Source organism: Phalangium opilio, unplaced genomic scaffold, assembly GCF_054372755.1.
Source record: "Phalangium opilio isolate 3A_F unplaced genomic scaffold, DU_Popi_V2 ptg000054l_1, whole genome shotgun sequence".
In the NCBI taxonomy this organism is placed as follows: domain Eukaryota; kingdom Metazoa; phylum Arthropoda; class Arachnida; order Opiliones; family Phalangiidae; genus Phalangium; species Phalangium opilio.
This window is the reverse complement of record NW_028324173.1, coordinates 2,359,660-2,633,258: the sequence shown is the minus strand read 5'-3', so window position 1 is coordinate 2,633,258 and position 273,599 is coordinate 2,359,660. Positions and strand designations below refer to the sequence as shown.

General features: G+C 39.0%; 4 protein-coding genes, 13 non-coding genes and 224 pseudogenes across 17 annotated transcripts; 9 read left to right on the top strand and 232 right to left on the bottom strand.

Moving 5' to 3' along the window:
- Positions 1 to 26,155: 26,155 nt before the first annotated feature.
- On the bottom strand, positions 26,156 to 27,112 carry LOC149670391 (uncharacterized). The gene has a single exon (XM_089840446.1). It carries the CDS (start codon positions 27,110 to 27,112, stop codon positions 26,156 to 26,158), a length of 957 nt encoding a protein of 318 aa, XP_089696572.1.
- Positions 27,113 to 30,670, bottom strand: LOC149670390 (uncharacterized). The gene has a single exon (XM_089840445.1). It carries the CDS (start codon positions 30,668 to 30,670, stop codon positions 27,113 to 27,115), a length of 3,558 nt encoding a protein of 1,185 aa, XP_089696571.1.
- A 38,778-nt stretch (positions 30,671 to 69,448) lies between these two features.
- Positions 69,449 to 69,567, bottom strand: LOC149670389 (5S ribosomal RNA; annotated as a pseudogene).
- Positions 69,568 to 69,929: 362 nt separating this feature from the next.
- Positions 69,930 to 70,048, bottom strand: LOC149670388 (5S ribosomal RNA; annotated as a pseudogene).
- A 361-nt stretch (positions 70,049 to 70,409) lies between these two features.
- On the bottom strand, positions 70,410 to 70,528 carry LOC149670387 (5S ribosomal RNA; annotated as a pseudogene).
- A 122-nt stretch (positions 70,529 to 70,650) lies between these two features.
- LOC149670386 (5S ribosomal RNA) lies at positions 70,651 to 70,753 on the bottom strand (annotated as a pseudogene).
- Positions 70,754 to 70,890: 137 nt separating this feature from the next.
- LOC149670385 (5S ribosomal RNA) lies at positions 70,891 to 71,009 on the bottom strand (annotated as a pseudogene).
- Positions 71,010 to 71,369: 360 nt separating this feature from the next.
- Positions 71,370 to 71,488, bottom strand: LOC149670384 (5S ribosomal RNA; annotated as a pseudogene).
- A 362-nt stretch (positions 71,489 to 71,850) lies between these two features.
- On the bottom strand, positions 71,851 to 71,969 carry LOC149670383 (5S ribosomal RNA; annotated as a pseudogene).
- An 836-nt stretch (positions 71,970 to 72,805) lies between these two features.
- On the bottom strand, positions 72,806 to 72,924 carry LOC149670382 (5S ribosomal RNA; annotated as a pseudogene).
- Positions 72,925 to 73,287: 363 nt separating this feature from the next.
- LOC149670381 (5S ribosomal RNA) lies at positions 73,288 to 73,406 on the bottom strand. The gene has a single exon (XR_016367227.1). It is a non-coding gene; the product is annotated as a 5S ribosomal RNA (ribosomal RNA).
- A 2,350-nt stretch (positions 73,407 to 75,756) lies between these two features.
- Positions 75,757 to 79,601, top strand: LOC149670380 (uncharacterized). Its single transcript, XM_089840444.1, has 2 exons — positions 75,757 to 75,762; positions 75,828 to 79,601. Exons 1-2 carry the CDS (start codon positions 75,757 to 75,759, stop codon positions 79,599 to 79,601), a joined length of 3,780 nt encoding a protein of 1,259 aa, XP_089696570.1.
- LOC149670379 (uncharacterized) lies at positions 79,602 to 82,470 on the top strand. Its single transcript, XM_089840443.1, has 4 exons — positions 79,602 to 79,892; positions 80,855 to 80,921; positions 81,310 to 81,488; positions 81,820 to 82,470. The coding sequence occupies exons 1-4, from the start codon at positions 79,602 to 79,604 to the stop codon at positions 82,468 to 82,470; spliced, it is 1,188 nt and encodes a 395-aa protein (XP_089696569.1).
- A 1,753-nt stretch (positions 82,471 to 84,223) lies between these two features.
- Positions 84,224 to 84,342, bottom strand: LOC149670378 (5S ribosomal RNA; annotated as a pseudogene).
- Positions 84,343 to 84,702: 360 nt separating this feature from the next.
- LOC149670377 (5S ribosomal RNA) lies at positions 84,703 to 84,821 on the bottom strand (annotated as a pseudogene).
- Positions 84,822 to 85,641: 820 nt separating this feature from the next.
- Positions 85,642 to 85,760, bottom strand: LOC149670376 (5S ribosomal RNA; annotated as a pseudogene).
- Positions 85,761 to 86,816: 1,056 nt separating this feature from the next.
- On the bottom strand, positions 86,817 to 86,935 carry LOC149670375 (5S ribosomal RNA; annotated as a pseudogene).
- A 579-nt stretch (positions 86,936 to 87,514) lies between these two features.
- On the bottom strand, positions 87,515 to 87,633 carry LOC149670374 (5S ribosomal RNA; annotated as a pseudogene).
- Positions 87,634 to 87,993: 360 nt separating this feature from the next.
- LOC149670373 (5S ribosomal RNA) lies at positions 87,994 to 88,112 on the bottom strand. The gene has a single exon (XR_016367250.1). It is a non-coding gene; the product is annotated as a 5S ribosomal RNA (ribosomal RNA).
- An 820-nt stretch (positions 88,113 to 88,932) lies between these two features.
- LOC149670372 (5S ribosomal RNA) lies at positions 88,933 to 89,051 on the bottom strand. The gene has a single exon (XR_016367226.1). It is a non-coding gene; the product is annotated as a 5S ribosomal RNA (ribosomal RNA).
- Positions 89,052 to 89,793: 742 nt separating this feature from the next.
- Positions 89,794 to 89,912, top strand: LOC149670371 (5S ribosomal RNA; annotated as a pseudogene).
- A 581-nt stretch (positions 89,913 to 90,493) lies between these two features.
- LOC149670370 (5S ribosomal RNA) lies at positions 90,494 to 90,612 on the top strand. The gene has a single exon (XR_016367225.1). It is a non-coding gene; the product is annotated as a 5S ribosomal RNA (ribosomal RNA).
- An 820-nt stretch (positions 90,613 to 91,432) lies between these two features.
- LOC149670369 (5S ribosomal RNA) lies at positions 91,433 to 91,551 on the top strand. Its single transcript, XR_016367709.1, has one exon. It is a non-coding gene; the product is annotated as a 5S ribosomal RNA (ribosomal RNA).
- Positions 91,552 to 92,132: 581 nt separating this feature from the next.
- Positions 92,133 to 92,251, top strand: LOC149670368 (5S ribosomal RNA). The gene has a single exon (XR_016367708.1). It is a non-coding gene; the product is annotated as a 5S ribosomal RNA (ribosomal RNA).
- A 360-nt stretch (positions 92,252 to 92,611) lies between these two features.
- LOC149670367 (5S ribosomal RNA) lies at positions 92,612 to 92,730 on the top strand (annotated as a pseudogene).
- A 580-nt stretch (positions 92,731 to 93,310) lies between these two features.
- Positions 93,311 to 93,429, top strand: LOC149670366 (5S ribosomal RNA; annotated as a pseudogene).
- Positions 93,430 to 94,250: 821 nt separating this feature from the next.
- LOC149670365 (5S ribosomal RNA) lies at positions 94,251 to 94,369 on the top strand (annotated as a pseudogene).
- Positions 94,370 to 112,626: 18,257 nt separating this feature from the next.
- LOC149670364 (5S ribosomal RNA) lies at positions 112,627 to 112,745 on the bottom strand (annotated as a pseudogene).
- Positions 112,746 to 113,107: 362 nt separating this feature from the next.
- On the bottom strand, positions 113,108 to 113,226 carry LOC149670363 (5S ribosomal RNA; annotated as a pseudogene).
- Positions 113,227 to 114,242: 1,016 nt separating this feature from the next.
- LOC149670362 (5S ribosomal RNA) lies at positions 114,243 to 114,361 on the bottom strand (annotated as a pseudogene).
- A 362-nt stretch (positions 114,362 to 114,723) lies between these two features.
- LOC149670361 (5S ribosomal RNA) lies at positions 114,724 to 114,842 on the bottom strand (annotated as a pseudogene).
- Positions 114,843 to 115,201: 359 nt separating this feature from the next.
- Positions 115,202 to 115,320, bottom strand: LOC149670360 (5S ribosomal RNA; annotated as a pseudogene).
- A 361-nt stretch (positions 115,321 to 115,681) lies between these two features.
- LOC149670359 (5S ribosomal RNA) lies at positions 115,682 to 115,800 on the bottom strand (annotated as a pseudogene).
- A 361-nt stretch (positions 115,801 to 116,161) lies between these two features.
- LOC149670358 (5S ribosomal RNA) lies at positions 116,162 to 116,280 on the bottom strand (annotated as a pseudogene).
- Positions 116,281 to 116,639: 359 nt separating this feature from the next.
- On the bottom strand, positions 116,640 to 116,758 carry LOC149670357 (5S ribosomal RNA; annotated as a pseudogene).
- A 119-nt stretch (positions 116,759 to 116,877) lies between these two features.
- On the bottom strand, positions 116,878 to 116,980 carry LOC149670356 (5S ribosomal RNA; annotated as a pseudogene).
- Positions 116,981 to 117,117: 137 nt separating this feature from the next.
- On the bottom strand, positions 117,118 to 117,236 carry LOC149670355 (5S ribosomal RNA; annotated as a pseudogene).
- A 136-nt stretch (positions 117,237 to 117,372) lies between these two features.
- Positions 117,373 to 117,490, bottom strand: LOC149670354 (5S ribosomal RNA; annotated as a pseudogene).
- A 344-nt stretch (positions 117,491 to 117,834) lies between these two features.
- Positions 117,835 to 117,937, bottom strand: LOC149670353 (5S ribosomal RNA; annotated as a pseudogene).
- A 136-nt stretch (positions 117,938 to 118,073) lies between these two features.
- Positions 118,074 to 118,192, bottom strand: LOC149670352 (5S ribosomal RNA; annotated as a pseudogene).
- Positions 118,193 to 118,314: 122 nt separating this feature from the next.
- LOC149670351 (5S ribosomal RNA) lies at positions 118,315 to 118,417 on the bottom strand (annotated as a pseudogene).
- A 138-nt stretch (positions 118,418 to 118,555) lies between these two features.
- Positions 118,556 to 118,674, bottom strand: LOC149670350 (5S ribosomal RNA; annotated as a pseudogene).
- Positions 118,675 to 118,811: 137 nt separating this feature from the next.
- Positions 118,812 to 118,930, bottom strand: LOC149670349 (5S ribosomal RNA; annotated as a pseudogene).
- Positions 118,931 to 119,068: 138 nt separating this feature from the next.
- Positions 119,069 to 119,187, bottom strand: LOC149670348 (5S ribosomal RNA; annotated as a pseudogene).
- Positions 119,188 to 119,324: 137 nt separating this feature from the next.
- On the bottom strand, positions 119,325 to 119,442 carry LOC149670347 (5S ribosomal RNA; annotated as a pseudogene).
- Positions 119,443 to 119,565: 123 nt separating this feature from the next.
- On the bottom strand, positions 119,566 to 119,684 carry LOC149670346 (5S ribosomal RNA; annotated as a pseudogene).
- Positions 119,685 to 119,821: 137 nt separating this feature from the next.
- Positions 119,822 to 119,939, bottom strand: LOC149670345 (5S ribosomal RNA; annotated as a pseudogene).
- A 123-nt stretch (positions 119,940 to 120,062) lies between these two features.
- LOC149670344 (5S ribosomal RNA) lies at positions 120,063 to 120,181 on the bottom strand (annotated as a pseudogene).
- Positions 120,182 to 120,318: 137 nt separating this feature from the next.
- Positions 120,319 to 120,436, bottom strand: LOC149670343 (5S ribosomal RNA; annotated as a pseudogene).
- A 123-nt stretch (positions 120,437 to 120,559) lies between these two features.
- Positions 120,560 to 120,678, bottom strand: LOC149670342 (5S ribosomal RNA; annotated as a pseudogene).
- Positions 120,679 to 120,815: 137 nt separating this feature from the next.
- LOC149670341 (5S ribosomal RNA) lies at positions 120,816 to 120,933 on the bottom strand (annotated as a pseudogene).
- Positions 120,934 to 121,056: 123 nt separating this feature from the next.
- LOC149670340 (5S ribosomal RNA) lies at positions 121,057 to 121,175 on the bottom strand (annotated as a pseudogene).
- A 137-nt stretch (positions 121,176 to 121,312) lies between these two features.
- Positions 121,313 to 121,431, bottom strand: LOC149670339 (5S ribosomal RNA; annotated as a pseudogene).
- A 138-nt stretch (positions 121,432 to 121,569) lies between these two features.
- Positions 121,570 to 121,687, bottom strand: LOC149670338 (5S ribosomal RNA; annotated as a pseudogene).
- Positions 121,688 to 121,824: 137 nt separating this feature from the next.
- On the bottom strand, positions 121,825 to 121,942 carry LOC149670337 (5S ribosomal RNA; annotated as a pseudogene).
- Positions 121,943 to 122,321: 379 nt separating this feature from the next.
- LOC149670336 (5S ribosomal RNA) lies at positions 122,322 to 122,439 on the bottom strand (annotated as a pseudogene).
- Positions 122,440 to 122,800: 361 nt separating this feature from the next.
- LOC149670335 (5S ribosomal RNA) lies at positions 122,801 to 122,919 on the bottom strand (annotated as a pseudogene).
- Positions 122,920 to 123,277: 358 nt separating this feature from the next.
- Positions 123,278 to 123,396, bottom strand: LOC149670334 (5S ribosomal RNA; annotated as a pseudogene).
- A 137-nt stretch (positions 123,397 to 123,533) lies between these two features.
- LOC149670333 (5S ribosomal RNA) lies at positions 123,534 to 123,652 on the bottom strand (annotated as a pseudogene).
- A 361-nt stretch (positions 123,653 to 124,013) lies between these two features.
- On the bottom strand, positions 124,014 to 124,132 carry LOC149670332 (5S ribosomal RNA; annotated as a pseudogene).
- A 359-nt stretch (positions 124,133 to 124,491) lies between these two features.
- LOC149670331 (5S ribosomal RNA) lies at positions 124,492 to 124,610 on the bottom strand (annotated as a pseudogene).
- A 361-nt stretch (positions 124,611 to 124,971) lies between these two features.
- On the bottom strand, positions 124,972 to 125,090 carry LOC149670330 (5S ribosomal RNA; annotated as a pseudogene).
- Positions 125,091 to 125,449: 359 nt separating this feature from the next.
- LOC149670329 (5S ribosomal RNA) lies at positions 125,450 to 125,568 on the bottom strand (annotated as a pseudogene).
- An 841-nt stretch (positions 125,569 to 126,409) lies between these two features.
- LOC149670328 (5S ribosomal RNA) lies at positions 126,410 to 126,528 on the bottom strand (annotated as a pseudogene).
- Positions 126,529 to 127,384: 856 nt separating this feature from the next.
- LOC149670327 (5S ribosomal RNA) lies at positions 127,385 to 127,503 on the bottom strand (annotated as a pseudogene).
- Positions 127,504 to 127,639: 136 nt separating this feature from the next.
- Positions 127,640 to 127,760, bottom strand: LOC149670326 (5S ribosomal RNA; annotated as a pseudogene).
- A 358-nt stretch (positions 127,761 to 128,118) lies between these two features.
- Positions 128,119 to 128,237, bottom strand: LOC149670325 (5S ribosomal RNA; annotated as a pseudogene).
- A 137-nt stretch (positions 128,238 to 128,374) lies between these two features.
- LOC149670324 (5S ribosomal RNA) lies at positions 128,375 to 128,493 on the bottom strand (annotated as a pseudogene).
- A 122-nt stretch (positions 128,494 to 128,615) lies between these two features.
- On the bottom strand, positions 128,616 to 128,718 carry LOC149670323 (5S ribosomal RNA; annotated as a pseudogene).
- A 136-nt stretch (positions 128,719 to 128,854) lies between these two features.
- LOC149670322 (5S ribosomal RNA) lies at positions 128,855 to 128,973 on the bottom strand (annotated as a pseudogene).
- An 843-nt stretch (positions 128,974 to 129,816) lies between these two features.
- On the bottom strand, positions 129,817 to 129,935 carry LOC149670321 (5S ribosomal RNA; annotated as a pseudogene).
- Positions 129,936 to 130,556: 621 nt separating this feature from the next.
- Positions 130,557 to 130,675, bottom strand: LOC149670320 (5S ribosomal RNA; annotated as a pseudogene).
- A 137-nt stretch (positions 130,676 to 130,812) lies between these two features.
- Positions 130,813 to 130,930, bottom strand: LOC149670319 (5S ribosomal RNA; annotated as a pseudogene).
- A 123-nt stretch (positions 130,931 to 131,053) lies between these two features.
- On the bottom strand, positions 131,054 to 131,172 carry LOC149670318 (5S ribosomal RNA; annotated as a pseudogene).
- Positions 131,173 to 131,309: 137 nt separating this feature from the next.
- On the bottom strand, positions 131,310 to 131,427 carry LOC149670317 (5S ribosomal RNA; annotated as a pseudogene).
- A 123-nt stretch (positions 131,428 to 131,550) lies between these two features.
- Positions 131,551 to 131,669, bottom strand: LOC149670316 (5S ribosomal RNA; annotated as a pseudogene).
- Positions 131,670 to 131,806: 137 nt separating this feature from the next.
- LOC149670315 (5S ribosomal RNA) lies at positions 131,807 to 131,925 on the bottom strand (annotated as a pseudogene).
- A 138-nt stretch (positions 131,926 to 132,063) lies between these two features.
- LOC149670314 (5S ribosomal RNA) lies at positions 132,064 to 132,182 on the bottom strand (annotated as a pseudogene).
- A 137-nt stretch (positions 132,183 to 132,319) lies between these two features.
- Positions 132,320 to 132,437, bottom strand: LOC149670313 (5S ribosomal RNA; annotated as a pseudogene).
- A 122-nt stretch (positions 132,438 to 132,559) lies between these two features.
- LOC149670312 (5S ribosomal RNA) lies at positions 132,560 to 132,678 on the bottom strand (annotated as a pseudogene).
- A 137-nt stretch (positions 132,679 to 132,815) lies between these two features.
- Positions 132,816 to 132,933, bottom strand: LOC149670311 (5S ribosomal RNA; annotated as a pseudogene).
- Positions 132,934 to 133,294: 361 nt separating this feature from the next.
- Positions 133,295 to 133,413, bottom strand: LOC149670310 (5S ribosomal RNA; annotated as a pseudogene).
- Positions 133,414 to 133,771: 358 nt separating this feature from the next.
- Positions 133,772 to 133,890, bottom strand: LOC149670309 (5S ribosomal RNA; annotated as a pseudogene).
- Positions 133,891 to 134,027: 137 nt separating this feature from the next.
- Positions 134,028 to 134,146, bottom strand: LOC149670308 (5S ribosomal RNA; annotated as a pseudogene).
- A 361-nt stretch (positions 134,147 to 134,507) lies between these two features.
- On the bottom strand, positions 134,508 to 134,626 carry LOC149670307 (5S ribosomal RNA; annotated as a pseudogene).
- Positions 134,627 to 134,985: 359 nt separating this feature from the next.
- On the bottom strand, positions 134,986 to 135,104 carry LOC149670306 (5S ribosomal RNA; annotated as a pseudogene).
- Positions 135,105 to 135,465: 361 nt separating this feature from the next.
- Positions 135,466 to 135,584, bottom strand: LOC149670305 (5S ribosomal RNA; annotated as a pseudogene).
- Positions 135,585 to 135,943: 359 nt separating this feature from the next.
- On the bottom strand, positions 135,944 to 136,062 carry LOC149670304 (5S ribosomal RNA; annotated as a pseudogene).
- Positions 136,063 to 136,903: 841 nt separating this feature from the next.
- On the bottom strand, positions 136,904 to 137,022 carry LOC149670303 (5S ribosomal RNA; annotated as a pseudogene).
- A 136-nt stretch (positions 137,023 to 137,158) lies between these two features.
- On the bottom strand, positions 137,159 to 137,277 carry LOC149670302 (5S ribosomal RNA; annotated as a pseudogene).
- A 358-nt stretch (positions 137,278 to 137,635) lies between these two features.
- LOC149670301 (5S ribosomal RNA) lies at positions 137,636 to 137,754 on the bottom strand (annotated as a pseudogene).
- Positions 137,755 to 138,131: 377 nt separating this feature from the next.
- On the bottom strand, positions 138,132 to 138,250 carry LOC149670300 (5S ribosomal RNA; annotated as a pseudogene).
- An 857-nt stretch (positions 138,251 to 139,107) lies between these two features.
- On the bottom strand, positions 139,108 to 139,226 carry LOC149670299 (5S ribosomal RNA; annotated as a pseudogene).
- A 136-nt stretch (positions 139,227 to 139,362) lies between these two features.
- LOC149670298 (5S ribosomal RNA) lies at positions 139,363 to 139,481 on the bottom strand (annotated as a pseudogene).
- Positions 139,482 to 139,842: 361 nt separating this feature from the next.
- On the bottom strand, positions 139,843 to 139,961 carry LOC149670297 (5S ribosomal RNA; annotated as a pseudogene).
- Positions 139,962 to 140,804: 843 nt separating this feature from the next.
- Positions 140,805 to 140,923, bottom strand: LOC149670296 (5S ribosomal RNA; annotated as a pseudogene).
- Positions 140,924 to 141,780: 857 nt separating this feature from the next.
- LOC149670295 (5S ribosomal RNA) lies at positions 141,781 to 141,899 on the bottom strand (annotated as a pseudogene).
- Positions 141,900 to 142,035: 136 nt separating this feature from the next.
- On the bottom strand, positions 142,036 to 142,154 carry LOC149670294 (5S ribosomal RNA; annotated as a pseudogene).
- Positions 142,155 to 142,516: 362 nt separating this feature from the next.
- On the bottom strand, positions 142,517 to 142,635 carry LOC149670293 (5S ribosomal RNA; annotated as a pseudogene).
- Positions 142,636 to 142,757: 122 nt separating this feature from the next.
- LOC149670292 (5S ribosomal RNA) lies at positions 142,758 to 142,860 on the bottom strand (annotated as a pseudogene).
- A 136-nt stretch (positions 142,861 to 142,996) lies between these two features.
- Positions 142,997 to 143,115, bottom strand: LOC149670291 (5S ribosomal RNA; annotated as a pseudogene).
- Positions 143,116 to 143,466: 351 nt separating this feature from the next.
- Positions 143,467 to 143,585, bottom strand: LOC149670290 (5S ribosomal RNA; annotated as a pseudogene).
- Positions 143,586 to 143,948: 363 nt separating this feature from the next.
- Positions 143,949 to 144,067, bottom strand: LOC149670289 (5S ribosomal RNA; annotated as a pseudogene).
- A 363-nt stretch (positions 144,068 to 144,430) lies between these two features.
- On the bottom strand, positions 144,431 to 144,549 carry LOC149670288 (5S ribosomal RNA; annotated as a pseudogene).
- A 362-nt stretch (positions 144,550 to 144,911) lies between these two features.
- On the bottom strand, positions 144,912 to 145,030 carry LOC149670287 (5S ribosomal RNA; annotated as a pseudogene).
- A 361-nt stretch (positions 145,031 to 145,391) lies between these two features.
- Positions 145,392 to 145,510, bottom strand: LOC149670286 (5S ribosomal RNA; annotated as a pseudogene).
- Positions 145,511 to 145,872: 362 nt separating this feature from the next.
- On the bottom strand, positions 145,873 to 145,991 carry LOC149670285 (5S ribosomal RNA; annotated as a pseudogene).
- Positions 145,992 to 146,342: 351 nt separating this feature from the next.
- LOC149670284 (5S ribosomal RNA) lies at positions 146,343 to 146,461 on the bottom strand (annotated as a pseudogene).
- A 360-nt stretch (positions 146,462 to 146,821) lies between these two features.
- LOC149670283 (5S ribosomal RNA) lies at positions 146,822 to 146,940 on the bottom strand (annotated as a pseudogene).
- Positions 146,941 to 147,302: 362 nt separating this feature from the next.
- Positions 147,303 to 147,421, bottom strand: LOC149670282 (5S ribosomal RNA; annotated as a pseudogene).
- Positions 147,422 to 147,772: 351 nt separating this feature from the next.
- Positions 147,773 to 147,891, bottom strand: LOC149670281 (5S ribosomal RNA; annotated as a pseudogene).
- Positions 147,892 to 148,013: 122 nt separating this feature from the next.
- LOC149670280 (5S ribosomal RNA) lies at positions 148,014 to 148,116 on the bottom strand (annotated as a pseudogene).
- A 138-nt stretch (positions 148,117 to 148,254) lies between these two features.
- Positions 148,255 to 148,373, bottom strand: LOC149670279 (5S ribosomal RNA; annotated as a pseudogene).
- A 359-nt stretch (positions 148,374 to 148,732) lies between these two features.
- On the bottom strand, positions 148,733 to 148,851 carry LOC149670278 (5S ribosomal RNA; annotated as a pseudogene).
- Positions 148,852 to 149,202: 351 nt separating this feature from the next.
- On the bottom strand, positions 149,203 to 149,321 carry LOC149670277 (5S ribosomal RNA; annotated as a pseudogene).
- A 363-nt stretch (positions 149,322 to 149,684) lies between these two features.
- On the bottom strand, positions 149,685 to 149,803 carry LOC149670276 (5S ribosomal RNA; annotated as a pseudogene).
- Positions 149,804 to 150,165: 362 nt separating this feature from the next.
- LOC149670275 (5S ribosomal RNA) lies at positions 150,166 to 150,284 on the bottom strand (annotated as a pseudogene).
- Positions 150,285 to 154,141: 3,857 nt separating this feature from the next.
- On the bottom strand, positions 154,142 to 154,260 carry LOC149670274 (5S ribosomal RNA; annotated as a pseudogene).
- A 362-nt stretch (positions 154,261 to 154,622) lies between these two features.
- Positions 154,623 to 154,741, bottom strand: LOC149670273 (5S ribosomal RNA; annotated as a pseudogene).
- Positions 154,742 to 155,327: 586 nt separating this feature from the next.
- Positions 155,328 to 155,446, bottom strand: LOC149670272 (5S ribosomal RNA; annotated as a pseudogene).
- A 361-nt stretch (positions 155,447 to 155,807) lies between these two features.
- Positions 155,808 to 155,926, bottom strand: LOC149670271 (5S ribosomal RNA; annotated as a pseudogene).
- Positions 155,927 to 156,048: 122 nt separating this feature from the next.
- On the bottom strand, positions 156,049 to 156,151 carry LOC149670270 (5S ribosomal RNA; annotated as a pseudogene).
- A 137-nt stretch (positions 156,152 to 156,288) lies between these two features.
- On the bottom strand, positions 156,289 to 156,407 carry LOC149670269 (5S ribosomal RNA; annotated as a pseudogene).
- A 137-nt stretch (positions 156,408 to 156,544) lies between these two features.
- Positions 156,545 to 156,663, bottom strand: LOC149670268 (5S ribosomal RNA; annotated as a pseudogene).
- A 375-nt stretch (positions 156,664 to 157,038) lies between these two features.
- Positions 157,039 to 157,157, bottom strand: LOC149670267 (5S ribosomal RNA; annotated as a pseudogene).
- Positions 157,158 to 157,978: 821 nt separating this feature from the next.
- LOC149670266 (5S ribosomal RNA) lies at positions 157,979 to 158,097 on the bottom strand (annotated as a pseudogene).
- Positions 158,098 to 158,457: 360 nt separating this feature from the next.
- On the bottom strand, positions 158,458 to 158,576 carry LOC149670265 (5S ribosomal RNA; annotated as a pseudogene).
- Positions 158,577 to 158,713: 137 nt separating this feature from the next.
- Positions 158,714 to 158,832, bottom strand: LOC149670264 (5S ribosomal RNA; annotated as a pseudogene).
- A 2,633-nt stretch (positions 158,833 to 161,465) lies between these two features.
- On the bottom strand, positions 161,466 to 161,584 carry LOC149670263 (5S ribosomal RNA; annotated as a pseudogene).
- A 123-nt stretch (positions 161,585 to 161,707) lies between these two features.
- Positions 161,708 to 161,826, bottom strand: LOC149670262 (5S ribosomal RNA; annotated as a pseudogene).
- Positions 161,827 to 161,964: 138 nt separating this feature from the next.
- LOC149670261 (5S ribosomal RNA) lies at positions 161,965 to 162,083 on the bottom strand (annotated as a pseudogene).
- A 362-nt stretch (positions 162,084 to 162,445) lies between these two features.
- On the bottom strand, positions 162,446 to 162,564 carry LOC149670260 (5S ribosomal RNA). Its single transcript, XR_016367249.1, has one exon. It is a non-coding gene; the product is annotated as a 5S ribosomal RNA (ribosomal RNA).
- Positions 162,565 to 162,919: 355 nt separating this feature from the next.
- Positions 162,920 to 163,038, bottom strand: LOC149670259 (5S ribosomal RNA; annotated as a pseudogene).
- Positions 163,039 to 163,160: 122 nt separating this feature from the next.
- LOC149670258 (5S ribosomal RNA) lies at positions 163,161 to 163,263 on the bottom strand (annotated as a pseudogene).
- Positions 163,264 to 163,400: 137 nt separating this feature from the next.
- On the bottom strand, positions 163,401 to 163,519 carry LOC149670257 (5S ribosomal RNA; annotated as a pseudogene).
- A 138-nt stretch (positions 163,520 to 163,657) lies between these two features.
- On the bottom strand, positions 163,658 to 163,776 carry LOC149670256 (5S ribosomal RNA; annotated as a pseudogene).
- Positions 163,777 to 164,138: 362 nt separating this feature from the next.
- Positions 164,139 to 164,257, bottom strand: LOC149670255 (5S ribosomal RNA; annotated as a pseudogene).
- Positions 164,258 to 165,869: 1,612 nt separating this feature from the next.
- LOC149670254 (5S ribosomal RNA) lies at positions 165,870 to 165,988 on the bottom strand (annotated as a pseudogene).
- A 600-nt stretch (positions 165,989 to 166,588) lies between these two features.
- LOC149670253 (5S ribosomal RNA) lies at positions 166,589 to 166,707 on the bottom strand (annotated as a pseudogene).
- A 123-nt stretch (positions 166,708 to 166,830) lies between these two features.
- LOC149670252 (5S ribosomal RNA) lies at positions 166,831 to 166,949 on the bottom strand (annotated as a pseudogene).
- A 137-nt stretch (positions 166,950 to 167,086) lies between these two features.
- LOC149670251 (5S ribosomal RNA) lies at positions 167,087 to 167,205 on the bottom strand (annotated as a pseudogene).
- Positions 167,206 to 167,328: 123 nt separating this feature from the next.
- Positions 167,329 to 167,447, bottom strand: LOC149670250 (5S ribosomal RNA; annotated as a pseudogene).
- A 138-nt stretch (positions 167,448 to 167,585) lies between these two features.
- LOC149670249 (5S ribosomal RNA) lies at positions 167,586 to 167,704 on the bottom strand (annotated as a pseudogene).
- Positions 167,705 to 168,064: 360 nt separating this feature from the next.
- LOC149670248 (5S ribosomal RNA) lies at positions 168,065 to 168,183 on the bottom strand (annotated as a pseudogene).
- A 360-nt stretch (positions 168,184 to 168,543) lies between these two features.
- On the bottom strand, positions 168,544 to 168,662 carry LOC149670247 (5S ribosomal RNA; annotated as a pseudogene).
- Positions 168,663 to 168,799: 137 nt separating this feature from the next.
- Positions 168,800 to 168,918, bottom strand: LOC149670246 (5S ribosomal RNA; annotated as a pseudogene).
- A 361-nt stretch (positions 168,919 to 169,279) lies between these two features.
- On the bottom strand, positions 169,280 to 169,398 carry LOC149670245 (5S ribosomal RNA; annotated as a pseudogene).
- A 123-nt stretch (positions 169,399 to 169,521) lies between these two features.
- LOC149670244 (5S ribosomal RNA) lies at positions 169,522 to 169,640 on the bottom strand (annotated as a pseudogene).
- A 137-nt stretch (positions 169,641 to 169,777) lies between these two features.
- On the bottom strand, positions 169,778 to 169,896 carry LOC149670243 (5S ribosomal RNA; annotated as a pseudogene).
- A 122-nt stretch (positions 169,897 to 170,018) lies between these two features.
- LOC149670242 (5S ribosomal RNA) lies at positions 170,019 to 170,137 on the bottom strand (annotated as a pseudogene).
- Positions 170,138 to 205,487: 35,350 nt separating this feature from the next.
- LOC149670241 (5S ribosomal RNA) lies at positions 205,488 to 205,606 on the bottom strand (annotated as a pseudogene).
- A 137-nt stretch (positions 205,607 to 205,743) lies between these two features.
- Positions 205,744 to 205,862, bottom strand: LOC149670240 (5S ribosomal RNA; annotated as a pseudogene).
- Positions 205,863 to 206,225: 363 nt separating this feature from the next.
- Positions 206,226 to 206,344, bottom strand: LOC149670239 (5S ribosomal RNA; annotated as a pseudogene).
- A 361-nt stretch (positions 206,345 to 206,705) lies between these two features.
- LOC149670238 (5S ribosomal RNA) lies at positions 206,706 to 206,824 on the bottom strand (annotated as a pseudogene).
- Positions 206,825 to 206,946: 122 nt separating this feature from the next.
- On the bottom strand, positions 206,947 to 207,049 carry LOC149670237 (5S ribosomal RNA; annotated as a pseudogene).
- A 137-nt stretch (positions 207,050 to 207,186) lies between these two features.
- LOC149670236 (5S ribosomal RNA) lies at positions 207,187 to 207,305 on the bottom strand (annotated as a pseudogene).
- A 122-nt stretch (positions 207,306 to 207,427) lies between these two features.
- On the bottom strand, positions 207,428 to 207,530 carry LOC149670235 (5S ribosomal RNA; annotated as a pseudogene).
- Positions 207,531 to 207,666: 136 nt separating this feature from the next.
- Positions 207,667 to 207,785, bottom strand: LOC149670234 (5S ribosomal RNA; annotated as a pseudogene).
- Positions 207,786 to 208,596: 811 nt separating this feature from the next.
- LOC149670233 (5S ribosomal RNA) lies at positions 208,597 to 208,715 on the bottom strand (annotated as a pseudogene).
- A 122-nt stretch (positions 208,716 to 208,837) lies between these two features.
- LOC149670232 (5S ribosomal RNA) lies at positions 208,838 to 208,940 on the bottom strand (annotated as a pseudogene).
- A 587-nt stretch (positions 208,941 to 209,527) lies between these two features.
- Positions 209,528 to 209,646, bottom strand: LOC149670231 (5S ribosomal RNA; annotated as a pseudogene).
- A 362-nt stretch (positions 209,647 to 210,008) lies between these two features.
- LOC149670230 (5S ribosomal RNA) lies at positions 210,009 to 210,127 on the bottom strand (annotated as a pseudogene).
- Positions 210,128 to 210,488: 361 nt separating this feature from the next.
- On the bottom strand, positions 210,489 to 210,607 carry LOC149670229 (5S ribosomal RNA; annotated as a pseudogene).
- Positions 210,608 to 210,967: 360 nt separating this feature from the next.
- LOC149670228 (5S ribosomal RNA) lies at positions 210,968 to 211,086 on the bottom strand (annotated as a pseudogene).
- A 1,049-nt stretch (positions 211,087 to 212,135) lies between these two features.
- LOC149670227 (5S ribosomal RNA) lies at positions 212,136 to 212,254 on the bottom strand (annotated as a pseudogene).
- A 122-nt stretch (positions 212,255 to 212,376) lies between these two features.
- LOC149670226 (5S ribosomal RNA) lies at positions 212,377 to 212,479 on the bottom strand (annotated as a pseudogene).
- Positions 212,480 to 213,066: 587 nt separating this feature from the next.
- On the bottom strand, positions 213,067 to 213,185 carry LOC149670225 (5S ribosomal RNA; annotated as a pseudogene).
- A 362-nt stretch (positions 213,186 to 213,547) lies between these two features.
- Positions 213,548 to 213,666, bottom strand: LOC149670224 (5S ribosomal RNA; annotated as a pseudogene).
- A 361-nt stretch (positions 213,667 to 214,027) lies between these two features.
- LOC149670223 (5S ribosomal RNA) lies at positions 214,028 to 214,146 on the bottom strand (annotated as a pseudogene).
- A 359-nt stretch (positions 214,147 to 214,505) lies between these two features.
- LOC149670222 (5S ribosomal RNA) lies at positions 214,506 to 214,624 on the bottom strand (annotated as a pseudogene).
- A 377-nt stretch (positions 214,625 to 215,001) lies between these two features.
- On the bottom strand, positions 215,002 to 215,120 carry LOC149670221 (5S ribosomal RNA). Its single transcript, XR_016367248.1, has one exon. It is a non-coding gene; the product is annotated as a 5S ribosomal RNA (ribosomal RNA).
- Positions 215,121 to 215,464: 344 nt separating this feature from the next.
- Positions 215,465 to 215,583, bottom strand: LOC149670220 (5S ribosomal RNA; annotated as a pseudogene).
- Positions 215,584 to 215,719: 136 nt separating this feature from the next.
- Positions 215,720 to 215,838, bottom strand: LOC149670219 (5S ribosomal RNA; annotated as a pseudogene).
- A 361-nt stretch (positions 215,839 to 216,199) lies between these two features.
- LOC149670218 (5S ribosomal RNA) lies at positions 216,200 to 216,319 on the bottom strand (annotated as a pseudogene).
- A 122-nt stretch (positions 216,320 to 216,441) lies between these two features.
- LOC149670217 (5S ribosomal RNA) lies at positions 216,442 to 216,544 on the bottom strand (annotated as a pseudogene).
- A 136-nt stretch (positions 216,545 to 216,680) lies between these two features.
- Positions 216,681 to 216,799, bottom strand: LOC149670216 (5S ribosomal RNA; annotated as a pseudogene).
- Positions 216,800 to 216,921: 122 nt separating this feature from the next.
- LOC149670215 (5S ribosomal RNA) lies at positions 216,922 to 217,024 on the bottom strand (annotated as a pseudogene).
- A 136-nt stretch (positions 217,025 to 217,160) lies between these two features.
- On the bottom strand, positions 217,161 to 217,279 carry LOC149670214 (5S ribosomal RNA; annotated as a pseudogene).
- Positions 217,280 to 217,865: 586 nt separating this feature from the next.
- LOC149670213 (5S ribosomal RNA) lies at positions 217,866 to 217,984 on the bottom strand (annotated as a pseudogene).
- An 812-nt stretch (positions 217,985 to 218,796) lies between these two features.
- Positions 218,797 to 218,915, bottom strand: LOC149670212 (5S ribosomal RNA; annotated as a pseudogene).
- Positions 218,916 to 219,727: 812 nt separating this feature from the next.
- On the bottom strand, positions 219,728 to 219,846 carry LOC149670211 (5S ribosomal RNA; annotated as a pseudogene).
- Positions 219,847 to 220,658: 812 nt separating this feature from the next.
- On the bottom strand, positions 220,659 to 220,777 carry LOC149670210 (5S ribosomal RNA; annotated as a pseudogene).
- Positions 220,778 to 221,136: 359 nt separating this feature from the next.
- On the bottom strand, positions 221,137 to 221,255 carry LOC149670209 (5S ribosomal RNA; annotated as a pseudogene).
- A 377-nt stretch (positions 221,256 to 221,632) lies between these two features.
- On the bottom strand, positions 221,633 to 221,751 carry LOC149670208 (5S ribosomal RNA). The gene has a single exon (XR_016367247.1). It is a non-coding gene; the product is annotated as a 5S ribosomal RNA (ribosomal RNA).
- A 358-nt stretch (positions 221,752 to 222,109) lies between these two features.
- On the bottom strand, positions 222,110 to 222,228 carry LOC149670207 (5S ribosomal RNA; annotated as a pseudogene).
- A 136-nt stretch (positions 222,229 to 222,364) lies between these two features.
- On the bottom strand, positions 222,365 to 222,483 carry LOC149670206 (5S ribosomal RNA; annotated as a pseudogene).
- Positions 222,484 to 222,844: 361 nt separating this feature from the next.
- Positions 222,845 to 222,963, bottom strand: LOC149670205 (5S ribosomal RNA; annotated as a pseudogene).
- A 361-nt stretch (positions 222,964 to 223,324) lies between these two features.
- On the bottom strand, positions 223,325 to 223,443 carry LOC149670204 (5S ribosomal RNA; annotated as a pseudogene).
- A 122-nt stretch (positions 223,444 to 223,565) lies between these two features.
- LOC149670203 (5S ribosomal RNA) lies at positions 223,566 to 223,668 on the bottom strand (annotated as a pseudogene).
- A 136-nt stretch (positions 223,669 to 223,804) lies between these two features.
- Positions 223,805 to 223,923, bottom strand: LOC149670202 (5S ribosomal RNA; annotated as a pseudogene).
- An 810-nt stretch (positions 223,924 to 224,733) lies between these two features.
- LOC149670201 (5S ribosomal RNA) lies at positions 224,734 to 224,852 on the bottom strand (annotated as a pseudogene).
- Positions 224,853 to 225,664: 812 nt separating this feature from the next.
- On the bottom strand, positions 225,665 to 225,783 carry LOC149670200 (5S ribosomal RNA; annotated as a pseudogene).
- Positions 225,784 to 227,045: 1,262 nt separating this feature from the next.
- LOC149670199 (5S ribosomal RNA) lies at positions 227,046 to 227,164 on the bottom strand (annotated as a pseudogene).
- Positions 227,165 to 227,526: 362 nt separating this feature from the next.
- Positions 227,527 to 227,645, bottom strand: LOC149670198 (5S ribosomal RNA; annotated as a pseudogene).
- Positions 227,646 to 228,006: 361 nt separating this feature from the next.
- Positions 228,007 to 228,125, bottom strand: LOC149670197 (5S ribosomal RNA; annotated as a pseudogene).
- A 362-nt stretch (positions 228,126 to 228,487) lies between these two features.
- Positions 228,488 to 228,606, bottom strand: LOC149670196 (5S ribosomal RNA; annotated as a pseudogene).
- Positions 228,607 to 228,966: 360 nt separating this feature from the next.
- Positions 228,967 to 229,085, bottom strand: LOC149670195 (5S ribosomal RNA; annotated as a pseudogene).
- Positions 229,086 to 229,445: 360 nt separating this feature from the next.
- On the bottom strand, positions 229,446 to 229,564 carry LOC149670194 (5S ribosomal RNA; annotated as a pseudogene).
- Positions 229,565 to 230,164: 600 nt separating this feature from the next.
- LOC149670193 (5S ribosomal RNA) lies at positions 230,165 to 230,283 on the bottom strand (annotated as a pseudogene).
- A 123-nt stretch (positions 230,284 to 230,406) lies between these two features.
- On the bottom strand, positions 230,407 to 230,525 carry LOC149670192 (5S ribosomal RNA; annotated as a pseudogene).
- Positions 230,526 to 230,662: 137 nt separating this feature from the next.
- LOC149670191 (5S ribosomal RNA) lies at positions 230,663 to 230,781 on the bottom strand (annotated as a pseudogene).
- A 123-nt stretch (positions 230,782 to 230,904) lies between these two features.
- Positions 230,905 to 231,023, bottom strand: LOC149670190 (5S ribosomal RNA; annotated as a pseudogene).
- Positions 231,024 to 231,623: 600 nt separating this feature from the next.
- LOC149670189 (5S ribosomal RNA) lies at positions 231,624 to 231,742 on the bottom strand (annotated as a pseudogene).
- A 123-nt stretch (positions 231,743 to 231,865) lies between these two features.
- Positions 231,866 to 231,984, bottom strand: LOC149670188 (5S ribosomal RNA; annotated as a pseudogene).
- A 137-nt stretch (positions 231,985 to 232,121) lies between these two features.
- On the bottom strand, positions 232,122 to 232,240 carry LOC149670187 (5S ribosomal RNA; annotated as a pseudogene).
- A 123-nt stretch (positions 232,241 to 232,363) lies between these two features.
- On the bottom strand, positions 232,364 to 232,482 carry LOC149670186 (5S ribosomal RNA). Its single transcript, XR_016367518.1, has one exon. It is a non-coding gene; the product is annotated as a 5S ribosomal RNA (ribosomal RNA).
- A 344-nt stretch (positions 232,483 to 232,826) lies between these two features.
- Positions 232,827 to 232,945, bottom strand: LOC149670185 (5S ribosomal RNA; annotated as a pseudogene).
- Positions 232,946 to 233,082: 137 nt separating this feature from the next.
- Positions 233,083 to 233,201, bottom strand: LOC149670184 (5S ribosomal RNA; annotated as a pseudogene).
- A 123-nt stretch (positions 233,202 to 233,324) lies between these two features.
- On the bottom strand, positions 233,325 to 233,443 carry LOC149670183 (5S ribosomal RNA; annotated as a pseudogene).
- A 137-nt stretch (positions 233,444 to 233,580) lies between these two features.
- Positions 233,581 to 233,699, bottom strand: LOC149670182 (5S ribosomal RNA; annotated as a pseudogene).
- A 600-nt stretch (positions 233,700 to 234,299) lies between these two features.
- Positions 234,300 to 234,418, bottom strand: LOC149670181 (5S ribosomal RNA; annotated as a pseudogene).
- A 123-nt stretch (positions 234,419 to 234,541) lies between these two features.
- Positions 234,542 to 234,660, bottom strand: LOC149670180 (5S ribosomal RNA; annotated as a pseudogene).
- Positions 234,661 to 234,797: 137 nt separating this feature from the next.
- Positions 234,798 to 234,916, bottom strand: LOC149670179 (5S ribosomal RNA; annotated as a pseudogene).
- Positions 234,917 to 235,039: 123 nt separating this feature from the next.
- On the bottom strand, positions 235,040 to 235,158 carry LOC149670178 (5S ribosomal RNA). Its single transcript, XR_016367517.1, has one exon. It is a non-coding gene; the product is annotated as a 5S ribosomal RNA (ribosomal RNA).
- Positions 235,159 to 235,502: 344 nt separating this feature from the next.
- Positions 235,503 to 235,621, bottom strand: LOC149670177 (5S ribosomal RNA; annotated as a pseudogene).
- A 377-nt stretch (positions 235,622 to 235,998) lies between these two features.
- Positions 235,999 to 236,117, bottom strand: LOC149670176 (5S ribosomal RNA; annotated as a pseudogene).
- Positions 236,118 to 236,240: 123 nt separating this feature from the next.
- Positions 236,241 to 236,359, bottom strand: LOC149670175 (5S ribosomal RNA; annotated as a pseudogene).
- A 137-nt stretch (positions 236,360 to 236,496) lies between these two features.
- On the bottom strand, positions 236,497 to 236,615 carry LOC149670174 (5S ribosomal RNA; annotated as a pseudogene).
- Positions 236,616 to 236,738: 123 nt separating this feature from the next.
- Positions 236,739 to 236,857, bottom strand: LOC149670173 (5S ribosomal RNA). The gene has a single exon (XR_016367516.1). It is a non-coding gene; the product is annotated as a 5S ribosomal RNA (ribosomal RNA).
- A 344-nt stretch (positions 236,858 to 237,201) lies between these two features.
- Positions 237,202 to 237,320, bottom strand: LOC149670172 (5S ribosomal RNA; annotated as a pseudogene).
- A 137-nt stretch (positions 237,321 to 237,457) lies between these two features.
- LOC149670171 (5S ribosomal RNA) lies at positions 237,458 to 237,576 on the bottom strand (annotated as a pseudogene).
- A 360-nt stretch (positions 237,577 to 237,936) lies between these two features.
- Positions 237,937 to 238,055, bottom strand: LOC149670170 (5S ribosomal RNA; annotated as a pseudogene).
- A 123-nt stretch (positions 238,056 to 238,178) lies between these two features.
- LOC149670169 (5S ribosomal RNA) lies at positions 238,179 to 238,297 on the bottom strand (annotated as a pseudogene).
- Positions 238,298 to 238,434: 137 nt separating this feature from the next.
- LOC149670168 (5S ribosomal RNA) lies at positions 238,435 to 238,553 on the bottom strand (annotated as a pseudogene).
- Positions 238,554 to 238,914: 361 nt separating this feature from the next.
- On the bottom strand, positions 238,915 to 239,033 carry LOC149670167 (5S ribosomal RNA; annotated as a pseudogene).
- A 123-nt stretch (positions 239,034 to 239,156) lies between these two features.
- On the bottom strand, positions 239,157 to 239,275 carry LOC149670166 (5S ribosomal RNA; annotated as a pseudogene).
- A 137-nt stretch (positions 239,276 to 239,412) lies between these two features.
- On the bottom strand, positions 239,413 to 239,531 carry LOC149670165 (5S ribosomal RNA; annotated as a pseudogene).
- Positions 239,532 to 239,654: 123 nt separating this feature from the next.
- On the bottom strand, positions 239,655 to 239,773 carry LOC149670164 (5S ribosomal RNA). Its single transcript, XR_016367515.1, has one exon. It is a non-coding gene; the product is annotated as a 5S ribosomal RNA (ribosomal RNA).
- A 344-nt stretch (positions 239,774 to 240,117) lies between these two features.
- On the bottom strand, positions 240,118 to 240,236 carry LOC149670163 (5S ribosomal RNA; annotated as a pseudogene).
- Positions 240,237 to 240,373: 137 nt separating this feature from the next.
- LOC149670162 (5S ribosomal RNA) lies at positions 240,374 to 240,492 on the bottom strand (annotated as a pseudogene).
- Positions 240,493 to 241,092: 600 nt separating this feature from the next.
- On the bottom strand, positions 241,093 to 241,211 carry LOC149670161 (5S ribosomal RNA; annotated as a pseudogene).
- A 137-nt stretch (positions 241,212 to 241,348) lies between these two features.
- On the bottom strand, positions 241,349 to 241,467 carry LOC149670160 (5S ribosomal RNA; annotated as a pseudogene).
- A 359-nt stretch (positions 241,468 to 241,826) lies between these two features.
- On the bottom strand, positions 241,827 to 241,945 carry LOC149670159 (5S ribosomal RNA; annotated as a pseudogene).
- A 137-nt stretch (positions 241,946 to 242,082) lies between these two features.
- On the bottom strand, positions 242,083 to 242,201 carry LOC149670158 (5S ribosomal RNA; annotated as a pseudogene).
- A 359-nt stretch (positions 242,202 to 242,560) lies between these two features.
- LOC149670157 (5S ribosomal RNA) lies at positions 242,561 to 242,679 on the bottom strand (annotated as a pseudogene).
- Positions 242,680 to 243,039: 360 nt separating this feature from the next.
- LOC149670156 (5S ribosomal RNA) lies at positions 243,040 to 243,158 on the bottom strand (annotated as a pseudogene).
- A 137-nt stretch (positions 243,159 to 243,295) lies between these two features.
- On the bottom strand, positions 243,296 to 243,414 carry LOC149670155 (5S ribosomal RNA; annotated as a pseudogene).
- Positions 243,415 to 243,551: 137 nt separating this feature from the next.
- On the bottom strand, positions 243,552 to 243,670 carry LOC149670154 (5S ribosomal RNA; annotated as a pseudogene).
- Positions 243,671 to 244,030: 360 nt separating this feature from the next.
- LOC149670153 (5S ribosomal RNA) lies at positions 244,031 to 244,149 on the bottom strand (annotated as a pseudogene).
- A 123-nt stretch (positions 244,150 to 244,272) lies between these two features.
- LOC149670152 (5S ribosomal RNA) lies at positions 244,273 to 244,391 on the bottom strand (annotated as a pseudogene).
- A 136-nt stretch (positions 244,392 to 244,527) lies between these two features.
- On the bottom strand, positions 244,528 to 244,646 carry LOC149670151 (5S ribosomal RNA; annotated as a pseudogene).
- Between the last annotated feature and the right edge of the window lie 28,953 nt (positions 244,647 to 273,599).

Genomic DNA, 273,599 nt, shown 5'->3' with positions numbered 1-273,599 from the left:
AAACCATACTAAAAACATTGAGCTACGACAAACAGGGGCCGAGTAATTAAGCTAAACGTAAACAAACAACCCCTCCATAGGAAATGCATTAGACTATTTTTTGCAGGCTCGTAACTCTGTTTCTACTCGAGATACGGGGATGTCCTTTGAGTATGGTATTGTCCAACTTGTCCCCCATCTAACCATATTAAAATATTTGGGTTACGACAAACAGGAGCCGAGTACTTAAGCAAAACGTAAAGAAACAAGCCCCCTCCATAGGAAATGAGTTAGACTATACTTTGCAGGCTCGTTACTCTGTTTCTACTGGAGATACGAGGATGTCCTTCGGATATGTTATAGTCCAAATTGTCCCCCATCTAACCATACTAAAAACTTTGGGCTACGACAAACAGGGGCCGAGTAATTAAGTTAAACGTAAAGAAACAACCCCTCCATAGGAAATGCATTAGACTATACTTTGCAGGCTCGTAACTCTGTTTCTACTGGAGATACGGGGATGTCCTTTGAGTATGTTTTAGTCCAATTTGTCTGTATGTCCTTAGGATATGTTATAGTCCAAATTGTCCCCCATCTAACCATTCTAAAAACATTGAGCTACGACAAACAGGGGCCGAGATATTAAGCAAAGTGTTCGTCAACTTTGGTATCGTCTCACTTATTTTATTATGTTACTTATGATTTTTGCACAAAACTTTGAAGGCTCATAACTCTTGTTCTACAAGATATACTGGGATCTCCTTTGGATATGTTATAGTACTCTTTGCTCCCCATACAAGGATACTTTAAACTTGAGGCTACCTCAATATCGTCGTCAACTTATTTTTTGTCTCACTTATTGTTAGAAGGTTACTTTTGATTTTTGAAAAAAAACTTTGCAGGCTCCTAACTCTGTTTCTACTGGAGATACGGGGATGTCCTTTGAGTATGTTATAGACCAATTTGTCCCCCATCTAGCCATACTAAGAATTAGGGCTACGACAAACAGTAGTCGAGTAATTAAGTTAATCGTAAACAAACAAACCCCTCCATAGGAAATACATTAGACTAAATTCTGGAGGCTCGTAACTCTGGTTCTACCAGACATACGGGGATGTAAATAATGTGACCTTGACACAAATGTTCGGATAATTATAAAGATCTTTGCTGGTTCCAAGCAAAAAAAAAAAACTTCGCGGTTTCGAACCTGTGGCCTTCCGGGAGTGAGGCGGATGCGATAACCGCTACACTAAAGATATGTTATTATTTTTAATCGAAAGAACAGGGTCAAGTAATTAAGCAATACGTGAACAAACAAACCCCTCCATAGAAAATGCATTAGACTATATTTTGCAGGCCCATAACTCTGTGTCTACTAGAGATACCGGGAGGTTCTTAGGATATGTTATAGTCCAACTTGTCCTTCATCTAACCATACTAAAAACTTTGGGCTACGACAAACAGGGGCCGAGTACTTAAGCAAAACGTAAAGAAACAAACCCCCTCCATAGGAAATGAGTTAGACTATAATTTGCAGGCTCGTAACTCTGTTTCTACTGGAGATACGGGGATGTCCTTTGAGTATGTTATAGTCCAATTTGTCCCCCATCAAACCATACTAAAAACATTGAGCTACGACAAACAGGGGCCGAGTAATTAAGCTAAACGTAAACAAACAACCCCTCCTTAGGAAATGCATTAGACTATTTTTTGCAGGCTCGTAACTCTGTTTCTACTCGAGATACGGGGATGTCCTTTGAGTATGGTATTGTCCAACTTGTCCCCCATCTAACCATATTAAAATATTTGGGTTACGACAAACAGGAGCCGAGTACTTAAGCAAAACGTAAAGAAACAAGCCCCCTCCATAGGAAATGAGTTAGACTATACTTTGCAGGCTCGTTACTCTGTTTCTACTGGAGATACGAGGATGTCCTTCGGATATGTTATAGCCCAAATTGTCCCCCATCTAACCATACTAAAAACTTTGGGCTACGACAAACAGGGGCCGAGTAATTAAGTTATACGTAAAGAAACAAACCCTCCATAGGAAATGCATTAGACTATACTTTGCAGGCTCGTAACTCTGTTTCTACTGGAGATACGGGGATGTCCTTTGAGTATGTTTTAGTCCAATTTGTCTGTATGTCCTTAGGATATTTTATAGTCCAATTTGTCCCCCATCAAACCATACTAAAACATTGAGCTACGACAAACAGGGGCCGAGTAATTAAGCTAAAAGTAAACAAACAACCCGTCCATAGGAAATGCATTAGACTATAACTTGCAGGCCCATAACTCTGTGTCTACTAGAGATACGGAGATGTCCTTAGGATATGTTAAAGTCCAAATTGTCCCCCATCTAACCATTCTAAAAACATTGAGCTACGACAAACAGGGGCCGAGATATTAAGCAAAGTGTTCGTCAAATTTGGTATCGTCTCACTTATTTTATTATGTTACTTATGATTTTTGCACAAAACTTTGAAGGCTCATAACTCTTGTTCTACAAGAGATACTGGGATCTCCTTTGGATATGTTATATTACTCTTTGCTCCCCATACAAGGATACTTTAAACTTGAGGCTACCTCAATATCGTCGCCAACATATTTTTGTCTCACTTATTGTTAGAAGGTTACTTTTGATTTTTGAAAAAAAACTTTGCAGGCTCGTAACTCTGTTTCTACTGGAGATACGGGGATGTCCTTTGAGTATGTTATAGACCAATTTGTCCCCCATCTAGCCATACTAAGAATTAGGGCTACGACAAACAGTAGTCGAGTAATTAAGTTAATCGTAAACAAACAAACCCCTCCATAGGAAATACATTAGACTAAATTCTGGAGGCTCGTAACTCTGGTTCTACCAGAGATACGGGGATGTAAATAATGTGACCTTGACACAAATGTTCGGATAATTATAAAGATCTTTGCTGGTTCCAAGCAAAAAAAAAAACTTCGCGGTTTCGAATCTGTGGCCTTCCGGGAGTGAGGCGGATGCGATAACCGCTACACTAAAGATATGTTATTATTTTTAATCGAAAGAACAGGGTCAAGTAATTAAGCAATACGTGAACAAACAAACCCCTCCATAGAAAATGCATTAGACTATATTTTGCAGGCCCATAACTCTGTGTCTACTAGAGATACCGGGAGGTTCTTAGGATATGTTATAGTCCAACTTGTCCTTCATCTAACCATACTAAAAACTTTGGGCTACGACAAACAGGGGCCGAGTACTTAAGCAAAACGTAAAGAAACAAACCCCCTCCATAGGAAATGAGTTAGACTATAATTTGCAGGCTCGTAACTCTGTTTCTACTCGAGATACGGGGATGTCCTTTGAGTATGGTATTGTCCAACTTGTCCCCCATCAAACCATATTAAAATATTTGGGTTACGACAAACAGGAGCCGAGTACTTAAGCAAAACGTAAAGAAACAAGCCCCCTCCATAGGAAATGAGTTAGACTATACTTTGCAGGCTCGTTACTCTGTTTCTACTGGAGATACGAGGATGTCCTTCGGATATGTTATAGCCCAAATTGTCCCCCATCTAACCATACTAAAAACTTTGGGCTACGACAAACAGGGGCCGAGTAATTAAGTTATACGTAAAGAAACAACCCCTCCATAGGAAATGCATTAGACTATACTTTGCAGGCTCGTAACTCTGTTTCTACTGGAGATACGGGGATGTCCTTTGAGTATGTTTTAGTCCAATTTGTCTGTATGTCCTTAGGATATTTTATAGTCCAATTTGTCCCCCATCAAACCATACTAAAACATTGAGCTACGACAAACAGGGGCCGAGTAATTAAGCTAAAAGTAAACAAACAACCCGTCCATAGGAAATGCATTAGACTATAATTTGCAGGCCCATAACTCTGTGTCTACTAGAGATACGGAGATGTCCTTAGGATATGTTAAAGTCCAAATTGTCCCCCATCTAACCATTCTAAAAACATTGAGCTACGACAAACAGGGGCCGAGATATTAAGCAAAGTGTTCGTCAAATTTGGTATCGTCTCACTTATTTTATTATGTTACTTATGATTTTTGCACAAAACTTTGAAGGCTCATAACTCTTGTTCTACAAGAGATACTGGGATCTCCTTTGGATATGTTATAGTACTCTTTGCTCCCCATACAAGGATACTTTAAACTTGAGGCTACCTCAATATCGTCGCCAACATATTTTTGTCTCACTTATTGTTAGAAGGTTACTTTTGATTTTTGAAAAAAAACTTTGCAGGCTCGTAACTCTGTTTCTACTGGAGATACGGGGATGTCCTTTGAGTATGTTATAGACCAATTTGTCCCCCATCTAGCCATACTAAGAATTAGGGCTACGACAAACAGTAGTCGAGTAATTAAGTTAATCGTAAACAAACAAACCCCTCCATAGGAAATACATTAGACTAAATTCTGGAGGCTCGTAACTCTGGTTCTACCAGAGATACGGGGATGTAAATAATGTGACCTTGACACAAATGTTCGGATAATTATAAAGATCTTTGCTGGTTCCAAGCAAAAAAAAAAACTTCGCGGTTTCGAATCTGTGGCCTTCCGGGAGTGAGGCGGATGCGATAACCGCTACACTAAAGATATGTTATTATTTTTAATTGAAAGAACAGGGTCAAGTAATTAAGCAATACGTGAACAAACAAACCCCTCCATAGAAAATGCATTAGACTATATTTTGCAGGCCCATAACTCTGTGTCTACTAGAGATACCGGGAGGTTCTTAGGATATGTTATAGTCCAACTTGTCCTTCATCTAACCATACTAAAAACTTTGGGCTACGACAAACAGGGGCCGAGTACTTAAGCAAAACGTAAAGAAACAAACCCCCTCCATAGGAAATGAGTTAGACTATAATTTGCAGGCTCGTAACTCTGTTTCTACTCGAGATACGGGGATGTCCTTTGAGTATGGTATTGTCCAACTTGTCCCCCATCAAACCATATTAAAATATTTGGGTTACGACAAACAGGAGCCGAGTACTTAAGCAAAACGTAAAGAAACAAGCCCCCTCCATAGGAAATGAGTTAGACTATACTTTGCAGGCTCGTTACTCTGTTTCTACTGGAGATACGAGGATGTCCTTCGGATATGTTATAGCCCAAATTGTCCCCCATCTAACCATACTAAAAACTTTGGGCTACGACAAACAGGGGCCGAGTAATTAAGTTATACGTAAAGAAACAACCCCTCCATAGGAAATGCATTAGACTATACTTTGCAGGCTCGTAACTCTGTTTCTACTGGAGATACGGGGATGTCCTTTGAGTATGTTTTAGTCCAATTTGTCTGTATGTCCTTAGGATATTTTATAGTCCAATTTGTCCCCCATCAAACCATACTAAAACATTGAGCTACGACAAACAGGGGCCGAGTAATTAAGCTAAAAGTAAACAAACAACCCGTCCATAGGAAATGCATTAGACTATAATTTGCAGGCCCATAACTCTGTGTCTACTAGAGATACGGAGATGTCCTTAGGATATGTTAAAGTCCAAATTGTCCCCCATCTAACCATTCTAAAAACATTGAGCTACGACAAACAGGGGCCGAGATATTAAGCAAAGTGTTCGTCAAATTTGGTATCGTCTCACTTATTTTATTATGTTACTTATGATTTTTGCACAAAACTTTGAAGGCTCATAACTCTTGTTCTACAAGAGATACTGGGATCTCCTTTGGATATGTTATAGTACTCTTTGCTCCCCATACAAGGATACTTTAAACTTGAGGCTACCTCAATATCGTCGCCAACATATTTTTGTCTCACTTATTGTTAGAAGGTTACTTTTGATTTTTGAAAAAAAACTTTGCAGGCTCGTAACTCTGTTTCTACTGGAGATACGGGGATGTCCTTTGAGTATGTTATAGACCAATTTGTCCCCCATCTAGCCATACTAAGAATTAGGGCTACGACAAACAGTAGTCGAGTAATTAAGTTAATCGTAAACAAACAAACCCCTCCATAGGAAATACATTAGACTAAATTCTGGAGGCTCGTAACTCTGGTTCTACCAGAGATACGGGGATGTAAATAATGTGACCTTGACACAAATGTTCGGATAATTATAAAGATCTTTGCTGGTTCCAAGCAAAAAAAAAAACTTCGCGGTTTCGAATCTGTGGCCTTCCGGGAGTGAGGCGGATGCGATAACCGCTACACTAAAGATATGTTATTATTTTTAATCGAAAGAACAGGGTCAAGTAATTAAGCAATACGTGAACAAACAAACCCCTCCATAGAAAATGCATTAGACTATATTTTGCAGGCCCATAACTCTGTGTCTACTAGAGATACCGGGAGGTTCTTAGGATATGTTATAGTCCAACTTGTCCTTCATCTAACCATACTAAAAACTTTGGGCTACGACAAACAGGGGCCGAGTACTTAAGCAAAACGTAAAGAAACAAACCCCCTCCATAGGAAATGAGTTAGACTATAATTTGCAGGCTCGTAATTCTGTTTCTACTCGAGATACGGGGATGTCCTTTGAGTATGGTATTGTCCAACTTGTCCCCCATCAAACCATATTAAAATATTTGGGTTACGACAAACAGGAGCCGAGTACTTAAGCAAAACGTAAAGAAACAAGCCCCCTCCATAGGAAATGAGTTAGACTATACTTTGCAGGCTCGTTACTCTGTTTCTACTGGAGATACGAGGATGTCCTTCGGATATGTTATAGCCCAAATTGTCCCCCATCTAACCATACTAAAAACTTTGGGCTACGACAAACAGGGGCCGAGTAATTAAGTTATACGTAAAGAAACAACCCCTCCATAGGAAATGCATTAGACTATACTTCAACTAATATATTGCCTCCGAAGGCTCAACGTGGAGGGCGCGCGGAGAGGAAGAGAGAAAACGACCCCCAATATCTGCAGGCTCGTAACTCTGTTTCTACTGGAGATACGGGGATGTCCTTTGAGTATGTTTTAGTCCAATTTGTCTGTATGTCCTTAGGATATTTTATAGTCCAATTTGTCCCCCATCAAACCATACTAAAACATTGAGCTACGACAAACAGGGGCCGAGTAATTAAGCTAAAAGTAAACAAACAACCCGTCCATAGGAAATGCATTAGACTATAATTTGCAGGCCCATAACTCTGTGTCTACTAGAGATAAGGAGATGTCCTTAGGATATGTTAAAGTCCAAATTGTCCCCCATCTAACCATTCTAAAAACATTGAGCTTCGACAAACAGGGGCCGAGATATTAAGCAAAGTGTTCGTCAAATTTGGTATCGTCTCACTTATTTTATTATGTTACTTATGATTTTTGCACAAAACTTTGAAGGCTCATAACTCTTGTTCTACAAGAGATACTGGGATCTCCTTTGGATATGTTATAGTACTCTTTGCTCCCCATACAAGGATACTTTAAACTTGAGGCTACCTCAATATCGTCGCCAACATATTTTTGTCTCACTTATTGTTAGAAGGTTACTTTTGATTTTTGAAAAAAAACTTTGCAGGCTCGTAACTCTGTTTCTACTGGAGATACGGGGATGTCCTTTGAGTATGTTATAGACCAATTTGTCCCCCATCTAGCCATACTAAGAATTAGGGCTACGACAAACAGTAGTCGAGTAATTAAGTTAATCGTAAACAAACAAACCCCTCCATAGGAAATACATTAGACTAAATTCTGGAGGCTCGTAACTCTGGTTCTACCAGAGATACGGGGATTTAAATAATGTGACCTTGACACAAATGTTCGGATAATTATAAAGATCTTTGCTGGTTCCAAGCAAAAAAAAAAACTTCGCGGTTTCGAATCTGTGGCCTTCCGGGAGTGAGGCGGATGCGATAACCGCTACACTAAAGATATGTTATTATTTTTAATCGAAAGAACAGGGTCAAGTAATTAAGCAATACGTGAACAAACAAACCCCTCCATAGAAAATGCATTAGACTATATTTTGCAGGCCCATAACTCTGTGTCTACTAGAGATACCGGGAGGTTCTTAGGATATGTTATAGTCCAACTTGTCCTTCATCTAACCATACTAAAAACTTTGGGCTACGACAAACAGGGGCCGAGTACTTAAGCAAAACGTAAAGAAACAAACCCCCTCCATAGGAAATGAGTTAGACTATAATTTGCAGGCTCGTAACTCTGTTTCTACTCGAGATACGGGGATGTCCTTTGAGTATGGTATTGTCCAACTTGTCCCCCATCAAACCATATTAAAATATTTGGGTTACGACAAACAGGAGCCGAGTACTTAAGCAAAACGTAAAGAAACAAGCCCCCTCCATAGGAAATGAGTTAGACTATACTTTGCAGGCTCGTTACTCTGTTTCTACTGGAGATACGAGGATGTCCTTCGGATATGTTATAGCCCAAATTGTCCCCCATCTAACCATACTAAAAACTTTGGGCTACGACAAACAGGGGCCGAGTAATTAAGTTATACGTAAAGAAACAACCCCTCCATAGGAAATGCATTAGACTATACTTTGCAGGCTCGTAACTCTGTTTCTACTGGAGATACGGGGATGTCCTTTGAGTATGTTTTAGTCCAATTTGTCTGTATGTCCTTAGGATATTTTATAGTCCAATTTGTCCCCCATCAAACCATACTAAAACATTGAGCTACGACAAACAGGGGCCGAGTAATTAAGCTAAAAGTAAACAAACAACCCGTCCATAGGAAATGCATTAGACTATAATTTGCAGGCCCATAACTCTGTGTCTACTAGAGATACGGAGATGTCCTTAGGATATGTTAAAGTCCAAATTGTCCCCCATCTAACCATTCTAAAAACATTGAGCTACGACAAACAGGGGCCGAGATATTAAGCAAAGTGTTCGTCAAATTTGGTATCGTCTCACTTATTTTATTATGTTACTTATGATTTTTGCACAAAACTTTGAAGGCTCATAACTCTTGTTCTACAAGAGATACTGGGATCTCCTTTGGATATGTTATAGTACTCTTTGCTCCCCATACAAGGATACTTTAAACTTGAGGCTACCTCAATATCGTCGCCAACATATTTTTGTCTCACTTATTGTTAGAAGGTTACTTTTGATTTTTGAAAAAAAACTTTGCAGGCTCGTAACTCTGTTTCTACTGGAGATACGGGGATGTCCTTTGAGTATGTTATAGACCAATTTGTCCCCCATCTAGCCATACTAAGAATTAGGGCTACGACAAACAGCAGTCGAGTAATTAAGTTAATCGTAAACAAACAAACCCCTCCATAGGAAATACATTAGACTAAATTCTGGAGGCTCGTAACTCTGGTTCTACCAGAGATACGGGGATGTAAATAATGTGACCTTGACACAAATGTTCGGATAATTATAAAGATCTTTGCTGGTTCCAAGCAAAAAAAAAAACTTCGCGGTTTCGAATCTGTGGCCTTCCGGGAGTGAGGCGGATGCGATAACCGCTACACTAAAGATATGTTATTATTTTTAATCGAAAGAACAGGGTCAAGTAATTAAGCAATACGTGAACAAACAAACCCCTCCATAGAAAATGCATTAGACTATATTTTGCAGGCCCATAACTCTGTGTCTACTAGAGATACCGGGAGGTTCTTAGGATATGTTATAGTCCAACTTGTCCTTCATCTAACCATACTAAAAACTTTGGGCTACGACAAACAGGGGCCGAGTACTTAAGCAAAACGTAAAGAAACAAACCCCCTCCATAGGAAATGAGTTAGACTATAATTTGCAGGCTCGTAACTCTGTTTCTACTCGAGATACGGGGATGTCCTTTGAGTATGGTATTGTCCAACTTGTCCCCCATCAAACCATATTAAAATATTTGGGTTACGACAAACAGGAGCCGAGTACTTAAGCAAAACGTAAAGAAACAAGCCCCCTCCATAGGAAATGAGTTAGACTATACTTTGCAGGCTCGTTACTCTGTTTCTACTGGAGATACGAGGATGTCCTTCGGATATGTTATAGCCCAAATTGTCCCCCATCTAACCATACTAAAAACTTTGGGCTACGACAAACAGGGGCCGAGTAATTAAGTTATACGTAAAGAAACAACCCCTCCATAGGAAATGCATTAGACTATACTTTGCAGGCTCGTAACTCTGTTTCTACTGGAGATACGGGGATGTCCTTTGAGTATGTTTTAGTCCAATTTGTCTGTATGTCCTTAGGATATTTTATAGTCCAATTTGTCCCCCATCAAACCATACTAAAACATTGAGCTACGACAAACAGGGGCCGAGTAATTAAGCTAAAAGTAAACAAACAACCCGTCCATAGGAAATGCATTAGACTATAATTTGCAGGCCCATAACTCTGTGTCTACTAGAGATACGGAGATGTCCTTAGGATATGTTAAAGTCCAAATTGTCCCCCATCTAACCATTCTAAAAACATTGAGCTACGACAAACAGGGGCTGAGATATTAAGCAAAGTGTTCGTCAAATTTGGTATCGTCTCACTTATTTTATTATGTTACTTATGATTTTTGCACAAAACTTTGAAGGCTCATAACTCTTGTTCTACAAGAGATACTGGGATCTCCTTTGGATATGTTATAGTACTCTTTGCTCCCCATACAAGGATACTTTAAACTTGAGGCTACCTCAATATCGTCGCCAACATATTTTTGTCTCACTTATTGTTAGAAGGTTACTTTTGATTTTTGAAAAAAAACTTTGCAGGCTCGTAACTCTGTTTCTACTGGAGATACGGGGATGTCCTTTGAGTATGTTATAGACCAATTTGTCCCCCATCTAGCCATACTAAGAATTAGGGCTACGACAAACAGTAGTCGAGTAATTAAGTTAATCGTAAACAAACAAACCCCTCCATAGGAAATACATTAGACTAAATTCTGGAGGCTCGTAACTCTGGTTCTACCAGAGATACGGGGATGTAAATAATGTGACCTTGACACAAATGTTCGGATAATTATAAAGATCTTTGCTGGTTCCAAGCAAAAAAAAAACTTCGCGGTTTCGAATCTGTGGCCTTCCGGGAGTGAGGCGGATGCGATAACCGCTACACTAAAGATATGTTATTATTTTTAATCGAAAGAACAGGGTCAAGTAATTAAGCAATACGTGAACAAACAAACCCCTCCATAGAAAATGCATTAGACTATATTTTGCAGGCCCATAACTCTGTGTCTACTAGAGATACCGGGAGGTTCTTAGGATATGTTATAGTCCAACTTGTCCTTCATCTAACCATACTAAAAACTTTGGGCTACGACAAACAGGGGCCGAGTACTTAAGCAAAACGTAAAGAAACAAACCCCCTCCATAGGAAATGAGTTAGACTATAATTTGCAGGCTCGTAATTCTGTTTCTACTCGAGATACGGGGATGTCCTTTGAGTATGGTATTGTCCAACTTGTCCCCCATCAAACCATATTAAAATATTTGGGTTACGACAAACAGGAGCCGAGTACTTAAGCAAAACGTAAAGAAACAAGCCCCCTCCATAGGAAATGAGTTAGACTATACTTTGCAGGCTCGTTACTCTGTTTCTACTGGAGATACGAGGATGTCCTTCGGATATGTTATAGCCCAAATTGTCCCCCATCTAACCATACTAAAAACTTTGGGCTACGACAAACAGGGGCCGAGTAATTAAGTTATACGTAAAGAAACAACCCCTCCATAGGAAATGCATTAGACTATACTTCAACTAATATATTGCCTCCGAAGGCTCAACGTGGAGGGCGCGCGGAGAGGAAGAGAGAAAACGACCCCCAATATCTGCAGGCTCGTAACTCTGTTTCTACTGGAGATACGGGGATGTCCTTTGAGTATGTTTTAGTCCAATTTGTCTGTATGTCCTTAGGATATTTTATAGTCCAATTTGTCCCCCATCAAACCATACTAAAACATTGAGCTACGACAAACAGGGGCCGAGTAATTAAGCTAAAAGTAAACAAACAACCCGTCCATAGGAAATGCATTAGACTATAATTTGCAGGCCCATAACTCTGTGTCTACTAGAGATAAGGAGATGTCCTTAGGATATGTTAAAGTCCAAATTGTCCCCCATCTAACCATTCTAAAAACATTGAGCTTCGACAAACAGGGGCCGAGATATTAAGCAAAGTGTTCGTCAAATTTGGTATCGTCTCACTTATTTTATTATGTTACTTATGATTTTTGCACAAAACTTTGAAGGCTCATAACTCTTGTTCTACAAGAGATACTGGGATCTCCTTTGGATATGTTATAGTACTCTTTGCTCCCCATACAAGGATACTTTAAACTTGAGGCTACCTCAATATCGTCGCCAACATATTTTTGTCTCACTTATTGTTAGAAGGCTACTTTTGATTTTTGAAAAAAAACTTTGCAGGCTCGTAACTCTGTTTCTACTGGAGATACGGGGATGTCCTTTGAGTATGTTATAGACCAATTTGTCCCCCATCTAGCCATACTAAGAATTAGGGCTACGACAAACAGTAGTCGAGTAATTAAGTTAATCGTAAACAAACAAACCCCTCCATAGGAAATACATTAGACTAAATTCTGGAGGCTCGTAACTCTGGTTCTACCAGAGATACGGGGATGTAAATAATGTGACCTTGACACAAATGTTCGGATAATTATAAAGATCTTTGCTGGTTCCAAGCAAAAAAAAAAAACTTCGCGGTTTCGAATCTGTGGCCTTCCGGGAGTGAGGCGGATGCGATAACCGCTACACTAAAGATATGTTATTATTTTTAATCGAAAGAACAGGGTCAAGTAATTAAGCAATACGTGAACAAACAAACCCCTCCATAGATAATGCATTAGACTATATTTTGCAGGCCCATAACTCTGTGTCTACTAGAGATACCGGGAGGTTCTTAGGATATGTTATAGTCCAACTTGTCCTTCATCTAACCATACTAAAAACTTTGGGCTACGACAAACAGGGGCCGAGTACTTAAGCAAAACGTAAAGAAACAAACCCCCTCCATAGGAAATGAGTTAGACTATAATTTGCAGGCTCGTAACTCTGTTTCTACTCGAGATACGGGGATGTCCTTTGAGTATGGTATTGTCCAACTTGTCCCCCATCAAACCATATTAAAATATTTGGGTTACGACAAACAGGAGCCGAGTGCTTAAGCAAAACGTAAAGAAACAAGCCCCCTCCATAGGAAATGAGTTAGACTATACTTTGCAGGCTCGTTACTCTGTTTCTACTGGAGATACGAGGATGTCCTTCGGATATGTTATAGTCCAAATTGTCCCCCATCTAACCATACTAAAAACTTTGGGCTACGACAAACAGGGGCCGAGTAATTAAGTTAAACGTAAAGAAACAACCCCTCCATAGGAAATGCATTAGACTATACTTTGCAGGCTCGTAACTCTGTTTCTACTGGAGATACGGGGATGTCCTTTGAGTATGTTTTAGTCCAATTTGTCTGTATGTCCTTAGGATATGTTATAGTCCAAATTGTCCCCCATCTAACCATACTAAAAACATTGAGCTACGACAAACAAGGGCCGAGATATTAAGCAAAATGTTCGTCAACTTTGGTATCGTCTCACTTATTTTTATTATGTTACTTATGATTTTTGCACTAAACTTTGGAGGCTCATAACTCTTGTTCTACAAGAGATACTGGGATCTCCTTTGGATATGTTATAGTACTCTTTGCTCCCCATACAAGGATACTTTAAACTTTAGGCTACCTCAATATCGTCGTCAACTTATTTTTTGTCTCACTTATTGTTAGAAGGTTACTTTTGATTTTTGAAAATAAACTTTGCAGGCTCGTAACTCTGTTTCTACTGGAGATACGGGGATGTCCTTTGAGTATATTATAGACCAATTTGTCCCCCATCTAGCCATACTAAGAATTAGGGCTACGACAAACAGTAGTCGAGTAATTAAGCTAATCGTAAACAAACAAACCCCTCCATAGGAAATACATTAGACTAAATTCTGGAGGCTCGTAACTCTGGTTCTACCAGAGATACGGTGATGTAAATAATGTGACCTTGACACAAATGTTCGGATAATTATAAAGATCTTTGCATGTTCCAAGCAAAAAAAAAAACTTCGCGGTTTCGAACCTGTGGCCTTCCAGGAGTGAGGCGGATGCGATAACCGCTACACCAAAGATATGTTATTATTTTTAATCGAAAGAACAGGGTCAAGTAATTAAGCAATACGTGAACAAACAAACCCCTCCATAGAAAATGCATTAGACTATATTTTGCAGGCCCATAACTCTGTGTCTACTAGAGATACCGGGATGTCCTTAGGATATGTTATAGTCCAACTTGTCCTTCATCTAACCATACTAAAAACTTTGCGCTACGACAAACAGGGGCCGAGTACTTAAGCAAAACGTAAAGAAACAAACCCCCTCCATAGGAAATGAGTTAGACTATAATTTGCAGGCTCGTAACTCTGTTTCTACTGGAGATACGGGGATGTCCTTTGAATATGTTATAGTCCAATTTGTCCCCCATCAAACCATACTAAAAACATTGAGCTACGACAAACAGGGGCCGAGTAATTAAGCTAAACGTAAACAAACAACCCCTCCATAGGAAATGCATTAGACTATTTTTTGCAGGCTCGTAACTCTGTTTCTACTGGAGATACGGATATGTCCTTTGAGTATGGTATTGTCCAACTTGTCCCCCATCTAACCATATTAAAATATTTGGGTTACGACAAACAGGAGCCGAGTACTTAAGCAAAACGTAAAGAAACAAGCCCCCTCCATAAGAAATGAGTTAGACTATAATTTGCAGGCTCGTTACTCTGTTTCTACTGGAGATACGAGGATGTCCTTCGGATGTGTTATAGTCCAAATTGTCCCCCATCTAACCATACTAAAAACTTTGGGCTACGACAAACAGGGGCCGAGTAATTAAGTTAAACGTAAAAAAACAACCCCTCCATAGGAAATGCATTAGACTATACTTTGCAGGCTCGTTACTCTGTTTCTACAGGAGATACGGGGATGTCCTTTGAGTATGTTTTAGTCCAATTTTTCTGTATGTCCTTAGGATATGTTATAGTCCAAATTGTCCCCCATCTAACCATACTAAAAACATTGAGCTACGACAAACAAGGGCCGAGATATTAAGCAAAATGTTCGTCAACTTTGGTATCGTCTCACTTATTTTTATTATGTTACTTATGATTTTTGCACTAAACTTTGGAGGCTCATAACTCTTGTTCTACAAGAGATACTGGGATCTCCTTTGGATATGTTATAGTACTCTTTGCTCCCCATACAAGGATACTTTAAACTTGAGGCTACCTCAATATCGTCGTCAACTTATTTTTTGTCTCACTTATTGTTGGAAGGTTACTTTTGATTTTTGAAAATAAACTTTGCAGGCTAGTAACTCTGGTTCTACTGGAGATACGGGGATGTCCTTTGAGTATGTTTTAGTCCAATTTGTCTGTAATCTAACCATACTAAGAATTAGGGCTACGACAAACAGTAGTCGAGTAATTAAGCTAATCGTAAACAAACAAACCCCTCCATAGGAAATACATTAGACTAAATTCTGGAGGCTCGTAACTCTGGTTCTACCAGAGATACGGGGATGTAAATAATGTCACCTTGACACAAATGTTCGGATAATTATAAAGATCTTTGCATGTTCCAAGCAAAAAAAAAAAAAACTTCGCGGTTTCGAACCTGTGGCCTTCCGGGAGTGAGGCGGATGCGATAACCGCTACACTAAAGATATGTTATTATTTTTAATCGAAAGAACAGGGTCAAGTAATTAAGCAATACGTGAACAAACAAACCCCTCCATAGAAAATGCATTAGACTATACTTTGCAGGCTCGTAACTCTGTTTCTACTGGAGATACGGGGATGTCCTTTGAGTATGTTATAGTCCAATTTGTCCCCCATCTAACCATACTAAAAACATTGAGCTACGACAAACAGGGGCCGAGTAATTAAGCTAAACGTAAACAAACAACCCGTCCATAGGAAATGCATTAGACTATAATTTGCAGGCCCATAACTCTGTGTCTACTAGAGATACGGGGATGTCCTTAGGATATGTTAAAGTCCAAATTGTCCCCCATCTAACCATTCTAAAAACATTGAGCTACGACAAACAGGGGCCGAGATATTAAGCAAAGTGTTCGTCAACTTTGGTATCGTCTCACTTATTTTATTAGGTTACTTATGATTTTTGCACAAAACTTTGAGGGCTCATAACTCTTGTTCTACAAGAGATACTGGGATCTCCTTTGGATTATAAAAAAACGTCTTGGTTTGGACCAAGGCCGAAAAAACAAACGATATGTGTGAGGTTTATCATTTGACTGAAGTTTCAGATATTGCAATTGTTTTAGTTATTTTTATTTATTTAATCCTTAATCAATATTAAATTCAATCAAATGATTTTACTGTTAATCGATCTAGTCCCTCTAAATTAATTGAAAAAATTACATATCTACGCTTTTTTAAGAACAATTACATTTTCCGAAAACATTTTATCATGAAATTAATTATTTTGAAGGGAGTACGTGTTGAGCTATCAACATAGAATATTTGAAATATTCTATTGACTTTCTAAAAAGAGCAAGCGAACTTTGACATAATTCGAAAGGAAAATGTAAAAATTTAATCGAAATGCTACATTTCTATTGTCGCCTCTATGAAGAAAACATTGCACTGCAATTTTCCTCTCCATGCTTTAGAATTTCTTGGTCATAACTCAGTCTTCATTTGAAACGTCACCACCCCTTTCTACATTGCTGGCGCTACTTGTACACCGGTTACGTATTACGCGTAATCATTTTAGCACGCTTAAAGACCATTTCGGAAAACACACAGGGGCGAGGCCACCATTGGGGTATTATCCCTCGCACCAAGGGTCACCGCCAGACGGAGTCAATTCGCTCTGCCTATAGCGGTGCTTCTAGGCGAGAGAGAGAAGACCCCAATGGCGGCATCACCCTTGTGTTTTAGTTTCTCTGTATGTAATTTCTAAAATGGTCTACTCACTTACAAATGTACACATATTACACTGAGTGATCGGTCCTTCAGGCGCTAGTGAGTGACAAGCCACAACCATAATCATTCATGTACAGGAATGTTTTATAGTTTTAGGTTATTAAGGTTGGCGGGCAAGTCCGGAGAGTCACTAATGTGAAAAGGTTTCGAACTATATGGTATTATTGGCTGAGTGTGTTGCGACGGCTCAGATGACCCATACACTTGAACCACTGGTGCTTTTAAAAATTTTTATATTGGGAAAATAGAGGAAGGGGGGTCGGAGTAAAGTGTGACCTTCGCATAACTGTTAATGAATAATGTGTATACCCATATTATTTCCGCATGAAATGAATATAACAAGTCATTGGTACTGAGAAGTATTTCTTTTTATGTAATCTTTACCCTTACCTTCGGTTATATCAGAAGTAAGATAAGGGACTAGAAGTAACGAGGTAACCAAACTCTTCACTTGGTGATGGAAGCGGCATAAAATCGTCAAATTTGTTCACTAGTGCTAGGCTCTATTACCAATGCTAGGGCACTTTAATTCTAGTCCCTTATCTTACTGCTGGTTATATTTATACCGATATTGCCGATATCATATTTTTCCTGTGCTACAGAGAGCCACCTACTAAACGAAACCACACAGGATAAGCATTGTTGCTTTGTCTCAAGAAGACGACATTAGTTTGAGAAAAAAAGTTCTTTATCATATTTTCTCTAAAATCAGTCTTCTCAGAAACTTACTACAGATTTAAACTTTTTTGGTGCAAACTTGAAAATTTGTTAAGCCAGCAACAATTAAAACTATGCCCGTCAAGGTGCTTACAAGTTAGTGAGCAACGACACGAAATCCCTTCAAAATAATTAATTTCATGATAAAATGTTTTCGGAAAATGTAATTGTTCTTGAAAAAGCGTAGATATGTAATTTTTTCAATTAATTTAGAGGGACTAGATCGATTAACAGTAAAATCATTTGATTGAATTTAATATTGATTAAGGATTAAATGGATAAAAATAACTAAAACAATCGCAATATCTGAAACTTCAGTCAAATGATAAACCTCACACATATCGTTTGTTTTTTCGGCCTTGGTCCAAACCAAGACGTTTTTTTATAATATCTGTCACTTCAGTCTTTTTGTAATTAAAATTTGAATAATTTTATTTTTGCTTTACCGTCATACATTTGGGGTTGATCTATTTCTAATTGCTTAAAGAAGTACTTAAGTATCGTTAATTACATTTAACTTATATTCAAAAACATTGATTTCGATAAGCAAATAATGTTGTACTTTATTTATTAAAGAAGTTTAAAAACGACGGTATTTGAAATATGGACAGTGTTGTCGAGATCAGACCAACAGCTTCCTATATGTAAAACCCCCAATACTGCCAACGGGAGATGTCATACTAAATTATACTTGCCATAAATTATATTATATTATTATACTTGCCATAAATTATCAGGACTCGACACTGGACTTGAAACCTAGTTCTTAAGCTGACTTAAGGACTCGAGGACTCGATACCAATTAAAAGACTCGACTCGAGATTCTATGAGAGCTTTTTTAAGGACTCGAGACTCGACTCGAACCCTAAAAAACTGGACTCGCACAGGCCTAATTAAAATTTAAATGGAAAAGTTTCATTTTGACACATTCCTTACCCTAAAATTTTGTATTTGGAGCCCATTAATGTATTATAGTGAAAATGTAATTAATTTTAGTGTTAAATAGGAAAACATTTAAGCTGAAAGAACAACTCGCGTAGTTTGATCTTATTTTATTATTTCAGTTAAGATTTATCTAAAGTTACCCAAAAAACGTATTGTTTTCGATTAATTTCACGTTAAATATGGTTATTAAGTTGAAATTAACGGCTGATCTTCTTTTACTAGTCTTATTTCTGTTTATTAAACGAGTTTGAACAAGAAATTCTCCCTAGCTGCAAACTTTAGAGGCGTGACTGTTTGACTCTTGCGGAACAATCACTATTTTGCCCCAAAACTTTTAAATATCGCTCCTTTTCAATGGCTCTCTTTTCAAAATGGGGGAAAAATGCTTTTAAATGACAATTTAATTAATCGTAAGAATTAAACAGGAAAGTGGAGGCTGGGTGAAAGATAAGTGTAGTTTTAATTTTAATTTGTTAGATTAATTATAAGGTATCCATGAATTTACCCAAAACATTCGTATTTTGGGTTAATTTCACATTAATTATAATTGATCGAGTTTAATTTAACGGCTTATCTTGTTAATCTAGTGTGGATTTAGTTTATAATACAAGTAGTATGCGCTTTTGATATATTTTAATGATCATTTAAATTAATTTGAAAGTGAAATAGGAAACTACTGTGGCTGTACGAAAAACTTGTGAGGTTTTAATCTTAATTTGAGCGTGGTTCGTGAGAGTGGATTAAGCTTAAAATTTATTTGAATTTTTTACCCTAATTGCAATGTTTAGTGCAGTTTAATATTTTTGCCATATATTCATCATTGTGGTACCCTAAACTTTTGAATTTCGCTTTGACTATTTACTTCACATCTGAGACGTCACAACACCGCTCCCGGATGGGCTCAAACCACCAACCTATTCGTTAACAGCCGAACGCGCTAACCATTGAGCCACGGAATCTCAGAAATTAAATGGTTGTCAGGTATTGTGGAAAAGTTATGACTTTTTACGCTACATCTGAGACCCCACAACACCTCTCCCGGGTGGGCTCGAACCACCAACCTTTCGATTAATAGCTGAACGTGCTAACCATTGCGCCACGGAAGCCCAAAAATTAAATGTTCGTCATTTATTGTGGAAAAACTCTGACATTTTACGTTACATCTGAGACGTCACAACACCGCTCCCGGGAGGGTTCAAAACACCAGTCTTTTGAATAGCAGCTGAACGCGCTAACCATTGCGCCACGGAAGCCCAAAAATTAAATGGTCGTCAGGTATTGTGGAAAAACCTTGACTATTTACTTCACATCTGAGACGTCACAACACCGCTCCCGGATGGGCTCAAACCACCAACCTATTCGTTAACAGCCGAACGCTCTAACCATTGAGCCACGGAAGCTCAGAAATTAAATGGTTTTCATGTATTGTCGAAAAGTTATGACTTTTTACGCTACATCTGAGACCCCACAACACCTCTCCCGGGTGGGCTCGAACCACCAACCTTTCGATTAACAGCTGAACGTGCTAACCATTGCGCCACGGAAGCCCAAAAATTAAATGTTCGTCAGGTATTGTGGAAAAACTCTGACATTTTACGTTACATCTGAGACGTCACAACACCGCTCCCGGTAGGGTTCAAAACATCAGTCTTTTGAATAGCAGCTGAACGCGCTAACCATTGCGCCACGGAAGCCCAAAATTTAAATGGTCGTCAGGTATTGTGGAAAAACTCTGACATTTTACGTTACATCTGAGACGTCACAACACCGCTCCCGGGAGGGCTCAAACCACCAGTCTTTTGAATAGCAGCTGAACGCGCTAACCATTGCGCCACGGAAGCCCAAAAATTAAATGGTTTTCAGGAATTGTGGAAAAACCTTGACTTTTTACTTCACATCTGAGACGTCACAACACCGCTCCTGGGAGGGCTCAAACCACCAGTCTTTTGAATAGCAGATGAACGTGCTAACCATTGCGCCACGGAAGCCCAAAAATTAAATGGTCGTCAGGTATTGTGGAAAAACCTTGAATTTTTACTTCACATCTGAGACGTCACAAAACCGCACCCGGTTGGGCTCGAACCAGCAACCTATTCGTTAACAGCCGAACGCTCTAACCATTGAGCCACGGAAGCCCAAAGATTAAATGGTCGTCAGGTATTGTGGAAAAACTCTGACATTTTACGTTACATCTGAGACGTCACAACACCGCTCCCGGGAGGGCTCAAACCACCAACCTATTCGTTAACAGCCGAACGCGCTAACCATTGAGCCACGGAAGCCCAAAAATTAAATTTTCGTCAGGTATTGTGGAAAAACTCTGACATTTAACGTTACATCTGGGACGTCACAACACCGCTCCCGGGAGGGCTTAAAACACCAGTCTTTTGAATAGCAGCAGAACGCGCTAACCATTGCGCCACGGAAGCTCAGAAATTAAATGGTTGTCAGGTATTGTGGAAAAGTTATGACTTTTTACGCTACATCTGAGACCCCACAACACCTCTCACGGGTGGGCTCGAACCACCAACCTTTCGATTAACAGCTGAACGTGCTAACCATTGCGCCACGGAAGCCCGAATATTAAATGTTCGTCAGGTATTGTGGAAAAAGTCTGACATTTTACGTTACATCTGAGACGTCACAACACCGCTCCCGGGAGGGTTCAAAACACCAGTCTTTTGAATAGCAGCTGAACGCGCTAACCATTGCGCCACGGAAGCCCAAAAATTAAATGGTCGTCAGGTATTGTGGAAAAACCTTGACTATTTACTTCACATCTGAGACGTCACAACACCGCTCCCGGATGGGCTCAAACCACCAACCTATTCGTTAACAGCCGAACGCGCTAACCATTGAGCCACGGAAGCTCAGAAATTAAATGGTTTTCATGTATTGTCGAAAAGTTATGACTTTTTACGCTACATCTGAGACCCCACAACACCTCTCCCGGGTGGGCTCGAACCACCAACCTTTCGATTAACAGCTGAACGTGCTAACCATTGCGCCACGGAAGCCCAAAAATTAAATGTTCGTCAGGTATTGTGGAAAAACTCTGACATTTTACGTTACATCTGAGACGTCACAACACCGCTCCCGGTAGGGTTCAAAACATCAGTCTTTTGAATAGCAGCTGAACGCGCTAACCATTGCGCCACGGAAGCCCAAAATTTAAATGGTCGTCAGGTATTGTGGAAAAACTCTGACATTTTACGTTACATCTGAGACGTCACAACACCGCTCCCGGGAAGGCTCAAACCACCAGTCTTTTGAATAGCAACTGAACGCGCTAACCTTTGCGCCACGGAAGCCCAAAAATTAAATGGTTTTCAGGAATTGTGGAAAAACCTTGACTTTTTACTTCACATCTGAGACGTCACAACACCGCTCCTGGGAGGGCTCAAACCACCAGTCTTTTGAATAGCAGATGAACGTGCTAACCATTGCGCCACGGAAGCCCAAAAATTAAATGGTCGTCAGGTATTGTGGAAAAACCTTGAATTTTTACTTCACATCTGAGACGTCACAAAACCGCACCCGGTTGGGCTCGAACCAGCAACCTATTCGTTAACAGCCGAACGCTCTAACCATTGAGCCACGGAAGCCCAAAGATTAAATGGTCGTCAGGTATTGTGGAAAAACTCTGACATTTTACGTTACATCTGAGACGTCACAACACCGCTCCCGGGAGGGCTCAAACCACCAACCTATTCGTTTACAGCCGAACGCGCTAACCATTGAGCCACGGAAGCCCAAAAATTAAATTTTCGTCAGGTATTGTGGAAAAACTCTGACATTTAACGTTACATCTGGGACGTCACAACACCGCTCCCGGGAGGGCTTAAAACACCAGTCTTTTGAATAGCAGCAGAACGCGCTAACCATTGCGCCACGGAAGCTCAGAAATTAAATGGTTGTCAGGTATTGTGGAAAAGTTATGACTTTTTACGCTACATCTGAGACCCCACAACACCTCTCACGGGTGGGCTCGAACCACCAACCTTTCGATTAACAGCTGAACGTGCTAACCATTGCGCCACGGAAGCCCGAATATTAAATGTTCGTCAGGTATTGTGGAAAAAGTCTGACATTTTACGTTACATCTGAGACGTCACAACACCGCTCCCGGGAGGGTTCAAAACACCAGTCTTTTGAATAGCAGCTGAACGCGCTAACCATTGCGCCACGGAAGCCCAAAAATTAAATGGTCGTCAGGTATTGTGGAAAAACCTTGACTATTTACTTCACATCTGAGACGTCACAACACCGCTCCCGGATGGGCTCAAACCACCAACCTATTCGTTAACAGCCGAACGCGCTAACCATTGAGCCACGGAAGCTCAGAAATTAAATGGTTTTCATGTATTGTCGAAAAGTTATGACTTTTTACGCTACATCTGAGACCCCACAACACCTCTCCCGGGTGGGCTCGAACCACCAACCTTTCGATTAACAGCTGAACGTGCTAACCATTGCGCCACGGAAGCCCAAAAATTAAATGTTCGTCAGGTATTGTGGAAAAACTCTGACATTTTACGTTACATCTGAGACGTCACAACACCGCTCCCGGTAGGGTTCAAAACATCAGTCTTTTGAATAGCAGCTGAACGCGCTAACCATTGCGCCACGGAAGCCCAAAATTTAAATGGTCGTCAGGTATTGTGGAAAAACTCTGACATTTTACGTTACATCTGAGACGTCACAACACCGCTCCCGGGAGGGCTCAAACCACCAGTCTTTTGAATAGCAGCTGAACGCGCTAACCATTGCGCCACGGAAGCCCAAAAATTAAATGGTTTTCAGGAATTGTGGAAAAACCTTGACTTTTTACTTCACATCTGAGACGTCACAACACCGCTCCTGGGAGGGCTCAAACCACCAGTCTTTTGAATAGCAGATGAACGTGCTAACCATTGCGCCACGGAAGCCCAAAAATTAAATGGTCGTCAGGTATTGTGGAAAAACCTTGAATTTTTACTTCACATCTGAGACGTCACAAAACCGCACCCGGTTGGGCTCGAACCAGCAACCTATTCGTTAACAGCCGAACGCTCTAACCATTGAGCCACGGAAGCCCAAAGATTAAATGGTCGTCAGGTATTGTGGAAAAACTCTGACATTTTACGTTACATCTGAGACGTCACAACACCGCTCCCGGGAGGGCTCAAACCACCAACCTATTCGTTAACAGCCGAACGCGCTAACCATTGAGCCACGGAAGCCCAAAAATTAAATTTTCGTCAGGTATTGTGGAAAAACTCTGACATTTAACGTTACATCTGGGACGTCACAACACCGCTCCCGGGAGGGCTTAAAACACCAGTCTTTTGAATAGCAGCAGAACGCGCTAACCATTGCGCCACGGAAGCTCAGAAATTAAATGGTTGTCAGGTATTGTGGAAAAGTTATGACTTTTTACGCTACATCTGAGACCCCACAACACCTCTCACGGGTGGGCTCGAACCACCAACCTTTCGATTAACAGCTGAACGTGCTAACCATTGCGCCACGGAAGCCCGAATATTAAATGTTCGTCAGGTATTGTGGAAAAAGTCTGACATTTTACGTTACATCTGAGACGTCACAACACCGCTCCCGGGAGGGCTCAAAAAACCAGTCTTTTGAATAGCAGCTGAACGCGCTAACCATTGCGCCACGGAAGCCCAAAAAATAAATGGTCGTCAGGTATTGTGGAAAAACCTTGACTTATTACTTCACATCTGAGACGTCACAACACCGCTCCCGGATTTGCTCGAACCACCAACCTATTCGTTAACAGCCAAATGCGCTAACCATTGAGCCTCGGAAGCTCAGAAATTAAATGGTTGTCAGGTATTGTGGAAAAGTTATGACTTTTTACGCTACAACTGAGACCCCACAACACCTCTCCCGGGTGGGCTCGAACCACCAACCTTTCGATTAACAGCTGAACGTGCTAACCATTGCGCCACGGAAGCCCAAAAATTAAATGTTCGTCAGGTATTGTGGAAAAACTCTGACATTTTACGTTACATCTGAGACGTCACAACACCGCTCCCGGTATCTCTAGTAGACACAGAGTTATGGGCCTGCAAAATATAGTCTAATGCATTTTCTATGGAGGGGTTTGTTTGTTCACGTATTGCTTAATTACTTGACCCTGTTCTTTCGATTAAAAATAATAACATATCTTTAGTGTAGCGGTTATCGCATCCGCCTCACTCCCGGAAGGCCACAGGTTCGAAACCGCGAAGTTTTTTTTTTTTTTGCTTGGAACCAGCAAAGATCTTTATAATTATCCGAACATTTGTGTCAAGGTCACATTATTTACATCCCCGTATGTCTGGTAGAACCAGAGTTACGAGCCTCCAGAATTTAGTCTAATGTATTTCCTATGGAGGGGTTTGTTTGTTTACGATTAACTTAATTACTCGACTACTGTTTGTCGTAGCCCTAATTCTTAGTATGGCTAGATGGGGGACAAATTGGTCTATAACATACTCAAAGGACATCCCCGTATCTCCAGTAGAAACAGAGTTAGGAGCCTGCAAAGTTTTTTTTCAAAAATCAAAAGTAACCTTCTAACAATAAGTGAGACAAAAAATAAGTTGACGACGATATTGAGGTAGCCTCAAGTTTAAAGTATCCTTGTATGGGGAGCAAAGAGTACTATAACATATCCAAAGGAGATCCCAGTATCTCTTGTAGAACAAGAGTTATGAGCCTTCAAAGTTTTGTGCAAAAATCATAAGTAACATAATAAAATAAGTGAGACGATACCAAAGTTGACGAACACTTTGCTTAATATCTCGGCCCCTGTTTGTCGTAGCTCAATGTTTTTAGAATGGTTAGATGGGGGACAATTTGGACTATAACATATCCTAAGGACATACAGACAAATTGGACTAAAACATACTCAAAGGACATCCCCGTATCTCCAGTAGAAACAGAGTTACGAGCCTGCAAAGTATAGTCTAATGCATTTCCTATGGAGGGGTTGTTTCTTTACGTTTAACTTAATTACTCGGCCCCTGTTTGTCGTAGCCCAAAGTTTTTAGTATGGTTAGATGGGGGACAATTTGGACTATAACATATCCGAAGGACATCCTCGTATCTCCAGTAGAAACAGAGTAACGAGCCTGCAAAGTATAGTCTAACTCATTTCCTATGGAGGGGGCTTGTTTCTTTACGTTTTGCTTAAGTACTCGGCTCCTGTTTGTCGTAACCCAAATATTTTAATATGGTTAGATGGGGGACAAGTTGGACAATACCATACTCAAAGGACATCCTCGTATATCGAGTAGAAACAGAGTTACGAGCCTGCAAAAAATAGTCTAATGCATTTCCTATGGAGGGGGTTTGTTTCTTTACGTTTTGCTTAAGTACTCGGCCCCTGTTTGTCGTAGCCCAAAGTTTTTAGTATGGTTAGATGAAGGACAAGTTGGACTATAACATTTCCTAAGAACCTCCCGGTATCTCTAGTAGACACAGAGTTATGGGCCTGCAAAATATAGTCTAATGCATTTTCTATGGAGGGGTTTGTTTGTTCACGTATTGCTTAATTACTTGACCCTGTGAGAACATTAAGATCGGTGGGATCCGATGAAAGCGGAGTTAACGGTCTTGAATTTAGGCAACCCTCTATCTGTGTGACTACGGTTGAGAACTCTTCGTAGGTCAGTCTGGTGTTACCAATGACTCGATGTAGGTGGTATTTTACCGACTTGACGCCGGCCTCCCATAGTCCGCCAAAATGTGGGGCTCCGGCAGGGTTAAAATGCCATGTTATGCCCTGTGCGGAAAGATGATCTGCGACAGCTGCATTGTGTGGATTTGACTGAATCAGTTTCATAAATTCCTTTAGTTCCTTGGCGGCCCCAACGAAGGTCGTTCCACAGTCGCTATATATATCGCTAGGCTTCCCACGTCTTGAAGTGAATCGGCGCAATGCTGCCAGAAAGGCTTCGGTGGTTTGTGATGAGACAATTTCAAGATGTAGTGCCTTCGTCACGAAGCATACAAAAAGGGATAAGTAAGCCTTGTAGGATGTCTTGCTTCTCGGAGTGATTGGACGAAGATAAAAGGGTCCTGCGTAGTCAACGCCAGTTCTCGCAAATGCTCGGCAGTATTGAACTCGAGCCCTTGGTAGATCACCCATCATCTGGTTAGCGGTGGCGGCACGATATCTGGTGCAGACTGCACATTTCCGAATTTGGTGTCTTACTGCATCTCTTCCTCGAATGATCCAATACTTTAATGATAGGATGCTCTGAACCATCTGAGTACCAGCATGCAGATTTTGGGTATGGGCCTCTTGAATGACCATCTCCGTAAATTTGTGATGTCTCGGTAGCAGAATTGGACGCTTTGTGGCTGTATCGAGATCTGCGTGTTTAAGTCTTCCTCCTACACGGAGGACCCCGATGGAATCCAAGACAGGATGTATACATAGTAGTTTGCTTCGCTTCGGCAACGGATTACTCTGGCGTAAGGACTCTATCTCTTCCGGAAACATTTAGGCTTGGACTATCTTTACTAATGTGAGCAACGCGTTCTCTAATTCCATGCTTGTCAAGGGACCAGAAAGTATTACGGCTTTGAAGTTGGGGTCTTGTCTCTTCCGGTAACTGTTCAGGCCATTATGTTTGAAACGAAGTATCCATGCTGTTATGCGTCGTAGTCGCAGAAGCGTAGAGAACCGTGTAAAGATGTCGTTATCAACAATTATTCTTGTGGTCATAATGACGATTTTTTCTTCTTCTTCGATGGCTGTGGCATTCGTCTTGGAATCCGAAATGGATGGAGTTGGCCACGGCTCCCGACTGGATAGCCATAGAGGTCCCTTCCACCAGAGTTTATGGTTTAGTAGCTCGGGCACTGATACTCCTCTGGAGGCTGCATCAGCTGGATTCTCAAGTCCGGGAACATGATGCCAGTGTGATACCGGAATTATCTCTTGAATTCTTGAAACCCGGTTTGCGACAAACGTCTTCCATCGACGTGGACAAGAGGACAGCCAACATAATACGATGGTCGAATCTGTCCAAGCTTTAACTTGATTGAAGTTCAGATTTAAGGACTCTTGAACTGTTTCCATGAGATCCGCAAGGAGCAATGCACCACAGAGCTCCATCCTCGGGATTGATATCGCTTTATTTGCCGGAGCCACTCTTGTCTTTGCTGTGAGTAATGAAATGTGGACATTTCCAGCTTGATCGACCGATCTCAGATATACCACTCCAGCGTATGCTTTCTCGGATGCATCCGAAAATCCGTGAAGTTCGAGAACGGATATCTCAGGTAAAGAATGCATCCATCGGTCTATTCGAAGATCTTGAATGTTTATAATGGAATTCTTGAAATCCGCCCATAATGTTTGAACTCCTACGGAAGTTTCGGCATCCCAATCGATTTTCTCCTTCCATACATCCTGCATCAAGATTTTCGTGCGAATAATGATGGGGGCAAGCCAACCCATGGGATCGAAGATCTTCGATATTTCGGAAAGTAGAGTCCTCTTCGTAAGAGGTAACTGACAGGGCGCAGGTTGTACTTTGAACAGGAACTGATCTTTCCTCGTATCCCAGTAAAGTCCGAGTGTCTTGACAAGAGCATCGTCATCCATCGCTAGTATGTTCTTGGAATCTTGTAACTCAGGCGGTACTTCTGTTAAACAATCAGGGTCGTTTGAGGCAAATTTACTGAGTCGGAAACCGGCACCATCGCACAGTGAGCGAATCTGGTATATAGCGATCTTAGTTTGTGTTGCGGTTTGTCCTCCGCTCATTACATCGTCCATGTAAAAATCCCTTTTGATAATCGCAGCTCCCAACGGATGTTCATGTAACCCCGTGTCGCCCAGCTCCTGCAATACTCGAGTTGCCAAGAAGGGTGCCGAGGCTGTTCCATAGGTTACAGTGTTCAATTGGAATTCTTGAACAGGAGCCTTGGGTGTCGACCGCCACAGTATGCATTGCAGATTTCGTTGTTCTGGGACTACTAGTATCTGGCGGTACATTTTCATGATGTCAGCGACAAAGGCAATACGATGTATTCTGAACCGCATGACAATGGCATATAGCGAATCTTGGACCACTGGACCCACGAGTTGCGCGTCGTTGAAGGAGAATCCAGAGGTGGTCTTAGAAGATGCATCAAAGACCACTCGGAATTTACAGGTTTGGTTCCAATCTTTCATTACATAGTGATGAGGAATATAGACTCTTGCAGACTTCTTTTGGTTCTCTGGCAAGATCTTCGACATATGTCCCAACTCTTCGTACTGTTCCATGAATCCTTCGTATAAGGCTTTCAACTCCGGGCGTGCGTCGATCTTCCTTTCAATTTGGTAGAATCTTCTCAGGGCTATCTCGCGCGAAGATCCAAGAGGAATCGTTGGCTCTTTCATTGGTATGCGTACCACGAATCTTCCGGCTGGATCTCGGTAATGGAACTTTAGAAAATCCTCCTCGCAAGCTTTTTCTTCCGGCGTCATGACTTGTGTCTTTGGCACTTGTTCAATCGCCCAAAATTGATTCAGGGTTTCTTCGAGTGTGAGAGTATGATGAAGGTGTACTCTAGGTTGGTCAATGCTCGTCGGCCCGGAAACCAGCCATCCTAGCTTGGAATTGATCGCATCCGGAGAAAAGGCATCCTTGGTTCGTTTCCCATTTAAAAGGAGTTTGAAAAATACGTCAGCACCCAACAGTAAATCAATGTCGCCAGGGATGTTAAACTCGGGATCCGCCAGTCGCAGCTTCCTGAGATGAGGCCAATTGCTTGTATCATATTTTCGTAAAGGTAGCTGACATGTGATTTTCTTCAATACATAAGCGTTGACACAAAACCTTTCTGACGTTGTGTCCTCGAAGAATGGTTTGAAATGAACCTGAGTAAGTCCTCTAGCTCGACCGAGTTGCGTCGCACCTAGGCCTACTACTTCCGTCTGGACTTTCTTTCGTGCGAGGCCCAGTCTCGCCATGCACGCTTCGGAGATGCACGATACAGTCGATCCGCCATCCAATAGAGCTCGAACTTGAAGGGCTGTCTCTTGCGCAGTTTTTACTTTGATTACAGCGGTAGCTAGTATGGAATCATCCCTTGCACAGGCGGCGTCCTGGACATGAAAATTCTGCGCCTGGCTTGGTTGTTGTCTATCGGACTCTTTTGTATTGGATGGTTGACTACTTGACTCTTTGTCTGGTTTCTCAACTTCCACGTGAAGAAGGGAGTGATGCTTTTTATCGCAGGTCTTGCAGTATTTTTCCAGTGGACATTCTTTCACTCTATGTCCCGTCCGAAGGCAGTTGAAACAAAGGTTCGATTGCTGTACTAATGATCGTCTTTCGTGGACCTTCATAGCGGACAGTCTTGGGCATCGGAAATTGAAATGATTGGCGGAACAGAACGAACATTTACCATCTGAGGACGATGCTCCAGTTCTGGTGTGCAAGGTCACTGGGTTCCTTGTGACGTGAGGATTGCGACCGGATGATGATGCCGCCAAGGAGCGCGCTCTTTGTTCAATAAATTCCAGCAGATCGCTTGATTTTGGTATCTCTGTGTTCTTGAGACTAAGTTCCCATTGCTCCTTAGAGGACGGATCTAACTTCTGGGTTAGAAGGAACAACAGAACGGCATCCCATTTATTCGCTATCGGAAGAGTGTCGAGAGCTCTGGTACATTCCATCGCCGCATCCAGGATCGATCGTAAGGCATTTGAGTTGCTGGTTGGTATCATGGGCAGCGAGCAGAATCGTCTCATAATGGCAAAGTAGAGTTCTCTGTTGTTTTCGAACCTCTTGGTGACCGTATCCCAAGCAATGGTGTAATTGGCATCAGAAATGGTGAGTGATTTGATTAGATTTACGGCGTTTCCGGTTAAACTTGACTTGAGATAGGTAAATTTCTGGGCATCTGATAATTCTTGATTGTTGTGGATGGCAGTGAGGTACATGTCCCGGAATGATATCCAATTATGTATTTCTCCCGCGAACGTTGGGAGGTTGATTTTAGGTAATTTGATCTCCGAATATGACCCTACAGACAACTGACGTGTCGAGATTGGAACCATAGTGGCTAGCATAGATTTAAGTGCGCATTTCGAATTCGTATACAACGTGAATAAGTCATCCCATTTCCGTTCATGCAGGCCAGCATTTTCAGCGTCCAACGAGACCACCTTGACATGCGCATCATCGATGACTTGCCACGACTTGTCCACTTCTTCCAGAAAAAATTCCAATTGCTACCTCAATATCGTCGTCAACTTATTTTTTGTCTCACTTATTGTTAGAAGGTTACTTTTGATTTTTGAAAAAAAATTTGCAGGCTCCTAACTCTGTTTCTACTGGAGATACGGGGATGTCCTTTGAGTATGTTATAGACCAATTTGTCCCCCATCTAGCCATACTAAGAATTAGGGCTACGACAAACAGTAGTCGAGTAATTAAGTTAATCGTAAACAAACAAACCCCTCCATAGGAAATACATTAGACTAAATTCTGGAGGCTCGTAACTCTGGTTCTACCAGAGATACGGGGATGTAAATAATGTGACCTTGACACAAATGTTCGGATAATTATAAAGATCTTTGCTGGTTCCAAGCAAAAAAAAAAAACTTCGCGGTTTCGAATCTGTGGCCTTCCGGGAGTGAGGCGGATGCGATAACCGCTACACTAAAGATATGTTATTATTTTTAATCGAAAGAACAGGGTCAAGTAATTAAGCAATACGTGAACAAACAAACCCCTCCATAGAAAATGCATTAGACTATATTTTGCAGGCCCATAACTCTGTGTCTACTAGAGATACCGGGAGGTTCTTAGGATATGTTATAGTCCAACTTGTCCTTCATCTAACCATACTAAAAACTTTGGGCTACGACAAACAGGGGCCGAGTACTTAAGCAAAACGTAAAGAAACAAACCCCCTCCATAGGAAATGAGTTAGACTATAATTTACAGGCTCGTAACTCTGTTTCTACTCGAGATACGGGGATGTCCTTTGAGTATGGTATTGTCCAACTTGTCGCCCATCAAACCATATTAAAATATTTGGGTTACGACAAACAGGAGCCGAGTACTTAAGCAAAACGTAAAGAAACAAGCCCCCTCCATAGGAAATGAGTTAGACTATACTTTGCAGGCTCGTTACTCTGTTTCTACTGGAGATACGAGGATGTCCTTCGGATATGTTATAGTCCAAATTGTCCCCCATCTAACCATACTAAAAACTTTGGGCTACGACAAACAGGGGCCGAGTAATTAAGTTAAACGTAAAGAAACAACCCCTCCATAGGAAATGCATTAGACTATACTTTGCAGGCTCGTAACTCTGTTTCTACTGGAGATACGGGGATGTCCTTTGAGTATGTTTTAGTCCAATTTGTCTGTATGTCCTTAGGATATGTTATAGTCCAAATTGTCCCCCATCTAACCATACTAAAAACATTGAGCTACGACAAACAAGGGCCGAGATATTAAGCAAAATGTTCGTCAACCTTGGTATCGTCTCACTTATTTTTATTATGTTACTTATGATTTTTGCACTAAACTTTGGAGGCTCATAACTCTTGTTCTACAAGAGATACTGGGATCTCCTTTGGATATGTTATAGTACTCTTTGCTCCCCATACAAGGATACTTTAAACTTTAGGCTACCTCAATATCGTCGTCAACTTATTTTTTGTCTCACTTATTGTTAGAAGGTTACTTTTGATTTTTGAAAATAAACTTTGCAGGCTCGTAACTCTGTTTCTACTGGAGATACGGGGATGTCCTTTGAGTATATTATAGACCAATTTGTCCCCCATCTAGCCATACTAAGAATTAGGGCTACGACAAACAGTAGTCGAGTAATTAAGCTAATCGTAAACAAACAAACCCCTCCATAGGAAATACATTAGACTAAATTCTGGAGGCTCGTAACTCTGGTTCTACCAGAGATACGGTGATGTAAATAATGTGACCTTGACACAAATGTTCGGATAATTATAAAGATCTTTGCATGTTCCAAGCAAAAAAAAAAACTTCGCGGTTTCGAACCTGTGGCCTTCCAGGAGTGAGGCGGATGCGATAACCGCTACACCAAAGATATGTTATTATTTTTAATCGAAAGAACAGGGTCAAGTAATTAAGCAATACGTGAACAAACAAACCCCTCCATAGAAAATGCATTAGACTATATTTTGCAGGCCCATAACTCTGTGTCTACTAGAGATACCGGGATGTCCTTAGGATATGTTATAGTCCAACTTGTCCTTCATCTAACCATACTAAAAACTTTGGGCTACGACAATTAGGGGCCGAGTACTTAAGCAAAACGTAAAGAAACAAACCCCCTCCATAGGAAATGAGTTAGACTATAATTTGCAGGCTCGTAACTCTGTTTCTACTGGAGATACGGGGATGTCCTTTGAGTATGTTATAGTCCAATTTGTCCCCCATCAAACTATACTAAAAACATTGAGCTACGACAAACAGGGGCCGAGTAATTAAGCTAAACGTAAACAAACAACCCCTCCATAGGAAATGCATTAGACTATTTTTTGCAGGCTCGTAACTCTGTTTCTACTGGAGATACGGATATGTCCTTTGAGTATGGTATTGTCCAACTTGTCCCCCATCTAACCATATTAAAATATTTGGGTTACGACAAACAGGAGCCGAGTACTTAAGCAAAACGTAAAGAAACAAGCCCCCTCCATAAGAAATGAGTTAGACTATAATTTGCAGGCTCGTTACTCTGTTTCTACTGGAGATACGAGGATGTCCTTCGGATGTGTTATAGTCCAAATTGTCCCCCATCTAACCATACTAAAAACTTTGGGCTACGACAAACAGGGGCCGAGTAATTAAGTTAAACGTAAAAAAACAACCCCTCCATAGGAAATGCATTAGACTATACTTTGCAGGCTCGTAACTCTGTTTCTACTGGAGAGACGGGGATGTCCTTTGAGTATGTTTTAGTCCAATTTTTCTGTATGTCCTTAGGATATGTTATAGTCCAAATTGTCCCCCATCTAACCATACTAAAAACATTGAGCTACGACAAACAAGGGCCGAGATATTAAGCAAAATGTTCGTCAACTTTGGTATCGTCTCACTTATTTTTATTATGTTACTTATGATTTTTGCACTAAACTTTGGAGGCTCATAACTCTTGTTCTACAAGAGATACTGGGATCTCCTTTGGATATGTTATAGTACTCTTTGCTCCCCATACAAGGATACTTTAAACTTGAGGCTACCTCAATATCGTCGTCAACTTATTTTTTGTCTCACTTATTGTTGGAAGGTTACTTTTGATTTTTGAAAATAAACTTTGCAGGCTAGTAACTCTGGTTCTACTGGAGATACGGGGATGTCCTTTGAGTATGTTTTAGTCCAATTTGTCTGTAATCTAACCATACTAAGAATTAGGGCTACGACAAACAGTAGTCGAGTAATTAAGCTAATCGTAAACAAACAAACCCCTCCATAGGAAATACATTAGACTAAATTCTGGAGGCTCGTAACTCTGGTTCTACCAGAGATACGGGGATGTAAATAATGTCACCTTGACACAAATGTTCGGATAATTATAAAGATCTTTGCATGTTCCAAGCAAAAAAAAAAAAACTTCGCGGTTTCGAACCTGTGGCCTTCCGGGAGTGAGGCGGATGCGATAACCGCTACACTAAAGATATGTTATTATTTTTAATCGAAAGAACAGGGTCAAGTAATTAAGCAATACGTGAACAAACAAACCCCTCCATAGAAAATGCATTAGACTATACTTTGCAGGCTCGTAACTCTGTTTCTACTGGAGATACGGGGATGTCCTTTGAGTATGTTATAGTCCAATTTGTCCCCCATCTAACCATACTAAAAACATTGAGCTACGACAAACAGGGGCCGAGTAATTAAGCTAAACGTAAACAAACAACCCGTCCATAGGAAATGCATTAGACTATAATTTGCAGGCCCATAATTCTGTGTCTACTAGAGATACGGGGATGTCCTTAGGATATGTTAAAGTCCAAATTGTCCCCCATCTAACCATTCTAAAAACATTGAGCTACGACAAGCAGGGGCCGAGATATTAAGCAAAGTGTTCGTCAACTTTGGTATCGTCTCACTTATTTAATATGTTACTTATGATTTTTGCACAAAACTTTGAGGGCTCATAACTCTTGTTCTACAAGAGATACTGGGATCTCCTTTGGATTATAAAAAAACGTCTTGGTTTGGACCAAGGCCGAAAAAACTAACGATATGTGTGAGGTTTATCATTTGACTGAAGTTTCAGATATTGCAATTGTTTTAGTTATTTTTATTTATTTAATCCTTAATCAATATTAAATTCAATCAAATGATTTTACTGTTAATCGATCTAGTCCCTCTAAATTAATTGAAAAAATTACATATCTACGCTTTTTCAAGAACAATTACATTTTCCGAAAACATTTTATCATGAAATTAATTATTTTGAAGGGAGTACGTGTTGAGCTATCAACATAGAATGTTTGAAATATTCTATTGACTTTCTAAAAAGAGCAAGCGAACTTTGACATAATTCGAAAGGAAAATGTAAAAATTTAATCGAAATGCTACATTTCTATTGTCGCCTCTATGAAGAAAACATTGCACTGCAATTTTCCTCTCCGTGCTTTAGAATTTCTTGGTCATAACTCAGTCTTCATTTGAAACGTCACCACCCCTTTCTACATTGTTGGCGCTACTTGTACACCGGTTACGTATTACGCGTAATCATTTTAGCACGCTTAAAGACCATTTCGGAAAACACACAGGGGCGAGGCCACCATTGGGGTATTATCCCTCGCACCAAGGGTCACCGCCAGACGGAGTCAATTCGCTCTGCCTATAGCGGTGCTTCTAGGCGAGAGAGAGAAGACCCCAATGGCGGCATCACCCTTGTGTTTTAGTTTCTCTGTATGTAATTTCTAAAATGGTCTACTCACTTACAAATGTACACAAATTACACTGAGTGATCGGTCCTTCAGGCGCTAGTGAGTGACAAGCCACAACCATAATCATTCATGTACAGGAATGTTTTATAGTTTTAGGTTATTAAGGTTGGCGGGCAAGTCCGGAGAGTCACTAATGTGAAAAGGTTTCGAACTATATGGTATTATTGGCTGAGTGTGTTGCGACGGCTCAGATGACCCATACACTTGAACCACTGGTGCTTTTAAAAATTTTTATATTGGGAAAATAGAGGAAGGGGGGTCGGAGTAAAGTGTGACCTTCGCATAACTGTTAATGAATAATGTGTATACCCATATTATTTCCGCATGAAATGAATATAACAAGTCATTGGTACTGAGAAGTATTTCTTTTTATGTAATCTTTACCCTTACCTTCGGTTATATCAGAAGTAAGATAAGGGACTAGAAGTAACGAGGTAACCAAACTCTTCACTTGGTGATGGAAGCGGCATAAAATCGTCAAATTTGTTCACTAGTGCTAGGCTCTATTACCAATGCTAGGGCACTTTAATTCTAGTCCCTTATCTTACTGCTGGTTATATTTATACCGATATTGCCGATATCATATTTTTCCTGTGCTACAGAGAGCCATCTACTAAACGAAACCACACAGGATAAGCATTGTTGCTTTGTCTCAAGAAGACGACATTAGTTTGAGAAAAAAAGTTCTTTATCATATTTTCTCTAAAATCAGTCTTCTCAGAAACTTACTACAGATTTAAACTTTTTTGGTGCAAACTTGAAAATTTGTTAAGCCAGCAACAATTAAAACTATGCCCGTCAAGGTGCTTACAAGTTAGTGAGCAACGACACGAAATCCCTTCAAAATAATTAATTTCATGATAAAATGTTTTCGGAAAATGTAATTGTTCTTGAAAAAGCGTAGATATGTAATTTTTTCAATTAATTTAGAGGGACTAGATCGATTAACAGTAAAATCATTTGATTGAATTTAATATTGATTAAGGATTAAATGGATAAAAATAACTAAAACAATTGCAATATCTGAAACTTCAGTCAAATGATAAACCTCACACATATCGTTTGTTTTTTCGGCCTTGGTCCAAACCAAGACGTTTTTTTATAATATCTGTCACTTCAGTCTTTTTGTAATTAAAATTTGAATAATTTTATTTTTGCTTTACCGTCATACATTTGGGGTTGATCTATTTCTAATTGCTTAAAGAAGTACTTAAGTATCGTTAATTACATTTAACTTATATTCAAAAACATTGATTTCGATAAGCAAATAATGTTGTACTTTATTTATTAAAGAAGTTTAAAAACGACGGTATTTGAAATATGGACAGTGTTGTCGAGATCAGACCAACAGCTTCCTATATGTAAAACCCCCAATACTGCCAACGGGAGATGTCATACTAAATTATACTTGCCATAAATTATATTATATTATTATACTTGCCATAAATTATATTATATTATTATACTTGCCATAAATTATCAGGACTCGACACTGGACTTGAAACCTAGTTCTTAAGCTGACTTAAGGACTCGAGGACTCGATACCAATTAAAAGACTCGACTCGAGATTCTATGAGAGCTTTTTTAAGGACTCGAGACTCGACTCGAACCCTAAAAAACTGGACTCGCACAGGCCTAATTAAAATTTAAATGGAAAAGTTTCATTTTGACACATTCCTTACCCTAAAATTTTGTATTTGGAGCCCATTAATGTATTATAGTGAAAATGTAATTAATTTTAGTGTTAAATAGGAAAACATTTAAGCTGAAAGAACAACTCGCGTAGTTTGATCTTATTTTATTATTTCAGTTAAGATTTATCTAAAGTTACCCAAAAAACGTATTGTTTTCGATTAATTTCACGTTAAATATGGTTATTAAGTTGAAATTAACGGCTGATCTTCTTTTACTAGTCTTATTTCTGTTTATTAAACGAGTTTGAACAAGAAATTCTCCCTAGCTGCAAACTTTAGAGGCGTGACTGTTTGACTCTTGCGGAACAATCACTATTTTGCCCCAAAACTTTTAAATATCGCTCCTTTTCAATGGCTCTCTTTTCAAAATGGGGGAAAAATGCTTTTAAATGACAATTTAATTAATCGTAAGAATTAAACAGGAAAGTGGAGGCTGGGTGAAAGATAAGTGTAGTTTTAATTTTAATTTGTTAGATTAATTATAAGGTATCCATGAATTTACCCAAAACATTCGTATTTTGGGTTAATTTCACATTAATTATAATTGATCGAGTTTAATTTAACGGCTTATCTTGTCAATCTAGTGTGGATTTAGTTTATAATACAAGTAGTATGCGCTTTTGATATATTTTAATGATCATTTAAATTAATTTGAAAGTGAAATAGGAAACTACTGTGGCTGTACGAAAAACTTGTGAGGTTTTAATCTTAATTTGAGCGTGGTTCGTGAGAGTGGATTAAGCTTAAAATTTATTTGAATTTTTTACCCTAATTGCAATGTTTAGTGCAGTTTAATATTTTTGCCATATATTCATCATTGTGGTACCCTAAACTTTTGAATTTCGCTTTGACTATTTACTTCACATCTGAGACGTCACAACACCGCTCCCGGATGGGCTCAAACCACCAACCTATTCGTTAACAGCCGAACGCGCTAACCATTGAGCCACGGAATCTCAGAAATTAAATGGTTGTCAGGTATTGTGGAAAAGTTATGACTTTTTACGCTACATCTGAGACCCCACAACACCTCTCCCGGGTGGGCTCGAACCACCAACCTTTCGATTAATAGCTGAACGTGCTAACCATTGCGCCACGGAAGCCCAAAAATTAAATGTTCGTCATTTATTGTGGAAAAACTCTGACATTTTACGTTACATCTGAGACGTCACAACACCGCTCCCGGGAGGGTTCAAAACAACAGTCTTTTGAATAGCAGCTGAACGCGCTAACCATTGCGCCACGGAAGCCCAAAAATTAAATGGTCGTCAGGTATTGTGGAAAAACCTTGACTATTTACTTCACATCTGAGACGTCACAACACCGCTCCCGGATGGGCTCAAACCACCAACCTATTCGTTAACAGCCGAACGCGCTAACCATTGAGCCACGGAAGCTCAGAAATTAAATGGTTTTCATGTATTGTGGAAAAGTTATGACTTTTTACGCTACATCTGAGACCCCACAACACCTCTCCCGGGTGGGCTCGAACCACCAACCTTTCGATTAACAGCTGAACGAGCTAACCATTGCGCCACGGAAGCCCAAAAATTAAATGTTCGTCAGGTATTGTGGAAAAACTCTGACATTTTACGTTACATCTGAGACGTCACAACACCGCTCCCGGTAGGGTTCAAAACATCAGTCTTTTGAATAGCAGCTGAACGCGCTAACCATTGCGCCACGGAAGCCCAAAATTTAAATGGTCGTCAGGTATTGTGGAAAAACTCTGACATTTTACGTTACATCTGAGACGTCACAACACCGCTCCCGGGAGGGCTCAAACCACCAGTCTTTTGAATAGCAGCTGAACGCGCTAACCATTGCGCCACGGAAGCCCAAAAATTAAATGGTCTTCAGGAATTGTGGAAAAACCTTGACTTTTTACTTCACATCTGAGACGTCACAACACCGCTCCTGGGAGGGCTCAAACCACCAGTCTTTTGAATAGCAGATGAACGTGCTAACCATTGCGCCACGGAAGCCCAAAAATTAAATGGTCTTCAGGAATTGTGGAAAAACCTTGACTTTTTACTTCACATCTGAGACGTCACAACAAGGCTCCTGGGAGGGCTCAAACCACCAGTCTTTTGAATAGCAGATGAACGTGCTAACCATTGCGCCACGGAAGCCCAAAAATTAAATGGTCGTCAGGTATTGTGGAAAAACCTTGAATTTTTACTTCACATCTGAGACGTCACAAAAGCGCACCCGGTTGGGCTCGAACCAGCAACCTATTCGTTAACAGCCGAACGCGCTAACCATTGAGCCACGGAAGCTCAGAAATTAAATGGTTGTCAGGTATTGTGGAAAAGTTATGACTTTTTACGCTACAACTGAGACCCCACAACACCTCTCAAAAGTCATAACATTTCCACAATACCTGACAACCATTTAATTTCTGAGCTTCCGTGGCTCAATGGTTAGCACGTTCGGCTGTTAACGAATAGGTTGGTGGTTCGAGCCCATCCGGGAGCGGTGTTGTGACGTCTCAGATGTAACGTAAAATGTTAGAGTATTCCCACAATACCTGACTACCATTTAATTTTTGGGCTTCCGTGGCGCAATGGTTAGCGCGTTCAGCTGCTATTCAAAAGACGGGTGTTTTGAACCCTCCCGGGAGCGGTGTTGTGACGTCTCAGATGTAACGTAAAATGTCAGAGTTTTTCCACAATACCTGACGAACATTTAATTTTTGGGCTTCCGTGGCGCAATGGTTAGAACGTTCAGCTGTTAATCGAAAGGTTGGTATTTCGAGCCCACCCAGGAGAGGTGTTGTGGGGTCTCAGATGTAGCGTAAAAAGTCGTAACTTTTAAACAATACCTGACAACCATTTAATTTCTGAGCTTCCGTGGCTCAATGGTTAGCGCGTTCGGCTGTTAACGAATAGGTTGGTGGTTCGAGACCATCCGGGAGCGGTGTTGTGACGTCTCAGATGTGAAGTAAAAAGTCAAGGTTTTTCCACAATACCTGATGACCATTTAATTTTTGGGCTTCCGTGGCGCAATGGTTAGCACGTTCAGCTGTTAATCGAAAGGTTGGTGGTTCGAGCCCACCCGGGAGAGGTGTTGTGGGGTCTCAGTTGTAGCGTAAAAAGTCATAACTTTTCCACAATACCTGACAACCATTTAATTTCTGAGCTTCCGAGGCTCAATGGTTAGCGCATTTGGCTGTTAACGAATAGGTTGGTGGTTCGAGCAAATCCGGGAGCGGTGTTGTGACGTCTCAGATGTGAAGTAATAAGTCAAGGTTTTTCCACAATACCTGACGACCATTTAATTTTTGGGCTTCCGTGGCGCAATGGTTAGCGCGTTCAGCTGCTATTCAAAAGACTGGTTTTTGAGCCCTCCCGGGAGCGGTGTTGTGACGTCTCAGATGTAACGTAAAATGTCAGACTTTTTCCACAATACCTGACGAACATTTAATATTCGGGCTTCCGTGGCGCAATGGTTAGCACGTTCAGCTGTTAATCGAAAGGTTGGTGGTTCGAGCCCACCCGTGAGAGGTGTTGTGGGGTCTCAGATGTAGCGTAAAAAGTCATAACTTTTCCACAATACCTGACACCCATTTAATTTCTGAGCTTCCGTGGCGCAATGGTTAGCGCGTTCTGCTGCTATTCAAAAGACTGGTGTTTTAAGCCCTCCCGGGAGCGGTGTTGTGACGTCCCATATGTAACGTAAAATGTCAGAGTTTTTCCACAATACCTGACGAAAATTTAATTTTTGGGCTTCCGTGGCGCAATGGTTAGCACGTCCAGCTGTTAATCGAAAGGTTGGTGGCTCGAGCCCACCCGGGAGAGGTGTTGTGGGGTCTCAGTTGTAGCGTAAAAAGTCATAACTTTTCCACAATACCTGACAACCATTTAATTTCTGAGCTTCCGTGGCTCAATGGTTAGCACGTTCGGCTGTTAACGAATAGGTTGGTGGTTCGAGCCCATCCGGGAGCGGTGTTGTGACGTCTCAGATGTGAAGTAAAAAGTCAAGGTTTTTCCACAATACCTGACGACCATTTAATTTTTGGGCTTCCGTGGCGCAATGGTTAGCGCGTTCAGCTGCTATTCAAAAGACTGGTGTTTTGAGCCCTCCCGGGAGCGGTGTTGTGACGTCTCAGATGTGAAGTAAAAAGTCAAGGTTTTTCCACAATACCTGACGACCATTTAATTTTTGGGCTTCCGTGGCGCAATGGTTAGCGCGTTTGGCTGTTAACGAATAGGTTGGTGGTTCGAGCGCACCCTGGAGAGGTGTTTTAGGGTCTCAGATGTGAAGTAAAAAGTCAAGGTTTTTCCACAATACCTGACGACCATTTAATTTTTGGGCTTCAGTGGCGCAATGGTTAGCACGTTCAGCTGTTAATCGAAAGGTTGGTGGTTCGAGCCCATCCGGGAGCGGTGTTGTGACGTATCAGATGTGAAGTAAATAGTCAAGGTTTTTCCACAATACCTGACGAACATTTAATTTTTGGGCTTCCGTGGCGCAATGGTTAGCGCTTTCAGCTGTTAACCGAAAGGTTGGTGGTTCGAGCCCACCCGGGAGAGGTGTTGTGGGGTCTCAGATGTAGCGTAAAAAGTCATAACTTTTCCACAATACCTGACAACCATTTAATTTCTTAGCTTCCGTGGCTCAATGGTTAGCGCGTTCGGCTGTTAACGAATAGGTAGGTGGTTCGAGCCCATCCGGGAGCGGTGTTGTGACGTCTCAGATGTGAAGTAAATAGTCAAAGTTTTTCCACAATACCTGATGACCATTTAATTTTTGGGCTTCCGTGGAGCAAGGGTTAGCGCGTTCAGCTGCTATTCAAAAGACTGGTGGTTTGAGCCCTCCCGGGAGCGGTGTTGTGACGTCCCAGATGTAACGTAAAATGTCTGAGTTTTTCCACAATACCTGACGAACATTTAATTTTTGGGCTTCCGTAGCGCAATGGTTAGAACGTTCAGCTGTTAATCGAAAGGTTGGTATTTCGAGCCCACCCAGGAGAGGTGTTGTGGGGTCTCAGATGTAGCGTAAAAAGTCGTAACTTTTCCACAATACCTGACAACCATTTAATTTCTGAGCTTCCGTGGATCAATGGTTAGCGCGTTCGGCTGTTAACGAATAAGTTGGTGGTTCGAGCCCATCCGGGAGCGGTGTTGTGACGTCTCAGTTGTGAAGTAAAAAGTCAAGGTTTTTCCACAATACCTGACGACCATTTAATTTTTGGGCTTCCGTGGCGCAATGGTTAGCGCGTTCAGCTGCTATTCAAAAGACTGGTGTTTTGAGCCCTCCCGGGAGCGGTGTTGTGACGTCTCAGATGTGAAGTAAAAAGTCAATGTTTTTCCACAATACCTGACGACCATTTAATTTTTGGGCTTCCGTGGCGCAATGGTTAGCGCGTTCTGCTGCTATTCAAAAGACTGGTGTATGACTTTTTACGCTACATCTGAGACCCCACAACACCTCTCCCGGGTGGGCTCGAACCACCAACCTTTCGGTTAACAGCTGAAAGCGCTAACCATTGCGCCACGGAAGCCCAAAAATTAAATGTTCGTCAGGTATTGTGGAAAAACCTTGACTATTTACTTCACATCTGATACGTCACAACACCGCTCCCGGATGGGCTCGAACCACCTACCTATTCGTTAACAGCCGAACGCGCTAACCATTGAGCCACGGACGCTCAGAAATTAAATGGTTGTCAGGTATTGTGGAAAAGTTATGACTTTTTACGCTACATCTGAGACCCCACAACACCTCTCCCGGGTGGGCTCGAACCACCAACCTTTCGGTTAACAGCTGAAAGCGCTAACCATTGCGCCACGGAAGCCCAAAAATTAAATATTCGTCAGGTATTGTGGAAAAACTCTGACATTTTACGTTACATCTGAGACGTCACGACACCGCTCCCGGGAGGGCTCAAACCACCAGTCTTCTGAATAGCAGCTGAACGCGCTAACCATTGCGCCACGGAAGCCCAAAAATTAAATGTTCGTCAGGTATTGTGGAAAAACCTTGACTATTTACTTCACATCTGAGACGTCACAACACCGCTCCCGGATGGGCTCGAACCACCTTCCTATTCGTTAACAGCCGAACGCGCTAACCATTGAGCCACGGAAGCTCAGAAATTAAATGGTTGTCAGGTATTGTGGAAAAGTTATGAATTTTTACGCTACATCTGAGACCCCACAACACCTCTCCCGGGTGGGCTCGAAATACCAACCTTTCGATTAACAGCTGAACGTGCTAACCATTGCGCCACGGAAGCCCAAAAATTAAATGTTCGTCAGGTATTGTGGAAAAACTCTGACATTTTACGTTACATCTGAGACGTCACAACACCGCTCCCGGGAGGGTTCAAAACACCAGTCTTTTGAATAGCAGCTGAACGCGCTAACCATTGCGCCACGGAAGCCCAAAAATTAAATGGTCGTCAGGTATTGTGGGAATACTCTAACATTTTACGTTACATCTGAGACGTCACAACACCGCTCCCGGGAGGGCTCAAAACACCAGTCTTTTGAATAGCAGCTGAACGCGCTAACCATTGCGCCACGGATGCCCAAAAATTAAATGTTCGTCAGGTATTGTGGAAAAACTCAGACATTTTACGTTACATCTGAGACGTCACAACACCGCTCCCGGGAGGGCTCAAACCACCAGTCTTTTGAATAGCAGCTGAACGCGCTAACCATTGCTCCACGGAAGCCCAAAAATTAAATGGTCGTCAGGTATTGTGGAAAAACCTTGTCTTTTTACTTCACATCTGAGACGTCACAACACCGCTCCCGGATGGGCTCGAACCACCAACCTATTCGTTAACAGCCGAACGTGCTAACCATTGAGCCACGGAAGCTCAGAAATTAAATGGTTGTCAGGTATTGTGGAAAAGTTATGACTTTTTACGCTACATCTGAGACCCCACAACACCTCACTCGGGTGGGCTCGAACCACCAACCTTTCGATTAACAGCTGAACGTGCTAACCATTGCGCCACGGAAGCCCAAAAATTAAATGTTCGTCAGGTATATTGGAAAAACTCAGACATTTTACGTTACATCTGAGACGTCACAACACCGCTCCCGGGAGGGCTCAAACCACCAGTCTTTTGAATAGCAGCTGAACGCGCTAACCATTGCTCCACGGAAGCCCAAAAATTAAATGGTCGTCAGGTATTGTGGAAAAACCTTGACTTTTTACTTCACATCTGAGACCCTACAGCACCTCTCCAGGGTGCGCTCGAACCCCCAACCTATTCGTTAACAGCCAAACGCGCTAACCATTGAGCCACGGAAGCTCAGAAATTAAATGGTTGTCAGGTATTGTGGAAAAGTTATGACTTTTTACGCTACATCTGAGACCCCACAACACCTCTCACGGGTGGGCTCGAACCACCAACCTTTCGATTAACAGCTGAACGTGCTAACCATTGCGCCACGGAAGCCCGAATATTAAATGTTCGTCAGGTATTGTGGAAAAAGTCTGACATTTTACGTTACATCTGAGACGTCACAACACCGCTCCCGGGAAGGCTCAAAAAACCAGTCTTTTGAATAGCAGCTGAACGCGCTAACCATTGCGCCACGGAAGCCCAAAAATTAAATGGTCGTCAGGTATTGTGGAAAAACCTAGACTTATTACTTCACATCTGAGACGTCACAACACCGCTCCCGGATTTGCTCGAACCACCAACCTATTCGATAACAGCCGAATGCGCTAACCATTGAGCCTCGGAAGCTCAGAAATTAAATGGTTGTCAGGTATTGTGGAAAAGTTATGACTTTTTACGCTACAACTGAGACCCCACAACACCTCTCCCGGGTGGGCTCGAACCACCAACCTTTCGATTAACAGCTGAACGTGCTAACCATTGCGCCACGGAAGCCCAAAAATTAAATTTTCGTCAGGTATTGTGGAAAAACTCTGACATTTTACGTTACATCTGGGACGTCACAACACCGCTCCCGGGAGGGCTCAAAACACCAGTCTTTTGAATAGCAGCAGAACGCGCTAACCATTGCGCCACGGAAGCCCAAAAATTAAATGGTCGTCAGGTATTGTGGAAAAACATTGACTTTTTACTTCACATCTGAGACGTCACAACACCGCTCCCGGGAGGGCTCAAAACACCAGTCTTTTGAATAGCAGCTGAACGCGCTAACCATTGCGCCACGGAAGCCCAAAAATTAAATGGTCGTCAGGTATTGTGGAAAAACCTTGACTTTTTACTTCACAACTGAGACGTCACAACACCGCTCCCGGATGGGCTCGAACCACCAACTTATTCGTTAACAGCCGAACGCGCTAACCATTGATCCACGGAAGCTCAGAAATTAAATGGTTGTCAGGTATTGTGGAAAAGTTACGACTTTTTACGCTACATCTGAGACCCCACAACACCTCTCCTGGGTGGGCTCGAAATACCAACCTTTCGATTAACAGCTGAACGTTCTAACCATTGCGCTACGGAAGCCCAAAAATTAAATGTTCGTCAGGTATTGTGGAAAAACTCAGACATTTTACGTTACATCTGGGACGTCACAACACCGCTCCCGGGAGGGCTCAAACCACCAGTCTTTTGAATAGCAGCTGAACGCGCTAACCCTTGCTCCACGGAAGCCCAAAAATTAAATGGTCATCAGGTATTGTGGAAAAACTTTGACTATTTACTTCACATCTGAGACGTCACAACACCGCTCCCGGATGGGCTCGAACCACCTACCTATTCGTTAACAGCCGAACGCGCTAACCATTGAGCCACGGAAGCTCAGAAATTAAATGGTTGTCAGGTATTGTGGAAAAGTTATGACTTTTTACGCTACATCTGAGACCCCACAACACCTCTCCCGGGTGGGCTCGAACCACCAACCTTTCGGTTAACAGCTGAAAGCGCTAACCATTGCGCCACGGAAGCCCAAAAATTAAATGTTCGTCAGGTATTGTGGAAAAACCTTGACTATTTACTTCACATCTGATACGTCACAACACCGCTCCCGGATGGGCTCGAACCACCTACCTATTCGTTAACAGCCGAACGCGCTAACCATTGAGCCACGGAAGCTCAGAAATTAAATGGTTGTCAGGTATTGTGGAAAAGTTATGACTTTTTACGCTACATCTGAGACCCCACAACACCTCTCCCGGGTGGGCTCGAACCACCAACCTTTCGGTTAACAGCTGAAAGCGCTAACCATTGCGCCACGGAAGCCCAAAAATTAAATGTTCGTCAGGTATTGTGGAAAAACTCTGACATTTTACGTTACATCTGAGACGTCACGACACCGCTCCCGGGAGGGCTCAAACCACCAGTCTTCTGAATAGCAGCTGAACGCGCTAACCATTGCGCCACGGAAGCCCAAAAATTAAATGTTCGTCAGGTATTGTGGAAAAACCTTGACTATTTACTTCACATCTGAGACGTCACAACACCGCTCCCGGATGGGCTCGAACCACCAACCTATTCGATAACAGCCGAATGCGCTAACCATTGAGCCTCGGAAGCTCAGAAATTAAATGGTTGTCAGGTATTGTGGAAAAGTTATGACTTTTTACGCTACAACTGAGACCCCACAACACCTCTCCCGGGTGGGCTCGAACCACCAACCTTTCGATTAACAGCTGAACGTGCTAACCATTGCGCCACGGAAGCCCAAAAATTAAATTTTCGTCAGGTATTGTGGAAAAACTCTGACATTTTACGTTACATCTGGGACGTCACAACACCGCTCCCGGGAGGGCTCAAAACACCAGTCTTTTGAATAGCAGCAGAACGCGCTAACCATTGCGCCACGGAAGCCCAAAAATTAAATGGTCGTCAGGTATTGTGGAAAAACATTGACTTTTTACTTCACATCTGAGACGTCACAACACCGCTCCCGGGAGGGCTCCAAACACCAGTCTTTTGAATAGCAGCTGAACGCGCTAACCATTGCGCCACGGAAGCCCAAAAATTAAATGGTCGTCAGGTATTGTGGAAAAACCTTGACTTTTTACTTCACAACTGAGACGTCACAACACCGCTCCCGGATGGGCTCGAACCACCAACTTATTCGTTAACAGCCGAACGCGCTAACCATTGATCCACGGAAGCTCAGAAATTAAATGGTTGTCAGGTATTGTGGAAAAGTTACGACTTTTTACGCTACATCTGAGACCCCACAACACCTCTCCTGGGTGGGCTCGAAATACCAACCTTTCGATTAACAGCTGAACGTTCTAACCATTGCGCTACGGAAGCCCAAAAATTAAATGTTCGTCAGGTATTGTGGAAAAACTCAGACATTTTACGTTACATCTGGGACGTCACAACACCGCTCCCGGGAGGGCTCAAACCACCAGTCTTTTGAATAGCAGCTGAACGCGCTAACCCTTGCTCCACGGAAGCCCAAAAATTAAATGGTCATCAGGTATTGTGGAAAAACTTTGACTATTTACTTCACATCTGAGACGTCACAACACCGCTCCCGGATGGGCTCGAACCACCTACCTATTCGTTAACAGCCGAACGCGCTAACCATTGAGCCACGGAAGCTCAGAAATTAAATGGTTGTCAGGTATTGTGGAAAAGTTATGACTTTTTACGCTACATCTGAGACCCCACAACACCTCTCCCGGGTGGGCTCGAACCACCAACCTTTCGGTTAACAGCTGAAAGCGCTAACCATTGCGCCACGGAAGCCCAAAAATTAAATGTTCGTCAGGTATTGTGGAAAAACTCTGACATTTTACGTTACATCTGAGACGTCACGACACCGCTCCCGGGAGGGCTCAAACCACCAGTCTTCTGAATAGCAGCTGAACGCGCTAACCATTGCGCCACGGAAGCCCAAAAATTAAATGTTCGTCAGGTATTGTGGAAAAACCTTGACTATTTACTTCACATCTGAGACGTCACAACACCGCTCCCGGATGGGCTCGAACCACCTTCCTATTCGTTAACAGCCGAACGCGCTAACCATTGAGCCACGGAAGCTCAGAAATTAAATGGTTGTCAGGTATTGTGGAAAAGTTATGAATTTTTACGCTACATCTGAGACCCCACAACACCTCTCCCGGGTGGGCTCGAAATACCAACCTTTCGATTAACAGCTGAACGTGCTAACCATTGCGCCACGGAAGCCCAAAAATTAAATGTTCGTCAGGTATTGTGGAAAAACTCTGACATTTTACGTTACATCTGAGACGTCACAACACCGCTCCCGGGAGGGTTCAAAACACCAGTCTTTTGAATAGCAGCTGAACGCGCTAACCATTGCGCCACGGAAGCCCAAAAATTAAATGGTCGTCAGGTATTGTGGAAAAAAATTGTCTTTTTACTTCACATCTGAGACGTCACAACACCGCTCCCGGATGGGCTCGAACCACCAACCTATTCGTTAACAGCCGAACGTGCTAACCATTGAGCCACGGAAGCTCAGAAATTAAATGGTTGTCAGGTATTGTGGAAAAGTTATGACTTTTTACGCTACATCTGAGACCCCACAACACCTCACTCGGGTGGGCTCGAACCACCAACCTTTCGATTAACAGCTGAACGTGCTAACCATTGCGCCACGGAAGCCCAAAAATTAAATGTTCGTCAGGTATATTGGAAAAACTCAGACATTTTACGTTACATCTGAGACGTCACAACACCGCTCCCGGGAGGGCTCAAACCACCAGTCTTTTGAATAGCAGCTGAACGCGCTAACCATTGCTCCACGGAAGCCCAAAAATTAAATGGTCGTCAGGTATTGTGGAAAAACCTTGACTTTTTACTTCACATCTGAGACCCTACAGCACCTCTCCAGGGTGCGCTCGAACCACCAACCTATTCGTTAACAGCCAAACGCGATAACCATTGAGCCACGGAAGCTCAGAAATTAAATGGTTGTCAGGTATTGTGGAAAAGTTATGACTTTTTACGCTACATCTGAGACCCCACAACACCTCTCCCGGGTGTGCTCGAACCACCAACCTTTCGATTAAAAGCTGAACGTGCTAACCATTGCGCCACGGAAGCCCAAAAACTAAATGTTCGTCAGGTATTGTGGAAAAACTCTGAAATTTTACGTTACATCTGAGACGTCACAACACCGCTCCCGGGAGGGTTCAAAACACCAGTCTTTTGAAAAGCAGCTGAACGCGCTAACCATTGCGCCACGGAAGCCCAAAAATTAAATGGTCGTCAGGTATTGTGGAAAAACCTTGACTATTTACTTCACATCTGAGACGTCACAACACCGCTCCCGGGAGGGCTCAAAACACCAGTCTTTTGAATAGCAGCTGAACGCGCTAACCATTGCGCCACGGAAGCCCAAAAATTAAAGGGTCGTCAGGTATTGTGGAAAAACCTTGACTTTTTACTTCACATCTGAGACGTCAAAACACCGCTCACGGATGGGCTCGAACCACCAACCTATTCGTTAACAGCCGAACGTGCTAACCATTGAGCCACGGAAGCTCAGAAATTAAATGGTTGTCAGGTATTGTGGAAAAGTTATGACTTTTTACGCTACATCTGAGACCCCACAACACCTCGCTCGGGTGGGCTCGAACCACCAACCTTTCGATTAACAGCTGAACGTGCTAACCATTGCGCCACGGAAGCCCAAAAATTAAATGTTCGTCAGGTATATTGGAAAAACTCAGACATTTTACGTTACATCTGAGACGTCACAACACCGCTCCCGGGAGGGCTCAAACCACCAGTCTTTTGAATAGCAGCTGAACGCGCTAACCATTGCTCCACGGAAGCCCAAAAATTAAATGGTCGTCAGGTATTGTGGAAAAACCTTGACTTTTTACTTCACATCTGAGACCCTAAAACACCTCTCCAGGGTGCGCTCGAACCACCAACCTATTCGTTAACAGCCAAACGCGCTAACCATTGAGCCACGGAAGCTCAGAAATTAAATGGTTGTCAGGTACTGTGGAAAAGTTATGACTTTTTACGCTACATCTGAGACCCCACAACACCTCTCCCGGGTGGGCTCGAACCACCAACCTTTCGGTTAACAGCTGAAAGCGCTAACCATTGCGCCACGGAAGTCCAAAAATTAAATGTTCGTCAGGTATTGTGGAAAAACTCTGACATTTTACGTTACATCTGAGACGTCACGACACCGCTCCCGGGAGGGCTCAAACCACCAGTCTTTTGAATAGCAGCTGAACGCGCTAACCATTGCGCCACGGAAGCCCAAAAATTAAATGGTCGTCAGGTATTGTGGAAAAACCTTGACTATTTACTTCACATCTGAGACGTCACAACACCGCTCCCGGATGGGCTCGAACCACCAACCTATTCGTTAACAGCCGAACGCGCTAACCATTGAGCCACGGAAGCTCAGAAATTAAATGGTTGTCAGGTATTGTGGAAAAGTTATGACTTTTTACGCTACATCTGAGACCCCACAACACCTCTCCCGGGTGTGCTCGAACCACAAACCTTTCGATTAAAAGCTGAACGTGCTAACCATTGCGCCACGGAAGCCCAAAAATTAAATGTTCGTCAGGTATTGTGGAAAAACTCTGACATTTTACGTTACATCTGAGACGTCACAACACCGCTCCCGGGAGGGTTCAAAACACCAGTCTTTTGAAAAGCAGCTGAACGCGCTAACCATTGCGCCACGGAAGCCCAAAAATTAAATGGTCGTCAGGTATTGTGGAAAAACCTTGACTTTTTACTTCACATCTGAGACGTCACAACACCGCTCCCGGGAGGGCTCAAAACACCAGTCTTTTGAATAGCAGCTGAACGCGCTAACCATTGCGCCACGGAAGCCCAAAAATTAAATGGTCGTCAGGTATTGTGGAAAAACCTTGACTTTTTACTTCACATCTGAGACGTCACAACACCGCTCCCGGATGGGCTCGAACCACCAACCTATTCGTTAACAGCCGAACGTGCTAACCATTGAGCCACGGAAGCTCAGAAATTAAATGGTTGTCAGGTATTGTGGAAAAGTTATGACTTTTTACGCTACATCTGAGACCCCACAACACCTCGCTCGGGTGGGCTCGAACCACCAACCTTTCGATTAACAGCTGAACGTGCTAACCATTGCGACACTGAAGCCCAAAAATTAAATGTTCGTCAGGTATTGTGGAAAAACTCTGACATTTTACGTTACATCTGAGACGTCACAACACCGCTCCCGGGAGGGCTCAAACCACCAGTCTTTTGAATAGCAGCTGAACGCGCTAACCATTGCTCCACGGAAGCCCAAAAATTAAATGGTCGTCAGGTATTGTGGAAAAACCTTGACTTTTTACTTCACATCTGAGACCCTAAAACACCTCTCCAGGGTGCGCTCGAACCACCGACCTATTCGTTAACAGCCAAACGCGCTAACCATTGAGCCACGGAAGCTCAGAAATTAAATGGTTGTCAGGTACTGTGGAAAAGTTATGACTTTTTACGCTACATCTGAGACCCCACAACACCTCTCCCGGGTGGGTTCGAACCACCAACCTTTCGATTAACAGCTGAACGTGCTAACCATTGCGCCACTGAAGCCCAAAAATTAAATGTTCGTCAGGTATTGTGGAAAAACTGACATTTTACGTTACATCTGAGACGTCACAACACCGCTCCCGGGAGGGTTCAAAACACCAGTCTTTTGAAAAGCAGCTGAACGCGCTAACCATTGCGCCACGGAAGCCCAAAAATTAAATGGTCGTCAGGTATTGTGGAAAAACCTTGACTTTTTACTTCACATCTGAGACGTCACAACACCGCTCCCGGGAGGGCTCAAAACACCAGTCTTTTGAATAGCAGCTGAACGCGCTAACCATTGCGCCACGGAAGCCCAAAAATTAAATGGTCGTCAGGTATTGTGGAAAAACCTTGACTTTTTACTTCACATCTGAGACGTCACAACACCGCTCCCGGATGGGCTCGAACCACCAACCTATTCGTTAACAGCCGAACGTGCTAACCATTGAGCCACGGAAGCTCAGAAATTAAATGGTTGTCAGGTATTGTGGAAAAGTTATGACTTTTTACGCTACATCTGAGACCCCACAACACCTCGCTCGGGTGAGCTCGAACCACCAACCTTTCGATTAACAGCTGAACGTGCTAACCATTGCGACACTGAAGCCCAAAAATTAAATGTTCGTCAGGTATTGTGGAAAAACTCTGACATTTTACGTTACATCTGAGACGTCACAACACCGCTCCCGGGAGGGCTCAAACCACCAGTCTTTTGAATAGCAGCTGAACGCGCTAACCATTGCGCCACGGAAGCCCAAAAATTAAATGGTCGTCAGGTATTGTGGAAAAACCTTGACTTTTTACTTCACATCTGAGACGTCACAACACCGCTCCCGGATGGGCTCGAACCACCAACCTATTCGTTAACAGCCGAACGTGCTAACCATTGAGCCACGGAAGCTCAGAAATTAAATGGTTGTCAGGTATTGTGGAAAAGTTATGACTTTTTACGCTACATCTGAGACCCCACAACACCTCTCCCGGGTGTGCTCGAACCACCAACCTTTCGATTAAAAGCTGAACGTGCTAACCATTGCGCCACGGAAGCCCAAAAATTAAATGGTCGTCAGGTATTGTGGAAAAACCTTGACTTTTTACTTCACATCTGAGACGTCACAACACCGCTCCCGGATGGGCTCGAACCACCAACCTATTCGTTAACAGCCGAACGTGCTAACCATTGAGCCACGGAAGCTCAGAAATTAAATGGTTGTCAGGTATTGTGGAAAAGTTATGACTTTTTACGCTACATCTGAGACCCCACAACACCTCGCTCGGGTGAGCTCGAACCACCAACCTTTCGATTAACAGCTGAACGTGCTAACCATTGCGACACTGAAGCCCAAAAATTAAATGTTCGTCAGGTATTGTGGAAAAACTCTGACATTTTACGTTACATCTGAGACGTCACAACACCGCTCCCGGGAGGGCTCAAACCACCAGTCTTTTGAATAGCAGCTGAACGCGCTAACCATTGCGCCACGGAAGCCCAAAAATTAAATGGTCGTCAGGTATTGTGGAAAAACCTTGACTTTTTACTTCACATCTGAGACGTCACAACACCGCTCCCGGATGGGCTCGAACCACCAACCTATTCGTTAACAGCCGAACGTGCTAACCATTGAGCCACGGAAGCTCAGAAATTAAATGGTTGTCAGGTATTGTGGAAAAGTTATGACTTTTTACGCTACATCTGAGACCCCACAACACCTCTCCCGGGTGTGCTCGAACCACCAACCTTTCGATTAAAAGCTGAACGTGCTAACCATTGCGCCACGGAAGCCCAAAAATTAAATGTTCGTCAGGTATTGTGGAAAAACTCTGACATTTTACGTTACATCTGAGACGTCACAACACCGCTCCCGGGAGGGTTCAAAACACCAGTCTTTTGAAAAGCAGCTGAACGCGCTAACCATTGCGCCACGGAAGCCCAAAAATTAAATGGTCGTCAGGTATTGTGGAAAAACCTTGACTTTTTACTTCACATCTGAGACGTCACAACACCGCTCCCGGGAGGGCTCAAAACACCAGTCTTTTGAATAGCAGCTGAACGCGCTAACCATTGCGCCACGGAAGCCCAAAAATTAAATGGTCGTCAGGTATTGTGGAAAAACCTTGACTTTTTACTTCACATCTGAGACGTCACAACACCGCTCCCGGATGGGCTCGAACCACCAACCTATTCGTTAACAGCCGAACGTGCTAACCATTGAGCCACGGAAGCTCAGAAATTAAATGGTTGTCAGGTATTGTGGAAAAGTTATGACTTTTTACGCTACATCTGAGACCCCACAACACCTCGCTCGGGTGGGCTCGAACCACCAACCTTTCGATTAACAGCTGAACGTGCTAACCATTGCGACACTGAAGCCCAAAAATTAAATGTTCGTCAGGTATTGTGGAAAAACCTTGACTTTTTACTTCACATCTGAGACGTCACAACACCGCTCCCGGGAGGGCTCAAAACACCAGTCTTTTGAATAGCAGCTGAACGCGCTAACCATTGCGCCACGGAAGCCCAAAAATTAAATGGTCGTCAGGTATTGTGGAAAAACCTTGACTTTTTACTTCACATCTGAGACGTCACAACACCGCTCCCGGATGGGCTCGAACCACCAACCTATTCGTTAACAGCCGAACGTGCTAACCATTGAGCCACGGAAGCTCAGAAATTAAATGGTTGTCAGGTATTGTGGAAAAGTTATGACTTTTTACGCTACATCTGAGACCCCACAACACCTCTCCCGGGTGTGCTCGAACCACCAACCTTTCGATTAAAAGCTGAACGTGCTAACCATTGCGCCACGGAAGCCCAAAAATTAAATGTTCGTCAGGTATTGTGGAAAAACTCTGACATTTTACGTTACATCTGAGACGTCACAACACCGCTCCCGGGAGGGTTCAAAACACCAGTCTTTTGAAAAGCAGCTGAACGCGCTAACCATTGCGCCACGGAAGCCCAAAAATTAAATGGTCGTCAGGTATTGTGGAAAAACCTTGACTTTTTACTTCACATCTGAGACGTCACAACACCGCTCCCGGGAGGGCTCAAAACACCAGTCTTTTGAATAGCAGCTGAACGCGCTAACCATTGCGCCACGGAAGCCCAAAAATTAAATGGTCGTCAGGTATTGTGGAAAAACCTTGACTTTTTACTTCACATCTGAGACGTCACAACACCGCTCCCGGATGGGCTCGAACCACCAACCTATTCGTTAACAGCCGAACGTGCTAACCATTGAGCCACGGAAGCTCAGAAATTAAATGGTTGTCAGGTATTGTGGAAAAGTTATGACTTTTTACGCTACATCTGAGACCCCACAACACCTCGCTCGGGTGGGCTCGAACCACCAACCTTTCGATTAACAGCTGAACGTGCTAACCATTGCGACACTGAAGCCCAAAAATTAAATGTTCGTCAGGTATTGTGGAAAAACTCTGACATTTTACGTTACATCTGAGACGTCACAACACCGCTCCCGGGAGGGCTCAAACCACCAGTCTTTTGAATAGCAGCTGAACGCGCTAACCATTGCGCCACGGAAGCCCAAAAATTAAATGGTCGTCAGGTATTGTGGAAAAACCTTGACTTTTTACTTCACATCTGAGACGTCACAACACCGCTCCCGGATGGGCTCGAACCACCAACCTATTCGTTAACAGCCGAACGTGCTAACCATTGAGCCACGGAAGCTCAGAAATTAAATGGTTGTCAGGTATTGTGGAAAAGTTATGACTTTTTACGCTACATCTGAGACCCCACAACACCTCTCCCGGGTGTGCTCGAACCACCAACCTATTCGTTAACAGCCAAACGCGCTAACCATTGAGCCACGGAAGCTCAGAAATTAAATGGTTGTCAGGTACTGTGGAAAAGTTATGACTTTTTACGCTACATCTGAGACCCCACAACACCTCTCCCGGGTGGGTTCGAACCACCAACCTTTCGATTAACAGCTGAACGTGCTAACCATTGCGCCACTGAAGCCCAAAAATTAAATGTTCGTCAGGTATTGTGGAAAAACTGACATTTTACGTTACATCTGAGACGTCACAACACCGCTCCCGGGAGGGTTCAAAACACCAGTCTTTTGAAAAGCAGCTGAACGCGCTAACCATTGCGCCACGGAAGCCCAAAAATTAAATGGTCGTCAGGTATTGTGGAAAAACCTTGACTTTTTACTTCACATCTGAGACGTCACAACACCGCTCCCGGGAGGGCTCAAAACACCAGTCTTTTGAATAGCAGCTGAACGCGCTAACCATTGCGCCACGGAAGCCCAAAAATTAAATGGTCGTCAGGTATTGTGGAAAAACCTTGACTTTTTACTTCACATCTGAGACGTCACAACACCGCTCCCGGATGGGCTCGAACCACCAACCTATTCGTTAACAGCCGAACGTGCTAACCATTGAGCCACGGAAGCTCAGAAATTAAATGGTTGTCAGGTATTGTGGAAAAGTTATGACTTTTTACGCTACATCTGAGACCCCACAACACCTCGCTCGGGTGGGCTCGAACCACCAACCTTTCGATTAACAGCTGAACGTGCTAACCATTGCGACACTGAAGCCCAAAAATTAAATGTTCGTCAGGTATTGTGGAAAAACTCTGACATTTTACGTTACATCTGAGACGTCACAACACCGCTCCCGGGAGGGCTCAAACCACCAGTCTTTTGAATAGCAGCTGAACGCGCTAACCATTGCTCCACGGAAGCCCAAAAATTAAATGGTCGTCAGGTATTGTGGAAAAACCTTGACTTTTTACTTCACATCTGAGACCCTAAAACACCTCTCCAGGGTGCGCTCGAACCACCAACCTATTCGTTAACAGCCAAACGCGCTAACCATTGCGCCACGGAAGCCCAAAAATTAAATGGTCGTCAGGTATTGTGGAAAAACCTTGACTTTTTACTTCACATCTGAGACGTCACAACACCGCTCCCGGGAGGGCTCAAAACACCAGTCTTTTGAATAGCAGCTGAACGCGCTAACCATTGCGCCACGGAAGCCCAAATATTAAATGGTCGTCAGGTATTGTGGAAAAACCTTGACTTTTTACTTCACATCTGAGACGTCACAACACCGCTCCCGGATGGGCTCGAACCACCAACCTATTCGTTAACAGCCGAACGTGCTAACCATTGAGCCACGGAAGCTCAGAAATTAAATGGTTGTCAGGTATTGTGGAAAAGTTATGACTTTTTACGCTACATCTGAGACCCCACAACACCTCGCTCGGGTGGGCTCGAACCACCAACCTTTCGATTAACAGCTGAACGTGCTAACCATTGCGACACTGAAGCCCAAAAATTAAATGTTCGTCAGGTATTGTGGAAAAACTCTGACATTTTACGTTACATCTGAGACGTCACAACACCGCTCCCGGGAGGGCTCAAACCACCAGTCTTTTGAATAGCAGCTGAACGCGCTAACCATTGCGCCACGGAAGCCCAAAAATTAAATGGTCGTCAGGTATTGTGGAAAAACCTTGACTTTTTACTTCACATCTGAGACGTCACAACACCGCTCCCGGATGGGCTCGAACCACCAACCTATTCGTTAACAGCCGAACGTGCTAACCATTGAGCCACGGAAGCTCAGAAATTAAATGGTTGTCAGGTATTGTGGAAAAGTTATGACTTTTTACGCTACATCTGAGACCCCACAACACCTCTCCCGGGTGTGCTCGAACCACCAACCTTTCGATTAAAAGCTGAACGTGCTAACCATTGCGCCACGGAAGCCCAAAAATTAAATGTTCGTCAGGTATTGTGGAAAAACTCTGACATTTTACGTTACATCTGAGACGTCACAACACCGCTCCCGGGAGGGTTCAAAACACCAGTCTTTTGAAAAGCAGCTGAACGCGCTAACCATTGCGCCACGGAAGCCCAAAAATTAAATGGTCTTCAGGTATTGTGGAAAAACCTTGACTTTTTACTTCACATCTGAGACGTCACAACACCGCTCCCGGGAGGGCTCAAAACACCAGTCTTTTGAATAGCAGCTGAACGCGCTAACCATTGCGCCACGGAAGCCCAAAAATTAAATGGTCGTCAGGTATTGTGGAAAAACCTTGACTTTTTACTTCACATCTGAGACGTCACAACACCGCTCCCGGATGGGCTCGAACCACCAACCTATTCGTTAACAGCCGAACGTGCTAACCATTGAGCCACGGAAGCTCAGAAATTAAATGGTTGTCAGGTATTGTGGAAAAGTTATGACTTTTTACGCTACATCTGAGACCCAACAACACCTCGCTCGGGTGGGCTCGAACCACCAACCTTTCGATTAACAGCTGAACGTGCTAACCATTGCGACACTGAAGCCCAAAAATTAAATGTTCGTCAGGTATTGTGGAAAAACTCTGACATTTTACGTTACATCTGAGACGTCACAACACCGCTCCCGGGAGGGCTCAAACCACCAGTCTTTTGAATAGCAGCTGAACGCGCTAACCATTGCGCCACGGAAGCCCAAAAATTAAATGGTCGTCAGGTATTGTGGAAAAACCTTGACTTTTTACTTCACATCTGAGACGTCACAACACCGCTCCCGGATGGGCTCGAACCACCAACCTATTCGTTAACAGCCGAACGTGCTAACCATTGAGCCACGGAAGCTCAGAAATTAAATGGTTGTCAGGTATTGTGGAAAAGTTATGACTTTTTACGCTACATCTGAGACCCCACAACACCTCTCCCGGGTGTGCTCGAACCACCAACCTATTCGTTAACAGCCAAACGCGCTAACCATTGAGCCACGGAAGCTCAGAAATTAAATGGTTGTCAGGTACTGTGGAAAAGTTATGACTTTTTACGCTACATCTGAGACCCCACAACACCTCTCCCGGGTGGGTTCGAACCACCAACCTTTCGATTAACAGCTGAACGTGCTAACCATTGCGCCACTGAAGCCCAAAAATTAAATGTTCGTCAGGTATTGTGGAAAAACTGACATTTTACGTTACATCTGAGACGTCACAACACCGCTCCCGGGAGGGTTCAAAACACCAGTCTTTTGAAAAGCAGCTGAACGCGCTAACCATTGCGCCACGGAAGCCCAAAAATTAAATGGTCGTCAGGTATTGTGGAAAAACCTTGACTTTTTACTTCACATCTGAGACGTCACAACACCGCTCCCGGGAGGGCTCAAAACACCAGTCTTTTGAATAGCAGCTGAACGCGCTAACCATTGCGCCACGGAAGCCCAAAAATTAAATGGTCGTCAGGTATTGTGGAAAAACCTTGACTTTTTACTTCACATCTGAGACGTCACAACACCGCTCCCGGATGGGCTCGAACCACCAACCTATTCGTTAACAGCCGAACGTGCTAACCATTGAGCCACGGAAGCTCAGAAATTAAATGGTTGTCAGGTATTGTGGAAAAGTTATGACTTTTTACGCTACATCTGAGACCCCACAACACCTCGCTCGGGTGGGCTCGAACCACCAACCTTTCGATTAACAGCTGAACGTGCTAACCATTGCGACACTGAAGCCCAAAAATTAAATGTTCGTCAGGTATTGTGGAAAAACTCTGACATTTTACGTTACATCTGAGACGTCACAACACCGCTCCCGGGAGGGCTCAAACCACCAGTCTTTTGAATAGCAGCTGAACGCGCTAACCATTGCTCCACGGAAGCCCAAAAATTAAATGGTCGTCAGGTATTGGGGAAAAACCTTGACTTTTTACTTCACATCTGAGACCCTAAAACACCTCTCCAGGGTGCGCTCGAACCACCAACCTATTCGTTAACAGCCAAACGCGCTAACCATTGCGCCACGGAAGCCCAAAAATTAAATGGTCGTCAGGTATTGTGGAAAAACCTTGACTTTTTACTTCACATCTGAGACGTCACAACACCGCTCCCGGGAGGGCTCAAAACACCAGTCTTTTGAATAGCAGCTGAACGCGCTAACCATTGCGCCACGGAAGCCCAAAAATTAAATGGTCGTCAGGTATTGTGGAAAAACCTTGACTTTTTACTTCACATCTGAGACGTCACAACACCGCTCCCGGATGGGCTCGAACCACCAACCTATTCGTTAACAGCCGAACGTGCTAACCATTGAGCCACGGAAGCTCAGAAATTAAATGGTTGTCAGGTATTGTGGAAAAGTTATGACTTTTTACGCTACATCTGAGACCCCACAACACCTCGCTCGGGTGGGCTCGAACCACCAACCTTTCGATTAACAGCTGAACGTGCTAACCATTGCGACACTGAAGCCCAAAAATTAAATGTTCGTCAGGTATTGTGGAAAAACTCTGACATTTTACGTTACATCTGAGACGTCACAACACCGCTCCCGGGAGGGCTCAAACCACCAGTCTTTTGAATAGCAGCTGAACGCGCTAACCATTGCTCCACGGAAGCCCAAAAATTAAATGGTCGTCAGGTATTGTGGAAAAACCTTGACTTTTTACTTCACATCTGAGACCCTAAAACACCTCTCCAGGGTGCGCTCGAACCACCAACCTATTCGTTAACAGCCAAACGCGCTAACCATTGAGCCACGGAAGCTCAGAAATTAAATGGTTGTCAGGTACTGTGGAAAAGTTATGACTTTTTACGCTACATCTGAGACCCCACAACACCTCTCCCGGGTGGGCTCGAACCACCAACCTTTCGGTTAACAGCTGAAAGCGCTAACCATTGCGCCACGGAAGCCCAAAAATTAAATGTTCGTCAGGTATTGTGGAAAAACTCTGACATTTTACGTTACATCTGAGACGTCACGACACCGCTCCCGGGAGGGCTCAAACCACCAGTCTTTTGAATAGCAGCTGAACGCGCTAACCATTGCGCCACGGAAGCCCAAAAATTAAATGGTCGTCAGGTATTGTGGAAAAACCTTGACTATTTACTTCACATCTGAGACGTCACAACACCGCTCCCGGATGGGCTCGAACCACCAACCTATTCGTTAACAGCCGAACGCGCTAACCATTGAGCCACGGAAGCTCAGAAATTAAATGGTTGTCAGGTATTGTGGAAAAGTTATGACTTTTTACGCTACATCTGAGACCCCACAACACCTCTCCCGGGTGTGCTTGAACCACCAACCTTTCGATTAAAAGCTGAACGTGCTAACCATTGCGCCACGGAAGCCCAAAAATTAAATGTTCGTCAGGTATTGTGGAAAAACTCTGACATTTTACGTTACATCTGAGACGTCACAACACCGCTCCCGGGAGGGTTCAAAACAACAGTCTTTTGAAAAGCAGCTGAACGCGCTAACCATTGCGCCACGGAAGCCCAAAAATTAAATGGTCGTCAGGTATTGTGGAAAAACCTTGACTTTTTACTTCACATCTGAGACGTCACAACACCGCTCCCGGATGGGCTCGAACCACCAACCTATTCGTTAACAGCCGAACGCGCTAACCATTGAGCCACGGAAGCTCAGAAATTAAATGGTTGTCAGGTATTGTGGAAAAGTTATGACTTTTTACGCTACATCTGAGACCCCACAACACCTCTCCCGGGTGTGCTTGAACCACCAACCTTTCGATTAAAAGCTGAACGTGCTAACCATTGCGCCACGGAAGCCCAAAAATTAAATGTTCGTCAGGTATTGTGGAAAAACTCTGACATTTTACGTTACATCTGAGACGTCACAACACCGCTCCCGGGAGGGTTCAAAACAACAGTCTTTTGAAAAGCAGCTGAACGCGCTAACCATTGCGCCACGGAAGCCCAAAAATTAAATGGTCGTCAGGTATTGTGGAAAAACCTTGACTTTTTACTTCACATCTGAGACGTCACAACACCGCTCCCGGATGGGCTCGAACCACCAACCTATTCGTTAACAGCCGAACGTGCTAACCATTGAGCCACGGAAGCTCAGAAATTAAATGGTTGTCAGGTATTGTGGAAAAGTTATGACTTTTTACGCTACATCTGAGACCCCACAACACCTCGCTCGGGTGGGCTCGAACCACCAACCTTTCGATTAACAGCTGAACGTGCTAACCATTCCGACACTGAAGCCCAAAAATTAAATGTTCGTCAGGTATTGTGGAAAAACTCTGACATTTTACGTTACATCTGAGACGTCACAACACCGCTCCCGGGAGGGCTCAAACCACCAGTCTTTTGAATAGCAGCTGAACGCGCTAACCATTGCTCCACGGAAGCCCAAAAATTAAATGGTCGTCAGGTATTGTGGAAAAACCTTGACTTTTTACTTCACATCTGAGACCCTAAAACACCTCTCCAGGGTGCGCTCGAACCACCAACCTATTCGTTAACAGCCAAACGCGCTAACCATTGCGCCACGGAAGCCCAAAAATTAAATGGTCGTCAGGTACTGTGGAAAAGTTATGACTTTTTACGCTACATCTGAGACCCCACAACACCTCTCCCGGGTGGGCTCGAACCACCAACCTTTCGGTTAACAGCTGAAAGCGCTAACCATTGCGCCACGGAAGCCCAAAAATTAAATGTTCGTCAGGTATTGTGGAAAAACTCTGACATTTTACGTTACATCTGAGACGTCACGACACCGCTCCCGGGAGGGCTCAAACCACCAGTCTTTTGAATAGCAGCTGAACGCGCTAACCATTGCTCCACGGAAGCCCAAAAATTAAATGGTCGTCAGGTATTGTGGAAAAACCTTGACTTTTTACTTCACATCTGAGACCCTAAAACACCTCTCCAGGGTGCGCTCGAACCACCAACCTATTCGTTAACAGCCAAACGCGCTAACCATTGCGCCACGGAAGCCCAAAAATTAAATGGTCGTCAGGTATTGTGGAAAAACCTTGACTTTTTACTTCACATCTGAGACGTCACAACACCGCTCCCGGGAGGGCTCAAAACACCAGTCTTTTGAATAGCAGCTGAACGCGCTAACCATTGCGCCACGGAAGCCCAAAAATTAAATGGTCGTCAGGTATTGTGGAAAAACCTTGACTTTTTACTTCACATCTGAGACGTCACAACACCGCTCCCGGATGGGCTCGAACCACCAACCTATTCGTTAACAGCCGAACGTGCTAACCATTGAGCCACGGAAGCTCAGAAATTAAATGGTTGTCAGGTATTGTGTAAAAGTTATGACTTTTTACGCTACATCTGAGACCCCACAACACCTCGCTCGGGTGGGCTCGAACCACCAACCTTTCGATTAACAGCTGAACGTGCTAACCATTGCGACACTGAAGCCCAAAAATTAAATGGTCGTCAGGTATTGTGGAAAAACCTTGACTTTTTACTTCACATCTGAGACGTCACAACACCGCTCCCGGATGGGCTCGAACCACCAACCTATTCGTTAACAGCCGAACGTGCTAACCATTGAGCCACGGAAGCTCAGAAATTAAATGGTTGTCAGGTATTGTGGAAAAGTTATGACTTTTTACGCTACATCTGAGACCCCACAACACCTCGCTCGGGTGGGCTCGAACCACCAACCTTTCGATTAACAGCTGAACGTGCTAACCATTGCGACACTGAAGCCCAAAAATTAAATGTTCGTCAGGTATTGTGGAAAAACTCTGACATTTTACGTTACATCTGAGACGTCACAACACCGCTCCCGGGAGGGCTCAAACCACCAGTCTTTTGAATAGCAGCTGAACGCGCTAACCATTGCTCCACGGAAGCCCAAAAATTAAATGGTCGTCAGGTATTGGGGAAAAACCTTGACTTTTTACTTCACATCTGAGACCCTAAAACACCTCTCCAGGGTGCGCTCGAACCACCAACCTATTCGTTAACAGCCAAACGCGCTAACCATTGCGCCACGGAAGCCCAAAAATTAAATGGTCGTCAGGTATTGTGGAAAAACCTTGACTTTTTACTTCACATCTGAGACGTCACAACACCGCTCCCGGGAGGGCTCAAAACACCAGTCTTTTGAATAGCAGCTGAACGCGCTAACCATTGCGCCACGGAAGCCCAAAAATTAAATGGTCGTCAGGTATTGTGGAAAAACCTTGACTTTTTACTTCACATCTGAGACGTCACAACACCGCTCCCGGATGGGCTCGAACCACCAACCTATTCGTTAACAGCCGAACGTGCTAACCATTGAGCCACGGAAGCTCAGAAATTAAATGGTTGTCAGGTATTGTGGAAAAGTTATGACTTTTTACGCTACATCTGAGACCCCACAACACCTCGCTCGGGTGGGCTCGAACCACCAACCTTTCGATTAACAGCTGAACGTGCTAACCATTGCGACACTGAAGCCCAAAAATTAAATGTTCGTCAGGTATTGTGGAAAAACTCTGACATTTTACGTTACATCTGAGACGTCACAACACCGCTCCCGGGAGGGCTCAAACCACCAGTCTTTTGAATAGCAGCTGAACGCGCTAACCATTGCTCCACGGAAGCCCAAAAATTAAATGGTCGTCAGGTATTGTGGAAAAACCTTGACTTTTTACTTCACATCTGAGACCCTAAAACACCTCTCCAGGGTGCGCTCGAACCACCAACCTATTCGTTAACAGCCAAACGCGCTAACCATTGAGCCACGGAAGCTCAGAAATTAAATGGTTGTCAGGTACTGTGGAAAAGTTATGACTTTTTACGCTACATCTGAGACCCCACAACACCTCTCCCGGGTGGGCTCGAACCACCAACCTTTCGGTTAACAGCTGAAAGCGCTAACCATTGCGCCACGGAAGCCCAAAAATTAAATGTTCGTCAGGTATTGTGGAAAAACTCTGACATTTTACGTTACATCTGAGACGTCACGACACCGCTCCCGGGAGGGCTCAAACCACCAGTCTTTTGAATAGCAGCTGAACGCGCTAACCATTGCGCCACGGAAGCCCAAAAATTAAATGGTCGTCAGGTATTGTGGAAAAACCTTGACTATTTACTTCACATCTGAGACGTCACAACACCGCTCCCGGATGGGCTCGAACCACCAACCTATTCGTTAACAGCCGAACGCGCTAACCATTGAGCCACGGAAGCTCAGAAATTAAATGGTTGTCAGGTATTGTGGAAAAGTTATGACTTTTTACGCTACATCTGAGACCCCACAACACCTCTCCCGGGTGTGCTTGAACCACCAACCTTTCGATTAAAAGCTGAACGTGCTAACCATTGCGCCACGGAAGCCCAAAAATTAAATGTTCGTCAGGTATTGTGGAAAAACTCTGACATTTTACGTTACATCTGAGACGTCACAACACCGCTCCCGGGAGGGTTCAAAACAACAGTCTTTTGAAAAGCAGCTGAACGCGCTAACCATTGCGCCACGGAAGCCCAAAAATTAAATGGTCGTCAGGTATTGTGGAAAAACCTTGACTTTTTACTTCACATCTGAGACGTCACAACACCGCTCCCGGATGGGCTCGAACCACCAACCTATTCGTTAACAGCCGAACGCGCTAACCATTGAGCCACGGAAGCTCAGAAATTAAATGGTTGTCAGGTATTGTGGAAAAGTTATGACTTTTTACGCTACATCTGAGACCCCACAACACCTCTCCCGGGTGTGCTTGAACCACCAACCTTTCGATTAAAAGCTGAACGTGCTAACCATTGCGCCACGGAAGCCCAAAAATTAAATGTTCGTCAGGTATTGTGGAAAAACTCTGACATTTTACGTTACATCTGAGACGTCACAACACCGCTCCCGGGAGGGTTCAAAACAACAGTCTTTTGAAAAGCAGCTGAACGCGCTAACCATTGCGCCACGGAAGCCCAAAAATTAAATGGTCGTCAGGTATTGTGGAAAAACCTTGACTTTTTACTTCACATCTGAGACGTCACAACACCGCTCCCGGATGGGCTCGAACCACCAACCTATTCGTTAACAGCCGAACGTGCTAACCATTGAGCCACGGAAGCTCAGAAATTAAATGGTTGTCAGGTATTGTGGAAAAGTTATGACTTTTTACGCTACATCTGAGACCCCACAACACCTCGCTCGGGTGGGCTCGAACCACCAACCTTTCGATTAACAGCTGAACGTGCTAACCATTCCGACACTGAAGCCCAAAAATTAAATGTTCGTCAGGTATTGTGGAAAAACTCTGACATTTTACGTTACATCTGAGACGTCACAACACCGCTCCCGGGAGGGCTCAAACCACCAGTCTTTTGAATAGCAGCTGAACGCGCTAACCATTGCTCCACGGAAGCCCAAAAATTAAATGGTCGTCAGGTATTGTGGAAAAACCTTGACTTTTTACTTCACATCTGAGACCCTAAAACACCTCTCCAGGGTGCGCTCGAACCACCAACCTATTCGTTAACAGCCAAACGCGCTAACCATTGCGCCACGGAAGCCCAAAAATTAAATGGTCGTCAGGTACTGTGGAAAAGTTATGACTTTTTACGCTACATCTGAGACCCCACAACACCTCTCCCGGGTGGGCTCGAACCACCAACCTTTCGGTTAACAGCTGAAAGCGCTAACCATTGCGCCACGGAAGCCCAAAAATTAAATGTTCGTCAGGTATTGTGGAAAAACTCTGACATTTTACGTTACATCTGAGACGTCACGACACCGCTCCCGGGAGGGCTCAAACCACCAGTCTTTTGAATAGCAGCTGAACGCGCTAACCATTGCTCCACGGAAGCCCAAAAATTAAATGGTCGTCAGGTATTGTGGAAAAACCTTGACTTTTTACTTCACATCTGAGACCCTAAAACACCTCTCCAGGGTGCGCTCGAACCACCAACCTATTCGTTAACAGCCAAACGCGCTAACCATTGCGCCACGGAAGCCCAAAAATTAAATGGTCGTCAGGTATTGTGGAAAAACCTTGACTTTTTACTTCACATCTGAGACGTCACAACACCGCTCCCGGGAGGGCTCAAAACACCAGTCTTTTGAATAGCAGCTGAACGCGCTAACCATTGCGCCACGGAAGCCCAAAAATTAAATGGTCGTCAGGTATTGTGGAAAAACCTTGACTTTTTACTTCACATCTGAGACGTCACAACACCGCTCCCGGATGGGCTCGAACCACCAACCTATTCGTTAACAGCCGAACGTGCTAACCATTGAGCCACGGAAGCTCAGAAATTAAATGGTTGTCAGGTATTGTGTAAAAGTTATGACTTTTTACGCTACATCTGAGACCCCACAACACCTCGCTCGGGTGGGCTCGAACCACCAACCTTTCGATTAACAGCTGAACGTGCTAACCATTGCGACACTGAAGCCCAAAAATTAAATGTTCGTCAGGTATTGTGGAAAAACTCTGACATTTTACGTTACATCTGAGACGTCACAACACCGCTCCCGGGAGGGCTCAAACCACCAGTCTTTTGAATAGCAGCTGAACGCGCTAACCATTGCTCCACGGAAGCCCAAAAATTAAATGGTCGTCAGGTATTGTGGAAAAACCTTGACTTTTTACTTCACATCTGAGACCCTAAAACACCTCTCCAGGGTGCGCTCGAACCACCAACCTATTCGTTAACAGCCAAACGCGCTAACCATTGAGCCACGGAAGCTCAGAAATTAAATGGTTGTCAGGTACTGTGGAAAAGTTATGACTTTTTACGCTACATCTGAGACCCCACAACACCTCTCCCGGGTGGGCTCGAACCACCAACCTTTCGGTTAACAGCTGAAAGCGCTAACCATTGCGCCACGGAAGCCCAAAAATTAAATGTTCGTCAGGTATTGTGGAAAAACTCTGACATTTTACGTTACATCTGAGACGTCACGACACCGCTCCCGGGAGGGCTCAAACCACCAGTCTTTTGAATAGCAGCTGAACGCGCTAACCATTGCGCCACGGAAGCCCAAAAATTAAATGGTCGTCAGGTATTGTGGAAAAACCTTGACTATTTACTTCACATCTGAGACGTCACAACACCGCTCCCGGATGGGCTCGAACCACCAACCTATTCGTTAACAGCCGAACGCGCTAACCATTGAGCCACGGAAGCTCAGAAATTAAATGGTTGTCAGGTATTGTGGAAAAGTTATGACTTTTTACGCTACATCTGAGACCCCACAACACCTCTCCCGGGTGTGCTTGAACCACCAACCTTTCGATTAAAAGCTGAACGTGCTAACCATTGCGCCACGGAAGCCCAAAAATTAAATGTTCGTCAGGTATTGTGGAAAAACTCTGACATTTTACGTTACATCTGAGACGTCACAACACCGCTCCCGGGAGGGTTCAAAACAACAGTCTTTTGAAAAGCAGCTGAACGCGCTAACCATTGCGCCACGGAAGCCCAAAAATTAAATGGTCGTCAGGTATTGTGGAAAAACCTTGACTTTTTACTTCACATCTGAGACGTCACAACACCGCTCCCGGATGGGCTCGAACCACCAACCTATTCGTTAACAGCCGAACGCGCTAACCATTGAGCCACGGAAGCTCAGAAATTAAATGGTTGTCAGGTATTGTGGAAAAGTTATGACTTTTTACGCTACATCTGAGACCCCACAACACCTCTCCCGGGTGGGTTCGAACCACCAACCTTTCGATTAACAGCTGAACGTGCTAACCATTGCGCCACTGAAGCCCAAAAATTAAATGTTCGTCAGGTATTGTGGAAAAACTCTGACATTTTACGTTACATCTGAGACGTCACAACACCGCTCCCGGGAGGGTTCAAAACACCAGTCTTTTGAAAACCAGCTGAACGCGCTAACCATTGCGCCACGGAAGCCCAAAAATTAAATGGTCGTCAGGTATTGTGGAAAAACCTTGACTTTTTACTTCACATCTGAGACGTCACAACAACGCTCCCGGGAGGGCTCAAAACACCAGTCTTTTGAATAGCAGCTGAACGCGCTAACCATTGCGCCACGGAAGCCCAAAAATTAAATGGTCGTCAGGTATTGTGGAAAAACTCTGACATTTTACGTTACATCTAAGACGTCACAACACCGCTCCCGGGAGGGTTCAAAACACCAGTCTTTTGAAAAGCAGCTGAACGCGCTAACCATTGCGCCACGGAAGCCCAAAAATTAAATGGTCGTCAGGTATTGTGGAAAAACCTTGACTTTTTACTTCACATCTGAGACGTCACAACACCGCTCCCGGGAGGGCTCAAAACACCAGTCTTTTGAATAGCAGCTGAACGCGCTAACCATTGCGCCACGGAAGCCCAAAAATTAAATGGTCGTCAGGTATTGTGGAAAAACCTTGACTTTTTACTTCACATCTGAGACGTCACAACACCGCTCCCGGATGGGCTCGAACCACCAACCAATTCGTTAACAACCGAACGCGCTAACCATTGAGCCACGGAAGCTCAGAAATTAAATGGTTGTCAGGTATTGTGGAAAAGTTATGACTTTTTACGCTACATCGGAGACGCCACAACACCTCTCCCGGGTGGGTTCGAACCAACAACCTTTCGATTAACAGCTGAACGTGCTAACCATTGCGCCACTGAAGCCCAAAAATTAAATGTTCGTCAGGTATTGTGGAAAAACTCTGACATTTTACGTTACATCTGAGACGTCACAACACCGCTCCCGGGAGGGTTCAAAACACCAGTCTTTTGAAAAGCAGCTGAACGCGCTAGCCATTGCGTCACGGAAGCCCAAAAATTAAATGGTCGTCAGGTATTGTTGAATCAACGTCGGCGATCGGACGAGAACCGGTGTTCTCAGCGTGATATGGCCGTTGCCGAGAGTGCTAGATAATAATTCGAATTTAAATTAAGTGAGACAAATTAACCTTCATCTTTTTCAAACAATAACAAAAAGAAAATATGTTTGCTTTTTTCATATCTATTGGAATTTAAAAGAGGAAAAAAAAGTGAAAAAGCTAACGGCACGCAGTGTTCCTAAGTGGTCGCCCTCCCAAGTACTGACTGCGCTCGACGCTGCTTAACTTCGGTTATCGGACGAGAACCGGTGTATTCAGCGTGATATGGCCGTTGCCGAGTGTGCTAGTTAATAATTTTAATTTAATTAACCTTCATCTTTATAAAACAATAACAAAAAGAAGATATGTTTGCTTTTTTCATATCTGGTGGAATTTAAAAGAGGAAACAAAAGTGAAAAAACAAACGGCACGCAGTATTCCCAAGTACTGTATGCGCTCGACGCTGCTTAACTTCGGTGATCGGACGTGAACAGGTGTTTTCAGCGTGATATGGCCGTTGCCGAGAGTGCTAGTTAATAATTCGAGTTTAAATTAAGTGAGACAAATTAACCTTTATCATTTTAAAACAATAACAAAAAGAAAACATGTTTGCTTTTTTCATATCTATTAAAATTTAAAAGAGGAAAAAAAAGTGAAAAAGCCAACGGCACGCAGTGTTCCTAAGTGGTCTCCCTCCCTAGTAGTGACTGCGCTAGACGCTGCTTAACTTCGGTTATCGAACGAGAACCGGTGTATTCAGCGTGATATGGCCGTTGCCGAGAGTGCTAGTTAATAATTTGAATTTAATTAACTTTCATCTTTATAAAACAATAACAAAAAAGAAGATATGTTTGCTTTTTTCATATCTGGTGGAATTTGAAAGAGGAAACAAAAGTGAAAAAGCCAACGGCACGCAGTATTCCCAAGTACTGTATGCGCTCGACGCTGCTAACGTCGGCGATCGTACGAGAACCGGTGTTCTCAGCGTGATATGGCCGTTGCCGAGAGTGCTAGATAATAATTCGAATTTAAATTAAGTGAGACAAATTAACCTTCATCTTTTTAAAACAATAACAAAAAGAAAATATGTTTGCTTTTTTCATATGTATTGGAATTTAAAAGAGGAAAAAAAGTGAAAATGCTAACGCCACGCAGTGTTCCTAAGTGGTCGCCCTCCCAAGTACTGACTGCGCTCGACGCTGCTTAACTTCGGTTATCGGACGAGAACCGGTGTATTCAGCGTGATATGGCCGTTGCCGATTGTCCTAGTTAATAATTTGAATTTAATTAACCTTCATCTTTATAAAACAATAACAAAAAGAAGATATGTTTGTTTTTTTCATATCTGGTGGAATTTAAAGGAGGAAACAAAAGTGAAAAAGCCAACGGCACGCAGTATTCCCAAGTACTGTATGCGCTCGACGCTGCTTAACTTCGGTGATCGGACGTGAACCGGTGTTTTCAGCGTGATATGACCGTTGCCGAGAGTGCTAGTTAATAATTCGAATTTAAGTTAAGTGAGACAAATTAACCTTCATCATTTTAAAACTATAACAAAAAGAAAACCTGTTTGCTTTTTACATATCTATTAAAATTTAAAAGAGGAAAAAAAAGTGAAAAAGCCAACGGCACGCAGTGTTCCTAAGCGGTCTCCCTCCCAAGTAATGACTGCGTTCGACGCTGCTTAACTTCGGTTATCGGACGAGAATCGGTGTATTCAGCGTGATATGGCCGTTGCCGAGAGTGCTAGTTAATAATTTGAATTTAATTAACTTTCATCTTTATAAAACAATAACAAAAAGAAGATATGTTTGCTTTTTTCATATCTGGTGGAATTTGAAAGAGGAAACAAAAGTGAAAAAGCAAACGGCACGCAGTATTACCAAGTACTGACTGCGCTCGACGCTGCTAACGTCGGCAATCGGACGAGAACCGGTTTTCTCAGCGTGATATGGCCGTTGCCGAGAGTGCTAGATAATAATTCGAATTTAAATTAAGTGAGACAAATTAACCTTCATCTTTTTCAAACAATAACAAAAAGAAAATATGTATGCTTTTTTCATATCTATTGGAATTTAAAAGAGGAAAAAAAGTGAAAAAGCTAACGGCACGCAGTGTTCCTAAGTTGTCGCCCTCCCAAGTACTGACTGCGCTCGACGCTGCTTAACTTCGGTTATCGGACGAGAACCGGTGTTTTCAGCGTGATATGGCCGTTGCCGAGAGTGCTAGTTAATAATTTGAATTTAATTAACCTTCATCTTTATAAAACAATAACAAAAAGAAGATATGTTTGCTTTTTTCATATCTGGTGGAATTTAAAAGAGGAAACAAAAGTGAAAAAACAAACGGCACGCAGTATTCGCAAGTACTGTATGCGCTCGACGCTGCTTAACTTCGGTGATCGGACGTGAACCGGTGTTTTCAGCGTGATATGGCCGTTGCCGAGAGTGCTAGTTAATAATTCGAATTTAAATTAAGTGAGACAAATAAACCTTCATCATTTTAAAACAATAACAAAATGAAAACATGTTTGCTTTTTTCATATCTATTAAAAATTAAAAGAGGAAAAAAAAGTGAAAAAGCCAACGGCACGCAGTGTTCCTAAGTGGTCTCCCTCCCAAGTAGTGACTGCGCTCGACGCTACTTAACTTCAGTTATCGGACGTGAACCGGTGTATTCAGCGTGATATGGCCGTTGCCGAGAGTGCTAGTTAAAAATTCGAACTTAAATTAAGTGAGACAAATTAACCTTCATCTTTATAAAACAATAACAATAAGAAGATATGTTTGTTTTTTCATATCTGGTGGAATTTAAGAGGAAACAAAAATGAAAAAGCCATCGGCATGCAGTGTTCCCAAGTAGTGACTGCGCTCGACGCTGCTTAACTTCGGTTATCGTACGAGAACCGGTGTATTCAGCGTGTTATGGCCGTTGCCGATAGTGCTAGTTAATAATTTAAATTAAATTAACTTTCATCTTTATAAAACAATAACAAAAAGAAGATATGTGTGTTTTTTTCAATTCAGGTGGAATTTAAAAGAGGAAACAAAAGTGAAAAACCAACGGCACGCAGTATTCCCAAGTACTGACTGCGCTCGACGCTGCTAACGTCGGCGATCGGATGAGAACCGGTGTTCTCAGCGTGATATGGCCGTTGCCGAGAGTGCTAGTTAAAAATTCGAATTTAAATTAAGTGAGACAAATTAACCTTCATCTTTATAAAACAATAACAAAAAGAAGATATGTTTGCTTTTTTCATATCGGGTGGAATTTAAAAGAGGAAACAAAAGTGAAAAAGCCAACGGCACGCAGTATTCCCAAGTACTGACTGCGCTCGACGCTGCTAACGTCGGCGATCGGACGAGAACCGGTGTTCTCAGCGTGATATGGCCGTTGCCGAGAGTGCTAGTTAATAATTCGAATTTAAATTAAGTGAGACAAATTAACCTTCATCATTTTAAAACAATAACAAAAAGAAAACATGTTTGCTTTTTTCATATCTATTAAAATTTAAAAGAGGAAAAAAAAGTGAAAAAGCCAAAGGCGCGCAGTGTTCCTAAGTGGTCTCCCTCCCAAGTAGTGACTGCGCTCGACGCTGCTTAACTTCGGTTATCGGACGAGAACCGGTGTATTCAACGTGATATGGCCGTTGCCGAGAGTGCTAGTTAATAATTTGAATTTAATTAACCTTCATCTTTATAAAACAATAACAAAAAGAAGATAAGTTTGCTTTTTTCATATCTGGTGGAATTTAAAAGAGGAAACAAAAGTGAAAAAACAAACGGCACGCAGTATTCCCAAGTACTGTATGCGCTCGACGCTGCTTAACTTCAGTGATCGGACGTGAACCGGTGTTTTCAGCGTGATATGGCCGTTGCCGAGAGTGCTAGTTAATAATTCGAATTTAAATTAAGTGAGACAAATAAACCTTCATCATTTTAAAACAATAACAAAATGAAAACATGTTTGCTTTTTTCATACCTATTGGAATTTAAAAGAGGAAAAAAAAAGTGAAAAGGCTAACGGCACGCAGTGTTCCTAAGTGGTCGCCCTCCCAAGTACTGACTGCGCTCGACGCTGCTTAACTTCGGTGATCGGACGAGAACCGGTGTATTCAGCGTGATATGGCCGTTGCCGAGAGTGCTAGTTAATAATTTGAACTTAATTAACCTTCATCTTTATAAAAAATAACAATAAGAAGATATGTTTGTTTTTTCATATCTGGTGGAATTTAAGAGGAAACAAGTTGGGAAAACCAAAATATTACCTCTCCGAGTCAAGACGACTACTTACAAACTTATTTACCCAGATATGGAAATGTTTCTTAAGTTAAAATTTATGAAATATTAAAGCAGTATACAAAGCATAGCAAATTTACTGTAAATCAGACGACATTTTACATCCAATAATGATATACTTGTACACATTTAAATCATCCGATGGGGAAAAACGGGAAATGAAGAGATAAAACTTTGGAGGGATATTACCTTTACGTGTTTGTAAAGGCCCAATTTTCTACTCCTCAACTGTATGCCCTCTATGTTCAAAGCCATATTCACAACAGGGTTGGCATGTAAACACTATCCTCTCGTTTCACCTCAACGATTTTCTTAGTTTAACAACATGACTTAACGTTACATAACACCAAAGCTTATTTGTGGCTACACACACTGAAAGTAAATGCGTACCATAAAAAGCATGAAAACACGAAGCTATTATCCGATTACGATCAGACCTTTCACTGGTCTGGGCTGCGTTCAGCAGAGCTCACCAAAAAAGACAGCGGATTTTGGAAATGTTTACCGGTGAGCTCTGTCGTCATAGCTTTTCTCCGGTCATCGGCGTTTTATAAATGACGCTAGCGCAATAAAGCGTGCAAGGTACCAAGGCTTAACAAAAATTGTAGGATAACATATTTATAGAGATAGATAACAACTTTTATAATTAAAATTAGAAAATAACATATCTCTTAAAATTCTCGCGTGATCAACTGGTTTCACGCCAATTAAATAGCTATAGTCCCATAAAGCTATTTGTATTAATTCCTCCATGGTTTTTTCGCCAAGCTGAGAACTACGCGTCTTACGTCACGTTATCCAAAAAGCCGACTATTTTTTTTGAAGACCGCGCTAGTAGCTCAGCGCTAAGGACCGTGACGTCAAAATTCAAAAACAAAATCCCGTTATGTAGGACACTGCTAACATCGCTGGGCTCTGCTGAACGCGGCCCAGATTTCCACCATGATTATAAAATCTAAGCCTAATTATTTAAGAGTGTATTTAACTTTCGGCTCATTCTGAACCGTTAATGTCTCTGCATACAGAAACGAAAACAAAACCCTAACGTTTACTGTTTGGTTCACTAGGCCTATTGACAAACAAAAGTTCATTTGGCCAACATAACAGCGTTGAGCTTGTATTCACTGTGACTTTAGAAAGGATTATGCTATAAACAGATGTAGTATAGCTTAAGTAATATATAAACATCCATTTTAAATAATAATATTAAAAAAAATCTTTGGAATATTAAAATGAAACGGAGCTATAAAGCTACAAAAGTACTAAATGCATCAAAATTACGAAAAATATTTCCACATATTCATTTTATATTATGGAAAACGGGAATATTAAGGTTCTGAAGGATTTCTTTACACATCAAAACAAAACGAACTTCTAACGCAGCGCACTAGTGTTACAACGGACGGACACATATAGACAAACACATAGACTGCTGTTTTACCCTTTCCGTATTAATTTTGAGTTGAGAGACATGATTATCTTAAATAATAAAATAAATATAATTAATATTAAATATTTTCTTCGATAGTTGTTCGCCTTATTGAGCGTTACATCGTTTTGAAAAAGAACAATTAAACATTCTTGAGAGACTTGACTAATATTGGCGTTTGAAATGAAGCATACGCCGGTTGCTTCGCCTTCATCAAATAGGTAGTATATAAGGGTGTCGAATCGCAGCTATGGATAAGAACAGCGCAATTGCGTGAACCTTTGGTGGAAGCCCCACCATTGGGAGGACGGACGTTTCTCGTAACCCTGGCTGTTCCGATCGGAAAAAATGATATTACATAAAAAAGATACCAATTTTGTAAACCTATTTTTTATCGTTTGTTTGTTAGTGTACATTTTTAGAATTAATTTTTTGTTCGTACTATATAATTAGATAACTTAATATCAAAATTGGATTTGGTTTTGTAGTCGCCGTCCGGGCACTTCGCTTAGTTTTTACCATTAGTTAAATAAATTGTTTATGTTTAGTTAACCAAGTTCGCTTTCTTGTCGTCAGACACCACAACCGCGTCCAGGCTAATTATAACCTTTTACCGTGTCAAGTCGTCCGCGCAAGTTGTCCGGTAGGCCTATTCGACTAGTTCACGAACATTTATGGTCCGTCGAGCCGGATCGTCAGAGTCGGCTTAATTACGTGGAAAGCTGGTCGTTGGGTTGATCACCACTGCGGACGTTCACAATGCCAGTAACCGCTCTGGAGAAAGCCACTGCGGAACGGAATAAAGGCGAATTGGGTCTGAACAACATCAGCAACAGAGTTCAACACATGCCAAGACTCCTCTTAATCAACAGCAATTGGAATTTTTTCTGGAAGAAGTGGACAAGTCGTGGCAAGTCATCGATGATGCGCATGTCAAGGTGGTCTCGTTGGACGCTGAAAATGCTGGCCTGCATGAACGGAAATGGGATGACTTATTCACGTTGTATACGAATTCGAAATGCGCACTTAAATCTATGCTAGCCACTATGGTTCCAATCTCGACACGTCAGTTGTCTGTAGGGTCACATTCGGAGATCAAATTACCTAAAATCAACCTCCCAACGTTCGCGGGAGAAATACATAATTGGATATCATTCCGGGACATGTACCTCACTGCCATCCACAACAATCAAGAATTATCAGATGCCCAGAAATTTACCTATCTCAAGTCAAGTTTAACCGGAAACGCCGTAAATCTAATCAAATCACTCACCATTTCTGATGCCAATTACACCATTGCTTGGGATACGGTCACCAAGAGGTTCGAAAACAACAGAGAACTCTACTTTGCCATTATGAGACGATTCTGCTCGCTGCCCATGATACCAACCAGCAACTCAAATGCCTTACGATCGATCGTGGATGCGGCGATGGAATGTACCAGAGCTCTCGACACTCTTCCGATAGCGAATAAATGGGATGCCGTTCTGTTGTTCCTTCTAACCCAGAAGTTAGATCCGTCCTCTAAGGAGCAATGGGAACTTAGTCTCAAGAACACAGAGATACCAAAATCAAGCGATCTGCTGGAATTTATTGAACAAAGAGCGCGCTCCTTGGCGGCATCATCATCCGGTCGCAATCCTCACGTCACAAGGAACCCAGTGACCTTGCACACCAGAACTGGAGCATCGTCCTCAGATGGTAAATGTTCGTTCTGTTCCGCCAATCATTTCAATTTCCGATGCCCAAGACTGTCCGCTATGAAGGTCCACGAAAGACGATCATTAGTACAGCAATCGAACCTTTGTTTCAACTGCCTTCGGACGGGACATAGAGTGAAAGAATGTCCACTGGAAAAATACTGCAAGACCTGCGATAAAAAGCATCACTCCCTTCTTCACGTGGAAGTTGAGAAACCAGACAAAGAGTCAAGTAGTCAACCATCCAATACAAAAGAGTCCGATAGACAACAACCAAGCCAGGCGCAGAATTTTCATGTCCAGGACGCCGCCTGTGCAAGGGATGATTCCATACTAGCTACCGCTGTAATCAAAGTAAAAACTGCGCAAGAGACAGCCCTTCAAGTTCGAGCTCTATTGGATGGCGGATCGACTGTATCGTGCATCTCCGAAGCGTGCATGGCGAGACTGGGCCTCGCACGAAAGAAAGTCCAGACGGAAGTAGTAGGCCTAGGTGCGACGCAACTCGGTCGAGCTAGAGGACTTACTCAGGTTCATTTCAAACCATTCTTCGAGGACACAACGTCAGAAAGGTTTTGTGTCAACGCTTATGTATTGAAGAAAATCACATGTCAGCTACCTTTACGAAAATATGATACAAGCAATTGGCCTCATCTCAGGAAGCTGCGACTGGCGGATCCCGAGTTTAACATCCCTGGCGACATTGATGTACTGTTGGGTGCTGACGTATTTTTCAAACTCCTTTTAAATGGGAAACGAACCAAGGATGCCTTTTCTCCGGATGCGATCAATTCCAAGCTAGGATGGCTGGTTTCCGGGCCGACGAGCATTGACCAACCTAGAGTACACCTTCATCATACTCTCACACTCGAAGAAACCCTGAATCAATTTTGGGCGATTGAACAAGTGCCAAAGACACAAGTCATGACGCCGGAAGAAAAAGCTTGCGAGGAGGATTTTCTAAAGTTCCATTACCGAGATCCAGCCGGAAGATTCGTGGTACGCATACCAATGAAAGAGCCAACGATTCCTCTTGGATCTTCGCGCGAGATAGCCCTGAGAAGATTCTACCAAATTGAAAGGAAGATCGACGCACGCCCGGAGTTGAAAGCCTTATACGAAGGATTCATGGAACAGTACGAAGAGTTGGGACATATGTCGAAGATCTTGCCAGAGAACCAAAAGAAGTCTGCAAGAGTCTATATTCCTCATCACTATGTAATGAAAGATTGGAACCAAACCTGTAAATTCCGAGTGGTCTTCGATGCATCTTCTAAGACCACCTCTGGATTCTCCTTCAACGACGCGCAACTCGTGGGTCCAGTGGTCCAAGATTCGCTATATGCCATTGTCATGCGGTTCAGAATACATCGTATTGCCTTTGTCGCTGACATCATGAAAATGTACCGCCAGATACTAGTAGTCCCAGAACAACGAAATCTGCAATGCATACTGTGGCGGTCGACACCCAAGGCTCCTGTTCAAGAATTCCAATTGAACACTGTAACCTATGGAACAGCCTCGGCACCCTTCTTGGCAACTCGAGTATTGCAGGAGCTGGGCGACACGGGGTTACATGAACATCCGTTGGGAGCTGCGATTATCAAAAGGGATTTTTACATGGACGATGTAATGAGCGGAGGACAAACCGCAACACAAACCAAGATCGCTATATACCAGATTCGCTCACTGTGCGATGGTGCCGGTTTCCGACTCAGTAAATTTGCCTCAAACGACCCTGATTGTTTAACAGAAGTACCGCCTGAGTTACAAGATTCCAAGAACATACTAGCGATGGATGACGATGCTCTTGTCAAGACACTCGGACTTTACTGGGATACGAGGAAAGATCAGTTCCTGTTCAAAGTACAACCTGCGCCCTGTCAGTTACCTCTTACGAAGAGGACTCTACTTTCCGAAATATCGAAGATCTTCGATCCCATGGGTTGGCTTGCCCCCATCATTATTCGCACGAAAATCTTGATGCAGGATGTATGGAAGGAGAAAATCGATTGGGATGCCGAAACTTCCGTAGGAGTTCAAACATTATGGGCGGATTTCAAGAATTCCATTATAAACATTCAAGATCTTCGAATAGACCGATGGATGCATTCTTTACCTGAGATATCCGTTCTCGAACTTCACGGATTTTCGGATGCATCCGAGAAAGCATACGCTGGAGTGGTATATCTGAGATCGGTCGATCAAGCTGGAAATGTCCACATTTCATTACTCACAGCAAAGACAAGAGTGGCTCCGGCAAATAAAGCGATATCAATCCCGAGGATGGAGCTCTGTGGTGCATTGCTCCTTGCGGATCTCATGGAAACAGTTCAAGAGTCCTTAAATCTGAACTTCAATCAAGTTAAAGCTTGGACAGATTCGACCATCGTATTATGTTGGCTGTCCTCTTGTCCACGTCGATGGAAGACGTTTGTCGCAAACCGGGTTTCAAGAATTCAAGAGATAATTCCGGTATCACACTGGCATCATGTTCCCGGACTTGAGAATCCAGCTGATGCAGCCTCCAGAGGAGTATCAGTGCCCGAGCTACTAAACCATAAACTCTGGTGGAAGGGACCTCTATGGCTATCCAGTCGGGAGCCGTGGCCAACTCCATCCATTTCGGATTCCAAGACGAATGCCACAGCCATCGAAGAAGAAGAAAAAATCGTCATTATGACCACAAGAATAATTGTTGATAACGACATCTTTACACGGTTCTCTACGCTTCTGCGACTACGACGCATAACAGCATGGATACTTCGTTTCAAACATAATGGCCTGAACAGTTACCGGAAGAGACAAGACCCCAACTTCAAAGCCGTAATACTTTCTGGTCCCTTGACAAGCATGGAATTAGAGAACGCGTTGCTCACATTAGTAAAGATAGTCCAAGCCTAAATGTTTCCGGAAGAGATAGAGTCCTTACGCCAGAGTAATCCGTTGCCGAAGCGAAGCAAACTACTATGTCTACATCCTGTCTTGGATTCCATCGGGGTCCTCCGTGTAGGAGGAAGACTTAAACACGCAGATCTCGATACAGCCACAAAGCGTCCAATTCTGCTACCGAGACATCACAAATTTACGGAGATGGTCATTCAAGAGGCCCATACCCAAAATCTGCATGCTGGTACTCAGATGGTTCAGAGCATCCTATCATTAAAGTATTGGATCATTCGAGGAAGAGATGCAGTAAGACACCAAATTCGGAAATGTGCAGTCTGCACCAGATATCGTGCCGCCACCGCTAACCAGATGATGGGTGATCTACCAAGGGCTCGAGTTCAATACTGCCGAGCATTTGCGAGAACTGGCGTTGACTACGCAGGACCCTTTTATCTTCGTCCAATCACTCCGAGAAGCAAGACATCCTACAAGGCTTACTTATCCCTTTTTGTATGCTTCGTGACGAAGGCACTACATCTTGAAATTGTCTCATCACAAACCACCGAAGCCTTTCTGGCAGCATTGCGCCGATTCACTTCAAGACGTGGGAAGCCTAGCGATATATATAGCGACTGTGGAACGACCTTCGTTGGGGCCGCCAAGGAACTAAAGGAATTATTTCAAAGTTTATTTCAAAGTTTATTTATTTCCAATTCACGTTTACATTAGATTCGTTTTATAAGGGCCTAAGTCAACTAGCGACTTTTTAGCCCTGCTTCGCATAGATTTTTTAACAAAACAAATAATAAAATTCTAGTAATTAAAACTGATAATAAATTAATAAATAAATTAAACAAAGTTTAAATCAAAAAATCAAAAAAGTTGAGCCTATTATATTATTTCGATTAATTGAATCTTAAACAGCTAATCCAGATTGAAAAGGGTTATTATCATAAAGGGTTTATTATCTAGGAGGTCCCAATTTAAATTCTTATCAGTTTTAATAATATAAGTTCTTTTAGTTTGAATTTGAATAGTTTAATATTATCCAAATCTCGTATTTCTTGGGGAAGGGTGTTAAATAACATCGGACCCATATAAAATACGGAATTTAATTTTTTCGAGGTGTTACACTTGCTTACACTAAGTGTATCTTTAGACCTAGTATAAACGATTTTGTTAGCTCTGATCGTGAAGAAGGAATTCGTTAATAAATCTCTATATAATAATGTTAATGTTACAAAGTTTACTACTTCGCTTATTTTTAGCAGACGAGACTTTTCGAAGAGAGGTTCCGTATGAGCAAGGAAAGGAACGTTATAAATATTTCTTATGGTGCGTTTTTGGATAATTTGTATTCTCTTAATGTTATGATTAGTAGTCCAACCCCAGATGGATATCCCGTATGTAAGGGTTGAGTAGAATAAGGAGTAGTAAATTTCAAATAGTGTAGCTCTCGGGACTAAGTTTTTGCAGTGATGTATTAGTCCACAGGCTTTAGCTAGTCCCTTACATACCATGTCGACTTGAATATTCCATTTTAAGTTTTCATTTAGCCAAATCCCCAAATATTTATAATTTGTGACTCGTTTAAGAATACGACTATTAATAGTAACCTTTTCGTAAGTGTTTTTGTCGTTGCTGTTGTTGGAGAATATGATATATTCCGTTTTGTCTGTGTTGAGTTCTAGTCCATTTAGTAGCAACCAGGTGTAAATTTTAGCTAAGCCTGTATTGGTTGATTCAACAATGTCATTGACGCATTTACCCGAATATAATAATAGGGCATCATCAGCATATAGAAAAATTGAACTTGGTTCAGTAATGGAGGTCAGGTCGTTAATATACAGATTAAATAAGAGTGGAGAGATGACCGACCCTTATGGTACTCCGGCCAGCAAAGTACGGTCAGAGGATAGAGTCTTTCCCACTCTTGTATGACATTGTCTATTGAGTAGATAGCTCTCTATCCAATCTCCGGCTTTTCCGCGGACTCCGAGTCGACGCAATTTGGCTATAAGACTAATGTGGGGGACACTATCGAAGGCTTTTCTTAAGTCCAGAAATAATCCGAGGCATTTGTTCCCCGCGTCTAGTGAGTTGAGGATCTGATTGTAAGAGCTTGCGATTGCGTCTATAGTTCCTCTGTTTGCACGGAAGCCATATTGTCTATCACTCAGTAGTTTGAAATTATCACAGAAATCTTTAAGTCTATTAAAGTACGCTGATTCAGTCAAATCCACACAATGCAGCTGTCGCAGATCATCTTTCCGCACAGGGCATAACATGGCATTTTAACCCTGCCGGAGCCCCACATTTTGGCGGACTATGGGAGGCCGGCGTCAAGTCGGTAAAATACCACCTACATCGAGTCATTGGTAACACCAGACTGACCTACGAAGAGTTCTCAACCGTAGTCACACAGATAGAGGGTTGCCTAAATTCAAGACCGTTAACTCCGCTTTCATCGGATCCCACCGATCTTAATGTTCTCACTCCAGGTCACTTCCTAATTGGAGAATCTCTTCAAGCAATACCGGATCCTGACTTATCTCACCTACCTATGAACCGACTTAACCGATGGCAGCTACTCCAGAAGCTAAAGCAGGATGTCCATAAACGCTGGCTTCGGGAGAACGTAACTAGACTTCAACAACGACCCAAATGGATGAAACCGCAACGCAATATCGAAGTTGGGGACATGGTCTTGGTCAAATCAGACGTTACCTCACCCGGAAATTGGCCTTTGGCCAGAGTGATCGAAATTTTTCCGGGACAAGACGGCTATACTCGGGTCGTTACCTTACGGACCACCAAAGGTGAAATCAAACGACCCATCGTCAAGCTATGCCTTCTACCGTTCGACCATGAAGATGAGCCCTGAAAGTTTGCTACTAACGTATCAAGGCCGGGAGAATGTTCCGATCGGAAAAAATGATATTACATAAAAAAGATACCAATTTTGTAAACCTATTTTTTATCGTTTGTTTGTTAGTGTACATTTTTAGAATTAATTTTTTGTTCGTACTATATAATTAGATAACTTAATATCAAAATTGGATTTGGTTTTGTAGTCGCCGTCCGGGCACTTCGCTTAGTTTTTACCATTAGTTAAATAAATTGTTTATGTTTAGTTAACCAAGTTCGCTTTCTTGTCGTCAGACACCACAACCGCGTCCAGGCTAATTATAACCTTTTACCGTGTCAAGTCGTCCGCGCAAGTTGTCCGGTAGGCCTATTCGACTAGTTCACGAACACTGGCCGATCGCCGCGTATGTCTTAACCTTAAGGAGTAGAAGCCAGGTGTACAGACTGGTGTCCATGTGGGATGGACAAAAACAAAGGCCAGAAGATGGTGGTGTTAGAAGCCAGGTGTACAGACTGGTGTCCATGTGGGATGGACAAAAACAAAGACCAGAAGATGGTGGTGTTAGAAGCCAGGTGTACAGACTGGTGTCCATGTGGGATGGACAAAAACAAAGACCAGAAGATGGTGGTGTTAGATGCCAGGTGTACAAAATGGTGTCCATGTGGGATGGACCAAAACAAAGACCAGAAAATGATGGAGATAGAAGCCAGTAAGTACGGACTAGTGTCTATGTGGAATGGACAAAGACCACAAAATGGTGGTGTTTGAAGCCAATAAGTACAGATTGGTATTCATGTAGAATAGACAATTGACTAGTCAGATGAAGTAATAGTGGCCAGTTGATTTGTGGATAGATTCAAGTTTTGAAATTTCCGGGAACTGTGAATACGGTCCGGAAATAGCGAACACATTTGCTTCAATTCGGAAACTGCGAACACGGTCCCCTGGGGTGTAAGTCAATAACAACAGACAGACACACACACAAACACACACACACACACACAGACACGTCGAAATTAGAACCTCTCCGTGACATACGTCACTCGGAGAGGTAACAAAAGTGAAAAAGCCATCGGCATGCAGTGTTCCCAAGTACTGACTGCGCTCGACGCTGCTTAACTTCGGTTATCGGACGAGAACCGGTGTATTCAGCGTGATATGGCCGTTGCCGAGAGTGCTAGTTAATAATTTGAATTTAATTAACTTTCATCTTTATAAAACAATAACAAAAAGAAGATATGTGTGCTTTTTTCAAATCGGGTCGAATTTAAAAGAGGAAACAAAAGTGAAAAACCAACGGCACGCAGTATTCTCAAGTACTGACTGCGCTCGACGCTGCTAACGTCGGCGATCGGACGAGAACCGGTGTTCTCAGCGTGATATGGCCGTTGCCGAGAGTGCTAGTTAAAAATTCGAATTTAAATTAAGTGAGACAAATTAACCTTCATCTTTATAAAACAATAACAAAAAGAAGATATGTTTGCTTCTTTCATATCGGGTGGAATTTAAAAGAGGAAACAAAAGTGAAAAACCAACGGAACGCAGTATTCCCAAGTACTGTATGCGCTCGACGCTGCTTAGCTTCGGTGATCGGACGAAAACCGGTGTATTCAGCGTGATATGGCCGTTGCCGAGAGTGCTAGTTAATAATTCGAATTTAAATTAAGTGAGACAAATTAACCTTCATCATTTTAAAACAATAACAAAATGAAAACATGTTTGCTTTTTCATATCTATTAAAATTTAAAAGAGGAAAAAAAAGTGAAAAAGCCAACGGCACGCAGTGTTCCTAAGTGGTCTCCCTCCCAAGTAGTGACTGCGCTCGACGCTGCTTAACTTCAGTTATCGGACGAGAACCGGTGTATTCAGCGTGATATGGCCGTTGCCGAGAGTGCTAGTTAATAATTTTAATTTAATTAACTTTCATCTTTATAAAACAATAACAAAAAGAAGATATGTGTGCTTTTTTCAAGTCGGGTGGAATTTAAAAGAGGAAACAAAAGTGAAAAACCAACGGCACGCAGTATTCCCAAGTACTGACTGCGCTCGACGCTGCTAACGTCGGCGATCGGACGAGAACCGGTGTTCTCAGCGTGATATGGCCGTTGCCGAGAGTGCTAGATAATAATTCGAATTTAAATTAAGTGAGACAAATTAACCTTCATCTTTTTAAAACAATAACAAAAAGAAAATATGTTTGCTTTTTTATATCTATTGGAATTTAAAAGAGGAAAAAAAAAGTGAAAAAGCTAACGACACTTAGTGTTCCTAAGTGGTCGCCCTCCCAAGTACTGACTGCGCTCGACGCTGCTTAACTTCGGTGATCGGACGAGAACCGGTGTATTCAGCGTGATATGGCCGTTGCCGAGAGTGCTAGTTAATAATTTGAACTTAATTTACCTTCATCTTTATAAAAAATAACAATAAGAAGATATGTTTGTTTTTCATATCTGGTGGAATTTAAGAGGAAACAAAAGTGAAAAAGCCATCGGCATGCAGTGTTCCCAAGTAGTGACTGCGCTCGACGCTGCTTAACTTCGGTTATCGTACGAGAACCGGTGTATTCAGCGTGTTATGGCCGTTGCCGATAGTGCTAGTTAATAATTTAAATTAAATTAACTTTCATCTTTATAAAACAATAACAAAAAGAAGATATGTGTGCTTTTTTCAATTCGGTTGGAATTTAAAAGAGGAAACAAAAGTGAAAAACCAACGGCACGCAGTATTCCCAAGTACTGACTGCGCTCGACGCTGCTAACGTCGGCGATCGGACGAGAACCGGTGTTCTCAGCGTGATATGGCCGTTGCCGAGAGTGCTAGTTAAAAATTCGAATTTAAATTAAGTGAGACAAATTAACCTTCATCTTTATAAAACAATAACAAAAAGAAGATTTGTTTGCTTTTTTCATATCGGGTGGAATTTTAAAGAGGAAACAAAAGTGAAAAAGCCAACGGCACGCAGTATTCCCAAGTACTGACTGCGCTCGACGCTGCTAACGTCGGCGATCGGACGAGAACCGGTGTTCTCAGCGTGATATGGCCGTTGCCGAGAGTGCTAGATAATAATTCGAATTTAAATTAAGCGAGACAAATTAACCTTCATCTTTTTAAAACAATAACAAAAAGAAAATATGTTTGCTTTTTTCATATCTATTGGAATTTAAAAGAGGAAAAAAAAAGTGAAAAGGCTAACGGCACGCAGTGTTCCTAAGTGGTCGCACTCCCAAGTACTGACTGCGCTCGACGCTGCTTAACTTCGGTGATCGGACGAGAACCGGTGTATTCAGCGTGATATGGCCGTTGCCGAGAGTGCTAGTTAATAATTTGAACTTAATTAACCTTCATCTTTATAAAAAATAACAATAAGAAGATATGTTTTTTTTCATATCTGGTGGAATTTAAGAGGAAACAAAAGTGAAAAAGCCATCGGCATGCAGTGTTCCCAAGTACTGACTGCGCTCGACGCTGCTTAACTTCGGTTATCGGACGAGAACCGGTGTATTCAGCGTGATATGGCCGTTGTCGAGAATGCTAGTTAATAATTTGAATTTAATTAACTTTCATCTTTATAAAACAATAACAAAAAGAAGATATGTTTGCTTCTTTCATATCGGGTGGAATTTAAAAGAGGAAACAAAAGTGAAAAACCAACGGAACGCAGTATTCCCAAGTACTGTATGCGCTCGACGCTGCTTAACTTCGGTGATCGGACGAAAACCGGTGTATTCAGCGTGATATGGCCGTTGCCGAGAGTGCTAGTTAATAATTCGAATTTAAATTAAGTGAGACAAATTAACCTTCATCATTTTAAAACAATAACAAAATGAAAACATGTTTGCTTTTTCATATCTATTAAAATTTAAAAGAGGAAACAAAAGTGAAAAACCAACGGCACGCAGTATTCCCAAGTACTGACTGCGCTCGACGCTGCTAACGTCGGCGATCGGACGAGAACCGGTGTTCTCAGCGTGATATGGCCGTTGCCGAGAGTGCTAGTTAAAAATTCGAATTTAAATTAAGTGAGACAAATTAACCTTCATCTTTATAAAACAATAACAAAAAGAAGATTTGTTTGCTTTTTTCATATCGGGTGGAATTTTAAAGAGGAAACAAAAGTGAAAAAGCCAACGGCACGCAGTATTCCCAAGTACTGACTGCGCTCGACGCTGCTAACGTCGGCGATCGGACGAGAACCGGTGTTCTCAGCGTGATATGGCCGTTGCCGAGAGTGCTAGATAATAATTCGAATTTAAATTAAGCGAGACAAATTAACCTTCATCTTTTTAAAACAATAACAAAAAGAAAATATGTTTGCTTTTTTCATATCTATTGGAATTTAAAAGAGGAAAAAAAAGTGAAAAGGCTAACGGCACGCAGTGTTCCTAAGTGGTCGCACTCCCAAGTACTGACTGCGCTCGACGCTGCTTAACTTCGGTGATCGGACGAGAACCGGTGTATTCAGCGTGATATGGCCGTTGCCGAGAGTGCTAGTTAATAATTTGAACTTAATTAACCTTCATCTTTATAAAAAATAACAATAAGAAGATATGTTTTTTTTCATATCTGGTGGAATTTAAGAGGAAACAAAAGTGAAAAAGCCATCGGCATGCAGTGTTCCCAAGTACTGACTGCGCTCGACGCTGCTTAACTTCGGTTATCGGACGAGAACCGGTGTATTCAGCGTGATATGGCCGTTGTCGAGAATGCTAGTTAATAATTTGAATTTAATTAACTTTCATCTTTATAAAACAATAACAAAAAGAAGATATGTTTGCTTCTTTCATATCGGGTGGAATTTAAAAGAGGAAACAAAAGTGAAAAACCAACGGAACGCAGTATTCCCAAGTACTGTATGCGCTCGACGCTGCTTAACTTCGGTGATCGGACGAAAACCGGTGTATTCAGCGTGATATGGCCGTTGCCGAGAGTGCTAGTTAATAATTCGAATTTAAATTAAGTGAGACAAATTAACCTTCATCATTTTAAAACAATAACAAAATGAAAACATGTTTGCTTTTTCATATCTATTAAAATTTAAAAGAGGAAAAAAAAGTGAAAAAGCCAACGGCACGCAGTGTTCCTAAGTGGTCTCCCTCCCAAGTAGTGACTGCGCTCGACGCTGCTTAACTTCAGTTATCGGACGAGAACCGGTGTATTCAGCGTGATATGGCCGTTGCCGAGAGTGCTAGTTAATAATTTTAATTTAATTAACTTTCATCTTTATAAAACAATAACAAAAAGAAGATATGTGTGCTTTTTTCAAATCGGGTGGAATTTAAAAGAGGAAACAAAAGTGAAAAACCAACGGCACGCAGTATTCCAAAGTACTGACTGCGCTCGACGCTGCTAACGTCGGCGATCGGACGAGAACCGGTGTTCTCAGCGTGATATGGCCGTTGCCGAGAGTGCTAGATAATAATTCGAATTTAAATTAAGTGAGACAAATTAACCTTCATCTTTTTAAAACAATAACAAAAAGAAAATATGTTTGCTTTTTTATATCTATTGGAATTTAAAAGAGGAAAAAAAAAGTGAAAAAGCTAACGGCACGCAGTGTTCCTAAGTGGTCGCCCTCCCAAGTACTGACTGCGCTCGACGCTGCTTAACTTCGGTGATCGGACGAGAACCGGTGTATTCAGCGTGATATGGCCGTTGCCGAGAGTGCTAGTTAATAATTTGAACTTAATTAACCTTCATCTTTATAAAAAATAACAATAAGAAGATATGTTTGTTTTTTCATATCTGGTGGAATTTAAGAGGAAACAAAAGTGAAAAAGCCATCGGCATGCAGTGTTCCCAAGTAGTGACTGCGCTCGACGCTGCTTAACTTCGGTTATCGTACGAGAACCGGTGTATTCAGCGTGTTATGGCCGTTGCCGATAGTGCTAGTTAATAATTTAAATTAAATTAACTTTCATCTTTATAAAACAATAACAAAAAGAAGATATGTGTGCTTTTTTCAATTCGGTTGGAATTTAAAAGAGGAAACAAAAGTGAAAAACCAACGGCACGCAGTATTCCCAAGTACTGACTGCGCTCGACGCTGCTAACGTCGGCGATCGGACGAGAACCGGTGTTCTCAGCGTGATATGGCCGTTGCCGAGAGTGCTAGTTAAAAATTCGAATTTAAATTAAGTGAGACAAATTAACCTTCATCTTTATAAAACAATAACAAAAAGAAGATATGTTTGCTTTTTTCATATCGGGTGGAATTTTAAAGAGGAAACAAAAGTGAAAAAGCCAACGGCACGCAGTATTCCCAAGTACTGACTGCGCTCGACGCTGCTAACGTCGGCGATCGGACGAGAACCGGTGTTCTCAGCGTGATATGGCCGTTGCCGAGAGTGCTAGATAATAATTCGAATTTAAATTAAGCGAGACAAATTAACCTTCATCTTTTTAAAACAATAACAAAAAGAAAATATGTTTGCTTTTTTCATATCTATTGGAATTTAAAAGAGGAAAAAAAAGTGAAAAGGCTAACGGCACGCAGTGTTCCTAAGTGGTCGCCCTCCCAAGTACTGACTGCGCTCGACGCTGCTTAACTTCGGTGATCGGACGAGAACCGGTGTATTCAGCGTGATATGGCCGTTGCCGAGAGTGCTAGTTAATAATTTAAATTAAATTAACTTTCATCTTTATAAAACAATAACAAAAAGAAGATATGTGTGCTTTTTTCAATTCGGTTGGAATTTAAAAGAGGAAACAAAAGTGAAAAACCAACTTAGGAACACTGCGTGACGTAAGCTTTTTTCCTCTTTTAAATTCCAATAGATATGAAAAAAGCAAACATGTTTTCATTTTGTTATTGTTTTAAAAAGATGAAGGTTAATTTGTCTCACTTAATTTAAATTCGAATTATTATCTAACACTCTCGGCAACGGCCATATCACGCTGAGAACACCGGTTCTCGTCCGATCGCCGACGTTAGCAGCGTCGAGCGCAGTCAGTACTTGGGAATACTGCGTGCCGTTGGCTTTTTCACTTTTGTTTCCTCTTTTAAATTCCACCCGATATGAAAAAAGCAAACATATCTTCTTTTTGTTTTTGTTTTATAAAGATGAAGGTTAATTTGTCTCACTTAATTTAAATTCGAATTTTTAACTAGCACTCTCGGCAACGGCCATATCACGCTGAGAACACCGGTTCTCGTCCGATCGCCGACGTTAGCAGCGTCGAGCGCAGTCAGTACTTGGGAATACTGCGTGCCGTTGGTTTTTCACTTTTTTTTCCTCTTTTAAATTTTAATAGATATGAAAAAAGCAAACATGTTTTCATTTTGTTATTGTTTTATAAAGATGAAAGTTAATTAAATTCAAATTATTAAATAGCACTCTCGGCAACGGCCATATCACGCCGAATACACCGGTTCTCGTCCGATAACCGAAGTTAAGCAGCGTCGAGCGCAGTCAGTACTTGGGAGGGAGACCACTTAGGAACACTGCGTGCCGTTGATTTTTTCACTTTTATTTCCTCTTATAAATTTTAATAGATATGAAAAAAGCAAACATGTTTTTTTTGTTATTGTTTTAAAATGATGAAGGTTAATTTGTCTCACTTAATTTAAATTCGAATTATTAACAAGGACTCTCGGCAACGGCCATATCACGCTGAAAACACCGGTTTTCGTCCGATCACCGAAGTTAAGCAGCGTCGAGCGCATACAGTACTTGGGAATACTGCGTTCCGTTGGTTTTTCACTTTTGTTTCCTCTTTTAAATTCCACCCGATATGAAAGAAGCAAACATATCTTCTTTTTGTTATTGTTTTATAAAGATGAAAGTTAATTAAATTCAAATTATTAACTAGCATTCTCGACAACGGCCATATCACGCTGAATACACCGGTTCTCGTCCGATAACCGAAGTTAAGCAGCGTCGAGCGCAGTCAGTACTTGGGAACACCGCATGCCGATGGCTTTTTCACTTTTGTTTCCTCTTAAATTCCACCAGATATGAAAAAAAAAAACATATCTTCTTATTGTTATTTTTTATAAAGATGAAGGTTAATTAAGTTCAAATTATTAACTAGCACTCTCGGCAACGGCCATATCACGCTGAATACACCGGTTCTCGTCCGATCACCGAAGTTAAGCAGCGTCGAGCGCAGTCAGTACTTGGGAGGGCGACCACTTAGGAACACTGCGTGCCGTTAGCCTTTTCACTTTTTTTTCCTCTTTTAAATTCCAATAGATATGAAAAAAGCAAACATATTTTCTTTTTGTTATTGTTTTAAAAAGATGAAGGTTAATTTGTCTCGCTTAATTTAAATTCGAATTATTATCTAGCACTCTCGGCAACGGCCATATCACGCTGAGAACACCGGTTCTCGTCCGATCGCCGACGTTAGCAGCGTCGAGCGCAGTCAGTACTTGGGAATACTGCGTGCCGTTGGCTTTTTCACTTTTGTTTCCTCTTTAAAATTCCACCCGATATGAAAAAAGCAAACATATCTTCTTTTTGTTATTGTTTTATAAAGATGAAGGTTAATTTGTCTCACTTAATTTAAATTCGAATTTTTAACTAGCACTCTCGGCAACGGCCATATCACGCTGAGAACACCGGTTCTCGTCCGATCGCCGACGTTAGCAGCGTCGAGCGCAGTCAGTACTTGGGAATACTGCGTGCCGTTGGTTTTTCACTTTTGTTTCCTCTTTTAAATTCCAACCGAATTGAAAAAAGCACACATATCTTCTTTTTGTTATTGTTTTATAAAGATGAAAGTTAATTTAATTTAAATTATTAACTAGCACTATCGGCAACGGCCATAACACGCTGAATACACCGGTTCTCGTACGATAACCGAAGTTAAGCAGCGTCGAGCGCAGTCACTACTTGGGAACACTGCATGCCGATGGCTTTTTCACTTTTGTTTCCTCTTAAATTCCACCAGATATGAAAAAACAAACATATCTTCTTATTGTTATTTTTTATAAAGATGAAGGTTAATTAAGTTCAAATTATTAACTAGCACTCTCGGCAACGGCCATATCACGCTGAATACACCGGTTCTCGTCCGATCACCGAAGTTAAGCAGCGTCGAGCGCAGTCAGTACTTGGGAGGGTGACCACTTAGGAACACTGCGTGCCGTTAGCTTTTTCACTTTTTTTTTCCTCTTTTAAATTCCAATAGATATAAAAAAGCAAACATATTTTCTTTTTGTTATTGTTTTAAAAAGATGAAGGTTAATTTGTCTCACTTAATTTAAATTCGAATTTTTAACTAGCACTCTCGGCAACGGCCATATCACGCTGAGAACACCGGTTCTCGTCCGATCGCCGACGTTAGCAGCGTCGAGCGCAGTCAGTACTTGGGAATACTGCGTGCCGTTGGTTTTTCACTTTTGTTTCCTCTTTTAAATTCCAACCGAATTGAAAAAAGCACACATATCTTCTTTTTGTTATTGTTTTATAAAGATGAAAGTTAATTTAATTTAAATTATTAACTAGCACTATCGGCAACGGCCATAACACGCTGAATACACCGGTTCTCGTACGATAACCGAAGTTAAGCAGCGTCGAGCGCAGTCACTACTTGGGAACACTGCATGCCGATGGCTTTTTCACTTTTGTTTCCTCTTAAATTCCACCAGATATGAAAAAACAAACATATCTTCTTATTGTTATTTTTTATAAAGATGAAGGTTAATTAAGTTCAAATTATTAACTAGCACTCTCGGCAACGGCCATATCACGCTGAATACACCGGTTCTCGTCCGATCACCGAAGTTAAGCAGCGTCGAGCGCAGTCAGTACTTGGGAGGGTGACCACTTAGGAACACTGCGTGCCGTTAGCTTTTTCACTTTTTTTTTCCTCTTTTAAATTCCAATAGATATAAAAAAGCAAACATATTTTCTTTTTGTTATTGTTTTAAAAAGATGAAGGTTAATTTGTCTCACTTAATTTAAATTCGAATTATTATCTAGCACTCTCGGCAACGGCCATATCACGCTGAGAACACCGGTTCTCGTCCGATCGCCGACGTTAACAGCGTCGAGCGCAGTCAGTACTTGGGAATACTGCGTGCCGTTGGTTTTTCACTTTTGTTTCCTCTTTTAAATTCCACCCGATTTGAAAAAAGCACACATATCTTCTTTTTGTTATTGTTTTATAAAGATGAAAGTTAATTAAATTAAAATTATTAACTAGCATTCTCGGCAACGGCCATATCACGCTGAATACACCGGTTCTCGTCCGATAACTGAAATTAAGCAGCGTCGAGCGCAGTCACTACTTGGGAGGGAGACCACTTAGGAACACTGCGTGCCGTTGGCTTTTTCACTTTTTTTTCCTCTTTTAAATTTTAATAGATATGAAAAAGCAAACATGTTTTCATTTTGTTATTGTTTTAAAATGATGAAGGTTAATTTGTCTCACTTAATTTAAATTCGAATTATTAACTAGCACTCTCGGCAACGGCCATATCACGCTGAATACACCGGTTTTCGTCCGATCACCGAAGTTAAGCAGCGTCGAGCGCATACAGTACTTGGGAATACTGCGTTCCGTTGGTTTTTCACTTTTGTTTCCTCTTTTAAATTCCACCCGATATGAAAGAAGCAAACATATCTTCTTTTTGTTATTGTTTTATAAAGATGAAAGTTAATTAAATTCAAATTATTGACTAGCATTCTCGACAACGGCCATATCACGCTGTATACACCGGTTCTCGTCCGATAACCGAAGTTAAGCAGCGTCGAGCGCAGTCAGTACTTGGGAACACTGCATGCCGATGGCTTTTTCACTTTTGTTTCCTCTTAAATTCCACCAGATATGAAAAAAAAACATATCTTCTTATTGTTATTTTTTATAAAGATGAAGGTTAATTAAGTTCAAATTATTAACTAGCACTCTCGGCAACGGCCATATCACGCTGAATACACCGGTTCTCGTCCGATCACCGAAGTTAAGCAGCGTCGAGCGCAGTCAGTACTTGGGAGTGCGACCACTTAGGAACACTGCGTGCCGTTAGCCTTTTCACTTTTTTTTTCCTCTTTTAAATTCCAATAGATATGAAAAAAGCAAACATATTTTCTTTTTGTTATTGTTTTAAAAAGATGAAGGTTAATTTGTCTCGCTTAATTTAAATTCGAATTATTATCTAGCACTCTCGGCAACGGCCATATCACGCTGAGAACACCGGTTCTCGTCCGATCGCCGACGTTAGCAGCGTCGAGCGCAGTCAGTACTTGGGAATACTGCGTGCCGTTGGCTTTTTCACTTTTGTTTCCTCTTTAAAATTCCACCCGATATGAAAAAAGCAAACAAATCTTCTTTTTGTTATTGTTTTATAAAGATGAAGGTTAATTTGTCTCACTTAATTTAAATTCGAATTTTTAACTAGCACTCTCGGCAACGGCCATATCACGCTGAGAACACCGGTTCTCGTCCGATCGCCGACGTTAGCAGCGTCGAGCGCAGTCAGTACTTGGGAATACTGCGTGCCGTTGGTTTTTCACTTTTGTTTCCTCTTTTAAATTCCAACCGAATTGAAAAAAGCACACATATCTTCTTTTTGTTATTGTTTTATAAAGATGAAAGTTAATTTAATTTAAATTATTAACTAGCACTATCGGCAACGGCCATAACACGCTGAATACACCGGTTCTCGTACGATAACCGAAGTTAAGCAGCGTCGAGCGCAGTCACTACTTGGGAACACTGCATGCCGATGGCTTTTTCACTTTTGTTTCCTCTTAAATTCCACCAGATATGAAAAAACAAACATATCTTCTTATTGTTATTTTTTATAAAGATGAAGGTAAATTAAGTTCAAATTATTAACTTGCACTCTCGGCAACGGCCATATCACGCTGAATACACCGGTTCTCGTCCGATCACCGAAGTTAAGCAGCGTCGAGCGCAGTCAGTACTTGGGAGGGCGACCACTTAGGAACACTAAGTGCCGTTAGCTTTTTCACTTTTTTTTCCTCTTTTAAATTCCAATAGATATAAAAAAGCAAACATATTTTCTTTTTGTTATTGTTTTAAAAAGATGAAGGTTAATTTGTCTCACTTAATTTAAATTCGAATTATTATCTAGCACTCTCGGCAACGGCCATATCACGCTGAGAACACCGGTTCTCGTCCGATCGCCGACGTTACCAGGAAAAAATGCATTCAAAAGTGTACCGAAAAAATCGCTAGTTTTTTTCTTCAAGATACAAAATCCGTGACAACGATTTTTTTTCACTATTTTCAAATATAACCACTGAAACCATTTTTTTTGTACTTTTTGCTTTAATTCAAGCAAATATAACGATATTCATCCAAAAAACTGTTAAAATTCAATTTCCAATAAGAAATCGTTGTCACGGATTTTGTATCTTGAAGAAAAAAAACATGCGATTTTTTCGGTACACTTTTGAATGCATTTTTTTCTGGACAAATTTTTGACCGAATTCAGCTTATTTACCTATAAAATACTCATTAAAGGTGATTTCATATCGATTGATCAATAAATAAAAATGTACCTTTATTTTTAATAACATTTTCAAAATCGACGTTTCTCGGCCAGAGAAGCACATTTTGAGAATTTTTTCACTATTTTAAAATATAACCACTGAGACCACTATTTTTGTAGTTTTTGCTTTAATTCAAGCAAATATAACGATATTCACCCAAAAAACTGTTAAAATTCAATTTCCAATAAGAAATCGTTGTCACGGATTTTGTATCTTGAAGAAAAAACATGCGATTTTTTCGGTACACTTTTTAATGAATTTTTTTCTGGACAAATTTTGGACCGAATTCAGCTTTATTACCTATAAAATACTCATTAAAAGTGATTTCATCTCGATTGATCAATAAATAAAATTGAACCTCGATTTTTAATAACATTTTCAAAATCGACGTTTCTCGGCCAGTGAAGCACATTTTGAGAATTTTTTCACTATTTTCAAATATAACCACTGAAACCATTTTTTTGTACTTTTTGCTTTAATTCAAGCAAATATAACGATATTCATCCAAAAAACTGTTAAAATTCAATTTCCAATAAGAAATCGTTGTCACGGATTTTGTATCTTGAAGAAAAAAACTAGCGATTTTTTCGGTACACTTTTGAATGCATTTTTTTCTGGACAAATTTTGGACCGAATTCAGCTTTATTACCTATAAAATACTCATTAAAAGTGATTTCATCTCGATTGATCAATAAATAAAATTGAACCTCGATTTTTAATAACATTTTCAAAATCGACGTTTCTCGGCCAGTGAAGCACATTTTGAGAATTTTTTCACTATTTTCAAATATAACCACTGAAACCATTTTTTTGTACTTTTTGCTTTAATTCAAGCAAATATAACGATATTCATCCAAAAAACTGTTAAAATTCAATTTCCAATAAGAAATCGTTGTCACGGATTTTGTATCTTGAAGAAAAAAAACATGCGATTTTTTCGGTACACTTTTTAAGGAATTTTTTTCTGGACAAATTTTTGACCGAATTCGGCTTATTTACCTATAAAATACTCATTAAAAGTGATTTCATCTCGATTGATCAATAAATAAAAATGAACCTCGATTTTTAATAACATTTTCAAAATCGACGTTTCTCGGCCAGAGAAGCACATTTTGAGAATTTTTTCACTATTTTAAAATATAACCACTGAAACCACTATTTTTGTAGTTTTTGCTTTAATTCAAGCAAATATAACGATATTCATCCAAAAAACTGTTTAAATTCAATTTCCAATAAGAAATCGTTGTCACGGATTTTGTATCTTGAAGAAAAAAACTAGCGATTTTTTCGGTACACTTTTGAATGCATTTTTTCTTGGACAAATTTTGGACCGAATTCAGCTTTATTACCTATAAAATACTCATTAAAAGTGATTTCATCTCGATTGATCAATAAATAAAATTGAACCTCGATTTTTAATAACATTTTCAAAATCGACGTTTCTCGGCCAGTGAAGCACATTTTGAGAATTTTTTCACTATTTTCAAATATAACCACTGAAACCATTTTTTTTGTACTTTTTGCTTTAATTCAAGCAAATATAACGATATTCATCCAAAAAACTGTTAAAATTCAATTTCCAATAAGAAATCGTTGTCACGGATTTTGTATCTTGAAGAAAAAAAACAACCGATATTTTCGGTACACTTTTGAATGCATTTTTTTCTGGACAAATTTTTGACCGAATTCAGCTTATTTACCTATAAAATACTCATTAAAAGTGATTTCATCTCGATTGATCAATAAATAAAATTGAACCTCGATTTTTAATAACATTTTCAAAATCGACGTTTCTCGGCCAGTGAAGCACATTTTGAGAATTTTTTCACTATTTTCAAATATAACCACTGAAACCATTTTTTTGTACTTTTTGCTTTAATTCAAGCAAATATAACGATATTCATCCAAAAAACTGTTAAAATTCAATTTCCAATAAGAAATCGTTGTCACGGATTTTGTATCTTGAAGAAAAAAAACATGCGATTTTTTCGGTACACTTTTTAATGAATTTTTTTCTGGACAAATTTTTGACCGAATTCAGCTTATTTACCTATAAAATACTCATTAAAGGTGATTTCATATCGATTGATCAATAAATAAAAATGTACCTTTATTTTTAATAACATTTTCAAAATCGACGTTTCTCGGCCAGAGAAGCACATTTTGAGAATTTTTTCACTATTTTAAAATATAACCACTGAAACCACTATTTTTGTAGTTTTTGCTTTAATTCAAGCAAATATAACGATATTCATCCAAAAAACTGTTAAAATCAATTTCCAATAAGAAATCGTTGTTACGGATTTTGTATATAGAAGAAAAAAAACATGCGATTTTTTCGGTACACTTTTTAAGGAATTTTTTTCTGGACAAATTTTTGACCGAATTCAGCTTAATTATCTATAAAATACTCATTAAAAGTGATTTCATCTCGATTGATCAATAAATAAAAATGAACCTCGATTTTTAATAACATTTTCAAAATCGACGTTTCTCGGCCGGAGAAAAACATAGTGAGAATTTTTTCACTATTTTAAAATATAACCATTGAAACCATTTATTTTGTATTTTTTGCTTTAATTCAATCAAATATAACGATATTCATCCAAAAAACTGTTAAAATTCAATTTCCAATAAGAAATCGTTGTCACGGATTTTGTATCTTGAAGAAAAAAACTAGCGATTTTTTCGGTACACTTTTGAATGCATTTTTTTCTGGACAAATTTTGGACCGAATTCAGCTTTATTACCTATAAAATACTCATTAAAAGTGATTTCATCTCGATTGATCAATAAATAAAATTGAACCTCGATTTTTAATAACATTTTCAAAATCGACGTTTCTCGGCCAGTGAAGCACATTTTGACAATTTTTTCACTATTTTCAAATATAACCACTGAAACCATTTTTTTTGTATTTTTTGCTTTAATTCAAGCAAATATAACGATATTCATCCAAAAAACTGTTAAAATTCAATTTCCAATAAGAAATCGTTGTCACGGATTTTGTATCTTGAAGAAAAAAACATGCGATTTTTTCGGTACACTTTTTAATGAATTTTTTTCTGGACAAATTTTTGACCGAATTCAGCTTATTTACCTATAAAATACTCATTAAAGGTGATTTCATATCGATTGATCAATAAATAAAAATGTACCTTTATTTTTAATAACATTTTCAAAATCGACGTTTCTCGGCCAGAGAAGCACATTTTGAGAATTTTTTCACTATTTTAAAATATAACCACTGAAACCACTATTTTTGTAGTTTTTGCTTTAATTCAAGCAAATATAACGATATTCATCCAAAAAACTGTTAAAATTCAATTTCCAATAAGAAATCGTTGTCACGGATTTTGTATCTTGAAGAAAAAAACAAGCGATTTTTTCGGTACACTTTTGAATGCATTTTTTTCTGGACAAATTTTTGACCGAATTCAGCTTATTTACCTATAAAATACTCTTTAAAGGTGATTTCATATCGATTGATCAATAAATAAAAATGTACCTTTATTTTTAATAACATTTTCAAAATCGACGTTTCTCGGCCAGAGAAGCACATTTTGAGAATTTTTTCACTATTTTAAAATATAACCACTGAAACCATTATTTTTGCACTTTTTGCTTTAATTCAAGCAAATATAACGATATTCATCCAAAAGACTGTTAAAATTCAATTTCCAATAAGAAATCGTTGTCACGGATTTTGTATCTTGAAGAAAAAAAACATGCGATTTTTTCGGTACACTTTTTAATGAATTTTTTTCTGGACAAATTTTTGACCGAATTCAGCTTTATTACCTATAAAATACTCATTAAAGGTGATTTCATATCGATTGATCAATAAATAAAAATGTACCTTTATTTTTAATAACATTTTCAAAATCGACGTTTCTCGGCCAGAGAAGCACATTTTGAGAATTTTTTCACTATTTTAAAATATAACCACTGAAACAACTATTTTTGTAGTTTTTGCTTTAATTCAAGCAAATATAACGATATTCATCCAAAAAACTGTTAAAATTCAAATTCCAATAAGAAATCGTTGTCACGGATTTTGTATCTTGAAGAAAAAAAACATGCGATTTTTTCGGTACACTTTTTAAGGAATTTTTTTCTGGACAAATTTTTGACCGAATTCAGCTAAATTATCTATAAAATACTCATTAAAAGTGATTTCATCTCGATTGATCAATAAATAAAAATGAACCTCGATTTTTAATAACATTTTCAAAATCGACGTTTCTCGGCCGGAGAAAAACATTTTGAGAATTTTTTCACTATTTTAAAATATAACCATTGAAACCATTATTTTTGTATTTTTTTGCTTTAATTCAATCAAATATAACGATATTCATCCAAAAAACTGTTAAAATTCAATTTCCAATAAGAAATCGTTGTCACGGATTTTGTATCTTGAAGAAAAAAACATGCGATTTTTTCGGTACACATTTTAATGAATTTTTTTCTGGACAAATTTTTGACCGAATTCAGCTTATTTACCTATAAAATACTCATTAAAGGTGATTTCATATCGATTGATCAATAAATAAAAATGTAGCTTTATTTTTAATAACATTTTCAAAATCGACGTTTCTCGGCCAGAGAAGCACATTTTGAGAATTTTTTCACTATTTTAAAATATAACCACTGAAACCACTATTTTTGTAGTTTTTGCTTTAATTCAAGCAAATATAACGATATTCACCCAAAAAACTGTTAAAATTCAATTTCCAATAAGAAATCGTTGTCACGGATTTTGTATCTTGAAGAAAAAAACATGCGATTTTTTCGGTACACATTTTAATGAATTTTTTTCTGGACAAATTTTTGACCGAATTCAGCTTATTTACCTATAAAATACTCATTAAAGGTGATTTCATATCGATTGATCAATAAATACAAATGTACCTTTATTTTTAATAACATTTTCAAAATCGACGTTTCTCGGCCAGAGAAGCACATTTTGAGAATTTTTTCACTATTTTAAAATATAACCACTGAAACCACTATTTTTGTAGTTTTTGATATAATTCAAGCAAATATAACGATATTCACCCAAAAAACTGTTAAAATTCAATTTCCAATAAGAAATCGTTGCCACGGATTTTGTATCTTGAAGAAAAAAACATGCGATTTTTTCGGTACACTTTTTAATGAATTTTTTTCTGGACAAATTTTGGACCGAATTCAGCTTATTTACCTATAAAATACTCATTAAAGGTGATTTCATATCGATTGATCAATAAATAAAAATGTACCTTTATTTTTAATAACATTTTCAAAATCGACGTTTCTCGGCCAGAGAAGCACATTTTGAGCATTTTTTCACTATTTTAAAATATAACCACTGAAACCACTAATTTTGTAGTTTTTGCTTTAATTCAAGCAAATATAACGACATTCATCCAAAAAACTGTTAAAATTCAATTTGCAATAAGAAATCGTTGTCACGGATTTTGTATCTTGAAGAAAAAAAACATGCGATTTTTTCGGTACACTTTTTAAGGAATTTTTTTCTGGACAGATTTTTGACTGAATTCAGCTTAATTAGCTATAAAATACTCATTAAAAGTGATTTCATCTCGATTGATCAATAAATAAAAATGAACCTCGATTTTTAATAACATTTTCAAAATCGACGTTTCTCGGCCGGAGAAAAACATTTTGAGAATTTTTTCACTATTTTAAAATATAACCATTGAAACCATTATTTTTGTATTTTTTGCTTTAATTCAATCAAATATAACGATATTCATCCAAAAAACTGTTAAAATTCAATTTCCAATAAGAAATCGTTAGGTAGGTAATAAAGCTGAATTCGGTCCAAAATTTGTCCAGAAAAAAATTCATTAAAATGTGTACCGAAAAAATCGCATGTTTTTTTCTTCAAGATACAAAATCCGTGACAACGATTTCTTATTGGAAATTGAATTTTAACAGTTTTTTGGGTGAATATCGTTATATTTGCTTGAATTAAAGCAAAAAGTACAAAAAAATGGTTTCAGTGGTTATATTTGAAAATAGTGAAAAAATTCTCAAAATGTGCTTCTCTGGCCGAGAAACGTCGATTTTGAAAATGTTATTAAAAATAAAGGTAAATTTTTTATTTATTGATCAATCGATATGAAATTACCTTTAATGAGTATTTTATAGGTAAATAAGCTGAATTCGGTCAAAAATTTGTCCAGAAAAAAATGCATTCAAAAGTGTACCGAAAAAATTGCTTGTTTTTTTCTTCAAGATACAAAATCCGTGACAACGATTTCTTATTGGAAATTGAATTTCAACAGTTTTTTGGATGAATATCGTTATATTTGCTTGAATTAAAGCAAAAATTACAAAAAAATGGTTTCAGTGGTTATATTTGAAAATAGTGAAAAAATTCTCAAAATGTGCTTCTCTGGCCGAGAGACGTCGATTTTGAAAATGTTATTAAAAATCGAGGTTCATTTTTATTTATTGATCAATCGAGATGAAATCACTTTTAATGAGTATTTTATAGGTAATTAAGCTGAATTCGGTCAAAAATTTGTCCAGAAAAAAATTCCTTAAAAAGTGTACCGAAAAAATCGCATGTTTTTCTTCTTCAAGATACAAAATCCGTGACAACGATTTCTTATTGGAAATTGAATTTTAACAGTTTTTTGGATGAATATCGTTATATTTGATTGAATTAAAGCAAAAAATACAAAAATAATGGTTTCAATGGTTATATTTTAAAATAGTGAAAAAATTCTCAAAATGTTTTTCTCCGGCCGAGAAACGTCGATTTTGAAAATGTTATTAAAAATCGAGGTTCATTTTTATTTATTGATCAATCGAGATGAAATCACTTTTAATGAGTATTTTATAGGTAAATAAGCTGAATTCGGTCAAAAATTTGTCCAGAAAAAAATTCATTAAAATGTGTACCGAAAAAATCGCATGTTTTTTTCTTCAAGATACAAAATCCGTGACAACGATTTCTTATTGGAAATTGAATTTTAACAGTTTTTTGGGTGAATATCGTTATATTTGCTTGAATTAAAGCAAAAAGTACAAAAAAATGGTTTCAGTGGTTATATTTGAAAATAGTGAAAAAATTCTCAAAATGTGCTTCTCTGGCCGAGAAACGTCGATTTTGAAAATGTTATTAAAAATAAAGGTAAATTTTTTATTTATTGATCAATCGATATGAAATTACCTTTAATGAGTATTTTATAGGTAAATAAGCTGAATTCGGTCAAAAATTTGTCCAGAAAAAAATGCATTCAAAAGTGTACCGAAAAAATTGCTTGTTTTTTTCTTCAAGATACAAAATCCGTGACAACGATTTCTTATTGGAAATTGAATTTCAACAGTTTTTTGGATGAATATCGTTATATTTGCTTGAATTAAAGCAAAAATTACAAAAAAATGGTTTCAGTGGTTATATTTGAAAATAGTGAAAAAATTCTCAAAATGTGCTTCTCTGGCCGAGAGACGTCGATTTTGAAAATGTTATTAAAAATCGAGGTTCATTTTTATTTATTGATCAATCGAGATGAAATCACTTTTAATGAGTATTTTATAGGTAATTAAGCTGAATTCGGTGAAAAATTTGTCCAGAAAAAAATTCCTTAAAAAGTGTACCGAAAAAATCGCATGTTTTTCTTCTTCAAGATACAAAATCCGTGACAACGATTTCTTATTGGAAATTGAATTTTAACAGTTTTTTGGATGAATATCGTTATATTTGATTGAATTAAAGCAAAAAATACAAAAATAATGGTTTCAATGGTTATATTTTAAAATAGTGAAAAAATTCTCAAAATGTTTTTCTCCGGCCGAGAAACGTCGATTTTGAAAATGTTATTAAAAATCGAGGTTCATTTTTATTTATTGATCAATCGAGATGAAATCACTTTTAATGAGTATTTTATAGGTAAATAAGCTGAATTCGGTCAAAAATTTGTCCAGAAAAAAATGCATTCAAAAGTGTACCGAAAAAATCGCATGTTTTTTTTCTTCAAGATACAAAATCCGTGACAACGATTTCTTATTGGAAATTGAATTTTAACAGTTTTTTGGATGAATATCGTTATATTTGCTTGAATTAAAGCAAAAAGTACAAAAAAAATGGTTTCAGTGGTTATATTTGAAAATAGTGAAAAAATTCTCAAAATGTGCTTCACTGGCCGAGAAACGTCGATTTTGAAAATGTTATTAAAAATCAAGGTTCAATTTTATTTATTGATCAATCGAGATGAAATCACTTTTAATGAGTATTTTATAGGTAATAAAGCTGAATTCGGTCCAAAATTTGTCCAGAAAAAAATGCATTCAAAAGTGTACCGAAAAAATCGCTAGTTTTTTTCTTCAAGATACAAAATCCGTGACAACGATTTCTTATTGGAAATTGAATTTTAACAGTTTTTTGGATGAATATCGTTATATTTGATTGAATTAAAGCAAAAAATACAAAAATAATGGTTTCAATGGTTATATTTTAAAATAGTGAAAAAATTCTCAAAATGTTTTTCTTCGGCCGAGAAACGTCGATTTTGAAAATGTTATTAAAAATCGAGGTTCATTTTTATTTATTGATCAATCGAGATGAAATCACTTTTAATGAGTATTTTATAGATAATTTAGCTGAATTCGGTCAAAAATTTGTCCAGAAAAAAATTCCTTAAAAAGTGTACCGAAAAAATCGCATGTTTTTTTTCTTCAAGATACAAAATCCGTGACAACGATTTCTTATTGGAAATTGAATTTTAACAGTTTTTTGGATGAATATCGTTATATTTGCTTGAATTAAAGCAAAAAGTACAAAAAAAATGGTTTCAGTGGTTATATTTGAAAATAGTGAAAAAATTCTCAAAATATGCTTCACTGGCCGAGAAACGTCGATTTTGAAAATGTTATTAAAAATCAAGGTTCAATTTTATTTATTGATCAATCGAGATGAAATCACTTTTAATGAGTATTTTATAGGTAATAAAGCTGAATTCGGTCCAAAATTTGTCCAGAAAAAAATTCATTAAAAAGTGTACCGAAAAAATCGCATGTTTTTTTCTTCAAGATACAAAATCCGTGACAACGATTTCTTATTGGAAATTGAATTTTAACAGTTTTTTGGGTGAATATCGTTATATTTGCTTGAATTAAAGCAAAAACTACAAAAATAGTGGTTTCAGTGGTTATATTTTAAAATAGTGAAAAAATTCTCAAAATGTGCTTCTCTGGCCGAGAAACGTCGATTTTGAAAATGTTATTAAAAATAAAGGTACATTTTTATTTATTGATCAATCGATATGAAATCACCTTTAATGAGTATTTTATAGGTAAATAAGCTGAATTCGGTCAAAAATTTGTCCAGAAAAAAATTCATTAAAATGTGTACCGAAAAAATCGCATGTTGTTTTCTTCAAGATACAAAATCCGTGACAACGATTTCTTATTGGAAATTGAATTTTAACAGTTTTTTGGGTGAATATCGTTATATTTGCTTGAATTAAAGCAAAAAGTACAAAAAAATGGTTTCAGTGGTTATATTTGAAAATAGTGAAAAAATTCTCAAAATGTGCTTCTCTGGCCGAGAAACGTCGATTTTGAAAATGTTATTAAAAATAAAGGTAAATTTTTATTTATTGATCAATAGATATGAAATTACCTTTAATGAGTATTTTATAGGTAAATAAGCTGAATTCGGTCAAAAATTTGTCCAGAAAAAAATGCATTCAAAAGTGTACCGAAAAAATCGCTTGTTTTTTTCTTCAAGATACAAAATCCGTGACAACGATTTCTTATTGGAAATTGAATTTCAACAGTTTTTTGGATGAATATCGTTATATTTGCTTGAATTAAAGCAAAAATTACAAAAAAATGGTTTCAGTGGTTATATTTGAAAATAGTGAAAAAATTCTCAAAATGTGCTTCTCTGGCCGAGAGACGTCGATTTTGAAAATGTTATTAAAAATCGAGGTTCATTTTTATTTATTGATCAATCGAGATGAAATCACTTTTAATGAGTATTTTATAGATAATTTAGCTGAATTCGGTCAAAAATTTGTCCAGAAAAAAATTCCTTAAAAAGTGTACCGAAAAAATCGCATGTTTTTTTTCTTCAAGATACAAAATCCGTGACAACGATTTCTTATTGGAAATTGAATTTTAACAGTTTTTTGGATGAATATCGTTATATTTGCTTGAATTAAAGCAAAAAGTACAAAAAAAATGGTTTCAGTGGTTATATTTGAAAATAGTGAAAAAATTCTCAAAATATGCTTCACTGGCCGAGAAACGTCGATTTTGAAAATGTTATTAAAAATCAAGGTTCAATTTTATTTATTGATCAATCGAGATGAAATCACTTTTAATGAGTATTTTATAGGTAATAAAGATGAATTCGGTCCAAAATTTGTCCAGAAAAAAATTCATTAAAAAGTGTACCGAAAAAATCGCATGTTTTTTTCTTCAAGATACAAAATCCGTGACAACGATTTCTTATTGGAAATTGAATTTTAACAGTTTTTTGGGTGAATATCGTTATATTTGCTTGAATTAAAGCAAAAACTACAAAAATAGTGGTTTCAGTGGTTATATTTTAAAATAGTGAAAAAATTCTCAAAATGTGCTTCTCTGGCCGAGAAACGTCGATTTTGAAAATGTTATTAAAAATAAAGGTACATTTTTATTTATTGATCAATCGATATGAAATCACCTTTAATGAGTATTTTATAGGTAAATAAGCTGAATTCGGTCAAAAACTTGTCCAGAAAAAAATTCCTTAAAAAGTGTACCGAAAAAATCGCATGTTTTTCTTCTTCAAGATACAAAATCCGTGACAACGATTTCTTATTGGAAATTGAATTTTAACAGTTTTTTGGATGAATATCGTTATATTTGATTGAATTAAAGCAAAAAATACAAAAATAATGGTTTCAATGGTTATATTTTAAAATAGTGAAAAAATTCTCAAAATGTTTTTCTCCGGCCGAGAAACGTCGATTTTGAAAATGTTATTAAAAATAAAGGTAAATTTTTATTTATTGATCAATAGATATGAAATTACCTTTAATGAGTATTTTATAGGTAATTAAGCTGAATTCGGTCAAAAATTTGTCCAGAAAAAAATTCCTTAAAAAGTGTACCGAAAAAATCGCATGTTTTTCTTCTTCAAGATACAAAATCCGTGACAACGATTTCTTATTGGAAATTGAATTTTAACAGTTTTTTGGATGAATATCGTTATATTTGATTGAATTAAAGCAAAAAAATACAAAAATAATGGTTTTAATGGTTATATTTTAAAATAGTGAAAAAATTCTCAAAATGTTTTTCTCCGGCCGAGAAACGTCGATTTTGAAAATGTTATTAAAAATCGAGGTTCATTTTTATTTATTGATCAATCGAGATGAAATCACTTTTAATGAGTATTTTATAGATAATTTAGCTGAATTCGGTCAAAAATTTGTCCAGAAAAAAATTCCTTAAAAAGTGTACCGAAAAAATCGCATGTTTTTTTTCTTCAAGATACAAAATCCGTGACAACGATTTCTTATTGGAATTTGAATTTTAACAGTTTTTTGGATGAATATCGTTATATTTGCTTGAATTAAAGCAAAAACTACAAAAATAGTTGTTTCAGTGGTTATATTTTAAAATAGTGAAAAAATTCTCAAAATGTGCTTCTCTGGCCGAGAAACGTCGATTTTGAAAATGTTATTAAAAATAAAGGTACATTTTTATTTATTGATCAATCGATATGAAATCACCTTTAATGAGTATTTTATAGGTAATAAAGCTGAATTCGGTCAAAAATTTGTCCAGAAAAAAATTCATTAAAAAGTGTACCGAAAAAATCGCATGTTTTTTTTCTTCAAGATACAAAATCCGTGACAACGATTTCTTATTGGAAATTGAATTTTAACAGTCTTTTGGATGAATATCGTTATATTTGCTTGAATTAAAGCAAAAAGTGCAAAAATAATGGTTTCAGTGGTTATATTTTAAAATAGTGAAAAAATTCTCAAAATGTGCTTCACTGGCCGAGAAACGTCGATTTTGAAAATGTTATTAAAAATAAAGGTACATTTTTATTTATTGATCAATCGATATGAAATCACCTTTAAAGAGTATTTTATAGGTAAATAAGCTGAATTCGGTCAAAAATTTGTCCAGAAAAAAATGCATTCAAAAGTGTACCGAAAAAATCGCTTGTTTTTTTCTTCAAGATACAAAATCCGTGACAACGATTTCTTATTGGAAATTGAATTTTAACAGTTTTTTGGATGAATATCGTTATATTTGCTTGAATTAAAGCAAAAACTACAAAAATAGTGGTTTCAGTGGTTATATTTTAAAATAGTGAAAAAATTCTCAAAATGTGCTTCTCTGGCCGAGAAACGTCGATTTTGAAAATGTTATTAAAAATAAAGGTACATTTTTATTTATTGATCAATCGATATGAAATCACCTTTAATGAGTATTTTATAGGTAAATAAGCTGAATTCGGTCAAAAATTTGTCCAGAAAAAAATTCATTAAAAAGTGTACCGAAAAAATCGCATGTTTTTTTCTTCAAGATACAAAATCCGTGACAACGATTTCTTATTGGAAATTGAATTTTAACAGTTTTTTGGATGAATATCGTTATATTTGCTTGAATTAAAGCAAAAAATACAAAAAAAATGGTTTCAGTGGTTATATTTGAAAATAGTGAAAAAATTGTCAAAATGTGCTTCACTGGCCGAGAAACGTCGATTTTGAAAATGTTATTAAAAATCGAGGTTCAATTTTATTTATTGATCAATCGAGATGAAATCACTTTTAATGAGTATTTTATAGGTAATAAAGCTGAATTCGGTCCAAAATTTGTCCAGAAAAAAATGCATTCAAAAGTGTACCGAAAAAATCGCTAGTTTTTTTCTTCAAGATACAAAATCCGTGACAACGATTTCTTATTGGAAATTGAATTTTAACAGTTTTTTGGATGAATATCGTTATATTTGATTGAATTAAAGCAAAAAATACAAAATAAATGGTTTCAATGGTTATATTTTAAAATAGTGAAAAAATTCTCACTATGTTTTTCTCCGGCCGAGAAACGTCGATTTTGAAAATGTTATTAAAAATCGAGGTTCATTTTTATTTATTGATCAATCGAGATGAAATCACTTTTAATGAGTATTTTATAGATAATTAAGCTGAATTCGGTCAAAAATTTGTCCAGAAAAAAATTCCTTAAAAAGTGTACCGAAAAAATCGCATGTTTTTTTTCTTCTATATACAAAATCCGTAACAACGATTTCTTATTGGAAATTGATTTTAACAGTTTTTTGGATGAATATCGTTATATTTGCTTGAATTAAAGCAAAAACTACAAAAATAGTGGTTTCAGTGGTTATATTTTAAAATAGTGAAAAAATTCTCAAAATGTGCTTCTCTGGCCGAGAAACGTCGATTTTGAAAATGTTATTAAAAATAAAGGTACATTTTTATTTATTGATCAATCGATATGAAATCACCTTTAATGAGTATTTTATAGGTAAATAAGCTGAATTCGGTCAAAAATTTGTCCAGAAAAAAATTCATTAAAAAGTGTACCGAAAAAATCGCATGTTTTTTTTCTTCAAGATACAAAATCCGTGACAACGATTTCTTATTGGAAATTGAATTTTAACAGTTTTTTGGATGAATATCGTTATATTTGCTTGAATTAAAGCAAAAAGTACAAAAAAATGGTTTCAGTGGTTATATTTGAAAATAGTGAAAAAATTCTCAAAATGTGCTTCACTGGCCGAGAAACGTCGATTTTGAAAATGTTATTAAAAATCGAGGTTCAATTTTATTTATTGATCAATCGAGATGAAATCACTTTTAATGAGTATTTTATAGGTAAATAAGCTGAATTCGGTCAAAAATTTGTCCAGAAAAAAATGCATTCAAAAGTGTACCGAAAATATCGGTTGTTTTTTTTCTTCAAGATACAAAATCCGTGACAACGATTTCTTATTGGAAATTGAATTTTAACAGTTTTTTGGATGAATATCGTTATATTTGCTTGAATTAAAGCAAAAAGTACAAAAAAAATGGTTTCAGTGGTTATATTTGAAAATAGTGAAAAAATTCTCAAAATGTGCTTCACTGGCCGAGAAACGTCGATTTTGAAAATGTTATTAAAAATCGAGGTTCAATTTTATTTATTGATCAATCGAGATGAAATCACTTTTAATGAGTATTTTATAGGTAATAAAGCTGAATTCGGTCCAAAATTTGTCCAAGAAAAAATGCATTCAAAAGTGTACCGAAAAAATCGCTAGTTTTTTTCTTCAAGATACAAAATCCGTGACAACGATTTCTTATTGGAAATTGAATTTAAACAGTTTTTTGGATGAATATCGTTATATTTGCTTGAATTAAAGCAAAAACTACAAAAATAGTGGTTTCAGTGGTTATATTTTAAAATAGTGAAAAAATTCTCAAAATGTGCTTCTCTGGCCGAGAAACGTCGATTTTGAAAATGTTATTAAAAATCGAGGTTCATTTTTATTTATTGATCAATCGAGATGAAATCACTTTTAATGAGTATTTTATAGGTAAATAAGCCGAATTCGGTCAAAAATTTGTCCAGAAAAAAATTCCTTAAAAAGTGTACCGAAAAAATCGCATGTTTTTTTTCTTCAAGATACAAAATCCGTGACAACGATTTCTTATTGGAAATTGAATTTTAACAGTTTTTTGGATGAATATCGTTATATTTGCTTGAATTAAAGCAAAAAGTACAAAAAAATGGTTTCAGTGGTTATATTTGAAAATAGTGAAAAAATTCTCAAAATGTGCTTCACTGGCCGAGAAACGTCGATTTTGAAAATGTTATTAAAAATCGAGGTTCAATTTTATTTATTGATCAATCGAGATGAAATCACTTTTAATGAGTATTTTATAGGTAATAAAGCTGAATTCGGTCCAAAATTTGTCCAGAAAAAAATGCATTCAAAAGTGTACCGAAAAAATCGCTAGTTTTTTTCTTCAAGATACAAAATCCGTGACAACGATTTCTTATTGGAAATTGAATTTTAACAGTTTTTTGGATGAATATCGTTATATTTGCTTGAATTAAAGCAAAAAGTACAAAAAAATGGTTTCAGTGGTTATATTTGAAAATAGTGAAAACATTCTCAAAATGTGCTTCTCTGGCCGAGAAACGTCGATTTTGAAAATGTTATTAAAAATAAAGGTACATTTTTATTTATTGATCAAATGATATGAAATCACATTTAATGAGTATTTTATAGGTAAATAAGCTGAATTCGGTCAAAAATTTGTCCAGAAAAAATCACAACACTGTTCGCGATTGTAATTTATTCCACCTATTAAACAAGATAGAAAGAAGTTTTCACACGAGAGGATGCCTATGATTTATCAAAACCCAGTGACTAGTCTTGACCAGGGATCCGTGTAATTTTATTAGCTGGATTGAAGATCCAATCTCTTCAACTCGTAACAAAAATTTGAAATTATGTTATTGGCTCACTAAACTATGTTTTGATGACGTTGCTGACGGTGACGGCCAAAAATACATCGTTGCTTTTTACTTCCGTCACAATGACCAGCCTCTTCTTTCATACCCCCCCCAATCTCGAGGAAGGGTGTCGTGGACTTTGACGCACGCAAAAAGTACCCTGTTCTCTATTCCCGCTTCTAAAATTACATGAATCTCTGTATCTCTGTCTTTACTAGATAATTGAAGGTTTTCATGTGTACTGGAATGGTTGTATTTATAATCAGATCTTTATCTAACTATTTTTAGTGCTGGCTGGTTCCTGGCAAGTCCATTTGGAAGTAAATACAGTAATAGTTAATCATTGAATATAAAATGACCTTTTACGCGTAATGAGCCCTTGTTCAAAATTAAAGAGCACTAGCATGTGCGTGTGACTACTTGGTCCGGCTTTTAAGAAAACACTACTTAAGTGACTAACAATATGAGCAAATGTGAATGAGAGCAAAAGTATGAAAATGGCCAAAAGTCGCGAGTCGTCAGAGTTTCGCCGTAGTTGACCGTTTTATTGGCGTAGCTATACTGGGCCTGTTCACTCCCTTAAAATAGGTCTTGTGTTAATTCGCGGTTACTCGGTTACCGTCGTCTGCTATTGTGTATGCTAGAACTTCCTCGATTTGTGTTTGTAGGAAGGACAGAGTAGCTGGTAATCTTTTAAAAGGTATTTGAAGTATTTAAGTAAGGTTATCGAAGCAATAGAAGAGCACGTAAAACTAGATACGTTTAAAACAAATCTCGGTAATTTAGCTTTAGCGTGATCGAGTGGGCTATGGTTAAACCAAGGAGAATAAATGTCTGAACTACTTTCAGTCGAGAGTTTGCAAGTCCATCAGTCACTAGTAGACTAAATTGACTAAATAGTTATTGGCGAAACTTTGATGTCCACGTTTTTTAACACAGGCTCTATGGCCATTGTCATACTTTCCCTCTCATCCACATTTGATATGAGGATGTGTGAACCACTATTTTAAGCTAGAACAGCCGCATGAACGAAAGGGGTATAGAGGAAAAGGGGACTCCGAAGTAAGAAAGGACATTGTTTTATTCTCTGGAAGGTTAGTACACTTGGTTTCACTCCCAGAGCTCAAAAATTTTAAAAATGTCTGATAATTCATACCATAATAAAATTACGGAAATTTGGAAAATTACCACCGGTAATTTACCGACTCACATCTCTACTAGTACCAAGTCAATTGTTTGGGAAAATAAACTGAACTGTTTTCCTCGACATCCAACTTCCAACAAATATACAATTTGTCTGGATTTTTTTAAGTATATGCGTTATGAATACATTTGAAGAGCAGTGGCGTCGCTAGGCCTTTTTTGGGGGGGCTATAGCCCTCCCAAATTCCAAACTTAGCCCCCCCCCCCAAAATAATCCGTAAACCCTACCAAAAAATTGCTGTTAGCAACCTAATATTCTGTAGCAATATATAAAAAAATTATAATGATAGATTCGTTAACTTTCATCTCTGCATAGATGAATTTCAATATCAAGCAATACAATTTTGAAGAAAAGAACAGATGGAGACAAGTAAAATGTTTCATATTCTTTCGAAGGAAGTCCCACTAGTGTGGACTAAAAGCTAACCAAAACTAAAAATGAACTTAAGACGAGTGAAATTCCTTCATAATCGGTTCCGTAGTTTTTATCAATAAAAGGTTGTATATCTTTAAAATACGAATAATTTCACGTTGACACAAATTTACGGATAGTTTTAAAGGTCTACACATTTTCCAATGAACCCATTATGCAATTTTTTTTCTTAATTTCTTATAATAACTAGTTTGCCCAGATTTGCCCCCCCCCAAAATTTCAAACCCTAGCGACGCTACTGTTGAAGCGTATAAATTCTTAATAGATATTAATCCGAAACTACGACCGATGCCACAGATATCTGTTTTAAATGTCTACAATCTCGTTTTTATGTCAGATATGATTTGATCCGAATGTGTATCACAAAAAGGCATCTGATCTGAAGTGAAAATGGCTCTCAACTGTTTAACTGATAGCTGAAGTCAACCAAAGATATTTGATCTGTTCGGATCACAAATCAGATAACTGTGTTCGGTTTAAAGCACTAAAATTAACCTTCATCTTTTAAAACAATAACAAAAAGAAAATATGTTTGCTTTTTTCATATCTATTAAAATTTAAAAGAGGAAAAAAAAGTGAAAAAGCCAACGGCACGCAGTGATCCTAAGTGGTCTCCCTCCCAAGTAATGACTGCGCTCGACGCTGCTTAACTTCGGTTATGGGACGAGAATCGGTGTATTCAGCGTGATATGGCCGTTGCCGAGAGTGCTAGTTAATAATTTGAATTTAATTAACTTTCATCTTTATAAAACAATAACAAAAAGAAGATATGTTTGCTTTTTTCATATCTGGTGGAATTTGAAAGAGGAAACAAAAGTGAAAAAGCAAACGGCACGCAGTATTCCCAAGTACTGACTGCGCTCGACGCTGCTAACGTCGGCGATCGGACGAGAACCGGTGTTCTCAGCGTGATATGGCCGTTGCCGAGAGTGCTAGATAATAATTCGAATTTAAATTAAGTGAGACAAATTAACCTTCATCTTTTTAAAACAATAACAAAAAGAAAATATGTTTGCTTTTTTTCATATCTATTGGAATTTATAAGAAGAAAAAAAAGTGAAAAAGCTAACGGCACGCAGTGTTCCTAAGTGGTCGCCCTCCCAAGTACTGACTGCGCTCGACGCTGCTTAACTTCGGTGATCGGACGAGAGCCGGTGTATTCAGCGTGATATGGCCGTTGCCGAGAGTGCTAGTTAATAATTTGAATTTAATTAACTTTCATCTTTATAAAACAATAACAAAAAGATATGTTTGCTTTTTTACAATATACAATTTGTCTGGATTTTTTTAAGTATATGCGTTATGAATACATTTGAAGAGCAGTGGCGTCGCTAGGCCTTTTTTGGGGGGGCTATAGCCCTCCCAAATTCCAAACTTAGCCCCCCCCCAAAATAATCCGTAAACCCTACCAAAAAATTGCTGTTAGCAACCTAATATTCTGTAGCAATATATAAAAAAATTATAATGATAGATTCGTTAACTTTCATCTCTGCATAGATGAATTTCAATATCAAGCAATACAATTTTGAAGAAAAGAACAGATGGAGACAAGTAAAATGTTTCATATTCTTTCGAAGGAAGTCCCACTAGTGTGGACTAAAAGCTAACCAAAACTAAAAATGAACTTAAGACGAGTGAAATTCCTTCATAATCGGTTCCGTAGTTTTTATCAATAAAAGGTTGTATATCTTTAAAATACGAATAATTTCACGTTGACACAAATTTACGGATAGTTTTAAAGGTCTACACATTTTCCAATGAACCCATTATGCAATTTTTTTTCTTAATTTCTTATAATAACTAGTTTGCCCAGATTTGCCCCCCCCCCCAAAATTTCAAACCCTAGCGACGCTACTGTTGAAGCGTATAAATTCTTAATAGATATTAATCCGAAACTACGACCGATGCCACAGATATCTGTTTTAAATGTCTACAATCTCGTTTTTATGTCAGATATGATTTGATCCGAATGTGTATCACAAAAAGGCATCTGATCTGAAGTGAAAATGGCTCTCAACTGTTTAACTGATAGCTGAAGTCAACCAAAGATATTTGATCTGTTCGGATCACAAATCAGATAACTGTGTTCGGTTTAAAGCACTAAAATTAACCTTCATCTTTTAAAACAATAACAAAAAGAAAATATGTTTGCTTTTTTCATATCTATTAAAATTTAAAAGAGGAAAAAAAAGTGAAAAAGCCAACGGCACGCAGTGATCCTAAGTGGTCTCCCTCCCAAGTAATGACTGCGCTCGACGCTGCTTAACTTCGGTTATGGGACGAGAATCGGTGTATTCAGCGTGATATGGCCGTTGCCGAGAGTGCTAGTTAATAATTTGAATTTAATTAACTTTCATCTTTATAAAACAATAACAAAAAGAAGATATGTTTGCTTTTTTCATATCTGGTGGAATTTGAAAGAGGAAACAAAAGTGAAAAAGCAAACGGCACGCAGTATTCCCAAGTACTGACTGCGCTCGACGCTGCTAACGTCGGCGATCGGACGAGAACCGGTGTTCTCAGCGTGATATGGCCGTTGCCGAGAGTGCTAGATAATAATTCGAATTTAAATTAAGTGAGACAAATTAACCTTCATCTTTTTAAAACAATAACAAAAAGAAAATATGTTTGCTTTTTTTCATATCTATTGGAATTTAAAAGAAGAAAAAAAAGTGAAAAAGCTAACGGCACGCAGTGTTCCTAAGTGGTCGCCCTCCCAAGTACTGACTGCGCTCGACGCTGCTTAACTTCGGTGATCGGACGAGAGCCGGTGTATTCAGCGTGATATGGCCGTTGCCGAGAGTGCTAGTTAATAATTTGAATTTAATTAACTTTCATCTTTATAAAACAATAACAAAAAGATATGTTTGCTTTTTTCATATCTGGTGGAATTTGAAAGAGGAAACAAAAGTTAAAAAACAAACGGCACGCAGTATTCCCAAATACTGTATGCGCTCGACGCTGCTTAACTTCGGTGATCGGACGTAAACCGGTGTTTTCAGCGTGATATGGCCGTTGCCGAGAGTGCTAGTTAATAATTCGAATTTAAATTAAGTGAGACAAATTAACCTTCATCATTTTAAAACAATAACAAAAAGAAAACATGTTTGCTTTTTTCATATCTATTAAAATTTAAAAGAGGAAAAAAAAGTGAAAAAGTCAACGGCACGCAGTGTTCCTAAGTGGTCTCCCTCCCTAGTAGTGACTGCGCTCGACGCTGCTTAACTTCGGTTATGGGACGAGAATCGGTGTATTCAGCGTGATATGGCCGTTGCCGAGAGTGCTAGTTAATAATTTGAATTTAATTAACTTTCATCTTTATAAAACAATAACAAAAAGAAGATATGTTTGCTTTTTTCATATCTGGTGGAATTTGAAAGAGGAAACAAAAGTGAAAAAGCAAACGGCACGCAGTATTCCCAAGTACTGACTGCGCTCGACGCTGCTAACGTCGGCGATCGGACGAGAACCGGTGTTCTCAGCGTGATATGGCCGTTGCCGAGAGTGCTAGATAATAATTCGAATTTAAATTAAGTGAGACAAATTAACCTTCATCTTTTTAAAACAATAACAAAAAGAAAATATGTTTGCTTTTTTCATATCTATTAAAATTTAAAAGAGGAAAAAAAAGTGAAAAAGCCAACGGCACGCAGTGATCCTAAGTGGTCTCCCTCCCAAGTAATGACTGCGCTCGACGCTGCTTAACTTCGGTTACGGGACGAGAATCGGTGTATTCAGCGTGATATGGCCGTTGCCGAGAGTGCTAGTTAATAATTTGAATTTAATTAACTTTCATCTTTATAAAACAATAACAAAAAGAAGATATGTTTGCTTTTTTCATATCTGGTGGAATTTGAAAGAGGAAACAAAAGTGAAAAAGCAAACGGCACGCAGTATTCCCAAGTACTGACTGCGCTCGACGCTGCTAACGTCGGCGATCGGACGAGAACCGGTGTTCTCAGCGTGATATGGCCGTTGCCGAGAGTGCTAGATAATAATTCGAATTTAAATTAAGTGAGACAAATTAACCTTCATCTTTTTAAAACAATAACAAAAAGAAAATATGTTTGCTTTTTTCATATCTATTGGAATTTAAAAGAGGGAAAAAAAGTGAAAAAGCTAACGGCACGCAGTGTTTTTAAGTGGTCGCCCTCCCAAGTACTGAATGCGCTCGACGCTGCTTAACTTCGGTTATCGGACGAGAGCCGGTGTATTCAGCGTGATATGGCCGTTACCGAGAGTGCTAGTTAATAATTTGAATTTAATTAACTTTCATCTTTATAAAACAATAACAAAAAGATATGTTTGCTTTTTTCATATCTGGTGGAATTTGAAAGAGGAAACAAAAGTTAAAAAACAAACGGCACGCAGTATTTCCAAATACTGTATGCGCTCGACACTGCTTAACTTCGGTGATCGGACGTAAACCGGTGTTTTCAGCGTGATATGGCCGTTGCCGAGAGTGCTAGTTAATAATTCGAATTTAAATTAAGTGAGACAAATTAACCTTCATCATTTTAAAACAATAACAAAAAGAAAACATGTTTGCTTTTTTCATATCTATTAAAATTTAAAAGAGGAAAAAAAAGTGGAAAAGTCAACGGCACGCAGTGTTCCTAAGTGGTCTCCCTCCCAAGTAGTGACTGCGCTCGACGCTGCTTAACTTCGGTTATCGGACGAGAACCGGTGTATTCAGCGTGATATGGCCGTTGCCGAGAGTGCTAGTTAATAATTTGAATTTAATTAACCTTCATCATTATAAAACAATAACAAAAAGATATGTTTGCTTTTTTCATATCTGCTGGAATTTAAAGGAGGAAACAAAAGTGAAAAAGCCAACGGCACGCAGTATTCCCAAGTACTGTATGCGCTCGACGCTGCTTAACTTCGGTGATCGGACGTGAACCGGTGTTTTCAGCGTGATATGGCCGTTACCGAGAGTGCTAGTTAATAATTCGAATTTAAATTAAGTGAGACAAATTAACCTTCATCTTTTTAAAACAATAACAAAAAGAAAATATGTTTGCTTTTTTCATATCTATTGGAATTTTAAAGAGGAAAAGAAAGTGAAAAAGCTAACGGCACGCAGTGTTCCTAAGTGGTCACCCTCCCAAGTACTGACTGCGCTCGACGCTGATTAACTTCGGTTATCGGACGAGAATCGGTGTTTTCAGTGTGATATGGCCGTTGCCGAGAGTGCAAGTTAATAATTCGAATTTAAATTAAGTGAGACAAATTAACCTTCATCATTTAAAACATTAACAAAAAGAAAACATGTTTCCTTTTTTCATATCTATTAAAATTTAAAAGAGGAAAAAAAAGTGAAAAAGGCAACGGCACGCAGTGTTCCTAAGTGGTCTCCCTCCCAAGTAGTGACTGCGCTCGACGCTGCTAACTTCGGTTATCGGACGAGAACCGGTGTATTCAGCGTGATATGGCCGTTGCCGAGAGTGCTAGTTAATAATTTGAATTTACTTAACTTTCATCTTTATAAAACAATAACAAAAAGAAGATATGTTTGCTTTTTTCATATCTGGTGGAATTTGAAAGAGGAAACAAAAGTGAAAAAGCCAACGGCACGCAGTATTCCCAAGTACTGTATGCGCTCGACGCTGCTTAACTTCGATGATCGGACGTTAACCGGTGTTTTCAGCGTGATATGGCCGTTGCCGAGAGTGCTAGTTAATAATTTGAATTTACTTAACTTTCATCTTTATAAAACAATAACAAAAAGATATGTTTGCTTTTTTCATATCTGCTGGAATTTAAAGGAGGAAACAAAAGTGAAAAAGCCAACGGCACGCAGTATTCCCAAGTACTGTATGCGCTCGACGCTGCTTAACTTCGGTGATCGGACGTGAACCGGTGTTTTCAGCGTGATATGGCCGTTACCGAGAGTGCTAGTTAATAATTCGAATTTAAATTAAGTGAGACAAATTAACCTTCATCTTTTTAAAACAATAACAAAAAGAAAATATGTTTGTTTTTTCATATCTATTGGAATTTTAAAGAGGAAAAAAAAGTGAAAAAGCTAACGGCACGCAGTGTTCCTAAGTGGTCGCCCTCCCAAGTACTGACTGCGCTCGACGCTGCTTAACTTCGGTTATCGGACGAGAACCGGTGTATTCAGCGTGATATTGCCGTTGCCGAGAGTGCTAGTTAATAATTTGAATTTAATTAACCTTCATCTTTATAAAACAATAACAAAAAGAAGATATGTTTGCTTTTTTCATATCTGGTGGAATTTAAAGGAGGAAACAAAAGTGAAAAAGCCAACGGCACGCAGTATTCCCAAGTACTGTATGCGCTCGACGCTGCTTAACTTCGGTGATCGGACGTAAACCGGTGTTTTCAGCGTTATATGGCCGTTGGCGAGAGTGCTAGTTAATAATTCGAATTTAAATTAAGTGAGACAAATTAACCTTCATCATTTTAAAACAATAACAAAAAGAAAACCTGTTTGCTTTTTACATATCTATTAAAATTTCAAAGAGGAAAAAAAAAGTGAAAAAGCCAACGGCACGCAGTGTTCCTAAGTGGTCTCCCTCCCAAGTAATGACTGCGCTCGACGCTGATTAACTTCGGTTATCGGACGAGAATCGGTGTTTTCAGTGTGATATGGCCGTTGCCGAGAGTGCTAGTTAATAATTCGAACTTAAATTAAGTGAGACAAATTAACCTTCATCATTTTAAAACATTAACAAAAAGAAAACATGTTTCCTTTTTTCATATCTATTAAAATTTAAAAGAGGAAAAAACAGTGAAAAAGTCAACGGCACGCAGTGTTCCTAATTGGTCTCCCTCCCAAGTAGTGACTGCGCTCGACGCTGCTTAACTTCGGTGATCGGACGTAAACCGGTGTTTTCAGCGTTATATGGCCGTTGGCGAGAGTGCTAGTTAATAATTCCAATTTAAATTAAGTGAGACAAATTAACCTTCATCATTTTAAAACAATAACAAAAAGAAAACCTGTTTGCTTTTTACATATCTATTAAAATTTCAAAGAGGAAAAAAAAAGTGAAAAAGCCAACGGCACGCAGTGTTCCTAAGTGGTCTCCCTCCCAAGTAATGACTGCGCTCGACGCTGATTAACTTCGGTTATCGGACGAGAATCGGTGTTTTCAGTGTGATATGGCCGTTGCCGAGAGTGCTAGTTAATAATTCGAATTTAAATTAAGTGAGACAAATTAACCTTCATCATTTTAAAACATTAACAAAAAGAAAACATGTTTCCTTTTTTCATATCTATTAAAATTTAAAAGAGGAAAAAAAAGTGAAAAAGTCAACGGCACGCAGTGTTCCTAAGTGGTCTCCCTCCCAAGTAGTGACTGCGCTCGACGCTGCTAACTTCGTTTATCGGACGAGAACCGGTGTATTCAGCGTGATATGGCCGTTGCCGAGAGTGCTAGTTAATAATTTGAATTTACTTAACTTTCATCTTTATAAAACAATAACAAAAAGAAGATATGTTTGCTTTTTTCATATCTGGTGGAATTTGAAAGAGGAAACAAAAAGTGAAAAAGCCAACGGCACGCAGTGTGCCTAAGTGGTCTCCCTCCCAAGTAATGACTGCGCTCGACGCTGATTAACTTCGGTTATCGGACGAGAATCGGTGTTTTCAGTGTGATATGGCCGTTGCCGAGAGTGCTAGTTAATAATTCGAATTTAAATTAAGTGAGACAAATTAACCTTCATCATTTTAAAACATTAACAAAAAGAAAACATGTTTCCTTTTTTCATATCTATTAAAATTTAAAAGAGGAAAAAAAAGTGAAAAAGTCAACGGCACGCAGTGTTCCTAAGTGGTCTCCCTCCCAAGTAGTGACTGCGCTCGACGCTGCTAACTTCGGTTATCGGACGAGAACCGGTGTATTCAGCGTGATATGGCCGTTGCCGAGAGTGCTAGTTAATAATTTGAATTTACTTAACTTTCATCTTTATAAAACAATAACAAAAAGAAAACCTGTTTGCTTTTTACATATCTATTAAAATTTCAAAGAGGAAAAAAAAAGTGAAAAAGCCAACGGCACGCAGTGTTCCTAAGTGGTCTCCCTCCCAAGTAATGACTGCGCTCGACGCTGATTAACTTCGGTTATCGGAAGAGAATCGGTGTTTTCAGTGTGATATGGCCGTTGCCGAGAGTGCTAGTTAATAATTCGAATTTAAATTAAGTGAGACAAATTAACCTTCATCATTTTAAAACATTAACAAAAAGAAAACATGTTTCCTTTTTTCATATCTATTAAAATTTAAAAGAGGAAAAAAAAGTGAAAAAGTCAACGGCACGCAGTGTTCCTAAGTGGTCTCCCTCCCAAGTAGTGACTGCGCTCGACGCTGCTAACTTCGTTTATCGGACGAGAACCGGTGTATTCAGCGTGATATGGCCGTTGCCGAGAGTGCTAGTTAATAATTTGAATTTACTTAACTTTCATCTTTATAAAACAATAACAAAAAGAAGATATGTTTGCTTTTTTCATATCTGGTGGAATTTGAAAGAGGAAACAAAAAGTGAAAAAGCCAACGGCACGCAGTGTGCCTAAGTGGTCTCCCTCCCAAGTAATGGCTGCGCTCGACGCTGATTAACTTCGGTTATCGGACGAGAATCGGTGTTTTCAGTGTGATATGGCCGTTGCCGAGAGTGCTAGTTAATAATTCGAATTTAAATTAAGTGAGACAAATTAACCTTCATCATTTTAAAACATTAACAAAAAGAAAACATGTTTCCTTTTTTCATATCTATTAAAATTTAAAAGAGGAAAAAAAAGTGAAAAAGTCAACGGCACGCAGTGTTCCTAAGTGGTCTCCCTCCCAAGTAGTGACTGCGCTCGACGCTGCTAACTTCGGTTATCGGACGAGAACCGGTGTATTCAGCGTGATATGGCCGTTGCCGAGAGTGCTAGTTAATAATTTGAATTTACTTAACTTTCATCTTTATAAAACAATAACAAAAAGAAAACCTGTTTGCTTTTTACATATCTATTAAAATTTCAAAGAGGAAAAAAAAAGTGAAAAAGCCAACGGCACGCAGTGTTCCTAAGTGGTCTCCCTCCCAAGTAATGACTGCGCTCGACGCTGATTAACTTCGGTTATCGGACGAGAATCGGTGTTTTCAGTGTGATATGGCCGTTGCCGAGAGTGCTAGTTAATAATTCGAATTTAAATTAAGTGAGACAAATTAACCTTCATCATTTTAAAACATTAACAAAAAGAAAACATGTTTCCTTTTTTCATATCTATTAAAATTTAAAAGAGGAAAAAAAAGTGAAAAAGTCAACGGCACGCAGTGTTCCTAAGTGGTCTCCCTCCCAAGTAGTGACTGCGCTCGACGCTGCTTAACTTCGGTGATCGGACGTAAACCGGTGTTTTCAGCGTTATATGGCCGTTGGCGAGAGTGCTAGTTAATAATTCGAATTTAAATTAAGTGAGACAAATTAACCTTCATCATTTTAAAACAATAACAAAAAGAAAACCTGTTTGCTTTTTACATATCTATTAAAATTTCAAAGAGGAAAAAAAAAGTGAAAAAGCCAACGGCACGCAGTGTTCCAAGTGGTCTCCCTCCCAAGTAATGACTGCGCTCGACGCTGATTAACTTCGGTTATCGGACGAGAATCGGTGTTTTCAGTGTGATATGGCCGTTGCCGAGAGTGCTAGTAAATAATTCGAATTTAAATTAAGTGAGACAAATTAACCTTCATCATTTTAAAACATTAACAAAAAGAAAACATGTTTCCTTTTTTCATATCTATTAAAATTTAAAAGAGGAAAAAAAAGTGAAAAAGTCAACGGCACGCAGTGTTCCTAAGTGGTCTCCCTCCCAAGTAGTGACTGCGCTCGACGCTGCTAACTTCGGTTATCGGACGAGAACCGGTGTATTCAGCGTGATATGGCCGTTGCCGAGAGTGCTAGTTAATAATTTGAATTTACTTAACTTTCATCTTTATAAAACAATAACAAAAAGAAAACCTGTTTGCTTTTTACATATCTATTAAAATTTCAAAGAGGAAAAAAAAAGTGAAAAAGCCAACGTCACGCAGTGTTCCTAAGTGGTCTCCCTCCCAAGTAATGACTGCGCTCGACGCTGATTAACTTCGGTTATCGGACGAGAATCGGGGTTTTCAGTGTGATATGGCCGTTGCCGAGAGTGCTAGTTAATAATTCGAATTTAAATTAAGTGAGACAAATTAACATTCATCATTTTAAAACAATAACAAAAAGAAAACATGTTTGCTTTTTTCATATCTATTAAAATTTAAAAGAGGAAAAAAAAGTGAAAAAGTCAACGGCACGCAGTGTTCCTTAGTGGTCTCCCTCCCAAGTAGTGACTGCGCTCGACGCTGCTAACTTCGGTTATCGGACGAGAACCGGTGTATTCAGCGTGATATGGCCGTTGCCGAGAGTGCTAGTTTTTAATTTGAATTTACTTAACTTTCATCTTTATAAAACAATAACAAAAAGAAGATATGTTGGCTTTTTTCATATCTGGTGGAATTTGAAAGAGGAAACAAAAGTGAAAAAGCAAACGGCACGCAGTATTCCCAAGTACTGACTGCGCTCGACGCTGCTAACGTCGGCGATCGGACGAGAACCGGTGTTCTCAGCGTGATATGGCCGTTGCCGAGAGTGCTAGATAATAATTCGAATTTAAATTAAGTGAGACAAATTAACCTTCATCTTTTTAAAACAATAACAAAAAGAAAATATGTTTGCTTTTTTCATATCTATTAAAATTTAAAAGAGGAAAAAAAAGTGAAAAAGCCAACGGCACGCAGTGATCCTAAGTGGTCTCCCTCCCAAGTAATGACTGCGCTCGACGCTGCTTAACTTCGGTTACGGGACGAGAATCGGTGTATTCAGCGTGATATGGCCGTTGCCGAGAGTGCTAGTTAATAATTTGAATTTAATTAACTTTCATCTTTATAAAACAATAAAAAAAGATATGTTTGCTTTTTTCATATCTGGTGGAATTTGAAAGAGGAAACAAAAGTGAAAAAACAAACGGCACGCAGTATTCCCAAATACTGTATGCGCTCGACGCTGCTTAACTTCGGTGATCGGACGTAAACCGGTGTTTTCAGCGTTATATGGCCGTTGCCGAGAGTGCTAGTTAATAATTCGAATTTAAATTAAGTAAGACAAATTAACCTTCATCATTTTAAAACAATAACAAAAAGAAAACCTGTTTGCTTTTTACATATCTATTAAAATTTAAAAGAGGAAAAAAAAGTGAAAAAGCCAACGGCACGCAGTGTTCCTAAGTGGTCTCCCTCCCAAGTAATGACTGCGCTCGACGCTGCTTAACTTCGGTTATCGGACGAGAATCGGTGTTTTCAGCGTGATATGGCCGTTGCCGAGAGTGCTAGTTAATAATTCGAATTTAAATTAAGTGAGACAAATTAACCTTCATCATTTTAAAACAATAACAAAAAGAAAACATGTTTGCTTTTTTCGTATCTATTAAAATTTAAAAGAGGAAAAAAAAGTGAAAAAGTCAACGGCACGCAGTGTTCCTAAGTGGTCTCCCTCCCAAGTAGTGACTGCGCTTGACGCTGCTTAACTTCGGTTATCGGACGAGAACCGGTGTATTCAGCGTGATATGGCCGTTGCCGAGAGTGCTAGTTAATAATTTAAATTTAATTAACTTTCATCTTTATAAAACAATAACAAAAAGAAGATATGTTTGCTTTTTTCATATCTGGTGGAATTAGAAAGAGGAAACAAAAGTGAAAAAGCAAACGGCACGCAGTATTCTAAAGTACTGACTGCCCTCGAAGCTGCTAACGTCGGCGATCGGATGAGAACCGGTGTTCTCAGCGTGATATGGCCGTTGCCGAAAGTGCTAGATAATAATTCGAATTTAAATTAAGTGAGACAAATTAACCTTCATCTTTTTAAAACAATAACAAAAAGAAAATATGTTTGCTTTTTTCATATCTATTGGAATTTAAAAGAGGAAAAAAAAGTGAAAAAGCTAACGGCACGCAGTGTTCCGAAGTGGTCGCCCTCCCAAGTACTGACTGCGCTCGACGCTGCTTAACTTCGGTTATCGGACGAGAACCGGTGTATTCAGCGTGATATGGCCGTTGCCGAGAGTGCTAGTTAATAATTTGAATTTAATTAACTTTCATCTTTATAAAACAATAAAAAAAGATATGTTTGCTTTTTTCATATCTGGTGGAATTTGAAAGAGGAAACAAAAGTGAAAAAACAAACGGCACGCAGTATTCCCAAATACTGTATGCGCTCGACGCTGCTTAACTTCGGTGATCGGACGTGAACCGGTGTTTTCAGCGTGATATGGCCGTTGCCGAGAGTGCTAGTTAATAATTCGAATTTAAATTAAGTGAGATAAATTAACCTTCATCATTTTAAAACAATAACAAAAAGAAAACCTGTTTGCTTTTTTCATATCTATAAAAATTTAAAAGAGGAAAAAAAAAGTGAAAAAGCCAACGGCACGCAGTGTTCCTAAGTGGTCTCCCTCCCAAGTAATGACTGCGCTCGACGCTGCTTAACTTCGGTTATCGCACGAGAATCGGTGTTTTCAGCGTGATACTGCCGTTGCCGAGAGTGCTAGTTAATAATTTGAATTTAATTAACTTTCATCTTTATAAAACAATAACAAAAAGAAGATATGTTTGCTTTTTTCATATCTGGTGGAATTTGAAAGAGGAAACAAAAGTGAAAAAGCAAACGGCACGCAGTATTCCCAAGTACTGACTGCGCTCGACGCTGCTAACGTCGGCGATCGGACGAGAACCGGTGTTCTCAGCGTGATATGGCCGTTGCCGAGAGTGCTAGATAATAATTCGAATTAAAATTAAGTGAGACAAATTAACCTTCATCTTTTTAAAACAATAACAAAAAGAAAATATGTTTGCTTTTTTCATATCTAATGGAATTTAAAAGAGGAAAAAAAAGTGAAAACGCTAACGGCACGCAGTGTTCCTAAGTGGTCGCCCTCCCAAGTACTGACTGCGCTCGACGCTGCTTAACTTCGGTTATCGGACGAGAACCGGTGTATTCAGCGTGATATGGCCGTTGCCGAGAGTGCTAGTTAATAATTTGAATTTAATTAACTTTCATCTTTATAAAACAATAACAAAAAGATATGTTTGCTTTTTTCATATCTGGTGGAATTTGAAAGAGGAAACAAAAGTGAAAAAACAAACGGCACGCAGTATTCCCAAATACTGTATGCGCTCGACGCTGCTTAACTTCGGTGATCGGACGTAAACCGGTGTTTTCAGCGTTATATGGCCGTTGCCGAGAGTGCTAGTTAATAATTCGAATTTAAATTAAGTGAGACAAATTAACCTTCATCATTTTAAAACAATAACAAAAAGAAAACCTGTTTGCTTTTTACATATCTATGAAAATTTAAAAGAGGAAAAAAAAGTGAAAAAGCCAACGGCACGCAGTGTTCCTAAGTGGTCTCCCTCCCACGTAATGACTGCGCTCTACGCTGCTTAACTTCGGTTATCGGACGACAATCGGTGTTTTCAGCGTGATATGGCCGTTGCCGAGAGTGCTAGTTAATAATTTGAATTTAATTAACTTTCATCTTTATAAAACAATAACAAAAAGAAGATATGTTTGCTTTTTTCATATCTGGTGGAATTTAAAGGAGGAAACAAAAGTGAAAAAGCCAACGGCACGCAGTATTCCCAAGTACTCTATGCGCTCGACGCTGCTTAACTTCGGTGATCGGACGTGAAACGGTGTTTTCAGCGTGATATGGCCGTTGCCGAGAGTGCTAGTTAATAATTCGAATTTAAATTAAGTGAGACAAATTAACCTTCATCATTTTAAAACAATAACAAAAAGAAAACATGTTTGCTTTTTTCATATCTATTAAAATTTAAAAGAGGAAAAAAAAGTGAAAAAGCCAACGGTACGCAGTGTTCCTAAGTGGTCTCTCTCTCCCATGTAGTGACTGCGCTCGACGCCGCTTAACTTCGGTTATCGGACGAGAACCGGTGTATTCAGCGTGATATGGCCGTTGCCGAGAGTGCTAGTTAATAATTTGAATTAATTAACTTTCATCTTTATAAAACAATAACAAAAAGATATGTTTGCTTTTTTCATATCTGGTGGAATTTGAAAGAGGAAACAAAAGTGAAAAAACAAACGGCACGCAGTATTCCCAAATACTGTATGCGCTCGACGCTGCTTAACTTCGGTGATCGGACGTAAACCGGTGTTTTCAGCGTTATATGGCCGTTGCCGAGAGTGCTAGTTAATAATTCGAATTTAAATTAAGTGAGACAAATTAACCTTCATCATTTTAAAACAATAACAAAAAGAAAACCTGTTTGCTTTTTACATATCTATTAAAATTTAAAAGAGGAAAAAAAAGTGAAAAAGCCAACGGCACGCAGTGTTCCTAAGTGGTCTCCCTCCCAAGTAATGACTGCGCTCTACGCTGCTTAACTTCGGTTATCGGACGAGAACCGGTGTATTCAGCGTGATATGGCCGTTGCCGAGAGTGCTAGTTAATAATTCGAATTTAAATTAAGTGAGACAAATTAACCTTCATCATTTTAAAACAATAACAAAAAGAAGATATGTTTGCTTTTTTCATATCTGGTGGAATTTAAAGGAGGAAACAAAAGTGAAAAAGCCAACGGCACGCAGTATTCCCAAGTACTCTATGCGCTCGACGCTGCTTAACTTCGGTGATCGGACGTGAAACGGTGTTTTCAGCGTGATATGGCCGTTGCCGAGAGTGCTAGTTAATAATTCGAATTTAAATTAAGTGAGACAAATTAACCTTCATCATTTTTAAACAATAACAAAAAGAAAACATGTTTGCTTTTTTCATATCTATTAAAATTTAAAAGAGGAAAAAAAGTGAAAAAGCCAACGGTACGCAGTGTTCCTAAGTGGTCTCTCTCTCCCATGTAGTGACTGCGCTCGACGCCGCTTAACTTCGGTTATCGGACGAGAACCGGTGTATTCAGCGTGATATGGCCGTTGCCGAGAGTGCTAGTTAATAATTTGAATTTAATTAACTTTCATCTTTATAAAACAATAACAAAAAGATATGTTTGCTTTTTTCATATCTGGTGGAATTTGAAAGAGGAAACAAAAGTGAAAAAACAAACGGCACGCAGTATTCCCAAATACTGTATGCGCTCGACGCTGCTTAACTTCGGTGATCGGACGTAAACCGGTGTTTTCAGCGTTATATGGCCGTTGCCGAGAGTGCTAGTTAATAATTCGAATTTAAATTAAGTGAGTCAAATTAACCTTCATCATTTTAAAACAATAACAAAAAGAAAACCTGTTTGCTTTTTACATATCTATTAAAATTTAAAAGAGGAAAAAAAAGTGAAAAAGCCAACGGCACGCAGTGTTCCTAAGTGGTCTCCCTCCCAAGTTATGACTGCGCTCTACGCTGCTTAACTTTGGTTATCGGACGAGAATCGGTGTTTTCAGCGTGATATGGCCGTTGCCGAGAGTGCTAGTTAATAATTCGAATTTAAATTAAGTGAGACAAATTAACCTTCATCATTTTAAAACAATAACAAAAAGAAAACCTGTTTGCTTTTTACATATCTATTAAAATTTAAAAGAGGAAAAAAAGTGAAAAAGCCAACGGCACGCAGTGTTCCTAAGTGGTCTCTCTCTCCCATGTAGTGACTGCGCTCGACGCCGCTTAACTTCGGTTATCGGACGAGAACCGGTGTATTCAGCGTGATATGGCCGTTGCCGAGAGTGCTAGTTAATAATTTGAATTAATTAACTTTCATCTTTATAAAACAATAACAAAAAGATATGTTTGCTTTTTTCATATCTGGTGGAATTTGAAAGAGGAAACAAAAGTGAAAAAACAAACGGCACGCAGTATTCCCAAATACTGTATGCGCTCGACGCTTCTTAACTTCGGTGATCGGACGTAAACCGGTGTTTTCAGCGTTATATGGCCGTTGCCGAGAGTGCTAGTTAATAATTCGAATTTAAATTAAGTGAGTCAAATTAACCTTCATCATTTTAAAACAATAACAAAAAGAAAACCTGTTTGCTTTTTACATATCTATTAAAATTTAAAAGAGGAAAAAAAAGTGAAAAAGCCAACGGCACGCAGTGTTCCTAAGTGGTCTCCCTCCCAAGTTATGACTGCGCTCTACGCTGCTTAACTTTGGTTATCGGACGAGAATCGGTGTTTTCAGCGTGATATGGCCGTTGCCGAGAGTGCTAGTTAATAATTCGAATTTAAATTAAGTGAGACAAATTAACCTTCATCATTTTAAAACAATAACAAAAAGAAAACCTGTTTGCTTTTTACATATCTGGTGGAATTTAAAGGAGGAAACAAAAGTGAAAAAGCCAACGGCACGCAGTGTTCCTAAGTGGTCTCCCTCCCAAATAATGACTGCGCTCGACGCTGCTTAACTTCGGTTATCGGACGAGAACCGGTGTATTCAGCGTGATATGGCCGTTGCCGAAAGTGCTGGTTAATAATTTGAATTTAATTAACTTTCATCTTTATAAAACAATAACAAAAATAAGATATGTTTGCTTTTTTCATATCTGGTGGAATTTGAAAGAGGAAACAAAAGTGAAAAAACAAACGGCACGCAGTATTCCCAAGTACTGAATGCGCTCGACGCTGCTTAACTTCGGTGATCGGACGTGAACCGGTGTTTTCAGCGTGATATGGCCGTTGCCGAGAGTGCTAGTTAATAATTCGAATTTAAATTAAGTGAGACAAATTAACCTTCATCATTTTAAAACAATAACAAAAAGAAAACATGTTTGCTTTTTTCATATCTATTAAAATTTAAAAGAGGAAAAAAAGTGAAAAAGCCAACGGCACGCAGTGTTCCTAAGTGGTCTCCCTCCCTAGTAGTGACTGCGCTCGACGCTGCTTAACTTCGGCTATCGGACGAGAACCGGTGTATTCAGCGTGATATGGCCGTTGCTGAGAGTGCTAGTTAATAATTTGAATTTAATTAACTTTCATCTTTATAAAACAATAACAAAAAAGAAGACATGTTTGCTTTTTTCATATCTGGTGGATTTTGAAAGAGGAAACAAAAGTGAAAAATCCAACGGCACGCAGTATTCCCAAGCACTGTATGCGCTCGACGCTGCTTAACTTCGGTGATCGGACGTGAACCGGTGTTTTCATCGTGATATGGCCGTTGCCGAGAGTGCTAGTTAATAATTCGAATTTAAATTAAGTGAGACAAATTAACCTTCATCATTTTAAAACAATAACAAAAAGAAAACCTGTTTGCTTTTTACATATCTATTAAAATTTAAAAGTGGAAAAAAAAGTGAAAAACCCAACGGCACGCAGTGATCCTAAGTGGTCTCCCTCCCAAGTAATGACTGCGCTCGACGCTGCTTAACTTCGGTTATGGGACGAGAATCGGTGTATTCAGCGTGATATGGCCGTTGCCGAGAGTGCTAGTTAATAATTTGAATTTAATTAACTTTCATCTTTATAAAACAATAACAAAAAGAAGATATGTTTGCTTTTTTCATAACTGGTGGAATTTGAAAGAGGAAACAAAAGTGAAAAAGCAAACGGCACGCAGTATTCCCAAGTACTGACTGCGCTCGACGCTGCTAACGTCGGCGATCGGACGAGAACCGGTGTTCTCAGGGTGATATGGCCGTTGCCGAGAGTGCTAGATAATAATTCGAATTTAAATTAAGTGAGACAAATTAACCTTCATCTTTTTAAAACAATAACAAAAAGAAAATATGTTTGCTTTTTTCATATCTATTGGAATTTAAAAGTGGAAAAAAAAGTGAAAAAGCTAACGGCACGCAGCGTTCCTAAGTGGTCGCCCTCCCAAGTACTGACTGCGCTCGACGCTGCTTAACTTCGGTTATCGGACGAGAACCGGTGTATTCAGCGTGATATGCCCGTTGCCGAGAGTGCTAGTTAATAATTCGAATTTAAATTAAGTGAGACAAAAAAACCTTCATCATTTTAAAACAATAACAAAAAGAAGATATGTTTGCTTTTTTCATATCTGGTGGAATTTAAAGGAGGAAACAAAAGTGAAAAAGCCAACGGCACGCAGTATTCCCAAGTACTCTATGCGCTCGACGCTGCTTAACTTCGGTGATCGGACGTGAAACGGTGTTTTCAGCGTGATATGGCCGTTGCCGAGAGTGCTAGTTAATAATTCGAATTTAAATTAAGTGAGACAAATTAACCTTCATCATTTTAAAACAATAACAAAAAGAAAACATGTTTGCTTTTTTCATATCTATTAAAATTTAAAAGAGGAAAAAAAAGTGAAAAAGCCAACGGTACGCAGTGTTCCTAAGTGGTCTCTCTCTCCCATGTAGTGACTGCGCTCGACGCCGCTTAACTTCGGTTATCGGACGAGAACCGGTGTATTCAGCGTGATATGGCCGTTGCCGAGAGTGCTAGTTAATAATTTGAATTTAATTAACTTTCATCTTTATAAAACAATAACAAAAAGAAAACCTGTTTGCTTTTTACATATCTATTAAAATTTCAAAGAGGAAAAAAAAAGTGAAAAAGCCAACGGCACGCAGTGTTCCTAAGTGGTCTCCCTCCCAAGTAATGACTGCGCTCGACGCTGATTAACTTCGGTTATCGGACGAGAATCGGTGTTTTCAGTGTGATATGGCCGTTGCCGAGAGTGCTAGTTAATAATTCGAATTTAAATTAAGTGAGACAAATTAACCTTCATCATTTTAAAACATTAACAAAAAGAAAACATGTTTCCTTTTTTCATATCTATTAAAATTTAAAAGAGGAAAAAAAAGTGAAAAAGTCAACGGCACGCAGTGTTCCTAAGTGGTCTCCCTCCCAAGTAGTGACTGCGCTCGACGCTGCTAACTTCGTTTATCGGACGAGAACCGGTGTATTCAGCGTGATATGGCCGTTGCCGAGAGTGCTAGTTAATAATTTGAATTTACTTAACTTTCATCTTTATAAAACAATAACAAAAAGAAGATATGTTTGCTTTTTTCATATCTGGTGGAATTTGAAAGAGGAAACAAAAAGTGAAAAAGCCAACGGCACGCAGTGTGCCTAAGTGGTCTCCCTCCCAAGTAATGACTGCGCTCGACGCTGATTAACTTCGGTTATCGGACGAGAATCGGTGTTTTCAGTGTGATATGGCCGTTGCCGAGAGTGCTAGTTAATAATTCGAATTTAAATTAAGTGAGACAAATTAACCTTCATCATTTTAAAACATTAACAAAAAGAAAACATGTTTCCTTTTTTCATATCTATTAAAATTTAAAAGAGGAAAAAAAAGTGAAAAAGTCAACGGCACGCAGTGTTCCTAAGTGGTCTCCCTCCCAAGTAGTGACTGCGCTCGACGCTGCTAACTTCGGTTATCGGACGAGAACCGGTGTATTCAGCGTGATATGGCCGTTGCCGAGAGTGCTAGTTAATAATTTGAATTTACTTAACTTTCATCTTTATAAAACAATAACAAAAAGAAAACCTGTTTGCTTTTTACATATCTATTAAAATTTCAAAGAGGAAAAAAAAAGTGAAAAAGCCAACGGCACGCAGTGTTCCTAAGTGGTCTCCCTCCCAAGTAATGACTGCGCTCGACGCTGATTAACTTCGGTTATCGGACGAGAATCGGTGTTTTCAGTGTGATATGGCCGTTGCCGAGAGTGCTAGTTAATAATTCGAATTTAAATTAAGTGAGACAAATTAACCTTCATCATTTTAAAACATTAACAAAAAGAAAACATGTTTCCTTTTTTCATATCTATTAAAATTTAAAAGAGGAAAAAAATGTGAAAAAGTCAACGGCACGCAGTGTTCCTAAGTGGTCTCCCTCCCAAGTAGTGACTGCGCTCGACGCTGCTTAACTTCGGTGATCGGACGTAAACCGGTGTTTTCAGCGTTATATGGCCGTTGGCGAGAGTGCTAGTTAATAATTCGAATTTAAATTAAGTGAGACAAATTAACCTTCATCATTTTAAAACAATAACAAAAAGAAAACCTGTTTGCTTTTTACATATCTATTAAAATTTCAAAGAGGAAAAAAAAAGTGAAAAAGCCAACGGCACGCAGTGTTCCTAAGTGGTCTCCCTCCCAAGTAATGACTGCGCTCGACGCTGATTAACTTCGGTTATCGGACGAGAATCGGTGTTTTCAGTGTGATATGGCCGTTGCCGAGAGTGCTAGTAAATAATTCGAATTTAAATTAAGTGAGACAAATTAACCTTCATCATTTTAAAACATTAACAAAAAGAAAACATGTTTCCTTTTTTCATATCTATTAAAATTTAAAAGAGGAAAAAAAAGTGAAAAAGTCAACGGCACGCAGTGTTCCTAAGTGGTCTCCCTCCCAAGTAGTGACTGCGCTCGACGCTGCTAACTTCGGTTATCGGACGAGAACCGGTGTATTCAGCGTGATATGGCCGTTGCCGAGAGTGCTAGTTAATAATTTGAATTTACTTAACTTTCATCTTTATAAAACAATAACAAAAAAAAACCTGTTTGCTTTTTACATATCTATTAAAATTTCAAAGAGGAAAAAAAAAGTGAAAAAGCCAACGTCACGCAGTGTTCCTAAGTGGTCTCCCTCCCAAGTAATGACTGCGCTCGACGCTGATTAACTTCGGTTATCGGACGAGAATCGGTGTTTTCAGTGTGATATGGCCGTTGCCGAGAGTGCTAGTTAATAATTCGAATTTAAATTAAGTGAGACAAATTAACATTCATCATTTTAAAACAATAACAAAAAGAAAACATGTTTGCTTTTTTCATATCTATTAAAATTTAAAAGAGGAAAAAAAAGTGAAAAAGTCAACGGCACGCAGTGTTCCTTAGTGGTCTCCCTCCCAAGTAGTGACTGCGCTCGACGCTGCTAACTTCGGTTATCGGACGAGAACCGGTGTATTCAGCGTGATATGGCCGTTGCCGAGAGTGCTAGTTTTTAATTTGAATTTACTTAACTTTCATCTTTATAAAACAATAACAAAAAGAAGATATGTTGGCTTTTTTCATATCTGGTGGAATTTGAAAGAGGAAACAAAAGTGAAAAAGCAAACGGCACGCAGTATTCCCAAGTACTGACTGCGCTCGACGCTGCTAACGTCGGCGATCGGACGAGAACCGGTGTTCTCAGCGTGATATGGCCGTTGCCGAGAGTGCTAGATAATAATTCGAATTTAAATTAAGTGAGACAAATTAACCTTCATCTTTTTAAAACAATAACAAAAAGAAAATATGTTTGCTTTTTTCATATCTATTGGAATTTAAAAGAGGAAAAAAAAGTGAACAAGCTAACGGCACGCAGTGTTCCTAAGTGGTCGCCCTCCCAAGTACTGACTGCGCTCGACGCTGCTTAACTTCGGTTATCGGACGAGAACCGGTGTATTCAGCGTGATATGGCCGTTGCCGAGAGTGCTAGTTAATAATTTGAATTTAATTAACTTTCATCTTTATAAAACAATAAAAAAAGATATGTTTGCTTTTTTCATATCTGGTGGAATTTGAAAGAGGAAACAAAAGTGAAAAAACAAACGGCACGCAGTATTCCCAAATACTGTATGCGCTCGACGCTGCTTAACTTCGGTGATCGGACGTAAACCGGTGTTTTCAGCGTTATATGGCCGTTGCCGAGAGTGCTAGTTAATAATTCGAATTTAAATTAAGTAAGACAAATTAACCTTCATCATTTTAAAACAATAACAAAAAGAAAACCTGTTTGCTTTTTACATATCTATTAAAATTTAAAAGAGGAAAAAAAAGTGAAAAAGCCAACGGCACGCAGTGTTCCTAAGTGGTCTCCCTCCCAAGTAATGACTGCGCTCGACGCTGCTTAACTTCGGTTATCGGACGAGAATCGGTGTTTTCAGCGTGATATGGCCGTTGCCGAGAGTGCTAGTTAATAATTCGAATTTAAATTAAGTGAGACAAATTAACCTTCATCATTTTAAAACAATAACAAAAAGAAAACATGTTTGCTTTTTTCGTATCTATTAAAATTTAAAAGAGGAAAAAAAAGTGAAAAAGTCAACGGCACGCAGTGTTCCTAAGTGGTCTCCCTCCCAAGTAGTGACTGCGCTTGACGCTGCTTAACTTCGGTTATCGGACGAGAACCGGTGTATTCAGCGTGATATGGCCGTTGCCGAGAGTGCTAGTTAATAATTTAAATTTAATTAACTTTCATCTTTATAAAACAATAACAAAAAGAAGATATGTTTGCTTTTTTCATATCTGGTGGAATTAGAAAGAGGAAACAAAAGTGAAAAAGCAAACGGCACGCAGTATTCTAAAGTACTGACTGCCCTCGAAGCTGCTAACGTCGGCGATCGGATGAGAACCGGTGTTCTCAGCGTGATATGGCCGTTGCCGAAAGTGCTAGATAATAATTCGAATTTAAATTAAGTGAGACAAATTAACCTTCATCTTTTTAAAACAATAACAAAAAGAAAATATGTTTGCTTTTTTCATATCTATTGGAATTTAAAAGAGGAAAAAAAAGTGAAAAAGCTAACGGCACGCAGTGTTCCGAAGTGGTCGCCCTCCCAAGTACTGACTGCGCTCGACGCTGCTTAACTTCGGTTATCGGACGAGAACCGGTGTATTCAGCGTGATATGGCCGTTGCCGAGAGTGCTAGTTAATAATTTGAATTTAATTAACTTTCATCTTTATAAAACAATAAAAAAAGATATGTTTGCTTTTTTCATATCTGGTGGAATTTGAAAGAGGAAACAAAAGTGAAAAAACAAACGGCACGCAGTATTCCCAAATACTGTATGCGCTCGACGCTGCTTAACTTCGGTGATCGGACGTGAACCGGTGTTTTCAGCGTGATATGGCCGTTGCCGAGAGTGCTAGTTAATAATTCGAATTTAAATTAAGTGAGATAAATTAACCTTCATCATTTTAAAACAATAACAAAAAGAAAACCTGTTTGCTTTTTTCATATCTATAAAAATTTAAAAGAGGAAAAAAAAAGTGAAAAAGCCAACGGCACGCAGTGTTCCTAAGTGGTCTCCCTCCCAAGTAATGACTGCGCTCGACGCTGCTTAACTTCGGTTATCGCACGAGAATCGGTGTTTTCAGCGTGATACTGCCGTTGCCGAGAGTGCTAGTTAATAATTTGAATTTAATTAACTTTCATCTTTATAAAACAATAACAAAAAGAAGATATGTTTGCTTTTTTCATATCTGGTGGAATTTGAAAGAGGAAACAAAAGTGAAAAAGCAAACGGCACGCAGTATTCCCAAGTACTGACTGCGCTCGACGCTGCTAACGTCGGCGATCGGACGAGAACCGGTGTTCTCAGCGTGATATGGCCGTTGCCGAGAGTGCTAGATAATAATTCGAATTAAAATTAAGTGAGACAAATTAACCTTCATCTTTTTAAAACAATAACAAAAAGAAAATATGTTTGCTTTTTTCATATCTAATGGAATTTAAAAGAGGAAAAAAAAGTGAAAACGCTAACGGCACGCAGTGTTCCTAAGTGGTCGCCCTCCCAAGTACTGACTGCGCTCGACGCTGCTTAACTTCGGTTATCGGACGAGAACCGGTGTATTCAGCGTGATATGGCCGTTGCCGAGAGTGCTAGTTAATAATTTGAATTTAATTAACTTTCATCTTTATAAAACAATAACAAAAAGATATGTTTGCTTTTTTCATATCTGGTGGAATTTGAAAGAGGAAACAAAAGTGAAAAAACAAACGGCACGCAGTATTCCCAAATACTGTATGCGCTCGACGCTGCTTAACTTCGGTGATCGGACGTAAACCGGTGTTTTCAGCGTTATATGGCCGTTGCCGAGAGTGCTAGTTAATAATTCGAATTTAAATTAAGTGAGACAAATTAACCTTCATCATTTTAAAACAATAACAAAAAGAAAACCTGTTTGCTTTTTACATATCTATGAAAATTTAAAAGAGGAAAAAAAAGTGAAAAAGCCAACGGCACGCAGTGTTCCTAAGTGGTCTCCCTCCCACGTAATGACTGCGCTCTACGCTGCTTAACTTCGGTTATCGGACGACAATCGGTGTTTTCAACGTGATATGGCCGTTGCCGAGAGTGCTAGTTAATAATTTGAATTTAATTAACTTTCATCTTTATAAAACAATAACAAAAAGAAGATATGTTTGCTTTTTTCATATCTGGTGGAATTTAAAGGAGGAAACAAAAGTGAAAAAGCCAACGGCACGCAGTATTCCCAAGTACTCTATGCGCTCGACGCTGCTTAACTTCGGTGATCGGACGTGAAACGGTGTTTTCAGCGTGATATGGCCGTTGCCGAGAGTGCTAGTTAATAATTCGAATTTAAATTAAGTGAGACAAATTAACCTTCATCATTTTTAAACAATAACAAAAAGAAAACATGTTTGCTTTTTTCATATCTATTAAAATTTAAAAGAGGAAAAAAAGTGAAAAAGCCAACGGTACGCAGTGTTCCTAAGTGGTCTCTCTCTCCCATGTAGTGACTGCGCTCGACGCCGCTTAACTTCGGTTATCGGACGAGAACCGGTGTATTCAGCGTGATATGGCCGTTGCCGAGAGTGCTAGTTAATAATTTGAATTTAATTAACTTTCATCTTTATAAAACAATAACAAAAAGATATGTTTGCTTTTTTCATATCTGGTGGAATTTGAAAGAGGAAACAAAAGTGAAAAAACAAACGGCACGCAGTATTCCCAAATACTGTATGCGCTCGACGCTGCTTAACTTCGGTGATCGGACGTAAACCGGTGTTTTCAGCGTTATATGGCCGTTGCCGAGAGTGCTAGTTAATAATTCGAATTTAAATTAAGTGAGTCAAATTAACCTTCATCATTTTAAAACAATAACAAAAAGAAAACCTGTTTGCTTTTTACATATCTATTAAAATTTAAAAGAGGAAAAAAAAGTGAAAAAGCCAACGGCACGCAGTGTTCCTAAGTGGTCTCCCTCCCAAGTTATGACTGCGCTCTACGCTGCTTAACTTTGGTTATCGGACGAGAATCGGTGTTTTCAGCGTGATATGGCCGTTGCCGAGAGTGCTAGTTAATAATTCGAATTTAAATTAAGTGAGACAAATTAACCTTCATCATTTTAAAACAATAACAAAAAGAAAACCTGTTTGCTTTTTACATATCTATTAAAATTTAAAAGAGGAAAAAAAGTGAAAAAGCCAACGGCACGCAGTGTTCCTAAGTGGTCTCCCTCCCAAATAATGACTGCGCTCGACGCTGCTTAACTTCGGTTATCGGACGAGAACCGGTGTATTCAGCGTGATATGGCCGTTGCCGAAAGTTCTAGTTAATAATTTGAATTAATTAACTTTCATCTTTATAAAACAATAACAAAAAGATATGTTTGCTTTTTTCATATCTGGTGGAATTTGAAAGAGGAAACAAAAGTGAAAAAACAAACGGCACGCAGTATTCCCAAATACTGTATGCGCTCGACGCTGCTTAACTTCGGTGATCGGACGTAAACCGGTGTTTTCAGCGTTATATGGCCGTTGCCGAGAGTGCTAGTTAATAATTCGAATTTAAATTAAGTGAGACAAATTAACCTTCATCATTTTAAAACAATAACAAAAAGAAAACCTGTTTGCTTTTTACATATCTATTAAAATTTAAAAGAGGAAAAAAAAGTGAAAAAGCCAACGGCACGCAGTGTTCCTAAGTGGTCTCCCTCCCAAGTAATGACTGCGCTCTACGCTGCTTAACTTCGGTTATCGGACGGGAACCGGTGTATTCAGCGTGATATGGCCGTTGCCGAGAGTGCTAGTTAATAATTCGAATTTAAATTAAGTGAGACAAATTAACCTTCATCATTTTAAAACAATAACAAAAAGAAGATATGTTTGCTTTTTTCATATCTGGTGGAATTTAAAGGAGGAAACAAAAGTGAAAAAGCCAACGGCACGCAGTATTCCCAAGTACTCTATGCGCTCGACGCTGCTTAACTTCGGTGATCGGACGTGAAACGGTGTTTTCAGCGTGATATGGCCGTTGCCGAGAGTGCTAGTTAATAATTCGAATTTAAATTAAGTGAGACAAATTAACCTTCATCATTTTAAAACAATAACAAAAAGAAAACCTGTTTGCTTTTTACATATCTATTAAAATTTAAAAGAGGAAAAAAAAGTGAAAAAGCCAACGGCACGCAGTGTTCCTAAGTGGTCTCCCTCCCAAGTAATGACTGCGCTCTACGCTGCTTAACTTCGGTTATCGGACGGGAACCGGTGTATTCAGCGTGATATGGCCGTTGCCGAGAGTGCTAGTTAATAATTCGAATTTAAATTAAGTGAGACAAAAAAACCTTCATCATTTTAAAACAATAACAAAAAGAAGATATGTTTGCTTTTTTCATATCTGGTGGAATTTAAAGGAGGAAACAAAAGTGAAAAAGCCAACGGCACGCAGTATTCCCAAGTACTCTATGCGCTCGACGCTGCTTAACTTCGGTGATCGGACGTGAAACGGTGTTTTCAGCGTGATATGGCCGTTGCCGAGAGTGCTAGTTAATAATTCGAATTTAAATTAAGTGAGACAAATTAACCTTCATCATTTTAAAACAATAACAAAAAGAAAACATGTTTGCTTTTTTCATATCTATTAAAATTTAAAAGAGGAAAAAAAAGTGAAAAAGCCAACGGTACGCAGTGTTCCTAAGTGGTCTCTCTCTCCCATGTAGTGACTGCGCTCGACGCCGCTTAACTTCGGTTATCGGACGAGAACCGGTGTATTCAGCGTGATATGGCCGTTGCCGAGAGTGCTAGTTAATAATTTGAATTTAATTAACTTTCATCTTTATAAAACAATAACAAAAAGATATGTTTGCTTTTTTCATATCTGGTGGAATTTGAAAGAGGAAACAAAAGTGAAAAAACAAACGGCACGCAGTATTCCCAAATACTGTATGCGCTCGACGCTGCTTAACTTCGGTGATCGGACGTAAACCGGTGTTTTCAGCGTTATATGGCCGTTGCCGAGAGTGCTAGTTAATAATTCGAATTTAAATTAAGTGAGACAAATTAACCTTCATCATTTTAAAACAATAACAAAAAGAAAACCTGTTTGCTTTTTACATATCTATTAAAATTTAAAAGAGGAAAAAAAAGTGAAAAAGCCAACGGCACGCAGTGTTCCTAAGTGGTCTCCCTCCCAAGTTATGACTGCGCTCTACGCTGCTTAACTTTGGTTATCGGACGAGAATCGGTGTTTTCAGCGTGATATGGCCGTTGCCGAGGGTGCTAGTTAATAATTCGAATTTAAATTAAGTGAGACAAATTAACCTTCATCATTTTAAAACAATAACAAAAAGAAAACCTGTTTGCTTTTTACATATCTATTAAAATTTAAAAGAGGAAAAAAAGTGAAAAAGCCAACGGCACGCAGTGTTCCTAAGTGGTCTCCCTCCCAAATAATGACTGCGCTCGACGCTGCTTAACTTCGGTTATCGGACGAGAACCGGTGTATTCAGCGTGATATGGCCGTTGCCGAAAGTGCTGGTTAATAATTTGAATTTAATTAACTTTCATCTTTATAAAACAATAACAAAAATAAGATATGTTTGCTTTTTTCATATCTGGTGGAATTTGAAAGAGGAAACAAAAGTGAAAAAACAAACGGCACGCAGTATTCCCAAGTACTGTATGCGCTCGACGCTGCTTAACTTCGGTGATCGGACGTGAACCGGTGTTTTCAGCGTGATATGGCCGTTGCCGAGAGTGCTAGTTAATAATTCGAATTTAAATTAAGTGAGACAAATTAACCTTCATCATTTTAAAACAATAACAAAAAGAAAACATGTTTGCTTTTTTCATATCTATTAAAATTTAAAAGAGGAAAAAAAGTGAAAAAGCCAACGGCACGCAGTGTTCCTAAGTGGTCTCCCTCCCTAGTAGTGACTGCGCTCGACGCTGCTTAACTTCGGCTATCGGACGAGAACCGGTGTATTCAGCGTGATATGGCCGTTGCTGAGAGTGCTAGTTAATAATTTGAATTTAATTAACTTTCATCTTTATAAAACAATAACAAAAAAGAAGACATGTTTGCTTTTTTCATATCTGGTGGATTTTGAAAGAGGAAACAAAAGTGAAAAATCCAACGGCACGCAGTATTCCCAAGCACTGTATGCGCTCGACGCTGCTTAACTTCGGTGATCGGACGTGAACCGGTGTTTTCATCGTGATATGGCCGTTGCCGAGAGTGCTAGTTAATAATTCGAATTTAAATTAAGTGAGACAAATTAACCTTCATCATTTTAAAACAATAACAAAAAGAAAACCTGTTTGCTTTTTACATATCTATTAAAATTTAAAAGAGGAAAAAAAAGTGAAAAACCCAACGGCACGCAGTGATCCTAAGTGGTCTCCCTCCCAAGTAATGACTGCGCTCGACGCTGCTTAACTTCGGTTATGGGACGAGAATCGGTGTATTCAGCGTGATATGGCCGTTGCCGAGAGTCCTAGTTAATAATTTGAATTTAATTAACTTTCATCTTTATAAAACAATAACAAAAAGAAGATATGTTTGCTTTTTTCATATCTGGTGGAATTTGAAAGAGGAAACAAAAGTGAAAAAGCAAACGGCACGCAGTATTCCCAAGTACTGACTGCGCTCGACGCTGCTAACGTCGGCGATCGGACGAGAACCGGTGTTCTCAGGGTGATATGGCCGTTGCCGAGAGTGCTAGATAATAATTCGAATTTAAATTAAGTGAGACAAATTAACCTTCATCTTTTCAAAACAATAACAAAAAGAAAATATGTTTGCTTTTTTCATATCTATTGGAATTTAAAAGTGGAAAAAAAAGTGAAAAAGCTAACGGCACGCAGCGTTCCTAAGTGGTCGCCCTCCCAAGTACTGACTGCGCTCGACGCTGCTTAACTTCGGTTATCGGACGAGAACCGGTGTATTCAGCGTGATATGGCCGTTGCCGAGAGTGCTAGTTAATAATTCGAATTTAAATTAAGTGAGACAAAAAAACCTTCATCATTTTAAAACAATAACAAAAAGAAGATATGTTTGCTTTTTTCATATCTGGTGGAATTTAAAGGAGGAAACAAAAGTGAAAAAGCCAACGGCACGCAGTATTCCCAAGTACTCTATGCGCTCGACGCTGCTTAACTTCGGTGATCGGACGTGAAACGGTGTTTTCAGCGTGATATGGCCGTTGCCGAGAGTGCTAGTTAATAATTCGAATTTAAATTAAGTGAGACAAATTAACCTTCACCATTTTAAAACAATAACAAAAAGAAAACATGTTTGCTTTTTTCATATCTATTAAAATTTAAAAGAGGAAAAAAAAGTGAAAAAGCCAACGGTACGCAGTGTTCCTAAGTGGTCTCTCTCTCCCATGTAGTGACTGCGCTCGACGCCGCTTAACTTCGGTTATCGGACGAGAACCGGTGTATTCAGCGTGATATGGCCGTTGCCGAGAGTGCTAGTTAATAATTTGAATTTAATTAACTTTCATCTTTATAAAACAATAACAAAAAGATATGTTTGCTTTTTTCATATCTGGTGGAATTTGAAAGAGGAAACAAAAGTGAAAAAACAAACGGCACGCAGTATTCCCAAATACTGTATGCGCTGGACGCTGCTTAACTTCGGTGATCGGACGTAAACCGGTGTTTTCAGCGTTATATGGCCGTTGCCGAGAGTGCTAGTTAATAATTCGAATTTAAATTAAGTGAGACAAATTAACCTTCATCATTTTAAAACAATAACAAAAAGAAAACCTGTTTGCTTTTTACATATCTATTAAAATTTAAAAGAGGAAAAAAAAGTGAAAAAGCCAACGGCACGCAGTGTTCCTAAGTGGTCTCCCTCCCAAGTTATGACTGCGCTCTACGCTGCTTAACTTTGGTTATCGGACGAGAATCGGTGTTTTCAGCGTGATATGGCCGTTGCCGAGAGTGCTAGTTAATAATTCGAATTTAAATTAAGTGAGACAAATTAACCTTCATCATTTTAAAACAATAACAAAAAGAAAACCTGTTTGCTTTTTACATATCTATTAAAATTTAAAAGAGGAAAAAAAGTGAAAAAGCCAACGGCACGCAGTGTTCCTAAGTGGTCTCCCTCCCAAATAATGACTGCGCTCGACGCTGCTTAACTTCGGTTATCGGACGAGAACCGGTGTATTCAGCGTGATATGGCCGTTGCCGAAAGTGCTAGTTAATAATTTGAATTTAATTAACTTTCATCTTTATAAAACAATAACAAAAAGAAGATATGTTTGCTTTTTTCATATCTGGTGGAATTTGAAAGAGGAAACAAAACTGAAAAAACAAACGGCACGCAGTATTCCCAAGTACTGTATGCGCTCGACGCTGCTTAACTTCGGTGATCGGACGTGAACCGGTGTTTTCAGCGTGATATGGCCGTTGCCGAGAGTGCTAGTTAATAATTCGAATTTAAATTAAGTGAGACAAATTAACCTTCATCTTTTTAAAACAATACCAAAAAGAAAATATGTTTGCTTTTTTCATATCTATTGGAATTTAAAAGAGGAAAAAAAAGTGAAAAAGCTAACGGCACGCAGTGTTCCTAAGTGGTCGCCCTCCCAAGTACTGACTGCGCTCGACGCTGCTTAACTTCGGTTATCGGACGAGAACCGCTTTATTCAGCGTGATATGGCCGTTGCCGAGAGTGCTAGTTAATAATTTGAATTTAATTAACCTTCATCTTTATAAAACAATAACAAAAAGAAGATATGTTTGCATTTTTCATATCTGGTGGAATTTAAAGGAGGAAACAAAAGTGAAAAAGCCAACGGCACGCAGTATTCCCAAGTACTGTATGCGCTCGACGCTGCTTAACTTCGGTGATCGGACGTGAACCGGTGTTTTCAGCGTGATATGGCCGTTGCCGAGAGTGCTAGTTAATAATTCGAATTTAAATTAAGTGAGACATATTAACCTTCATCATTTTAAAACAATAACAAAAAGAAAACATGTTTGCTTTTTTCATATCTATTAAAATTTAAAAGAGGAAAAAAAGTGAAAAAGCCAACAGCACGCAGTGTTCCTAAGTGGTCTCTCTCCCAAGTAGTGAGTGCGCTCGACGCCGCTTAACTTCGGTTATCGGACGAGAACCGGTGTATTCAGCGTGATATGGCCGTTGCCGAGAGTGCTAGTTAATAATTTGAATTTAATTAACCTTCATCATTATAAAACAATAACAAAAAGAAGATATGTTTGCTTTTTTCATATCGGGTGGAATTTAAAAGAGGAAACAAAAGTGAAAAAGCCAACGGCACGCAGTATTCCCAAGTACTGACTGCGCTCGACGCTGCTAACGTCAGCGATCGGACGAGAACCGGTGTTCTCAGCGTGATATGGCCGTTGCCGAGAGTGCTAGATAATAATTCGAATTTAAATTAAGTGAGACAAATTAACCTTCATCTTTTAAAAACAATAACAAAAAGAAAATATGTTTGCTTTTTTCATATCTATTGGAATTTAAAAGAGGAAAAAAGCTAACGCCACGCAGTGTTCCTAAGTGGTCGCCCTCCCAAGTACTGACTGCGCTCGACGCTGCTTAACTTCGGTTATCGGACGAGAACCGATGTATTCAGCGTGATATGGCCGTTGCCGAGAGTGCTAGTTAATAATTTGAATTTAATTAACCTTCATCTTTAAAAAACAATAACAAAAAGAAGATATGTTTGCTTTTTTCATATCTGGCGGAATTTGAAAGAGGAAACAAAAGTGAAAAAACAAACGGCACGCAGTATTCCCAAGTACTGTATGCGCTCGACGCTGCTTAACTTCGGTGATCGGACGTGAACCGGTGTTTTCAGCGTGATATGGCCGTTGCCGAGAGTGCTAGTTAATAATTCGAATTTAAATTAAGTGAGACAAATTTACCTTCATCATTTTAAAACAATAACAAAAAGAAAACATGTTTTTATTTTTTCATATCTATTAAAATTTAAAAGAGGAAAAAAAAGTGAAAAAGCCAACGGCACGCAGTGTTCCTAAGTGGTCTCCCTCCCAAGTAGTGACTGCGCTCGACGCTGCTTAACTTCGGTTATCGAACGAGAACCGGTGTATTCAGCGTGATATGGCCGTTGCCGAGAGTGCTAGTTAATAATTTGAATTTAATTAACTTTCATCATTATAAAACAATAACAAAAAAGAAGATTTGTTTGCTTTTTTCATATATGGTGGAATTTGAAAGAGGAAACAAAAGTGAAAAAAGCAAACGGCACGCAGTATTCCCAAGTACTGACTGCGCTCGACGCTGCTAACGTCGGCGATCGGACGAGAACCGGTGTTCTCAGCGTGATATGGCCGTTGCCGAGAGTGCTAGTTAATAATTCGGATTTAAATTAAGTGAGACAAATCAACCTTCATCATTTTAAAACAATAACAAAAAGAAAACCTGTTTGCTTTTTACATATCTATTAAAATTTAAAAGAGGAAAAAAAAGTGACAAAGCCAACGCCACGCAGTGTTCCTAAGTGGTCTCCCTCCCAAGTAATGACTGCGCTCGACGCTGCTTAACTTCGGTTATCGGACGAGAACCGGTGTATTCAGCGTGATACTGCCGTTGCCGAGAGTGCTAGTTAATAATTTGAATTTAATTAACTTTCATCTTTATAAAACAATAACAAAAAGAAGATATGTTTGCTTTTTTCATATCTGGTGGAATTTGAAAGAGGAAACAAAAGTGAAAAAGCAAACGGCACGCAGTATTCCCAAGTACTGACTGCGCTCGACGCTGCTAACGTCGGCGATCGGACGAGAACCGGTGTTCTCAGCGTGATATGGCCGTTGCCGAGAGTGCTAGTTAATAATTCGAATTTAAATTAAGTGAGACAAATTTACCTTCATCATTTTAAAACAATAACAAAAAGAAAACATGTTTTTATTTTTTCATATCTATTAAAATTTAAAAGAGGAAAAAAAAGTGAAAAAGCCAACGGCACGCAGTGTTCCCAAGTGGTCTCCCTCCCAAGTAGTGACTGCGCTCGACGCTGCTTAACTTCGGTTATCGAACGAGAACCGGTGTATTCAGCGTGATATGGCCGTTGCCGAGAGTGCTAGTTAATAATTTGAATTTAATTAACTTTCATCTTTATAAAACAATAACAAAAAGAAGATATGTTTGCTTTTTTCATATCTGGTGGAATTTGAAAGAGGAAACAAAAGTGAAAAAGCAAACGGCACGCAGTATTCCCAAGTACTGACTGCGCTCGACGCTGCTAACGTCGGCGATCGGACGAGAACCGGTGTTCTCAGCGTGATATGGCCGTTGCCGAGAGTGCTAGATAATAATTCGAATTTAAATTAAGTGAGACAAATTAACCTTCATCTTTTTCAAACAATAACAAAAAGAAAATATGTTTGCTTTTTTCATATCTATTGGAATTTAAAAGAGGAAAAAAAAGTGAAAAAGCTAACGGCACGCAGTGTTCCTAAGTGGTCGCCCTCCAAAGTACTGACTGCGCTCGACGCTGCTTAACTTCGGTTATCGGACGAGAACCGGTGTATTCAGCGTGATATGGCCGTTGCCGAGAGTGCTAGTTAATAATTTGAATTTAATTAACCTTCATCTTTATAAAACAATAACAAAAAGAAGATATGTTTGCTTTTTTCATATCTGGTGGAATTTGAAAGAGGAAACAAAAGTGAAAAAACAAACGGCACGCAGTATTCCCAAATACTGTATGCGCTCGACGCTGCTTAACTTCGGTGATCGGACGTAAACCGGTGTTTTCAGCGTTATATGGCCGTTGCCGAGAGTGCTAGCTAATAATTCGAATTTAAATTAAGTGAGACAAATTAACCTTCATCATTTTAAAACAATAACAAAAAGAAAACCTGTTTGCTTTTTACATATCTATTAAAATTTAAAAGAGGAAAAAAAGGTGAAAAAGCCAACGGCACGCAGTGTTCCTAAGTGGTCTCCCTCCCAAGTAATGACTGCGCTCGACGCTGCTTAACTTCGGTTATCGGACGAGAATCGGTGTATTCAGCGTGATATGGCCGTTGCCGAGAGTGCTAGTTAATAATTTGAATTTAATTAACTTTCATCTTTACAAAACAATAACAAAATGAAGATATGTTTGCTTTTTTCATATCTGGTGGAATTTGAAAGAGGAAACAAAAGTGAAAAAGCAAACGGCACGCAGTATTCCCAAGTACTGACTGCGCTCGACGCTGCTAACGTCGGCGATCGGACGAGAACCGGTGTTCTCAGCGTGATATGGCCGTTGCCGAGAGTGCTGGATAGTAATTCGAATTTAAATTAAGTGAGACAAATTAACCTTCATCTTTTTCAAACAATAACAAAAAGAAAATATGTTTGCTTTTTTCATATCTATTGGAATTTAAAAGAGGAAAAAAGCTAACGTCACGCAGTGTTCCTAAGTGGTCGCCCTCCCAAGTACTGACTGCGCTCGACGCTGCTTAACTTCGGTTATCGGACGAGAACCGCTGTATTCAGCGTGATATGGCCGTTGCCGAGAGTGCTAGTTAATAATTTGAATTTAATTAACCTTCATCTTTATAAAACAATAACAAAAAGAAGATATGTTTGCTTTTTTCATATCTGGTGGAATTTGAAAGAGGAAACAAAAGTGAAAAAGCAAACGGCACGCAGTATTCCCAAGTACTGACTGCGCTCGACGCTGCTAACGTCGGCGATCGGACGAGAACCGGTGTTCTCAGCGTGATATGGCCGTTGCCGAGAGTGCTGGATAGTAATTCGAATTTAAATTAAGTGAGACAAATTAACCTTCATCTTTTTCAAACAATAACAAAAAGAAAATATGTTTGCTTTTTTCATATCTATTGGAATTTAAAAGAGGAAAAAAAGTGAAAAAGCTAACGGCACGCAGTGTTCCTAAGTGGTCGCCCTCCAAAGTACTGACTGCGCTCGACGCTGCTTAACTTCGGTTATCGGACGAGAACCGGTGTATTCAGCGTGATATGGCCGTTGCCGAGAGTGCTAGTTAATAATTTGAATTTAATTAACCTTCATCTTTATAAAACAATAACAAAAAGAAGATATGTTTGCTTTTTTCATATCTGGTGGAATTTGAAAGAGGAAACAAAAGTGAAAAAACAAACGGCACGCAGTATTCCCAAATACTGTATGCGCTCGACGCTGCTTAACTTCGGTGATCGGACGTAAACCGGTGTTTTCAGCGTTATATGGCCGTTGCCGAGAGTGCTAGCTAATAATTCGAATTTAAATTAAGTGAGACAAATTAACCTTCATCATTTTAAAACAATAACAAAAAGAAAACCTGTTTGCTTTTTACATATCTATTAAAATTTAAAAGAGGAAAAAAAGGTGAAAAAGCCAACGGCACGCAGTGTTCCTAAGTGGTCTCCCTCCCAAGTAATGACTGCGCTCGACGCTGCTTAACTTCGGTTATCGGACGAGAATCGGTGTATTCAGCGTGATATGGCCGTTGCCGAGAGTGCTAGTTAATAATTTGAATTTAATTAACTTTCATCTTTACAAAACAATAACAAAATGAAGATATGTTTGCTTTTTTCATATCTGGTGGAATTTGAAAGAGGAAACAAAAGTGAAAAAGCAAACGGCACGCAGTATTCCCAAGTACTGACTGCGCTCGACGCTGCTAACGTCGGCGATCGGACGAGAACCGGTGTTCTCAGCGTGATATGGCCGTTGCCGAGAGTGCTGGATAGTAATTCGAATTTAAATTAAGTGAGACAAATTAACCTTCATCTTTTTCAAACAATAACAAAAAGAAAATATGTTTGCTTTTTTCATATCTATTGGAATTTAAAAGAGGAAAAAAGCTAACGTCACGCAGTGTTCCTAAGTGGTCGCCCTCCCAAGTACTGACTGCGCTCGACGCTGCTTAACTTCGGTTATCGGACGAGAACCGCTGTATTCAGCGTGATATGGCCGTTGCCGAGAGTGCTAGTTAATAATTTGAATTTAATTAACCTTCATCTTTATAAAACAATAACAAAAAGAAGATATGTTTACTTTTTTCATATCTGGTGGAATTTAAAGGAGGAAACAAAAGTGAAAAAGCCAACGGCACGCAGTATTCCCAAGTACTGTATGCGCTCGACGCTGCTTAACTTCGGTGATCGGACGTGAACCGGTGTTTTCAGCGTGATATGGCCGTTGCCGAGAGTGCTAGTTAATAACTCGAATTTAAATTAAGTGAGACATATTAACCTTCATCATTTTAAAACAATAACAAAAAGAAAACATGTTTGCTTTTTTCATATCTATTAAAATTTAAAAGAGGAAAAAGAAAGTGAAAAAGCCAACGGCACGCAGTGTTCCTAAGTGGTCTCTCTCCCAAGTAGTGACTGCGCTCGACGCCGCTTAACTTCGGTTATCGGACGAGAACCGGTGTATTCAGCGTGATATGGCCGTTGCCGAGAGTGCTAGTTAATAATTTGAATTTAATTAACTTTCATCTTTATAAAACAATAACAAAAAGATATGTTTGCTTTTTTCATATCTGGTGGAATTTGAAAGAGGAAACAAAAGTGAAAAAACAAACGGCACGCAGTATTCCCAAATACTGTATGCGCTCGACGCTGCTTAACTTCGGTGATCGGACGTAAACCGGTGTTTTCAGCGTTATATGGCCGTTGCCGAGAGTGCTTGCTAATAATTCGAATTTAAATTAAGTGAGACAAATTAACCTTCATCATTTTAAAACAATAACAAAAAGAAAACCTGTTTGCTTTTTACATATCTATTAAAATTTAAAAGAGGAAAAAAAGGTGAAAAAGCCAACGGCACGCAGTGTTCCTAAGGGGTCTCCCTCCCAAGTATTGACTGCGCTCGACGCTGCTTACCTTCGGTTATCGGACGAGAATCGGTGTATTCAGCGTGATATGGCCGTTGCCGAGAGTGCTAGTTAATAATTTAAATTTAATTAACTTTCATCTTTACAAAACAATAACAAAATGAAGATATGTTTGCTTTTTTCATATCTGGTGGAATTTGAAAGAGGAAACAAAAGTGAAAAAGCAAACGGCACGCAGTATTCCCAAGTACTGACTGCGCTCGACGCTGCTAACGTCGGCGATCGGACGAGAACCGGTGTTCTCAGCGTGATATGGCCGTTGCCGAGAGTGCTGGATAGTAATTCGAATTTAAATTAAGTGAGACAAATTAACCTTCATCTTTTTCAAACAATAACAAAAAGAAAATATGTTTGCTTTTTTCATATCTATTGGAATTTAAAAGAGGAAAAAAGCTAACGTCACGCAGTGTTCCTAAGTGGTCGCCCTCCCAAGTACTGACTGCGCTAGACGCTGCTTAACTTCGGTTATCGGACGAAAACCGATGTATTCAGCGTGATATGGCCGTTGCCGAGAGTGCTAGTTAATAATTTGAATTTAATTAACCTTCATCTTTAAAAAACAATAACAAAAAGAAGATATGTTTGCTTTTTTCATATCTGGTGGAATTTAAAAGAGGAAACAAAAGTGAAAAAACAAACGGCACGCAGTATTCCCAAGTACTGTATGCGCTCGACGCTGCTTAACTTCGGTGATCGGACGTGAACCGGTGTTTTCAGCGTGATATGGCCGTTGCCGAGAGTGCTAGTTAATAATTCGAATTTAAATTAAGTGAGACAAATTTACCTTCATCATTTTAAAACAATAACAAAAAGAAAACATGTTTTTATTTTTTCATATATATTAAAATTTAAAAGAGGAAAAAAAAGTGAAAAAGCCAACGGCACGCAGTGTTCCTAAGTGGTCTCCCTCCCAAGTAGTGACTGCGCTCGACGCTGCTTAACTTCGGTTATCGAACGAGAACCGGTGTATTCAGCGTGATATGGCTGTTGCCGAGAGTGCTAGTTAATAATTTGAATTTAATTAACTTTCATCTTTATAAAACAATAACAAAAAAGAAGATTTGTTTGCTTTTTTCATATATGGTGGAATTTGAAAGAGGAAACAAAAGTGAAAAAAGCAAACGGCACGCAGTATTCCCAAGTACTGACTGCGCTCGACGCTGCTAACGTCGGCGATCGGACGAGAACCGGTGTTCTCAGCGTGATATGGCCGTTGCCGAGAGTGCTAGTTAATAATTCGGATTTAAATTAAGTGAGACAAATCAACCTTCATCATTTTAAAACAATAACAAAAAGAAAACCTGTTTGCTTTTTTCATATCTATTAAAATTTAAAAGAGGAAAAAAAGTGAAAAAGCCAACGGCACGCAGTGTTCCTAAGTGGTCTCCCTCCCTAGTAGTGACTGCGCTCGACGCTGCTTAACTTCGGCTATCGGACGAGAACCGGTGTATTCAGCGTGATATGGCCGTTGCTGAGAGTGCTAGTTAATAATTTGAATTTAATTAACTTTCATCTTTATAAAACAATAACAAAAAAGAAGACATGTTTGCTTTTTTCATATCTGGTGGATTTTGAAAGAGGAAACAAAAGTGAAAAATCCAACGGCACGCAGTATTCCCAAGCACTGTATGCGCTCGACGCTGCTTAACTTCGGTGATCGGACGTGAACCGGTGTTTTCATCGTGATATGGCCGTTGCCGAGAGTGCTAGTTAATAATTCGAATTTAAATTAAGTGAGACAAATTAACCTTCATCATTTTAAAACAATAACAAAAAGAAAACCTGTTTGCTTTTTACATATCTATTAAAATTTAAAAGAGGAAAAAAAAGTGAAAAACCCAACGGCACGCAGTGATCCTAAGTGGTCTCCCTCCCAAGTAATGACTGCGCTCGACGCTGCTTAACTTCGGTTATGGGACGAGAATCGGTGTATTCAGCGTGATATGGCCGTTGCCGAGAGTGCTAGTTAATAATTTGAATTTAATTAACTTTCATCTTTATAAAACAATAACAAAAAGAAGATATGTTTGCTTTTTACCTCTCCGAGTGACGTATGTCACGGAGAGGTTCTGTAACGATCGTGTGTGTCTGTGTGTGTGTGTGTGTGTCTGTCTGTGTGTGTGTCTGTGTGTGTGTGTGTCTGTTGTTACACACACGTGACCGCGTTCGCAGTTTCCAAATCGGAGCAAACGTGTTCGCCATTTCCGAACTGCTTTCACAGTCACGGAAATGGCTCCTCTACTTGAGTTCTCACACCACCATCTTCTGGTTTTTGTCCACCCCACACGGACACCAGTCTGTACTTACTGGCTTCTAATCACCACCATCTTTTGGTCTTCGTCCATCCCACATGGACACCAGTCTGTACATACTGGCTTCTAATCACCACCATCTTCTGGTCTTCGTTCATTCCACTTGGACACCAGTCTGTACATACTGGCTTCTATTCACCACCAACTTTAGGTCTTCGTCCATCCCACATGGACACCAGTCTGTACATACTGGCTTCTAATCACCACCATCTTTTGGTCTTCGTCCATCCCACATGTACACCAGTCTGTACATACTGGCTTCTAATCACCACCATCTTCTGGTCTTCGTCCATTCCACTTGGACACCAGTCTGTACACCTGGCTTCTACTCAATCGTCATCGTTGGGTTTAAGACATTCGCGGCGATCAGCTAGGGTTACGAGAAACGTCTAGCCTCCCTAAGGTGGGATCGCCACCAAAGGTTTTCGCAATTGCGGTTGTTCTTGCTTTTAGCTGTAGTTCAACACCCTTATATACTACCTATTTGAGTAAGGCCAAGCAACCGGCGTATGCTTCATTTCAAACGCCCATATTAGTCAAGTCTCTCAAGATTGTTTAATTGTTCTTTTTTAAAACGATGTAACGTTCAATAAGGCGAATAACTAACGAAGAAATTATTAAATATTAATTATATTTATTTTAATATTTAAGATAATCTTGTTTCTCAATTCAAAATTAATACGGAAAGAGTTAAAAAGCAGTCTATGTTTTTGTCTGTGTGTGTCCGTCCGTTGTTACAGTAGTGCGCTGCGTTAAAAGTTCGTTTTGTTTTGATGTGTAAAGAAATCCTACAGAACCATAATATTCCCTTTATCCTTAATATATATAAAGTGAATATGTGGAAATATTTTTCGTAATTTTGATGCATTTAGTACTTTTGTAGCTTTAAAGCTCTATTTCATTTTGATATTCCAAAGATTTTTTTAATATTATTATTTAAAATGGATGTTTATATATTACTTAAGCTATACTACATCTGTTTATAGCATAATCCTTTCTAAAGTGAATACAAGCACAACGCTACTGTGTTGGTCAAATGAACTTTTATTTGTCAATAGGCCTAGTGAACCAAAAAGTAAACGCTTGGGTTTGGTTTTCGTTTCTGTAATGCAGAGACATTAACGGTTCAGAGTGAGCCGAAAGTTAAATACACTTTTAAATAATTAGGCTTAGATTTTGGGCGCGTTCAGTAACGCTCAACGGAGGCTCCGTTGAATGCGCATTCGCCACTGAACGATTTTTGGAACTTCCGGTTTGACGTCACGATTGTAAGCGAAGAGGCATCGAAGTCATCGGCTGTAAGAGCCGATTACTTCGTTGAGCAACGCAGTTGTGACGTAGCAGCAATGGAGGAAACTTATCTCCCTGAACGATTTCGAGAAGTTAATTTGATGGATAATTTCGGAACTATTTATAAAATCGGTGTAACATCGACTGAATGCGAATGAATAGTGTCTGTTAATTATTTTATGAAATTTTTTCGATTATATCTATGAAGCTTTAAAAGTTATTGGGTTTGAAAGTTTAAGCCTTGGCTAAGTTACGGGTCAGAGTTTGCTCTTATTTCGGCTAGCAGGTCCTTGCGTTTGCATTTCCATGAACTGTAAGCAGATGATGCAACGCAAAGTTTGCAAAAACCGTTCAGTAGCCTAATACGTCACATGACATCACGTTGATCAACGGAGCTCAACGCGTTTGGTATCCGTTGAGCGTTACTGAACGCACCCTTTATAATCATGGTGGAAATCTGGGCCGCGTTCAGCAGAGCCCAGCGCTGTTAGCAGTATCCTGCATAACGGGATTTTGTTTTTGAATTGTGACGTCACGGTGTTTAGCGCTGAGCTAGCGCGGTCTTCAAAGAAAATAGTCGGCTTTTTGGATAACGTGACGTAAAACGCGTAGTTCTCAGCTTGGCGAAAAAACCATGGAGGAATTAATACAAATAGCTCTATGGGACTATAGCTATTTAATTGGCGTGAAACCAGTTGATCACGCGAGAATTTTAAGAGATATGTTAGTTTCTAATTTTAATTATAAAAGTTGTTATCTATCTCTATAAATATGTTATCATACAATTTTTGTTAAACCTTGGTACCTTGCACGCTTTATTGCGCTAGCGTCATTTATAAAACGCCGATGACCGGAGAAAAGCTATGACGACAGAGCTCACCGGTAAACATTTCCAAAATCCGCTGTCTTTTTTGGTGAGCTCTGCTGAACGCAGCCCAGACCAGTGAAAGGTCTGATCGTAATCGGATAATAGCTTCGTGTTTTCATGCTTTTTATGGTACGCATTTACTTTCAGTGTGTGTAGCCACAAATAAGCTTTGGTGTTTGTAACGTTAACAGTCATGTTGACAAACTAAGAAAATTGTTGAAGTGAAACGAGAGGATAGTGTTTACATGGCAACCCTGTTGTGAATATGGCTTTGAACATAGAGGGCATACAGTTGAGGAGTAGAAAATCAGGCCTTTACAAACACGTAATGGTAATATCCCTCCAAAGTTTTATCTCTTCATTTCCCGTTTTTCCCCCCATCGGATGATTTTAATGTGTACAAGTATATCATTATTGGATGTAAAATGTCGTCTGATTTACAGTATATTTGCTATGCTTTGTATACTGCTTTAATATTTCATAAATTTTAACTTAAGAAACATTTCCATATCTGGGCAAATAAGTTTGTAAGTAGTCGTCTTGACTCGGAGAGGTAATATTTTGGTTTTCCCAACTTGTTTCATATCTGGTGGAATTTGAAAGAGGAAACAAAAGTGAAAAAGCAAACGGCACGCAGTATTCCCAAGTACTGACTGCGCTCGACGCTGCTAACGTCGGCGATCGGACGAGAACCGGTGTTCTCAGCGTGATATGGCCGTTGCCGAGAGTGCTAGATAATAATTCGAATTTAAATTAAGTGAGACAAATTAACCTTCATCTTTTTCAAACAATAACAAAAAGAAAATATGTTTGCTTTTTTCATATCTATTGAAATTTAAAAGAGGAAAAAAAAGTGAAAAAGCTAACGGCACGCAGTGTTCCTAAGTGGTCGCCCTCCAAAGTACTGACTGCGCTCGACGCTGCTTAACTTCGGTTATTGGACGAGAACCGGTGTATTCAGCGTGATATGGCCGTTGCCGAGAGTGCTAGTTAATAATTTGAATTTAATTAACCTTCATCTTTATAAAACAATAACAAAAAGAAGATATGTTTGCTTTTTTCATATCTGTTGGAATTAAAAAGAGGAAACAAAAGTGAAAAAACAAACGGCACGCAGTATTCCCAAGTACTGTATGCGCTCGACGCTGCTTAACTTCGGTGATCGGACGTGAACCGGTGTTTTCAGCGTGATATGGCCATTGCCGAGAGTGCTAGTTAATAATTCGAATTTAAATTAAGTGAGACAAATTAACCTTCATCATTTTAAAACAATAACAAAAAGAAAACCTGTTTGCTTTTTACATATCTATTAAAATTTAAAAGAGGAAAAAAAAGTGAAAAAGCCAACGGCACGCAGTGTTCCTAAGTGGTCTCCCTCCCAAGTTATGACTGCGCTCAACGCTGCTTAACTTCGGTTATCGGACGAGTACCGGTGTATTCAGCGTGATATGGCCGTTGCCGAGAATGCTAGTTAATAATTGGAATTTAATTAACTTTCTTCTTTATAAAACAATAACAAAAAGAAGATATGTTTGCTTTTTTCATATCTGGTGGAATTTAAAAGAGGAAACAAAAGTGAAAAGCAAACGGCACGCAGTATTCCCAAGTACTGTATGCGCTCGACGCTGCTTAACTTCGATTATCGGACGAGAATCGGTGTATTCAGCGTGATATGGCCGTTGCCGAGAGTGCTAGCTAATAATTTGAATTTAATTAACTTTCATCTTTATAAAACAATAACAAAAAGAAGATTTGTTTGCTTTTTTCATATATGGTGGAATTTGAAAGAGGAAACAAAAGTGAAAAAAGCAAACGGCACGCAGTATTCCCAAGTACTGACTGCGCTCGACGCTGCTAACGTCGGCGATCGGACGAGAACCGGTGTTCTCAGCGTGATATGGCCGTTGCCGAGAGTGCTAGATAATAATTCGAATTTAAATTAAGTGAGACAAATTAACCTTCATCTTTTTCAAACAATAACAAAAAGAAAATATGTTTGCTTTTTTCATATCTATTGAAATTTAAAAGAGGAAAAAAAAGTGAAAAAGCTAACGGCACGCAGTGTTCCTAAGTGGTCGCCCTCCCAAGTACTGTATGCGCTCGACGCTGCTTAACTTCGATTATCGGACGAGAATCGGTGTATTCAGCGTGATATGGCCGTTGCCGAGAGTGCTAGCTAATAATTTGAATTTAATTAACTTTCATCTTTATAAAACAATAACAAAAAGAAGATTTGTTTGCTTTTTTCATATATGGTGGAATTTGAAAGAGGAAACAAAAGTGAAAAAAGCAAATGGCACGCAGTATTCCCAAGTACTGACTGCGCTCGACGCTGCTAACGTCGGCGATCGGACGAGAACCGGTGTTCTCAGCGTGATATGGCCGTTGCCGAGAGTGCTAGATAATAATTCGAATTTAAATTAAGTGAGACAAATTAACCTTCATCTTTTTCAAACAAAAACAAAAAGAAAATATGTTTGCTTTTTTCATATCTATTAAAATTTAAAAGAGGAAAAAAAGTGAAAAAGCCAACGGAACGCAGTGTTCCTAAGTGGTCTCCCTCCCAAGTAGTGACTGCGCTCGACGCCGCTTAACTTCGATTATCGGACGAGAACCGGTGTATTCAGCGTGATATGGCCGTTGCCGAGAATGCTAGTTAATAATTTGATTTTAATTAACTTTCTTCTTTATAAAACAATAACAAAAAGAAGATATGTTTGTTTTTTTCATATCTGGTGGAATTTAAAGGAGGAAACAAAAGTGAAAAAGCCAACGGCACGCAGTATTCCCAAGTACTGTATGCGCTCGACGCTGCTTAACTTCGGTGATCGGACGTGAACCGGTGTTTTCAGCGTGATATGGCCATTGCCGAGAGTGCTAGTTAATAATTCGAATTTAAGTTAAGTGAGACAAATTACCCTTTATCATTTTAAAACTATAACAAAAAGAAAACCTGTTTGCTTTTTACATATCTATTAAAATTTAAAAGAGGAAAAAAAAGTGAAAAAGCCAACGGCACGCAGTGTTCCTAAGTGGTCTCCCTCCCAAGTAATGACTGCGCTCGACGCTGCTTAACTTCGGTTATCGGACGAGAATCGGTGTATTCAGCGTGATATGGTCGTTGCCGAGAGTGCTAGTTAATAATTCGAATTTAAATTAAGTGAGACAAATTAACCTTCATCATTTTAAAACAATAACAAAATGAAAACATGTTTGCTTTTTTCATATCTATTAAAATTTAAAAGAGGAAAAAAAAGTGAAAAAGCCAACGGCACGCAGTGTTCCTAAGTGGTCTCCCTCCCAAGTAATGACTGCGCTCGACGCTACTTAACTTCAGTTATCGGACGAGAACCGGTGTTCTCAGCGTGATATGGCCGTTGCCGAGAGTGCTAGTTAAAAATTCGAATTTAAATTAAGTGAGACAAATTAACCTTCATCTTTATAAAACAATAACAAAAAGAAGATATGTTTGCTTTTTTCATATCGGGTGGAATTTAAAAGAGGAAACAAAAGTGAAAAAGCCAACGGCACGCAGCATTCCCAAGTACTGACTGCGCTCGACGCTGCTAACGTCGGCGATCGGACGAGAACCGGTGTTCTCAGCGTGTTATGGCCGTTGCCGAGAGTGCTAGATAATAATTCGAATTTAAATTAAGTGAGACAAATTAACCTTCATCTTTTTAAAACAATAACAAAGAGAAAATATGTTTGCTTTTTTATATCTATTGGAATTTAAAAGAGGAAAAAAAAGTGAAAAAGCTAACGGCACGCAGTGTTCCTAAGTGGTCGCCCTCCCAAGTACTGACTGCGCTCGACGCTGCTTAACTTCGGTGATCGGACAAGAACCGGAGTATTCAGCGTGATATGGCCGTCGCCGAGAGTGTTAGTTAATAATTGGAACTTAATTAACCTTCATCTTTATAAAAAATAACAAGAAGAAGATATGTTTGTTTTTTCATATCTGGTGGAATTTAAGAGGAAACAGAAGTGAAAAAGCCATCGGCATGCAGTGTTCCCAAGTAGTGACTGCGCTCGACGCTGCTTAACTTCGGTTATCGTACGAGAACCGGTGTATTCAGCGTGTTATGGCCGTTGCCGATAGTGCTAGTTAATAATTTAAATTAAATTAACTTTCATCTTTATAAAACAATAACAAAAAGAAGATATGTGTGCTTTTTTCAATTCGGGTGGAATTTAAAAGAGGAAACAAAAGTGAAAAACCAACGGCACGCAGTATTCCCAAGTACTGACTGCGCTCGACGCTGCTAACGTCGGCGATCGGACGAGAACCGGTGTTCTCAGCGTGATATGGCCGTTGCCGGGAGTGCTAGTTAAAAATTCGAATTTAAATTAAGTGAGACAAATTAACCTTCATCTTTATAAAACAATAACAAAAAGAAGATATGTTTGCTTTTTTCATATCGGGTGGAATTTAAAAGAGGAAACAAAAGTGAAAAAGCCAACGGCACGCAGTATTCCCAAGTACTGACTGCGCTCGACGCTGCTAACGTCGGCGATCGGACGAGAAGCGGTGTTCTCAGCGTGATATGGCCGTTGCCGAGAGTGCTAGATAATAATTCGAATTTAAATTAAGCGAGACAAATTAACCTTCATCTTTTTAAAACAATAAGAAAAAGAAAATGAGTTTGATTTTTTCATATCTATTGGAATTTAAAAGAGGAAAAAAAAAGTGAAAAAGCTAACGGCACGCAGTGTTCCAAAGTGGTCGCCCTCCTAAATACTGACTGCGCTCGACGCTGCTTAACTTCGGTTATCGTACGAGAACCGGTGTATTCAGCGTGATATGGCCGTTGCCGATAGTGCTAGTTAATAATTTGAATTAAATTAACTTTCATCTTTATAAAACAATAACAGAAAGAAGATATGTTTGCTTTTTTCATATCTGGTGGAATTTGAAAGAGGAAACAAAAGTGAAAAACCAACGGAACGCAGTATTCCCAAGTACTGTATGCGCTCGACGCTGCTTAACTTCGGTGATCGGACGAAAACCGGTGTTTTCAGCGTGATATGGCCGTTGCCGAGAGTGCTTGTTAATAATTCGAATTTAAATTAAGTGAGACAAATTAACCTTCATCATTTTAAAACAATAACAAAAAAAACATGTTTGCTTTTTTCATATCTATTAAAATTTAAAAGAGGAAAAAAAAAGTGAAAAAGCCAACGGCACGCAGTGTTCCTAAGTTGTCTCCATCCCAAAGACTGACTGCGCTCGACGCTGCTTAACTTCGGTGATCGGACGAGAACCGGTGTTCTCAGCGTGTTATGGCCGTTGCCGAGAGTGCTAGATAATAATTCGAATTTAAATTAAGTGAGACAAATTAACCTTCATCTTTTTAAAACAATAACAAAGAGAAAATATGTTTGCTTTTTTATATCTATTGGAATTTAAAAGAGGAAAAAAAAAGTGAAAAAGCTAACGGCACGCAGTGTTCCTAAGTGGTCGCCCTCCCAAGTACTGACTGCGCTCGACGCTGCTTAACTTCGGTGATCGGACAAGAACCGGAGTATTCAGCGTGATATGGCCGTCGCCGAGAGTGTTAGTTAATAATTGGAACTTAATTAACCTTCATCTTTATAAAAAATAACAAGAAGAAGATATGTTTGTTTTTTCATATCTGGTGGAATTTAAGAGGAAACAGAAGTGAAAAAGCCATCGGCATGCAGTGTTCCCAAGTAGTGACTGCGCTCGACGCTGCTTAACTTCGGTTATCGTACGAGAACCGGTGTATTCAGCGTGTTATGGCCGTTGCCGATAGTGCTAGTTAATAATTTAAATTAAATTAACTTTCATCTTTATAAAACAATAACAAAAAGAAGATATGTGTGCTTTTTTCAATTCGGGTGGAATTTAAAAGAGGAAACAAAAGTGAAAAACCAACGGCACGCAGTATTCCCAAGTACTGACTGCGCTCGACGCTGCTAACGTCGGCGATCGGACGAGAACCGGTGTTCTCAGCGTGATATGGCCGTTGCCGGGAGTGCTAGTTAAAAATTCGAATTTAAGTCGGGAAAACCAAAATATTACCTCTCCGTGTCGAGAAGATTATATAACCTTAAGTATCCAATGAAAACGTCGACCTTTTTGCCCTCATCCTTTCCCGCGCTTTGCGCTTCCGCATTTCATCCTTACTCTCAACATTATCTTCCTCCATTTTACATATAAAAATCAAATACTCACAAAAAGAAGTGGCAAAAACCTGCTGGCTCTTTACAACCACTTAATTTGACTTAATATCCAATTTCCAACAACAATAATATACCGGTAGTTTAATTGACAACCTACTAGCATCGAAATTCTCATTAAGAATGGCTCCCGCGGTAAAAAAACGGCAATTTTCAACTAGGTGGGCGTTATCTCATTAGATTTGAAAAATATCATTTGTCTTTTTTACCAATGCCTAACCGTTTGGATTTTTTAAAGCAATCCTGAAACCAAAAAATATTTTTGAATGAGGATAAAAAAGGTCTATCCTCTCGTAATTTTTAAAGCTTTTCTCATGATTACTCTATACAACAGTAACAAGGAGTATAAACCCATTAGTGGAAGCAGTATTTTTTTCCCAAAACAATCTCGCTTATGTTTATGCAATGAATGAAATATATCACAATGCACGGGCCTTGATATATATAGGAGGCAATGAAGGAAATATATCGCATGCACGGGCCTTGGTAGATATAGGAGGCAATGATAATCTCTCTCTTTGCACGAGAGGTTTATCTTTAATATTTAAATAAATATAATTATTTTTAATTATTTTAATCTTCAATAATTAACATTAATAATAGTTAAATCGTTTAAAATAAAGTTATACCTATTATCATCTCAAACTTTGCTAATATTGACGTTTAAAGTGACGGGTACCCCTCTTGCCCGCTTTTTTCAAATTTGGGGTATATATACGATTCGTTTCCATTATAATAGTAAGGAAAAAGCGCAATTGCGAAAACCTTTGGTGGAGATCCCACCTTAGGGAGGCTAGACGTTTCTCGTAACCCTAGCTGATCGCCGCGTATATCCTAAAACCAAACGATGATAATGGAGTAGAAGCCAATGATACAGATTGGTGTCTATGTGAAATAGACGGAAGACCAGTGGATGGTGGTGTTAGAAGCCAGTGTAAGTGCAGACTGGTGTCAATGTGGAATTGACAAAGAACAGAAGATGGTGGGTGGTGTTGGAAGGCAGAAAAATACCAGACTTCTGTTCATGTGGGATGGACGAAGACCAAACATGGTGGTGTTGAGAACTCAAGTATAGAGTAGCCAACGCAGAGAAATACAATTTTCCAAATTTCTGTGAACTGACAATGCGGTCCGGAAATTGGGAACACGTTTGCTCCGATACGCAAACTGCGAACGCGGTCACGTGGGTGTAACAACGGACAGACAGACAGACACACACACACACACACACACACACAGACAGACACGGCCTTTACAGAACCTCTCCTGGACTACGTCACACGGAGAGGTAAAAAGTGAAAAAGCCAACGGCACGCAGTGTTCCTAAGTGGTCTCCCTCCCAAGTAGTGACCGGTGTATTAAGCGTGATATGGCCGTTGCCGAGAGTGCTAGTTAATAATTTTAATTTAATTAACTTTCATCTTTATAAAACAATAACAAAAAGAAGATATGTGTGCTTTTTTCAAATCGGGTGGAATTTAAAAGAGGAAACAAAAGTGAAAAACCAACGGCACGCAGTATTCCCAAGTACTGACTGCGCTCGACGCTGCTAACGTCGGCGATCGGACGAGAACCGGTGTTCTCAGCGTGATATGGCCGTTGCCGAGAGTGCTAGTAAAAAATTCGAATTTAAATTAAGTGAGACAAATTAACCTTCATCTTTATAAAACAATAACAAAAAGAAGATATGTTTGCTTTTTTCATATCGGGTGGAATTTAAAAGAGGAAACAAAAGTGAAAAAGCCAACGGCACGCAGTATTCCCAAGTACAGACTGCGCTCGACGCTGCTAACGTCAGCGATCGGACGAGAACCGGTGTTCTCAGCGTGATATGGCCGTTGCCGAGAGTGCTAGATAATAATTCGAATTTAAATTAAGTGAGACAAATTAACCTTCTTCATTGTAAAACAATAACAAAATGAAAACATGTTTGCTTTTTTCATATCTATTAAAATTTAAAAGAGAAAAAAAAAGTGAAAAAGCCAACGGCACGCAGTGTTCCTAAGTGGTCTCCCTCCCAAGTAGTGACTGCGCTCGACGCTGCTTAACTTCAGTTATCGGACGAGAACCGGTGTATTCAGCGTGATATGGCCGTTGCCGAGAGTGCTAGTTAATAATTTTAATTTAATTAACTTTCATCTTTATAAAACAATAACAAAAAAGAAGATATGTTTGCTTTTTTCATATCTATTAAAATTTAAAAGAGGAAAAAAAAGTGAAAAAGCCAACGGCACGCAGTGTTCCTAAGTGGTCTCCATCCCAAGTACTGACTGCGCTCGACGCTGCTTAACTTCGGTGATCGGACGAGAACCGGTGTATTCAGCGTGATATGGTCGTTGCCGAGAGTGCTAGTTAATAATTCGAATTTAAATTAAGTGAGACAAATTAACCTTCATCATTTTAAAACAATAACAAAAAAGAAGATATGTTTGGTTTTTTCATATCTTTTAAAATTTAAAAGAGGAAAAAAAAGTGAAAAAGCCAACGGCACGCAGTGTTCCTAAGTTGTCTCCATCCCAAAGACTGACTGCGCTCGACGCTGCTTTACTTCGGTGATCGGACGAGAACCGGTGTATTAAGCGTGATATGGCCGTTGCCGAGAGTGCTAGTTAATAATTTTAATTTAATTAACTTTCATCTTTATAAAACAATAACAAAAAGAAGATATGTTTGCTTTTTTCAAATCGGGTGGAATTTAAAAGAGGAAACAAAAGTGAAAAAGCCAACGGCACGCAGTATTCCCAAGTACTGACTGCGCTCGACGCTGCTAACGTCAGCGATCGGACGAGAACCGGTGTTCTCAGCGTGATATGGCCGTTGCCGAGAGTGCTAGATAATAATTCGAATTTAAATTAAGCGAGACAAATTAACCTTCATCTTTTTAAAACAATAACAAAAAGAAAATATGTTTGCCTTTTTCATATCTATTGGAATTTAAAAGAGGAAAAAAAAAGTGAAAAAGCTAACGGCACGCAGTGTTCCTAAGTGGTCGCCCTCCCAAGTACTGACTGCGCTCGACGCTGCTTAACTTCGGTGATCGGACGAGAACCGGTGTATTCAGCGTGATATGGCCGTTGCCGAGAGTGCTAGTTAATAATTTGAACTTAATTAACCTTCATCTTTATAAAAAATAACAATAAGAAGATATGTTTGTTTTTTCATATCTGGTGGAATTTAAGAGGAAACAAAAGTGAAAAAGCCATCGGCATGCAGTGTTCCCAAGTACTGTATGCGCTCACCGCTGCTTAACTTCGGTGATCGGACGAAAACCGCTGTTTTCAGCGTGATATGGCCGTTGCCGAGAGTGCTTGTTAATAATTCGAATTTAAATTAAGTGAGACAAATTAACCTTCATAATTTTAAAACAATAACAAAAAAAACATGTTTGCTTTTTTCATATCTATTAAAATTTAAAAGAGGAAAAAAAGTGAAAAACCCAACGGCACGCAGTGTTTCTAAGTGGTCTCCCTCCCAAGTAATGACTGCGCTCGACGCTGCTTAACTTCGGTGATCGGACGAGAACCGGTGTATTCAGCGTGTTATGGCCGTTGCCGAGAGTGCTAGTTAATAATTTGAATTAAATCAACTTTCATCTTTATAAAACAATAACAAAAAGAAGATATGTTTGCTTTTTTCATATCTGGTGGAATTTGAAAGAGGAAACAAAAGTGAAAAAGCCAACGGCACGCAGTATTCCCAAGTACTGTATGCGCTCGACGCTGCTTAACTTCGGTGATCGGACGTGAACCGGTGTTTTCAGCGTGAAATGGCCGTTGCCGAGAGTGCTAGTTAATAATTCGAATTTAAATTAAGTGAGACAAATAAACCTTCATCATTTTAAAACAATAACAAAATGAAAACATGTTTGCTTTTTTCATATCTATTATAATTTAAAAGAGGAAAAAAAAGTGAAAAAGCCAATGGCACGCAGTGTTTTTAAGTGGTCTCCCTCCCAAGTAGCGACTGCGCTCGACGCTACTTAACTTCAGTTATCGGACGAGAACCGGTGTATTCAGCGTGATATGGCCGTTGCCGAGATTGCTAGTTAAAAATTCGAATTTAAATTAAGTGAGACAAATTAACCTTCATCTTTATAAAACAATAACAAAAAGAAGATATGTTTGCTTTTTTCATATCTATTAAAATTTAAAAGAGGAAAAAAAAAGTGAAAAAGCCAACGGCACGCAGTGTTCCTAAGTGGTCTCCCTCCCTAGTAGTGACTGCGCTCGACGCTGCTTAACTTCGGTTATCGGACGAGAACCGGTGTATTCAGCGTGATATGGCCGTTGCCGAGAGTGCTAGTTAATAATTTGAATTTAATTAACCTTCATCATTATAAAACAATAACAAAAAGAAGATATGTTTGCTTTTTTCATATCGGGTGGAATTTAAAAGAGGAAACAAAAGTGAAAAAGCCAACGGCACGCAGTATTCCCAAGTACTGACTGCGCTCGACGCTGCTAACGTCGGCGATCGGACGAGAACCGGTGTTCTCAGCGTGATATGGCCGTTGCCGAGAGTGCTAGATAATAATTCGAATTTAAATTAAGTGAGACAAATTAACCTTCATCTTTATAAAACAATAACAAAAAAGAAGATATGTTTGCTTTTTTCATATCTATTAAAATTTAATAGAGGAAAAAAAAGTGATAAAGCCAACGGCACGCAGTGTTCCTAAGTTGTCTCCATCCCAAAGACTGACTGCGCTCGACGCTGCTTAACTTCGGTGATCGGACGAGAACCGCTGTATTCAGCGTGATATGGTCGTTGCCGAGAGTGCTAGTTAATAATTCGAATTTAAATTAAGTGAGACAAATTAACCTTCATCATTTTAAAACAATAACAAAATGAAAACATGTTTGCTTTTTTCATATCTATTAAAATTTAAAAGAGGAAAAACAAGTCGGGAAAACCAAAATATTACCTCTCCGTGTCGAGAAGATTATATAACCTTAAGTATCCAATGAAAACGTCGACCTTTTTGCCCTCATCCTTTCCCGCGCTTTGCGCTTCCGCATTTCATCCTTACTCTCAACATTATCTTCCTCCATTTTACATATAAAAATCAAATACTCACAAAAAGAAGTGGCAAAAACCTGCTGGCTCTTTACAACCACTTAATTTGACTTAATATCCAATTTCCAACAACAATAATATACCGGTAGTTTAATTGACAACCTACTAGCATCGAAATTCTCATTAAGAATGGCTCCCGCGGTAAAAAAACGGCAATTTTCAACTAGGTGGGCGTTATCTCATTAGATTTGAAAAATATCATTTGTCTTTTTTACCAATGCCTAACCGTTTGGATTTTTTAAAGCAATCTTGAAACCAAAAAATATTTTTGAATGAGGATAAAAAAGGTCTATCCTCTCGTAATTTTTAAAGCTTTTCTCATGATTACTCTATACAACAGTAACAAGGAGTATAAACCCATTAGTGGAAGCAGTATTTTTTTCCCAAAACAATCTCGCTTATGTTTATGCAATGAATGAAATATATCACAATGCACGGGCCTTGATATATATAGGAGGCAATGAAGGAAATATATCGCATGCACGGGCCTTGGTAGATATAGGAGGCAATGATAATCTCTCTCTTTGCACGAGAGGTTTATCTTTAATATTTAAATAAATATAATTATTTTTAATTATTTTAATCTTCAATAATTAACATTAATAATAGTTAAATCGTTTAAAATAAAGTTATACCTATTATCATCTCAAACTTTGCTAATATTGACGTTTAAAGTGACGGGTACCCCTCTTGCCCGCTTTTTTCAAATTTGGGGTATATATACGATTCGTTTCCATTATAATAGTAAGGAAAAAGCGCAATTGCGAAAACCTTTGGTGGAGATCCCACCTTAGGGAGGCTAGACGTTTCTCGTAACCCTAGCTGATCGCCGCGTATATCCTAAAACCAAACGATGATAATGGAGTAGAAGCCAATGATACAGATTGGTGTCTATGTGAAATAGACGGAAGACCAGTGGATGGTGGTGTTAGAAGCCAGTGTAAGTGCAGACTGGTGTCAATGTGGAATTGACAAAGAACAGAAGATGGTGGGTGGTGTTGGAAGGCAGAAAAATACCAGACTTCTGTTCATGTGGGATGGACGAAGACCAAACATGGTGGTGTTGAGAACTCAAGTATAGAGTAGCCAACGCAGAGAAATACAATTTTCCAAATTTCTGTGAACTGACAATGCGGTCCGGAAATTGGGAACACGTTTGCTCCGATACGCAAACTGCGAACGCGGTCACGTGGGTGTAACAACGGACAGACAGACAGACACACACACACACACACACACACAGAGACAGACACGGCCGTTACAGAACCTCTCCTGGACTACGTCACACGGAGAGGTAAAAAGTGAAAAAGCCAACGGCACGCAGTGTTCCTAAGTGGTCTCCCTCCCAAGTAGTGACTGCGCTCGACGCTGCTTAACTTCAGTTATCGGACGAGAACCGGTGTATTAAGCGTGATATGGCCGTTGCCGAGAGTGCTAGTTAATAATTTTAATTTAATTAACTTTCATCTTTATAAAACAATAACAAAAAGAAGATATGTGTGCTTTTTTCAAATCGGGTGGAATTTAAAAGAGGAAACAAAAGTGAAAAACCAACGGCACGCAGTATTCCCAAGTACTAACTGCGCTCGACGCTGCTAACGTCGGCGATCGGACGAGAACCGGTGTTCTCAGCGTGATATGGCCGTTGCCGAGAGTGCTAGTAAAAAATTCGAATTTAAATTAAGTGAGACAAATTAACCTTCATCTTTATAAAACAATAACAAAAAGAAGATATGTTTGCTTTTTTCATATCGGGTGGAATTTAAAAGAGGAAACAAAAGTGAAAAAGCCAACGGCACGCAGTATTCCCAAGTACTGACTGCGCTCGACGCTGCTAACGTCAGCGATCGGACGAGAACCGGTGTTCTCAGCGTGATATGGCCGTTGCCGAGAGTGCTAGATAATAATTCGAATTTAAATTAAGTGAGACAAATTAACCTTCATCTTTTTAAAACAATAACAAAAAGAAAATATGTTTGCTTTTTTCATATCTATTGGAATTTAAAAGAGGAAAAAAAAAGTGAAAAAGCTAACGGCACGCAGTGTTCCTAAGTGGTCTCCCTCCCAAGTACTGACTGCGCTCGACGCTGCTTAACTTCGGTTATCGGACGAGAACCGGTGTATTCAGCGTGATATGGCCGTTGCCGAGAGTGCTAGTTAATAATTTGAATTTAATTAGCTTTCATCTTTATAAAACAATAACAAAAAAGAAGATATGTTTGCTTTTTTCATATCTATTAAAATTTAAAAGAGGAAAAAAAAGTGAAAAAGCCAACGGCACGCAGTGTTCCTAAGTGGTCTCCATCCCAAGTACTGACTGCGCTCGACGCTGCTTAACTTCGGTGATCGGACGAGAACCGCTGTATTCAGCGTGATATGGTCGTTGCCGAGAGTGCTAGTTAATAATTCGAATTTAAATTAAGTGAGACAAATTAACCTTCTTCATTGTAAAACAATAACAAAATGAAAACATGTTTGCTTTTTTCATATCTATTAAAATTTAAAAGAGAAAAAAAAAGTGAAAAAGCCAACGGCACGCAGTGTTCCTAAGTGGTCTCCCTCCCAAGTAGTGACTGCGCTCGACGCTGCTTAACTTCAGTTATCGGACGAGAACCGGTGTATTCAGCGTGATATGGCCGCTGCCGAGAGTGCTAGTTAATAATTTTAATTTAATTAACTTTCATCTTTATAAAACAATAACAAAAAAGAAGATATGTTTGCTTTTTTCATATCTATTAAAATTTAAAAGAGGAAAAAAAAGTGAAAAAGCCAACGGCACGCAGTGTTCCTAAGTGGTCTCCATCCCAAGTACTGACTGCGCTCGACGCTGCTTAACTTCGGTGATCGGACGAGAACCGGTGTATTCAGCGTGATATGGTCGTTGCCGAGAGTGCTAGTTAATAATTCGAATTTAAATTAAGTGAGACAAATTAACCTTCATCATTTTAAAACAATAACAAAAAAGAAGATATGTTTGGTTTTTTCATATCTTTTAAAATTTAAAAGAGGAAAAAAAAGTGAAAAAGCCAACGGCACGCAGTGTTCCTAAGTTGTCTCCATCCCAAAGACTGACTGCGCTCGACGCTGCTTAACTTCGGTGATCGGACGAGAACCGGTGTATTAAGCGTGATATGGCCGTTGCCGAGAGTGCTAGTTAATAATTTTAATTTAATTAACTTTCATCTTTATAAAACAATAACAAAAAGAAGATATGTTTGCTTTTTTCAAATCGGGTGGAATTTAAAAGAGGAAACAAAAGTGAAAAAGCCAACGGCACGCAGTATTCCCAAGTACTGACTGCGCTCGACGCTGCTAACGTCGGCGATCGGACGAGAAGCGGTGTTCTCAGCGTGATATGGCCGTTGCCGAGAGTGCTAGATAATAATTCGAATTTAAATTAAGTGAGTCAAATTAACCTTCATCTTTTTAAAACAATAAGAAAAAGAAAATGAGTTTGATTTTTTCATATCTATTGGAATTTAAAAGAGGAAAAAAAGTGAAAAAGCTAACGGCACGCAGTGTTCCTAAGTGGTCGCCCTCCTAAATACTGACTGCGCACGACGCTGCTTAACTTCGGTTATCGTACGAGAACCGGTGAATTCAGCGTGTTATGGCCGTTGCCGATAGTGCTAGTTAATAATTTGAATTAAATTAACTTTCATCTTTATAAAACAATAACAGAAAGAAGATATGTTTGCTTTTTTCATATCTGGTGGAATTTGAAAGAGGAAACAAAAGTGAAAAACCAACGGAACGCAGTATTCCCAAGTACTGTATGCGCTCGACGCTGCTTAACTTCGGTGATCGGACGAAAACCGGTGTTTTCAGCGTGATATGGCCGTTGCCGAGAGTGCTTGTTAATAATTCGAATTTAAATTAAGTGAGACAAATTAACCTTCATCATTTTAAAACAATAACAAAAAAAACATGTTTGCTTTTTTCATATCTATTAAAATTTAAAAGAGGAAAAAAAAAGTGAAAAAGCCAACGGCACGCAGTGTTCCTAAGTTGTCTCCATCCCAAAGACTGACTGCGCTCGACGCTGCTTAACTTCGGTGATCGGACGAGAACCGCTGTATTCAGCGTGATATGGTCGTTGCCGAGAGTGCTAGTTAATAATTCGAATTTAAATTAAGTGAGACAAATTAACCTTCATCATTTTAAAACAATAACAAAATGAAAACATGTTTGCTTTTTTCATATCTATTAAAATTTAAAAGAGGAAAAAAAAGTGAAAAAGCCAACGGCACGCAGTGTTCCTAAGTGGTCTCCCTCCCAAGTAGTGACTGCGCTCGACGCTGCTTAACTTCAGTTATCGGACGACAACCGGTGTATTAAGCGTGATATGGCCGTTGCCGAGTGTGCTAGTTAATAATTTTAATTTAATTAACTTTCATCTTTATAAAACAATAACAAAAAGAAGATATGTGTGCTTTTTTCAAATCGGGTGGAATTTAAAAGAGGAAACAAAAGTGAAAAACCAACGGCACGCAGTATTCCCAAGTACTGACTGCGCTCGACGCTGCTATCGTCGGCGATCGGACGAGAACCGGTGTTCTCAGCGTGATATGGCCGTTGCCGAGAGTGCTAGATAATAATTCGAATTTAAATTAAGTGAGACAAATTAACCTTGATCTTTTTAAAACAATAACAAAAAGAAAATATGTTTGCTTTTTTCATATCTATTGGAATTTAAAAGAGGAAAAAAAAAGTGAAAAAGCTAACGGCACGCAGTGTTCCTAAGTGGTCTCCCTCCCAAGTACTGACTGCGCTCGACGCTGCTTAACTTCGGTTATCGGACGAGAACCGGTGTATTCAGCGTGATATGGCCGTTGCCGAGAGTGCTAGTTAATAATTTGAATTTAATTAACTTTCATCTTTATAAAACAATAACAAAAAAGAAGATATGTTTGCTTTTTTCATATCTATTAAAATTTAAAAGAGGAAAAAAAAGTGAAAAAGCCAACGGCACGCAGTGTTCCTAAGTGGTCTCCATCCCAAGTACTGACTGCGCTCGACGCTGCTTAACTTCGGTGATCGGACGAGAACCGCTGTATTCAGCGTGATATGGTCGTTGCCGAGAGTGCTAGTTTATAATTCGAATTTAAATTAAGTGAGACAAATTAACCTTCATCATTTTAAAACAATAACAAAATGAAAACATGTTTGCTTTTTTCATATCTATTAAAATTTAAAAGAGGAAAAAAAAGTGAAAAAGCCAACGGCACGCAGTGTTCCTAAGTGGTCTCCCTCCCAAGTAGTGACTGCGTTCGACGCTGCTTAACTTCAGTTATCGGACGAGAACCGGTGTATTCAGCGTGATATGGCCGTAGCCGAGAGTGCTAGTTAATAATTTTAATTTAATTAACTTTCATCTTTATAAAGCAATAACAAAAAAGAAGATATGTTTGCTTTTTTCATATCTATTAAAATTTAAAAGAGGAAAAAAAGTGAAAAAGCCAACGGCACGCAGTGTTCCTAAGTGGTCTCCATCCCAAGTACTGACTGCGCTCGACGCTGTTTAACTTCGGTGATCGGACGAGAACCGCTGTATTCAGCGTGATATGGTCGTTGCCGAGAGTGCTAGTTAAAAATTCGAATTTAAATTAAGTGAGACAAATTAACCTTCATCTTTATAAAACAATAACAAAAAGAAGATATGTTTGTTTTTTCATATCTGGTGGAATTTAAGAGGAAACAAAAGTGAAAAAGCCATCGGCATGCAGTGTTCCCAAGTACTGACTGCGCTCGACGCTGCTAAACTTCGGTTATCGGACGAGAACCGGTGTATTCAGCGTGATATGGCCGTTGCCGAGAGCGCTAGTTAATAATTTGAATTTAATTAACTTTCATCTTTATAAAACAATAACAAAAAGAAGATATGTTTGCATTTTTCATATCGGGTGGAATTTAAAAGAAAAAACAAAAGTGAAAAACCAACGGCACGCAGTATTCCCAAGTCCTATTTGTCCCCCATCTAACCATACTAAAAACATTGAGCTACGACAAACAGGGGCCGAGTAATTAAGTTAAACGTAAACAAACAACCCGTCCATAGGAAATGCATTAGACTATAATTTGCAGGCCCATAACTCTCTGTCTACTAGAGATACGGGGATGTCCTTAGGATATGTTAAAGTCCAAATTGTCCCCCATCTAACCATTCTAAAAACATTGAGCTACGACAAACAGGGGCCGAGATATTAAGCAAAATGTTCGTCAACTTTGGTATCGTCTCACTTATTTTATTATGTTACTTATGATTTTTGCACAAAACTTTGAAGGCTCATAACTCTTGTTCTACAAGAGATACTGGGATCTCCTTTGGATATGTTATAGTACTCTTTGCTCCCCATACAAGGATACTTTAAACTTGAGGCTACCTCAATATCGTCGTCAACTTATTTTTTGTCTCACTTATTGTTAGAAGGTTACTTTTGATTTTTGAAAAAAAACTTTGCAGGCTCGTAACTCTGTTTCTACTGGAGATACGGGGATGTCCTTTGAGTATGTTATAGACCAATTTGTCCTCCATCTAGCCACACTAAGAATTAGGGCTACGACAAACAGTAGTCGAGTAATTAAGTTAATCGTAAACAAACAAACCCCTCCATAGGAAATACATTAGACTAAATTCTGGAGGGTCGTAACTCTGGTTCTACCAGAGATACGGGGATGTAAATAATGTCACCTTGACACAAATGTTCGGATAATTATAAAGATCTTTGCATGTTCCAAGCAAAAAAAAAAAACTTCGCGGTTTCGAACCTGTGGCCTTCCGGGAGTGAGGCGGATGCGATAACCGCTACACTAAAGATATGTTATTATTTTTAATCGAAAGAACAGGGTCAAGTAATTAAGCAATACGTGAACAAACAAACCCCTCCATAGAAAATGCATTAGACTATACTTTGCAGGCTCGTAACTCTGTTTCTACTGGAGATACGGGGATGTCCTTTGAGTATGTTATAGTCCAATTTGTCCCCCATCTAACCATACTAAAAACATTGAGCTACGACAAACAGGGGCCGAGTAATTAAGCTAAACGTAAACAAACAACCCGTCCATAGGAAATGCATTAGACTATAATTTGCAGGCCCATAACTCTGTGTCTACTAGAGATACGGGGATGTCCTTAGGATATGTTAAAGTCCAAATTGTCCCCCATCTAACCATTCTAAAAACATTGAGCTACGACAAACAGGGGCCGAGATATTAAGCAAAATGTTCGTCAACTTTGGTATCGTCTCACTTATTTTATTATGTTACTTATGATTTTTGCACAAAACTTTGAAGGCTCATAACTCTTGTTCTACAAGAGATACTGGGATCTCCTTTGGATATGTTATAGTACTCTTTGCTCCCCATACAAGGATACTTTAAACTTGAGGCTACCTCAATATCGTCGTCAACTTATTTTTTGTCTCACTTATTGTTAGAAGGTTACTTTTGATTTTTGAAAAAAAACTTTGCAGGCTCGTAACTCTGTTTCTACTGGAGATACGGGGATGTCCTTTGAGTATGTTATAGACCAATTTGTCCTCCATCTAGCCACACTAAGAATTAGGGCTACGACAAACAGTAGTCGAGTAATTAAGTTAATCGTAAACAAACAAACCCCTCCATAGGAAATACATTAGACTAAATTCTGGAGGGTCGTAACTCTGGTTCTACCAGAGATACGGGGATGTAAATAATGTCACCTTGACACAAATGTTCGGATAATTATAAAGATCTTTGCATGTTCCAAGCAAAAAAAAAAACTTCGCGGTTTCGAACCTGTGGCCTTCCGGGAGTGAGGCGGATGCGATAACCGCTACACTAAAGATATGTTATTATTTTTAATCGAAAGAACAGGGTCAAGTAATTAAGCAATATGTGAACAAACAAACCCCTCCATAGAAAATGCATTAGACTATACTTTGCAGGCTCGTAACTCTGTTTCTACTGGAGATACGGGGATGTCCTTTAAGTATGTTATAGTCCAATTTGTCCCCCATCTAACCATACTAAAAACATTGAGCTACGACAAACAGGGGCCGAGTAATTAAGCTAAACGTAAACAAACAACCCGTCCATAGGAAATGCATTTGACTATAATTTGCAGGCCCATAACTCTGTGTCTACTAGAGATACGGGGATGTCCTTAGGATATGTTAAAGTCCAAATTGTCCCCCATCTAACCATTCTAAAAACATTGAGCTACGACAAACAGGGGCCGAGATATTAAGCAAAATGTTCGTCAACTTTGGTATCGTCTCACTTATTTTATTATGTTACTTATGATTTTTGCACAAAACTTTGAAGGCTCATAACTCTTGTTCTACAAGAGATACTGGGATCTCCTTTGGATATGTTATAGTACTCTTTGCTCCCCATACAAGGATTCTTTAAACTTGAGGCTACCTCAATATCGTCGTCAACTTATTTTTCGTCTCACTTATTGTTAGAAGGTTACTTTTGATTTTTGAAAAAAAACTTTGCAGGCTCGTAACTCTGTTTCTACTGGAGATACGGGGATGTCCTTTGAGTATGTTATAGACCAATTTGTCCCCCATCTAGCCATACTAAGAATTAGGGCTACGACAAACAGTAGTCGAGTAATTAAGTTAATCGTAAACAAACAAACCCCTCCATAGGAAATACATTAGACTAAATTCTGGAGGGTCGTAACTCTGGTTCTACCAGAGATACGGGGATGTAAATAATGTCACCTTGACACAAATGTTCGGATAATTATAAAGATCTTTGCATGTTCCAAGCAAAAAAAAAAAACTTCGCGGTTTCGAACCTGTGGCCTTCCGGGAGTGAGGCGGATGCGATAACCGCTACACTAAAGATATGTTATTATTTTTAATCGAAAGAACAGGGTCAAGTAATTAAGCAATACGTGAACAAACAAACCCCTCCATAGAAAATGCATTAGACTATACTTTGCAGGCTCGTAACTCTGTTTCTACTGGAGATACGGGGATGTCCTTTGAGTATGTTATAGTCCAATTTGTCCCCCATCTAACCATACTAAAAACATTGAGCTACGACAAACAGGGGCCGAGTAATTAAGCTAAACGTAAACAAACAACCCGTCCATAGGAAATGCATTAGACTATAATTTGCAGGCAAATAACTCTGTGTCTACTAGAGATACGGGGATGTCCTTAGGATATGTTAAAGTCCAAATTGTCCCCCATCTAACCATTCTAAAAACATTGAGCTACGACAAACAGGGGCCGAGATATTAAGCAAAATGTTCGTCAACTTTGGTATCGTCTCACTTATTTTATTATGTTACTTATGATTTTTGCACAAAACTTTGAAGGCTCATAACTCTTGTTCTACAAGAGATACTGGGATCTCCTTTGGATATGTTATAGTACTCTTTGCTCCCCATACAAGGATTCTTTAAACTTGAGGCTACCTCAATATCGTCGTCAACTTATTTTTCGTCTCACTTATTGTTAGAAGGTTACTTTTGATTTTTGAAAAAAAATTTGCAGGCTCGTAACTCTGTTTCTACTGGAGATACGGGGATGTCCTTTGAGTATGTTATAGACCAATTTGTCCCCCATCTAGCCATACTAAGAATTAGGGCTACGACAAACAGTAGTCGAGTAATTAAGTTAATCGTAAACAAACAAACCCCTCCATAGGAAATACATTAGACTAAATTCTGGAGGCTCGTAACTCTGGTTCTACCAGAGATACGGGGATGTAAATAATGTGACCTTGACACAAATGTTCGGATAATTATAAAGATCTTTGCATGTTCCAAGCAAAAAAAAAACTTCGCGGTTTCGAACCTGTGGCCTTCCGGGGGTGAGGCGGATGCGATAACCGCTACACTAAAGATATGTTATTATTTTTAATCGAAAGAACAGGGTCAAGTAATTAAGCAATACGTGAACAAACAAACCCCTCCATAGAAAATGCATTAGACTATACTTTGCAGGCTCGTAACTCTGTTTCAACTGGAGATACGGGGATGTCCTTTGAGTATGTTATAGTCCAATTTGTCCCCCATCTAACCATACTAAAAACATTGAGCTACGACAAACAGTAGTCGAGTAATTAAGCTAATCGTAAACAAACAAACCCCTCCATAGGAAATACATTAGACTAAATTCTGGAGGGTCGTAACTCTGGTTCTACCAGAGATACGGGGATGTAAATAATGTCACCTTGACACAAATGTTCGGATAATTATAAAGATCTTTGCATGTTCCAAGCAAAAAAAAAAAACTTCGCGGTTTCGAACCTGTGGCCTTCCGGGAGTGAGGCGGATGCGATAACCGCTACACTAAAGATATGTTATTATTTTTAATCGAAAGAACAGGGTCAAGTAATTAAGCAATACGTGAACAAACAAACCCCTCCATAGAAAATGCATTAGACTATACTTTGCAGGCTCGTAACTCTGTTTCTACTGGAGATACGGGGATGTCCTTTGAGTATGTTATAGTCCAATTTGTCCCCCATCTAACCATACTAAAAACATTGAGCTACGACAAACAGGGGCCGAGTAATTAAGCTAAACGTAAACAAACAACCCGTCCATAGGAAATGCATTAGACTATAATTTGCAGGCCCATAACTCTGTGTCTACTAGAGATACGGGGATGTCCTTAGGATATGTTAAAGTCCAAATTGTCCCCCATCTAACCATTCTAAAAACATTGAGCTACGACAAACAGGGGCCGAGATATTAAGCAAAATGTTCGTCAACTTTGGTATCGTCTCACTTATTTTATTATGTTACTTATGATTTTTGCACAAAACTTTGAAGGCTCATAACTCTTGTTCTACAAGAGATACTGGGATCTCCTTTGGATATGTTATAGTACTCTTTGCTCCCCATACAAGGATACTTTAAACTTGAGGCTACCTCAATATCGTCGTCAACTTATTTTTTGTCTCACTTATTGTTAGAAGGTTACTTTTGATTTTTGAAAAAAAACTTTGCAGGCTCGTAACTCTGTTTCTACTGGAGATACGGGGATGTCCTTTGAGTATGTTATAGACCAATTTGTCCTCCATCTAGCCACACTAAGAATTAGGGCTACGACAAACAGTAGTCGAGTAATTAAGTTAATCGTAAACAAACAAACCCCTCCATAGGAAATACATTAGACTAAATTCTGGAGGGTCGTAACTCTGGTTCTACCAGAGATACGGGGATGTAAATAATGTCACCTTGACACAAATGTTCGGATAATTATAAAGATCTTTGCATGTTCCAAGCAAAAAAAAAAACTTCGCGGTTTCGAACCTGTGGCCTTCCGGGAGTGAGGCGGATGCGATAACCGCTACACTAAAGATATGTTATTATTTTTAATCGAAAGAACAGGGTCAAGTAATTAAGCAATATGTGAACAAACAAACCCCTCCATAGAAAATGCATTAGACTATACTTTGCAGGCTCGTAACTCTGTTTCTACTGGAGATACGGGGATGTCCTTTAAGTATGTTATAGTCCAATTTGTCCCCCATCTAACCATACTAAAAACATTGAGCTACGACAAACAGGGGCCGAGTAATTAAGCTAAACGTAAACAAACAACCCGTCCATAGGAAATGCATTTGACTATAATTTGCAGGCCCATAACTCTGTGTCTACTAGAGATACGGGGATGTCCTTAGGATATGTTAAAGTCCAAATTGTCCCCCATCTAACCATTCTAAAAACATTGAGCTACGACAAACAGGGGCCGAGATATTAAGCAAAATGTTCGTCAACTTTGGTATCGTCTCACTTATTTTATTATGTTACTTATGATTTTTGCACAAAACTTTGAAGGCTCATAACTCTTGTTCTACAAGAGATACTGGGATCTCCTTTGGATATGTTATAGTACTCTTTGCTCCCCATACAAGGATTCTTTAAACTTGAGGCTACCTCAATATCGTCGTCAACTTATTTTTCGTCTCACTTATTGTTAGAAGGTTACTTTTGATTTTTGAAAAAAAACTTTGCAGGCTCGTAACTCTGTTTCTACTGGAGATACGGGGATGTCCTTTGAGTATGTTATAGACCAATTTGTCCCCCATCTAGCCACACTAAGAATTAGGGCTACGACAAACAGTAGTCGAGTAATTAAGTTAATCGTAAACAAACAAACCCCTCCATAGGAAATACATTAGACTAAATTCTGGAGGGTCGTAACTCTGGTTCTACCAGAGATACGGGGATGTAAATAATGTCACCTTGACACAAATGTTCGGATAATTATAAAGATCTTTGCATGTTCCAAGCAAAAAAAAAAACTTCGCGGTTTCGAACCTGTGGCCTTCCGGGAGTGAGGCGGATGCGATAACCGCTACACTAAAGATATGTTATTATTTTTAATCGAAAGAACAGGGTCAAGTAATTAAGCAATATGTGAACAAACAAACCCCTCCATAGAAAATGCATTAGACTATACTTTGCAGGCTCGTAACTCTGTTTCTACTGGAGATACGGGGATGTCCTTTAAGTATGTTATAGTCCAATTTGTCCCCCATCTAACCATACTAAAAACATTGAGCTACGACAAACAGGGGCCGAGTAATTAAGCTAAACGTAAACAAACAACCCGTCCATAGGAAATGCATTTGACTATAATTTGCAGGCCCATAACTCTGTGTCTACTAGAGATACGGGGATGTCCTTAGGATATGTTAAAGTCCAAATTGTCCCCCATCTAACCATTCTAAAAACATTGAGCTACGACAAACAGGGGCCGAGATATTAAGCAAAATGTTCGTCAACTTTGGTATCGTCTCACTTATTTTATTATGTTACTTATGATTTTTGCACAAAACTTTGAAGGCTCATAACTCTTGTTCTACAAGAGATACTGGGATCTCCTTTGGATATGTTATAGTACTCTTTGCTCCCCATACAAGGATTCTTTAAACTTGAGGCTACCTCAATATCGTCGTCAACTTATTTTTCGTCTCACTTATTGTTAGAAGGTTACTTTTGATTTTTGAAAAAAAACTTTGCAGGCTCGTAACTCTGTTTCTACTGGAGATACGGGGATGTCCTTTGAGTATGTTATAGACCAATTTGTCCCCCATCTAGCCATACTAAGAATTAGGGCTACGACAAACAGTAGTCGAGTAATTAAGTTAATCGTAAACAAACAAACCCCTCCATAGGAAATACATTAGACTAAATTCTGGAGGGTCGTAACTCTGGTTCTACCAGAGATACGGGGATGTAAATAATGTCACCTTGACACAAATGTTCGGATAATTATAAAGATCTTTGCATGTTCCAAGCAAAAAAAAAAAACTTCGCGGTTTCGAACCTGTGGCCTTCCGGGAGTGAGGCGGATGCGATAACCGCTACACTAAAGATATGTTATTATTTTTAATCGAAAGAACAGGGTCAAGTAATTAAGCAATACGTGAACAAACAAACCCCTCCATAGAAAATGCATTAGACTATACTTTGCAGGCTCGTAACTCTGTTTCTACTGGAGATACGGGGATGTCCTTTGAGTATGTTATAGTCCAATTTGTCCCCCATCTAACCATACTAAAAACATTGAGCTACGACAAACAGGGGCCGAGTAATTAAGCTAAACGTAAACAAACAACCCGTCCATAGGAAATGCATTAGACTATAATTTGCAGGCAAATAACTCTGTGTCTACTAGAGATACGGGGATGTCCTTAGGATATGTTAAAGTCCAAATTGTCCCCCATCTAACCATTCTAAAAACATTGAGCTACGACAAACAGGGGCCGAGATATTAAGCAAAATGTTCGTCAACTTTGGTATCGTCTCACTTATTTTATTATGTTACTTATGATTTTTGCACAAAACTTTGAAGGCTCATAACTCTTGTTCTACAAGAGATACTGGGATCTCCTTTGGATATGTTATAGTACTCTTTGCTCCCCATACAAGGATTCTTTAAACTTGAGGCTACCTCAATATCGTCGTCAACTTACTTTTCGTCTCACTTATTGTTAGAAGGTTACTTTTGATTTTTGAAAAAAAATTTGCAGGCTCGTAACTCTGTTTCTACTGGAGATACGGGGATGTCCTTTGAGTATGTTATAGACCAATTTGTCCCCCATCTAGCCATACTAAGAATTAGGGCTACGACAAACAGTAGTCGAGTAATTAAGTTAATCGTAAACAAACAAACCCCTCCATAGGAAATACATTAGACTAAATTCTGGAGGCTCGTAACTCTGGTTCTACCAGAGATACGGGGATGTAAATAATGTGACCTTGACACAAATGTTCGGATAATTATAAAGATCTTTGCATGTTCCAAGCAAAAAAAAAACTTCGCGGTTTCGAACCTGTGGCCTTCCGGGGGTGAGGCGGATGCGATAACCGCTACACTAAAGATATGTTATTATTTTTAATCGAAAGAACAGGGTCAAGTAATTAAGCAATACGTGAACAAACAAACCCCTCCATAGAAAATGCATTAGACTATACTTTGCAGGCTCGTAACTCTGTTTCAACTGGAGATACGGGGATGTCCTTTGAGTATGTTATAGTCCAATTTGTCCCCCATCTAACCATACTAAAAACATTGAGCTACGACAAACAGTAGTCGAGTAATTAAGCTAATCGTAAACAAACAAACCCCTCCATAGGAAATACATTAGACTAAATTCTGGAGGCTCGTAACTCTGGTTCTACCAGAGATACGGGGATGTAAATAATGTGACCTTGACACAAATGTTCGGATAATTATAAAAAAAACTTCGCGGTTTCGAACCTGTGGCCTTCCGGTAGTGAGGCGGATGCGATAACCGCTACACTAAAGATATGTTATTATTTTTAATCGAAAGAAAAGGGTCAAGTAATTAAGCAATACGTGAACAAACAAACCCCTCCATAGAAAATGCATTAGACTATAATTTGCAGGCTCGTAGCTCTGTTTTGTACTGGAGATACGGGGATGTCCTTTGAGTATGTTATTGTCCAATTTGTCCCCCATCTAACCATACTAAAAACTTTGGGCTACGACAAACAGGGGCCGAGTACTTAAGCAAAACGTTCAGAAACAAACCCCCTCCATAGGAAATGAGTTAGACTATAATTTGCAGGATCGTAACTCTGTTTCTACTGGAGATACGAGGATGTCCTTAGGATATGTTATAGTCCAAATTGTCCCCATCTAACCATACTAAAAACTTTGGGCTACGACAAACAGGGGCCGAGTAATTAAGCTAAACGTAAACAAACAACCCCTCCGTAGGAAATGCATTAGACTATATTTTGCAGGCTCGTAACTCTGTTTCTACTGGAGATACGGGGATGTCCTTTGAGTATGTTTTAGTCCAATTTGTCCCCCATCTAACCATACTAAAAACATTGAGCTACGACAAACAGGGGCCGAGATATTAAGAAAAATGTTCGTCAACTTTGGTATCTTCTCACTTATTTTTATTATGTTACTTATGATTTTTGCACTAAACTTTGGAGGCTCATAACTCTTGTTCTACAAGAGATACTGGGATCTCCTTTGGATATGTTATAGTGTTCTTTGCTCCCAATACAAGGATACTTTAAACTTGAGGCTACCTCAATATCGTCGTCAACTTATTTTTTGTCTCACTTATTGTTAGAAGGTTACTTTTGATTTTTGAAAATAAACTTTGCAGGCTCGTAACTCTGTTTCTACTGCAGATACGGGGATGTCCTTTGAGTATGTTATAGACCAATTTGTCCCCCATCTAGCCATACTAAGAATTAGGGCTACGACAAACAGTAGTCGAGTAATTAAGCTAATCGTAAACAAACAAACCCCTCCATAGGAAATACATTAGACTAAATTCTGGAGGCTGGTAACTCTGGTTCTACCAGAGATACGGGGATGTAAATAATGTGACCTTGACATAAATGTTCGGATAATTATAAAAAAAAAACTTCGCGGTTTCGAACCTGTGGCCTTCCGGGAGTGAGGCGGATGCGATAACCGCTACACCAAAGATATGTTATTATTTTTAATCGAAAGAACAGGATCAAGTAATTAAGCAATACGTGAACAAACAAACCCCTCCATAGAAAATGCATTAGACTATACTTTGCAGGCTCGTAACTCTGTTTCTACTGTAGATACGGGGATGTCCTTTGAGTATGTTATAGTCCAATTTGTCCCCATCTAACCATACTAAAAACATTGAGCTACGACAAACAGGCGCCGAAAAATTAAGCTAAACGTAAACAAACAACCCCTCCATAGGAAATGCATTAGACTATACTTTGCAGGCCCATAACTCTGTGTCTACTAGAGATACGGGGATGTCCTTAGGATATGTTATAGTTCAAATTGTCCCCCTTCTAATCATACTAAAAACTTTGGGTTACGACAAACAGGGGCCGAGTACTTAAGCAAAACGAAACGAAACAAACCCCCTCCATAGGAAATGCATTAGACTATACTTTGCAGGCTCGTAACTCTGTTTCTACTGGAGATACGGGGATGTCCTTTGAGTATGTTATAGTCCAATATGTCCCCCATCTAACCATACTAAAAACATTGAGGTACGACAAACAAGGGCCGAGATATTAAGCAAAATGTTCGTCAACTTTGGTATCGTCTCACTTATTTTTATTATGTTACTTATGATTTTTGCACTAAACTTTGGAGGCTCATAACTGTAGTTCTACAAGAGATACTGGGATCTCCTTTGGTTAGATGGGAGACAAATTGGACTATAACATATCCTAAGGACATTCCCGTATCTCTAGTAGACACAGAGTTATGGGCCTGCAAAATATAGTCTAATGCATTTCCTATGGACGGGTTGTTTGTTTACGTTTAGCTTAATTTCTCGGCCCCTGTTTGTCGTAGCTCAATGTTTTTAGTATGGTTAGAGGGAGACAAAATGGACTAAAACATACTCAAAGGACATCCCCGTATCTCCAGTAGAAACAGAGTTACGAGCCTGCAAAATATAGTCTAATGCATTTTCTCTGGAGGGGTTTGTTTGTTCACGTATTGCTTAATTACTTGACCCTGTTCTTTCGATAAAAAATAATAACATATCTTTAGTGTAGCGGTTATCGCATCCGCCTCACTCCCGGAAGGCCACAGGTTCGAAACCGCGAAGCTTTTTTTTATAATTATCCGAACATTTGTGTCAAGGTCACATTATTTACATCCCCGTATCTCTGGTAGAACCAGAGTTACGAGCCTCCAGAATTTAGTCTAATGTATTTCCTATGGAGGGGTTTGTTTGTTTACGATTAGCTTAATTACTCGACTACTGTTTGTCGTAGCCCTAATTCTTAGTATGGCTAGATGGGGGACAAATTGGTCTATAACATACTCAAAGGACATCCCCGTATCTCCAGTAGAAACAGAGTTACGAGCCTGCAAAGTATATTTTCAAAAATCAAAAGTAACCTTCTAACAATAAGTGAGACAAAAAGTAAGTTGACGACGATATTGAGGTAGCCTCAAGTTTAAAGTATCCTTGTATGGGGAGCAAAGAGTACTATAACATATCCAAAGGAGATCCCAGTATCTCTTGTAGAACAAGAGTTATGAGCCTCCAAAGTTTAGTGCAAAAATCATAAGTAACATAATAAAAATAAGTGAGACGATACCAAAGTTGACGAACATTTTGCTTAATATCTCGGCCCCTGTTTGTCGTAGCTCAATGTTTTTAGTATGGTTAGATGGGGGACAATTTGGACTATAACATATCCTAAGGACATCGCCTTATCTCTAGTAGACACAGAGTTGTGGGCCTGCAAAATATAGTCTAATGCATTTCCTATGGACGGGTTGTTTGTTTACGTTTAGCTTAATTACTCGGCCCCTGTTTGTCGTAGCTCAATGTTTTTAGTATGGTTAGATGGGGGACAAATTGGACTATAACATACTCAAAGGACATCCCCGTATCTCCAGTGGAAACAGAGTTACGAGCCTGCAAATTATAGTCTAACTCATTTCCTATGGAGGGGGTTTGTTTCTTTACGTTTTGCTTAAGTACTCGGCCCCTGTTTGTCGTAGCCCAAAGTTTTTAGTATGGTTAGATGAAGGACAAATTGGACCATAACATATCCTAAGGACATCCCGGTATCTCTAGTAGACACAGAGTTATGGGCCTTGCAAAGTATAGTCTAATGCATTTTCTATGGAGGGGTTTGTTTGTTCACGTATTGCTTAATTACTTGACCCTGTTCTTTCGATTAAAAATAATAACACATCTTTAATGTATCGGTTATCACATCCGCCTCACTCCCGGAAGGCCACAGGTTCGAAACCGCGAAGTTTTTTTTTGCTTGGAACATGCAAAGACCTTTATAATTATCCGAACATTTGTGTCAAGGTCACATTATTTACATCCCCGTATCTCTGGTAGAACCAGAGTTACGAGCCTCCAGAATTTAGTCTAATGTATTTCCTATGGAGGGGTTTGTTTGTTTACGATTAGCTTAATTACTCGACTACTGTTTGTCGTAGCCCTAATTCTTAGTATGGCTAGATGGGTGACAAATTGGTCTATAACATACTCAAAGGACATCTCCGTATCTCCAGTAGAAACAGAGTTACGAGCCTGCAAAGTATATTTTCAAAAATCAAAAGTAACCTTCTAACAATAAGTGAGACAAAAAGTAAGTTGAAGACGATATTGAGGTAGCCTCAAGTTTAAAGTATCCTTGTATGGGGAGCAAAGAGTACTGTAACATATCCAAAGGAGATCCCAGTATCTCTTGTAGAACAAGAGTTATGAGCCTCCAAAGTTTAGTGCAAAAATCATAAGTAACATAATAAAAATAATTGAGACGATACCAAAGTTGACGAACATTTTGCTTAATATCTCGGCCCCTGTTTGTCGTAGCTCAATGTTTTTAGTATGGTTAGATGGGGGACAATTTGGACTATAACATATCCTAAGGACATCGCCTTATCTCTAGTAGACACAGAGTTGTGGGCCTGCAAAATATAGTCTAATGCATTTCCTATGGACGGGTTGTTTGTTTACGTTTAGCTTAATTACTCGGCCCCTGTTTGTCGAAGCTCAATGTTTTTAGTATGGTTAGATGGGGGACAAATTGGACTATAACATACTCAAAGGACATCCCCGTGTCTCCAGTGGAAACAGAGTTACGAGCCTGCAAAGTATAGTCTAACTCATTTCCTATGGAGGGGGTTTGTTTCTTTACGTTTTGCTTAAGTACTCGGCCCCTGTTTGTCGTAGCCCAAAGTTTTTAGTATGGTTAGATGAAGGACAAATTGGACCATAACATATCCTAAGGACATCCCGGTATCTCTAGTAGACACAGAGTTATGGGCCTTGCAAAGTATAGTCTAATGCATTTTCTATGGAGGGGTTTGTTTGTTCACGTATTGCTTAATTACTTGACCCTGTTCTTTCGATTAAAAATAATAACATATCTTTAATGTATCGGTTATCGCATCCGCCTCACTCCCGGAAGGCCACAGGTTCGAAACCGCGAAGTTTTTTTTTTTTGCTTGGAACATGCAAAGACCTTTATAATTATCCGAACATTTGTGTCAAGGTCACATTATTTACATCCCCGTATCTCTGGTAGAACCAGAGTTACGAGCCTGCAAAGTTTATTTTCAAAAATCAAAATTAACCTTCTAACAATAAGTGAGACAAAAAATAAGTTGACGACGATATTGAGGTAGCCTCAAGTTTAAAGTATCCTTGTATGGGGAGCAAAGAGTACTATAACATATCCAAAGGAGATCCCAGTATCTCTTGTAGAACAAGAGTTATGAGCCTCCAAAGTTTAGTGCAAAAATCATAAGTAACATAATAAAAATAAGTGAGACGATACCAAAGTTGACGAAAATTTTGCTTAATATCTCGGCCCTTGTTTGTCGTAGCTCAATGTTTTTAGTAAGGTTAGATGAGGGACAATTTGGACTATAACATATCCTAAGGACATCCCCGTATCTCCAGTAGAAACAGAGTTACGAGCCTGCAAAGTATAGTCTAATGCATTTTCTATGGAGGGGTTTGTTTGTTCACGTATTGCTTAATTACTTGACCCTGTTCTTTCGATTAAAAATAATAACATATCTTTAATGTATCGGTTATCGCATCCGCCTCACTCCCGGAAGGCCACAGGTTCGAAACCGCGAAGTTTTTTTTTGCTTGGAACATGCAAAGACCTTTATAATTATCCGAACATTTGTGTCAAGGTCACATTATTTACATCCCCGTATCTCTGGTAGAACCAGAGTTACGAGCCTCCAGAATTTAGTCTAATGTATTTCCTATGGAGGGGTTTGTTTGTTTACGATTAGCTTAATTACTCGACTACTGTTTGTCGTAGCCCTAATTCTTAGTATGGCTAGATGGGTGACAAATTGGTCTATAACATACTCAAAGGACATCCCCGTATCTCCAGTAGAAACAGAGTTACGAGCCTGCAAAGTATATTTTCAAAAATCAAAAGTAACCTTCTAACAATAAGTGAGACAAAAAGTAAGTTGAAGACGATATTGAGGTAGCCTCAAGTTTAAAGTATCCTTGTATGGGGAGCAAAGAGTACTGTAACATATCCAAAGGAGATCCCAGTATCTCTTGTAGAACAAGAGTTATGAGCCTCCAAAGTTTAGTGCAAAAATCAAAAGTAACATAATAAAAATAATTGAGACGATACCAAAGTTGACGAACATTTTGCTTAATATCTCGGCCCCTGTTTGTCGTAGCTCAATGTTTTTAGTATGGTTAGATGGGGGACAATTTGGACTATAACATATCCTAAGGACATCGCCTTATCTCTAGTAGACACAGAGTTGTGGGCCTGCAAAATATAGTCTAATGCATTTCCTATGGACGGGTTGTTTGTTTACGTTTAGCTTAATTACTCGGCCCCTGTTTGTCGTAGCTCAATGTTTTTAGTATGGTTAGATGGGGGACAAATTGGACTATAACATACTCAAAGGACATCCCCGTATCTCCAGTAGAAACAGAGTTACGAGCCTGCAAAGTATAGTCTAATGCATTTTCTATGGAGGGGTTTGTTTTTTCACGTATTGCTTAATTACTTGACCCTGTTCTTTCGATTAAAAATAATAACATATCTTTAGTGTAGCGGTTATCGCATCCGCCTCACTCCCGGAAGGCCACAGGTTCGAAACCGCGAAGTTTTTTTTTTTGCTTGGAACATGCAAAGACCTTTATAATTATCCGAACATTTGTGTCAAGGTCACATAATTTACATCCCCGTATCTCTGGTAGAACCAGAGTTACGAGCCTGCAAAGTTTATTTTCAAAAATCAAAATTAACCTTCTAACAATAAGTGAGACAAAAAATAAGTTGACGACGATATTGAGGTAGCCTCAAGTTTAAAGTATCCTTGTATGGGGAGCAAAGAGTACTATAACATATCCAAAGGAGATCCCAGTATCTCTTGTAGAACAAGAGTTATGAGCCTCCAAAGTTTAGTGCAAAAATCATAAGTAACATAATAAAAATAAGTGAGACGATACCAAAGTTGACGAAAATTTTGCTTAATATCTCGGCCCTTGTTTGTCGTAGCTCAATGTTTTTAGTAAGGTTAGATGGGGGACAATTTGGACTATAACATACTCAAAGGACATCCCCGTATCTCCAGTAGAAACAGAGTTACGAGCCTGCAAAGTATAGTCTAATGCATTTCCTATGGAGGGGGTTTGTTTCGTTACGTTTTGCTTAAGTACTCGGCCCCTGTTTGTCATAGCCCAAAGTTTTTAGTATGGTTAGATGGGGGACAATTTGGACTATAACATATCCTAAGGACATCCCCGTATCTCCAGTAGAAACAGAGTTACGAGCCTGCAAAGTATAGTCTAATGCATTTTCTATGGAGGGGTTTGTTTGTTCACGTATTGCTTAATTACTTGACCCTGTTCTTTCGATTAAAAATAATAACATATCTTTAGTGTAGCGGTTATCGCATCCGCCTCACTCTTGGAAGGCCACAGGTTCGAAACCGCGAAGTTTTTTTTTGCTTGGAACATGCAAAGACCGAACATTTGTGTCAAGGTCACATTATTTACATCCCCGTATCTCTGGTAGAACCAGAGTTACGAGCCTCCAGAATTTAGTCTAATGTATTTCCTATGGAGGGGTTTGTTTGTTTACGATTAGCTTAATTACTCGACTACTGTTTGTCGTAGCCCTAATTCTTAGTATGGCTAGATGGGTGACAAATTGGTCTATAACATACTCAAAGGACATCTCCGTATCTCCAGTAGAAACAGAGTTACGAGCCTGCAAAGTATATTTTCAAAAATCAAAAGTAACCTTCTAACAATAAGTGAGACAAAAAGTAAGTTGAAGACGATATTGAGGTAGCCTCAAGTTTAAAGTATCCTTGTATGGGGAGCAAAGAGTACTGTAACATATCCAAAGGAGATCCCAGTATCTCTTGTAGAACAAGAGTTATGAGCCTCCAAAGTTTAGTGCAAAAATCATAAGTAACATAATAAAAATAATTGAGACGATACCAAAGTTGACGAACATTTTGCTTAATATCTCGGCCCCTGTTTGTCGTAGCTCAATGTTTTTAGTATGGTTAGATGGGGGACAATTTGGACTATAACATATCCTAAGGACATCGCCTTATCTCTAGTAGACACAGAGTTGTGGGCCTGCAAAATATAGTCTAATGCATTTCCTATGGACGGGTTGTTTGTTTACGTTTAGCTTAATTACTCGGCCCCTGTTTGTCGAAGCTCAATGTTTTTAGTATGGTTAGATGGGGGACAAATTGGACTATAACATACTCAAAGGACATCCCCGTGTCTCCAGTGGAAACAGAGTTACGAGCCTGCAAAGTATAGTCTAACTCATTTCCTATGGAGGGGGTTTGTTTCTTTACGTTTTGCTTAAGTACTCGGCCCCTGTTTGTCGTAGCCCAAAGTTTTTAGTATGGTTAGATGAAGGACAAATTGGACCATAACATATCCTAAGGACATCCCGGTATCTCTAGTAGACACAGAGTTATGGGCCTTGCAAAGTATAGTCTAATGCATTTTCTATGGAGGGGTTTGTTTGTTCACGTATTGCTTAATTACTTGACCCTGTTCTTTCGATTAAAAATAATAACATATCTTTAATGTATCGGTTATCGCATCCGCCTCACTCCCGGAAGGCCACAGGTTCGAAACCGCGAAGTTTTTTTTTTTTGCTTGGAACATGCAAAGACCTTTATAATTATCCGAACATTTGTGTCAAGGTCACATTATTTACATCCCCGTATCTCTGGTAGAACCAGAGTTACGAGCCTGCAAAGTTTATTTTCAAAAATCAAAATTAACCTTCTAACAATAAGTGAGACAAAAAATAAGTTGACGACGATATTGAGGTAGCCTCAAGTTTAAAGTATCCTTGTATGGGGAGCAAAGAGTACTATAACATATCCAAAGGAGATCCCAGTATCTCTTGTAGAACAAGAGTTATGAGCCTCCAAAGTTTAGTGCAAAAATCATAAGTAACATAATAAAAATAAGTGAGACGATACCAAAGTTGACGAAAATTTTGCTTAATATCTCGGCCCTTGTTTGTCGTAGCTCAATGTTTTTAGTAAGGTTAGATGAGGGACAATTTGGACTATAACATATCCTAAGGACATCCCCGTATCTCCAGTAGAAACAGAGTTACGAGCCTGCAAAGTATAGTCTAATGCATTTTCTATGGAGGGGTTTGTTTGTTCACGTATTGCTTAATTACTTGACCCTGTTCTTTCGATTAAAAATAATAACATATCTTTAATGTATCGGTTATCGCATCCGCCTCACTCCCGGAAGGCCACAGGTTCGAAACCGCGAAGTTTTTTTTTGCTTGGAACATGCAAAGACCTTTATAATTATCCGAACATTTGTGTCAAGGTCACATTATTTACATCCCCGTATCTCTGGTAGAACCAGAGTTACGAGCCTCCAGAATTTAGTCTAATGTATTTCCTATGGAGGGGTTTGTTTGTTTACGATTAGCTTAATTACTCGACTACTGTTTGTCGTAGCCCTAATTCTTAGTATGGCTAGATGGGTGACAAATTGGTCTATAACATACTCAAAGGACATCCCCGTATCTCCAGTAGAAACAGAGTTACGAGCCTGCAAAGTATATTTTCAAAAATCAAAAGTAACCTTCTAACAATAAGTGAGACAAAAAGTAAGTTGAAGACGATATTGAGGTAGCCTCAAGTTTAAAGTATCCTTGTATGGGGAGCAAAGAGTACTGTAACATATCCAAAGGAGATCCCAGTATCTCTTGTAGAACAAGAGTTATGAGCCTCCAAAGTTTAGTGCAAAAATCAAAAGTAACATAATAAAAATAATTGAGACGATACCAAAGTTGACGAACATTTTGCTTAATATCTCGGCCCCTGTTTGTCGTAGCTCAATGTTTTTAGTATGGTTAGATGGGGGACAATTTGGACTATAACATATCCTAAGGACATCGCCTTATCTCTAGTAGACACAGAGTTGTGGGCCTGCAAAATATAGTCTAATGCATTTCCTATGGACGGGTTGTTTGTTTACGTTTAGCTTAATTACTCGGCCCCTGTTTGTCGTAGCTCAATGTTTTTAGTATGGTTAGATGGGGGACAAATTGGACTATAACATACTCAAAGGACATCCCCGTATCTCCAGTAGAAACAGAGTTACGAGCCTGCAAAGTATAGTCTAATGCATTTTCTATGGAGGGGTTTGTTTTTTCACGTATTGCTTAATTACTTGACCCTGTTCTTTCGATTAAAAATAATAACATATCTTTAGTGTAGCGGTTATCGCATCCGCCTCACTCCCGGAAGGCCACAGGTTCGAAACCGCGAAGTTTTTTTTTTTGCTTGGAACATGCAAAGACCTTTATAATTATCCGAACATTTGTGTCAAGGTCACATAATTTACATCCCCGTATCTCTGGTAGAACCAGAGTTACGAGCCTGCAAAGTTTATTTTCAAAAATCAAAATTAACCTTCTAACAATAAGTGAGACAAAAAATAAGTTGACGACGATATTGAGGTAGCCTCAAGTTTAAAGTATCCTTGTATGGGGAGCAAAGAGTACTATAACATATCCAAAGGAGATCCCAGTATCTCTTGTAGAACAAGAGTTATGAGCCTCCAAAGTTTAGTGCAAAAATCATAAGTAACATAATAAAAATAAGTGAGACGATACCAAAGTTGACGAAAATTTTGCTTAATATCTCGGCCCTTGTTTGTCGTAGCTCAATGTTTTTAGTATGGTTAGATGGGGGACAATTTGGACTATAACATATCCTAAGGACATCGCCTTATCTCTAGTAGACACAGAGTTGTGGGCCTGCAAAATATAGTCTAATGCATTTCCTATGGACGGGTTGTTTGTTTACGTTTAGCTTAATTACTCGGCCCCTGTTTGTCGTAGCTCAATGTTTTTAGTATGGTTAGATGGGGGACAAATTGGACTATAACATACTCAAAGGACATCCCCGTATCTCCAGTAGAAACAGAGTTACGAGCCTGCAAAGTATAGTCTAATGCATTTTCTATGGAGGGGTTTGTTTTTTCACGTATTGCTTAATTACTTGACCCTGTTCTTTCGATTAAAAATAATAACATATCTTTAGTGTAGCGGTTATCGCATCCGCCTCACTCCCGGAAGGCCACAGGTTCGAAACCGCGAAGTTTTTTTTTTTGCTTGGAACATGCAAAGACCTTTATAATTATCCGAACATTTGTGTCAAGGTCACATAATTTACATCCCCGTATCTCTGGTAGAACCAGAGTTACGAGCCTGCAAAGTTTATTTTCAAAAATCAAAATTAACCTTCTAACAATAAGTGAGACAAAAAATAAGTTGACGACGATATTGAGGTAGCCTCAAGTTTAAAGTATCCTTGTATGGGGAGCAAAGAGTACTATAACATATCCAAAGGAGATCCCAGTATCTCTTGTAGAACAAGAGTTATGAGCCTCCAAAGTTTAGTGCAAAAATCATAAGTAACATAATAAAAATAAGTGAGACGATACCAAAGTTGACGAAAATTTTGCTTAATATCTCGGCCCTTGTTTGTCGTAGCTCAATGTTTTTAGTAAGGTTAGATGGGGGACAATTTGGACTATAACATACTCAAAGGACATCCCCGTATCTCCAGTAGAAACAGAGTTACGAGCCTGCAAAGTATAGTCTAATGCATTTCCTATGGAGGGGGTTTGTTTCGTTACGTTTTGCTTAAGTACTCGGCCCCTGTTTGTCATAGCCCAAAGTTTTTAGTATGGTTAGATGGGGGACAATTTGGACTATAACATATCCTAAGGACATCCCCGTATCTCCAGTAGAAACAGAGTTACGAGCCTGCAAAGTATAGTCTAATGCATTTTCTATGGAGGGGTTTGTTTGTTCACGTATTGCTTAATTACTTGACCCTGTTCTTTCGATTAAAAATAATAACATATCTTTAGTGTAGCGGTTATCGCATCCGCCTCACTCTTGGAAGGCCACAGGTTCGAAACCGCGAAGTTTTTTTTTGCTTGGAACATGCAAAGACCGAACATTTGTGTCAAGGTCACATTATTTACATCCCCGTATCTCTGGTAGAACCAGAGTTACGAGCCTCCAGAATTTAGTCTAATGTATTTCCTATGGAGGGGTTTGTTTGTTTACGATTAGCTTAATTACTCGACTACTGTTTGTCGTAGCCCTAATTCTTAGTATGGCTAGATGGGGGACAAATTGGTCTATAACATACTCAAAGGACATCCCCGTATCTCCAGTAGAAACAGAGTTACGAGCCTGCAAAGTATATTTTCAAAAATCAAAAGTAACCTTCTAACAATAAGTGAGACAAAAAATAAGTTGACGACGATATTGAGGTAGCCTCAAGTTTAAAGTATCCTTGTATGGGGAGCAAAGAGTACTATAACATATCCAAAGGAGATCCCAGTATCTCTTGTAGAACAAGAGTTATGAGCCTCCAAAGTTTAGTGCAAAAATCATAAGTAACATAATAAAAATAAGTGAGACGATACCAAAGTTGACGAAAATTTTGCTTAATATCTCGGCCCTTGTTTGTCGTAGCTCAATGTTTTTAGTAAGGTTAGATGAGGGACAATTTGGACTATAACATATCCTAAGGACATCCCCGTATCTCCAGTAGAAACAGAGTTACGAGCCTGCAAAGTATAGTCTAATGCATTTTCTATGGAGGGGTTTGTTTGTTCACGTATTGCTTAATTACTTGACCCTGTTCTTTCGATTAAAAATAATAACATATCTTTAATGTATCGGTTATCGCATCCGCCTCACTCCCGGAAGGCCACAGGTTCGAAACCGCGAAGTTTTTTTTGCTTGGAACATGCAAAGACCTTTATAATTATCCGAACATTTGTGTCAAGGTCACATTATTTACATCCCCGTATCTCTGGTAGAACCAGAGTTACGAGCCTCCAGAATTTAGTCTAATGTATTTCCTATGGAGGGGTTTGTTTGTTTACGATTAGCTTAATTACTCGACTACTGTTTGTCGTAGCCCTAATTCTTAGTATGGCTAGATGGGGGACAAATTGGTCTATAACATACTCAAAGGACATCCCCGTATCTCCAGTAGAAACAGAAGTACGAGCCTGCAAAGTATATTTTCAAAAATCAAAAGTAACCTTCTAACAATAAGTGAGACAAAAAGTAAGTTGACGACGATATTGAGGTAGCCTCAAGTTTAAAGTATCCTTGTATGGGGAGCAAAGAGTACTATAACATATCCAAAGGAGATCCCAGTATCTCTTGTAGAACAAGAGTTATGAGCCTCCAAAGTTTAGTGCAAAAATCATAAGTAACATAATAAAAATAAGTGAGACGATACCAAAGTTGACGAACATTTTGCTTAATATCTCGGCATCTGTTTGTCGTAGCTCAATGTTTTTAGTATGGTTAGATGGGGGACAATTTGGACTATAACATATCGTAAGCACATTTCCGTATCTCTAGTAGACACAGAGTTATGGGCCTGCAAAATATAGTCTAATGCATTTCCTATGGACGGGTTGTTTGTTTACGTTTAGCTTAATTTCTCGGCCCCTGTTTGTCGTAGCTCAATGTTTTTAGTATGGTTAAATGGGGGACAAATTGGACTATAACATACTCAAAGGACATCCCCGTATCTCCAGTAGAAACAGAGTTACTAGCCTGCAAAGTATAGTCTAATGCATTTTCTAAGGAGGGGTTTTTTGTTCACGTATTGCTTAATTACTTGACCCTGTTCTTTCGATTAAAAATAACAACATATCTTTAGTGTAGCGGTTATCGCATCCGCCTCACTCCCGAAAGGCCACAGGTTCGAAACCGCGAAGTTTTTTTTATAATTATCCGAACATTTGTGTCAAGGTCACATTATTTACATCCCCGTATCTCTGGTAGAACCTGAGTTACGAGCCTCCAGAATTTAGTCTAATGAATTTCCTATGGAGGGGTTTGTTTGTTTACGATTAGCTTAATTACTCGACTACTGTTTGTCGTAGCTCAATGTTTTTAGTATGATTAGATAAGGGACAAATTGGACTATTACATACTCAAAGGACATCCCCGTATCTCCAGTAGAAACAGAGTTACGAGCCTGCAAAGTATAGTCTAATGCATTTTCTATGGAGGGGTTTGTTTGTTCACGTATTGCTTAATTACTTGACCCTGTTCTTTCGATTAAAAATAATAACATATCTTTAGTGTAGCGATTATCGCATCCGCCTCACTCTCGGAAGGCCACAGGTTCGAAACCGCGAAGTTTTTTTTTGCTTGGAACATGCAAAGACCTTTATAATTATCCGAACATTTGTGTCAAGGTCACATTATTTACATCCCCGTATCTCTGGTAGAACCAGAGTTACGAGCCTCCAGAATTTAGTCTAATGTATTTCCTATGGAGGGGTTTGTTTGTTTACGATTAGCTTAATTACTCGACTACTGTTTGTCGTAGCCCTAATTCTTAGTATGGCTAGATGGGTGACAAATTGGTCTATAACATACTCAAAGGACATCCCCGTATCTCCAGTAGAAACAGAGTTACGAGCCTGCAAAGTATATTTTCAAAAATCAAAAGTAACCTTCTAACAATAAGTGAGACAAAAAGTAAGTTGAAGACGATATTGAGGTAGCCTCAAGTTTAAAGTATCCTTGTATGGGGAGCAAAGAGTACTGTAACATATCCAAAGGAGATCCCAGTATCTCTTGTAGAACAAGAGTTATGAGCCTCCAAAGTTTAGTGCAAAAATCATAAGTAACATAATAAAAATAAGTGAGACGATACCAAAGTTGACGAACATTTTGCTTAATATCTCGGCCCCTGTTTGTCGTAGCTCAATGTTTTTAGTATGGTTAGATGGGGGACAATTTGGACTATAACATATCCTAAGGACATCGCCTTATCTCTAGTAGACACAGAGTTGTGGGCCTGCAAAATATAGTCTAATGCATTTCCTATGGACGGGTTGTTTGTTTACGTTTAGCTTAATTACTCGGCCCCTGTTTGTCGAAGCTCAATGTTTTTAGTATGGTTAGATGGGGGACAAATTGGACTATAACATACTCAAAGGACATCCCCGTGTCTCCAGTGGAAACAGAGTTACGAGCCTGCAAAGTATAGTCTAACTCATTTCCTATGGAGGGGGTTTGTTTCTTTACGTTTTGCTTAAGTACTCGGCCCCTGTTTGTCGTAGCCCAAAGTTTTTAGTATGGTTAGATGAAGGACAAATTGGACCATAACATATCCTAAGGACATCCCGGTATCTCTAGTAGACACAGAGTTATGGGCCTTGCAAAGTATAGTCTAATGCATTTTCTATGGAGGGGTTTGTTTGTTCACGTATTGCTTAATTACTTGACCCTGTTCTTTCGATTAAAAATAATAACATATCTTTAATGTATCGGTTATCGCATCCGCCTCACTCCCGGAAGGCCACAGGTTCGAAACCGCGAAGTTTTTTTTTTTTTGCTTGGAACATGCAAAGACCTTTATAATTATCCGAACATTTGTGTCAAGGTCACATTATTTACATCCCCGTATCTCTGGTAGAACCAGAGTTACGAGCCTGCAAAGTTTATTTTCAAAAATCAAAATTAACCTTCTAACAATAAGTGAGACAAAAAATAAGTTGACGACGATATTGAGGTAGCCTCAAGTTTAAAGTATCCTTGTATGGGGAGCAAAGAGTACTATAACATATCCAAAGGAGATCCCAGTATCTCTTGTAGAACAAGAGTTATGAGCCTCCAAAGTTTAGTGCAAAAATCATAAGTAACATAATAAAAATAAGTGAGACGATACCAAAGTTGACGAAAATTTTGCTTAATATCTCGGCCCTTGTTTGTCGTAGCTCAATGTTTTTAGTAAGGTTAGATGAGGGACAATTTGGACTATAACATATCCTAAGGACATCCCCGTATCTCCAGTAGAAACAGAGTTACGAGCCTGCAAAGTATAGTCTAATGCATTTTCTATGGAGGGGTTTGTTTGTTCACGTATTGCTTAATTACTTGACCCTGTTCTTTCGATTAAAAATAATAACATATCTTTAATGTATCGGTTATCGCATCCGCCTCACTCCCGGAAGGCCACAGGTTCGAAACCGCGAAGTTTTTTTTTGCTTGGAACATGCAAAGACCTTTATAATTATCCGAACATTTGTGTCAAGGTCACATTATTTACATCCCCGTATCTCTGGTAGAACCAGAGTTACGAGCCTCCAGAATTTAGTCTAATGTATTTCCTATGGAGGGGTTTGTTTGTTTACGATTAGCTTAATTACTCGACTACTGTTTGTCGTAGCCCTAATTCTTAGTATGGCTAGATGGGTGACAAATTGGTCTATAACATACTCAAAGGACATCCCCGTATCTCCAGTAGAAACAGAGTTACGAGCCTGCAAAGTATATTTTCAAAAATCAAAAGTAACCTTCTAACAATAAGTGAGACAAAAAGTAAGTTGAAGACGATATTGAGGTAGCCTCAAGTTTAAAGTATCCTTGTATGGGGAGCAAAGAGTACTGTAACATATCCAAAGGAGATCCCAGTATCTCTTGTAGAACAAGAGTTATGAGCCTCCAAAGTTTAGTGCAAAAATCATAAGTAACATAATAAAAATAATTGAGACGATACCAAAGTTGACGAACATTTTGCTTAATATCTCGGCCCCTGTTTGTCGTAGCTCAATGTTTTTAGTATGGTTAGATGGGGGACAATTTGGACTATAACATATCCTAAGGACATCGCCTTATCTCTAGTAGACACAGAGTTGTGGGCCTGCAAAATATAGTCTAATGCATTTCCTATGGACGGGTTGTTTGTTTACGTTTAGCTTAATTACTCGGCCCCTGTTTGTCGAAGCTCAATGTTTTTAGTATGGTTAGATGGGGGACAAATTGGACTATAACATACTCAAAGGACATCCCCGTGTCTCCAGTGGAAACAGAGTTACGAGCCTGCAAAGTATAGTCTAACTCATTTCCTATGGAGGGGGTTTGTTTCTTTACGTTTTGCTTAAGTACTCGGCCCCTGTTTGTCGTAGCCCAAAGTTTTTAGTATGGTTAGATGAAGGACAAATTGGACCATAACATATCCTAAGGACATCCCGGTATCTCTAGTAGACACAGAGTTATGGGCCTTGCAAAGTATAGTCTAATGCATTTTCTATGGAGGGGTTTGTTTGTTCACGTATTGCTTAATTACTTGACCCTGTTCTTTCGATTAAAAATAATAACATATCTTTAATGTATCGGTTATCGCATCCGCCTCACTCCCGGAAGGCCACAGGTTCGAAACCGCGAAGTTTTTTTTTTTTTGCTTGGAACATGCAAAGACCTTTATAATTATCCGAACATTTGTGTCAAGGTCACATTATTTACATCCCCGTATCTCTGGTAGAACCAGAGTTACGAGCCTGCAAAGTTTATTTTCAAAAATCAAAATTAACCTTCTAACAATAAGTGAGACAAAAAATAAGTTGACGACGATATTGAGGTAGCCTCAAGTTTAAAGTATCCTTGTATGGGGAGCAAAGAGTAATATAACATATCCAAAGGAGATCCCAGTATCTCTTGTAGAACAAGAGTTATGAGCCTCCAAAGTTTAGTGCAAAAATCATAAGTAACATAATAAAAATAAGTGAGACGATACCAAAGTTGACGAAAATTTTGCTTAATATCTCGGCCCTTGTTTGTCGTAGCTCAATGTTTTTAGTAAGGTTAGATGAGGGACAATTTGGACTATAACATATCCTAAGGACATCCCCGTATCTCCAGTAGAAACAGAGTTACGAGCCTGCAAAGTATAGTCTAATGCATTTTCTATGGAGGGGTTTGTTTGTTCACGTATTGCTTAATTACTTGACCCTGTTCTTTCGATTAAAAATAATAACATATCTTTAATGTATCGGTTATCGCATCCGCCTCACTCCCGGAAGGCCACAGGTTCGAAACCGCGAAGTTTTTTTTTGCTTGGAACATGCAAAGACCTTTATAATTATCCGAACATTTGTGTCAAGGTCACATTATTTACATCCCCGTATCTCTGGTAGAACCAGAGTTACGAGCCTCCAGAATTTAGTCTAATGTATTTCCTATGGAGGGGTTTGTTTGTTTACGATTAGCTTAATTACTCGACTACTGTTTGTCGTAGCCCTAATTCTTAGTATGGCTAGATGGGTGACAAATTGGTCTATAACATACTCAAAGGACATCCCCGTATCTCCAGTAGAAACAGAGTTACGAGCCTGCAAAGTATATTTTCAAAAATCAAAAGTAACCTTCTAACAATAAGTGAGACAAAAAGTAAGTTGAAGACGATATTGAGGTAGCCTCAAGTTTAAAGTATCCTTGTATGGGGAGCAAAGAGTACTGTAACATATCCAAAGGAGATCCCAGTATCTCTTGTAGAACAAGAGTTATGAGCCTCCAAAGTTTAGTGCAAAAATCATAAGTAACATAATAAAAATAATTGAGACGATACCAAAGTTGACGAACATTTTGCTTAATATCTCGGCCCCTGTTTGTCGTAGCTCAATGTTTTTAGTATGGTTAGATGGGGGACAATTTGGACTATAACATATCCTAAGGACATCGCCTTATCTCTAGTAGACACAGAGTTGTGGGCCTGCAAAATATAGTCTAATGCATTTCCTATGGACGGGTTGTTTGTTTACGTTTAGCTTAATTACTCGGCCCCTGTTTGTCGAAGCTCAATGTTTTTAGTATGGTTAGATGGGGGACAAATTGGACTATAACATACTCAAAGGACATCCCCGTGTCTCCAGTGGAAACAGAGTTACGAGCCTGCAAAGTATAGTCTAACTCATTTCCTATGGAGGGGGTTTGTTTCTTTACGTTTTGCTTAAGTACTCGGCCCCTGTTTGTCGTAGCCCAAAGTTTTTAGTATGGTTAGATGAAGGACAAATTGGACCATAACATATCCTAAGGACATCCCGGTATCTCTAGTAGACACAGAGTTATGGGCCTTGCAAAGTATAGTCTAATGCATTTTCTATGGAGGGGTTTGTTTGTTCACGTATTGCTTAATTACTTGACCCTGTTCTTTCGATTAAAAATAATAACATATCTTTAATGTATCGGTTATCGCATCCGCCTCACTCCCGGAAGGCCACAGGTTCGAAACCGCGAAGTTTTTTTTTTTTTGCTTGGAACATGCAAAGACCTTTATAATTATCCGAACATTTGTGTCAAGGTCACATTATTTACATCCCCGTATCTCTGGTAGAACCAGAGTTACGAGCCTGCAAAGTTTATTTTCAAAAATCAAAATTAACCTTCTAACAATAAGTGAGACAAAAAATAAGTTGACGACGATATTGAGGTAGCCTCAAGTTTAAAGTATCCTTGTATGGGGAGCAAAGAGTAATATAACATATCCAAAGGAGATCCCAGTATCTCTTGTAGAACAAGAGTTATGAGCCTCCAAAGTTTAGTGCAAAAATCATAAGTAACATAATAAAAATAAGTGAGACGATACCAAAGTTGACGAAAATTTTGCTTAATATCTCGGCCCTTGTTTGTCGTAGCTCAATGTTTTTAGTAAGGTTAGATGAGGGACAATTTGGACTATAACATATCCTAAGGACATCCCCGTATCTCCAGTAGAAACAGAGTTACGAGCCTGCAAAGTATAGTCTAATGCATTTTCTATGGAGGGGTTTGTTTGTTCACGTATTGCTTAATTACTTGACCCTGTTCTTTCGATTAAAAATAATAACATATCTTTAATGTATCGGTTATCGCATCCGCCTCACTCCCGGAAGGCCACAGGTTCGAAACCGCGAAGTTTTTTTTTGCTTGGAACATGCAAAGACCTTTATAATTATCCGAACATTTGTGTCAAGGTCACATTATTTACATCCCCGTATCTCTGGTAGAACCAGAGTTACGAGCCTCCAGAATTTAGTCTAATGTATTTCCTATGGAGGGGTTTGTTTGTTTACGATTAGCTTAATTACTCGACTACTGTTTGTCGTAGCCCTAATTCTTAGTATGGCTAGATGGGTGACAAATTGGTCTATAACATACTCAAAGGACATCCCCGTATCTCCAGTAGAAACAGAGTTACGAGCCTGCAAAGTATATTTTCAAAAATCAAAAGTAACCTTCTAACAATAAGTGAGACAAAAAGTAAGTTGAAGACGATATTGAGGTAGCCTCAAGTTTAAAGTATCCTTGTATGGGGAGCAAAGAGTACTGTAACATATCCAAAGGAGATCCCAGTATCTCTTGTAGAACAAGAGTTATGAGCCTCCAAAGTTTAGTGCAAAAATCATAAGTAACATAATAAAAATAATTGAGACGATACCAAAGTTGACGAACATTTTGCTTAATATCTCGGCCCCTGTTTGTCGTAGCTCAATGTTTTTAGTATGGTTAGATGGGGGACAATTTGGACTATAACATATCCTAAGGACATCGCCTTATCTCTAGTAGACACAGAGTTGTGGGCCTGCAAAATATAGTCTAATGCATTTCCTATGGACGGGTTGTTTGTTTACGTTTAGCTTAATTACTCGGCCCCTGTTTGTCGTAGCTCAATGTTTTTAGTATGGTTAGATGGGGGACAAATTGGACTATAACATACTCAAAGGACATCCCCGTATCTCCAGTAGAAACAGAGTTACGAGCCTGCAAAGTATAGTCTAATGCATTTTCTATGGAGGGGTTTGTTTTTTCACGTATTGCTTAATTACTTGACCCTGTTCTTTCGATTAAAAATAATAACATATCTTTAGTGTAGCGGTTATCGCATCCGCCTCACTCCCGGAAGGCCACAGGTTCGAAACCGCGAAGTTTTTTTTTTTGCTTGGAACATGCAAAGACCTTTATAATTATCCGAACATTTGTGTCAAGGTCACATAATTTACATCCCCGTATCTCTGGTAGAACCAGAGTTACGAGCCTGCAAAGTTTATTTTCAAAAATCAAAATTAACCTTCTAACAATAAGTGAGACAAAAAATAAGTTGACGACGATATTGAGGTAGCCTCAAGTTTAAAGTATCCTTGTATGGGGAGCAAAGAGTACTATAACATATCCAAAGGAGATCCCAGTATCTCTTGTAGAACAAGAGTTATGAGCCTCCAAAGTTTAGTGCAAAAATCATAAGTAACATAATAAAAATAAGTGAGACGATACCAAAGTTGACGAAAATTTTGCTTAATATCTCGGCCCTTGTTTGTCGTAGCTCAATGTTTTTAGTAAGGTTAGATGGGGGACAATTTGGACTATAACATACTCAAAGGACATCCCCGTATCTCCAGTAGAAACAGAGTTACGAGCCTGCAAAGTATAGTCTAATGCATTTCCTATGGAGGGGGTTTGTTTCGTTACGTTTTGCTTAAGTACTCGGCCCCTGTTTGTCGTAGCCCAAAGTTTTTAGTATGGTTAGATGGGGGACAATTTGGACTATAACATATCCTAAGGACATCCCCGTATCTCCAGTAGAAACAGAGTTACGAGCCTGCAAAGTATAGTCTAATGCATTTTCTATGGAGGGGTTTGTTTGTTCACGTATTGCTTAATTACTTGACCCTGTTCTTTCGATTAAAAATAATAACATATCTTTAGTGTAGCGGTTATCGCATCCGCCTCACTCTTGGAAGGCCACAGGTTCGAAACCGCGAAGTTTTTTTTGCTTGGAATATGCAAAGACCGAACATTTGTGTCAAGGTCACATTATTTACATCCCCGTATCTCTGGTAGAACCAGAGTTACGAGCCTCCAGAATTTAGTCTAATGTATTTCCTATGGAGGGGTTTGTTTGTTTACGATTAGCTTAATTACTCGACTACTGTTTGTCGTAGCCCTAATTCTTAGTATGGCTAGATGGGGGACAAATTGGTCTATAACATACTCAAAGGACATCCCCGTATCTCCAGTAGAAACAGAGTTACGAGCCTGCAAAGTATATTTTCAAAAATCAAAAGTAACCTTCTAACAATAAGTGAGACAAAAAATAAGTTGACGACGATATTGAGGTAGCCTCAAGTTTAAAGTATCCTTGTATGGGGAGCAAAGAGTACTATAACATATCCAAAGGAGATCCCAGTATCTCTTGTAGAACAAGAGTTATGAGCCTCCAAAGTTTAGTGCAAAAATCATAAGTAACATAATAAAAATAAGTGAGACGATACCAAAGTTGACGAAAATTTTGCTTAATATCTCGGCCCTTGTTTGTCGTAGCTCAATGTTTTTAGTAAGGTTAGATGAGGGACAATTTGGACTATAACATATCCTAAGGACATCCCCGTATCTCCAGTAGAAACAGAGTTACGAGCCTGCAAAGTATAGTCTAATGCATTTTCTATGGAGGGGTTTGTTTGTTCACGTATTGCTTAATTACTTGACCCTGTTCTTTCGATTAAAAATAATAACATATCTTTAATGTATCGGTTATCGCATCCGCCTCACTCCCGGAAGGCCACAGGTTCGAAACCGCGAAGTTTTTTTTTGCTTGGAACATGCAAAGACCTTTATAATTATCCGAACATTTGTGTCAAGGTCACATTATTTACATCCCCGTATCTCTGGTAGAACCAGAGTTACGAGCCTCCAGAATTTAGTCTAATGTATTTCCTATGGAGGGGTTTGTTTGTTTACGATTAGCTTAATTACTCGACTACTGTTTGTCGTAGCCCTAATTCTTAGTATGGCTAGATGGGTGACAAATTGGTCTATAACATACTCAAAGGACATCCCCGTATCTCCAGTAGAAACAGAGTTACGAGCCTGCAAAGTATATTTTCAAAAATCAAAAGTAACCTTCTAACAATAAGTGAGACAAAAAGTAAGTTGAAGACGATATTGAGGTAGCCTCAAGTTTAAAGTATCCTTGTATGGGGAGCAAAGAGTACTGTAACATATCCAAAGGAGATCCCAGTATCTCTTGTAGAACAAGAGTTATGAGCCTCCAAAGTTTAGTGCAAAAATCATAAGTAACATAATAAAAATAATTGAGACGATACCAAAGTTGACGAACATTTTGCTTAATATCTCGGCCCCTGTTTGTCGTAGCTCAATGTTTTTAGTATGGTTAGATGGGGGACAATTTGGACTATAACATATCCTAAGGACATCGCCTTATCTCTAGTAGACACAGAGTTGTGGGCCTGCAAAATATAGTCTAATGCATTTCCTATGGACGGGTTGTTTGTTTACGTTTAGCTTAATTACTCGGCCCCTGTTTGTCGTAGCTCAATGTTTTTAGTATGGTTAGATGGGGGACAAATTGGACTATAACATACTCAAAGGACATCCCCGTATCTCCAGTAGAAACAGAGTTACGAGCCTGCAAAGTATAGTCTAATGCATTTTCTATGGAGGGGTTTGTTTTTTCACGTATTGCTTAATTACTTGACCCTGTTCTTTCGATTAAAAATAATAACATATCTTTAGTGTAGCGGTTATCGCATCCGCCTCACTCCCGGAAGGCCACAGGTTCGAAACCGCGAAGTTTTTTTTTTTGCTTGGAACATGCAAAGACCTTTATAATTATCCGAACATTTGTGTCAAGGTCACATAATTTACATCCCCGTATCTCTGGTAGAACCAGAGTTACGAGCCTGCAAAGTTTATTTTCAAAAATCAAAATTAACCTTCTAACAATAAGTGAGACAAAAAATAAGTTGACGACGATATTGAGGTAGCCTCAAGTTTAAAGTATCCTTGTATGGGGAGCAAAGAGTACTATAACATATCCAAAGGAGATCCCAGTATCTCTTGTAGAACAAGAGTTATGAGCCTCCAAAGTTTAGTGCAAAAATCATAAGTAACATAATAAAAATAAGTGAGACGATACCAAAGTTGACGAAAATTTTGCTTAATATCTCGGCCCTTGTTTGTCGTAGCTCAATGTTTTTAGTAAGGTTAGATGGGGGACAATTTGGACTATAACATACTCAAAGGACATCCCCGTATCTCCAGTAGAAACAGAGTTACGAGCCTGCAAAGTATAGTCTAATGCATTTCCTATGGAGGGGGTTTGTTTCGTTACGTTTTGCTTAAGTACTCGGCCCCTGTTTGTCGTAGCCCAAAGTTTTTAGTATGGTTAGATGGGGGACAATTTGGACTATAACATATCCTAAGGACATCCCCGTATCTCCAGTAGAAACAGAGTTACGAGCCTGCAAAGTATAGTCTAATGCATTTTCTATGGAGGGGTTTGTTTGTTCACGTATTGCTTAATTACTTGACCCTGTTCTTTCGATTAAAAATAATAACATATCTTTAGTGTAGCGGTTATCGCATCCGCCTCACTCTTGGAAGGCCACAGGTTCGAAACCGCGAAGTTTTTTTTGCTTGGAATATGCAAAGACCGAACATTTGTGTCAAGGTCACATTATTTACATCCCCGTATCTCTGGTAGAACCAGAGTTACGAGCCTCCAGAATTTAGTCTAATGTATTTCCTATGGAGGGGTTTGTTTGTTTACGATTAGCTTAATTACTCGACTACTGTTTGTCGTAGCCCTAATTCTTAGTATGGCTAGATGGGGGACAAATTGGTCTATAACATACTCAAAGGACATCCCCGTATCTCCAGTAGAAACAGAGTTACGAGCCTGCAAAGTATATTTTCAAAAATCAAAAGTAACCTTCTAACAATAAGTGAGACAAAAAATAAGTTGACGACGATATTGAGGTAGCCTCAAGTTTAAAGTATCCTTGTATGGGGAGCAAAGAGTACTATAACATATCCAAAGGAGATCCCAGTATCTCTTGTAGAACAAGAGTTATGAGCCTCCAAAGTTTAGTGCAAAAATCATAAGTAACATAATAAAAATAAGTGAGACGATACCAAAGTTGACGAAAATTTTGCTTAATATCTCGGCCCTTGTTTGTCGTAGCTCAATGTTTTTAGTAAGGTTAGATGAGGGACAATTTGGACTATAACATATCCTAAGGACATCCCCGTATCTCCAGTAGAAACAGAGTTACGAGCCTGCAAAGTATAGTCTAATGCATTTTCTATGGAGGGGTTTGTTTGTTCACGTATTGCTTAATTACTTGACCCTGTTCTTTCGATTAAAAATAATAACATATCTTTAATGTATCGGTTATCGCATCCGCCTCACTCCCGGAAGGCCACAGGTTCGAAACCGCGAAGTTTTTTTTTGCTTGGAACATGCAAAGACCTTTATAATTATCCGAACATTTGTGTCAAGGTCACATTATTTACATCCCCGTATCTCTGGTAGAACCAGAGTTACGAGCCTCCAGAATTTAGTCTAATGTATTTCCTATGGAGGGGTTTGTTTGTTTACGATTAGCTTAATTACTCGACTACTGTTTGTCGTAGCCCTAATTCTTAGTATGGCTAGATGGGTGACAAATTGGTCTATAACATACTCAAAGGACATCCCCGTATCTCCAGTAGAAACAGAGTTACGAGCCTGCAAAGTATATTTTCAAAAATCAAAAGTAACCTTCTAACAATAAGTGAGACAAAAAGTAAGTTGAAGACGATATTGAGGTAGCCTCAAGTTTAAAGTATCCTTGTATGGGGAGCAAAGAGTACTGTAACATATCCAAAGGAGATCCCAGTATCTCTTGTAGAACAAGAGTTATGAGCCTCCAAAGTTTAGTGCAAAAATCATAAGTAACATAATAAAAATAATTGAGACGATACCAAAGTTGACGAACATTTTGCTTAATATCTCGGCCCCTGTTTGTCGTAGCTCAATGTTTTTAGTATGGTTAGATGGGGGACAAATTGGACTATAACATACTCAAAGGACATCCCCGTATCTCCAGTAGAAACAGAGTTACGAGCCTGCAAAGTATAGTCTAATGCATTTTCTATGGAGGGGTTTGTTTTTTCACGTATTGCTTAATTACTTGACCCTGTTCTTTCGATTAAAAATAATAACATATCTTTAGTGTAGCGGTTATCGCATCCGCCTCACTCCCGGAAGGCCACAGGTTCGAAACCGCGAAGTTTTTTTTTTATAATTATCCGAACATTTGTGTCAAGGTCACATTATTTACATCCCCGTATCTCTGGTAGTGTTCCTAAGTGGTCTCTCTCTCCCATGTAGTGACTGCGCTCGACGCCGCTTAACTTCGGTTATCGGACGAGAACCGGTGTATTCAGCGTGATATGGCCGTTGCCGAGAGTGCTAGTTAATAATTTGAATTTAATTAACTTTCATCTTTATAAAACAATAACAAAAAGATATGTTTGCTTTTTTCATATCTGGTGGAATTTGAAGGAGAAAACAAAAGTGAAAAAACAAACGGCACGCAGTATTCCCAAATACTGTATGCGCTCGACGCTGCTTAACTTCGGTGATCGGACGTAAACCGGTATTTTCAGCGTTATATGGCCGTTGCCGAGAGTGCTAGTTAATAATTCGAATTTAAATTAAGTGAGACAAATTAACCTTCATCATTTTAAAACAATAACAAAAAGAAAACCTGTTTGCTTTTTACATATCTATTAAAATTTAAAAGAGGAAAAAAAAGTGAAAAAGCCAACGGCACGCAGTGTTCCTAAGTGGTCTCCCTCCCAAGTAATGACTGCGCTCTACGCTGCTTAACTTCGGTTATCGGACGAGAATCTGTGTTTTCAGCGTGATATGGCCGTTGCCGAGAGTGCTAGTTAATAATTCGAATTTAAATTAAATGAGACAAATTAACCTTCATCATTTTAAAACAATAACAAAAAGAAAACCTGTTTGCTTTTTACATATCTATTAAAATTTAAAAGAGGAAAAAAAAGTGAAAAAGCCAACGGCACGCAGTGTTCCTAAGTGGTCTCCCTCCCAAATAATGACTGCGCTCGACGCTGCTTAACTTCGGTTATCGGACGAGAACCGGTGTATTCAGCGTGATATGGCCGTTGCCGAGAGTGCTAGTTAATAATTTGAATTTAATTAACTTTCATCTTTATAAAACAATAACAAAAAAGAAGATTTGTTTGCTTTTTTCATATATGGTGGAATTTGAATGAGGAAACAAAAGTGAAAAAAGCAAACGTCACGCAGTATTCCCAAGTACTGACTGCGCTCGACGCTGCTAACGTCGGCGATCGGACGAGAACCGGTGTTCTCAGCGTGATATGGCCGTTGCCGAGAGTGCTAGTTAATAATTCGGATTTAAATTAAGTGAGACAAATCAACCTTCATCATTTTAAAACAATAACAAAAAGAAAACCTGTTTGCTTTTTACATATGTATTAAAATTTAAAACAGGAAAAAAAAGTGACAAAGCCAACGCCACGCAGTGTTCCTAAGTGGTCTCCCTCCCAAGTAATGACTGCGCTCGACGCTGCTTAACTTCGGTTATCGGACGAGAACCGGTGTATTCAGCGTGATACTGCCGTTGCCGAGAGTGCTAGTTAATAATTTGAATTTAATTAACTTTCATCTTTATAAAACAATAACAAAAAGAAGATATGTTTGCTTTTTTCATATCTGGTGGAATTTGAAAGAGGAAACAAAAGTGAAAAAGCAAACGGCACGCAGTATTCCCAAGTACTGACTGCGCTCGACGCTGCTAACGTCGGCGATCGGACGAGAACCGGTGTTCTCAGCGTGATATGGCCGTTGCCGAGAGTGCTAGATAATAATTCGAATTTAAATTAAGTGAGACAAATTAACCTTCATCTTTTTCAAACAATAACAAAAAGAAAATATGTTTGCTTTTTTCATATCTATTGGAATTTAAAAGAGGAAAAAAAAGTGAAAAACCCAACGGCACGCAGTGTTCCTAAGTGGCCTCCCTCCCAAGTACTGACTGCGCTCGACGCTGCTTAACTTCGGTTATCGGACGAGAACCGGTGTATTCAGCGTGATATGGCCGTTGCCGAGAGTGCTAGTTAATAATTTGAATTTAATTAACCTTCATCTTTATAAAACTATAACAAAAAGAAGATATGTTTGCTTTTTTCATATCTGTTGGAATTAAAAAGAGGAAACAAAAGTGAAAAAACAAACGGCACGCAGTATTCCCAAGTACTGTATGCGCTCAACGCTGCTTAACTTCGGTGATCGGACGTGAACCGGTGTTTTCAGCGTGATATGGCCGTTGCCGAGAGTGCTAGTTAATAATTCGAATTTAAATTAAGTGAGACAAATTAACCTTCATCATTTTAAAACAATAACAAAAAGAAAACCTGTTTGCTTTTTACATATCTATTAAAATTTAAAAGAGGAAAAAAAAGTGAAAAAGCCAACGGCACGCAGTGTTCCTAAGTGGTCTCCCTCCCAAGTAATGACTGCGCTCGACGCTGCTTAACTTCGGTTATCGAACGAGAACCGGTGTATTCAGCGTGATATGGCCGTTGCCGAGAATGCTAGTTAATAATTTGAATTTAATTAACTTTCTTCTTTATAAAACATTAACAAAAAGAAGATATGTTTGCTTTTTTCATATCTGGTGGAATTTAAAAGAGGAAACAAAAGTGAGAAAGCAAACGGCACGCAGTATTCCCAAGTACTGTATGCGCTCGACGCTGCTTAACTTCGGTGATCGGACGTGAACCGGTGTTTTCAGCGTGATATGGCCGTTGCCGAGAGTGCTAGTTAATAATTCGAATTTAAATTAAGTGAGACAAATTAACCTTCATCATTTTAAAACAATAACAAAAATAAAACCTGTTTGCTTTTTACATATCTATTAAAATTTAAAAGAGGAAAAAAAGTGAAAAAGCCAACGGCACGCAGTGTTCCTAAGTGGTCTCCCTCCCAAGTAATGACTGCGCTCGACGCTGCTTAACTTCGGTTATCGGACGAGAACCGGTGTATTCAGCGTGATATGGCCGTTGCCGAGAATGCTAGTTAATAATTTGAATTTTTTAACTTTCTTCTTTATAAAACAATAACAAAAAGAAGATATGTTTGCTTTTTTCTTATCTGGTGGAATTTAAAAGAGGAATCAAAAGTGAAAAAGCAAACGGCACGCAGTATTCCCAAGTACTGTATGCGCTCGACGCTGCTTTACTTCGGTGATCGGACGAGAACCGGTGTATTCAGCGTGATATGGCCGTTGCCGAGAGTGCTAGTTCATAATTTGAATTTAATTAACCTTCATCTTTAAAAAACAATAACAAAAAGAAGATATGTTTGCTTTTTTCATATCTGGTGGAATTTAAAAGAGGAAACAAAAGTGAGAAAGCAAACGGCACGCAGTATTCCCAAGTACTGTATGCGCTCGACGCTGCTTAACTTCGATTATCGGACGAGAATCGGTGTATTCAGCGTGATATGGCCGTTGCCGAGAGTGCTAGTTAATAATTTGAATTTAATTAACTTTCATCTTTATAAAACAATAACAAAAAGAAGATTTGTTTGCTTTTTTCATATATGGTGGAATTTGAAAGAGGAAACAAAAGTGAAAAAAGCAAACGGCACGCAGTATTCCCAAGTACTGACTGCGCTCGACGCTGCTAACGTCGGCGATCGGACGAGAACCGGTGTTCTCAGCGTGATATGGCCGTTGCCGAGAGTGCTAGATAATAATTCGAATTTAAATTAAGTGAGACAAATTAACCTTCATCTTTTTCAAACAATAACAAAAAGAAAATATGTTTGCTTTTTTCATATCTATTGGAATTTAAAAGAGGAAAAAAAAGTGAAAAAGCGAACGGCACGCAGTGTTCCTAAGTGGTCGCCCTCCCAAGTACTGACTGCGCTCGACGCTGCTTAACTTCGGTTATCGGACGAGAACCGGTGTATTCAGCGTGATATGGCCGTTGCCGAGAGTGCTAGTTAATAATTTGAATTTAATTAACCTTCATCTTTATAAAACAATAACAAAAAGAAGATATGTTTGCTTTTTTCATATCTGGTGGAATTTAAAAGAGGAAACAAAAGTGAAAAAACAAACGGCACGCAGTATTCCCAAGTACTGTATGCGCTCGACGCTGCTTAACTTCGGTGATCGGATGTGAACCGGTGTTTTCAGCGTGATATGGCCGTTGCCGAGAGTGCTAGTTAATAATTTGAATTTAATTAACCTTCATCTTTAAAAAACAATAACAAAAAGAAGATATGTTTGCTTTTTTCATATCTGGTGGAATTTAAAAGAGGAAACAAAAGTGAGAAAGCAAACGGCACGCAGTATTCCCAAGTACTGTATGCGCTCGACGCTGCTTAACTTCGATTATCGGACGAGAATCGGTGTATTCAGCGTGATATGGCCGTTGCCGAGAGTGCTAGTTAATAATTTGAATTTAATTAACTTTCATCTTTATATAACAATAACAAAAAGAAGATTTGTTTGCTTTTTTCATATATGGTGGAATTTGAAAGAGGAAACAAAAGTGAAAAAAGCAAACGGCACGCAGTATTCCCAAGTAATGACTGCGCTCGACGCTGCTAACGTCGGCGATCGGACGAGAACCGGTGTTCTCAGCGTGATATGGCCGTTGCCGAGAGTGCTAGATAATAATTTGAATTTAAATTAAGTGAGACAAATTAACCTTCATCTTTTTCAAACAATAACAAAAAGAAAATATGTTTGCTTTTTTCATATCTATTGGAATTTAAAAGAGGAAAAAAAAGTGAAAAAGCTAACGGCACGCAGTGTTCCTAAGTGGTCGCCCTCCCAAGTACTGACTGCGCTTGACGCTGCTTAACTTCGGTTATCGGACGAGAACCGGTGTATTCAGCGTGATATGGCCGTTGCCGAGAGTGCTAGTTAATAATTTGAATTTAATTAACCTTCATCTTTATAAAACAATAACAAAAAGAAGATATGTTTGCTTTTTTCATATCTGGTGGAATTTAAAAGAGGAAACAAAAGTGAAAAAACAAACGGCACGCAGTATTCCCAAGTACTGTATGCGCTCGACGCTGCTTAACTTCGGTGATCGGACGTGAACCGGTGTTTTCAGCGTGATATGGCCGTTGCCGAGAGTGTTAGTTAATAATTCGAATTTAAATTAAGTGAGACAAATTAACCTTCATCATTTTAAAACAATAACAAAAAGAAAACGTGTTTGCTTTTTTCATATATATTAAAATTTAAAAGAGGAAAAAAAAGTGAAAAAGCCAACGGCACGCAGTGTTCCTAAGTGGTCTCCCTCCCTAGTAGTGACTGCGCTCGACGCTGCTTAACTTCGGTTATCGAACGAGAACCGGTGTATTCAGCGTGATATGGCCGTTGCCGAGAGTGCTAGTTAATAATTTGAATTTAATTAACTTTCATCTTTATAAAACAATAACAAAAAAGAAGATATGTTTGCTTTTTTCATATCTGGTGGAATTTGAAAGAGGAAACAAAAGTGAAAAAGCCAACGGCACGCAGTATTCCCAAGTACTGTATGCGCTCGACGCTGCTAACGTCGGCGATTGGACGAGAACCGGTGTTCTCAGCGTGATATGGCCGTTGCCGAGAGTGCTAGATAATAATTCGAATTTAAATTAAGTGAGACAAATTAACCTTCATCTTTTTCAAACAATAACAAAAAGAAAATATGTATGCTTTTTCCATATCTATTGGAATATAAAAGAGGAAAAAAAGTGAAAAAGCTAACGGCACGCAGTGTTCCTAAGTGGTCGCCCTCGCAAGTACTGACTGCGCTCGACGCTGCTTAACTTCGGTTATCGGACGAGAACCGGTGTATTCAGCGTGATATGGCCGTTGCCGAGAGTGCTAGTTAATAATTTGAATTTAATTAACCTTCATCTTTATAAAACAATAACAAAAAGAAGATATGTTTGCTTTTTCATATCTGGTGGAATTTAAAAGAGAAAACAAAAGTGAAAAAACAAACGGCACGCAGTATCCCAAGTACTGTATGCGCTCGACGCTGCTTAACTTCGGTGATCGGACGTGAACCGGTGTTTTCAGCGTGATATGGCCGTTGCCGAGAGTGCTAGTTAATAATTCGAATTTAAATTAAGTGAGACAAATTAACCTTCATCATTTTAAAACAATAACAAAAAGAAAACATGTTTGCTTTTTTCATATCTATTAAAATTTAAAAGAGGAAAAAAAAGTGAAAAAGCCAACGGCACGCAGTGTTCCTAAGTGGTCTCCCTCCCAAGTAGTGACTGCGCTCAACGCTGCTTAACTTCGGTTATCGGACGAGAACCGGTGTATTCAGCGTGATATGGCCGTTGCCGAGAGTGCTAGTTAATAATTTGAATTTAATTAACCTTCATCTTTATAAAACAATAACAAAAAGAAGATATGTTTGCTTTTTTCATACCTGGTGGAATTTAAAAGAGGAAACAAAAGTGAAAAAACAAACGGCACGCAGTATTCCCAAGTACTGTATGCGCTCGACGCTGCTTAACTTCGGTGATCGGACGTGAACCGGTGTTTTCAGCGTGATATGGCCGTTGCCGAGAGTGCTAGTTAATAATTCGAATTTAAATTAAGTGAGACAAATAAACCATCATTTTAAAACAATAACAAAATGAAAACATGTTTGCTTTTTTCATATCTATTAAAAATTAAAAGAGGAATCAAAAGTGAAAAAGCAAACGGCACGCAGTATTCCCAAGTACTGTATGCGCTCGACGCTGCTTTACTTCGGTGATCGGACGAGAACCGGTGTATTCAGCGTGATATGGCCGTTGCCGAGAGTGCTAGTTCATAATTTGAATTTAATTAACCTTCATCTTTAAAAAACAATAACAAAAAGAAGATATGTTTGCTTTTTTCATATCTGGTGGAATTTAAAAGAGGAAACAAAAGTGAGAAAGCAAACGGCACGCAGTATTCCCAAGTACTGTATGCGCTCGACGCTGCTTAACTTCGATTATCGGACGAGAATCGGTGTATTCAGCGTGATATGGCCGTTGCCGAGAGTGCTAGTTAATAATTTGAATTTAATTAACTTTCATCTTTATAAAACAATAACAAAAAGAAGATTTGTTTGCTTTTTTCATATATGGTGGAATTTGAAAGAGGAAACAAAAGTGAAAAAAGCAAACGGCACGCAGTATTCCCAAGTACTGACTGCGCTCGACGCTGCTAACGTCGGCGATCGGACGAGAACCGGTGTTCTCAGCGTGATATGGCCGTTGCCGAGAGTGCTAGATAATAATTCGAATTTAAATTAAGTGAGACAAATTAACCTTCATCTTTTTCAAACAATAACAAAAAGAAAATATGTTTGCTTTTTTCATATCTATTGGAATTTAAAAGAGGAAAAAAAAGTGAAAAAGCGAACGGCACGCAGTGTTCCTAAGTGGTCGCCCTCCCAAGTACTGACTGCGCTCGACGCTGCTTAACTTCGGTTATCGGACGAGAACCGGTGTATTCAGCGTGATATGGCCGTTGCCGAGAGTGCTAGTTAATAATTTGAATTTAATTAACCTTCATCTTTATAAAACAATAACAAAAAGAAGATATGTTTGCTTTTTTCATATCTGGTGGAATTTAAAAGAGGAAACAAAAGTGAAAAAACAAACGGCACGCAGTATTCCCAAGTACTGTATGCGCTCGACGCTGCTTAACTTCGGTGATCGGATGTGAACCGGTGTTTTCAGCGTGATATGGCCGTTGCCGAGAGTGCTAGTTAATAATTTGAATTTAATTAACCTTCATCTTTAAAAAACAATAACAAAAAGAAGATATGTTTGCTTTTTTCATATCTGGTGGAATTTAAAAGAGGAAACCAAAATGAGAAAGCAAACGGCACGCAGTATTCCCAAGTACTGTATGCGCTCGACGCTGCTTAACTTCGATTATCGGACGAGAATCGGTGTATTCAGCGTGATATGGCCGTTGCCGAGAGTGCTAGTTAATAATTTGAATTTAATTAACTTTCATCTTTATATAACAATAACAAAAAGAAGATTTGTTTGCTTTTTTCATATATGGTGGAATTTGAAAGAGGAAACAAAAGTGAAAAAAGCAAACGGCACGCAGTATTCCCAAGTAATGACTGCGCTCGACGCTGCTAACGTCGGCGATCGGACGAGAACCGGTGTTCTCAGCGTGATATGGCCGTTGCCGAGAGTGCTAGATAATAATTTGAATTTAAATTAAGTGAGACAAATTAACCTTCATCTTTTTCAAACAATAACAAAAAGAAAATATGTTTGCTTTTTTCATATCTATTGGAATTTAAAAGAGGAAAAAAAAGTGAAAAAGCTAACGGCACGCAGTGTTCCTAAGTGGTCGCCCTCCCAAGTACTGACTGCGCTTGACGCTGCTTAACTTCGGTTATCGGACGAGAACCGGTGTATTCAGCGTGATATGGCCGTTGCCGAGAGTGCTAGTTAATAATTTGAATTTAATTAACCTTCATCTTTATAAAACAATAACAAAAAGAAGATATGTTTGCTTTTTTCATATCTGGTGGAATTTAAAAGAGGAAACAAAAGTGAAAAAACAAACGGCACGCAGTATTCCCAAGTACTGTATGCGCTCGACGCTGCTTAACTTCGGTGATCGGACGTGAACCGGTGTTTTCAGCGTGATATGGCCGTTGCCGAGAGTGTTAGTTAATAATTCGAATTTAAATTAAGTGAGACAAATTAACCTTCATCATTTTAAAACAATAACAAAAAGAAAACGTGTTTGCTTTTTTCATATATATTAAAATTTAAAAGAGGAAAAAAAAGTGAAAAAGCCAACGGCACGCAGTGTTCCTAAGTGGTCTCCCTCCCTAGTAGTGACTGCGCTCGACGCTGCTTAACTTCGGTTATCGAACGAGAACCGGTGTATTCAGCGTGATATGGCCGTTGCCGAGAGTGCTAGTTAATAATTTGAATTTAATTAACTTTCATCTTTATAAAACAATAACAAAAAAGAAGATATGTTTGCTTTTTTCATATCTGGTGGAATTTGAAAGAGGAAACAAAAGTGAAAAAGCCAACGGCACGCAGTATTCCCAAGTACTGTATGCGCTCGACGCTGCTAACGTCGGCGATTGGACGAGAACCGGTGTTCTCAGCGTGATATGGCCGTTGCCGAGAGTGCTAGATAATAATTCGAATTTAAATTAAGTGAGACAAATTAACCTTCATCTTTTTCAAACAATAACAAAAAGAAAATATGTATGCTTTTTCCATATCTATTGGAATATAAAAGAGGAAAAAAAGTGAAAAAGCTAACGGCACGCAGTGTTCCTAAGTGGTCGCCCTCGCAAGTACTGACTGCGCTCGACGCTGCTTAACTTCGGTTATCGGACGAGAACCGGTGTATTCAGCGTGATATGGCCGTTGCCGAGAGTGCTAGTTAATAATTTGAATTTAATTAACCTTCATCTTTATAAAACAATAACAAAAAGAAGATATGTTTGCTTTTTTCATACCTGGTGGAATTTAAAAGAGGAAACAAAAGTGAAAAAACAAACGGCACGCAGTATTCCCAAGTACTGTATGCGCTCGACGCTGCTTAACTTCGGTGATCGGACGTGAACCGGTGTTTTCAGCGTGATATGGCCGTTGCCGAGAGTGCTAGTTAATAATTCGAATTTAAATTAAGTGAGACAAATAAACCATCATTTTAAAACAATAACAAAATGAAAACATGTTTGCTTTTTTCATATCTATTAAAAATTAAAAGAGGAAAAAAAAGTGAAAAAGCCAACGGCACGCAGTGTTCCTAAGTGGTCTCCCTCCCAAGTAGTGACTGCGCTCGACGCTACTTAACTTCACTTATCGGACGAGAACCGGTGTATTCAGCGTGATATGGCCGTTGCCGAGAGTGCTAGTTAAAAATTCGAATTTAAATTAAGTGAGACAAATTAACCATCATCTTTATAAAACAATAACAAAAAGAAGATATGTTTGCTTTTTTCATATCGGGTGGAATTTGAAGGAGAAAACAAAAGTGAAAAAACAAACGGCACGCAGTATTCCCAAATACTGTATGCGCTCGACGCTGCTTAACTTCGGTGATCGGACGTAAACCGGTGTTTTCAGCGTGTTATGGCCGTTGCCGAGAGTGCTAGATAATAATTCGAATTTAAATTAAGTGAGACAAATTAACCTTCATCTTTTTAAAACAATAACAAAAAGAAAATATGTTTGCTTTTTTATATCTATTGGAATTTAAAAGAGGAAAAAAAAAGTGAAAAAGCTAACGGCACGCAGTGTTCCTAAGTGGTCGCCCTCCCAAGTACTGACTGCGCTCGACGCTGCTTAACTTCGGTGATCGGACGAGAACCGGTGTATTCAGCGTGATATGGCCGTTGCCGAGAGTGCTAGTTAAAAATTTGAACTTAATTAACCTTCATCTTTATAAAAAATAACAATAAGAAGATATGTTTGTTTCTTCATATCTGGTGGAATTTAAGAGGAAACAAAAGTGAAAAAGCCATCAGCATGCAGTGTTCCCAAGTAGTGACTGCGCTCGACGCTGCTTAACTTCGGTTATCGTACGAGAACCGGTTTATTCAGCGTGTTATGGCCGTTGCCGATAGTGCTGGTTAATAATTTTAATTTAATTAACTTTCATCTTTATAAAACAATAACAAAAAAGAAGATATGTTTGCTTTTTTCATATCTATTAAAATTTAAAAGAGGAAAAAAAAGTGATAAAGCCAACGGCACGCAGTGTTCCTAAGTTGTCTCCATCCCAAAGACTGACTGCGCTCTACGCTGCTTAACTTCGGTTATCGGACGAGAATCGGTGTTTTCAGCGTGATATGGCCGTTGCCGAGAGTGCTAGTTAATAATTCGAATTTAAATTAAGTGAGACAAATTAACCTTCACCTTTTTAAAACAATAACAAAAAGAAAATATGTTTGCTTTTTTCATATCTATTGGAATTTAAAAGAGGAAAAAAAGTGAAAAAGCTAACGGCACGCAGTGTTCCTAAGTGGTCGCCCTCCCAAGTACTGACTGCGCTCGACGCTGCTTAACTTCGGTTATCGGACGAGAACCGGTGTATTCAGCGTGATATGGCCGTTGCCGAGAGTGCTAGTTAATAATTTGAATTTAATTAACCTTCATCTTTATAAAACAATAACAAAAAGAAGATATGTTTGCTTTTTTCATATCTGGTGGAATTTAAAAGAGGAAACAAAAGTGAAAAAACAAACGGCACGCAGTATTCCCAAGTACTGACTGCGCTCGACGCTGCTAACGTCGGCGATCGGACGAGAACCGGTGTTCTCAGCGTGATATGGCCGTTGCCGAGAGTGCTAGATAATAATTCGAATTTAAATTAAGTGAGACAAATTAACCTTCATCTTTTTCAAACAATAACAAAAAGAAAATATGTTTGCTTTTTTCATATCTATTGGAATTTAAAAGAGGAAAAAAAAGTGAAAAACCCAACGGCACGCAGTGTTCCTAAGTGGCCTCCCTCCCAAGTACTGACTGCGCTCGACGCTGCTTAACTTCGGTTATCGGACGAGAACAAGGTGTATTCAGCGTGATATGGCCGTTGCCGAGAGTGCTAGTTAATAATTTGAATTTAATTAACCTTCATCTTTATAAAACTATAACAAAAAGAAGATATGTTTGCTTTTTTCATATCTGTTGGAATTAAAAAGAGGAAACAAAAGTGAAAAAAAAAACGGCACGCAGTATTCCCAAGTACTGTATGCGCTCGACGCTGCTTAACTTCGGTGATCGGACGTGAACCGGTGTTTTCAGCGTGATATGGCCGTTGCCGAGAGTGCTAGTTAATAATTCGAATTTAAATTAAGTGAGACAAAATAACCTTCATCATTTTAAAACAATAACAAAAAGAAAACCTGTTTGCTTTTTACATATCTATTAAAATTTAAAAGAGGAAAAAAAGTGAAAAAGCCAACGGCACGCAGTGTTCCTAAGTGGTCTCCCTCCCAAGTAATGACTGCGCTCGACGCTGCTTAACTTCGGTTATCGGACGAGAACTGGTGTATTCAGCGTGATATGGCCGTTGCCGAGAGTGCTAGTTAATAATTTGAATTTAATTAACCTTCATCTTTATAAAACTATAACAAAAAGAAGATATGTTTGCTTTTTTCATATCTGGTGGAATTTAAAAGAGGAAACAAAAGTGAGAAAGCAAACGGCACGCAGTATTCCCAAGTACTGTATGCGCTCGACGCTGCTTAACTTCGGTGATCGGACGTGAACCGGTGTTTTCAGCGAGATATGGCCGTTGCCGAGAGTGCTAGTTAATAATTCGAATTTAAATTAAGTGAGACAAATTAACCTTCATCATTTTAAAACAATAACAAAAATAAAACCTGTTTGCTTTTTACATATCTATTAAAATTTAAAAGAGGAAAAAAAGTGAAAAAGCCAACGGCACGCAGTGTTCCTAAGTGGTCTCCCTCCCAAGTAATGACTGCGCTCGACGCTGCTTAACTTCGGTTATCGGACGAGAAACGGTGTATTCAGCGTGATATGGCCGTTGCCGAGAATGCTAGTTAATAATTTGAATTTTTTAACTTTCTTCTTTATAAAACAATAACAAAAAGAAGATATGTTTGCTTTTTTCTTATCTGGTGGAATTTAAAAGAGGAATCAAAAGTGAGAAAGCAAACGGCACGCAGTATTCCCAAGTACTGTATGCGCTCGACGCTGCTTAACTTCGATTATCGGACGAGAATCGGTGTATTCAGCGTGATATGGCCGTTGCCGAGAGTGCTAGTTAATAATTTGAATTTAATTAACTTTCATCTTTATAAAACAATAACAAAAAGAAGATTTGTTTGCTTTTTTCATATATGGTGGAATTTGAAAGAGGAAACAAAAGTGAAAAAAGCAAACGGCACGCAGTATTCCCAAGTACTGACTGCGCTCGACGCTGCTAACGTCGGCGATCGGACGAGAACCGGTGTTCTCAGCGTGATATGGCCGTTGCCGAGAGTGCTAGATAATAATTCGAATTTAAATTAAGTGAGACAAATTAACCTTCATCTTTTTCAAACAATAACAAAAAGAAAATATGTTTGCTTTTTTCATATCTATTGGAATTTAAAAGAGGAAAAAAAAGTGAAAAAGCGAACGGCACGCAGTGTTCCTAAGTGGTCGCCCTCCCAAGTACTGACTGCGCTCGACGCTGCTTAACTTCGGTTATCGGACGAGAACCGGTGTATTCAGCGTGATATGGCCGTTGCCGAGAGTGCTAGTTAATAATTTGAATTTAATTAACCTTCATCTTTATAAAACAATAACAAAAAGAAGATATGTTTGCTTTTTTCATATCTGGTGGAATTTAAAAGAGGAAACAAAAGTGAAAAAACAAACGGCACGCAGTATTCCCAAGTACTGTATGCGCTCGACGCTGCTTAACTTCGGTGATCGGACGTGAACCGGTGTTTTCAGCGTGATATGGCCGTTGCCGAGAGTGCTAGTTAATAATTTGAATTTAATTAACCTTCATCTTTAAAAAACAATAACAAAAAGAAGATATGTTTGCTTTTTTCATATCTGGTGGAATTTAAAAGAGGAAACAAAAGTGAGAAAGCAAACGGCACGCAGTATTCCCAAGTACTGTATGCGCTCGACGCTGCTTAACTTCGATTATCGGACGAGAATCGGTGTATTCAGCGTGATATGGCCGTTGCCGAGAGTGCTAGTTAATAATTTGAATTTAATTAACTTTCATCTTTATATAACAATAACAAAAAGAAGATTTGTTTGCTTTTTTCATATATGGTGGAATTTGAAAGAGGAAACAAAAGTGAAAAAAGCAAACGGCACGCAGTATTCCCAAGTACTGACTGCGCTCGACGCTGCTAACGTCGGCGATCGGACGAGAACCGGTGTTCTCAGCGTGATATGGCCGTTGCCGAGAGTGCTAGATAATAATTCGAATTTAAATTAAGTGAGACAAATTAACCTTCATCTTTTTCAAACAATAACAAAAAGAAAATATGTTTGCTTTTTTCATATCTATTGGAATTTAAAAGAGGAAAAAAAAGTGAAAAAGCGAACGGCACGCAGTGTTCCTAAGTGGTCGCCCTCCCAAGTACTGACTGCGCTCGACGCTGCTTAACTTCGGTTATCGGACGAGAACCGGTGTATTCAGCGTGATATGGCCGTTGCCGAGAGTGCTAGTTAATAATTTGAATTTAATTAACCTTCATCTTTATAAAACAATAACAAAAAGAAGATATGTTTGCTTTTTTCATATCTGGTGGAATTTAAAAGAGGAAACAAAAGTGAAAAAACAAACGGCACGCAGTATTCCCAAGTACTGTATGCGCTCGACGCTGCTTAACTTCGGTGATCGGACGTGAACCGGTGTTTTCAGCGTGATATGGCCGTTGCCGAGAGTGCTAGTTAATAATTTGAATTTAATTAACCTTCATCTTTAAAAAACAATAACAAAAAGAAGATATGTTTGCTTTTTTCATATCTGGTGGAATTTAAAAGAGGAAACAAAAGTGAGAAAGCAAACGGCACGCAGTATTCCCAAGTACTGTATGCGCTCGACGCTGCTTAACTTCGATTATCGGACGAGAATCGGTGTATTCAGCGTGATATGGCCGTTGCCGAGAGTGCTAGTTAATAATTTGAATTTAATTAACTTTCATCTTTATATAACAATAACAAAAAGAAGATTTGTTTGCTTTTTTCATATATGGTGGAATTTGAAAGAGGAAACAAAAGTGAAAAAAGCAAACGGCACGCAGTATTCCCAAGTACTGACTGCGCTCGACGCTGCTAACGTCGGCGATCGGACGAGAACCGGTGTTCTCAGCGTGATATGGCCGTTGCCGAGAGTGCTAGATAATAATTCGAATTTAAATTAAGTGAGACAAATTAACCTTCATCTTTTTCAAACAATAACAAAAAGAAAATATGTTTGCTTTTTTCATATCTATTGGAATTTAAAAGAGGAAAAAAAAGTGAAAAAGCGAACGGCACGCAGTGTTCCTAAGTGGTCGCCCTCCCAAGTACTGACTGCGCTCGACGCTGCTTAACTTCGGTTATCGGACGAGAACCGGTGTATTCAGCGTGATATGGCCGTTGCCGAGAGTGCTAGTTAATAATTTGAATTTAATTAACCTTCATCTTTATAAAACAATAACAAAAAGAAGATATGTTTGCTTTTTTCATATCTGGTGGAATTTAAAAGAGGAAACAAAAGTGAAAAAACAAACGGCACGCAGTATTCCCAAGTACTGTATGCGCTCGACGCTGCTTAACTTCGGTGATCGGACGTGAACCGGTGTTTTCAGCGTGATATGGCCGTTGCCGAGAGTGCTAGTTAATAATTTGAATTTAATTAACCTTCATCTTTAAAAAACAATAACAAAAAGAAGATATGTTTGCTTTTTTCATATCTGGTGGAATTTAAAAGAGGAAACAAAAGTGAGAAAGCAAACGGCACGCAGTATTCCCAACTACTGTATGCGCTCGACGCTGCTTAACTTCGATTATCGGACGAGAATCGGTGTATTCAGCGTGATATGGCCGTTGCCGAGAGTGCTAGTTAATAATTTGAATTTAATTAACTTTCATCTTTATATAACAATAACAAAAAGAAGATTTGTTTGCTTTTTTCATATATGGTGGAATTTGAAAGAGGAAACAAAAGTGAAAAAAGCAAACGGCACGCAATATTCCCAAGTAATGACTGCGCTCGACGCTGCTAACGTCGGCGATCGGACGAGAACCGGTGTTCTCAGCGTGATATGGCCGTTGCCGAGAGTGCTAGATAATAATTTGAATTTAAATTAAGTGAGACAAATTAACCTTCATCTTTTTCAAACAATAACAAAAAGAAAATATGTTTGCTTTTTTCATATCTATTGGAATTTAAAAGAGGAAAAAAAAGTGAAAAAGCCAACGGCACGCAGTGTTCCTAAGTGGTCTCCCTCCCAAGTAGTGACTGCGCTCAACGCTGCTTAACTTCGGTTATCGGACGAGAACCGGTGTATTCAGCGTGATATGGCCGTTGCCGAGAGTGCTAGTTAATAATTTGAATTTAATTAACCTTCATCTTTATAAAACAATAACAAAAAGAAGATATGTTTGCTTTTTTCATACCTGGTGGAATTTAAAAGAGGAAACAAAAGTGAAAAAACAAACGGCACGCAGTATTCCCAAGTACTGTATGCGCTCGACGCTGCTTAACTTCGGTGATCGGACGTGAACCGGTGTTTTCAGCGTGATATGGCCGTTGCCGAGAGTGCTAGTTAATAATTCGAATTTAAATTAAGTGAGACAAATAAACCATCATTTTAAAACAATAACAAAATGAAAACATGTTTGCTTTTTTCATATCTATTAAAAATTAAAAGAGGAAAAAAAAGTGAAAAAGCCAACGGCACGCAGTGTTCCTAAGTGGTCTCCCTCCCAAGTAGTGACTGCGCTCGACGCTACTTAACTTCACTTATCGGACGAGAACCGGTGTATTCAGCGTGATATGGCCGTTGCCGAGAGTGCTAGTTAAAAATTCGAATTTAAATTAAGTGAGACAAATTAACCATCATCTTTATAAAACAATAACAAAAAGAAGATATGTTTGCTTTTTTCATATCGGGTGGAATTTGAAGGAGAAAACAAAAGTGAAAAAACAAACGGCACGCAGTATTCCCAAATACTGTATGCGCTCGACGCTGCTTAACTTCGGTGATCGGACGTAAACCGGTGTTTTCAGCGTGTTATGGCCGTTGCCGAGAGTGCTAGATAATAATTCGAATTTAAATTAAGTGAGACAAATTAACCTTCATCTTTTTAAAACAATAACAAAAAGAAAATATGTTTGCTTTTTTATATCTATTGGAATTTAAAAGAGGAAAAAAAAAGTGAAAAAGCTAACGGCACGCAGTGTTCCTAAGTGGTCGCCCTCCCAAGTACTGACTGCGCTCGACGCTGCTTAACTTCGGTGATCGGACGAGAACCGGTGTATTCAGCGTGATATGGCCGTTGCCGAGAGTGCTAGTTAAAAATTTGAACTTAATTAACCTTCATCTTTATAAAAAATAACAATAAGAAGATATGTTTGTTTCTTCATATCTGGTGGAATTTAAGAGGAAACAAAAGTGAAAAAGCCATCAGCATGCAGTGTTCCCAAGTAGTGACTGCGCTCGACGCTGCTTAACTTCGGTTATCGTACGAGAACCGGTTTATTCAGCGTGTTATGGCCGTTGCCGATAGTGCTGGTTAATAATTTTAATTTAAATTAAGTGAGACAAATTAACCTTCATCTTTTTCAAACAATAACAAAAAGAAAATATGTTTGCTTTTTTCATATCTATTGGAATTTAAAAGAGGAAAAAAAAGTGATAAAGCCAACGGCACGCAGTGTTCCTAAGTTGTCTCCATCCCAAAGACTGACTGCGCTCTACGCTGCTTAACTTCGGTTATCGGACGAGAATCGGTGTTTTCAGCGTGATATGGCCGTTGCCGAGAGTGCTAGTTAATAATTCGAATTTAAATTAAGTGAGACAAATTAACCTTCATCTTTTTAAAACAATAACAAAAAGAAAATATGTTTGCTTTTTTCATATCTATTGGAATTTAAAAGAGGAAAAAAAGTGAAAAAGCTAACGGCACGCAGTGTTCCTAAGTGGTCGCCCTCCCAAGTACTGACTGCGCTCGACGCTGCTTAACTTCGGTTATCGGACGAGAACCGGTGTATTCAGCGTGATATGGCCGTTGCCGAGAGTGCTAGTTAATAATTTGAATTTAATTAACCTTCATCTTTATAAAACAATAACAAAAAGAAGATATGTTTGCTTTTTTCATATCTGGTGGAATTTAAAAGAGGAAACAAAAGTGAAAAAACAAACGGCACGCAGTATTCCCAAGTACTGACTGCGCTCGACGCTGCTAACGTCGGCGATCGGACGAGAACCGGTGTTCTCAGCGTGATATGGCCGTTGCCGAGAGTGCTAGATAATAATTCGAATTTAAATTAAGTGAGACAAATTAACCTTCATCTTTTTCAAACAATAACAAAAAGAAAATATGTTTGCTTTTTTCATATCTATTGGAATTTAAAAGAGGAAAAAAAAGTGAAAAACCCAACGGCACGCAGTGTTCCTAAGTGGCCTCCCTCCCAAGTACTGACTGCGCTCGACGCTGCTTAACTTCGGTTATCGGACGAGAACCGGTGTATTCAGCGTGATATGGCCGTTGCCGAGAGTGCTAGTTAATAATTTGAATTTAATTAACCTTCATCTTTATAAAACTATAACAAAAAGAAGATATGTTTGCTTTTTTCATATCTGTTGGAATTAAAAAGAGGAAACAAAAGTGAAAAAACAAACGGCACGCAGTATTCCCAAGTACTGTATGCGCTCGACGCTGCTTAACTTCGGTGATCGGACGTGAACCGGTGTTTTCAGCGTGATATGGCCGTTGCCGAGAGTGCTAGTTAATAATTCGAATTTAAATTAAGTGAGACAAATTAACCTTCATCATTTTAAAACAATAACAAAAAGAAAACCTGTTTGCTTTTTACATATCTATTAAAATTTAAAAGAGGAAAAAAAGTGAAAAAGCCAACGGCACGCAGTGTTCCTAAGTGGTCTCCCTCCCAAGTAATGACTGCGCTCGACGCTGCTTAACTTCGGTTATCGGACGAGAACTGGTGTATTCAGCGTGATATGGCCGTTGCCGAGAGTGCTAGTTAATAATTTGAATTTAATTAACCTTCATCTTTATAAAACTATAACAAAAAGAAGATATGTTTGCCTTTTTCATATCTGGTGGAATTTAAAAGAGGAAACAAAAGTGAGAAAGCAAACGGCACGCAGTATTCCCAAGTACTGTATGCGCTCGACGCTGCTTAACTTCGGTGATCGGACGTGAACCGGTGTTTTCAGCGAGATATGGCCGTTGCCGAGAGTGCTAGTTAATAATTCGAATTTAAATTAAGTGAGACAAATTAACCTTCATCATTTTAAAACAATAACAAAAATAAAACCTGTTTGCTTTTTACATATCTATTAAAATTTAAAAGAGGAAAAAAAGTGAAAAAGCCAACGGCACGCAGTGTTCCTAAGTGGTCTCCCTCCCAAGTAATGACTGCGCTCGACGCTGCTTAACTTCGGTTATCGGACGAGAAACGGTGTATTCAGCGTGATATGGCCGTTGCCGAGAATGCTAGTTAATAATTTGAATTTTTTAACTTTCTTCTTTATAAAACAATAACAAAAAGAAGATATGTTTGCTTTTTTCTTATCTGGTGGAATTTAAAAGAGGAATCAAAAGTGAGAAAGCAAACGGCACGCAGTATTCCCAAGTACTGTATGCGCTCGACGCTGCTTTACTTCGGTGATCGGACGAGAACCGGTGTATTCAGCGTGATATGGCCGTTGCCGAGAGTGCTAGTTAATAATTTGAATTTAATTAACCTTCATCTTTAAAAAACCATAACAAAAAGAAGATATGTTTGCTTTTTTCATATCTGGTGGAATTTAAAAGAGGAAACAAAAGTGAGAGAGCAAACGGCACGCAGTATTCCCAAGTACTGTATGCGCTCGACGCTGCTTAACTTCGATTATCGGACGAGAATCGGTGTATTCAGCGTGATATGGCCGTTGCCGAGAGTGCTAGTTAATAATTTGAATTTAATTAACTTTCATCTTTATAAAACAATAACAAAAAGAAGATTTGTTTGCTTTTTTCATATATGGTGGAATTTGAAAGAGGAAACAAAAGTGAAAAAAGCAAACGGCACGCAGTATTCCCAAGTACTGACTGCGCTCGACGCTGCTAACGTCGGCGATCGGACGAGAACCGGTGTTCTCAGCGTGATATGGCCGTTGCCGAGAGTGCTAGATAATAATTCGAATTTAAATTAAGTGAGACAAATTAACCTTCATCTTTTTCAAACAATAACAAAAAGAAAATATGTTTGCTTTTTTCATATCTATTGGAATTTAAAAGAGGAAAAAAAGTGAAAAAGCGAACGGCACGCAGTGTTCCTAAGTGGTCGCCCTCCCAAGTACTGACTGCGCTCGACGCTGCTTAACTTCGGTTATCGGACGAGAACCGGTGTATTCAGCGTGATATGGCCGTTGCCGAGAGTGCTAGTTAATAATTTGAATTTAATTAACCTTCATCTTTATAAAACAATAACAAAAAGAAGATATGTTTGCTTTTTTCATATCTGGTGGAATTTAAAAGAGGAAACAAAAGTGAAAAAACAAACGGCACGCAGTATTCCCAAGTACTGTATGCGCTCGACGCTGCTTAACTTCGGTGATCGGACGTGAACCGGTGTTTTCAGCGTGATATGGCCGTTGCCGAGAGTGCTAGTTAATAATTTGAATTTAATTAACCTTCATCTTTAAAAAACAATAACAAAAAGAAGATATGTTTGCTTTTTTCATATCTGGTGGAATTTAAAAGAGGAAACAAAAGTGAGAAAGCAAACGGCACGCAGTATTCCCAAGTACTGTATGCGCTCGACGCTGCTTAACTTCGATTATCGGACGAGAATCGGTGTATTCAGCGTGATATGGCCGTTGCCGAGAGTGCTAGTTAATAATTTGAATTTAATTAACTTTCATCTTTATATAACAATAACAAAAAGAAGATTTGTTTGCTTTTTTCATATATGGTGGAATTTGAAAGAGGAAACAAAAGTGAAAAAAGCAAACGGCACGCAGTATTCCCAAGTACTGACTGCGCTCGACGCTGCTAACGTCGGCGATCGGACGAGAACCGGTGTTCTCAGCGTGATATGGCCGTTGCCGAGAGTGCTAGATAATAATTCGAATTTAAATTAAGTGAGACAAATTAACCTTCATCTTTTTCAAACAATAACAAAAAGAAAATATGTTTGCTTTTTTCATATCTATTGGAATTTAAAAGAGGAAAAAAAAGTGAAAAAGCGAACGGCACGCAGTGTTCCTAAGTGGTCGCCCTCCCAAGTACTGACTGCGCTCGACGCTGCTTAACTTCGGTTATCGGACGAGAACCGGTGTATTCAGCGTGATATGGCCGTTGCCGAGAGTGCTAGTTAATAATTTGAATTTAATTAACCTTCATCTTTATAAAACAATAACAAAAAGAAGATATGTTTGCTTTTTTCATATCTGGTGGAATTTAAAAGAGGAAACAAAAGTGAAAAAACAAACGGCACGCAGTATTCCCAAGTACTGTATGCGCTCGACGCTGCTTAACTTCGGTGATCGGACGTGAACCGGTGTTTTCAGCGTGATATGGCCGTTGCCGAGAGTGCTAGTTAATAATTTGAATTTAATTAACCTTCATCTTTAAAAAACAATAACAAAAAGAAGATATGTTTGCTTTTTTCATATCTGGTGGAATTTAAAAGAGGAAACAAAAGTGAGAAAGCAAACGGCACGCAGTATTCCCAAGTACTGTATGCGCTCGACGCTGCTTAACTTCGATTATCGGACGAGAATCGGTGTATTCAGCGTGATATGGCCGTTGCCGAGAGTGCTAGTTAATAATTTGAATTTAATTAACTTTCATCTTTATATAACAATAACAAAAAGAAGATTTGTTTGCTTTTTTCATATATGGTGGAATTTGAAAGAGGAAACAAAAGTGAAAAAAGCAAACGGCACGCAGTATTCCCAAGTACTGACTGCGCTCGACGCTGCTAACGTCGGCGATCGGACGAGAACCGGTGTTCTCAGCGTGATATGGCCGTTGCCGAGAGTGCTAGTTAATAATTTGAATTTAATTAACCTTCATCTTTAAAAAACAATAACAAAAAGAAGATATGTTTGCTTTTTTCATATCTGGTGGAATTTAAAAGAGGAAACAAAAGTGAGAAAGCAAACGGCACGCAGTATTCCCAACTACTGTATGCGCTCGACGCTGCTTAACTTCGATTATCGGACGAGAATCGGTGTATTCAGCGTGATATGGCCGTTGCCGAGAGTGCTAGTTAATAATTTGAATTTAATTAACTTTCATCTTTATATAACAATAACAAAAAGAAGATTTGTTTGCTTTTTTCATATATGGTGGAATTTGAAAGAGGAAACAAAAGTGAAAAAAGCAAACGGCACGCAATATTCCCAAGTAATGACTGCGCTCGACGCTGCTAACGTCGGCGATCGGACGAGAACCGGTGTTCTCAGCGTGATATGGCCGTTGCCGAGAGTGCTAGATAATAATTTGAATTTAAATTAAGTGAGACAAATTAACCTTCATCTTTTTCAAACAATAACAAAAAGATAATATGTTTGCTTTTTTCATATCTATTGGAATTTAAAAGAGGAAAAAAAAGTGAAAAAGCTAACGGCACGCAGTGTTCCTAAGTGGTCGCCCTCCCAAGTACTGACTGCGCTTGACGCTGCTTAACTTCGGTTATCGGACGAGAACCGGTGTATTCAGCGTGATATGGCCGTTGCCGAGAGTGCTAGTTAATAATTTGAATTTAATTAACCTTCATCTTTATAAAACAATAACAAAAAGAAGATATGTTTGCTTTTTTCATATCTGGTGGAATTTAAAAGAGGAAACAAAAGTGAAAAAACAAACGGCACGCAGTATTCCCAAGTACTGTATGCGCTCGACGCTGCTTAACTTCGGTGATCGGACGTGAACCGGTGTTTTAAGCGTGATATGGCCGTTGCCGAGAGTGTTAGTTAATAATTCGAATTTAAATTAAGTGAGACAAATTAACCTTCATCATTTTAAAACAATAACAAAAAGAAAACGTGTTTGCTTTTTTCATATATATTAAAATTTAAAAGAGGAAAAAAAAGTGAAAAAGCCAACGGCACGCAGTGTTCCTAAGTGGTCTCCCTCCCTAGTAGTGACTGCGCTCGACGCTGCTTAACTTCGGTTATCGAACGAGAACCGGTGTATTCAGCGTGATATGGCCGTTGCCGAGAGTGCTAGTTAATAATTTGAATTTAATTAACTTTCATCTTTATAAAACAATAACAAAAAAGAAGATATGTTTGCTTTTTTCATATCTGGTGGAATTTGAAAGAGGAAACAAAAGTAAAAAAGCCAACGGCACGCAGTATTCCCAAGTACTGTATGCGCTCGACGCTGCTAACGTCGGCGATCGGACGAGAACCGGTGTTCTCAGCGTGATATGGCCGTTGCCGAGAGTGCTAGATAATAATTCGAATTTAAATTAAGTGAGACAAATTAACCTTCATCTTTTTAAAACAATAACAAAAAGAAAATATGTTTGCTTTTTTCATATCTATTGGAATTTAAAAGAGGAAAAAAAGTGAAAAAGCTAACGGCACGCAGTGTTCCTAAGTGGTCGCCCTCCCAAGTACTGACTGCGCTCGACGCTGCTTAACTTCGGTTATCGGACGAGAACCGGTGTATTCAGCGTGATATGGCCGTTGCCGAGAGTGCTAGTTAATAATTTGAATTTAATTAACCTTCATCTTTATAAAACAATAACAAAAACAAGATATGTTTGCTTTTTTCATATCTGGTGGAATTTAAAAGAGGAAACAAAAGTGAAAAAACAAACGGCACGCAGTATTCCCAAGTACTGTATGCGCTCGACGCTGCTTAACTTCGGTGATCGGACGTGAACCGGTGTTTTCAGCGTGATATGGCCGTTGCCGAGAGTGCTAGTTAATAATTCGAATTTAAGTTAAGTGAGACAAATTACCCTTCATCATTTTAAAACTATAACAAAAAGAAAACCTGTTTGCTTTTTACATATCTATTAAAATTTAAAAGAGGAAAAAAAAGTGAAAAAGCCAACGGCACGCAGTGTTCCTAAGTGGTCTCCCTCCCAAGTAATGACTGCGCTCGACGCTGCTTAACTTCGGTTATCGGACGAGAATCGGTGTATTCAGCGTGATATGGCCGTTGCCGAGAGTGCTAGTTAATAATTTGAATTTAATTAACTATTATCTTTATAAAACGATAACAAAAAAAAGATATGTTTGCTTTTTTCATATCTGGTGGAATTTGAAAGAGGAAACAAAAGTGAAAAAGCAAACGGCACGCAGTATTACCAAGTACTGACTGCGCTCGACGCTGCTAACGTCGGCGATCGGACGAGAACCGGTGTTCTCAGCGTGATATGGCCGTTGCCGAGAGTGCTAGATAATAATTCGAATTTAAATTAAGTGAGACAAATTAACCTTCATCTTTTTCAAACAATAACAAAAAGAAAATATGTATGCTTTTTCCATATCTATTGGAATATAAAAGAGGAAAAAAAGTGAAAAAGCTAACGGCACGCAGTGTTCCTAAGTGGTCGCCCTCGCAAGTACTGACTGCGCTCGACGCTGCTTAACTTCGGTTATCGGACGAGAACCGGTGTATTCAGCGTGATATGGCCGTTGCCGAGAGTGCTAGTTAATAATTTGAATTTAATTAACCTTCATCTTTATAAAACAATAACAAAAAGAAGATATGTTTGCTTTTTTCATATCTGGTGGAATTTAAAAGAGGAAACAAAAGTGAAAAAACAAACGGCACGCAGTATCCCAAGTACTGTATGCGCTCGACGCTGCTTAACTTCGGTGATCGAACGTGAACCGGTGTTTTCAGCGTTTATGGCCGTTGCCGAGAGTGCTAGTTAATAATTCGAATTTAAATTAAGTGAGACAAATTAACCTTCATCATTTTAAAACAATAACAAAAAGAAAACATGTTTGCTTTTTTCATATCTATTAAAATTTAAAAGAGGAAAAAAAAGTGAAAAAGCCAACGGCACGCAGTGTTCCTAAGTGGTCTCCCTCCCAAGTAGTGACTGCGCTCGACGCTGCTTAACTTCAGTTATCGGACGAGAACCGGTGTATTAAGCGTGATATGGCCGTTGCCGAGAGTGCTAGTTAATAATTTTAATTTAATTAACTTTCATCTTTATAAAACAATAACAAAAAGAAGATATGTGTGCTTTTTTCAAATCGGGTGGAATTTAAAAGAGGAAACAAAAGTGAAAAACCAACGGCACGCAGTATTCCCAAGTACTGACTGCGCTCGACGCTGCTAACGTCGGCGATCGGACGAGAACCGGTGTTCTCAGCGTGATATGGCCGTTGCCGAGAGTGCTAGTTAAAAATTCGAATTTAAATTAAGTGAGACAAATTAACCTTCATCTTTATAAAACAATAACAAAAAGAAGATATGTTTGCTTTTTTCATATCGGGTGGAATTTAAAAGAGGAAACAAAAGTGAAAAAGCCAACGGCACGCAGTATTCCCAAGTACTGACTGCGCTCGACGCTGCTAACGTCAGCGATCGGACGAGAACCGGTGTTCTCAGCGTGATATGGCCGTTGCCGAGAGTGCTAGATAATAATTCGAATTTAAATTAAGTGAGACAAATTAACCTTCATCTTTTAAAAACAATAACAAAAAGAAAATATGTTTGCTTTTTTCATATCTATTGGAATTTAAAAGAGGAAAAAAAAAGTGAAAAAGCTAACGGAACGCAGTGTTCCTAAGTGGTCTCCCTCCCAAGAACTGTCTGCGCTCGACGCTGCTTAACTTCGGTTATCGGACGAGAACCGGTGTATTCAGCGTGATATGGCCGTTGCCGAGAGTGCTAGTTAATAATTTGAATTTAATTAACTTTCATCTTTATAAAACAATAACAAAAAAGAAGATATGTTTGCTTTTTTCATATCTATTAAAATTTAAAAGAGGAAAAAAAAGTGAAAAAGCCAACGGCACGCAGTGTTCCTAAGTGGTCTCCATCCCAAGTATTGACTGCGCTCGACGCTGCTTAACTTCGGTGATCGGACGAGAACCGCTGTATTCAGCGTGATATGGTCGTTGCCGAGAGTGCTAGTTAATAATTCGAATTTAAATTAAGTGAGACAAATTAACCTTCTTCATTTTAAAACAATAACAAAATGAAAACATGTTTGCTTTTTTCATATCTATTAAAATTTAAAAGAGGAAAAAAAAGTGAAAAAGCCAACGGCACGCAGTGTTCCTAAGTGGTCTCCCTCCCAAGTAGTGACTGCGCTCGACGCAGCTTAACTTCAGTTATCGGACGAGAACCGGTGTATTCAGCGTGATATGGCCGTTGCCGAGAGTGCTAGTTAATAATTTTAATTTAATTAACTTTCATCTTTATAAAACAATAACAAAAAAGAAGATATGTTTGCTTTTTTCATATCTATTAAAATTTAAAAGAGGAAAAAAAAGTGAAAAAGCCAACGGCACGCAGTGTTCCTAAGTGGTCTCCCTCCCAAGTAGTGACTGCGCTCGACGCTGCTTAACTTCAGTTATCGGACGAGAACCGGTGTATTCAGCGTGATATGGTCGTTGCCGAGAGTGCTAGTTAATAATTTTAATTTAATTAACTTTCATCTTTATAAAACAATAACAAAAAGAAGATATGTGTGCTTTTTTCAAATCGGGTGGAATTTAAAAGAGGAAACAAAAGTGAAAAACCAACGGCACGCAGTATTCCCAAGTACTGACTGCGCTCGACGCTGCTAACGTCGGCGATCGGACGAGAACCGGTGTTCTCAGCGTGATATGGCCGTTGCCGAGAGTGCTAGTTAAAAATTCGAATTTAAATTAAGTGAGACAAATTAACCTTCATCTTTATAAAACAATAACAAAAAGAAGATATGTTTGCTTTTTTCATATCGGGTGGAATTTAAAAGAGGAAACAAAAGTGAAAAAGCCAACGGCACGCAGTATTCCCAAGTACTGACTGCGCTCGACGCTGCTAACGTCAGCGATCGGACGAGAACCGGTGTTCTCAGCGTGATATGGCCGTTGCCGAGAGTGCTAGATAATAATTCGAATTTAAATTAAGTGAGACAAATTAACCTTCATCTTTTAAAAACAATAACAAAAAGAAAATATGTTTGCTTTTTTCATATCTATTGGAATTTAAAAGAGGAAAAAAAAAGTGAAAAAGCTAACGGCACGCAGTGTTCCTAAGTGGTCTCCCTCCCAAGAACTGTCTGCGCTCGACGCTGCTTAACTTCGGTTATCGGACGAGAACCGGTGTATTCAGCGTGATATGGCCGTTGCCGAGAGTGCTAGTTAATAATTTGAATTTAATTAACTTTCATCTTTATAAAACAATAACAAAAAAGAAGATATGTTTGCTTTTTTCATATCTATTAAAATTTAAAAGAGGAAAAAAAAGTGAAAAAGCCAACGGCACGCAGTGTTCCTAAGTGGTCTCCATCCCAAGTATTGACTGCGCTCGACGCTGCTTAACTTCGGTGATCGGACGAGAACCGCTGTATTCAGCGTGATATGGTCGTTGCCGAGAGTGCTAGTTAATAATTCGAATTTAAATTAAGTGAGACAAATTAACCTTCTTCATTTTAAAACAATAACAAAATGAAAACATGTTTGCTTTTTTCATATCTATTAAAATTTAAAAGAGGAAAAAAAAGTGAAAAAGCCAACGGCACGCAGTGTTCCTAAGTGGTCTCCCTCCCAAGTAGTGACTGCGCTCGACGCAGCTTAACTTCAGTTATCGGACGAGAACCGGTGTATTCAGCGTGATATGGCCGTTGCCGAGAGTGCTAGTTAATAATTTTAATTTAATTAACTTTCATCTTTATAAAACAATAACAAAAAAGAAGATATGTTTGCTTTTTTCATATCTATTAAAATTTAAAAGAGGAAAAAAAAGTGAAAAAGCCAACGGCACGCAGTGTTCCTAAGTGGTCGCCCTCCCAAGTACTGACTGCGCTCGACGCTGCTTAACTTCGGTGATCGGACGAGAACCGGTGTATTCAGCGTGATATGGCCGTTGCCGAGAGTGCTAGTTAAAAATTTGAACTTAATTAACCTTCATCTTTATAAAAAATAACAATAAGAAGATATGTTTGTTTCTTCATATCTGGTGGAATTTAAGAGGAAACAAAAGTGAAAAAGCCATCAGCATGCAGTGTTCCCAAGTAGTGACTGCGCTCGACGCTGCTTAACTTCGGTTATCGTACGAGAACCGGTGTATTCAGCGTGTTATGGCCGTTGCCGATAGTGCTGGTTAATAATTTTAATTTAATTAACTTTCATCTTTATAAAACAATAACAAAAAAGAAGATATGTTTGCTTTTTTCATATCTATTAAAATTTAAAAGAGGAAAAAAAAGTGATAAAGCCAACGGCACGCAGTGTTCCTAAGTTGTCTCCATCCCAAAGACTGACTGTGCTCGACGCTGCTTAACTTCGGTGATCGGACGAGAACCGCTGTATTCAGCGTGATATGGTCGTTGCCGAGAGTGCTAGTTAATAATTCGAATTTAAATTGAGTGAGACAAATTAACCTTCATCATTTTAAAACAATAACAAAATGAAAACATGTTTGCTTTTTTCATATCTATTAAAATTTAAAAGAGGAAAAAAAAGTGAAAAAGCCAACGGCACGCAGTGTTCCTAAGTGGTCTCCCTCCCAAGTAGTGACTGCGCTCGACGCTGCTTAACTTCAGTTATCGGACGAGAACCGGTGTATTAAGCGTGATATGGCCGTTGCCGAGAGTGCTAGTTAATAATTTTAATTTAATTAACTTTCATCTTTATAAAACAATAACAAAAAAGAAGATATGTTTGCTTTTTTCATATCTATTAAAATTTAAAAGAGGAAAAAAAAGTGAAAAAGCCAACGGCACGCAGTGTTCCTAAGTGGTCTCCATCCCAAGTATTGACTGCGCTCGACGCTGCTTAACTTCGGTGATCGGACGAGAACCGCTGTATTCAGCGTGATATGGTCGTTGCCGAGAGTGCTAGTTAATAATTCGAATTTAAATTAAGTGAGACAAATTAACCTTCTTCATTTTAAAACAATAACAAAATGAAAACATGTTTGCTTTTTTCATATCTATTAAAATTTAAAAGAGGAAAAAAAAGTGAAAAAGCCAACGGCACGCAGTGTTCCTAAGTGGTCTCCCTCCCAAGTAGTGACTGCGCTCGACGCTGCTTAACTTCAGTTATCGGACGAGAACCGGTGTATTCAGCGTGATATGGCCGTTGCCGAGAGTGCTAGTTAATAATTTTAATTTAATTAACTTTCATCTTTATAAAACAATAACAAAAAGAAGATATGTGTGCTTTTTTCAAATCGGGTGGAATTTAAAAGAGGAAACAAAAGTGAAAAACCAACGGCACGCAGTATTCCCAAGTACTGACTGCGCTCGACGCTGCTAACGTCGGCGATCGGACGAGAACCGGTGTTCTCAGCGTGATATGGCCGTTGCCGAGAGTGCTAGTTAAAAATTCGAATTTAAATTAAGTGAGACAAATTAACCTTCATCTTTATAAAACAATAACAAAAAGAAGATATGTTTGCTTTTTTCATATCGGGTGGAATTTAAAAGAGGAAACAAAAGTGAAAAAGCCAACGGCACGCAGTATTCCCAAGTACTGACTGCGCTCGACGCTGCTAACGTCAGCGATCGGACGAGAACCGGTGTTCTCAGCGTGATATGGCCGTTGCCGAGAGTGCTAGATAATAATTCGAATTTAAATTAAGTGAGACAAATTAACCTTCATCTTTTAAAAACAATAACAAAAAGAAAATATGTTTGCTTTTTTCATATCTATTGGAATTTAAAAGAGGAAAAAAAAAGTGAAAAAGCTAACGGCACGCAGTGTTCCTAAGTGGTCTCCCTCCCAAGAACTGTCTGCGCTCGACGCTGCTTAACTTCGGTTATCGGACGAGAACCGGTGTATTCAGCGTGATATGGCCGTTGCCGAGAGTGCTAGTTAATAATTTGAATTTAATTAACTTTCATCTTTATAAAACAATAACAAAAAAGAAGATATGTTTGCTTTTTTCATATCTATTAAAATTTAAAAGAGGAAAAAAAAGTGAAAAAGCCAACGGCACGCAGTGTTCCTAAGTGGTCTCCATCCCAAGTATTGACTGCGCTCGACGCTGCTTAACTTCGGTGATCGGACGAGAACCGCTGTATTCAGCGTGATATGGTCGTTGCCGAGAGTGCTAGTTAATAATTCGAATTTAAATTAAGTGAGACAAATTAACCTTCTTCATTTTAAAACAATAACAAAATGAAAACATGTTTGCTTTTTTCATATCTATTAAAATTTAAAAGAGGAAAAAAAAGTGAAAAAGCCAACGGCACGCAGTGTTCCTAAGTGGTCTCCCTCCCAAGTAGTGACTGCGCTCGACGCAGCTTAACTTCAGTTATCGGACGAGAACCGGTGTATTCAGCGTGATATGGCCGTTGCCGAGAGTGCTAGTTAATAATTTTAATTTAATTAACTTTCATCTTTATAAAACAATAACAAAAAAGAAGATATGTTTGCTTTTTTCATATCTATTAAAATTTAAAAGAGGAAAAAAAAGTGAAAAAGCCAACGGCACGCAGTGTTCCTAAGTGGTCGCCCTCCCAAGTACTGACTGCGCTCGACGCTGCTTAACTTCGGTGATCGGACGAGAACCGGTGTATTCAGCGTGATATGGCCGTTGCCGAGAGTGCTAGTTAAAAATTTGAACTTAATTAACCTTCATCTTTATAAAAAATAACAATAAGAAGATATGTTTGTTTCTTCATATCTGGTGGAATTTAAGAGGAAACAAAAGTGAAAAAGCCATCAGCATGCAGTGTTCCCAAGTAGTGACTGCGCTCGACGCTGCTTAACTTCGGTTATCGTACGAGAACCGGTGTATTCAGCGTGTTATGGCCGTTGCCGATAGTGCTGGTTAATAATTTTAATTTAATTAACTTTCATCTTTATAAAACAATAACAAAAAAGAAGATATGTTTGCTTTTTTCATATCTATTAAAATTTAAAAGAGGAAAAAAAAGTGATAAAGCCAACGGCACGCAGTGTTCCTAAGTTGTCTCCATCCCAAAGACTGACTGTGCTCGACGCTGCTTAACTTCGGTGATCGGACGAGAACCGCTGTATTCAGCGTGATATGGTCGTTGCCGAGAGTGCTAGTTAATAATTCGAATTTAAATTGAGTGAGACAAATTAACCTTCATCATTTTAAAACAATAACAAAAAGAAGATATGTTTGCTTTTTTCATATCGGGTGGAATTTAAAAGAGGAAACAAAAGTGAAAAAGCCAACGGCACGCAGTATTCCCAAGTACTGACTGCGCTCGACGCTGCTAACGTCAGCGATCGGACGAGAACCGGTGTTCTCAGCGTGATATGGCCGTTGCCGAGAGTGCTAGATAATAATTCGAATTTAAATTAAGTGAGACAAATTAACCTTCATCTTTTAAAAACAATAACAAAAAGAAAATATGTTTGCTTTTTTCATATCTATTGGAATTTAAAAGAGGAAAAAAAAAGTGAAAAAGCTAACGGCACGCAGTGTTCCTAAGTGGTCTCCCTCCCAAGAACTGTCTGCGCTCGACGCTGCTTAACTTCGGTTATCGGACGAGAACCGGTGTATTCAGCGTGATATGGCCGTTGCCGAGAGTGCTAGTTAATAATTTGAATTTAATTAACTTTCATCTTTATAAAACAATAACAAAAAAGAAGATATGTTTGCTTTTTTCATATCTATTAAAATTTAAAAGAGGAAAAAAAAGTGAAAAAGCCAACGGCACGCAGTGTTCCTAAGTGGTCTCCATCCCAAGTATTGACTGCGCTCGACGCTGCTTAACTTCGGTGATCGGACGAGAACCGCTGTATTCAGCGTGATATGGTCGTTGCCGAGAGTGCTAGTTAATAATTCGAATTTAAATTAAGTGAGACAAATTAACCTTCTTCATTTTAAAACAATAACAAAATGAAAACATGTTTGCTTTTTTCATATCTATTAAAATTTAAAAGAGGAAAAAAAAGTGAAAAAGCCAACGGCACGCAGTGTTCCTAAGTGGTCTCCCTCCCAAGTAGTGACTGCGCTCGACGCAGCTTAACTTCAGTTATCGGACGAGAACCGGTGTATTCAGCGTGATATGGCCGTTGCCGAGAGTGCTAGTTAATAATTTTAATTTAATTAACTTTCATCTTTATAAAACAATAACAAAAAAGAAGATATGTTTGCTTTTTTCATATCTATTAAAATTTAAAAGAGGAAAAAAAAGTGAAAAAGCCAACGGCACGCAGTGTTCCTAAGTGGTCGCCCTCCCAAGTACTGACTGCGCTCGACGCTGCTTAACTTCGGTGATCGGACGAGAACCGGTGTATTCAGCGTGATATGGCCGTTGCCGAGAGTGCTAGTTAAAAATTTGAACTTAATTAACCTTCATCTTTATAAAAAATAACAATAAGAAGATATGTTTGTTTCTTCATATCTGGTGGAATTTAAGAGGAAACAAAAGTGAAAAAGCCATCAGCATGCAGTGTTCCCAAGTAGTGACTGCGCTCGACGCTGCTTAACTTCGGTTATCGTACGAGAACCGGTGTATTCAGCGTGTTATGGCCGTTGCCGATAGTGCTGGTTAATAATTTTAATTTAATTAACTTTCATCTTTTTAAAACAATAACAAAAAAGAAGATATGTTTGCTTTTTTCATATCTATTAAAATTTAAAAGAGGAAAAAAAAGTGATAAAGCCAACGGCACGCAGTGTTCCTAAGTTGTCTCCATCCCAAAGACTGACTGTGCTCGACGCTGCTTAACTTCGGTGATCGGACGAGAACCGCTGTATTCAGCGTGATATGGTCGTTGCCGAGAGTGCTAGTTAATAATTCGAATTTAAATTGAGTGAGACAAATTAACCTTCATCATTTTAAAACAATAACAAAATGAAAACATGTTTGCTTTTTTCATATCTATTAAAATTTAAAAGAGGAAAAAAAAGTGAAAAAGCCAACGGCACGCAGTGTTCCTAAGTGGTCTCCCTCCCAAGTAGTGACTGCGCTCGACGCTGCTTAACTTCAGTTATCGGACGAGAACCGGTGTATTAAGCGTGATATGGCCGTTGCCGAGAGTGCTAGTTAATAATTTTAATTTAATTAACTTTCATCTTTATAAAACAATAACAAAAAGAAGATATGTGTGCTTTTTTCAAATCGGGTGGAATTTAAAAGAGGAAACAAAAGTGAAAAACCAACGGCACGCAGTATTCCCAAGTACTGACTGCGCTCGACGCTGCTAACGTCAGCGATCGGACGAGAACCGGTGTTCTCAGCGTGATATGGCCGTTGCCGAGAGTGCTAGATAATAATTCGAATTTAAATTAAGTGAGACAAATTAACCTTCATCTTTTAAAAACAATAACAAAAAGAAAATATGTTTGCTTTTTTCATATCTATTGGAATTTAAAAGAGGAAAAAAAAGTGAAAAAGCTAACGGAACGCAGTGTTCCTAAGTGGTCTCCCTCCCAAGAACTGTCTGCGCTCGACGCTGCTTAACTTCGGTTATCGGACGAGAACCGGTGTATTCAGCGTGATATGGCCGTTGCCGAGAGTGCTAGTTAATAATTTGAATTTAATTAACTTTCATCTTTATAAAACAATAACAAAAAAGAAGATATGTTTGCTTTTTTCATATCTATTAAAATTTAAAAGAGGAAAAAAAAGTGAAAAAGCCAACGGCACGCAGTGTTCCTAAGTGGTCTCCATCCCAAGTATTGACTGCGCTCGACGCTGCTTAACTTCGGTGATCGGACGAGAACCGCTGTATTCAGCGTGATATGGTCGTTGCCGAGAGTGCTAGTTAATAATTCGAATTTAAATTAAGTGAGACAAATTAACCTTCTTCATTTTAAAACAATAACAAAATGAAAACATGTTTGCTTTTTTCATATCTATTAAAATTTAAAAGAGGAAAAAAAAGTGAAAAAGCCAACGGGACGCAGTGTTCCTAAGTGGTCTCCCTCCCAAGTAGTGACTGCGCTCGACGCTGCTTAACTTCAGTTATCGGACGAGAACCGGTGTATTCAGCGTGATATGGCCGTTGCCGAGAGTGCTAGTTAATAATTTTAATTTAATTAACTTTCATCTTTATAAAACAATAACAAAAAGAAGATATGTGTGCTTTTTTCAAATCGGGTGGAATTTAAAAGAGGAAACAAAAGTGAAAAACCAACGGCACGCAGTATTCCCAAGTACTGACTGCGCTCGACGCTGCTAACGTCAGCGATCGGACGAGAACCGGTGTTCTCAGCGTGATATGGCCGTTGCCGAGAGTGCTAGATAATAATTCGAATTTAAATTAAGTGAGACAAATTAACCTTCATCTTTTAAAAACAATAACAAAAAGAAAATATGTTTGCTTTTTTCATATCTATTGGAATTTAAAAGAGGAAAAAAAAAGTGAAAAAGCTAACGGCACGCAGTGTTCCTAAGTGGTCTCCCTCCCAAGAACTGTCTGCGCTCGACGCTGCTTAACTTCGGTTATCGGACGAGAACCGGTGTATTCAGCGTGATATGGCCGTTGCCGAGAGTGCTAGTTAATAATTTGAATTTAATTAACTTTCATCTTTATAAAACAATAACAAAAAAGAAGATATGTTTGCTTTTTTCATATCTATTAAAATTTAAAAGAGGAAAAAAAAGTGAAAAAGCCAACGGCACGCAGTGTTCCTAAGTGGTCTCCATCCCAAGTATTGACTGCGCTCGACGCTGCTTAACTTCGGTGATCGGACGAGAACCGCTGTATTCAGCGTGATATGGTCGTTGCCGAGAGTGCTAGTTAATAATTCGAATTTAAATTAAGTGAGACAAATTAACCTTCTTCATTTTAAAACAATAACAAAATGAAAACATGTTTGCTTTTTTCATATCTATTAAAATTTAAAAGAGGAAAAAAAAGTGAAAAAGCCAACGGCACGCAGTGTTCCTAAGTGGTCTCCCTCCCAAGTAGTGACTGCGCTCGACGCTGCTTAACTTCAGTTATCGGACGAGAACCGGTGTATTCAGCGTGATATGGCCGTTGCCGAGAGTGCTAGTTAATAATTTTAATTTAATTAACTTTCATCTTTATAAAACAATAACAAAAAAGAAGATATGTTTGCTTTTTTCATATCTATTAAAATTTAAAAGAGGAAAAAAAAGTGAAAAAGCCAACGGCACGCAGTGTTCCTAAGTGGTCGCCCTCCCAAGTACTGACTGCGCTCGACGCTGCTTAACTTCGGTGATCGGACGAGAACCGGTGTATTCAGCGTGATATGGCCGTTGCCGAGAGTGCTAGTTAAAAATTTGAACTTAATTAACCTTCATCTTTATAAAAAATAACAATAAGAAGATATGTTTGTTTCTTCATATCTGGTGGAATTTAAGAGGAAACAAAAGTGAAAAAGCCATCAGCATGCAGTGTTCCCAAGTAGTGACTGCGCTCGACGCTGCTTAACTTCGGTTATCGTACGAGAACCGGTGTATTCAGCGTGTTATGGCCGTTGCCGATAGTGCTGGTTAATAATTTTAATTTAATTAACTTTCATCTTTATAAAACAATAACAAAAAAGAAGATATGTTTGCTTTTTTCATATCTATTAAAATTTAAAAGAGGAAAAAAAAGTGATAAAGCCAACGGCACGCAGTGTTCCTAAGTTGTCTCCATCCCAAAGACTGACTGCGCTCGACGCTGCTTAACTTCGGTGATCGGACGAGAACCGCTGTATTCAGCGTGATATGGTCGTTGCCGAGAGTGCTAGTTAATAATTCGAATTTAAATTAAGTGAGACAAATTAACCTTCATCATTTTAAAACAATAACAAAATGAAAACATGTTTGCTTTTTTCATATCTATTAAAATTTAAAAGAGGAAAAAAAAGTGAAAAAGCCAACGGCACGCAGTGTTCCTAAGTGGTCTCCCTCCCAAGTAGTGACTGCGCTCGACGCTGCTTAACTTCAGTTATCGGACGAGAACCGGTGTATTAAGCGTGATATGGCCGTTGCCGAGAGTGCTAGTTAATAATTTTAATTTAATTAACTTTCATCTTTATAAAACAATAACAAAAAGAAGATATGTGTGCTTTTTTCAAATCGGGTGGAATTTAAAAGAGGAAACAAAAGTGAAAAACCAACGGCACGCAGTATTCCCAAGTACTGACTGCGCTCGACGCTGCTAACGTCGGCGATCGGACGAGAACCGGTGTTCTCAGCGTGATATGGCCGTTGCCGAGAGTGCTAGTTAAAAATTCGAATTTAAATTAAGTGAGACAAATTAACCTTCATCTTTATAAAACAATAACAAAAAGAAGATATGTTTGCTTTTTTCATATCGGGTGGAATTTAAAAGAGGAAACAAAAGTGAAAAAGCCAACGGCACGCAGTATTCCCAAGTACTGACTGCGCTCGACGCTGCTAACGTCAGCGATCGGACAAGAACCGGTGTTCTCAGCGTGATATGGCCGTTGCCGAGAGTGCTAGATAATAATTCGAATTTAAATTAAGTGAGACAAATTAACCTTCATCTTTTAAAAACAATAACAAAAAGAAAATATGTTTGCTTTTTTCATATCTATTGGAATTTAAAAGAGGAAAAAAAAAGTGAAAAAGCTAACGGCACGCAGTGTTCCTAAGTGGTCTCCCTCCCAAGTACTGTCTGCGCTCGACGCTGCTTAACTTCGGTGATCGGACGAGAACCGCTGTATTCAGCGTGATATGGTCGTTGCCGAGAGTGCTAGTTAATAATTCGAATTTAAATTAAGTGAGACAAATTAACCTTCATCATTTTAAAACAATAACAAAATGAAAACATGTTTGCTTTTTTCATATCTATTAAAATTCAAAAGAGGAAAAAAAAGTGAAAAAGCAAACGGCACGCAGTGTTCCTAAGTGGTCTCCCTCCCAAGTAGTGACTGCGCTCGACGCTGCTTAACTTCAGTTATCGGACGAGAACCGGTGTATTAAGCGTGATATGGCCGTTGCCGAGAGTGCTAGTTAATAATTTTAATTTAATTAACTTTCATCTTTATAAAACAATAACAAAAAGAAAATATGTTTGCTTTTTTCAAATCGGGTGGAATTTACAAGAGGAAACAAAAGTGAAAAACCAACGGAACGCAGTATTCCCAAGTACTGTATGCGCTCGACGCTGCTTAACTTCGGTGATCGGACGAAAACCGGTGTTTTCAGCGTGATATGGCCGTTGCCGAGAGTGCTTGTTAATAATTCGAATTTAAATTAAGTGAGACAAATTAACCTTCATCATTTTAAAACAATAACAAAAAAAACATGTTTGCTTTTTTCATATCTATTAAAATTTATAAGAGGAAAAAAAAGTGAAAAAATCAACGGCACGCAGTGTTCCGAAGTTGTCTCCCTCCCAAGTACTGACTGCGCTCGACGCTGCTTAACTTCGGTTATCGGACGAGAACCGGTGTATTCAGCGTGATATGGTCGTTGCCGAGAGTGCTAGTTAATAATTCGAATTTAAATTAAGTGAGACAAATTAACCTTCATCATTTTAAAACAATAACAAAATGAAAACATGTTTGCTTTTTTCATATCTATTAAAATTTAAAAGAGGAAAAAAAAGTGAAAAAGCCAACGGCACGCAGTGTTCCTAAGTGGTCTCCCTCCCAAGTAGTGACTGCGCTCGACGCTGCTTAACTTCAGTTATCGGACGAGAACCGGTGTATTAAGCGTGATATGGCCGTTGCCGAGAGTGCTAGTTAATAATTTTAATTTAATTAACTTTCATCTTTATAAAACAATAACAAAAAGAAGATATGTTTGCTTTTTTCAAATCGGGTGGAATTTAAAAGAGGAAACAAAAGTGAAAAAGCCAACGGCACGCAGTATTCCCAAGTACACTATGCGCTCGACGCTGCTTAACTTCGGTGATCGGACGAGAACCGGTGTTTTCAGCGTGATATGGTCGTTGCCGAGAGTGCTAGTTAATAATTCGAATTTAAATTAAGTGAGACAAATTAACCTTCATAATTTTAAAACAATAACAAAAAAAACATGTTTGCTTTTTTCATATCTATTAAAATTTAAAAGAGGAAAAAAAGTGAAAAACCCAACGGCACGCAGTGTTCCTAAGTAGCCTCCCTCCCAAGTACTGACTGCGCTCGACGCTGCTAAACTTCGGTTATCGGACGAGAACCGGTGTATTCAGCGTGATATGGCCGTTGCCGAGAGTGCTAGTTAATAATTTGAATTTAATTAACTTTCATCTTTATAAAACAATAACAAAAAGAAGATATGTTTGCTTCTTTCATATCGGGTGGAATTTAAAAGAGGAAACAAAAGTGAAAAACCAACGGAACGCAGTATTCCCAAGTACTGTATGCGCTCGACGCTGCTTAACTTCGGTGATCGGACGAAAACCGGTGTTTTCAGCGTGATATGGCCGTTGCCGAGAGTGCTTGTTAATAATTCGAATTTAAATTAAGTGAGACAAATTAACCTTCATCATTTTAAAACAATAACAAAAAAAAACATGTTTGCTTTTTTCATATCTATTAAAATTTATAAGAGGAAAAAAAAGTGAAAAAATCAACGGCACGCAGTGTTCCAAACTGGTCTCCCTCCCAAGTACTGACTGCGCTCGACGCTGCTTAACTTCGGTTATCGGACGAGAACCGGTGTATTCAGCGTGATATGGTCGTTGCCGAGAGCGCTAGTTAATAATTCGAATTTAAATTAAGTGAGACAAATTAACCTTCATCATTTTAAAACAATAACAAAAAAGAAGATATGTTTGCTTTTTTCATATCTTTTAAAATTTAAAAGAGGAAAAAAAGTGAAAAGGCCAACGGCACGCAGTGTTCCTAAGTTGTCTCCATCCCAAAGACTGACTGCGCTCGACGCTGCTTAACTTCGGTGATCGGACGAGAACCGTTGTATTCAGCGTGATAGGGTCGTTGCCGAGAGTGCTAGTTAATAATTCGAATTTAAATTAAGTGAGACAAATTAACCTTCATCATTTTAAAACAATAACAAAATGAAAACATGTTTGCTTTTTTCATATCTATTAAAATTTAAAAGAGGAAAAAAAAGTGAAAAAGCCAACGGCACGAAGTGTTCCTAAGTGGTCTCCCTCCCAAGTAGTGACTGCGCTCGACGCTGCTTAACTTCAATTATCGGACGAGAACCGGTGTATTTAGCGTGATATGGCCGTTGCCGAGAGTTCTAGTTAATAATTTTAATTTAATTAACTTTCATCTTTATAAAACAATAACAAAAAGAAGATATGTGTGCTTTTTTCAAATCGGGTGGAATTTAAAAGAGGAAACAAAAGTGAAAAACCAACGGCACGCAGTATTCCCAAGTACTGACTGCGCTCGACGCTGCTAACGTCGGCGATCGGACGAGAACCGGTGTTCTCAGCGTGATATGGCCGTTGCCGAGAGTGCTAGTTAAAAATTCGAATTTAAATTAAGTGAGACAAATTTACCTTCATCTTTATAAAACAATAACAAAAAGAAGATATGTTTGCTTTTTTCATATCGGGTGGAATTTAAAAGAGGAAACAAAAGTGAAAAAGCCAACGGCACGAAGTGTTCCTAAGTGGTCTCCCTCCCAAGTACTGATTGCGCTCGACGCTGCTTAACTTCGGTTATCGGACGAGAACCGGTATATTCAGCGTGATATGGCCGTTACCGAGAGTGCTAGTTAATAATTTGAATTTAATTAACTTTCATCTTTATAAAACAATAACAAAAAAGAAGACATGTTTGCTTTTTTCATATCTATTAAAATTTAAAAGAGGAAAAAAAAGTGAAAAAGCCAACGGCACGCAGTGTTCCTAAGTGGTCTCCATCCCAAGTACTGACTGCGCTCGACGCTGCTTAACTTCGGTGATCGGACGAGAACCGCTGTATTCAGCGTGATATGGTCGTTGCCGAGAGTGCTAGTTAATAATTCGAATTTAAATTAAGTGAGACAAATTAACCTTCATCATTTTAAAACAATAACAAAATGAAAACATGTTTGCTTTTTTCATATCTATTAAAATTTAAAAGAGGAAAAAAAGTGAAAAAGCCAACGGCACGCAGTGTTCCTAAGTGGTCTCCCTCCCAAGTAGTGACTGCGCTCGACGCTGCTTAACTTCAGTTATCGGACGAGAACCGGTGTATTCAGCGTGATATGGCCGTTGCCGAGAGTGCTAGTTAATAATTTTAATTTAAATTAAGTGAGACAAATTAACCTTCATCTTTATAAAACAATAACAAAAAGAAAATATGTTTGCTTTTTTCATATCGGGTGGAATTTAAAAGAGGAAACAAAAGTGAAAAAGCCAACGGCACGCAGTATTCCCAAGTATTGACTGCGCTCGACGCTGCTAACGTCGGCGATCGGACGAGAACCGGTGTTCTCAGCGTGATATGGCCGTTGCCGAGAGTGCTAGTTAATAATTTGAACTTAATTAACCTTCATCTTTATAAAAAATAACAATAAGAAGATATGTTTGTTTTTTCATATCTGGTGGAATTTAAGAGGAAACAAAAGTGAAAAAGCCATCGGCATGCAGTGTTCCCAAGTACTGACTGCGCTTGACGCTGCTAAACTTCGGTTATCGGACGAGAACCGGTGTATTCAGCGTGATATGGCCGTTGCCGAGAGCGCTAGTTAATAATTTGAATTTAATTAACTTTCATCTTTATAAAACAATAACAAAAAGAAGATATGTTTGCATTTTTCATATCGGGTGGAATTTAAAAGAAAAAACAAAAGTGAAAAACCAACGGCACGCAGTATTCCCAAGTCCTATTTGTCCCCCATCTAACCATACTAAAAACATTGAGCTACGACAAACAGGGGCCGAGTAATTAAGCTAAACGTAAACAAACAACCCGTCCATAGGAAATGCATTAGACTATAATTTGCAGGCTCGAAACTCTGTTTCTACTGGAGATACGGGGATGTCCTTTGAGTATGTTATAGTCCAATTTCTCCCCCATCTAACCATACTAAAAACATTGAGCTACGACAAACAGGGGCCGAGTAATTAAGCTAAACGTAAACAAACAAACCCCTCCATAGGAAATACATTAGACTAAATTCTGGAGGGTCGTAACTCTGGTTCTACCAGAGATACGGGGATGTCCTTTGAGTATGTTATAGACCAATTTGTCCTCCATCTAGCCACACTAAGAATTAGGGCTACGACAAACAGTAGTCGAGTAATTAAGTTAATCGTAAACAAACAAACCCCTCCATAGGAAATACATTAGACTAAATTCTGGAGGGTCGTAACTCTGGTTCTACCAGAGATACGGGGATGTAAATAATGTCACCTTAACACAAATGTTCGGATAATTATAAAGATCTTTGCATGTTCCAAGCAAAAAAAAAACTTCGCGGTTTCGAACCTGTGGCCTTCCGGGAGTGAGGCGGATGCGATAACCGCTACACTAAAGTAAGTTATTATTTTTAATCGAAAGAACAGGGTCAAGTAATTAAGCAATACGTGAACAAACAAACCCCTCCATAGAAAATGCATTAGACTATACTTTGCAGGCTCGTAACTCTGTTTCTACTGGAGATACGGGGATGTCCTTTGAGTATGTTATAGTCCAATTTGTCCCCCATCTAACCATACTAAAAACATTGAGCTACGACAAACAGGGGCCGAGTAATTAAGCTAAACGTAAACAAACAACCCGTCCATAGGAAATGCATTAGACTATAATTTGCAGGCCCATAACTCTGTGTCTACTAGAGATATGGGGATGTCCTTAGGATATGTTAAAGTCCAAATTGTCCCCCATCTAACAGTTCTAAAAACATTGAGCTACGACAAACAGGGGCCGAGATATTAAGCAAAATGTTCGTCAACTTTGGTATCGTCTCACTTATTTTATTATGTTACTTATGATTTTTGCACAAAACTTTGAAGGCTCATAACTCTTGTTCTACAAGAGATACTGGGATCTCCTTTGGATATGTTATAGTACTCTTTGCTACCCATACAAGGATTCTTTAAACTTGAGGCTACCTCAATATCGTCGTCAACTTATTTTTTGTCTCACTTATTGTTAGAAGGTTACTTTTGATTTTTGAAAAAAACTTTGCAGGCTCGTAACTCTGTTTCTACTGGAGATACGGGGATGTCCTTTGAGTATGTTATAGACCAATTTGTCCCCCATCTAGCCATACTAAGAATTAGGGCTACGACAAACAGTAGTCGAGTAATTAAGTTAATCGTAAACAAACAAACCCCTCCATAGGAAATACATTAGACTAAATTCTGGAGGCTCGTAACTCTGGTTCAACCAGAGATACGGGGATGTAAATAATGTGACCTTGACACAAATGTTCGGATAATTATAAAGATCTTTGCATGTTCCAAGCAAAAAAAAAAAACTTCGCGGTTTCGAACCTGTGGCCTTCCGGGGGTGAGGCGGATGCGATAACCGCTACACTAAAGATATGTTATTATTTTTCATCGAAAGAACAGGGTCAAGTAATTAAGCAATACGTGAACAAACAAACCCCTCCATAGAAAATGCATTAGACTATACTTTGCAGGCTCGTAACTCTGTTTCAACTGGAGATACGGGGATGTCCTTTGAGTGTGTTATAGTCCAATTTGTCCCCCATCTAACCATACTAAAAACTTTGGGTTACGACAAACAGGGGCCGAGTACTTAAGCAAACCTAACGAAACAAACCCCTTCCATAGTAAATGGATTAGACTATACTTTGCAGGATCGTAACTCTATTTCTACTGGAGATACGAGGATGTCCTTAGGATATGTTATAGTCCAAATTGTCCCCATCTAACCATACTAAAAACTTTGGGCTACGACGAACAGGGACCGAGTACTTAAGCAAAACGTAACGAAACAAACCCCTCCATAGGAAATGAGTTAGACTATATTTTGCAGGCTCGTAACTCTGTTTCTACTGGAGATACGGGGATGTCCTTTGAGTATGTTATAGTCCAATATGTCGTCCATCTAACTTACTAAAAACATTGAGCTACGACAAACAAGGGCCGAGATATTAAGCAAAATGTTCGTCAACTTTGGTATCGTCTCACTTATTTTTATTATGTTACTTGTGATTTTTGCACTAAACTTTGGAGGCTCATAACTGTAGTTCTACAAGAGATACTGGGATCTCCTTTGGTTAGATGGGAGACAAATTGGACTATAACATATCCTAAGGACATTCCCGTATCTCTAGTAGACACAGAGTTATGGGCCTGCAAAATATAGTCTAATGCATTTCCTATGGACGGGTTGTTTGTTTACGTTTAGCTTAATTTCTCGGCCCCTGTTTGTCGTAGCTCAATGTTTTTAGTATGGTTAGAGGGAGACAAATTGGACTAAAACATACTCAAAGGACATCCCCGTATCTCCAGTAGAAACAGAGTTACGAGCCTGCAAAGTATAGTCTAATGCATTTTCTATGGAGGGGTTTGTTTGTTCACGTATTGCTTAATTACTTGACCCTGTTCTTTCGATTAAAAATAATAACATATCTTTAGTGTAGCTGTTATCGCATCCGCCTCACTCCTGGAAGGCCACAGGTTCGAAACCGCGAAGTTTTTTTTATAATTATCCGAACATTTGTGTCAAGGTCACATTATTTACATCTCCGTATCTCTGGTAGAACCAGAGTTACGAGCCTCTAGAATTTAGTCTAATGTATTTCCTATGGAGGGGTTTCTTTGTTTACGATTAGCTTAATTACTCGACTACTGTTTATCGTAGCTCAATGTTTTTAGTATGGTTAGATGGGGGACAAATTGGACTATAACATACTCAAAGGACATCCCCGTATCTCCAGTAGAAACAGAGTTACGAGCCTGCAAAGTATAGTCTAATGCATTTTCTATGGAGGGGTTTGTTTGTTCACGTATTGCTTAATTACTTGACCCTGTTCTTTCGATTAAAAATAATAAAATATCTTTAGTGTAGCGGTTATCGCATCCGCCTCACTCTCGGAAGGCCACAGGTTCGAAACCGCGAAGTTTTTTTTTTGCTTGGAACATGCAAAGACCTTTATAATTATCCGAACATTTGTGTCAAGGTCACATTATTTACATCCCCGTATCTCTGGTAGAACCAGAGTTACGAGCCTGCAAAGTTTATTTTCAAAAATCAAAAGTAACCTTCTAACAATAAGTGAGACAAAAAATAAGTTGACGACGATATTGAGGTAGCCTCAAGTTTAAAGTATCCTTGTATGGGGAGCAAAGAGTACTATAACATATCCAAAGGAGATCCCAGTATCTCTTGTAGAACAAGAGTTATGAGCCTCCAAAGTTTAGTGCAAAAATCATAAGTAACATAATAAAAATAAGTGAGACGATACCAAAGTTGACGAACATTTTGCTTAATATCTCGGCCCTTGTTTGTCGTAGCTCAATGTTTTTAGTATGGTTAGATGGGGGACAATTTGAACTATAACATATCCTAAGGACATCCCCGTATCTCTAGTAGACACAGAGTTATGGACCTGCAAAATATAGTCTAATGCATTTCCTATGGACGGGTTGTTTGTTTACGTTTAGCTTAATTACTCGGCCCCTGTTTGTCGTAGCTCAATGTTTTTAGTATGGTTAGATGGGGGACAAATTGGACTATAACATACTCAAAGGACATCGCCGTATCTACAGTAGAAACAGAGTTACGAGCCTGCAAAGTATAGTCTAATGCATTTTCTATGGAGGGGTTTGTTTGTTCACGTATTGCTTAATTACTTGACCCTGTTCATAGATTAAAAATAATAACATATCTTTAGTGTAGCGGTTATCGCATCCGCCTCAATCCCGGAAGGCCACAGGTTCGAAACCGCGAAGTTTTTTTTTATAATTATCCGAACATTTGTGTCAAGGTCACATTATTTACATCCCCTTATCTCTGGTAGAACCAGAGTTACGAGCCTCCAGAATTTAGTCTAATGGATTTCCTATGGAGGGGTTTGTTTGTTTACGATTAGCTTAATTACTCGACTACTGTTTGTCGTAGCTCAATGTTTTTAGTATGGTTAGATGGGGGACAAATTGGACTATAACATACTCAAAGGACATCCCCGTATCTACAATAGAAACAGAGTTACGAGCCTGCAAAGTATAGTCTAATGCATTTTCTATGGAGGGGTTTGTTTTTTCACGTATTGCTTAATTACTTGACCCTGTTCTTTCGATTAAAATTAATAACATATCTTTAGTGTAGCGGTTATCGCATCCGCCTCACTCCCGGAAGGCCACAGGTTCGAAACCGCGAAGTTTTTTTTTTATAATTATCCGAACATTTGTGTCAAGGTCACATTATTTACATCCCCGTATCTCTGGTAGAACCAGAGTTACGAGCCTCCAGAATTTAGTCTAATGCATTTCCTATGGAGGGGTTTGTTTGTTTACGATTAGCTTAATTACTTGACTACTGTTTGTCGTAGCTCAATGTTTTTAGAATGGTTAGATAAGGGACAAATTGGACTATAACATACTCAAAGGACATCCCCGTATCTCCAGTAGAAACAGAGTTACGAGCCTGCAAAGTATAGTCTAATGCATTTTAATGTAGCGGTTATCGCATCCGCCTCACTCTCGGAAGGCCACAGGTTCGAAACCGCTAAGTTTTTTTTTGCTTGGAACATGCAAAGACCTTTATAATTATCCGAACATTTGTGTCAAGGTCACATTATTTACATCCCCGTATCTCTGGTAGAACCAGAGTTACGAGCCTCCAGAATTTAGTCTAATGTATTTCCTATGGAGGGGTTTGTTTGTTTACGATTAGCTTAATTACTCGACTACTGTTTGTCGTAGCCCTAATTCTTAGTATGGGTAGATGGGGGACAAATTGGTCTATAACATACTCAAAGGACATCCCCGTATCTCCAGTAGAAACAGAGTTACGAGCCTGCAAAGTTTATTTTCAAAAATCAAAAGTAACCTTCTAACAATAAGTGAGACAAAAAATAAGTTGACGACGATATTGAGGTAGCCTCAAGTTTAAAGTATCCTTGTATGGGGAGCAAAGAGTACTATAACATATCCAAAGGAGATCCCAGTATCTCTTGTAGAACAAGAGTTATGAGCCTCCAAAGTTTAGTGCAAAAATCATAAGTAACATAATAAAAATAAGTGAGACGATACCAAAATTGACGAACATTTTGCTTAATATCTCGGCCCTTGTTTGTCGTAGCTCAATGTTTTTAATATGGTTTGATGGGGGACAATTTGGACTATAACATATCCTAAGGACATCCCCGTATCTCTAGTAGACACAGAGTTATGGGCCTGCAAAATATAGTCTAATGCATTTCCTATGGACGGGTTGTTTGTTTACGTTTAGCTTAATTACTCGGCCCCTGTTTGTCGTAGCTCATTATTTTTAGTATGGTTAGATGGGGGACAAATTCGACTATAACATACTCAAAGGACATCGCCGTATCTACAGTAGAAACAGAGTTACGAGCCTGCAAAGTATAGTCTAATGCATTTTCTATGGAGGGGTTTGTTTGTTTACGTATTGCTTAATTACTTGACCCTGTTCATAGATTAAAAATAATAACATATCTTTAGTGTAGCGGTTATCGCATCCGCCTTAATCCCGGAAGGCCACATGTTCGAAACCGCGAAGTTTTTTTTATAATTATCCGAACATTTGTGTCAAGGTCACATTATTTACATCCCCGTATCTCTGGTAGAACCACAGTTACGAGCCTCCAGAATTTAGTCTAATGGATTTCCTATGGAGGGGTTTTTTGTTTACGATTAGCTTAATTACTCGACTACTGTTTGTCGTAGCTCAATGTTTTTAGTATGGTTATATGGGGGACAAATTGGACTATAACATACTCAAAGGACATCCCCGTATCTACAGTAGAAACAGAGTTACGAGCCTGCAAAGTATAGTCTAATGCATTTTCTATGGAGGGGTTTGTTTGTTCACGTATTGCTTAATTACTTGATCCTGTTCTTTCGATTAAAAATAATAACATATCTTTGGTGTAGCGGTTATCGCATCCGCCTCACTCCCGGAAGGCCACAGGTTCGAAACCGCGAAGTTTTTTTTTATAATTATCCGAACATTTGTGTCAAGGTCACATTATTTACATCCCCGTATCTCTGGTAGAACCAGAGTTACGAGCCTCCAGAATCTAGTCTAATGGATTTCCTATGGAGGGGTTTGTTTGTTTACGATTAGCTTAATTACTCGACTACTGTTTGTCGTAGCTCAATGTTTTTAGTATGGTTAGATGGGGGACAATTTGGACTATAACATATCCTAAGGACATCCCCGTATCTCTAGTAGACACAGAGTTATGGGCCTGCAAAATATAGTCTAATGCATTTCCTATGGACGGGTTGTTTGTTTACGTTTAGCTTAATTACTCGGCCCCTGTTTTTCGTAGCTCAATGTTTTTAGTATGTTTAGATGGGGGACAAATTGGACTATAACATACTCAAAGGACATCCCCGTATCTCCAGTAGAAACAGAGTTACGAGCCTGCAAAGTATAGTCTAATGCATTTTCTATGCAGGGGTTTGTTTGTTCACGTATTGCTTAATTACTTGACCCTGTTCTTTCGATTAAAAATAATAACATATCTTTAGTGTAGCGGTTATCGCATCCGCCTCACTCCCGGAAGGCCACAGGTTCGAAACCGCGAAGTTTTTTTTTTGCTTGGAACATGCAAAGACCTTTATAATTATCCGAACATTTGTGTCAAGGTCACATTATTTACATCCCCGTACCTCTGGTAGAACCAGAGTTACGAGCCTGCAAAGTTTATTTTCAAAAATCAAAAGTAACCTTCTAACAATAAGTGAGACAAAAAATAAGTTGACGACGATATTGAGGTAGCCTCAAGTTTAAAGTATCCTTGTATGGGGAGCAAAGAGTACTATAACATATCCAAAGGAGATCCCAGTATCTCTTGTAGAACAAGAGTTATGAGCCTCCAAAGTTTTGTGCAAAAATCATAAGTAACATAATAAAAATAAGTGAGACGATACCAAAATTGACGAACATTTTGCTTAGTATCTCGGCCCTTGTTTGTCGTAGCCCAAAGTTTTTAGTATGGTTAGATGAAGGACAATTTGGACTATAACATATCCTAAGGACATCCCCGTATCTCTAGTAGACACAGAGTTATGGGCCTGCAAAGCATAGTCTAATGCATTTCCTTTGGACGGGTTGTTTGTTTACGTTTAGCTTAATTACTCGGCCCCTGTTTGTCGTAGCTCAATGTTTTTAGTATGGTTAGATGGGGGACAAATTGGACTATAACATACTCAAAGGACATCCCCGTATCTCCAGTAGAAACAGAGTTACGAGCCTGCAAAGTATAGTCTAATGCATTTTCTAAGGAGGGGTTTTTTTGTTCAAGTATTGCTTAATTACTTGACCCTGTTCTTTCGATTAAAAATAACAACATATCTTTAGTGTAGCGGTTATCGCATCCGCCTCTCTCCCGAAAGGCCACAGGTTCGAAACCGCGAAGTTTCTTTTATAATTATCCGAACACTTGTGTCAAGGTCACATTATTTACATCCCCGTATCTCTGGTAGAACCTGAGTTACGAGCCTCCAGAATTTAGTCTAATGCATTTCCTATGGAGGGGTTTGTTTGTTTACGATTAGCTTAATTACTTGACTACTGTTTGTCGTAGCTCAATGTTTTTAGTATGGTTAGATAAGGGACAAATTGGACTATAACATACTCAAAGGACATCCCCGTATCTCCAGTAGAAACAGAGTTACGAGCCTGCAAAGTATAGTCTAATGCATTTTAATGTAGCGGTTATCGCATCCGCCTCACTCTCGGAAGGCCACAGGTTCGAAACCGCTAAGTTTTTTTTTGCTTGGAACATGCAAAGACCTTTATAATTATCCGAACATTTGTGTCAAGGTCACATTATTTACATCCCCGTATCTCTGGTAGAACCAGAGTTACGAGCCTCCAGAATTTAGTCTAATGTATTTCCTATGGAGGGGTTTGTTTGTTTACGATTAGCTTAATTACTCGACTACTGTTTGTCGTAGCCCTAATTCTTAGTATGGGTAGATGGGGGACAAATTGGTCTATAACATACTCAAAGGACATCCCCGTATCTCCAGTAGAAACAGAGTTACGAGCCTGCAAAGTTTATTTTCAAAAATCAAAAGTAACCTTCTAACAATAAGTGAGACAAAAAATAAGTTGACGACGATATTGAGGTAGCCTCAAGTTTAAAGTATCCTTGTATGGGGAGCAAAGAGTACTATAACATATCCAAAGGAGATCCCAGTATCTCTTGTAGAACAAGAGTTATGAGCCTCCAAAGTTTAGTGCAAAAATCATAAGTAACATAATAAAAATAAGTGAGACGATACCAAAATTGACGAACATTTTGCTTAATATCTCGGCCCTTGTTTGTCGTAGCTCAATGTTTTTAATATGGTTTGATGGGGGACAATTTGGACTATAACATATCCTAAGGACATCCCCGTATCTCTAGTAGACACAGAGTTATGGGCCTGCAAAATATAGTCTAGTGCATTTCCTATGGACGGGTTGTTTGTTTACGTTTAGCTTAATTACTCGGCCCCTGTTTGTCGTAGCTCATTATTTTTAGTATGGTTAGATGGGGGACAAATTGGACTATAACATACTCAAAGGACATCGCCGTATCTACAGTAGAAACAGAGTTACGAGCCTGCAAAGTATAGTCTAATGCATTTTCTATGGAGGGGTTTGTTTGTTTACGTATTGCTTAATTACTTGACCCTGTTCATAGATTAAAAATAATAACATATCTTTAGTGTAGCGGTTATCGCATCCGCCTTAATCCCGGAAGGCCACAGGTTCGAAACCGCGAAGTTTTTTTTATAATTATCCGAACATTTGTGTCAAGGTCACATTATTTACATCCCCGTATCTCTGGTAGAACCACAGTTACGAGCCTCCAGAATTTAGTCTAATGGATTTCCTATGGAGGGGTTTTTTGTTTACGATTAGCTTAATTACTCGACTACTGTTTGTCGTAGCTCAATGTTTTTAGTATGGTTATATGGGGGACAAATTGGACTATAACATACTCAAAGGACATCCCCGTATCTACAGTAGAAACAGAGTTACGAGCCTGCAAAATATAGTCTAATGCATTTTCTATGGAGGGGTTTGTTTGTTCACGTATTGCTTAATTACTTGATCCTGTTCTTTCGATTAAAAATAATAACATATCTTTGGTGTAGCGGTTATCGCATCCGCCTCACTCCCGGAAGGCCACAGGTTCGAAACCGCGAAGTTTTTTTTATAATTATCCGAACATTTGTGTCAAGGTCACATTATTTACATCCCCGTATCTCTGGTAGAACCAGAGTTACGAGCCTCCAGAATTTAGTCTAATGGATTTCCTATGGAGGGGTTTGTTTGTTTACGATTAGCTTAATTACTCGACTACTGTTTGTCGTAGCTCAATGTTTTTAGTGTGGTTAGATGGGGGACAAATTGGACTATAACATACTCAAAGGACATCCCCGTATCTACAGTAGAAACAGAGTTACGAGCCTGCAAAGTATAGTCTAATGCATTTTCTATGGAGGGGTTTGTTTGTTCACGTATTGCTTAATTACTTGACTCTGTTCTTTCGATTAAAAATAATAACATATCTTTAGTGTAGCGGTTATCGCATCCGCCTCACTCCCGGAAGGCCACAGGTTCGAAACCGCGAAGTTTTTTTTTGCTTGGAACATGCAAAGACCTTTATAATTATCCGAAAATTTGTGTCAAGGTCACATTATTTACATCCCCGTACCTCTGGTAGAACCAGAGTTACGAGCCTGCAAAGTTTATTTTCAAAAATCAAAAGTAACCTTCTAACAATAAGTGAGACAAAAAATAAGTTGACGACGATATTGAGGTAGCCTCAAGTTTAAAGTATCCTTGTATGGGGAGCAAAGAGTACTATAACATATCCAAAGGAGATCCCAGTATCTCTTGTAGAACAAGAGTTATGAGCCTCCAAAGTTTAGTGCAAAAATCATAAGTAACATAATAAAAATAAGTGAGACGATACCAAAGTTGACGAACATTTTGCTTAATATCTCGGCCCTTGTTTGTCGTAGCTCAATGTTTTTAGTATGGTTTGATGGGGGACAATTTGGACTATAACATATCCTAAGGACATTCCCGTATCTCTAGTAGACACAGAGTTATGGGCCTGCAAAATATAGTCTAATGCATTTCCTATGGACGGGTTGTTTGTTTACGTTTAGCTTAATTACTCGGCCCCTGTTTGTCGTAGCTCATTATTTTTAGTATGGTTAGATGGGGGACAAATTGGACTATAACATACTCAAAGGACATCGCCGTATCTACAGTAGAAACAGAGTTACGAGCCTGCAAAGTATAGTCTAATGCATTTTCTATGGAGGGGTTTGTTTGTTCACGTATTGCTTAATTACTTGACCCTGTTCATAGATTAAAAATAATAACATATCTTTAGTGTAGCGGTTATCGCATCCGCCTCAATCCCGGAAGGCCACAGGTTCGAAACCGCGAAGTTTTTTTTTATAATTATCCGAACATTTGTGTCAAGGTCACATTATTTACATCCCCTTATCTCTGGTAGAACCAGAGTTACGAGCCTCCAGAATTTAGTCTAATGGATTTCCTATGGAGGGGTTTTTTTGTTTACGATTAGCTTAATTACTCGACTACTGTTTGTCGTAGCTCAATGTTTTTAGTATGGTTAGATGGGGGACAAATTGGACTATAACATACTCAAAGGACATCCCCGTATCTACAGTAGAAACAGAGTTACGAGCCTGCAAAGTATAGTCTAATGCATTTTCTATGGAGGGGTTTGTTTGTTCACGTATTGCTTAATTACTTGACCCTGTTCATAGATTAAAAATAATAACATATCTTTAGTGTAGCGGTTATCGCATCCGCCTCACTCCCGGAAGGCCACAGGTTCGAAACCGCGAAGTTTTTTTTATAATTATCCGAACATTTGTGTCAAGGTCACATTATTTACATCCCCGTATCTCTGGTAGAACCAGAGTTACGAGCCTCCAGAATTTAGTCTAATGGATTTCCTATGGAGGGGTTTGTTTGTTTACGATTAGCTTAATTACTCGACTACTGTTTGTCGTAGCTCAATGTTTTTAGTATGGTTAGATGGGGGACAATTTGGACTATAACATATCCTAAGGACATCCCCGTATCTCTAGTAGACACAGAGTTATGGGCCTGCAAAATATAGTCTAATGCATTTCCTATGGACGGGTTGTTTGTTTACGTTTAGCTTAATTACTCGGCCCCTGTTTTTCGTAGCTCAATGTTTTTAGTATGTTTAGATGGGGGACAAATTGGACTATAACATACTCAAAGGACATCCCCGTATCTCCAGTAGAAACAGAGTTACGAGCCTGCAAAGTATAGTCTAATGCATTTTCTATGCAGGGGTTTGTTTGTTCACGTATTGCTTAATTACTTGACCCTGTTCTTTCGATTAAAAATAATAACATATCTTTAGTGTAGCGGTTATCGCATCCGCCTCACTCCCGGAAGGCCACAGGTTCGAAACCGCGAAGTTTTTTTTTTGCTTGGAACATGCAAAGACCTTTATAATTATCCGAACATTTGTGTCAAGGTCACATTATTTACATCCCCGTACCTCTGGTAGAACTAGAGTTACGAGCCTGCAAAGTTTATTTTCAAAAATCAAAAGTAACCTTCTAACAATAAGTGAGACAAAAAATAAGTTGACGACGATATTGAGGTAGCCTCAAGTTTAAAGTATCCTTGTATGGGGAGCAAAGAGTACTATAACATATCCAAAGGAGATCCCAGTATCTCTTGTAGAACAAGAGTTATGAGCCTCCAAAGTTTAGTGCAAAAATCATAAGTAACATAATAAAAATAAGTGAGACGATACCAAAGTTGACGAACATTTTGCTTAATATCTCGGCCCTTGTTTGTCGTAGCTCAATGTTTTTAGTATGGTTAGATATGGGACAATTTGGACTATAACATATCCTAAGGACATCCCCGTATCTCTAGTAGACACAGAGTTATGGGCCTGCAAAATATAGTCTAATGCATTTCCTATGGACGGGTTGTTTGTTTACGTTTAGCTTAATTACTCGGCCCCTGTTTGTCGTAGCTCAATGTTTTTAGTATGGTTAGATGAGGGACAAATTGGACTATAACATACTCAACGGACATCCCCGTATCTCCAGTAGAAACAGAGTTACGAGCCTGCAAAGTATAGTCTAATGCATTTTCTATGGAGGGGTTTGTTTTTTCAAGTATTGCTTAATTACTTGACCCTGTTCTTTCGATTAAAAATAATAACATATCTTTAGTGTAGCGGTTATCGCATCCGCCTCACTCCCGGAAGGCCACAGGTTCGAAACCGCGAAGTTTTTTTTATAATTATCCGAACATTTGTGTCAAGGTCACATTATTTACATCCCCGTATCTCTGGTAGAACCAGAGTTACGAGCCTCCAGAATTTAGTCTAATGGATTTCCTATGGAGGGGTTTGTTTGTTTACGATTAGCTTAATTACTCGACTACTGTTTGTCGTAGCTCAATGTTTTTAGTGTGGTTAGATGGGGGACAAATTGGACTATAACATACTCAAAGGACATCCCCGTATCTACAGTAGAAACAGAGTTACGAGCCTGCAAAGTATAGTCTAATGCATTTCCTATGGAGGGGGTTTGTTTCGTTTCGTTTTGCTTAAGTACTCGGCCCCTGTTTGTCGTAACCCAAAGTTTTTAGTATGGTTAGAAGGGGGACAATTTGGACTATAACATATCCTAAGGACATCCCCGTATCTCTAGTAGACACAGAGTTATGGGCCTGCAAAATATAGTCTAATGCATTTCCTATGGACGGGTTGTTTGTTTACGTTTAGCTTAATTACTCGGCCCCTGTTTGTCGTAGCTCATTATTTTTAGTATGGTTAGATGGGGGACAAATTGGACTATAACATACTCAAAGGACATCGCCGTATCTACAGTAGAAACAGAGTTACGAGCCTGCAAAGTATAGTCTAATGCATTTTCTATGGAGGGGTTTGTTTGTTCACGTATTGCTTAATTACTTGACCCTGTTCATAGATTAAAAATAATAACATATCTTTAGTGTAGCGGTTATCGCATCCGCCTCAATCCCGGAAGGCCACAGGTTCGAAACCGCGAAGGTTTTTTTTATAATTATCCGAACATTTGTGTCAAGGTCACATTATTTACATCCCCGTATCTCTGGTAGAACCAGAGTTACGAGCCTCCAGAATTTAGTCTAATGGATTTCCTATGGAGGGGTTTGTTTGTTTACGATTAGCTTAATTACTCGACTACTGTTTGTCGTAGCTCAATGTTTTTAGTATGGTTAGATGGGGGACAAATTGGACTATAACATACTCAAAGGACATCCCCGTATCTACAGTAGAAACAGAGTTACGAGCCTGCAAAGTATAGTCTAATGCATTTTCTATGGAGGGGTTTGTTTGATCACGTATTGCTTAATTACTTGACCCTGTTCATAGATTAAAAATAATAACATATCTTTAGTGTAGCGGTTATCGCATCCGCCTCACTCCCGGAAGGCCACAGGTTCGAAACCGCGAAGTTTTTTTTTATAATTATCCGAACATTTGTGTCAAGGTCACATTATTTACATCCCCGTATCTCTGGTAGAACCAGAGTTACGAGCCTCCAGAATTTAGTCTAATGGATTTCCTATGGAGGGGTTTGTTTGTTTACGATTAGCTTAATTACTCGACTACTGTTTGTCGTAGCTCAATGTTTTTAGTATGGTTAGATGGGGGACAAATTGGACTATAACATACTCAAAGGACATCCCCGTATCTACAGTAGAAACAGAGTTACGAGCCTGCAAAGTATAGTCTAATGTATTTTCTATGGAGGGGTTTGTTTGTTCACGTATTGCTTAATTACTTGACCCTGTTCTTTCGATTAAAAATAATAACATATCTTTAGTGTAGCGGTTATCGCATCCGCCTCACTCCCGGAAGGCCACAGGTTCGAAACCGCGAAGTTTTTTTTTGCTTGGAACATGCAAAGACCTTTATAATTATCCGAACATTTGTGTCAAGGTCACATTATTTACATCCCCGTACCTCTGGTAGAACCAGAGTTACGAGCCTGCAAAGTTTATTTTCAAAAATCAAAAGTAACCTTCTAACAATAAGTGAGACAAAAAATAAGTTGACGACGATATTGAGGTAGCCTCAAGTTTAAAGTATCCTTGTATGGGGAGCAAAGAGTACTATAACATATCCAAAGGAGATCCCAGTATCTCTTGTAGAACAAGAGTTATGAGCCTCCAAAGTTTAGTGCAAAAATCATAAGTAACATAATAAAAATAAGTGAGACGATACCAAAATTGACGAACATTTTGCTTAATATCTCGGCCCTTGTTTGTCGTAGCTCAATGTTTTTAATATGGTTTGATGGGGGACAATTTGGACTATAACATATCCTAAGGACATCCCCGTATCTCTAGTAGACACAGAGTTATGGGCCTGCAAAATATAGTCTAATGCATTTCCTATGGACGGGTTGTTTGTTTACGTTTAGCTTAATTACTCGGCCCCTGTTTGTCGTAGCTCATTATTTTTAGTATGGTTAGATGGGGGACAAATTGGACTATAACATACTCAAAGGACATCGCCGTATCTACAGTAGAAACAGAGTTACGAGCCTGCAAAGTATAGTCTAATGCATTTTCTATGGAGGGGTTTGTTTGTTTACGTATTGCTTAATTACTTGACCTGTTCATAGATTAAAAATAATAACATATCTTTAGTGTAGCGGTTATCGCATCCGCCTCAATCCCGGAAGGCCACAGGTTCGAAACCGCGAAGTTTTTTTTTAATTATCCGAACATTTGTGTCAAGGTCACATTATTTACATCCCCGTATCTCTGGTAGAACCACAGTTACGAGCCTCCAGAATTTAGTCTAATGGATTTCCTATGGAGGGGTTTTTTGTTTACGATTAGCTTAATTACTCGACTACTGTTTGTCGTAGCTCAATGTTTTTAGTATGGTTATATGGGGGACAAATTGGACTATAACATACTCAAAGGACATCCCCGTATCTACAGTAGAAACAGAGTTACGAGCCTGCAAAGTATAGTCTAATGCATTTTCTATGGAGGGGTTTGTTTGTTCACGTATTGCTTAATTACTTGATCCTGTTCTTTCGATTAAAAATAATAACATATCTTTGGTGTAGCGGTTATCGCATCCGCCTCACTCCCGGAAGGCCACAGGTTCGAAACCGCGAAGTTTTTTTTTATAATTATCCGAACATTTGTGTCAAGGTCACATTATTTACATCCCCGTATCTCTGGTAGAACCAGAGTTACGAGCCTCCAGAATTTAGTCTAATGGATTTCCTATGGAGGGGTTTGTTTGTTTACGATTAGCTTAATTACTCGACTACTGTTTGTCGTAGCTCAATGTTTTTAGTATGGTTAGATGGGGGACAATTTGGACTATAACATATCCTAAGGACATCCCCGTATCTCTAGTAGACACAGAGTTATGGGCCTGCAAAATATAGTCTAATGCATTTCCTATGGACGGGTTGTTTGTTTACGTTTAGCTTAATTACTCGGCCCCTGTTTTTCGTAGCTCAATGTTTTTAGTATGTTTAGATGGGGGACAAATTGGACTATAACATACTCAAAGGACATCCCCGTATCTCCAGTAGAAACAGAGTTACGAGCCTGCAAAGTATAGTCTAATGCATTTTCTATGCAGGGGTTTGTTTGTTCACGTATTGCTTAATTACTTGACCCTGTTCTTTCGATTAAAAATAATAACATATCTTTAGTGTAGCGGTTATCGCATCCGCCTCACTCCCGGAAGGCCACAGGTTCGAAACCGCGAAGTTTTTTTTTGCTTGGAACATGCAAAGACCTTTGTGTCAAGGTCACATTATTTACATCCCCGTATCTCTGGTAGAACCAGAGTTACGAGCCTGCAAAGTTTATTTTCAAAAATCAAAAGTAACCTTCTAACAATAAGTGAGACAAAAAATAAGTTGACGACGATATTGGGGTAGCCTCAAGTTTAAAGTATCCTTGTATGGGGAGCAAAGAGTACTATAACATATCCAAAGGAGATCCCAGTATCTCTTGTAGAACAAGAGTTATGAGCCTCCAAAGTTTAGTGCAAAAATCATAAGTAACATAATAAAAATAAGTGAGACGATACCAAAGTCGACGAACATTTTGCTTAATATCTCGGCCCTTGTTTGTCGTAGCTCAATGTTTTTAGTATGGTTAGATGGGGGACAATTTGGACTATAACATATCCTAAGGACATCCCCGTATCTCTAGTAGACACAGAGTTATGGGCCTGCAAAATATAGTCTAATGCATTTCCTATGGACGGGTTGTTTGTTTACGTTTAGCTTAATTACTCGGCCCCTGTTTGTCGTAGCTCAATATTTTTAGTATGGTTAGATGGGGGACAAATTGGAATATTTACATACTCAAAGGACATCGTCGTATCTACAGTAGAAACAGAGTTACGAGCCTGCAAAATATAGTCTAATGCATTTTCTATGGAGGGGTTTGTTTGTTCACGTATTGCTTAATTACTTGACCCTGTTCTTTCGATTAAAAATAATAACATATCTTTAGTGTAGCGGTTATCGCATCCGCCTCACTCCCGGAAGGCCACAGGTTCGAAACCGCGAAGTTTTTTTTTTGCTTGGAACATGCAAAGACCTTTATAATTATCCGAACATTTGTGTCAAGGTCACATTATTTACATCCCCGTATCTCTGGTAGAACCAGAGTTACGAGCCTGCAAAGTTTATTTTCAAAAATCAAAAGTAACCTTCTAACAATAAGTGAGACAAAAAATAAGTTGAAGACGATATTGGGGTAGCCTCAAGTTTAAAGTATCCTTGTATGGGGAGCAAAGAGTACTATAACATATCCAAAGGAGATCCCAGTATCTCTTGTAGAACAAGAGTTATGAGCCTCCAAAGTTTAGTGCAAAAATCATAAGTAACATAATAAAAATAAGTGAGACGATACCAAAAATGACGAACATTTTGCTTAATATCTCGGCCCTTGTTTGTCGTAGCTCAATGTTTTTAGTATGGTTAGATGGGGGACAATTTGGACTATAACATATCCTAAGAACATCCCCTTATCTCTAGTAGACACATAGTTATGGGCCTGCAAAATATAGTCTAATGCATTTCCTATGGACGGGTTGTTTGTTTACGTTTAGCTTACTTACTCGGCCCCTGTTTGTCGTAGCTCAATATTTTTAGTATGGTTAGATGGGGGACATATTGGACTATAACATACTCAAAGGACATCCCCGTATCTCCAGTAGAAACAGAGTTACGAGCCTGCAAAATATAGTCTAATGCATTTCCTATGGAGGGGGTTTGTTTCGTTTCGTTTTGCTTAAGTACTCGACCCCTGTTTGCCGTAACCCAAAGTTTTTAGTATGGTTAGAAGGGGGACAATTTGGACTATAACATATCCTAAGGACATCCCCGTATCTCTAGTAGACACAGAGTTATGGGCCTGCAAAGTATAGTCTAATGCATTTCCTATGGAGGGTTTGTTTGTTTACGTTTAGCTTAATTTTTCGGCCCCTGTTTGTTGTAGCTCAATGTTTTTAGTATGGTTAGATGGGGGACAAATTGGACTATAACATACTCAAAGGACATCCCCGTATCTACAGTAGAAACAGAGTTACGAGCCTGCAAAGTATAGTCTAATGCATTTTCTATGGAGGGGTTTGTTTGTTCACGTATTGCTTAATTACTTGATCCTGTTCTTTCGATTAAAAATAATAACATATCTTTGGTGTAGCGGTTATCGCATCCGCTTCACTCCCGGAAGGCCACAGGTTCGAAACCGCGAAGTTTTTTTTTATAATTATCCGAACATTTGTGTCAAGGTCACATTATTTACATCCCCGTATCTCTGGTAGAACCAGAGTTACGAGCCTCCAGAATTTAGTCTAATGGATTTCCTATGGAGGGGTTTGTTTGTTTACGATTAGCTTAATTACTCGACTACTGTTTGTCGTAGCTCAATGTTTTTAGTATGGTTAGATGGGGGACAAATTGGACTATAACATACTCAAAGGACATCCCCGTATCTACAATAGAAACAGAGTTACGAGCCTGCAAAGTATAGTCTAAGGCATTTTCTTTGGAGGGGTTTGTTTGTTCACGTATTGCTTAATTACTTGACCCTGTTCTTTCGATTAAAAATAATAACATATCTTTAGTGTAGCGGTTATCGCATCCGCCTCACTCCCGGAAGGCCACAGGTTCGAAACCGCGAAGTTTTTTTTTTGCTTGGAACATGCAAAGACCTTTATAATTATCCGAACATTTGTGTCAAGGTCACATTATTTACATCCCCGTACCTCTGGTAGAACCAGAGTTACGAGCCTGCAAAGTTTATTTTCAAAAATCAAAAGTAACCTTCTAACAATAAGTGAGACAAAAAATAAGTTGACGACGATATTGAGGTAGCCTCAAGTTTAAAGTATCCTTGTATTGGGAGCAAAGAGTACTATAACATATCCAAAGGAGATCCCAGTATCTCTTGTAGAACAAGAGTTATGAGCCTCCAAAGTTTAGTGCAAAAATCATAAGTAACATAATAAAAATAAGTGAGACGATACCAAAATTGACGAACATTTTGCTTAATATCTCGGCCCTTGTTTGTCGTAGCTCAATGTTTTTAATATGGTTTGATGGGGGACAATTTGGACTATAACATATCCTAAGGACATCCCCGTATCTCTAGTAGACACAGAGTTATGGGCCTGCAAAATATAGTCTAATGCATTTCCTATGGACGGGTTGTTTGTTTACGTTTAGCTTAATTACTCGGCCCCTGTTTGTCGTAGCTCATTATTTTTAGTATGGTTAGATGGGGGACAAATTGGACTATAACATACTCAAAGGACATCGCCGTATCTACAGTAGAAACAGAGTTACGAGCCTGCAAAGTATAGTCTAATGCATTTTCTATGGAGGGGTTTGTTTGTTCACGTATTGCTTAATTACTTGACCCTGTTCATAGATTAAAAATAATAACATATCTTTAGTGTAGCGGTTATCGCATCCGCCTCAATCCCGGAAGGCCACAGGTTCGAAACCGCGAAGTTTTTTTTTTGCTTGGAACATGCAAAGACCTTTATAATTATCCGAACATTTGTGTCAAGGTCACATTATTTACATCCCCGTATCTCTGGTAGAACCAGAGTTACGAGCCTGCAAAGTTTATTTTCAAAAATCAAAAGTAACCTTCTAACAATAAGTGAGACAAAAAATAAGTTGACGACGATATTGGGGTAGCCTCAAGTTTAAAGTATCCTTGTATGGGGAGCAAAGAGTACTATAACATATCCAAAGGAGATCCCAGTATCTCTTGTAGAACAAGAGTTATGAGCCTCCAAAGTTTAGTGCAAAAATCATAAGTAACATAATAAAAATAAGTGAGACGATACCAAAAATGACGAACATTTTGCTTAATATCTCGGCCCTTGTTTGTCGTAGCTCAATGTTTTTAGTATGGTTAGATGGGGGACAATTTGGACTATAACATATCCTAAGAACATCCCCTTATCTCTAGTAGACACATAGTTATGGGCCTGCAAAATATAGTCTAATGCATTTCCTATGGACGGGTTGTTTGTTTACGTTTAGCTTACTTACTCGGCCCCTGTTTGTCGTAGCTCAATATTTTTAGTATGGTTAGATGGGGGACATATTGGACTATAACATACTCAAAGGACATCCCCGTATCTCCAGTAGAAACAGAGTTACGAGCCTGCAAAATATAGTCTAATGCATTTCCTATGGAGGGGGTTTGTTTCGTTTCGTTTTGCTTAAGTACTCGGCCCCTGTTTGCCGTAACCCAAAGTTTTTAGTATGGTTAGAAGGGGGACAATTTGGACTATAACATATCCTAAGGACATCCCCGTATCTCTAGTAGACACAGAGTTATGGGCCTGCAAAGTATAGTCTAATGCATTTCCTATGGAGGGTTTGTTTGTTTACGTTTAGCTTAATTTTTCGGCCCCTGTTTGTTGTAGCTCAATGTTTTTAGTATGGTTAGATGGGGGACAAATTGGACTATAACATACTCAAAGGACATCCCCGTATCTACAGTAGAAACAGAGTTACGAGCCTGCAAAGTATAGTCTAATGCATTTTCTATGGAGGGGTTTGTTTGTTCACGTATTGCTTAATTACTTGATCCTGTTCTTTCGATTAAAAATAATAACATATCTTTGGTGTAGCGGTTATCGCATCCGCTTCACTCCCGGAAGGCCACAGGTTCGAAACCGCGAAGTTTTTTTTTATAATTATCCGAACATTTGTGTCAAGGTCACATTATTTACATCCCCGTATCTCTGGTAGAACCAGAGTTACGAGCCTCCAGAATTTAGTCTAATGGATTTCCTATGGAGGGGTTTGTTTGTTTACGATTAGCTTAATTACTCGACTACTGTTTGTCGTAGCTCAATGTTTTTAGTATGGTTAGATGGGGGACAAATTGGACTATAACATACTCAAAGGACATCCCCGTATCTACAATAGAAACAGAGTTACGAGCCTGCAAAGTATAGTCTAAGGCATTTTCTTTGGAGGGGTTTGTTTGTTCACGTATTGCTTAATTACTTGACCCTGTTCTTTCGATTAAAAATAATAACATATCTTTAGTGTAGCGGTTATCGCATCCGCCTCACTCCCGGAAGGCCACAGGTTCGAAACCGCGAAGTTTTTTTTTTGCTTGGAACATGCAAAGACCTTTATAATTATCCGAACATTTGTGTCAAGGTCACATTATTTACATCCCCGTACCTCTGGTAGAACCAGAGTTACGAGCCTGCAAAGTTTATTTTCAAAAATCAAAAGTAACCTTCTAACAATAAGTGAGACAAAAAATAAGTTGACGACGATATTGAGGTAGCCTCAAGTTTAAAGTATCCTTGTATTGGGAGCAAAGAGTACTATAACATATCCAAAGGAGATCCCAGTATCTCTTGTAGAACAAGAGTTATGAGCCTCCAAAGTTTAGTGCAAAAATCATAAGTAACATAATAAAAATAAGTGAGACGATACCAAAATTGACGAACATTTTGCTTAATATCTCGGCCCTTGTTTGTCGTAGCTCAATGTTTTTAATATGGTTTGATTGGGGACAATTTGGACTATAACATATCCTAAGGACATCCCCGTATCTCTAGTAGACACAGAGTTATGGGCCTGCAAAATATAGTCTAATGCATTTCCTATGGACGGGTTGTTTGTTTACGTTTAGCTTAATTACTCGGCCCCTGTTTGTCGTAGCTCATTATTTTTAGTATGGTTAGATGGGGGACAAATTGGACTATAACATACTCAAAGGACATCGCCGTATCTACAGTAGAAACAGAGTTACGAGCCTGCAAAGTATAGTCTAATGCATTTTCTATGGAGGGGTTTGTTTGTTCACGTATTGCTTAATTACTTGACCCTGTTCATAGATTAAAAATAATAACATATCTTTAGTGTAGCGGTTATCGCATCCGCCTCAATCCCGGAAGGCCACAGGTTCGAAACCGCGAAGTTTTTTTTATAATTATCCGAACATTTGTGTCAAGGTCACATTATTTACATCCCCGTATCTCTGATAGAACCACAGTTACGAGCCTCCAGAATTTAGTCTAATGGATTTCCTATGGAGGGGTTTGTTTGTTTACGATTAGCTTAATTACTCGACTACTGTTTGTCGTAGCTCAATGTTTTTAGTATGGTTAGATGGGGGACAAATTGGACTATAACATACTCAAAGGACATCCCCGTATCTACAGTAGAAACAGAGTTACGAGCCTGCAAAGTATAGTCTAATGCATTTTCTATGCAGGGATTTGTTTGTTCACGTATTGCTTAATTACTTGACCCTGTTCTTTCGATTAAAAATAATAACATATCTTTAGTGTAGCGGTTATCGCATCCGCCTCACTCCCGGAAGGCCACAGGTTCATAACCGCGAAGTTTTTTTTTTGCTTGGAACATGCAAAGACCTTTATAATTATCCGAACATTTGTGTCAAGGTCACATTATTTACATCCCCGTACCTCTGGTAGAACCAGAGTTACGAGCCTGCAAAGTTTATTTTCAAAAATCAAAAGTAACCTTCTAACAATAAGTGAGACAAAAAGTAAGTTGACGACGATATTGCGGTAGCCTCAAGTTTAAAGTATCCTTGTATGGGGAGCAAAGAGCACTATAACATATCCAAAGGAGATCCCAGTATCTCTTGTAGAACAAGAGTTATGAGCCTCCAAAGTTTAGTGCAAAAATCATAAGTAACATAATAAAAATAAGTGAGACGATACCAAAATTGACGAACATTTTGCTTAGTATCTCGGCCCTTGTTTGTCGTAGCTCAATGTTTTTAATATGGTTAGATGGGGGACAAATTGGACTATAACATATCCTAAGAACATCCCCGTATCTCTAGTAGACACAGAGTTATGGGCCTGCAAAATATAGTCTAATGCATTTCCTATGGACGGATTGTTTGTTTACGTTTAGCTTACTTACTCGGCCCCTGTTTGTCGTAGCTCAATATTTTTAGTATGGTTAGATGGGGGACATATTGGACTATAACATACTCAAAGGACATCCCCGTATCTCCAGTAGAAACAGAGTTACGAGCCTGCAAAATATAGTCTAATGCATTTCCTATGGAGGGGGTTTGTTTCGTTTCGTTTTGCTTAAGTACTCGGCAACTGTTTGTCGTAACCCAAAGTTTTTAGTATGGTTAGAAGGGGGACAATTTGGACTATAACATATCCTAAGGACATCCCCGTATCTCTAGTAGACACAGAGTTATGGGCCTGCAAAGTATAGTCTAATGCATTTCCTATGGAGGGTTTGTTTGTTTACGTTTAGCTTAATTTTTCGGCCCCTGTTTGTTGTAGCTCAATGTTTTTAGTATTGTTAGATGGATGACAAATTGAACTATAACATACTCAAAGGACATCCCCGTATCTCCAGTAGAAACAGAGTTACGAGCCTGCAAAGTATAGTCTAATGCATTTTCTATGGAGGGGTTTGTTTGTTCACGTATTGCTTAATTACTTGATGCTGTTCTTTCGATTAAAAATAATAACATATCTTTGGTGTAGCGGTTATCGCATCCGCCTCACTCCCGGAAGGCCACAGGTTCGAAACCGCGAAGTTTTTTTTTATAATTATCCGAACATTTGTGTCAAGGTCACATTATTTACATCCCCGTATCTCTGGTAGAACCAGAGTTACCAGCCTCCAGAATTTAGTCTAATGTATTTCCTATGGAGGGGTTTGTTTGTTTACGATTAGCTTAATTACTCGAGTACTGTTTGTCGTAGCCCTAATTCTTAGTATGGCTAGATGGGGGACAAATTGGTCTATAACATACTCAAAGGACATCCTCGTATCTGCAGTAGAAACAGAGTTACGAGCCTGCAAAGTTTATTTTCAAAAATCAAAAGTAACCTTCTAACAATAAGTGAGACAAAAAATAAGTTGACGACGATATTGAGGTAGCCTCAAGTTTAAAGTACCCTTGTATGGGGAGCAAAGAGTACTAACAAACAAACCCCTCCATAGAAAATGCATTAGACTATACTTTGCAGGCTCGTAACTCTGTTTCTACTGTAGATACGGCGATGTCCTTTGAGTATGTTATAGTCCAATTTGTCCCCCATCTAACCATACTAAAAACATTGAGCTACGACAAACAGTACTCGAGTAATTAAGCTAATCGTAAACAAACAAACCCCTCCATAGGAAATCCATTAGACTAAATTCTGGAGGCTCGTAACTCTGGTTCTACCAGAGATAAGGGGATGTAAATAATGTGACCTTGACACAAATGTTCGGATAATTATAAAAAAAAACTTCGCGGTTTCGAACCTGTGGCCTTCCGGGATTGAGGCGGATGCGATAACCGCTACACTAAAGATATGTTATTATTTTTAATCTATGAACAGGGTCAAGTAATTAAGCAATACGTGAACAAACAAACCCCTCCATAGAAAATGCATTAGACTATACTTTGCAGGCTCGTAACTCTGTTTCTACTGTAGATACGGCGATGTCCTTTGAGTATGTTATAGTCCAATTTGTCCCCCATCTAACCATACTAAAAATAATGAGCTACGACAAACAGGGGCCGAGTAATTAAGCTAAACGTAAACAAACAACCCGTCCATAGGAAATGCATTAGACTATATTTTGCAGGCCCATAACTCTGTGTCTACTAGAGATACGGGGATGTCCTTAGGATATGTTATAGTCCAAATTGTCCCCCATCAAACCATACTAAAAACATTGAGCTACGACAAACAAGGGCCGAGATATTAAGCAAAATGTTCGTCAACTTTGGTATCGTCTCACTTATTTTTATTATGTTACTTATGATTTTTGCACTAAACTTTGGAGGCTCATAACTCTTGTTCTACAAGAGATACTGGGATCTCCTTTGGATATGTTATAGTACTCTTTGCTCCCCATACAAGGATACTTTAAACTTGAGGCTACCTCAATATCGTCGTCAACTTATTTTTTGTCTCACTTATTGTTAGAAGGTTACTTTTGATTTTTGAAAATAAACTTTGCAGGCTCGTAACTCTGGTTCTACCAGAGGTACGGGGATGTCCTTTGAGTATGTTATAGACCAATTTGTCCCCCATCTACCCATACTAAGAATTAGGGCTACGACAAACAGTAGTTGAGTAATTAAGCTAATCGTAAACAAACAAACCCCTCCATAGGAAATACATTAGACTAAATTCTGGAGGCTCGTAACTCTGGTTCTACCAGAGATACGGGGATGTAAATAATGTGACCTTGACACAAATGTTCGGATAATTATAAAGGTCTTTGCATGTTCCAAGCAAAAAAAAACTTAGCGGTTTCGAACCTGTGGCCTTCCGAGAGTGAGGCGGATGCGATAACCGCTACATTAAAATGCATTAGACTATACTTTGCAGGCTCGTAACTCTGTTTCTACTGGAGATACGGGGATGTCCTTTGAGTATGTTATAGTCCAATTTGTCCCTTATCTAACCATTCTAAAAACATTGAGCTACGACAAACAGTAGTCAAGTAATTAAGCTAATCGTAAACAAACAAACCCCTCCATAGGAAATGCATTAGACTAAATTCTGGAGGCTCGTAACTCTGGTTCTACCAGAGATACGAGGATGTAAATAATGTGACCTTGACACAAATGTTCGGATAATTATAAAAAAAAACTTCGCGGTTTCGAACCTGTGGCCTTCCGGGAGTGAGGCGGATGCGATAACCGCTACACTAAAGATATGTTATTAATTTTAATCGAAAGAACAGGGTCAAGTAATTAAGCAATACGTGAAAAAACAAACCCCTCCATAGAAAATGCATTAGACTATACTTTGCAGGCTCGTAACTCTGTTTCTACTGGAGATACGGGGATGTCCTTTGAGTATGTTATAGTCCAATTTGTCCCCCATCTAACCATACTAAAAACATTGAGCTACGACAAACAGTAGTCGAGTAATTAAGCTAATCGTAAACAAACAAACCCCTCCATAGGAAATCCATTAGACTAAATTCTGGAGGCTCGTAACACTGGTTCTACCAGAGATACGGGGATGTAAATAATGTGACCTTGACACAAATGTTCGGATAATTATAAAAAAAAACTTCGCGGTTTCGAACCTGTGGCCTTCCGGGAGTGAGGCGGATGCGATAACCGCTACACTAAAGATATGTTATTATTTTTAATCGAAAGAACAGGGTCAAGTAATTAAGCAATACGTGAACAAACAAACCCCTCCATAGAAAATGCATTAGACTATACTTTGCAGGCTCGTAACTCTGTTTCTACTGGAGATACGGGGATGTCCTTTGAGCATGTTATAGTCCAATTTGTCCCCCATCTAACCATACTAAAAACATTGAGCTACGACAAACAGTAGTCGAGTAATTAAGCTAATCGTAAACAAACAAACCCCTCCATAGGAAATACATTAGACTAAATTCTAGAGGCTCGTAACTCTGGTTCTACCAGAGATACGGAGATGTAAATAATGTGACCTTGACACAAATGTTCGGATAATTATAAAAAAAACTTCGCGGTTTCGAACCTGTGGCCTTCCGGGAGTGAGGCGGATGCGATAACAGCTACACTAAAGATATGTTATTATTTTTAATCGAAAGAACAGGGTCAATTAATTAAGCAATACGTGAACAAACAAACCCCTCCATAGAAAATGCATTAGACTATACTTTGCAGGCTCGTAACTCTGTTTCTACTGGAGATACGGGGATGTCCTTTGAGTATGTTTTAGTCCAATTTGTCTCCCTCTAACCATACTAAAAACATTGAGCTACGACAAACAGGGGCCGAGAAATTAAGCTAAACGTAAACAAACAACCCGTCCATAGGAAATGCATTAGACTATATTTTGCAGGCCCATAACTCTGTGTCTACTAGAGATACGGGAATGTCCTTAGGATATGTTATAGTCCAATTTGTCTCCCATCTAACCAAAGGAGATCCCAGTATCTCTTGTAGAACTACAGTTATGAGCCTCCAAAGTTTAGTGCAAAAATCACAAGTAACATAATAAAAATAAGTGAGACGATACCAAAGTTGACGAACATTTTGCTTAATATCTCGGCCCTTGTTTGTCGTAGCTCAATGTTTTTAGTAAGTTAGATGGACGACATATTGGACTATAACATACTCAAAGGACATCCCCGTATCTCCAGTGGAAACAGAGTTACGAGCCTGCAAAATATAGTCTAACTCATTTCCTATGGAGGGGTTTGTTTCGTTACGTTTTGCTTAAGTACTCGGTCCCTGTTCGTCGTAGCCCAAAGTTTTTAGTATGGTTAGATGGGGCCAATTTGGACTATAACATATCCTAAGGACATCCTCGTATCTCCAGTAGAAATAGAGTTACGATCCTGCAAAGTATAGTCTAATCCATTTACTATGGAAGGGGTTTGTTTCGTTAGGTTTGCTTAAGTACTCGGCCCCTGTTTGTCGTAACCCAAAGTTTTTAGTATGGTTAGATGGGGGACAAATTGGACTATAACATACTCAAAGGACATCCCCGTATCTCCAGTTGAAACAGAGTTACGAGCCTGCAAAGTATAGTCTAATGCATTTTCTATGGAGGGGTTTGTTTGTTCACGTATTGCTTAATTACTTGACCCTGTTCTTTCGATGAAAAATAATAACATATCTTTAGTGTAGCGGTTATCGCATCCGCCTCACCCCCGGAAGGCCACAGGTTCGAAACCGCGAAGTTTTTTTTATAATTATCCGAACATTTGTGTCAAGGTCACATTATTTACATCTCCGTATCTCTGGTAGAACCAGAGTTACGAGCCTCTAGAATTTAGTCTAATGTATTTCCTATGGAGGGGTTTGTTTGTTTACGATTAGCTTAATTACTCGACTACTGTTTGTCGTAGCTCAATGTTTTTAGTATGGTTAGATGGGGGACAAATTGGACTATAACATACTCAAAGGACATCCCCGTATCTCCAGTAGAAACAGAGTTACGAGCCTGCAGAGTATAGTCTAATGCATTTTCTATGGAGGGGTTTGTTTGTTCACGTATTGCTTAATTACTTGACCCTGTTCTTTCGATTAAAAATAATAAAATATCTTTAGTGTAGCGGTTATCGCATCCGCCTCACTCTCGGAAAGCCACAGGTTCGAAACCGCGAAGTTTTTTTTTTGCTTGGAACATGCAAAGACCTTTATAATTATCCGAACATTTGTGTCAAGGTCACATTATTTACATCCCCGTATCTCTGGTAGAACCAGAGTTACGAGCCTGCAAAGTTTATTTTCAAAAATCAAAAGTAACCTTCTAACAATAAGTGAGACAAAAAATAAGTTGACGACGATATTGAGGTAGCCTCAAGTTTAAAGTATCCTTGTATGGGGAGCAAAGAGTACTATAACATATCCAAAGGAGATCCCAGTATCTCTTGTAGAACAAGAGTTATGAGCCTCCAAAGTTTAGTGCAAAAATCATAAGTAACATAATAAAAATAAGTGAGACGATACCAAAGTTGACGAA

Coding starts and splice junctions, on each gene's coding strand:
- LOC149670391 (XM_089840446.1), bottom strand. CDS start 27,112: ATGTTTCCGGAAGAGATAGAGTCCTTACGCCAGAGTAATCCGTTGCCG.
- LOC149670390 (XM_089840445.1), bottom strand. CDS start 30,670: ATGGTTCCAATCTCGACACGTCAGTTGTCTGTAGGGTCATATTCGGAG.
- LOC149670379 (XM_089840443.1), top strand. CDS start 79,602: ATGTTTCCGGAAGAGATAGAGTCCTTACGCCAGAGTAATCCGTTGCCG. Junction 80,922..81,309: donor CGTTATAAATATTTCTTATG/GTGCGTTTTTGG, acceptor TGTAAATTTTAG/CTAAGCCTGTATTGGTTGAT. Junction 81,489..81,819: donor ATGGTACTCCGGCCAGCAAA/GTACGGTCAGAG, acceptor ACGCTGATTCAG/TCAAATCCACACAATGCAGC.